Genomic DNA, 288,358 nt, shown 5'->3' on the forward strand with positions numbered 1-288,358 from the left:
ATGCATATGTATGTATTAATTTATTTAAATTTTGCAAATTAGTAGGTTGAAGTATTATGCATCTGTTAAAAATTTTTTGTTAAAGAAGTAAAAATAAAGTAATAGTTACCTAAAAATGTTGTTCCTCAAATATCTGAAAATTTTCTGAGGAGATTAGTCTGTCATAGAATGATCATGAGGTAAAATTCCTGATCATGAGATAAAAATCAAGAACTGATTTTAAAGAGGTATTTATAAAAAATATATTTGGGTAATTATAAATTTTTTGAGAGCTCCACACATATAAAGTGAATGTTAATTAACATGGATAAATGCAAAATTTATGCAAATAGTATAAGAATCTGCATCTTTGTGCTCTTGACCCAATAAACTAGCCTAAGATGAAAGGTCATTCCTACAGATTTAACTGAAGTCTAACAGAATGGACTTCTTAGGGTTTTTACAACTTTCACCCACTCCCCTCCCCATATCTTGGAAAGCAGATTTCAGTGAACCCTAAATAGCCATTGATCTTAGTGGCTGAGAATCTGGTTACACTTTCAAAGGGGATTTAAAAGTTTATAAGATATCTATACAGTATCCTATAAAGAATATGTATACACTTAAATATCTTTGTAAGACACCCTAAAATAACTAAGAGAAGAGTCATCAAAGTTTTTAGTAGAAAGTTGAAGGTAGGTTAAAATTCTAAGGGAATGATCAAGATGAATAACATATATGTAATATTCTACTTTATTTTTTTATTATTCTACTTTAAAGGACTAGTTATCCATAGGGTCTTTCTAGAATCATTTTACAGTATACTCTTAAATAAATCAGCATATATGGATACATATGTAAAGATAGAAATTTTTGAATGAAAGTATTCAAGAACATTTTTAATCTGTGTGATAGTGAAGTGATAAGAATGTTGTTACATACTAAATTGTTTCCCCCAAAACTCATATGCTGAAGTTCTAAATCCCAATACCTCAGAATGTGACTGTGTCTGGAGATAGGCTTTCAAAGAGGTGACTAACATTAAGGGAAGTCATTTGGGTTGGTCTGAACCCAATCAGGTTCGTGTCCTTTTGAGAAGAGAAGATTAGGACATAGATGAGATACCTATGATGTCTACACACAGGAAAAAACTCATGTGAGGACACAGTAAGAAAGCTACCATTTGCAAGCTGAAGAGAGAGGCTTCAGCAGAAGCCAAACATACTGATAACTTGATCTTGGACTTACAGCTTTCAAAACTGTGAGGCAAGATATTTCTGTTGTTTAAGCCATCCAATCTGTGGTATTTTGCTATGGCAGCTCAGCAACTTAATTCAGATTTCTACTTCCATGTTAGATTTGTAAAGGAGTCCCTGAAACCCTTTTATGAGTTGGACTCATTATGAGTTGGACTCATAATGACACTAAAATATTATTTGTATTTCCCTCTCCTCTATTGATGATTTTGCCATAATGGTAAAAATTAACCAGGGGTAAAACTTCTGGCACCTTAGCATCAATCAAGGGAGTGGCACCAACTGTACTAGCAACCACTGTATTTTTCAGTTCCACACTCAGAAAAAAGCACACTGAAACCATAACAACTATTAGTTTTATTAAATCTTGACCCTTGTGTACATCTCTTTGTAATATTTGGTGTGACAAAATGGAAAATATGCATAAAACATTTCTGTCGCATACCAAAGTATGATAACTATTTCCAGGAAACCATTAAAAATCAATGGCAAAATCATTCAAATTATAGTTGAAGCAGGTGTTTTTTGTTTGTTTGTTGTTATTTTTCATGGAATATCATTTGTATTTGAAAGAATGACAGACAGATTATTTTATCTAGAATTGGGTATTTGACAAATATTTTCTCAAAATTAAACAATGGGAGTCTGTTACTTCATGTCAAATGACTGTAAATGGACTTGCCAATACTACAATGTGAAAGTTCAGAGGAAAACTTGAACACCTCTATGAGTTTGACAACTTCATCATCCTTAAGAACATTTCTGATGAGATGGGAAGTGATATTTATAAATAACATTTTTCATATTATAAAATTAAATGCATAATTATTTATAGTATTTTAATCACTTAGTGATCCAGTGCCTCCTAAAAGACCAGTGCATGATGTCACAAAATCCTACAAGGATAAAACATACTTTCACGGTGTTTGGTAAGTCCATGAGATTTTAATGTAACAGAGAATGAAAAGTTTATTTATATAGTTTCAGATTCCATATTGCAAATGAACTTTAAGATAGAGTTTTGGTGTAGTATGAAAGATGAATATCAACAATTTTCTGAAAGGCAATTAAAACACCTCTTTCTTTTTGAACTATTTGTATGAACTCGTTTTCTTCACATACTTTAATGAAAACAACATATTGTAACAGATCAAAAGCAGACACAGATAAGAGAATACAACTGCTTTCTATTCAGTCAGATGTCAAAGAAATTGCAAAGTTGTAAAACAATGTTTTTCTCACTAATTTTTTAATTTTGAAAAATAGTTATTTTTTGAAAACTTTTTATGTGTTTAATGTAATAAGCTTATTATTGTTATTTTAACATAAACTAATACATATGTAAAATATTAGTGATAATTTCTAATATAGCATTATACCCTACATAAATTAAAGTCACTTGCATTTTTCAATGCAAGTGTAAGGGGTCTTGAGACCAAAAAGTCTGAGAACTGCTGAAGGTAATAGTTCCATAGGAGGACACTTTGCCTATAGAATTGAATATTTTAATACTTCTACTATCCCTTAGCCATGTTATAAGTAGTTATATTCTCTAATTCATTTCTTTTTTTAAAATTTTATTTATTTATTTGACAGACAGAGATCACAAGTAGGCAGAGAGGCAGGCAGAGAGAGCGGGGGAAGCAGACTCCCTGCTGAGCAGAGAGCTCGATGTGGGGCTTGATCCCAGGACCTTGAGATCATGACCTGAGCCAAAGGCAGAGGCCCAACCCACAGAGCCACCCAGGCGCCCTCTAATTCATTTCTTGATTTAATCAGCAAATACTGGCACTATTCTAGATGGTTATGAAATAGCAGAGGAAAAGCAAAAATCAAACAGGAAATACCCTGCTTTCATTGAGAATATGCACTAGTAGAATAGACCTGAGCATATAAATAAACAGATACATAAAATAATATATATTTATTTTATATATTTATTCCTAAGTCTGTCATAAAGATCTTGGTTTTAAAAGAAATCATTTCACACACGTATAAATTTTAAGTCACAAATATGAGAGTAGATTTCATCACTCTTTGTGTTGGGTTAGCTTCTAGTATGAATCAGTCATTTTGGCCCATCATTACATGAATATTTGGACACAAACCAGGACTTTCATTGGCCAAAATGACACACACACACACACACACACAAAATGGCATTTAAACCCGAAATCTACTCCATATGGCCCACTTGGCTATTGAATCAATTGATTTTATTTCACAAGCACTCTGGACTTGGCCGTGTTATCACACATTCTGTCTCTTCTGGGTCAAGGTATTGCGCAATATGGGGAACTTCAATTGCAATCTATTTGGACTAACTATGATATCTTTCAAGCTAAAGTAAGGAAATTACTTTTGATGGTATGAGCTAAGTAGGGTCAGGATCTCCTTCATTTTATCTTCTTTTTGCTTTTCCCACTCATCTCTTGAGCTATAATTTCCTTCCTTCCTTCCTACTTTCCTTCCTTCCTTCTCTTTTGGGCACCACTAGTCTACCTCTCATCTCAAAGATTCAATACTTCCTCCATTTAGTCTTTGAAAATTGGGAGTATTTTAATACTCTCTCACAAAAAGTCAGTACACAGAATTGTGAAATATTTTCTGTATGTTTGGTCACTAAATCAATCAGAATACTTTAAAATTCATTTGTAGTGGATCAATTTTCACCAATTACTAAGTTTGATTGGCTCAGAAAAATGCAGAACTCTCTAGGTATTTAAAAGAGAAAGAGAAAAAAAATGAGAAGCTTTAAAATTCACTCAGAAACACATACATACATATACATTGGACAGCTTGAGGGCACAAAATCAGAGCTACTGTTCCTAATGAAGAAGTACAAGAAATGGCAGAAACCATCATGGATGATTTGATTTGCATGCTGCGCCACGTGAGTGATTATTTAGACAAGGCTCAGGAGTATGGAAAACCCATGTCCAGTGTCTGCTAAAGACCACAAGATGCTTATTGCTGTTATAGGAAAAATATTGGCCTTTGCTACTCTTCTGCCTTATAATTCACATGTATGTTCTTCTTATTAGTGGACTTGAATCTGTAACTCTGCCTGCAAATGATTCTGGAAAATACAGCCCTAGGGCTGCCACACCCTATGGTGGAAAGCGCAGAAAAGCTTGGGGATGAGGTTGGGTATTGGAAAATAGAAATAATATCCAGGACATTAAGACAGTAAATATAGTTGACATCTGAAGAAGGAAAAAATAAAATGACTCAATTACTTATGAGACTTTTGGTAATCAAAATAAAGAAAATACAAAGACAAAAATCTCTGTATGGTGATTTAATAAGTCAACTATCTTAGAGTAAATATAATATTTTAGTAAGAGACAGGAATATTAATTTACAAAGGAGAGCAATAGATTCATTAGTTAGTTCAAGAAATATTTATTGCTTGCTCCTGCTACTTTGGGAGTGTAATAATCATAATCACGACATACTCACTTCTTACAAGGAGATTACTACTACTTAAGGGGGGGATAGTAAAACAAGTTAGCAAGACACTTTACTTATGAGTAAATAATCAGTTATATGATAGAGATTGACAGGAGATGCAATTTAGATAGAGTGGTAAAGAAAAAGCTCTCTGGTGTGTGGTATTTGAGTTGAGAATGGGAGTTCAAGAAGGAACAGGTTCTACAATGAAATAAAGGGAAAGAGGGTTTCAGGAACCAAGAGAATAATAAGCCTCAAGCCCTGAGAGGTGAGAAAAGTCTTCATGTGGTCATGAACCAGAGTGGAAGTCTCTGTGGCTGAAAAATAATGAGTACAGTAGAGAACAGAAGGGAATCATGTTAGAAAGGCACATAAGAGTCAGATCACGGAAGGTCTTGGCATATGAGGGGGAGCAGAAGAAAGGTCATTGTGGTTAGCAAAGTTGACAACTGAATAGTATAGATTATGAAGATAAAAGTAGGCAAGGAGAACTCACATAAGCACCTGCAATTCTCATAAGGAGATGGATCTTTTTTTAAAGAAATATAAGAGGCTACTGAAGGATTTTAACTATTGTTGCAGAGATTGGTATTATTTGATTGATGATTATTTAAGGTTAGTTGGGCACCAGTTTCTTAAATGAAAACAAGAACTTGGTACATCTCATGGACAAAAGAGTCAGCACAAAAAATTGAATCATTATCATAAGATAAATACAAGAAAGAAATAGAAAGTTTACCATTCTTGAGAAGTTAACTAAACTTGAAATAAAATAATTGGAAGAAGATGAAGTTTAACTAAATTCTCACTTGCCCTTTACTTAATTTAAGGTGTCACTTTTGATGAATTACTTACTATTGTTTCTGTATTTCCTTTTTGTGGTTTTATGCATTATAGTATGCCTGCATGCTTCTTGTAATTGGTTGTATTCTTTTATTTAATCAGTTCTTAAATTCAATTTTCATTATACTACATAATTTCACTGCTCTTTTTGTCGTCAACTTTGTATAATTATTAATGCCTTTGTTCCTTGCTTAGGTGATTTTCCCCCATGTAGCATCTAAAAGAAAATAATAAGTTTGAAGTGTTGGAAATTTGAAAAAAAAAAAACATAAACTACGAGGTAGTCTGCACAAATCCTTTCAGAAAGAGACAAAAGGATCATACTGTATATAGATTTAGAAATAAGAAAGATTTAGGTCAAAATTCTAAAGAGAAACCCTGTAGTGTAAACTTTAAGAACATATGGTATACCTGAAATGTGTGTAGTAATTATTTTATAAGACTGTTTTCTATAGCAAATTTGCTACATTATTCAGTCTTACTAGTAGTCATCGTCACTTTAAATTAATTTGTAACCTATTTTGTCCAGGTCAGTTCCAGGCGCTGGAAAGAAAAGTGGTATTTCTTCTGAAATTAGGCTTGGAAGAAAACTTTCCTCTAATGGTGTAAACAAATTTTACTTTACAGGATTTTTCTGTCAATTTTTTCAATCCAAAATATGAAAAGACCCATCTAAATTAAATCTGGATTGAGGACACATATAAACAGATGTTAGAGAGGCTCAAAATGGATATATACTTTGAAAATATATTAAAATTTTAAAAATTGTATTTGTTTATACCACAGATGGGGAGGTTAAGAAATTTGTTTCTAAAAAAAGTAATCCCTTCTATTTACATAACACTTTATAGTTTCAAAGTCTTTATGCTTATCATATTTCATATGAATCTTCAAATAATCCTTGAGGTAAACAACGCAGTCACTTTCCCAACCGTACGAATGCAGTAGGATCCAAGTAGATAAGAGACTTACATATATCTTGTATATGATAAGTGTGGGCTCAGACCTTCACCTTCTACTTTCCTTTTCAAAGATATTTCTACCATGACATGCAGGCCTGGAATTTTCTGTTTAAAAAAGTAAGGGAAAGTAAAAACCAAATAGTTGAACTATTTGGACTACTAAGAGAAATTAATTTTGAGTCTTAAGAATAAAGTAAAATGAAATTCACCAGTGTTGTTTGGTGCTGTTAGTTATTGAGAAAGGATGTAGAATTTTGTTTCATGAAATGTTTAGAAAACATAAAATTATATTGCTAAGTACTAACTGTGACCCAGACTATTTCTCCATGGAGATTATCTTTTCCATTTTAAAAATGAGGAATCATACTCTGTCCCTAATATGTCAATTGGGACTATTAGTTTTTAACCCATAGAATCAACTCTGGCTAATTTAAGGACTTTTTGACTTAATATCAGTAATTTGCCAACTTTCTAGGAGGGCCAGAGAATCTAGCTTAGAGGCTGAGCAGCCGGGACCTGTCACCCTGGGTCATACCTCAGAGACCTCACCATATAAGACACAGGCAGAGGTCACTTGAGAGGCCACAAATGGAAACAATGGCACCTGTTTCTCTACCACACTCTAAGCTCTTGACCAGAAAATGAACTATGCACAGTGCCTTCCATTCTCCAAGTAAAAAATCTCACAAAGATGAATCTAATTCATTAAGTCTAGGTCACATGACAGGGTCAGCTCACTCTGTCACAGTGTAAGTTGAAAGGAAGTTGGGAAAGCAGGTTTTCCATATCCGTATTTTGATTTTTGTTTTTCCTGAAAATAGTACTGATAAAGTGGTAAATTCCCCCAAATAAAGGACTCTGATTAAAAGTGGTTGGGTAGGGGCGCCTGGATGGCTCAGTGGGTAAAGCTTCTGCCTTCAGCTCAGGTCAGGATCCCAAGGTCCTGGGATGGAGCTCCACATCAGGCTCTCTGCTCAACAGGGAGCCTGCTTCCCTTCTCTCTCTGCCTGCCTCTCTGCCTACTTGTGACCTCTATCTGTCAAATAAATAAATAAATAAAATCTTTAAAAAAAAAAAAAAAAGTGGTTGAGTACCAGGGCCTGGGTGGCTAAGTTGGTTAAATGTCTACCTTTGGTTCAGGTCATGATCCCAGAGTCATGGGATGAGCCTGGTCAGGCTCCCTGCTCATTGGGGACTCTGCTTATCCCTTCCTCTTTCCCCTTCTGCCCTGCTGCACTCCGCTTGTGCTTTCTCTCTTGTTTTCTCTCTCAAGTAAGTACATAAAATCTCAAAAATAAATAAATAAGTAGATAGATAGATAAATAAATAAAAGTCATTGGGTGCAAAAATCATGACACATGTGTACTCTACCACTGGGGTAGATTTTGAAACGGCCATCAATTCTTCCCTTACCCAGACTCAAAACTTTACAATGTGACTATTGCAGCCCCTTTTGTCAAAAGGTAGATCTTCTTTACCTAGACCTTGAATCTAGTCAGGCCATCTTGAACTGTTTGCATAACGCAGTGAGGTAGGTGCTATGCTGGTTTCAAGCCTGGCCCTCAAGAGGATTTCTACACTTCTGTTTTCCCCCTAAGAATCCTGCTGCTGCCATGAGAACAACTGTAAGCTGACATCCCCAAGACCGGAGATCACACGAAGCAAATATGCTGTCATCATGGAGGCCCAGACAAATGCAAGAGGCAAGCCAGAGACTCCACGCTGCCTGCGGTTGACAACAGGTGTGTACATGAGCAATGTTGAACATCCAATCTGTGTTATTATACCAGAAAAATCACCCAGCCAACTTGCAAACCATGAGCTCATGTCTGTTTGGCATTATAAGCTACTAAAACTTGAAGTGGCTTGTATGCAGCAAAAGTTACCTAATAGACTGACACAAAAGTTATTTCCATAAGCTGTTCCTGTACAGAATGGGCTTCACATACTTGAAATTCTTTTGAAAGGTAGGTGTGGGTAAGGTGAACTTTTTAGATCACACTACAAATTGCATGGCTCTTCAAGTACATCTGTGGGACTCTGCACGTAGGTGGTTGTGCTTCCGTTGTGCACTGGATTGTCTTGAGGGACAAACAAAAAGGGATATCCTTCATATTGTTTCAAATCACTCTGATGCCAATATAGCTTTTATCATAGCCTTTTAATGTAAGTGGCTATATTTAAATATTCATTCTCTTAACTGCACATGCTGTGTATTACAGTGTTCTTTTCTTATCTGAATAGCCTTTTGATAGCTGTCTATTATAATATTTGCAACATAGTCACCTCCCTCTGACAGCAGGGGAAATACAGCTTAATGAAATATTTGTAAAGCCCAATAAACTGCATAGAAGAAATGTTTTTCAATTCTAAAGTATGAAAAAAGTAAATTCTAAAGTATGTTTCTAACTAACAGCATTAATAACATATTTTTCCTACACCAGCATAGCATGTGGTTTCATGCAACCAACCAAATACCTTGTAGTCACACCAAGGGGAATTTTAGTTCTATGAATGATTCTCACAGAGAAGAATTGCCAAGGTATGACACATTGTAGAAGTTTTCCTCAACCAATTTGGGAATTAACAGAGAAATAATATAAATGACTAAGAATTTTCTCAGTGATGTTTCTGACTTTATGAAGATCATGGTAACTTTATTTTATTTTTAAAGATTTGATTAGATTTGATTTGATTAAGTAATCTCTACACCAAGTTTAGGGCTTGGATTTACAACCCCAGGATCAAGACTTGTAAGCTCTACTGACTGAGCCCATTAGATGCTCCAATTATGGTAACATTAAAACCTTTTTGCCTGGCATTCAATAAATGTAATTGCAGCACATTATTAATGGCATCCATGAACTTAAATGCATCTCTAAGTTCTCCTCAGTTAGGCTCTGTCATATCTGAGATTGTGTTGAGATCAATGAAGCACACATTGTTAAAGGTGAAAGGAACTTTTAGGTTAATACATGTTAAGTGTTTAATATGATACCTCAAAAGTAGTAATTGACCAATATATTAGCTGTTATTGTTATTATTACTACCATTATTATTAATCTCTCTCATTTTATTTAATTTTTTTAAAGATTTTATTTATTTATTTGACAGAGAGAGAGCACAAGTAGACAGAGCAGCAGGCAGAAGGAGAGGGAGAAGCAGGCTCTCTGATGAGCAGGGAGCCTGATGTAGAACTCAGTCCCAGGACCCTGGGATCATGACCTGAGCCGAAGGCAGCCACTTAACCAACTAAGCCACCCAGGCACCCCTAAACTCTCTCATTTTAAAGGTAAGAAAACAGACACTACTACATAAATATTGCTGGTAACATATTATATAACTTCAGCAAATTTCCTGCTTTTATCATTTAAAAAATATTTTCTGTTGCCATCTATAATCCAATATAGGGAATATAGACAAGACAGATAAGAGCTCCTGTGTTCTACCTACGGACAGTTTATTGGGGCCTGTGCTTACACATATGTAAATATATTTTAGACTTCAACTGACTTCTCAGATGAGTCTCTTCTTGGCTGTTTTTTGTTCTAATCCACAGCCTGATAAGGAGCTGTGCACATACTAGAAAAGACAAGAAGGGGCAGAATCACTGTGCTCTGTTCAGTGAAGAAGTGAGGATTTTAAAGTCTCCAGTGGAAAATTTGGGAAGAAGAAAGGAAGGAAAAGAGGAGGGAAAGGAAAGGTGAAGGGAAAGATGAGAGAAAAAGGAAGAGGGAAGAAGGGAGTTAGGAAAGCTGAGTGTTTCCTGGAACAGGGTAGCTAGAAAATACAGGATTCCCAGTTAAATTAGAATTTCAGATAAACATTAAATAGTTTATGTACAAGTATGTCCCAAACAGGGCATGGGTGTACATACATACATAATCCATATTTCAGTGAAATCCAAATTTAACTGGGCATTTTGTATTTATATTTACCAAATTTCACAACCGTATCTTAGAGAAGCAGACAGAAAGGAGAAAAATGTATACAAATTAAACATAGATATTATGGGGTGACAGGTTAACCCTTCCTTGATCTCCTTTACAAGGGCTGTAGAACTTCTCTCACATGACTGCTTTTCTGTCTTTTTTTGCTGGATCATTCTCATCTTTACTTTGGGTATCTCAAAGATACCTCAAGGAGAACATTATCTAAAACCAAAACTCATGATGTTACTATTCAAGTCTCTGCTGAAGTGTCATTCTCAGAGAAATCTGTGAATCTCCTGTTTAAAATAACTTCCTAGCCTCCCCTCTCACTCCTTATTTCATTATGTGGTTTTATTTCCTCTATATAACGTCGAATTTAAACTACCTTATTTTTCTGCTTGTATGTTTCTTTGTGACTTGGCTCTTCTTTAACTAAAGCGGGACCGCCATGAAAGCAGGAAATTTGCAAATCTGGTTTATATTAGTATCTTAGTACCTAGAAAACTGATGACTCACAAATCAGTATTTAGTAAATGTTGAATAAATTGTTGAATAAGTAAACTACTACCTAAATCTAGCTCTCATACATTGTTTTAATAGCATTACCAGGTATTTAACTTTTTAGGTACCATAAAGTTTAATAGTCTTTTTTAAAATCTTTTCACCCTCAAAGTCCATATTCAATTAGTTTATACATTTTATCTATTGTAAAGGTATTTTACATATTTTAAACATCAACTTAATTCTCCCCATTTCTACAAGTATTACACTACCTCACATGTTATCAAATCCACTTTGGACTCTTCTATAGCTTCTTTAATGGTAGGTATATAACTCTATTGGCTCTTTCCAAGGAGTTTTTCTTACTGCAGTGGGAATAATCTTAAAGAAAAACAAACTTTTCCCCTACTCTTCCCCTACCATCCCCCTCTGCTCCCAATCTAAAAAGAGAATTCATGTTGATGAGGATGTGGAGGAAGGGGAACCCTCCTACACTATTGGTGGGAAAGCAAGCTGATGCAGCCACTCTGCAAAACAGTATGGAGGTCCATCAGGATGTTAAAAATGGAATTACCTTAGCACCCAGGAATTTCAATACTGGGTATTTACCCCAAAGATACAGACATAGTGAAAAGAAGGGGCACCTGCTCCCCAGTGTTCCTAGCAACAATGGCCACAATAGCCAAACTCTAGAAGGAGCCGAGATGACCTTCAACACATAAATGGATAAGGAAGATGAATTCATATATAGAATGGAATATTCCTCAGCCATCAGAAAGGATGCATACCTACCATTTGCATTAACATGAATGGAACTGGAGGGGATGCTTAATGAAATAAGTCAGTCAGAGAAGGACAATTACCACATGGTTACACTCATGTGGAATGTAAGGAATAGTGTGAAAGACCATAGGGGAAAGGAGGGAAAATTGAATGGGAAGAAATTAGAGAGGGAGACAAACCATGAGAGACCCTGGACTCTGGAAACCAAACTGAAGGTTCATAGGGGAGGGGGATGTTGTAACAATGTGATGGGTCTGAAGGGGGGCATGTGTTGTGAGGAGCACTGGGTGTTACATGCAATTTATGAATTGTTGAACACTACATCAAAAACTAATGTTGTACTATATGTTGGCTAACTAAACATAAATAAATAAATTAAATAAATTTTTAAAAAGAGAATTTAAAGCTAAACTTAACTTATAAATCCATCCATCTGGCCATACATACACACATAAATGAAGACCCACGTAACTCATTCATGATTAAGAATCTGGCCTCTAAGAATTTGCCAACCTCTCAACCAGCATGATACTAATGTTTCATGTTTTAATTTCTTCTCTGTCTCTGTGTGTATCTCTCTCTCTCATCTTTGTTGGATGTTGGATCTTTAAGGCATTTGCAACTGAATTTTCATTACCTATATTTTTAAAGTTTTAAATATGTAGTCATTATTGGTCTGTGGATGGCATTCTCTTTTTGTATTTTTTAACCTCTAATATTATAAACTCTTTCTAATTAATTATTCAACTCAAGAACTAAAACACAAACACATACCACATCATATCTATGTTTTTCCCCCTAACCCACCATTCTTTCGACATGTGGCAATTACTATCATGAAACTTAGTGTATGTGTATTTGTACATGTGCATTGATTTTTGCCTGCTACCCAAATCTCACCAGAAGCCCATTTTTGTACAGCAGTGAGCTAATCATGATTTTTACATTTTTAAAAAATATAACAAGACATAAACAGGAATGTGTTATATAGAAATAATTGTCAACTTAATATTATATTGCTAAAGCCCACTCATGTTCTTATGTGTACCTATAGATCATTCATTTTGAGTGTCACATAATATTTCATTGAGAGTATGCTATACTTAATTTTCCATCCATGTTTACTGTCTCTAAGTCTTCTTTCAGTTCTTCAAATTACACATTTTGATTGTAGGTATACCAACATATACATCAGCTCTTAAAATTAAATCAGACTGTTTTCTTGAATCTCAGCTAAATCTTCATTCCTTAAGGAAGCATTCTTGGGTTTCCCTGACCACATTAATTATCTTCATTGAATATATGTGTTCATCTCCACTGAACTAGTAGTTCTTTATACAGTTTGGTCTCTTGTTTATTAGTCTCTCTTATTATTAGTCTTTCTTCTCCACTATGTTATAATCTCCATCCGGGCAAATCCTATATTTATCCCCAGCGCCTAACATAGTGCTTGGCACTTAGCAGATGGTTTAAGTAAATGTTTGTTAACTGAATTACTTGCAGTGACTATTTCTCACTAATATTTTTGTTTGTGTGAGTAAATTATCTTAAGACAACTCAAAGTGTTGATGAACTCTATCTAAGCAGAGTGGATACACAGATGGAAAAGATGAAGGTGTATGAGAATGTAAGAACAGCTAACATCTGGGTTGTTTTCAAAACTATAACAAAACACTGGTGAGGACCATATAGAGACTATTGGGATCATAGATGGAACTGTAATTATTTCAGATTAGCTCTGCAAAGTTTCACACATTTGATCTAGGTCATATGTTGAGAACCAAAAAAAAAACCAAAAACCAGAATTTAGCATCCCTTTTTTTTTTTAAGGTTTTATTTATTTATTTGATAGACAGAGATCACAAACAGGCAGAGAGGCAGGCAGAGAGGAGGAAGCAGGCTCCCTGCCGAGCAGAGAGCCCATTGCGGGGCTCGATCCCAGGATCTGGGATCATGACCTGAGTTGAAGGCAGAGGCTTTAACCCACTGAGCCACCCAGGCGCCCCCCCCTCCTTTTTTTTTTTAAATTTGAAAAATAAGTCTGTTGGATTAAGAGATTTCTGAAGTGTTTTCTAGAGCTTCCATTTTAGGTTTTTATGTTTCACACACATAATAGTTAATTCATTTACAACATTATTATTTTTCATTTTAATTGGTATTTTCTTACAGGCATCAGAACTCTATCAGTGAACTTATATTTGGTATCACTGTGCAGAAGAAACCCCCATACCTGTTTTCCTGATTCTGTTTTGCCAGAAGAGAGACACTAACATAAGGTCATAATGCTACTAGTGTTTCTTGAAGCATTTTATCATCACTACTTGAGATGAATATTAAAGCTTTTCCTCTCAAAAAATAACTATTGTATCCCTCTTTTATTGCTGTAGTCATCCTTAATTATTTTTTAATTTTGAAATTACTATTATCCATAGTCATGTAAGTTATGGAGCATCCTATAACACTCTACCTGATTATTTTAGCTGAAGAGTCCTCTTAAAAACCACGGAATAATGTTGCCTTAGTTCCTGTTAGCAAAAGTCAGTTATTTTGATTAACTGCTTTGCAATCCAGTTCTGAACACCTGCTTTGCCATTGGTTTGTTCTGCTTATTTACCATCCATCTATGTTCTGTCTCCTCACAGTTTAGCTACAATTAGAGCAAGATTACTCTCTTCACCCACTTCCAGAGAAAGAAACTTCTTGTATTTAAGACCAAGCAAACAATAAATCAATTTTACAGGTACTGTGATTTCAAAAGGCTTTTTTGAGAATATAAATAATCAGTTTTTAAAAATTAAAATCTCTCCTACAATTTTCGTTTTAAACCCTTCACCTATGAAGCTTATTACAATGTCTGCTTTGATAATGTATCAAGAAGCTGAAAGGAGTATTATCAGCTATGTTGTCCTAAAGTTGAAATGGAATGCATCCCTTCCTCTGCCTCTTACCTTCTATTGAGTTTACTTTCAATCATTTGGTCTTAACCACTAGATGGTGTTAAAACTAGTAAGGCATTCCATGTGCATGGGGTGGGAATCTATAGAGTAAGCATAAAGAATTGAAGCTTAGGGGTTTATTAGATATAACATAATAAATCAATAAAATATGAAAACATAAAATTTCTGAATTCAAAAATGATCAAGTATTTTCTCATTCCTGTTCCTTATTTCCCAACTGAACCATAAATACTTTCTTTATAAATATTCATACTTTCAAACTTATTTGACAGTTGAGGTTTCAAAAAATATACTAAAATGTTATTTAATTTTTATCTTCTCTTTGATTTGTAGAGTCATATTATTATTTTTGGAAATGAAAATTTCTAGAAGTTGGACTTTGTGGGTCATATTATTTAAATGCTTAACACTCATACATATATCTCTACCAATTACATGTCTTATAATCCCAACTTAAATATTTCAGAAATTGAATTATTTACTCTTTCTTCTATCCCCCACAGCAAATATTACTGGTAAATAAACGTATCCAGTTGTATTAGTCAAGATTCTCTAAAGAAATAGAACAAATAGGTTATAGAGATGACAGATAGATAGATAAATAGAAGATAGATAAATAGATAAACAGAGAAATACTCATTATGAGGTACTGGCTCACACAATTATGGAGGGTGAGAAGTCCCATGCCTAGCTATCTGCAAAGTAGAGACCTAAGAAACCAGTGATATAGTTCCAGTCTAAATCTGAAGGTCAAAGAATCAAGAGCAGTGATGTCCAAGAGTGGGAGAAGATAGATGTCCCAGCTCAAGGAAAAAAATTCAAATTTGCCTTTTTTTTTTTTTTCCATTCAGGAACATCCAGTAACAAAATGGATGATGCTTACTAACAGTGGTGAGGACAATCTGTTAATTTAGCCTACCTATTCAAATGCTAATCCTTTCCAGAAATGCCCTCACAAACATACCCGGAAATGATGTCTTACCAGTTATCTAGGCATCCCTTAACCTAGTCATGTGGACACACAAAATTAACTGTCATACCAACGCTCCATAAATGCTTGTTTAAAGCTCTAGTCTTTTATGTACTCTATTTTATAGGTTCTCTCACCCCAGGGCCTTTGGACTACCGTCTCCAGAAATCTATACACAAATAACTTTAAGAAAATTAGCAAGGCCAGAGCTTGGAAGTGATGACCTCATTGTCTCCCCTACTGAGATTCTTGAGGCAACACATGACTATAATTCAGTCTTCCCCTAGAGGATATCAGGTGCTCTTCTCTCTTATGCTTGTTCTACCTCCAGGCCTCATTGTTAGTTGTTCTGTTTTGTAGCTTTGTTACTTTTCAATAGTAGGTTTTGCCTTTGTGGAGGATATCCTCAGCTGAGTATAACTGCTGACTCTCCCACACATCCTTTCATCACATCTTCTGATATATTTCCACCATAAGTTGTTACAGAAAGTAGGAGGTGAGTGGGTGAGTTCTTAATGAATATCATCTGTAGTTCCATACGTTCCAGAATAATATGCAAAAAAAGGACAGATCTTCTTTTGAGCAATCAAATATTTAACAAAATAGCAACCTGCACTATGATAAACCACTCTTCACCCCGGGAGCATGAGAAAAATGTCTCACTTGTGCATTTTCTTTCTTGGTCAACCTTTCCTCTTTTATAATTTCATAAAAGTTAAAATAATGAAATAAAGACTCATATTTCCTTTATTTCCTCCATATTTCCTAAATTCTTAAAAGAAGGAAACTTAAAATTTGTATCCCTATCCTCTAGACCAAGAGTAGCAAACTCACACCCTTCAGGCTTAATTTGTGCTGCTCCCTGTTTTTTTTTTTTTTTTTTTAACTTTTAAAAAAGATTTTATTTATCTATTTGACAGAGAGAGAGAGATCTCAAGCAGGCAGAGAGGCAGACAGAGAGAGAGGGGGGAAGCAGGCTCCCTGCTGAGCAGAGAGCCCCATGCGGGGCTGGATCCCACGACTCTGGGACCATGACCCGGGCCGAAGGCAGAGGCTTTAACCCACTGAGCCACCCAGGCACCCCTGCTGCTCCCTGTTTTATAAAAAAGTTTTATTGGCACAAGTTACTCCCATTCATTTGCATATTTTCTGTGACTGCACTTTGCACCACATTGGCAGAAGTGAGTTGTAACAGACCTCAGTAGCACACAAATCTTATATTTACTCATTTGCCCTTAAAAGAAAGTGTTTGCCAACACAAATTTGGAGCTTTAAAAAAAAATTTTTGTTAAATAAGTGACTTAATGGAAAATATCACCTATATTGATGCAAATTTTCACTCTAAATCAAAAGGATTGTAAAAATTGAGCTTTTGCTTAAAATATGACACAAGAGGGGCACCTGGGTGGCTCAGTGGGTTAAAGCCTCTGTCTTCGGCTCAGGTCATGATCCCAGGGTCCTGGAATGGAGCCCTGCATCAGGTTCTCTGCTCAGCAGGGAGTCTGCTTCCTCCCCTCTCTCTGCCTGCCTCTCTGACTACTTGTGATCTCTGTCTGTCAAATGAATAAATAAAATATTTACAAAAATAAAATAAATAAAAATTGGTTTAAAAAATATGACACAAGAGATAGCTCCTGTTTTATCTACTGCAAATACAAGATGAAATTTGATTTACTTGATTAGTCAACTTGCCAAAATAACTGGCTATGGTAGTTTTTGTTTCTTTGTAGGTTGTTTTGGAAACTGATATTTCTGAGTGTTCTAATTAGTTTACTGAATTGCTGATTCATTTATATATCATATGGGCTAAGACTTCCTGAAATCTGTTGAGATTATTCGTTCCATAAAGAAATAGTATAATTTCCTGACACACAAGTCACATAATCAAGTAAGATAAAAGGGTTTAAAAAAACAAAAACAGAAAACAGGTTTTACTTTTTACAACAGATTGAGGATCACAGCCGAACTGAGAGGAGACAGGGATCTCCCCACACATACATAGGCTCCTCTGCTATCAATATACCCCACCAGAGTGGGGTATATTTGTTAGAACTGATGAACATACACTGACACTTCACCCAGTATCCTAAGTTAACTTTAGGGTTCACTTTTGGTATTGCGTGTTCAGTAGGTTTTATCAAATGTATAATGACATGGGTTTACCATTATAGTATCGTAGCAAATAGGGTCACTGCCCTAAAAAAAAAAAACCTTACACCCTACCTATCCATCCTTACCTCCTCACTAACCCCTAGAAACCATTAATCATTTTATTGTCTCCATAGTTTGTGTTTTCTATAGTATCATTGCCTTTCCCAGAATGTCATGTAATTTGAATTATACAGTACATAGATTTTTCAGATTGGCCTTTTACACTTAGTAATACATATTTAAGATCCCATGTCTTGCTATGGCTTGATCAGTCATTTCTTTTTAGTTCTGAGTAATATTTCATTGTTTGCCTGTATGTAGTACACCTATTCATTCACTTACTAAAGGACATCTTTGTTCCTTCCAAGTTTTGGCAATTATGAAGAAAGCTGCTACAGACATGCATGTTCAGGTTTTGTGTAGACATAAGTTTTCAGTTCATTTGGGTAAATACTAAGGAGAGTGATCACTGAATTGTATGGTATGACTAGGTTTAGTTTTGTAAGAATCTGCCAAATGGTCTTCCAAAATGGCTAAACTACTTCACATTTTTACCAGCAATGAATGATAGACCAGAATTTGATGGTGTTAATACTTTGGATTTTTGCCATTCTATGATGTGTGTTTTTTGTCTCTAACTACAATCTTGCAATGTTTTCAAAATTTTAAAAATAGGTTTTGAATATTTGGGAGTGTGGTAACATATACAACATTTCTCAAGATAAATTGATCACTGAAACATTTTACTGTGAGATAGCTTATAAAATAAATGTCCCTGGGAAAATGCTGATAATGTGTCTCTGGTGCCTAGCATAATGCCTGGCACATAGTAGCTGTCTGTGGATATTTGCTGAATAAATGAATACTTGAGATTGAGGCTCCGAGGGATATCTGGGTTGGCTGAAGTTTGAATGAATTTGGATATAGTGGGATAATCTTGGGCCTACTTGCTGAAAAGGAAGCCAGCACTCAATGCAGAAAAGTCCCAGGGCTTAAGCTGAAGCTATTATATGAATGTTCTATTTTAATAAAATGAGTTAATTAAATGGTTAATTCTAGCACTGAAATAGAAGTAGACTTATGAGACCAATTAATTTCATTTTTTGTGAGTCCATATATTTGACCAATATCTTATAATAATGCATTATTCTTTGGCAGGCTACAGTAGTTGCTGATGGCAGTTTTCTTTGTCAGAACTGTTATCAAACTATGCTATTAAAAGAGATTTATTTAGTTAGATTTTGGTGGATCTGTAACAAATAAGCAGGCAGTCTAAGCTGTTGTCTAACATACAGGAATTTGGAGAGACTTTTCTTTATCTCTTGGCTTAAGCTATGGTTTATCATATTTTGAAAATGGTCTGAGCAAGCCTCTCCAAATGCATCTCATACAATTATATATCGAAGCTAGCATTTTATTCTGAAAAGGATGTTTATATAGTTTTGTATTTGGTTTCATATAGTCATCTAATATCAGATTTTTGTTGATTTAAACACATTTTCCCTAGTTCTTATTCTAAATAGTAAATTTATGTTATTCTATTTTACAATGAAGAAGCTAAATTCTAGAGCAGGTTTTAGTGTTATATTAACACTGAAAATATGAAATACAGTGGTGTTTATGAATTTAATACTGATCTGTCCTTTAAGTCAAATTTGTTTGAGGATTCAATTTTATGGTTTTTAATTTGTATAAAGTTTTTTTTTAATTATTCTTTATAGTAATAAGTATCTTGGAAGTATTGCCCTTATCAGTTTTCAAAGGTTCTGAAATGATTTAGCCTCTTTTTTTTCTTTTTCTAAGAGCATTGTGGAAGTAGTTAGTTCTACTTTGAAAAATTTTGTAAATAAACCAAGCATGATAAAAAGTAATCCAATTCTTGAAAGTTTACCATTGCTGCTGAAATGTAAATTTCTAGAGATGCATTTGTAGTTCTTACTATTTGTATTATAGTAATCCATAATATTAGGATATTTTCAAAATATTTTTTGATCAGGGAAAGCTTCCATTATGTATGTGAAGGCCCTAAAAAGTCTTAGAATTCTTACACATACAATAGGTAGTGAGCACAAGTTAAAGTTTAACAAATAGTGCTACAAATCAAACAGTAAAAGTGATTTGTAAATCACTGTTTTAGAACACTTGATCTATTTCCTCAAGGGGACAATGCTATGAATGATCAGACTGAACTAGTTCCACAGGCTTACACAAGCCATAATAAATAAAACACTGCCAAGAGGGATCTGCGTGGGAGATAAGGCCAAAGGGGTAGAGATCAGACAGTTGGTGGGGAACTTTATGTGCCATGATCAAATTTGAAAAATGTGTTGTAAAAAGTGGGAAACACTAAAGGTTGTTAGGAGTACTGAACTAGATTGATTTGGGTTTTAAAAATATGTCTGTACAAAATTTAAAAATTAAAAAATTAAAAATAAAAAAAATATGTCTGTACAAGTGGGTTGCCTAGTAAGGCTAATGTAAGGATGAAAAATTGGGAATCTATCACAAAGTTCCAGAAATTGCATGAGAGCCTGACCTCTATGATAATTCAAGGAATATATAATGTTGAGCAAGTCCCTGAATGTTAAGGGGTGGGTGGTGGGGAACCATCAAGGAGAAGGAGTAATTCCAAAGCAAGAAGGTAGTAGAAGAATGCAAGAACAGTGAATATCCAAAGAAGTTGAACTTTAGGGAGCCAGGACTGGACAATGAATCCAGGAATAAAAAACAGAGGTAGCATTCCTTGAGGTAGACTAAAGAAGGAGGTTATAGGGTAGAGATCCTGAAGCAGGAGGAACCATACCAAATCAATTCTTACACAAATGTTTGGTTATTTACAAATTTTTATATACATACAGTTGCTGTGTCTATGATTATAAGCCAGATATTTGAATTTCAAGGAGTGACTATCCAAATATGGTATCACAAATAGCTTTCAAAGTGACTCAGATATTCAACGATTTAATACCTCACACCTCACATAAATATATTTATGGAAAAATATTTTTAATTCTATTATGGAGGTTCTTCTAGTTCTTGTTATATAACCTTACTTAATTATTTAATTGTATGTATTTCATTCATAAAAACTTATCTATGAAGTTTGCAAATTCAGCAAGGTGACTTTGAGTTTTCAAAAATATGGTTCCATGCCTAATTTAGGACCCACTGCTGAGCCATGATACTATTAAGACAACCACATGGTTTTGTTTTGTTTTATTAAATCTCATATTTTTGTGATATATGTATTTGATAATGCTCATTTTTGGATCTTGTCCAGTTAACTTTTATTCATTTGAGCTGATGTATAGGAGAAATATGGGAAGATAGTCTAAGGTGACATATATAGTGATTCACATACTAAGTTCTTATCTGACATAGTCATGAATCCATTTGAAACTGTGCATATAGTATACTTTCTGATACATGAAGTTATCTGAATATTAAAAGACACATGGCCCTTGATAATATACTCATAGATGAATTGACTGTGGACTTTCATTGGCAACTGCTCATACAAAGACTCAGGTAAATTTAGCTTACATTCTCAAATGTCAGACTAATTGGGACTTCAGTCCTACTGGATCTACAGCATATCTAAGTATGGTTTCTAGAGAACATAATTCGGGGAGGGGGATAAAAGAACATAATCTGGTTCTGGTGCCCAGTAACAATATAAAACTCAACAGCAAGAATTAAAATAGCAACATGAATAATTAATATTTTTAAAGATACAATTAAATCTTTTTTATACTATTTAAATTTTTTCTTCTAGGAATTCCAAATAAATTCATATTAGAGCTTTTTCTCCTCATTTTGTTTAGAAGTTGTGTTAATGATCTTTATAACATTGTATTATTTTTTATGTTATTTTGAGGTAAAATTGGTATATAACATTATACTAGTTTCAGTTGTATAACATATAATTCATATAATTCAATATATGTATATACTACAAAGTGATCACAATAAGTCTAGTTACCATCCATCATCATACAATTAACTCCCTTCAGAACCTATTTCATCCACTCCCAACTGTCTTCCCCTGATAATCACCCATCTGTTCTTTGAGTTTTGTTTTGTTTCTTATATTCCACATATGAGGGAAATCACATGGTATTTGTTTTCATCTTATTTCACTTAGTATAATATCCTTAAGGTCCATTCGTATTTAGCAAATAGCAAGATTTTATTTTTTATGGCTGAATAATATCTCATTCTATATATTACCACAACCTCTTTATCCATTCATCTCTTGATAGATACTTAGGTTGTTTCCAGATCTTGCTTGTTGCAAATAGTGTTGCAATGAACATAGAGGTGCATATATCATTTCAAGTTAGTGTTTCATTTGTTTCAATATCCAGAAGTGGAATAGCTGGATCATATGTACTTATATTTTTAATTTCTGAGGAAACTGCATACCATTTTTCCTAGTGGCTGAATCAGTGGAATTTTCCACCAATAAAGTATAACAGTACCCTTTCTTCACATTTTGTTCAATATTTGTTGTTTCTTGTCTTTTTCTATTAGGAAAGAGGCAATATCTCTTTAATTTGTAAGTGGCTTTAATTTGTAAGTCCCTAATTATTAATGATGTTGAAAATCTTTTGATGATGCCTGCTGGAAAAATACTTTAGATCCTCTGTCTTTTTTTTTTAATCTGATTGTATTTTGGCATTATTGTGTTGTTTGAGTTATTTATATTGTTTGGGTATTAACCCCTTACTGGATATATATTTTGCAAATAATTTCTCCCATTTGATAGGTTGTCATCTAATTTTGTTGGTGGTTTTCCTTGCTGTGCAGAGGTTTTTTAGTTTGATGTGGTCCCACTTGTTTATTTTGCTTTTTTTGCTTTTGTTTTTAGAGTAAGATCCAAAACCTGAATGCCAAGACTTATGTCAAAGAGCCACCACCTATGTTTTCTTCTATTTACCATTAAAGGTCTTGCATTAAAATCTTTTATCCGTTTAGAATTAATTTTTCTTTGTAAGGCATAAGGTAGCAGATCAAATTTCATTCCTTTACATGTGGGTGTTCAGTTTTCCTAGAATGATTTATTGAAGAGCCTGCCCATTCCCCATGGTATTTTCTTAGCTCCTTTGTTATTAATTAATTGACCATATACATGAGGGTTTATTTCTGGGCTCTCTATTCTATTCCATTGATCTATGTGTCTGGTGTTAATACCATACTGTTTTGATTACTACAGTTTTATTTTATCTTAAATTAGGAAATGTGATATCTCTAGATTTGTTCTTTTTTTTTTTTTTGAAATTTGCTTTGGCTGTTTGGGGTCTTTTGTGGTTCCATGTAAATTTTAGAATTATTTGTTTAGGTTCCATGAAAAATGCCATTGGAATTTTGGAATCTATAGATTACTCTGAGTTTTAGGGACATTTTAACAGTGTTAATTCTTCTCATCCATTAGCATGACATAGATTTCCATTTATTTATGACTTCTTCAATTTCTTTCATCAGTTGCTTACAGTTTGCAGTGTACAGGTCTTTTATCTCCTTGGTTAAATTTATTCCCAGGTATTTTTTTAATGCAGTTGTAAGTGGGATTGTTTTCTTAATTGCTCTGATATTTTCTTACTAGTGTATAAAAAGGCAACAGATAACTGAATAACAATCTTATATCCTGCAAACTTAATGAATCCATTTATTAATTTTAACACGGTGTGTGTGTGTGTGTGTGTGTGGTGTCCTTAGTGTTTCCTGTATATAGTATTATGTCATCTCCACATAGTGATGGTTTTACCTCTTTCTTTCCAATTTGGATGTCTTTTATTTCTTTTTCTTGCCAAGTTGCTCTGGCTAGGACTTCTAACATGTTTAATAAAAGTGGGGATAGCAGGCATCCTTGTCTTATTCTTGGTGTTAGAAGAAAATATATTAGCAGTGGGTTTATCATATATAGCCTCTGTTATGTTGAGGTATGTTTCCTCTATACACACTTAGTTGAGAGTTTTTAGCATAAGTGAATGTTGAATGTTGCCAAAAGTTTTTTCTGCATCTACTAAGATGATCATATGATTTTTATCTTTTGTTTTGTTGATGTGGTATATGATACTGACTGATATGTGGATATTAAATCATCTTTGCATATCTGAAGTAAACTCCATTTGATCATGGTGCATGATCCTCTCAATATGTTGTTGAATTTGGTCTGTTAATATTTTGTGGAGAATTTTTGCACCTATGTTCATCAGGGATTTTGGCCTATAAATTTTTGTGTTGTTGTTTTGTTTTTTGTGTTGTTGTTTTTGTTTTTGCGATGTCCTTGTCTGGTTTTAGTAACAGGCTAGTAAAATGGATTTGGAAACATTCTCTTGTCTTTAATTATTTGGAAGAATTTGAGAAAAATAGGTATTAAATCTTCTTTGAATGTCTGGCAGAATTCACTAGTAAAGCTGTCTACATGCTGGATTTTTGTTTGTTGGGAGGTTTTTTTTATTACTGAGTCTATCTCCTTACTAGTAGTCAGTCCAGTCAAATATTGGATTTCTTTATAATTCCTCCTGGGAGATCGTATGTTTCTATGTATTATCCATTTCTTCTATGTTGTCCTTTTGTTTGACGCGTAATTGTTCACAGTAGTCACATATGATCCTTTGTTATAGAATTCAATAACAAAGAAATAGAATTCTTTGAAACAGAATTTTCTTTTTAAAACTTTTGTTTATTTGTTTGTTTTTGTTTGTTTGTTTGTTTTATTTAAGTAATTTCTACAGCCAGCATGCAGCTCAAACTCATGACCCCGATATCAAGAGTTGCCTGGTTTTCCAACTGAGCCAGCCAGGAGACGCTCTGATTTTATTTATTTAAGTCTTCTTCTTTTTTTTTTTCACCCCATGGGGGTGGAAGTCTAGCTAAAGATGTATCAATTTTTAAAAATTTATTGCATTTATTTTTACTCTAATCTTTAATATTATTATCTTCCTTTATTCTTCTTTTTCTAATTATTTTAGGTATTAAGTTAGATTGTTCATATAAGATTTTTCTTGTTTCTTGAGGTAGGCCTGTATTACCATGAACCTCACTGTTAGAACAGCTTTTGCTAGATCTCAAAGATTGTCAGTTGTATTTTTATTTCATTTGTCTCAAGCGATTTTTAAATTTCTTCTTTGATTTTTTCATTGAGCAATTGGTTGTTTAGTGCATGTTCTTTGGGCACATTTTGTTTAACCTCTGGATGTTTGTGATTTTCCTTTTTTTCTTGCAATTGATTTCTAATTTCATACAATTGTGGTCAGAGAGGATGCTTGACATAATTTTAATCTTTTTCAACTTACTGAGACATATTGTGTGGCCTAACATATACATCTTAGAGAATGTTTTTATTTATATTTATATTTATATATATATATATGTGTGTGTGTGTGTGTGTGTGTCTATATATAGACACACACACACACACATATATATATATATATTCCATTTGGTCTCATGAATTATTTAAGGCCAATGTTTCCTTATTGATTTTCCATGTGGATGATGTAGCCATTGATGTAAGCAGGATATTAAAATCCCTTACTCTTATTGTACTGATGTCAATTTTTCCCATTAGCTCTGTTAATATTTACTCTGTATAGTTAGGTACTCCTATGTTGGGTACATAAAATATTTTGAAATGTTATATTGTCTTGTTGGATTGAGACTATCATTATGTAATGTTCTTCTTTGTCTTTTATTACAGTCTTTGTTTTAAAGTCTATTTTGTCAGATATAAGCATAGCTACTCAAGCTATCTTTTCATTTCTATTTTCATGGATTATCTTTTTTCATCTTTTCACCTTTATTCTGTGTATTTCCATAGATCTGAAGTGAGTCTTTTTACAGCAACTTATAGATGAGTCTTTTTGTTTGTTTGTTTTTGTTTTTGTTTTAAATTCAGTCACTTTATGTCTTTTGATTGAATAGCTATAGACAGTTTGAATCCAAAGGTAGTCCCCTAGCAGAATTCCTTCTCCTTCAGGAGAGGAAGTCAGTCTGTGTTCTCTTAAGGGCTTCAGTAAGTTGCACCTACATTATGGAGGGCAATCAGCTTCACTCAAAGTTTACCCAGTTCAATGTTGAACTCATACCAAGAACACCTTCAAAGAAAGTTCCAGAATATTTGACTAAATATCTAGGTACAGTGTCCCAACCAAAATGACACAGAAAATTAACTGTCACAGGCACATTCTATCTATAAGCAAAATAGTGTCTTCCATAATTTTTTTTTCTTATCGTGGAGTCTAATTACTTTCCTATAAAATAATTCCTAGTCTAATTACTTTCCTATAAAATAATGCTTAGCTCAATGACAGAGGCAAAAATCCTACTTATTTTGGATTCTGGCATTAGAATAATAAAACTAAGATTGAGAAAATTATAGGCATAAATAATGGGATATTGGTTAAGTAATTAAAATAATTAGGTAGCATTGCTCAGCAATATATCCCAATTTTTTACTTTAAGCCATTATCTATATAATACTAAAGCAAATGTCATGTAAAACTGGGCTGACTAAATTATTCACTTCTCAGTCAGTTGAGTTGGAAATACATAGACATAGAAAACCACCTCAGGTTCCTGATACTCATTGGTTCTGAAAGGACTGTGGGGTGCTGCTATTGGAGTGTCTTGTATACTCTGTTGGAACATACTATCATACTCAGTGCACATTAACTGTGACATCTGACTTCAGGTGTAAGATACAGATATGGAGGCCTATTCATTAACTGCCCGAAAATACCTGAAGTTCCTCTGACAGTCAGATCCAGAGACTTCATGAGTGACAGGATTTTTGGACACATAGATTTTACAACTATGACCGAAAAAAGACAGTATTTTTTTTTTTTTAAGAAAAAACATTGAAAACTTTCCCTGTCAGAGTCAAACATGGATGGTGTTTCCAAAACACTAATTATAACTGAATAGTTAGCTGGAATTTGCTGAAGGCACTGGTTTGACTCATTTATCTACCATCTACTTTATGCTGCTGGAGTGAATGTCAACCTCTCAATTGGCTAAACTGCATTCCCAGAAAGGCTTACAAGGGCTTTCAGCTCATGTATGTGAGAGCAACTGATGATTTTAAAAGATAATGTCACTAATAAAATAACCTTCTTGCTTATGTTGAGTACCTTGACAGACTATTTTACAGAACAAAAGTGGACTCTGCTCAGTCCATCATATTGTGAACTGTGCAATCCACTCTGCTTCAGGGAAAGTTTTGCTAACAATTCTCTTGATTCTATTGAATGACCTAATTATATTTCTTGATTTTCTGCTCTCAGGTAGATATTATTTTGGATTTTTAGGTTATCACTTGCTTGGAGAATGCTTCAAGAAGGCTTCCCCCAACTCCCTTGAAAGAGAAGTTTTATAAATCCCTTAACATGCTTACAAATCAGTGCTTAACATTTGGCTCCAAGTACTCCAAAGCTAAGTTTCAGATTCAGGTATTATGAGTGATCTAGTGTTTGTCTGTTTGTTTGTTTGTTTGTTTGTTTTTAATATTCAGCAGGGTCCATTCTCTATCAATGCAGTTTTTGGATTACTTAATAATAAACCTAAATTTATTGTGCTCCAGTTAAATCTGGTCCAGTTCACAGTGAAAATAAGGAAACATAATTCAGCAGGCTCAAATACCACCTTAAAGTGTTGAATATCATTGCTAAGTCATTCCCTAAAGATTAACATTTGTAGGATAGAACTTCCTCTAGCTTTTTCTTATAAGGCAAATTTACTTAAACTATTGCTTTTCAAAACATGTTAAATATACACAAAATGTTCAAACAAGATTATCTGCACAGCTTCAACTAACACTTTAAACTTTTGCTATATATAGGGCTACACCATAAGAGTCTCATTTCATTAAAAAAAAAAGAATTTATGGGGAAAAACAAAGAGGAAATGAAAAAGGTTTGGTCAACAGATTGTCTCAATTTCTGACCCCCTTAGACATTCTTTCCTTTATTCATTCAGTGTAGGCGAGAACACGATGAAAGAAAAGTTCAGAGAAGAGTTTGAAGCTGTAGGGGATTTTGTAGATGACATGCCTTAAGCCTGGGGGACACATGGGAAGACCTGGGAATCAGAGAGGGTGTAACATAGGGTAAGATTACGAAAATTAGGTGTAAGTGTCCAGATCATGAGAGAGAACCACAAATTCGGGGATCCGAGGGGTTACTAAAATATATTGAGATAAGTAGCATCTTTGGATTAATCCTGATGGATCCAAAAGCAGATAGTACTTAGAAGCTTTGACGTTTGTAAATCTTGGCAGAAATATGAATATCCCATGACCTCTTTCTTTTCTCCTAATAATGATGCTTCTAATTCATAATACCCAGAACTTTGCCACTTCCTACTTTCTGACTTCCATATAGGAGGCTTGGAGGCCTTCCTCTAGGTTCTGTTTCTCTGGAGAATACCAGTTAGAACATATGGTTCTTGAGTATTTGAAAAATACATCTCTGTTCATTTTTGTATACAATGCCACCCCACTATAGACATAAGCTAAACAATAAAATTAGATTCATAGGCCATGACTTTAGACTTTGGATTAAATGAGTGGAGGAGAAACATAAATAGAAATACTTGGACCAGTTTAGAGCCATGTTTCGAAATCTGTTTAAGTATATCTAAAGCACTGTACCATTTGAATCAGGGACAGACTCCTGAGATTCAAAACACCTGGTATCTTGAACTAAATGTAGAAGCCATTTTAGTAAGATAGAATGATATGATCCTCATAAAGCCCACCATGGAATACTCCTATTTGGAAAGAGGAAATATTAAAGAAATCCAATAGTGATCATATTCCATGTTTTAATGTTGTCTTTATATAAACTTTCTATATTGATAAATGGCTGCTTACATACAGGTGGGAATTTGAATAATAAACAGCTACATTGTATAAAATTTCTTCTCTTTCTTGATTAAGTATATCAGCACTAAAAAAATCAATTCTCTTTGAATAAATTTTTTAAGAGAAGCATGAGAATTTGCAGAAATAGGCAAGGGCTGAATGATCAACAGGTCTTTAGTATTGCCTCTTTTGAAAACAGCAGAAATGGTTCAAATCTGTAAATAATTGTTATTTTGTACTTATTAAAAAACCTTCAGCTTTGTTGAGGTAAAATTGATGTATAAAATGTTAAGATATTTAGAGTGTACATTGGTGTATATATATGTATATACGCATACACACACACACACACACACACACACCCCTTGGGAAAGGATTCTTTTGGTCTTGTTAATTAATGTAGCCACCAGTTTTTTGGGTTTTTTTAAAAAGATTCATTTAATTATTTATTTATTTATTATTTACGGGGGAGAGAGAGAGAGAGAGCAAGCTCAAACAGAGGTTGAGGGAGAGGGAGAAGCAGAATCCCTTGTGAGCAGAGAGCCTGATGTGGGACTTGATCCTAGGGCCCCAAGATCATGACCTGAGCCAAAGGCAGATGCTTAACCACCTGACCCACCCATGTGCCACCAGCCATTACTTTTTCTGTGTGAGAAAATTTAAATTCTATCCTCTGAGCAAATTTCAGTTAGGCAATACAGTGTTAATTTAAATATGTTACCATGTCTTACATTAGAGTCCCAGAATTTATTTAGATTCTAACTGTAATTTTGATCAATATCTCTTTAATTCTTCCACCCCATAACCACCTGAAAACTACCATTTTACTATTTGTATGAATTAGACTTTTTAAGGTTTCACAGGTAAGTGATGCCATACTTTGTCTTTCTCTGTCTGGTTTATCTCAGTTGACGTAATGCCCTCAACGTCCATACATGTCATAAATTATAGGATTTCTGTCTTACGGCTGAGTATATTTCATATTTTATTTCTATATAACATATATATATGCATATATATATATACCACATATTTTCTAAACATTAGATTTTATTTTGTTTTTTTCTTACTTGTTTTCTTATTTTGATTCTAGTATAATTAACATATAGTTTTATATTAGTTTAAGTTGTACAATATAATGATTTGATAATTCCATATATTATTGAGTGCTCATCAAGATAAGTGTACTCTTTTTTATGATTATATTGCTGTTTTTTATAAACATATAATGTATTATTTGCCCCAGGGGCACAGGTCTGTGAATCATCAGTCATACACATTTCATAGCATTCACCATAGCACATACCCTCCCCAATGTCCACAAGGATAAGTGTACTCCTAATCCCCTTCACTTTTTTCACCCATCTTCCCACCTACCCCCCTTCTGGTAACTACCAGTTTATTCTTTATTGTTAAGAGTCTGGTTTTGATTTTGAGTTCCTTTATTTGTTCTGTTTCTTAAATTCTGCATTTAATGAAAATTTTATTTCATTTTTCTTTCTCTGACTGGCTGCTTTCACTTAGTACTATATTCTTTAGATCTATCTGTGTCATTGCAAATGGCTAGATTTCATTTTTTATGGCTGAATAATATTTCACTGTATACATATACCACATCTTCTTTATCCATTCATCTATCAATGGGCACTTGGGCTGCTTTCATAATTTGGCTATTATAAACAATGCTGCAATAAACAGGGGTGTGTATATCCCTTCAAATTAATGTTTTCATATTGTTTGGGTAAATACACAGTAAAGCAATTACTGAATTGTAGTATATTTCTATTTTTAATTTTTGAGGGAACCTCCATGCTGTCTTCCACTGTGGCTGCACTGGTTTGCATTCCTATTAACAGTACAAGAGGGTTCCCTTTTATCCACATCCTTGCCCAAAATTGTGCTTTCTTACATTTTTGATTTTAGCCATTATGGCAGGTGTGAGGTGATATCTCACTGTGGTTTGATTTGCATTTACCTAATGATTAGTAATGTTGAGCATAATTTCATATGTCTACTGGTCATTTGGATGTCTTCTTTGGAGAAATGTCTGTTTACGTTTTCAACCCATTTTTATTTTTGTTATTTTTTTAAAGATATACTTATTTATTTGAGATAGTGCATGTATATATAAGCAGGAGAGGCAGAAGGAGAGAAAGAATCTCCAGCAGACTCTCTGCTGAGCATGGAGCCCAACACAGGACTCCATCCCACAACCCTGAGATTATGACCTGACCTGAAGTCAAGAGTCAGATGTTTAAATGAGAAGCCACTCACGTACCCTTCTGCCCATTTTTAATTGTACTGTTTGCTTTTTGGGAGTTGAGTTGTATCAGTTCTCTATATATTTTGGATACAAACCCATTATTGGAGATTTCATTTGCAAATATCTTCTCCCATTCAGTAGGTTGTCTTTTAGCTTTGTTGAATTTTTCCTTCACTGTGCAGAAGTTTTTATTTTAGTGAAGTCTCAATAGTTTATTTTTGCTTTTGTTTACCTTGCCTCAGAAGACATATCTACTAAGGACTTGCCATGGCTGATGTCAAGAAATTTACTGCCTGTGTTCTCCTCTAGTACTTTAATGGTTTTGAGTCTCACATTTAGGTCTTTAATCCATTTTGAATTAATTTTTCTGTATGGTCTAAGAAAGTGGTCCAGTCTCATTCTTTTACATGTTGCCATCCTATTTCCCAGCATTATTCGTTGAATAAACTCTTTTTCTTATTTCATATTCTTGTCTCCTTTGTCAAGGATTAATTGTGGCTTTATTTCTGGGCTTTCTACTCTGTTCCATCGATCTATGTTACATACTACTTCTGCATCCATTTATTGATGGACTTGTATTTTTTACTTGATAAGTATAAATAAGCAAGGCATTTACTTTTTATTTTGTTGCCAGAATTGACTTTAAACTTGAAATGTGATTTTATTCAATTTATTACTATGCTGACTGATATCAAAAAGTATATCCATAATCTACAGTAATATTCATGTAGTTATTTGAATAGTGGTAGCTTATGTATATTCATCAAATTTTTCTTAAGAATATGAAAAAGAATCTCTATTTTTGGTCTGATACTTTTAAGAAAATGCCCCACCACCTCCCAAAAAAAGAGGGAATAGAAAAAAATGGAAAAACAAAAACAAATAGCCAGGCATTAAATTGAATAAATAAAAATGTAAATAGAATGAACATAGGAAGAATTTTTTTCCAACAGATGTTATCTTAAAATGTAATACATACATAGACCCCGCAAGAACACAAATATTGCTTAAAGTTCTTAAGACATAAAATACATGAGTGTTTGTATTATTGTCAGATACAGTACCTTCAACTGCTCTGATTAATTTGTGTCTTGACAAGTTATGTTTTCTAAATACATATAATCATGAAATTCAACCACCAAAATAAGAATTTTCCTATAGTTTGTAAAAAATTAGAACATTGGCTTGAAGTAAAATTGGATGAAGATTCTAAAGTAAAATAATTGTAAATCTTCATTAAGGAAAAATAATCACTTAACACAGGGCTCTATACACAATCACTCAAAATATATCTGTTCAATTGAATTAAATTGGATTGTATCAAAGAAAACTACTTCTATTTTGCTACCTTTCCTTTTGGTTCTATTTAAAGAACTCCTGCTATCAGACCTTCTTTTAACTACCTGACATTTACCAATTCTTTTTCTTCTATATTTTACCACTAAAAAAAAAAAAAAAAAAATTAGGTACAGATTGTTAGCTGAATATCATCTATGTATCCATTTTTTCCAATACATTTTCAACAAAACACAATGAATCATTGAGGAGCTTTTTTGTTTGTGAAACTATCTCAAGTGTCAATGTCTTCAATATTTTTGAAAAATTTTATCTTTAAAAATCCTTTTTTTTTTTTTTTACTATTTTGATTTGTTTATGTAATAGTTAATTACACAGGCTGGATAACTACTCTTGCTAAGTCTGGATAATCAAGTTTAAACATATAATTTTATAGCATGGTTCTGGCTCCCCCCAAAAAAGATTCAGAATCACTTTTTTTTTTTTTTGACTAAGCAATTCTTTTTAATTGAAGTATCAAGACACACAAAAAATTACACAAAAGTGCATGACTCTATGAATTATCATTTAAAAAACCTGTATTTCATTTTTAATCCACCTTTCACTAATATTAACATTTTAATATTCAATTCACCGAGCACCAGCTATTAAAAAGACAAATTTTATTGTGCACTCTCCCTTCTGTTAGGAATTAAATTTTTTATACATGAACTGTTTCTTATCTATCTTCCATTTAATTTGGCTTATTTGTTTATCATTGTGTCAGTACTACTGTCAGACTTTTTAACATTTCTTTCCTCTCATTCTTCCTCAAAGAATCTAGACATTCTTGGTCATTTATAATTCATGTAAAATTTTATATCAGGTGATAAATTTCTTTTATTTTTTCTACCTGATTAATTTCTAAATATAGTTGTGCAGTGGCTTTGGTTGGGGCTGACTGACCCTCTATAAATTTGAGAGGTAATTACCCATTCTTCCAATCAATCTGTAAGCAACTGTGTTTTTTTCTTTTATGTGGGTCTTTTATCTCTCAATAAAATTTTATTGTTAACTTTCTAGGTTTTATATCTCTGTTACATATATCTCTACCTGTCAGATAATTTTGTATCATTATAAGTATTTTTTTAACAAATGTTGGATGGTTCATATAAATACATTTTAATATTTCACATTGATTTTGTATCTAGCAAACTTGCTAAACTCATTTTTAAATTTTAAAATGCCAGTAGTTCCATTTGAATTTTCTACATAATCAAATATTTCACTTGACAATAGTGAGATTACTTCTTCCTTTCCCATTCTTTTTTTTTTTTTAAGAGTTTATTTATTTATTTGACAGAGAGAGAGATCACAAGCAGGCAGAGAGGCAGGCAGAGAGAGAGGGGGAAGCAGGCTCCCTGCTGAGCAGAGAGCCCGATGCAGGGCTCGATACCAGGTCCATGAGATCATCATCTGGGCTGAAGACAGAGAGGCAGAGGCTTAACCCTCTGAGCCACCCAGGTGACCCTTCCTTTCTCATTCTTATAACCTTTTTTTTTTTTTTTTTTTTTAAACTGGCTAGAATCTCCTCTAGTGCTTGATAGAAATCTCAGAGATATTTTTCAACATTGTAAAAATAAGCTTACTTTTTGTTTATAGTCACTATTTATCAGAATAAGAATGGTCCCCTTTTTCCTACATTGTTAATATTGTTATTAATATTAAATTATATATAATATATAAATATAATTATATAAATATACTTATATAATTATATAAATCATGTAAATAAGATTACATAATTATATATAATTCTATAAATATAAATATATTATATATAATATATGTCATTGTATGTTATATATTATATATTATATATTATGTTATTAATATTAAATTGTATATAATATATAAATATAATTATAAGATTATATAAATATAATTACATAAATACATAAAATATGATTTATATTAAATATTAATTGTGTTATTGTTGGGATGCCTGGGTGACTCAGTCATTTTAGTGTCTGCCTTCAGCTCAGGCTATGATTCTGGAGTCCGGGGATCAAGCCCTGCATCTGGCTCCCTGCTCAGTGGAGAGTCTGCTTCTCTCTGCCCCTCATCCCACTCTTGTGCCCTCTCTCTCTAAAGTGTAAAAATAAAATCTTAAAAAAAATTATGGTGTTGTTATTAAATCAGACTATTATTATTATTGTTATTATTATTACTAAAGAGGATTTACAATTAGATCTTCCGGATGGCATAGAAGTCCCTGGGAAATCCAATTCAATTTTAGTCACTGAGATGACTTGAAAATGGGCTTCTTTGCCCAGGAGAGCTAACCTATGGCTTGCCCGCCTTTATTGCTATGGTAATCCATTTAGAATTTTTTCCTAAGTGTGGGAAGATTATCAGCCCCATCCTGTCCTGGGCATTTGCAGGGTTTTATTCTCCTAAACCTGTACAAACAGCAACAACTCTGTGTGTCTTCTCTCATTCTTCTTCTAGATTGGTAGAGACCCCTAGGGAGGATAATTAAATTGCATCAAATGTGAAGCTCATGATTTTGGTATTCTTTTTTTCAGTTGTTAACTGCACAATTCTTCACTAACTTAGTTCTGATATTCTTTAAGTCAGTCCCTCCCTCATTTTTATGGTTTTGTAGTTTCTGTCAACTAGAGAATTTGAGTTTTTGTCCTGCAATTACTGAAACTGACAATCCTATATTCAGTTAAAAATGATGTTCACCTTTTTCACAGATTTATATAACATCTTGGTATTTTCAGGTTTATATTAATGAACAAATTTGCTTAAAGTGCAATGAAATAACTAAAAATTGTTAACAGTATAATAAAATTCTTAGATAACTAAACAGATCCATAAGTAATACTACTACTACTACTAATAGTTCTTGTGAACTTACTTGTGCCAAGCAGTTATAAGTTCTTTATGAGAAATAAATATTTTAATAATCTTACCTAACTTGTTAGTTATATTCTGTTATTATTCTCACTTTACTGAAGAAAAACTGTAACCCAAAGAAGTAGAACTAGCATTTGAATTCAGTGTTTTAGTTCCCAAGCTATCACATTCTGAGTTAAACTCACAGTTTCTAAAAGCTATTGCCATAACATGAATACAGACATACATTTTGCACACACCCAACACACAAACTGTTGTTAAACTCTCGTTGAGAGGCAAACTATCTACCAATTACATAGGGCTCCTTTGAAAAGACCCGAATGGGTGCATAAGACACCCAAAATATGCCACATTGGCACAAAGATTATTTCAAGTTGAAAGTAATGAAAACCCAGCAGATGCAAGAAAGGCTCTCTGCCTCCCCAGCAATTGCCTAAATTTACATTGGAAAGGAGAACCTGCAACAGGAATACAGCTATGGAGACTACTCTCCTTTACTTAAGGAGCTCACCTACATAACAGTGGAGACTTGGCTTTCCAAACATCTCCTTCGACCATACTAACTGAGCTTCTCCCCTGTTTATCTTCAGGCCCTGCCCCTCTCTTTATTTCAGATAAGCTTCATGCTGCCTCATTGTCTTTGGAATCTCATGTCTATGAGGATTCTTTGTATAAATGCCTATTAAATTTGACTTTCTCCTGTTAATCTGTTTCATGTCAGTTTGATCCTAACTGCAGCTAGAAGGACCATAGGGCTGAGGAAGCTTTTCCTCCCCACCAGAGCAAAATCAGTTCCTCTAAATTATTCACTGGTTGGGAGAGTTAGCTGAACAAGAGTCACCAACTTCTATCTCCCCTTAAGTGACAGCTTCTTCAGGTTCACACACATGGAATCCATCTGTCATTATCCTCTCTTGGCCCCTGGGTTATAAAACTCTCCCTTAAAAATATCACAATGTCAGTCTACTCGTGAAAAGAAAAAAAAAAAAAAATCTTATTATTTTACTCTGCATAATGGATCAGAGACAAGAACAGGATTTTCAAAAGATTTTTTTTTCTAAATTAATAGGGAGAATAAAGAGGAACAAATAATGTACAAGGGGAATTAAAAACTACAGGGGCTTAGGTAAAACAGGTTTCTGCTACTGTAGCTTTTAAGTAGTTTATCAGGCCCAAAGCCCCTGTTCTGTTCCCCAGGAGTGTTACACTCCAGCCTCAAATGGTTGGAGCCACTTTGCAGGCAATTTACCTGGCTTCTGGTCCTTCTGTCTCCCTGGTTTTCCCCATAGGTGAGAGCTGTCTTTTCTGCAGGGAGCTGGTCAATTGCCCAATTTGTCTTTTCTATAATAACTGCAAAGAGAAAACATTCCAAACCTGCTGCTGACCTAGGACGCTCCCACTCAGGTCTAGTTTCACTGTGATTGACAGCCCTAAGCCTTCAGGAGGGGATCCACGCACCTGCAGTATACAGCAGTAAGAGGCTTATTTTCTATGGGGGGGGGGGGTGGATATAACTAGGCAGTTGACTCTGAATCTATATCTCAGCTTCCCAGCTACAGGAAAGCCCAATTTTCCAATTGACTAGGAATAAGTAGGTCCTGGGGAACTGATATAACCAAATTAATTTCATGAGAAAGTAATGTATAAGCCTTAATGGCAATTGTATAATTTTCGCTGAGAAAAATAACTGAGTGATCCAAATGACCACGCCGCCACCCTGTTCTCATCAGCTACACGTTCAAAAAGTGACTCTTTTTTTCACCACATCCTCAGATTCTTAGGATATACACAGTTTGAAGATTCTGACCTTCACGTAGGGAAAAAAATCAATATACTCTTACTTTTTGTAAAAGAATCATTATGTACAACTAACAATTACAATATGTGGTCAGATTTATATGATTTCTGTTTCCTTTCTAGGAAATAAAAGAATCATGCAGTTTCCAATTTTTTTTTTTTCAGGAAAATATATATGCCTGATTTTTTTTTTTTTTTAATTAGCAGTACATAGAAAGAAAGTCCACAGATTCCACTATTACAAATCTCTTCCAGGCTGCTGCCTAGTATAAAAGAAGAGAGAAATTTGTCAACTGTCCAACTAATTATCTCAGTGTATGACAGCCAAACCAAATAATCCTCGTCCCCAGTGAACATTGTGAACTGAATTGTCTAGATAACTACCATGCAGATTTAATAAAAATTTTGAGGATATAAACATTTCTATACTTGTTTCATTAATTCATTAATGCACATACCTCCAAATTGTTCACCCTGGGCTTTCAGAATAATGACCACAATAAAAAATTATGACAGCTAGCATTTATTGACTAAGAAATATGAGCCAGGCAATGTGATAAGTGCTTTCCATGCATTCTCATTTAATTTTACAACAAGCCTATGAGGTAGGCACTAGCATACCTGGCATAAAATGGATACTACTATTCCCAAATATCTCTTTAATTTTATCTGCATAAACAGGTTTGCACATATATTACGCAAATAAAATTTTCTATATGTGTGTGACACGTGGGTTCTTTTTGACTCAGAGATTTTCCCTTCTCTCAAAAGCAAATGAATTTCCTTTCAGTCATCTTTTTGGCATTTTTCTGATTCTCATATCCTTTCCTTTACTCTGATTGCTATCTTGAGTACAATGCTTGTCCCTGATGTTGAATGATGCTGAGAACCATGAATTTATATGTGATATTCAGAATGTTACATAAAATGTTATTCCTTTATATTTCATGGAAATTGGTATTTCTCTTAACATTTAAGAAATGAAACAAGTTATGTATAATAATGTCTTGTTGTGATGGATTCTGCACACCTGGATAGATAAAGGCATGGGACACATAGAATGTATGGCGTGCAAATGGTTACTTGTTTAACTAGTATTGAGTACTGGCTAGTAATGAACCACTGAGGCATACAGTTTCCCTACAAGTTAAAAGATACCTAGGCACAGAGAATCCCAATTTATTAAAATTAATGAGTAACAGCTGGCTGTTAAATGCCCAAACAACTTGTTAATAGAACACTTTAAAAATGATGCAGTCGAGGTTGCATGCCTTCTTTAGCCTGTTGGAAATTGTTATCTGTAAGGTGTTCCTTATTTTAATGGAAAATCTTACAACATTGCAAAGTAAACAAGGACAGCCTGGATTGAAATCCTGATTTTAATGATTATTGGCTTTGTGACCTTGGGAAAAGTATTTACTCTTTTTAATTGCAAAAGATAATAATGCATCTCTCCTCTGCTTAGCATCCCTAATCTGTTTCACGGAAACAGGGCTTGTTGCTAGTGTCTTTATGGAAAACATTGTTTCTTCTTCCTCAGGCATTCCATTGCTTGATTTCTCTAGCAAAATTCATCCTAAAAGTAAAGTGTTTTTACAAAAACAAATAAAAAAGTAAATTGTATGACAAAAACAAGATGTCTTGGTTTCCACTTTAGTAGAGGAAGCAGAGGGCATGTCATGAGCTAGACCCTAAGACCTGGCCTTTACTGCTCACCCCCTTGTACTCACTATCCCTTGTCTTAAAATATTCTATAAGCTCTTCATTCTAGCTTACCTCTTAACTCAGGCAATGAAATGTGAAACCACCCACCAGGTGATGGCGATTACTCCCTGATAAGACCTCCTCAAGGGCCCAGACCACTCAGAGCTATTGAGCTAAAGCCCTGTCTCCTGCCTATGCAGATGGGCCAGGGAGTGAGCCCCTGAAATGACCAACAATTGTCTTTATCTCCTATAGTACTAAAATCTCTGCCCAAAGAGGAGCCTCAGACTCATTTGCATAACATACAATCAGGCATGTTTCCTTAAGGCCCATGTGTGACCTTATGCCCTACCTCAGCATATAATACAAAGCTTCCCTCTCTAAATATTCATCCTAACCCTAAACAAAAGGAACTCACCCTCTCCAGAGAGTCACAGCTTTGGAAGCCATTCCCTATGATCTTATTTGTTACAAATAAACATTTCCCTTGGGCAGCTACTCAACTTGCTAAGGAACAAACTCGCTTTGGTTCAATTGCAGGAAAAGTGAGGCTAAAGTAAGTCCAATAGCAGGAAAGTTTATTCAGGGTCTCACATTCTAGGAAAACTTAAATTAGCTTTTGTTTAGCACCTCCATCTTCCAGATGAACAAGTAGAAGACTTGATGTAAATACTGAAATCTAGGATGCCTGGGTGTTGCAGTCAGTTAAGCTTCCAACGCTTGGTTTCAGCTCAGGTCATGACCTCCAGGTTGTGGGATCAAGCCCCAAATGAAGCTCTATGCTCAGCATGGAGCCTACTTGAGACTTTCTCTCTCTCTCCCTCTCTCTCTTTATCTTTCAAATAAATAAATAGATCTTTAAATAAATAATAAACAAATAAATACTGATATCTATGAATTCTTAGCTAAGTCTATGAATAGGAAAACAAATCAAGAGATGAAGGACTTACAAGTTGAACAACTTCAAAATGTCTAAACTATCGAAAAAAAAAATATATATATATGCCTAAGATTAAGGAATTGTAAATCAAATGAGTAAAATATCTAGGACCCTGTAAACATATTCAAGTCCACTAACTTTCCTTTCAGTAGAAGCTCAATCAATGTAAATCCAATTACAAATTAGCTAGGCTCTTTCTATGCCTTTGGCAGTCATTTCAATACTGAAGACTTGGGGCACCTGGGTGGCTCAGTGGGTTAAGCCGCTGCCTTCGGCTCGGGTCATGATCTCAGCGTCCTGGGATCGAGCCCCACATCGGGCTCTCTGCTCAGCGAGGAGCCTGCTTCCCCCTTTCTCTCTCTGCCTGCCTCTCTGCCTGCTTGTCATCTCTCTCTCTGTCAAATAAATAATAAAAAAAAAAATTAAAAAAAAAATACTGAAGACTTGATGTTACTATAACAAATGCCAATATTTACATCACATTCTTATGTTAAACTGTGGCTAGAAAGCATCTTTAGGGTCTTTGGCTTGAGGTGAGAAGAGACAGAGGAACTGAGTTATTTTTCATTTTCAGTAAATATATTCAGAACACTGAAGAGTCAAAAGTTTGTTACGGATTGGGAGAGTTGAAGTTTGAAGATAGGAAAATAGCAGGTATTGGCGGGGGGTGGTGAAGTGCAACATGAAAATAAGGAGTATGTAATACAGATGTAGGTAGTACTGTGGGTTTTTAGCATTTATGAACAGAGGTGGCTCATAGATGAATAAATGGATAAAAATACTAAGATTTCTAATTATTGACATATCTTTATACTGTGGTCATTTAAAATTTTGGTAGAAATGTCCTTATAAGATATATCTCCATATTTCTGTGTTTTTGAAACTTACTTCTCTCACACCAAGATTCCTGGGGGTCCACGATGAGAACATTTTATTACCTGTGAAAACAGCATTGTGGATAATGCCTCAGAACCCAAATCTTGTTCAACTGGCAAAGGAAAGAAGCCATTGAATAGGTACCAAATCAAGTCTTTAAGGTATGACATGAAACCAACTGAAATAATTAAATTTTTTGAATATGATGATATTTTCCAGTGTCTTGGTATTTTTCTTTTTCTTTTTCTTATTTTTAACATCTGAATCTAATTTATATCATACAGACTAAAACCATACAAAGCTTGAGTGCAAGAATTTATTTTCAGGGGTGCCTGGCTGGCTTAGTCAGTAGAACACATGACTCTTGATCTCAGGATTATAGATTCAAGCCCCACATTGGGTGTAGAGATTACTTAAAAATTAAAAAAAAGAAAGTATTTTCAAAATAAATAAAAAGTCTGATAAATAATTGAAAGAATACATTGATATCTGCTTTAGTTTCTTTCTAGAACACATTCAATTGGTGCCAAACTGAAACAATCATTCTTGGATTATAAAACTTGAAAGTTTATGAGATAATAGGTTAGTACATCTCTAGATTTTTTGGAACTAGAAAGACAAAAAAGTATTAACCATATTATTGCTTTTTTTAATTCATCCATTATAAAAATATTTGTTAAGGAATTAAAATACTCCAGATTCTATGGTGAATAGTAGAGATTAAATAACAAGCAAAACAGTTACTGTCCTGGTATAAATTTTTTGCATGATCAAAGCATCAAAATCAAGGTATTGTGACAATAAATCATAGAATATTAAAGAAGTGGGGAAGCAAGCATGATTAATTTATCCAACAATGGGGGATAAAAAAGGTGACCATAATTCTAGGTAAAACAGAAGAAAAAGAAATTGCATGATGAATATGAAGCAAACTGTAATACGGTATGATATCTAAATATTACAGAATGGAGAGAGCATTTTCAATATAGCAGGCGATCAGTAACTCTTTGATGAATGAAAAAATTCATCCATATAATTAAAAAAAGTACTTCACCTGCATTTTAGACTCACTCTTTTTGAGTAGCACAAGAACTGTAAAATTACAATCATTCAAACACTATGTACCAAACATATAATTTGTTCTACACTAACAATATTTATATAGTACAAGCATTATAGGTAGTGTTCAATGTAAAAACTTTTGAATGAACCTTCAAAAACAGCATGGAAGATAAACTTTGAGAATGCCCATATGATCTGCCTTGAAATGTTAAACTTGGGGTACCTGGGTGGCTTAGTCAATTGGGTGTTTGACTCCTGATTTCAGCTCAGGTCATGATCTCAGGGTAGTGAGATTAAGCCCCATGCTGGGTTCTGTGCTGGGCCTGCAGTCTGCTTGGGAATTCTCTCTCTCTCCCTCTCCTGCCCCCCTGACTCCCCAACTCTCACTCCACTCTCTCCACACACACACACACACACTGTATTTAGGAAAAGAAAAAGAAAAAGTTAAACTTTCTATGCCAAGACCTAATTAATTTCTATCTCAACTACTTGTGTATATATAAATATATAAGTGACAAAACAGAGAAAGACAATTCATATGTTTCACTTATTTGTGGAACATAAGGAATAATATGGAAGGTATTAGGAGAAGGAAGGGAAAAATGAAGGAGGGATATCAAAGTGGGAGATGAACCATGAGAAACTATGGACTCTGGGAATCAAACTGAGGGTTTGAGAGAGAAAGGGTTGGGGAGATGGGTGAGCCCTGTGATGGGTATTAGGAGGGCATGTATTGCATGAAGCACTGGGTGTTATATGCAAACAATGAATCATGGAATACTACATTAAAAACAAATGGTGTACTGTATGGTGACTAACATAACAGAATGAAAAAAAATTATTTAAAAAAATCAAAAAATAAATATATAAGTGACAGAGTTTTAGAATTGGAAGTGGGGAGTGTGAAGAATTGAACAGGTATTGGAATATTTAGCTTACAGATTTAACTTATAGTTTTAAACATAAAAATTTGAAAAAAAAAAACCACTTTATATTTGATGACCATTTTACCAAGAAGAGGTACTGATTTAAAAATATATATTTAAATAATTTCAATAAAATAAAAGTGAATTGTAGAAATTTCAGAAAATACAGAAGGTACAGAAAAAAAATATTAAAAAATCACTTTGTAATCCCCTAAATCAAATATTACTATTGTTAATGTTTGAGTTTATTTTCTAATAGTTAAGCATATAAACATATTTGGCTCCAGAACTTGTAATTGTGTTAGCATATTGTTTTTTTTTTCCAATTTCAAATTTACATTAAATATTACCTTAAAATAAAGGGAGGAGGAACAAGATGGTGGGGATGTAGGAGACCTTAATTTCATCTGGTCTCAGGAATTCAGCTAGATAGTTAGCAAATCATTCTGAACACCTACAAACTCAACAGGAGACTGAAGAAAAAAAAAGTAGCATCAATTCTATGAACAGAAAAATGACCACTTTCTGGAAGGTTCGATGTGTGGAGAAGTGAATCCAAGGTGATATTTGGGAAAACAGTCCACTGTGGGGGGACAGAGCCTCCGTCAGCTGGCTACCAGCAAGTGATAGAGCAGTGGAGCACAAAATCAGAAATTTTAGAAGTCTTCTCCACTGAAGGACATTCTCTAGTGGCTAAGTGGAAGAATGGAATCCTCAATGGGACAGTGTGGTCTCAGGACCCTCAGGGCCACAGAAAGACCAGGGATGCTGATGTGTGGTTGAGTGTGGTTCAGCTCCTAATATCAAAGTAAGGAAACCAGCTGCAAAGATGGAGCCAAGGAGTGGGCTCTCAGTTCAGGGTTCCCATAAACCATGATCCATGGCACAGCTGGGCCACTATTCTTCCAGCAGGTACTCAACAAGCAGCAGATCCAGGGAGATTCCCCTTCTGTCCCCGGGAGGAGTAGGTTGGAAGCACGCTGCAAAAATCTGCTGGGTTTGGAAACTCCAATCAGGGTCTTGTGCCAGGGATAGAAATGCTCCATCACAGGGCAGGTGAGCATGACCAGGAGAACAGGAGTGATTGACTGCTTTCCTCTGAGGGCTCACAGAAGAGTGGGACCCCAAGGTCTCAGCTCCTCCATGGCCAGAGATTGGAAGTCCATCATTTTCATTCTCATTATCTAAAGCTGTATCGAAAGCTTTCAGGGAACAAAAGCTACCAAGAGCAAACCTGAGCAGATTACTTAGCCTGGCCCCTGGCAAGGACAGAACAATTCTACCTCAAGCATAGACCTTTGAGAATCACAGCAGTAGACCCTTACCCCAGAAGATCAGCAAGAACATCCAGCCAAGAACAAGTTTACCAATCAATGAGAACTGCAAAACTATAGCACTAGGGAAATTTACCGTATAGAATTCATGGCTTTTCCCATGAATCTTTAGTCTTTCAAAGTTTTTTTTTTCCTTTAATTTTCTTTTTTTTTTTCTTTTTCTACTTTTTTATGGGAATTTTTCTTCTTTCATTTCTCAACCAATATCTTATCAATTCCTTTTTTAAAAATATCATTTTTTGAGGGAGGAGTCAAGATGGTGAAGTAGCAGTCTGAGACTACATCAGGTAGCAGGAGATCAGCTAGATAGCTTACCTAAACATTGCAAACACCTACAAATCCAACGGGATATGGAAGAGAAGAAGAATAGCAATTCTAGAGACAGAAAATCAACCACTTCCTGAAAGATAGGACTGGCGGAGAAGTGAATCCAAAGCACCGGTAAGATAGACGGTGGTGGGGGGGGAGGGGTCAGCTCCCGGCAAGTGGCGGAGCAATGGAGTGCTAAATCAGGACTTTTAAAAGTCTGTTCCACTGAGGGACATCACTCCAGAGGCTAAACCGGTGTGAAGCCCACATGGGGTCAGCGTGGCCCCAGGTCCCACAGGGTCACAGAAGGATCAGGGGTGTCTGAGTGTCGCAGAGCTTACAGGTATTAGAACAGGGAAGCTGGCTACAGAGACAGAGCCAAGGAGTGAACCCTCAGTTTAGGGTTACCTTGAACTGGTCACAGGCTGGTGAGCTCAGAGCGCAGCCAGAGGCCAGGGAGATGGGAGTAATCAGGCGCTATTCTCTGAGGGCACGCTGAGGAGTGGGGACCCGAGCCCTCAGCTCCTCTGGGCCGGAGACTGGGAGGCCGCCATTTTCATTCCTGTCCTCCAGAATTCTACAGAAAGCATTCAGGGAACAAAAGCTCCTGAAAGCAAACCCGAGCGGATTACTCAGCCCGGCCCCTGGTAAGGATGGTACAATTCCACCTGGGGCAAAGACAGTTGAGAATCACTACAACAGACCCCTCCCCCAGAAGATCAACAAGAAATCCAGCCAGGACCAAGTTCACCTACCAAGGAGTGCAGGTTCAATACCAAGAAGAGCAGTGGAATTCCAGAGGAAGAAAAGCAAATCACGGAACTCATGGCTTTTTCTACATGATACTTTAGTCTTGCAGTTAATTTAATTTTTTTTCAATTTTTTTTCTTCTGCTAATTTTTTTTAACTTTTACCCTTTTCTTTTTTAATGTGTTTTAACTAGTTTATCAAATATAATTTTTTTCATTTTTATATTTTTATTTGTTTTCTTTTTTCAATTGTTTATTTTTTTTTCTGAACCTCTTTTTATACCCTTTTTGCCCCCACAATTTGGGATCTCTTCTGATTTGGTTAAAGCATATTTTCCTGGGGTCTTTGCCACCCTTTTAGTATTTTACTTGCTCCTTCATATACTCTTATCTGGACAAAATGACAAGGTGGAAAAATTCACCACAAAAAAAAAAAAAAAAGAACAAGAGGCAGTACTGAAGGCTAGGGACCTAATCAATATAGACATTGGTAATATGTCAGATGTAGAGCTCAGAATGATGATTCTCAAAGTTCTAGCCGGGCTTGAAAAAGGCATGGAAGATAGAGAAACACTCTCGGGAGATATAAAAGCCCTCTCTGGAGAAACAAAAGAACTAAAATCTAACCAAGTTGAAATAAAAAAAGGTATTAATGAGGTGCAATAAAAAATAGAGGCTCTCACTGCTAGGATAAATGAGGCAGAAAAGAATTAGCGATATAGAAGACCAAATGAAGAGAATAAAGAAGCTGAGCAAAAGAGGGACAAACAGCTGCTGGATCACGAGGGGAGAATTCGAGAGATAAGTGACATCTTAAGATGAAACAACATTAGAATAATTTGGATTCCAGAAGAAGAAGGAAGATAGAGGGGAGCAGAAGGTATATTGGAGAGAATTATTGGAGAGAATTTCCCCAATATGGCAAAGGGAACAAGCATCAAAATCCAGGAGGTGCAGAGAATCCCCCTCAAAATCAACAAGAATAGGTCAACACCCCATCACCTAATAGTAAAATTTACAAGTCTTAGTGACAAAGAGAAAATCCTGAAAGCAGCCTGGGAAAAGAAGTCTGTAACATATAATGATAAAATATTAGATTGACAGCAGACTTATGCACAGAGACCTGGCAGGCCAGAAAGAGCTGGCATGATATATTCAGAGCACTAAACGAGAAAAACATGCAGCCAAGAATACTATATCCAGCTAGGCTATCACTGAATATAGAAGGAGAGATAAAAAGCTTCCAGGACAAACAAAAACTGAAAGAATTTGCAAACACCAAACCAGCTCTACAGGAAATATTGAAAGGGGTCTGCTAAAAAGAGAGAGCCTAAAAGTAGTAGATCAGAAAGGAACAGAGACAATATACAGTAACAGTCATCTTACAGGCAATACAATGGCTCTAAATTCATCTCTCAGTAGTTACCCTGAATGTTAATGGGCTAAATACTCCAATCAAAAGGCCCAGGGTATAAGAACAGATAAAAAAACAAAATCCATCAATATGTTGCCTACAAGAAACTCTTTTTAGACCCAACGACACCTCCAGATTTAAAGTGAGGAGATGGAAAAGAATTTATAATGCTAATGGACATCAGAAGAAAGCTGGGGTGGCAATCCTTATATCAGATCAATTAGATTTTAAGCCAAAGACTATAATAAGAGTTGAGGAAGGACACTATATCATACTCAAAGGATCTGTCCAACAAGAAGATCTAACAATTTTAAATATCTATGCCCCTAACGTGGAAGCAGCCAACTATATAAACCAATTAATAACAAAATCAAAGAAACACATCAACAACAATACAATAATAGTAGGGGACTTTAACACTCCCCTCACTGAAATGGACAGATCATCCAAGCAAAAGATCAATAAGGAAATAAAGGCCTTAAATGACACAATGAACCAGATGGACATCACAGATATATTCAGAACATTTCATCCCAAAGCAACAGAATACACATTATTCTATAGTGCACATGGAACATTCTCTGGAATAAATCACATCCTAAGTTCTAAATCAGGTCTCAACCAGTATCAAAAGATTGGGATAATTCCCTGCATATTTTCAGACCACAATGCTCTGAAGCTAGAACTCAGTCACAAGAGGAAATTTGGAAAAAACCCAAATACATGGAGACTAAACAGCATCCTTCTAAAGAATGAATGGGTCAACCAGGAAATTTAAAAAGAATTGAAAAAATTCATGGAAACAAATGAAAATAAAAACACAATGGTTCAAAATATGTGGGACACAACAAAGGCAGTCCTAAGAGGAAAATATATAGTGGTACAAGCCTTTCTCAAGAAACAAGAAAGGTCTCAGTTACACAACCTAAGCCTGCACCTAAAGGAGCTGGAGAAAGAATAAGAAACAAACCCTAAACCCAGCAGGAGAAGAGAAATCATAAAGATCAGAGCAGAAATCAATGAAATAGAAACAAACAAACAAACAAAAATAGAACAAATCAATGAAACTAGGAGCTGGATCTTTGAAAGAATTAATAAGATTGATAAGCCCCTGGGCAGACTTATCAAAAAGAAAAGAGCAAGGACCCAAATAAATAAAATTATGAATGAAAGAGGAGAGATCACAACTAACACCAAAGAAATACAGACAATTATAAGAACATACTATGAGCAACTCTAAAATCTCTTAATTTCCCTTTCTGAAATTTTTCTCTGAAAATCTGGAAGAAATGGATGCGTTCCTAGAGATATATGAACTACCAAAACTGAACCAGGAAGAAATAGAAAACCTGAACAGACCCATAAACGGTAAGGAGATTGAAAGAGTCATCAAAAATTTCCAAACAAACAAAAGCCCGGGGCCAGACGGCTTCCAGGGGAATTCTACCAAACATTTAAAAAAGAACTAATTCCTATTCTCCCAAAAATGTTCCAAAAAATAGAAAGAAGGAAAACTTCCAAACTCATTTTACGAGGCTATCATCACCTTGATCCCAAACCCAGAAAAGGATCCCATCAAAAAACAGAACTACAGACCAATATCCTTGATGAACACAGATGTGAAAATTCTCACCAAAATACTAGCCAATTGGATTGAACAGTGCATTTAAAGGATTATTCACCACGACCAAGTGGGATTTATTTCAGGGCTGCAAGGCTGGTTCAACATCTGCAAATCAATCAATGTGATACAACACATTCATTAAAGAAAGAACAAGAACCATAAGATACTCTCCATTGATGCTGAAAAAGCATTTAACAAAGTACACCATCCGTTCCTGATCAAAATTCTTCAAAGTGTAGGGATAGAGGACACATACCTCAATATTATCAAAGCCATCTATGAAAAACCCACCACAAATATCATTCTCAATGGAGAAAAATTGAAAGCTTTTCCGCTAAGGTCAGGAACACAGCAGGGATGTCCATTATCACCACTGCTATTCAACATAGTACTAGAAGTCCTAGCCTCAGCAATCAGACAACAAAAGAAATTAAAGGCATCCAAATCAGCAAAGAAGAAGTCAAACTATCACTCTTTACAGATGATATGATACTATATGTGGGAAACCCAAAAGACTCCACTCCAAAACTGCTAGAACTTGTACAGGAGTTCAGTAAAGTGTCAGGATATAAAATCAATGCACAGAAATCAGTTGCATTTCTCTACACCAACAACAAGACAGAAGAAAGAGAAATTAAGGAGTCAATCCCATTTACAACTTCACCCAAAACTATAAGATACCTAGGAATAAACCTAACTAAAGAGGCTAAGATTCTATACTCAGAAAACTATAAAGTACTCATGAAAGAAATTGAGGAAGACACAAAGAAATGGAAAAAAAAGTTCCATGCTCATGGAATGGAAGAACAAATATTGTGAAAATGTCTATGCTACCTAAAGCAATCTACACATTTAATGCAATTCCTATGAAAATACCATCCATTTTTTCAAAGAAATGGAACAAATAATCCTAAAATTTATATGGAACCAGAAAAGACCTCAAATAACCAAAGGAATATTGAAAAAGAAAGCCATAGTTAGTGGCATCACAATTCCGGACTTCAAGCTCTATTACAAAGCTGTCATAATCAAGACAGCATGGTACTGGCACAAAAACAGACACATAGATCAATGGAACAGAATAGAGAGCCCAGAAGTAATTCCTCAACTGCATGGTCAACTAATCTTTGACAAAGCAGGAAAGAATGTTCAATGGAAAAAAGACAGCCTCTTCAATAAATGGTGTTGGGAAAATTGGACAGCCACATGCAGAAAAATGGAATTAGACCATTTCCTTACACCACCCACAAAAATAGACTCAAAATGGATGAAGGACCTCAATGTGAGAAAGGAATCCATCAAAATCCTTGAGGAGAACACAGGCAGCAACCTCTTTGACCTCAGCCGCAGCAACGTCTTCCTAGAAACATCGCCAAAGGCGAGGGAAGCAAGGGCAAAAATGAACTATTGGGATTTCATCAAGATCAAAAGCTTTTGCACAGCAAAGGAAACAGTCAACAAAACCAAAAGACAACTGACAGAATGGGAGAAGATATTTGCAAATGACATATTAGATAAAGGGCTAGTGTCCAAAATTTATAAAGAACTTAGGAAACTCAACACCCAAAGAACAAATAATCCAATCAAGAAATGGGCAGAGGACATGAACAGATATTTCTGCAAAGAAGACATCCAGGTGGCCAACAGACACATGAAAAATTTCTCCACATCACTTGGCATCAGGGAAATACAAATCAAAATCACAATGATATATCACCTCACACTAGTCAGAATGGCTAAAATTAACAAGTCAGGAAATGACAGATGCTGGCAAGGATGCAGAATATGGAGAACCCTCCTACACTGCTGGTGGGAATGCAAGCCGGTACAACCACTCTGGAAAACAGCATGGAGGTTCCTCAAAATGTTGAAAATAGAACTGCTCTATGACCCAGCAATTGCAATACTGGGTATTTACCCTAAAGATACAAACGTAGTGATCTGAAGGGGCACGTGCACCCGAATGTTTATAGCAGCAATGTCTACAATAGCCAAACTATGGAAAGAAGCTAGATGTCCATCAACAGATGAATGGATCAAGAAGATGTATATATACACAATGGAATACTATCCAGCCATCAAAAGAAATGAAATCTTGCCTTTTGCGACGACGTGGATGGAACTAGAGGGTATTATGCTTAGTGAAATAAGTCAACCAGAGAAAGACAACTATCATATGATCTCCCTGATATGAGGAAGTGGAGATGCAACATGGGGGCTTAAGAGGGTAGGAGAAGAATAAATGAAACAAGATGGGATTGGGAGGAAGACAAACCATAAGTGACTCTTAATCACACAAAACAAACTGAGGGTTGCTGGGTGGAGGGTTGTAGGGAGTGGGGGGTGGGATTATGGACATTGGGAAGGGTATGTGCTATGGTGAGTGCTGTGAAGTGTGTAAACCTGGAGATTCACAGGCTTGTACCCCAGTGATAAAAATACATTATACGTTTATTAAATATATATATATATATATACACATATATATGTGTATATATATATATATAATTTTTAAATTTTTATTTTTACACTCATATTCTATCCCTTCATTGTATTTAATCTTATTTATATATATATTATATTATATTATATTATATATTTATATATATTATATATATATATATATATTTCTTTCTTTAAAATTTTGGGATACATTTATTCTGACAGACCAAAATATACCTTAAATCTAGTGTATGGCCTTGTTCTAATCTCCTGCTTGATCACATTCTCTCTCTTTTTCTTTTTTAAAATTTTTTCCTTCTTTTTTAACCAACTTCTTACCAATTCCTTTTTAAAAGTCTTTTTAAATTTTCATATTTATAGTCATATTCTATTCCTTCTTCATATTTACCCTTATTTTTGTATATATATATATTTTTCATTCTCTAAAATTTTGGAAAGCAGCTTCTCCTAACAGATTAAACTACATCCAAAATCTCCTGTGTGGCTCTGTTTTATTCACCAGTCTGATCATTCTTCGCCCCCCAATCCTCTCTCTTTTCTCCCAGATTTTGGGTCTCTTCTGATTTCTTTAGTGGATATTTTTCTGGAGTTCTTGTTACCCTTTTAGCACTTTGTTCTCTTATTCATCTGTTCTTCTTGGACAAAATGACAAAATAGAAAAACTCATCTCAAAAAGAAAAAAAAAAAAAAGAAAGAAAGAAAGAAAGAAAAAGAATAAGAAGCAGTATTGATGACCAGGAACCTATCAATATGGGCATCAGTAAGATTTCAGACTAGAGTTCAGAGTGTCTTGATGGGCTTGAGTAAATCATAGAAGATACTAGAGAATCTCTTTCTGGACAAGTAAAAGAACTAAAATCTAACCAAGTCAAAATCAAAAAGGCTATTAATGGGGTGAAATATAAAATGGAGATTTTCATGGCTAGGATAAATGAAGCAGAAGAGAGAATTAATGATGTAGAAGACCAAATGATGGAGAACAAAGAAGCTGGTAAACAGAGATATAAACAAATACTGGAACACAAGGAAAGAGTTTGAGAGATAAGTGATACCACAAGATGAAACAATATTAGAATATTTGGGGCCCCAGAAGAAAAAGAAAGAGAGGGGGCAGAAAGTATGTTGAAACAAATTATAGAGGAGAACTTCCCTAATTTGGGGAAGGAAACAAGCATCAAAATCCAAGAGGCACAGAGAACTCCCATCAAAAAAAAAAAAAAAAAAAAAAGTCAACATTCTGACATTGCATAGTAAAACTTACAAGTCTCAGAGACAAAGAGAAAATCCTGAAGCAGCTCAGAAGAAGAGATCTATACCTACCATAGTAGAAACATTAGATTGGCAGCAGACCTATCCACAGAGACCTGGCAGACCAGAAAGGACAGACATGATATATTTAGAGCACTAAATGAGACAAATACATAGTCAAGATGACTATAATCTGCTAGGCTGTCATTGACAATAGAAGAAATGATAAAAAGTTTCTAGGACAAAGAAAAACTGAAAGAATTTGCAAACACCGAAATAGCCCTACAAGAAATGTTGAAAGGAGTCCTCTAAGAAAGGAAAGAGCCTAAAAGTAACATAAACTCTAAAGGAACAGAGATAATATACAGTAACAGTCACCTTCCAGGCAATACAATGGAACTAAATTCATATCTGTCAATAGTACCCTGAATGTAAGTGGGCTAAATGCACCAATTAAAAGACACAGGGTATCAGAATGGATAAAAAAGTAAAACCCATCAATATGTTCTCTTCAAGAAACTTATTTTAGATGCAAAGATACCTCCAGATTGACAGTGAGGGGGTGGAAAACAATTTACCATGTTAATGGACATCAAAGGAAAGCTGGAATGGCAATCCTTATATTAGACAAATTAGATTTTAAGCCAAAGACTACAATAAGAGATGATTATCATACTTAAAGTGTCTATCAAACAAGAAGATCTAACAGTTTTAAATATCTATGCCCCTAACATTTGAGCAGCCAATTATATAGGTTAGTTCATAATAAAATTTAAAAAATACATTGATAGTAATACAATAATAGTAGGGGACTTTAACATCCCCTTCACTGAAATGGACAGATCATCTAAGGAAAAGATCAACAACAAAATAAAGGCTTTAAATAACACACTGAACCAGATGGACATCACAAATATATTCAGAACTTTTCATCCCAAAGCAAGAGATTATCTATTCTCTTGTGCACAACGAACATTCACCAGAATAGATCACATCCTGGGTCACAAATCAAGTCTCAACCAATACAAAAGATTGGGGTCATTCCCTGCATATTTTTGGACCACAGTGCTTTGAAACTAGAACTCAATCACAAGAGGAAAATTGGAAAGACCTCAAATACATGGAGGCTAAAGAGCATCTACTAATGAGTGAATGTGTCAACCAGGAAATTAAAGAAGGGTTTAAAAAAAATCATGGAAACAAATAAAAATGAAAACATAACTGTTCATAACCTTTGGGATACACCAAAGGTCATCCTAAGAGGAAAGTATATAGTAATGCAAGCCTTTCTCAAGAAACAAGAAAGATCTCAACCCTATATCTAACCCTACATCAAAAGGAGCTAGAGAAAGAACAGCAAATACAGCCTAAACCAAACAGAAGAGAAATAATAAAGATCAGAGCAGAAATCAATGAGATAGTAACCAAAAGAACAGTAGAAAAGATCAACAAAACTAGGAGCTGGTTCTTTGAAAGAATTAATAAGGTTGATAAACACCTGGCCAGAATTACAAAAAAGAAAAGAGAAAGTACCTAAAGTAATAAAATAATGAATGAAAGAAGAGATATCACAACCAGCATCAAAGAAATACAAACTATTATAAAAACATATTATGAACAAGTATACACCAGCAAATTAGACAATCCAAAAGAAATGGATGCATTCCTAGAGACTTATAAACTACCAAAACCAAACCAGGAAGAAATAGAAAACCTGAATTGACCCATTAGCAGTAAGGAAATTGAAGCAGTAATCATAAATCTCCCAACATACAAGAGCCCAGGGCCAGATGACTACCCAAGGGAATTCTACCAAACACTTAAAGAATTAATACCTATTCTCCTGAAACTGTTCCAAAAAATAGAAATGGAAGGAAAACCTCCAAACTCATTTTATGAAGCCAGCATCTCCTTGATCCCAAAACCAGACAAAAAGATCCCATCAAAAAGAATTACAGACCAAAATCCCTGATGAACATATATGCAAAAATTCTCACCAAAATACTAGCCAATAGGATCCAACAGTATGTTAAAAGGATTATTCATCATGACAAAGTGGGATTATTCCCAGGCTGCAAGTTTGGGTCAACATCTGCAAATCAATCAACGAACAAGAAACATATGATACTCTCAATAGATTCAGAAAAAAAAAAAATGGCAAAGTACACCATTCTTTCTTAATTAAAACTCTTCACAGTGTAAGGATAGAGCGTACAACCTTAATGTCATAAAAGCCATCCAAGGAAAACCCACAGTGAATATCAATCTCAATGGGGAAAAACTGAAAGTTTTCTTCTAAGATCAGGAACATGGCAGGGATGTCCATTATCACCACTGCTATTTTCAATAGTACTAGGAGTCCTAGCCTCAGCAATCAGACAACAAAAAGAAATAAAAAGCACCTGAATAAGCAAAGAAGAGGTGAAACTCTTACTCTTCACAGATGATATGATACTTTATGTGGAAAACCCAAGAGACTCCACCCTAATACTGCTAGAACTCACACAGGAACTCAGGAAAGTGTCAGGTTATAAAATCAATGCACAGAAATCAGTTGCATGTCTGTAGAACAACAAGACAGAAGAAAGAGAAATTAAGGAATTGATCCCATTTACAACTGCACCCAAAATATAAGATACATAGGAATAAATCTAACCAAAAAGGCAAAGAATCTATACTCAGAAAACTATAGGATATTCATGAAAGAAATTGAGGAAGACACAAAGAAATGGAAAAACTTTCCATGCTCATGGATTGGAAGAACAAATATTGTGAAAATGTTCATGCTACCTAGAGCAGTCTACACATTTAATACAATCCTTATCAAAATACCATCAACTTTTTTCAAATAAATGGAACAAATAATCCTAAAATTTATATGGAACCAGAAAAGACCCTAAATAGCCATAGGAAAGGTGAAAAAGAAAATCAAAGCTGGTGGCACTGCACTTCTAGGCATTAAGCTCGATTACAAAGCTATAATCATCAAGACAGCATGTTAATGGCACAAAACAGACACATAGATCGATGGAAAAGAATAGAGAGTACAGAAATGGACCCTCAACTCTGTGGTCAAGTAATCTTTGACAAAGCAGGAAAGAATGTCCAATGGGGGGAAAAATAGTCTCTTCAACAAAGGGTGTTGGGAAAAAAAGACAACCACATGCGGAAGAATGAAACTGGACCATTTTCTTATACCATACACAAAATAGACTCAAAATGGATGAAAGACCTCAATGTGAGACATGAATCCATCAAAATCCTTGAAGAAAACACAGGTAAAACCTCTTTCACCTCAGTCACAGCAACTTCTTCCTAGGAATATTGCCAAAGGCAAGGGAAACAAGGGCAAAAACGAACTATTGGTACTTGATCAAGCTAAAACACTTTTGAACAGCAAAGGAAACAGTCAACAAAACCAAAAGACAACCAACAGATTGGGAGAAGATACTTGGAAATGACATATCAAATAAAGGGCTAGTATTCAAAATCTATAAAGTACTTATCAAACTTAACACCCAAAGTACAAATAATCCAATTAAGAAAAGGGCAGAAAACATGAACAGACATTTCTGCAAAGAAGAGGTCCAAGTGGACAACAGACACATGAAAAAGTGCTCAACATCATTTGGCATCAGAGAAATACAAGTCAATACCTCAGTGAGATACCACCTCACAGCAGTCAGAATGACTGAATTAACGAGTCAGGAAATGACAGATGTTGGTGAGGATGCAAAGAATGGGGAATCTTCCTACAATGTTGGTGGGAATGCAAGCTGGTATAGCCACTCTGGACAGTAGGGAGGGTCCTGAAAAAATTGAAAATAGAGCTACCATATGACCAAGCAATTGCACTACTGAGTATTTACCGCAAAGATATACAAGTAGTGATCTGAAGGGGCATGTACACCCCAATATTTATAGCAGCAATGTCCACAATAGCCAAACCATGGAAAGAGCCCAGATGTCCATTAACAGATGAATGGTTAAATATGATGTGGTGTATATATAAAATGGGATATTATGTAGCCATCAAAAATGTGAAATGTTACCATTTGCAATGATGTGGATGGAACCAGAGGGTATTACACTAAGTATAATAAGTCAATCAGAGAAAAAAAATATATATCACATGATCTCACTGATATGAGGAGTTTGAGAATCAAGACAGAGGATCATAGGGGAAGGGAGAGAAAAATGAAACGAGACAAAACCAGAGAGGAAGACAAACTTTAAGAGACTCTTAACCTCAGGAAACAAACTGAGTTTTTGGAGGGGAGGGGATGGGAAGAGGGGACTGGGTGATGGACGTTAGGCAGAGTATGTCCTATGGTAAGTACTGTGAATTGTGTAAGATTGATGAATCAGACCTATAACTCTGAAACAAATAATACATTGTATGCTAATTTTTAATTTAAAAAATTACCTGAAAAGATTTTCCTTATTTTCAGATATTTTGCATTTTAATGGCAACTTAACTTTATTTTATATGAGAAAATGTATTTAACTATTACTCTTTTGAACAATAATTATTTTATCATTCATTCTACATAAATCAGCATACTAGTGTCCATTATTATCATCTTTATTTAAAATTATTCAGTTATCTCTTAATTATTCTGTAAGTTATCAAAAGGAAAACTCTCCCAATGTAATGGGAAAAAACATGCCTTTAATTCTTGCCAAAATTTTCTTTATTTATCTGTGAGTCTCCTTTTTGTTTAAATATATGTGTATTTCATTTAACATACACACACATACACACATTTGAGATACTATCTGACCATAAAGACTTCAGGCCCCCAAAATTAGATAGTTGTTGAATAGGTACACAATTCTTTCAATTTTTCAGATGATTATATGTGTGCAAGTTAGATCTTGCTGTGACACAGGGATGTGATACTTTGCACTGACAGGTAATATACTTCCCATAGGAGAGGACTGTAAGTCTCATCTCAGACTATCAGTGTCCTTTTAAAAAACTGCTGCACATAACTTCCACTCATGTTTAGATTATACTATTACAATTTATACTCAGACATTGTTTTTTGCCCGGTACATGAGTCACAGACCTTGCCCACACAATATTATGGTTTATATGACTTACATTTCTTATAGATCACCCCACAATGTCTACCTTAGTCTGGGATACAAAGGCAGTGATGAGTTCAAAAATGCTAGTGACTTCCACCTGAGAGTTTTACAGTGAACAACAATCCATAGTTTTATAACTAAGACAATGAAGCCCTAGTTCTTTAGCTTATTCCACTATTTTCTAAAATATTTAAGTGGCTTAAGAGTTCAATTTTAAGAAATTGTGAAAATAGAGTAAAGCTCTGCAGATATTAGAGGTATCCTATTTTATAGTTAATCAAAAGGTCAGGGGGCCTTTTGTACTAAACAAGTCTCATCAGGGTAGTTCATTAACACAATTAACACAAAATGCATACTCAGTTTCAGCTATCTGTTCATTTTAAGGCACTTTCTGCCTTGCTTAATCAAATTAAACATGGGAGACTTTTCCTGGCTACATAATCAACATGTAAATTAAAATGCACAAGGATCTCCAAAGAATAAAAAAAAAGTTAATTATTTAATCGTTTTTTTTCCCTCTATGTATTGGGTTGAGAATGTTTAATTAAAAAGAGAAAAAGAAATGTAAGTAAATATATCTTTAACATATGTTTATTTCTCTTGTATGAAAATGTGACTGTAATTAATATTATAATGATGACATGGAATATTGAATTTACTCTTATAATAATAGGGATTTAGACTAATCAAAAATTGTCATTTTAATTTGAAAACTGAATTGTGGTCATGAATTTATCCAGTGGTTTGCCTTTGTGAAAACTGAAAATATTGCTGAGGATCAAAGAGATGAACTGAGAACCCATCTGACATTTTATTAAGAAAGTTCAGGAACAGTTCATTTGGACTTTAATTTGCCATCCACTGAAGTTTATGATGGAGTGGGTACAAAGTGTGACTATTGATTTTCCATCTCTGCAATTTTTATCTGTAGATGATTATTGTGAATAAATTCATTTTCTAGCTTGGTTTTTCTGACTTCTCAGTATTTTCTGCCTTTTTTCAAAATGTTAAAATGTTGGGTTCAGAAAAATGCTAGTAATCTCTGGTTTCCCTTTTTAGCTTGCATGATGCTGCATAAAATAATTTTTTTTAACATGAGAGGTTTTTAAGTGGCATATTTTTTTAGTGTGACTGCCCTGACTTAAATCAGTGACAATTCATATAATATTGCATTCAGGTATTCACTTAGTTCAGTTACCCTTAATTCTTAGAGATAATGTTGACTTCAGAGATGTCACCCAGGAAAAACAATCTACTAATATGTTCTACCCAACTTTTTAAAAACAACTTCTATTCCAGTGATCAGAAATGTTTTCAAAGATCTCTAGAGTTTTGTACTATATCAGTGCCCTCACATATGACTTCTGAGGACAGTATATATAATGTATTTCTAGGTGGAAATTTTACTTGTTTATGTGCTATACATATTTCAAAAATGGAACATTTCAAGTGCTCTTTGATACTAGCTCTTCAATACTAGCAGATCAAATCCCCAAGTGACATTTATTTGATACCATTTAAGAAATTTGTGTGACCTGATACTCTGGGTAGAGGATATATAAAGATAAATAAGACCAAATCTTACCTTACAATTAAGAGAGAGACAAAAACAGGTTACCACAAGAGGATGCCTTCTGGGATAATGAGAAATCAAAAGCCTCAGACCTTTCTGAAACTTGGAATATTGGATACCAAGGGAAAAGAGTGGCACACAAATTTTAAACCATGGTCTTCCTAAAAGAAAAACAAAAAAACAAAAAACAAACAAACAAAAAAACAACTCAATTGCATAGTTAAAATGAATATATCATGTGTTTGTATTTCTATACACATACATTTATTCTTATATTTGTTTATATTTAATTATACAGTAAGAACAAATCTTAGCTGAGGTTATTCTTGCACAGTAAAATTATTTAACTAAATATATATATATATATTTAAGTCACAAGCACTTATATACTTACATGTTATTTATTTCCAATAGTAGCTTTGTTATAATCTACAGATGATTTTTATTTCTACTATATAGATAAAGCAGAAGGCTAAGGAGTTTAAAGTTACTTGCACAAGGTTAGACAGCTAATAAATGGGAGAACTGGGATTTGAACCCTAGCAGTCTTGGAACAAACACAGGAAAGTTTTATGTGACAGAGTAAGGAAATAAAATCCTGTCCTGCAGGAGAGGGGGATCATTAACTACTTTCAAGCAAAGAAGTGATAAACACTAAGAGGTAGTTCAGAATTTCAGAGCAATTGTGCTATGGAAAGATGCATTTGTTCAGTAAATAGATAATACAGTCACAATGACCTTATTGAACTATTGTGGGAGTTTTGTGTATGTGTATGTGTGGGGGAATTATTTGTTTCTTTCTTTTACTTAGGGAGCAGTCTTTGGAGTTGGAAATCAATTTTTATTTAAAAAATATTTTTTAGGGGCGCCTGGGTGGCTCCGTGGGTTAAAGCCTCTGCCTTCGGCTCAGGTCATGATCCCAGGGTCCTGGGATCAAGCCCCACATTGGGCTCTCTGCTCTGCAGGGAGCCTGCTTCCTCCTCCTCTCTCTCTCTGCCTGCCTCTCTGCCTACTTGTGATCTCTGTCTGTCAAATAAATAAATAAAATCTTAAAAAAAAAATTTTTTTTTAAAAAGATGAAACATGAAAAAGCCTTGAAATGACATTTGATTTCAGCAGAATAAGGAGAGCCTTTGTGAATGTTTCTGAACATTGTAACAATGTAAGGAGAGAAACTTATGCCCTAAAAAGTGTTATGAAAGTTCAGAATAATGTTGAAGTATTGTTGCTTTTTGTTGTTCATCATTTGTACTTACAAATATTCATGAATTTCTCCAATTATACAGGCACCATGAAAATACTTTGTACTTCTTGGTGGTGGAATAAACTGGGAAGTACTAGATTAGAAAGAGAAGGCACGGGGCGCCTGCGTGGCTCAGTGGGTTGAAGCCTCTGCCTTAGGTTCAGGTCATGATCCCAGAGTCCTGGGATTGAGTCCTGCTCTGCTCAGCATGAGCTGGCTTCCCTTCCTGTCCTCTGTCTGCCTACTTGTGATCTCTGTCAGTCTGTCAAATTGAAAAAAAAAAAAAAAAAGAGAGAGAGAAGGCACTTCTCACTGGGTTATTTATGTAGTCCATGCTAACAAATATATTTATACAATGTTTTTACTGACCAGATCTTTCTTTTTGTTTTTTAATAATTAACTAAGGACAAATCCGAAAAGTATGTCTGGTGGTAATCTGGGCCTCTAAATTTTTAGACCCACTGACTAGGGAGTTAATTACTGAAATGTTCTAATTATACCAGAATCATATCAAAGCCATGGCTTTGTATTATTTACCCAAATAAACAACATTCTTTAGAAGAAAACAGGCAGTTTTACTAATGAAAAATGTAAATTCCAGCTTTGTGTGTTATTCATGAATGCTCTGATACCGCAATTGTTATTTTAAAGTGTTTAGATGCTCTGGAAACCATCTTCGACAATGATGTTGGATGTTGACTGCTGAATGTCAGAAATAATGATCTAGCTGCACTGTAATCTTTGCTGAATGAGTTCTATTATGTGTCACATTTAGAAGAATATTTGTGTTGTTGAATGATTTTCAACTAATTATCTAGTACTGCTTGCATTTCATAGAATACAATAATCACACGAGAAGTTTACCATGAATACTGCTAAGACCAATTTTATACATCGCATTTGAAAAATAAACTAAAATTGACATATTTATCAGAATCCATATATATAGTTATTGGAATATGGGTACAACATAAATGTTTTCCTTGCTTTACAAAAGAATTCAATTCAGATTCACTAGCAATAGCATTTTATTTTATTCTGTTTCAGTGACTATGTTATTTTCATATGAAAAAAATTAAGTGTAAATAATATGAAGTAGGAAGTTTCTTTTAGAATATTTTGGCTACTCCATTGCCTCTCTCTGCTAGGCAAATTGATCTTTTTAGATTGTGGTCCATTCACAGATTAGCTTACTCAAAGCCTTGATAAAAAGTTATCATTATATTTGTTTAACAGTTAACATATTGGGATACGTATATTGAAATAAACGTTGTTTTTTTTTTTTACTTTTTTTTTGTATTATGTTCAGTTAGCCAATGTATAGTAAGTACATCATTAGTTTTTGATGTAGTGTTCAACTCATTAGTTGCATATAACACCCAGTGCTCATCACAACACATCCCCTTCTTAATATCCATCCCCCAGTTACCCTGTCCCACCACCTCATCTCTTCTGTAACCCTCACTTTGTTTCCCAGAGTCCAGAATCTCTCATGGTTTGTCTCCCTCTCTGACTTCTTCCCATTCAGTTTTCCTCCCTTCTGCTGTGGTCCTCCATGCTATTCCTTACATTCCACATATGAGTGAAACCGTGTGATATTTATCTTTCTCTGATTGACCTCTATCACTTAGCATAATCCCCTCCAGTTCTATCCATGTGAATGCAAATAGATAGGTATTCATCCTTTCTGCTGACTGAGTAATATTCCATTGTATATATGAACCACATCTTCTTACTTAATTTTCTATTAAAAATAAACCAATTTTATTACCCTCATACTTTTTGGAGATCTCAAATCTTCAGGAATGTTTATTGTTTTCTTGGCTTGTTGGCATTTTAAAATGGCAAAACAATGACAGAAATTAAGCATTTATACACGCTTACCTTGGAAAAGAACACACTTGGGTGTGATATATTTTTCTTTCAAATGCCTACAAACCTAGCACGTGTGTTAGTTGAGAAAGAATAATAGAAGTTAATGGGAGGAAAGGATGTTACAATTGTATCTATGAGGCTTGGAGAGGTGCATATAAGAAAGAAGTAAATTTTTTATCTGGGACTTATCCAACATAAAAGTGTACATTGATGATAATAAAATAAGAATAGTCATTACAAAAAGTATTTCTTGCATTCTAGGAAATAAGTGATGCAATGGAAGTTTCATCCAGTGGGATTCTCTCAGTAGGGTTCTATCTACTGCCTCCTTCCCTTTCAATACCTTTCAATTCCCTCTGAGAACTAAAAGTTATATTTTATAACCAATCACAGATCAGTCCATTATAGTGCTACCCCATTCTTTCTTTCAATATAGGGAACCCACTGCTGAAGTCTCCTTTTTGTGACAACACTTGAAGAAACCCACTATAGACACCAACAAACAAGAGGATGTACAAGGGCTCCATCTCTGGACACATGTAAATGCTAACAGTGCTACCTGAATGTCAGGGATGGGCAGTGAGATAGATCTTACGTATGAAAGACAGGATAAAGGGAGAGATGCTCTGCATTGTTACTTGAACTGCTGTGGCAGCACTATTTGCATTAAGAGACTCACAATTCTCCTTTCCATAGTTGCCATCAGTTTTATTTCTCTAAATCATGTACAGAGATAAATGGATATTGATAAGTGTTTGTGTATATGTGAGGGAGAGAGAGACAGACAAAAAGAGACTGAGAGAGATACAGAAAGACCAACAATGAGAGGGCATGTACTAGGTCAGTGGTTTAAGGGATGGTGGAATCCAAGGAAAGGAAGGAAATTTGGTAGTTAGTTCACAAGTATCCTAACATCAGAATTGGATTAATCAAATTTTTCACTTTCCAACAGATCATTTTTGGTAACTGGGAGAGAGAATCACAAGAAATCAATTATACAAAGGAGCAAAGGTTGATCCATACTTAAGGTTCAGGAAATACTGAAATTCATGTCACACAAACTAATCCAACATTGTAGTTCAGAAACCAAATTATCCATTTTTCATTATACTGTTGGTTATGGTTATATACAATGTATTTTTAAAATATTTTATTTGTTTGTTTATTTATTTATTTATGAGAGAGAAAGAAAAAGTGAGACAGTAGGGGAAGGGGAAAGGGAGAGATACTCAAGCAGACTTGGTGCTGAATGTGGAGCCTGATGTTGGGCTTGATCTCATGACCTTGAGACCATGAACTGAGATGAAGCCAAGGGTCAGACACTTAACCAGCTGAGCCACCCAGGCATCCTCACTGTGTTTTTTCACTACAAGAAGAAGCAGGAATATCATCACCTTAATAAACATATTTATATGTGAATATGTGAATATCATCACCTTAATAAACATATTTCTCTAACATACAAATACACACTGAGTTTTCTTGTTTATCTGCTATAATCAATAGCACTCAACAGTTCCTCTTAGTCCTTCTCTGATGACAACTTTCAGTTTCTAATCTGCATTTAACATGAAAATATCATCTATATAAAACTCAAATTATGTATACCATGTGTTTTTATAGGACAATAAATAATATTTGTTAAACCATGTGTAAACTCCTAACACAAGTGCCATAAGTAACACTTCATTATTTACAGTTCTGACTCACACTCGGTACCAAAAATCAGGGATAATGAAATGCACAATTCTAGGACATTCTAATTTAGGGTATACATAGGGATATGCAAATATATTCATGCTTATAGATTATTTTTAAATAATTATCATTTTACCTCAAGATATCAGTTTTCCAGTCATAAAATAACAAACACAATGCTCCAAATGGGGAAATTATTTATTTACCTCTTCTAGACCCTGGGACTACAGACAGTTGCTTGAGTAATTCACTTTCAACCAGATGGTTGATATCTTGGAAATACAATAAAAGCCTGAAATTACTTGGTTTATGCAACAACATACCCCAAACTAATCTGCAATTAGTTACAAAAACAACTAAGTCATATATGATTATTCTTATAAAAATACTTTCTACTAAGCTTTTAGTGCCAAATAAAATCTAAATTTTATGAAGACAGTAGACCAAAATTTTCAAATATTTACAGCTCTGTGTATTTTAGAAATAGCAGAACTTGAATGATTAAAGAGAATTTAAACTTTAGTTTCCTTGTCTATTTCACTCGTGGACTATTGCCAAATATGTGTTAGATTGTTATTTATATATTTAAATTTTAAAATTTTTTATCTTAAGTTTAAATTTATAAGTTTTCTTATGGTGATAGATTATAATAAATAATAATCTTATTTTGAAAATATTTTAAGAGACCTCTTTAACCTCAGCTGCAGCAACTTCTTCTTAGAACCATCATCAAAAGCAAGGGAAATAAGGGCAAAAATAAACTATTGGGACTTCTTCAAGATCAAAATCTTTTTCACAGCAAAAGAAACAGTCAAAAAAACCAAAAGACAACTGACAGAATGGAAGAAGATATTTGCAAATGACATATCAGATAAAGGGCTAATATCCGAAATCTATAAAGAACTTAGCAAACTCAACACCCATAGAACAAAGAATCCAATCAAGAAATGGGCAGAGGACATGAACAGACATTTCTGCAAAGAAGACATCCAGATGGCCAACAGACACATGAAAAAATGCTCCACGTCAGTCGGCATCAGGGAAATACAAATCAAAACCACAATGAAATACCATCTCACTCCAGTCAGAATGGCTAAAAGTAACAAGTCAGGGAATGGCAGATGCTGGCAAGGACGCAGAGAAAGGGGAACCCTCCTACATTGTTGGTGGAACGCAAGCTGGTGCAACCACTCTGGAAATCAGCATGGAGATTCCTCAAAAAGTTGAAAATAGAGCTACTCTATGACCCAACAATTGCACTACTGGGTATTTACCCCAAAGTTACAAATGTAGGGATCTGAAGGGGCACATGCACCCGAATACTTGTAGCAGCAAAGTCCACAATAGCCAAACTATGGAAAGAACCTAGACATCCATCAACAGATAAATGGATAAAGAAGAGGTGGTAGATATAAACAATAGAATACTGTGCAGACATCAAAAAAAAAATGAAATCTTGCCATTTGAGAGGACGTGGATGGAACTAGAGGGTATTATGCTGAGTGAAATAAGTCAATCAAAGAAAGACAATTATATGATCTCTCTGATATGAAGAAGTTGAGAGGCAACATGGGGGGTTTGGCAAGGGTAGGAAAGGAATAAATGAAACAAGATGGGATCAGGAGGGAAACAAACCATAAGAGACTCTTAATCTCACAAAACAAACTGAGAGTTGCCAAGGGGAGTGGGGTAGGGAGAGGATGGTTGGGTTATGGACATTGGGGAGGGTATGTGCTATGGTGAGTGCTGTGAAGTGTGTAAACCTGGCAATTACAGACCTGTACCTCTGGGGCTAATAATACATTATATCTTAATTTTTAAAAATTTAAAAAAAGAAAAAAAGAAAAATATTTTAAGGGTATGGTTGATAATGGAATATGTTAAAATCAAGGATGAGACAGACTTTTGTCTCAATGAATGAACAAGAGCTAAGAATGAAGAGGTCTTTCCTCATGAAAAAGTTACAAGGGCTTAGGGGATGAAATCTAAAATTTAAAGTTTAAAAAAATAAGATGGCCTTTTGAAAAATGCATGAGAACAATAAGAGAAGGAAAACTTTAATAAACTTTTCATATAGCTCAAGAAAGCTTATGATGACTACATCAAAAAGTGATACTCTGGTCTACATTTATAGAATATAAATTTAGTTATATTAAATAGCATATATTAAAATATATCTTCACATATGTCCACAGGCATACACACCTCCACACTTACAACATATATTGGTCATCCAGTATGTACCAGAAATCCTCTATGTCCCAGAAACAGGTAGGATTAAATAATTTTCCCTACCTGAAAATGATTCCCATTAGAGTCAGGAAGAAAGGCACAAAAAAACAATTGCTATACAATGTAATGAGTTCTAGAGTAGAATTAAGTATAAACTGCCATGAGAACACAGGGGCACAAGCAATCCATGTCATTGCCTTAAGTATGTCACTTCTGAGTTTACATTTTGCAGACACAATATGACCATAACTACAAATGATGTTCATTCATTTACCCAGTCATTCATAAACACTTAGGCTATTAATTCATTGGCACTTCTAGTCTCTGGCTCCTCTGCTGTCTTCTCCTTTTATCTGCATCCAGTCTTCACATTGTTCTCTAAAGAAGTCATTACCTCAATCACTCCTCTGCCATTATTGATGGTTTGTATTATTTTTGCAGAAACCACCCAGGAAAAATATAACCCTGAGGACTCTATTTAATTTGTTGGCTGAATATGATGGAGAAGGAAACAGACTAATGCAGTATAAACCTAATGGGTTTTATACTTAACTTAGTCCTAAATATAACTCCCAACATTTTATCCATTGGATAACTTCAATCCTCTTTTTTTTTTTTAACTTCAATCATCTTATACATATTTATGATTCACAAAGCTTCATTTCCCAATGAGATTGATTGATTGGTTGATTTTGACCTTTGGCTATCTACTAAACATCTCTAATTGGATCTTCCATAGTCATATCATACTAACATATTTAAAACAGATATCATTCTTTATTTAACTAACTCATCAATTGCCCATGGTCAGGTCGGTAAAGGCAGTCATGCCAGCATAAATATTGAATATTTAGGTTTTTATTTACAGTAAAGCTTCTACAAGACAACACACTTATTGAATATGTAACCTCCAGATACTCAAGTTCCAAGCCAAACATTGCCAGATTACAAAAACACTATTCCATATAAAACAAGTGTAGCCTTGACGGATACTTGAGGGAACGTTTTTCTTAAAATTTCAGTCTCATTTTATCTGAGTCCCAAGAAAATCCAAATACAAATATCATGAAAGAAACATTCTTTTGGTTAGGGCTATTCTATCAATCAAGTAGTTGCCCATCAATTAGCAGGTAGAAAAGGAAAAAGAAATCAGCTAACCAGACTGAGTTACTTTGGCCTTTATGTGGTAATGATTAGAAAATTATTGCTGGTAGTTAATTTTTTGATTTGACGTTATTTAAAAAAAACCTCTTAATTTATCCAAAATTTATCCAAACCGTGTGTAGGAGTTTGAGTTTTGTGTATTAGCAAGTATCACAAGCATCTAGTCAAACTGGCACACTGACATGAGTCTGAAGAGCAACTAGAAACAAATGCTGAGGGACTGTTGTCATTATCCTCATGCTGATTAATCATATTTATCAGTCCATCAGAATGTTAAGTTATGTAAAAACCTGCTCTATTAATAATGACATGAAGATAATTGCATATATTTTCAAAAATTTCTGTTCTTTTTTCCCCCCTAAAATTCCAGAAAATATTACTATGCTTAACTTACTGCATTGGTTGAGTGAAATCACTTTGTATAATTTGCTAGGTAATAGAAATTTTGTGATGAGAATCTTTACTTTTTTTTTTTAAGTTCTAAAAATCACACTGATCACCATTAATTCAAGTTAATATTTATGTCTTCTCGCGTGGCCTGGACTTAACAATGTGCAAAGATGAAGGGAGAAGCATTCTTTTAACATTGCCTTTAGAAGAAGAAAATATTTTCTTTCTGTCACTATTCATGGGAAAAACCCATTGCTGAAGATTAAACCTATAGTGCAGTTTTTGTTTTGGTTTGATCCAAATCAGGTAGTGAAGCAACTTTGTTACTTGTTGTAGAGTTTATATATAGTTTCTTATATGTATTAACATTTGAGAAAATAAAATGTGCTTTAGACAAATATAATTTATGTGTCTTAGGCAAATAGATCTTTAAGGCAAAGGCACAATTCTTCAAAATTTAATATGTGGCAGGATAAATGTAGTTTAACCCACAGCAGGGACAGTGGTAAATGTGCACACATTAAAATGACCAGTCATTGTTAGAGTATCGAGTGCTTTATGTAAGCAGAGAAAACCATATAATTTAGCCAAAGACAAAGCCACAAGTGAGTTAGAAATGTTTTTGCTCTCAAGTGAAATCAATGACAACATAGCCACAAATGCTTGCTTACTTATTTATTCCAGTTTATTCCAGAGAGAAAGCAAAAACGTATTATTTCCTGTCTTAATGGTCAGTGGCAAGTTGTTTATTTGTTCTGGCTTATTGCTTGTCAGATATTTGTAATCTATCAATTAATCTGAATATTGTTATGAAAAAGCTCTCTCTACACAACTTCTTCTATTCTTTGAGTAAATACTAAATTGGAAAACAGCAAAAAATGCTACACATTGCTCTTTTGCCCATCTTTGGGTTTACTTACAAGTGTAATGAGTTCAATGTTCGGTAGTTTTATAAAGTAGGTGAATATGTCAGTTCTGTTTCCAGTAAATAATCTACCTAGTTTCCATGATAGTCAATTTAAAATGCACAAAACAACACACAAAAAAATCACTGAAAAGTAGTTGTCCAAAATGAAATGTTTACTTATTTTAAAGAGTTTCCAGAATGCCATGAGAAAAAACTCTTTATAGACAGGTATTTTTGTATGTTTTGTTTACTACCCCATCTTGAGGACCTAGAACATTACCCAGTACATCATAGACAATAATTAAAAATTTTAAAAGAGGAAAAGATTGAATGTTAGACTGTTTTTTTTTTTTTTTTTACCCAATAATGAAACAAATAGAGAAATATGAAATCTGCCAGCAGTTGACCCAGGGAGGTCAAAGGCTACTCAGTTATTTCTTTTGTTCAGCTATTTCTCAAAGAGGAAGTTACATGACAGGAAAGATGTAGGGACTGGGAATCAAGGGCATAGAGGAATCCCACTGTATTTCTAGTCCTGTTGTATTTAAATCTCTTCATGTGAAGCTGCTTTCAGCTAAAGGATGATACAAGAATATTAGACTTCATATTAGACTGATGCCATTAGGAAAAAAAAAATTAAAACACTGAATAAATGACCAAATCATTTGAGTAAACTTGTTCTGAAATTAAATGGGACTGTGAATTATTTCTAGTTTCTGTAAAATGCATTTGACATTAAGAATTAGCAACCTGGGCGTGCCTGGGTGTCTCAGTGGGTTAAAGCCTCTGCCTTTGGCTCAGGTCATGATCCCAGGGTCCTGGGATCGAGCCCCACATCAGGCTCTCTGCTCAGCAGGGAACCTGCTTCCCCCTCTTTCTCTGCCTGCCTCTCTGACTACTTGTGATCTCTGTCTGTCAAATAAATAAATAAAATCTTAAAAAAAAAAAAAAAAGAAGAATTAGCAACCTGAGATCACTCCTCAGAATGGTAACATTTGATCAGGATAAACAAACACCTATAGTATATATAATAGTTTGACATTTTCTTGATTTTCAGAATAGGGAAGCAGATCAGAACTACCACATTCTCCTGAGCATTATAGGGTTCTCAACTACTTATCAAATTTTAAGAATATCCTGCAGTCTTACTATCATATGAATGTAAAATATTAGGATATTTGTTCATGTTCTTGATTAAGCCAGGTATTTAATATAGGAAATAGAATTCAATATTTTTGTTTGTTTGTTTTCGTTTTTTGCTTTTTTTTATTTTTAGAATTCAAGTTTTAAATGTGACTATACTAAAGCAATCATCAAAACATGATGAGAAACTCTATACTGTATTTATGTAGATCACAGAAGTCTTAGAATTGGAATCAAGCAGGAAGTTCAAGGTCATTAATCTTATATCTGAGGAAATGACTATTCAATTGCAATACACACAATTACAATACATTCTCATTTATCTGGATTCCAAGTTATTTCAAAGCTCAACTCACTAATTTATTTTCCCCTTGACTTTTATGCAAAAGAAAGAAGTTACAAATAATAAGAGAGGTAATTAGTGCATTTAAATATGACTCTGGGGTACCTCAAGACCCTGAAGTATCTATTCAGTCATCATTAAAGATTCAATTATCTCCAGTATCAGTTAGCATTAACTCTTTAACTTTCTTTCCAGTCTTGGAAACCCTACCTTATATGGATGCTCTAAGCTATGGGATTTGCAGGGGAACTGGTGGGTGCCAGATGAAGAGGGAAAAGCAAAGATTAAAATGATGCTGAAGGAAGACAATAGATGCACCACAGAAAAGACAGAAACAGTATAATTGTGAGGAGTCCAAAAGGTAAAGAAAAAGGGAAAGAAAAACTGAAATTTGAAGCAGATACGGCAGGAGATTAAAGAAGGAACTGGAAAATTCCCCACTCTGGAGGTTATAACATAACACATTACTCTATCTCAGATGCTCCTTCCATTCTCTGAAAGAATGTGTTATACAACTCCTAACTCACTTCCTTATGCTTCCTTACAGTACACCCCAATCACCAATGTAACCTTAAAAGGCTCTCTATTCCTCAAAATCTAACCTATGTAGAAAAGTATGCCAACTAACAGCTGGCTAGGACAGAATTCTTAGAGAACATCTCTCGGTCCGGTAATTCATTCCTGACAAGTGAAATGATAGCTTTTGCTTTAATTACTTCCAGTAATAGGTATGCCTTCATAACCCAAAATCATTTTGAAAAATGCTCACTAAAGTTTTGTCCTTAAAAACAAACAAACAAACAAAAAAAAAGATGACCATCTTTTCCTCCTTGCCCTTCTCCTTGTCAAATCTCTGCCCTCCTTTCTATCTCTTGCTTTCTCAAGTTATAAATTGTTTCATTATAGTGCAGAAATCTCTTCTAGAGTGAACTGTGCCAATGGGTTTCATGTTAGTTGTAGAGGCTCCCTATGTGTCACAATAATTATTCAGTACATGTAGTTAATGCATTCTTAAACAGTAATCATTACTACTTACTAAGAACAGGTAAAGCTATCAAGAGGGTCTCAAAACAGAATAACCTTTAACACATCTGAGCAATAAAAGAGTTTGTAGTACAATTTATGAGGTTTCAAATCCCAAATCCTCATTTTGAGAAAAGAGCCTTTTGGGTAGTATTTTCCACCCTCAAAAGGATTGACTATTGCTACTTCTATATTTCACTATTATTTGAATTGCTGCTATAAAATAGTTACTTCAAATGAAGTGGAGCAGCATAGACAATATGTTCTCTAATTTTTCTTGACTTAAATCATGCTTATGAGCTTACTTCCTGTAAGTCATTTCTAAATGTAATGCAGTAGGAAACTATGTAGGCTTTGATCATTGTTCAAACTCTGATTTGATACCCAGTGTTGTCTCATATTACTTTGCGACCTTAACTTCATTTCTTGGACTAAAATTTCCTCATCTGTAAAACTGGTACAACAAAACTGACTGCCTGATCATGAAGGAAGAAATTTGAGGCTTTTTGAAATGTCTCTTAAATAATTTAACCTTTTATATTGGGGCTCCTGGTTGGCTCAGGCATTTAAGCATCCAGCTTTTGATTTAGGCTTAGGTCATGAACTCAGGGTTGTGAAATCAAACCCCACCTGGGGCTCTGTGCTCAGTGAGGAGTCTGCTTAAAATTCTCTCTTTCTTCCTTCATTAAGTCTTTAGTCTTTCATTCAAATACCATTTTTTGACTTTTTATGGTAAAAACATATTGAGAGATCCAGAAAATGGATAGTTTCCATTTTCAAAGAGTTCAAAATTAGTACCTGTGCCTGTTTCACAATGGACTGATTTTAACAAATGTTTGCTGAAGGATCAATTATGTATAAGGAAATAAATGTTTATAGATGATACAATTATTGAGAAAAAAAAATACTTCTTTCTTAGAGTTTTGCATGATTGACAAGTACATGAGAGTAACCATTACACCCAAAAGCACTAATAGTGATTTCTAATGTTATAACACTTAGGTTGTGCTAAACATGCCTCTAGGTAGCCATGGATATTATTTCAATTTGATTGTCTTAAAAATCCTTTCTGTTAGGTACTATTATTTTAATTTACAGATGAGGAAACTAAAGTGCAGAAGTCAGACAACTTGTTCAATATCACATGTCTGCTAAGATTAGCAATCCAGATTTGAATGCATGTAATTAGACTCCAGACTCCAACTCAATCACTGTGCCTACATTACTAATCACATTGCCTACATTACTAATGCATTACTGATACATTAATTGATATAGGTAAGAAAAGAAATCTAATATATATGATATAGCTAATACAATTAGTTAGTTGTAGGCTTCTAATATGTAGGTAGCGCATGGATTGAGCTTTGAATAATAAGCCTGATTTCAATGTCCTGAAGTGAAGGGTGAAGTCAGTATGAGGATCGACACATGAGGTTTTAATCGACATGAGGATCGATGAGGTTTTAATCTGAGGAGTTTATATGAACAGTGGTGTCATGGTAAGGTACTGCGGGAGATGGTCTATAAACAGTGATGGATGGTTTGGATCGAGTAAAGGCCATATAGAGGGAAAAAGCTGGAAGATGTGACTAAAGAAATTCTACAGCAATGAGAACACTTTAAATCTTTTACAAGGATGAAGCTCTGAAAACACAGACCACCTGACAAGGTGTGACAGCCCAGTCTTTGTGAGGCATTTGAAGGGGTCACCATAGCTGTCTGAACCCGAAGAACTATGACCCTCCAGTCCCTGAAATCCTGCTGCGTTTCAGGCAGCCAGAGAAGGTTATACTTAAATGACTGCATGAAATCATTCTTAACATATGGGGCTCTGAAGCAATGCTGTGTATTGTCAGATACACCAGTTCCAACTGTCTCCGAGAGCAAAGGTAAGAGCATTAACTACACCACGTATTGAGGCTTCTTCCTTGTCCTGTCACCAGTAGGACCCCCCCAGGAGCTACGAAACAAAATGGTTGACTTGAGTGCCTTCATCCTTGAGAAGGTGAAGCAAAACATGAAAATCATTTCTCAATGCGAAAGCAGAGAATGGGAAAGGAAAGATTTGAGTTTCCATTTACACAAGACAGTCTCATGCCCTTCTCTAGAGAGAGCAGCCATCAAATGGTTATATTAAAACTGACACATACTTAGTCAAAAAAGCAAAGTGATACTTTTTAACAAGAAAAACAACCTCAAAAGTTTGGCAGAATTATGTCCTTGGCCTCCAGAAAAACATCGAAGCCAGGACAGAATGGCTACGTGTTCCTCTCTTCTTTTCTTCCCTGTGTTCCGCGTTATTACTTGCTAAATCAATTGCAGCTGCTTACCGCGCTCCAGTGCATTTAAGCCCCTTCTTGGGGCCTCTATAGCACCCTTTGAGAATTTCACCCATAACTCCTTACCAATTCCCTAAGCTGTCTTGACTTCTCTACCAGAAAATTGTTATTATATTTATAACAGCATTCTAAGAATATTTCACCAAGCTGCTAACGAAACTCTCTTTTATACAACCAATGAATTATGCCTTAAATGTCTTTTTCTCTCTGCATGATGTCCTAGATTAATGCGCTATATAATGTTTGTAAATACAACCATGTTTCTTCTTTAAAAGTCGTTAGGAGGGTTTTAATAAACATCGAAATGATCAATGTGTTAATTGGTTCCAGATAATGTTTATCAAATATTCAGGAAGAGGAAATAAAGCACTGTATGGCAAATAATCCAATTCAAGGGAGTAGTTTTATTGGAAGAGATTTGCTTAAATAGGGATAGAATTTCAACACTAAGAGCTTTTTTAAATACAAATGGGAAAATGTGGTAGGAATTAGCTTAAGTAAAAGTTAATGCAACATTAGGTTTGCAAATTTAGTTGAACAAAGTTAGAAAATTTGAAGTTTATGTTACAAGGATAAATCCAAATGGTGTACTTTAGTTTTATGTGATAGACCATATAGATTTTACCTTTATTAGTATTATTTGTTAATAATTGTGTTCTGCGTCATAAAACCAATGATCTAAAAAATAATTTCTCTGAATTCTAAATCTGAAGACCTGTCCAGTCATAGGGAGAGAAGTTAGACAACTCTGATCAAATTCAATACTTATCCTAATTTAATCCTGCTTTCACTTGTTTCAATGAAGGAATACCGATATAGATTTGGATAGAGGGGATTATCTACATATATGCATATATGTATTTTTCTGTCCTTGCACTCTCTAGCAGAAATATTTCAAACTGCTATTAGAATTTTAAATTTCAAGCAAATACTAAAAATTAACTGGTAAAATTAAGAAACATTTCATTTCTCCCTCAACTCACCCTACAGACAGAACAAAGGACAGAACACTTTTGGTGAAGGATGACAAGGGTGCAGCTGTTGTCTGTTCTAAAGCTCCACAGTTTCAGAACTGAGAGAAGCAAAAAGAATTTTGAGGGCCTGGAAATAATAAGTCCAGGATCACCTTTTGCTCTCTAAAAGTGCTATAACATTTCTAATGTTAATAAAAATGCTTATGCTCCCAAGAGAACAGGAAACTTTCAGATTCTCTACGTGCTTCATGGCAACAACTATTCAAGTGTATTAGGAAAACTTGGTTTAATATGTATGCCACATTCTTTTTCAACTTTGTGTCACTTTTTTTTTTCTTATCATCAAAAGGAAGCAAAGAATACTAGAATTTTCTGACCTGAGACCTAAGGTTTTCTGTTGCACTCACATTTTATTTTCATGCATTTTTACAAGGCAATTAAACTGACATCCCAACATTAATGTTACACATAATTTAGAATGGAGGATTTTTTTTTTCAGCACTTTTGTTATTGTCACTCAAAAATAGGATTACAGAGGACATGGAGAGTAGGATTTATAAAGGAAAAAAAATATGGTTAATATGAAGAAAGTAACGATTTTTTAAAATGTGACATTAGCAGAAAACATAAAATGGAACTCTATACTTTAAGACTTAATATCAGATTTTAATGAAATAAATATTCTGAGTGGAGAAAAATGAAAAAAAATGAATCAGATATAAGAATGCAGAAATCCTATATTTTATTATATAAATTCTTTTTTTTTTTTTAAGATTTCATTCATTCATGACAGAGAGAGAGAGCGAGAGAGGGAACACAAGCACAGAGGAGCTGGACAGGGAGAAGCAGGTGACTGCCCAGTAGGGAGCCTCATATGGGGCTCAATCCCATGACACTGGGATTATGATCTGAGCCAAAGGCAGCCACTTAACTGACTGAGCCACCCAGGCACTCCATATTATATAAATTCTTAAAAACAAAACAAAACAAAATAAAACCCAAAAAAGTCTTACTGAATTTTCTGTGTTATCTCCCGAAAGACAAATGGGTTATGGGAAAAGATATACTTGAAAATATACATAGTGTTTCGGTCACATAAATTTGTGATTATACTTTTAGGTGAAAAATCATTATTCAAGATTATACTTATTTTCAATATCATTATACATTTATTTTATTTATTTTTTATTTTTTATAAACATATGTTTTTATCCCCAGGGGTACAGGTCTGTGAATCACCAGGTTTACACACTTCACAGCACTCACCAAAGCACATACCCTCCCCAGTGTCCATAATCCCACCCCCTTCTCCCAAACCCCCTCCCCCCAGCAACCCTCAGTTTGTTTTGTGAGATTAGGAGTCACTTATGGTTTGTCTCCCTCCCAATCCCATCTTGTTTCATTTATTCTTTTTAAAATAATTTTGCTTTATGATGTAAATTAAAGCTGTTGGCATAGTTTATTCTTTGAGCCATGGGCAGTCTAATGATCACAAATACTCATTTAAGTTATTATTTGTGTCTACTGTTTATATTATACTAAAAACATTGCTAAACAATCTTCTGCTTCTCTAATCTATCATAATGATTTGTGCTGAACAATACTGAGCAGGGTCTATAAGATAAGTAAAGAATTGAAGAAAACCTCACCTTTGCTAGAGAGCTATATAGTTGCAATTACGTTAGGTTTAATACAGTGCTGAAAACATTATGATATTAGGCAGTTTTACAACATAAAATGAGATACAGTATGATTTATTATTTCTTCCTTCAATGAAAGAAATGAGCAAGACTTCTATGCCTCCTCCTTCTCAGTCAGTAGAGCACAGACAGGCAGAAAGTGACCCATCAAAAGTTCTTTGAATTATATCACCATTATCTGCCTCTCAAAAGCCAAGGCAATATGAAACAATTAAAAAATCCACAAACAAAATACTTAGCTGAAGGATGCAGCTAGAAAGAAGTGTGGGGTTTTCCAAAACTCAAAACAGCAACCTTAGTTCAAGAGGGGCTTTGTTTAAGTTCTTTAAACATTCTGAGCCTCAGTTTCCTCATTTTAAAAGTGGGGTTAATAATATTTATTTGTAAAAGTGGGGTTAATGGTATATTTTTACAAATAAATTTATTTATTAGATATGTATAACTAATAAATGTTTATATATGTGAATATATGTATATGTGTATATGTATATATATATATGTATATATATATCCCCTTATTACAAGGGACGATCCATCACAGAATGTTATTCCAGTGTCTGACATATGCCAAATAATAAATAATATAGTTTCATTAGTGTTGCTTTATTTCATTTAAAAGGAAATAGTATGCACTCCCCTACTGAGTGTGTGTGGGAATGTGGGTGTTTGCACACAGTTGTTTATAGTAGATATACTTAAGAGTACACATACACATTAGATATTGTGTAAAAGAGTACAAACTGATTGCCTCAGAGTTTAGATTTATTATTTGTTTTTATATAAGCCAACAGGAGAGCACAACTTACCTAATAGGTCTTTGTCTATGAAATAATTTGATAAAATTAAAGTCAACCAAAACCAAAGGGGTTCTTTCTTTTTATACAACTTGCTAAACAACCTGATGACACAATGATGACCGCAACCCAACATTAAAGTCCACAAGACAAACTTTTATACTTACTGTGGAAATTAACATTTTAAAAATTGCTGCTCACATACATCATTTGGTCCTCACAAAATCCAATGAATCGTTGGTCAAGGCCAAACAGAATTGATAGAGATACTAGAACCCAAGTTCAAGTGCCTGTTTCTTTTTAATTACTCATCATTGACCCATTTTTCTGGGTCTCAGTAACACAAATTTCTTGTGTAAAGACAATGAAAGTGATATCATGGTCTCTGTGATACTCCTTCTCTAAAGATAGAAACAACTGACTCACCTATCATATGAGCAAACATCCCTGGTAATGTTTGTTTGTCAGAGAAAGAGCACAAGCAGGGGGACTGGGAGGCAGAGGGAGAAGCAGGGTTCCTGCTGAGCAAGGATGAGGTACTTGATCCCAGGACCCTGGGATCATGACCTGAGCTGAAGGCAGATGCTTAACCAACTGAGGCACCCAGATGTCCCAACACTTGGTTTTTAAAATAAGGCTGGCTGGCAGGTCAGGGGTGTTGAAGTCCTTAATGGAATAAAATCTCTAAGGGAATTTTGGTTGTATTTGTAATTTTCCATTTCCATATAGCAGGATGGTAGATCCAATTTGTTTATTTGATTTTTGCATCATTCTTTTGGTTATTTCAAAATAAAGAGCTTGATTTAGACATTTCATTGAAACAACTGAAATCTTTTATGAAAAACAGGTGCATTTATCTTAAAATGATTAAAAATTTACACAAAGGAGTTTCTTGTTTCCTACTTTCATTCTTAATAATTTTATTTTTCCTTTGACCTTCTACCATAAACTTCCTACTAACTTCTTTTTCCAGTTTATCCTTTTATTTATTTATTTATTTATTTTCCCAAGATTTTTATTTATTCAACAGAGAGATAGAGACCACAAGTAGGCAGAGAGACAGTCAGAAAGAGAGGGGGAAGCAGGCTCCCTGCTGGGCAGAAAGTCTGATGTGGGACTGGATCCCAGGACCCTGAGATCATGACCCAAACCAAAGGCAGAGGCTTAACCCTCTGAGCCACCCAAGTGCCCTTCTAGCTTATCCTTTTAGTTTCTCTTAACAGGCAGATATGGTAGAAAATAGGCAACATGTAATATTGTAGAAAAAATTTTAGTTTAAATGTTGAACTGAATCAACGTAGATTTTCAGAATTAATTCTTTCATATTTTCCTTTCAAATATGCTATTTTTTGGAGCAGTTTTAGATTCACAGCAAAATCAAGCAGAATGTACAAGTTCCTTTATAGCCCCATTTCCTACATGTGCCTAGCCTCCCCAAATAGTAACATCCACATCAGAATGGTACATTTGCTACAGTCTGTGAAACTACATTAACATACCCCAAATTCACAGTTTACATTAGGGTTCACTCACTTATATTAAGGTTCACTAGTGATCAAATTTCTTCAGTGGATATAGGACTTTTCCAATTGTCATCTGTTGGAGGACACGGCACGGTTGGAGTCGAGGACCAAACCAGGCCCTGACTTGTGTCTCCTTCAAAGTCCGGACACCTTGACAAGGTTAAGGACAAGAAAGTTGAGTGCACTGAGAAAGGGTCTGTGCTATGTGTGGTGCGCTCGCCAAGTGAGTTCCCACACACTCTCCCTGCAGTAGGGAACAATGTGGCCAGAGTCCTGAGTTCTTAGTTAATCCTTGTTGTTCTGTACCTCCCATGATCCACTCCCTGGTTGATTGTCTTGCTAATGGATTTAGCAGAAACCACCTGGCATCAGGAGGTTTGTTTGTAGTTAATGTAAACTTGTTATAGGAACTTGGGGTCATCTGACTAGGTACTGATGTAATGCTCCTCCTATTCTGGTCTGCCTTATAAATGCTTGTAAGACGTGGAATAAATTTGGCACTGTTGGACATCATCTTCAGTGTCCCTCCTGCCCCCATCTCTTTGTCTCTTAATTTCTTTTCATCATCCTCTTAGCCCTCACAGTTACCCTGGTCAATTCGTTGCGCTGGCCACGACAGTCATCTATTTCTTTGACAGATTATATCTTTCAAAGACTTAGTCTACTTCATCTGGGTTATCAAATTGGTGAGCATAGAGTTATTCATAGTGTTCTTTTATTATCTTTTTGATGTCCATGAAATCTGTAGTGACTTTTTTTCCCCCTTCACTCATTTCTGGTGCTAGTAATTGGTGTCATTTTTTGTTTGTTTGTCCTTGTTAACCTGGCTAGATATTTATTGATTTTAGAGATCTTTTCAAAGAACCAGCTTTTGTTTTTGTTGCTTTTTTCTATTGATTTCCCACTTTTAAATTCATTAATGTCTACTCTAATTTTTATTATTTTTTTTTTCTTTTGCTCACTTTGGATATAATTTGCTCGTGTTTCCTGAGATTGCTAAGAGAGAAATTTCCTAAGATGGGAGCTTCGATAATTGATTTTAGATCTACCTTCTTTTCTAATGTATGCACTCAATGCTGTATATTTTCCTCTAAGGACTGCTTTCACTGCAAATTTTGACAAGTTGGCTTTTCATTGTCATTTATTTTTATATTTTTGAGAATTTTTCTTTAATTTGTGTTATTCTGAAGTATGCTGTATAATTTCTAAGTATTGGGAGATTTTTACTAAGTCTTAGAAGAATATTTAGGATTTTTCTTTTTCTGAAATCCATGAATAAAATGAATTATTAAATATAATTAGCTTATATATGTGTGTATGTGTGTATATATATGCACACACATTTGATTTTATTGTTCAAAATATATGACAGTTTTCCTTTGCTGATAAAGACAGAGATAGTATTTGATTATATGTTACATCGCCTTGGCTAGCAGAAGGTTTATGAAGTATATATCTACGTAGGCAGGAAATGCAACTGCCCAATAAAATCTTTATGAGCTCATAGAAAAAATTAACATTTACAACTACATATTCTTAATTCTCCTCCTTGGTAGTTGTGGCAGTACCTTATAGGGTTGATATTATTAATTCTATAAAGTTAACAAGTGAAGTATTGTTTTCAACGTAAAAGGATTTTAAGTGAAAAAGAGTTTTAAACCCTTATTTTCAAAGTCTTGTTTTGTTCACTGCCTGTTAAACAAAACAAATAAATATACACATCCATGAACAAATACCTTCAATGCTCTATAAGCAAAAATCAATGGTTAAATAGCGAGAAAAACAGTTTGAGTGTTTTTCTTCCTGTTATTGATCTTTGAGCAATGCTGTGACAAAGACAGCAGCCTATGTTTTGCATTGATTTTCTTATATGCTCAACATTAGCTCTTCCAATAGAAATAAAATGTGAGTTATGAGTGCAATTTTAAATTAATCACTTCATATAAAATTTAAAAAGAATAAATGAAATTAATTTTAACATATGTTTTTTGACCCAACATATACAAAAGGTTATCATTTCCTCAAGAATCAATATAAAAATGAGTATCTTACATTCTTTTTTTGTACAGTCATTGAAATCCACTGTACATTTTAATTTAGATGCTGCATGTTCATCAGAAAAATATCTCTATTTAAATTTCACAGAAATTACAGATGAATATATAAACAGGCATCTAAATCTATAAAATGCATTGTTTTCCAATAAAGACTTGAACATCAAAAATAATTTCCCTTTAATATTTCCATTTATTTGAGAAGGTTAGTCTTTAAAAAAAATTGATATGGCTTGAAGCAAAACCATCACTTTAAAAATTACATTTATTCAGTTAATTACATAAATTCATTCTTGTGTCATCTAACTGTATTAACATTCAATTCAAAGAATGTTGTATAAATTGAAAAGCAGCTCTGAATTTATGAATACCTACAGAATATTCTTTGAATTTTTCTTGAAGTTTTACAATTTACATAATGCTGGTGGTTGTAATGAAAATTCTTTCACTTGATTCATGTCAGAAAATGTATTACTTTTATATAAAATTATTATTACTGTAGGAAAAGTTGGAATTTAATCATAAATTATTCTACCTGTCTTGCTAACTAACACAAAGTTTTTCTTTTCATCCAACTTCAAATTTAGAATATTCATATTTGTTTGATGTTGGTGAGAAAACGTAAGTCACACTGCGATTTTTTTTTAAATTGCCTTTCATTGGAGGATATTTAGCAAGCATTTTTTGTTTCAAGAAAATCTTGAACCGGAATTAGCAATCTGGTGAATCTTTCTAAAACTTTGAGTTTTGCCGAAGTACAAGTCATCATTATCTTCTATTTCTTTCAACAGTTTCATAAACTGGTGACGATTCATACATTTGCATGTGTCTATGAAACAATATTAGCCATTAAGGCTGTTACTATTTTCACAGTCTGCTTCTACTCATTGAGCACAGATATTTTCCGTATGCCTTAAAGAGTGAAATGAAGCAATAAGGAAAATATTAGTCTCTTGTCTTAAAATTCCCCTAAACCTGTGACATTTGACCCACTATAATAAGGTTTGCTGTGTCATAATAGAAACTATTATTTCTTATCTCACTGAAAAATCTTTTTGACAGATACAAAAAATTTTTAAAACCCTAATTCATGAATTCCACTAATATTCTTCACTGATACTTGGAAGTCTTTTAAAACAAAACATGACTCATCTAAAGCTAAAAAAAGTAATTAGAATTTTGAATCAATTAATTTTTCACACTGTAAAAATAATTGCATTCTACTATAACTGCTTGGTGGCTTCATTGAATTTAAAAAAAATTGTGTAGGTTATCTTTTTAACCTTTCCATAATTTTCTTTCAAATTAACCATAAATGAAATAATAACTGCTTATACCATCACTCAAAAATGACTTTTTTAAACCTACATAGTATCTGTTTTATGGCTGGCCAAAAGTACAAGTTCATACCCTATTAAAATCATTAAAAACTTGTTTTGGACATTTAATTTTGAGTTCAGGCTATCAGTTTTAACAATTTTATTATTATTATTTTTAATGCTGAGAAGCAAGGTTTCAAGGAATTTACTTTTTTGCTCAGAACTTGTATTACTATTGCACTCCTTATTATTTTTAATATTATTTCCTCTAAGCATTTTTTCATTTTGTTCTGTTATAGCAAATTGCAATGCCCACTAATCATAAAATTTGCATCATACCTTCTTCTAATCTTGTTTTTAGAGAGATCATAGTACAAACTCTACTCTGCACAGGTATTATGCTTTTGCTTTAAATTTTAAAGTTTGTTCATACTTTTTCCTTAATTAGGAAAAAAAATTATAATTAGAATAATCTTTCAATTTAATGTTTATTTACTTTTAGTAATGTCTACACCAAACGTGGGGCTTGAACTTATGAGCCAGAGATCAAGAGTTGCATGCTCTTCTTTTTTTTTTTTTTTAAAGATTTTTATTTATTTATTTGACAGAGAGAGATCACAAGAGTAGGCAGAGAGAGAGGAAGGGAAACAGGCTCCCCGCGGAGCAGAGAGCCCGATGCGGGGCTCGATCCCAGGACCCTGGGATCATGACCTGAGTCGAAGGCAGAGGCTTAACCCAGTGAGCCACACAGGTGCCCCAAGAGTTGCATGCTCTTCTGATTGAGCCAACAGGGGCCCTGATCTTTCCATTTAATTATCACAATTATAATCTATATAGGTAATACTGTAACTCACACTGTCTCATAAAATATTTAAAAAACACATTACAGTATTACACCCATCTAAAAAAACCAATTTAGTTGAATTTGTGGACACCAACTAGATTGTAATTCTAGAAACAATGCGTGAACTTAAAAATGGGCACTACAAAACAACAATGTCATTTTACTGGGGTGCCTGGGTGTCTCAGTGGGTTAAAACTCTGCCTTTGGCTCAGGTCATGATCTTAGGGTCCTGAGCCCAAAGTCAGGCTCTCTGCTCAGCAGGGAGCCTGTTTCTTTCCTCTCTCTGTCTCTGCCTCTCTGCCTGTTTATGATCTCACTCTGTCAGATAAATAAATAAAATCTTAAAAAAAAAACAACCCAAAACAACAACAAAAAAACAATGTCATTTTACATAATGCAATGGTTAAAGTGATATGTAATTGGGCCACAAGAGCAATGTTGTAACACAAAAATATTATGAGTGTTTTAATTTTTAACTTTAAATTAAAGTTAATTTAATTAAATTAAAATTTCAGTTCTTTAGTTGCACTAACCTCATGTGGTTAGTGGCTATGTATTAAGCCAGTTCCCGATGGTTCTATCATATTCCATAAAATTAGTGATATCAGTGCAACATAAGTTTGCTAAAATGTCAAAAATATCCAAGTATATATTTGTCCAATATATAGGTTCAATTCAACCATCATTGCCACTCTCAAATAGAAAAAGAAACTATAAAATCCATGGTTTGTTCAAAGGCATCGAGCAAATAGAAAATTTTAAATTGCTTTTTTCCCCGTATCTTGTTTCTTGTGCCTTTGCTTGTCATTTTATATTAGTTTTGTACTGTTCACGTTTAGTTCATACATCTGAAATGCATCTTACGGAGTGAAGACACTCCTTCTTTGTGCTTCCTCTCTTCTTGTTATAACTTAATTCTCTTTTTCACTTCTTATATGACATCTCCCTTCCTTTTCTTTCTTTCTTATTTTGTTTGGAAACTAAATCATTTTTTTTTAATTAATTTTTTATTTTTTATAAACATATATTTTTATCCCCAGGGGTACAGGTCTGTGAATCACCAGGTTTACACACTTCACAGCACTCACCAAAGCACATACCCTCCCCAATGTCCATAATCCCACCCCCTTCTCCCAAACCCCCTCCCCCCAGCAACCCTCAGTTTGTTTTGTGAGATTAAGAGTCACTTATGGTTTGTCTCCCTCCCAATCCCATCTTGTTTCATTTATTCTTCTCCTACCCACTTAAGCCCCCATGTTGCATCACCACTTCCTCATATCAGGGAGATCATATGATAGTTGTCTTTCTCTGCTTGACTTATTTCGCTAAATCATTTAAGGGTTAGAATCACATCTATGTAAGTGGAGTATCTTGCATAAAATGTCTCATCCAGAGTGATTAAAAAGTATTAAGCTTTGCAACCCCAGGAAGCTCTCAGTATATATCAACAGGCTTCTTCTCTGGCCTCCTTTGTCAGGGAAATGTGAATTCTGCATAAGGACATGATAGAAGGCTATAAGGTCAAAAGTGAAATATATTATTCTCTAGATGAAACCCTGTAATATGTGTGCTGATTATAATTAGCATTCCAAATGGGGTATTTCAGAATACCACAAAAATATGGTTTTTTATGCTCTTTCAAAATCTTTTCCTTGATTTGCGGGTTGGAAACACTGAAAGTAATTAAGGCCTTTGCCTTCTTTTCTATGGATATAATGTAGATAATTCTATGTTTGTTAAGATAGCTCAAAGTAAAGCAGTCTTCTAATTTCAAGTTAATGTAGACATTTCTGCTATATTCAATTTAAGCCATGTCAAATAATTATGGAAAATAAGAAATGAAAATCACATGAATCTTTACCAATTTTTCCCTTCATCTGTTATGTTAAAGATATGGGGAAATGTATTTGGTCATCTCTGTTAAAAATCATAAACTATTTTGTATCTATAAGAAAAATGGGCAAGGAGGCAAAAGAAAGAACAGAAACCTAAAATCTAATGCATCAGCTACAATGTGGAAGTGGATATGCAGTATTGATTGCATTTCCATATGATAGTCCAATCAGGTAAGTTTCTCATTCATTCATAGATATTCCACACCTCTCTACAAGATGTGTGATATCCTAGAACCTGGTGATAAAAGTGTTCTGTTATTTTGAACTCATTATCTTAGGGACAGTTCATTTATCCTCTGTCATCTGCAACACCCCTTCTGTGGAGGGTGTGAATATCCTAACTTCAAGAATACTAATCAAAGGTCACAAACTATAGCCCTTGAGCCAAATCTGGGCCTCGGTCATTGTATGCTCCACCACTGTATGCTAAGAAAAGCTTAAAAATGTTATGTTGTTAAGAAAAGAAAAGAAACAAAGTCGAGCAGAACAAAGACCATAAATGTCCGGCAAAGCCTAAATTATTTACAATCTGGCCACCTACAGAAAAGTCTTTCAGTATCTGGTTTATGAGGAAAAAGATCTTAAAAAAAAAAGTCCTAAATTGTCAGTCTTATTCTTGGGTATAGTATCTCATGCCTAGTTCTCAACTGCACTATTTGATCTTGAGTTTCTAAACATTTTTAATAAAAAGCTACTTCATTATTTTCCTGTTTATTCTATTGATCTCAGCAACTGGCTATGTATTTATATACAGTATGGTTATTTGGCTACTAATCCATTTTTCAGAAAGTTCATGCTCTTTACTCCATTGAAACTGATTTCTATCAGTATTCCAGGGAATTTCTTATTCATTAAATCTACTAAAATAATATGTGTTTGTTTACTCAGCATCACTGTTTGTATATAATTCCTCAGAATATAATTACTGATATATCTGTTAAAGAATTTGTCTACTTTCTTTTCAGTGTTGTTTTCATTTGTGAATTATCATCCTAGATAGCGCCAGTACTCTAGGAGGTAACATCTTGTTTTTGTTAGGTAAAAGCTAGACTTGAGCAATGGAAGAACAGCCTGAGGCAGAGTCCCTGGTCCTTGAAGAGGGAATGGTAGAGACAGAAGCTAGAGGCCAGGAAGGTATTAAATAGTTTACACCTTAGGAGCCCAGGGAACTCAACATCCTGACCTCCTGGCTTCCAAGACCTTGGGGCTAACTAACAAAGCGCCAGACATGCACAGCATGCACTCACTCTCCTCCTCTACCACCACTGCCGCCACGGAGAAAGACACCCATGATGGTTCTGGTACAAACCTTATAGGCTCAAAAATTTTCCCCCTTTCAACCTGTGTAAAGAGTTCTGAAAATGATTAGAAGCAGCCTCCATTAGCAACCACCCCACTGTCTGTCACAACTCATTCCAGCACAGAAAGACCCAACTAATATCGAATCCCAGAACAACCTAGTGTCCAGTCCCACCTCACAGAACCTACCCACTCTTCCACCTTGAGAGTATACTTTTGCTTTAATAAACTGTTTGTGCTTGCTAATTTTCTTCTGGCTGTCTTTATTCAAGTGTGGATCCCTACATAAATCTTTTCCTAGGGAACCCAAGAACTGAGACTTCCGTTCACACAATGCACTCTCCTACTGGTAATAATTTTTACTCCTTACTCAATGTGTGGCTAAGTTCTGATACTTTGAAAGAAGCTAGATTTGTTCCTGAAGTGTTAACTTACTGTCTGAATGTACATAGCCTTTTATTTTCTTATCACTGACCTGCATTACCATCTAATCTTTAAGGAAGTCACATTATATGAAATGACAGACTTGACCTCAAAACCTCTCTTCTGTCATGCATATCACAGTGTTCTTAAACTAGAAGGACATTTCACGATAGATATATCTCATTCTTCACATATATGACTAAGAATTTACAATAATTAAATTTTTGCATCAAATATTAAAGTTCTATATATATTAAAGCTCTGCTTGAATAAAAATGCAAATTTATTATTTCTTTCATGTAGCAGGGACTTTTGCAGATCAAAATTCTATCTCAAACACCTGTAGTTTCTTTTTGGTGCTGTTTCACTATATTCAAACCTTGCAAATATTCTGAACTGCGATGTGTTTATTTCCTTTTGCTTTAGTTGGGTTATCTGAGGGTTAACCTGAGGACACAGCACTAATAACCCCAAATTACCATGCTTAGGATGGGGGCTACTTAAAAATGAGGTCATTGCTGGGACACCTTGGTGGCTCAGTTAAGTGTCTGCCTCTTGATTTTGGCTCAGGTCATGATTTGGGTTGAGTTGATTAAGCCCCACTTCTGGCTCCGTGCTCAGCAGGGAGTCTGCTTGAGAATTCTCTCCCTGCCCTCTGCCCCTCCCCTCCAATCTCTCTCTCTCTCTAAAATAAATAAATATATATTTAAAAATAAATCAAAAAATAAAAATGAGGTCATTTCTGTAATCCTTCAACTGCAAGCAAAAGCCACAAAGTTAACATTTGAAAAGTTCAGTTTCCCCAGGTCTATAGGGGTCCTAATGATAAATTTTTCATGAGATTTTGATTCTTTCCTATTAAAAAGTGAGATCTAGTGAAATCCCTGAGAACAAGTCAGGTCTTCAGCCACCCAAGGTTTTCAAGAAAACACTGCAGAGGTAATTCCAGGAGATATTGCCAACCATGTCAATCTTTCTTCTGTCAATTTAAATTGCCATTTCCCTAGTCACAGAGAGTAATATAAAAATCGCATTTGAAAGCCCATTCTTTCAAGTGTCCAAAATAATTTTCTGAAGATTCCTGATTTCTTCAATCATTACTTTTAGTTACCACTTAATTGAATGTTTACTATATACAGGAAACCTACTCTATACAACAGTCTTATATGGGATAACTATTGATATTTTTATTTCAGAATATAGAAAACAATGTCTTGAAAGGATAGTCTAAAATCATAATTGATACTCTACAGAATTGGTATTTAATTCCAAATACTTCTAAATTAAGTAACCATGAAATTGTTTACTGCTTTACATTAAAATTCATTAATGACATGATACTTGGAATGGAGACCACATATTCTGTATTCTTTTTAAAAAAAATTAAGAGTGATTATATATATTATATATGTATATATATGCATGTATATGTGTACACACACATACACACATATTCATTCATTAAATTATGTTCCTATGTCAGTTTGAGTCTTTGAAAAACAGAAACCAGCCTGGATTAAATATGGAATTAAAAAAAAAAAAAGATTGGGTAGAACAGCCATGAAGAATAAAGAGGGAAAGAGAGGAGAATACATATTAAGAGTCTTGAACTATAGTGTAGTTCCAAGAAAAGCTCACAAGGGCATATGGGTGAGTGTGTGTTTGAGCTAAAGTTGTTTCATGTTGTAAGAATGGACCAGCCATGCTCAGTTCTTGGCTCAAAGCATCTTGAAAGAACAGCCTCAATTTAAAAATGGGGGGGATGTCAATTACACTTTTTGCAGTGGGAGATCCAAGGGGTGCATTCTGATGGCTATCCAAATCCTCAAAGAATGAAGGATTATATTTTTCAAATAAAAATTCAGGACAATGTAGTATGTATAAACATGCATGCTATGTTAATTTCCCTTACTTGGTGCCTATAAATGTGTGAGGGGAACAGTAGGAAGCAAGGAATAGAGTTTAAGAGAGGAATGTTGAGGTGTCTAAGAACAGAGGCTATGGGAACAAATGTCTCTTGGTCACCCCTGTAAGTACTAGTGCTGACCAAAGGAGTTGAAGAAAATCAGAATTCAAGAAGGAAGGGATAATTCAAAGGAGTTGAAGAAAATCAGAATTCAAGAAGGAAGGGATAATTGAAAGGGGGAATCTTAATTCAGAAAGTTATGGTAGAGTCTGAAATGCCTTCTTAAACCACAGGAGGCCTGAGCAGAACAAGTCGCACAGAGTTTGAAGCAAGGGGTTTCTCAGATGCAGGAGCAACAGGTTCACTGGGCAAGTGGGACAAAACGGGTGAAATAATTGGATATAAAGAGCAATTGTTCATGCAGACCAAGTGCATGAAAAGGAAGCAAGGGTATAATGAAAAGAGAAAGTGCAAGAGACTATTTAAATTCAGATTTTCTCCAGAAAAATCTTCTATGAAAGGTGTATATAAACAAATATATACAATGTGTATACAAACCTTCCATATTGGTGACTCACACTAACCTTGGATGATAGATTTTGAAACTCTGAGATTACCTTCAACATGTTTAATAATATCTAAACATGTACTGTACATATGTATATAGTAAGTATGTTTGACATACTAGTAAATCCCTGTTTGACAGGGATTTATTATTAACTAAGGTTAGGGAAGAACAGTGGTTTTTGCTGATATTCTTCTCAGGGGACTACCTTATATTAGGCTATTTTTAAGATCCAAAGGAAAGGAAAGACTCAAATGAGCAAATGAGTTGTGATTATCACTCAATGTGAATAATGTTAGATTGGGTCATGACTCTAGGAACTGCTGCTGATTTGTGCTTTTATTTTGTTTTTATCAAGTACTTTAGGGATATGAAGTTAACATGTAAATGAAATTCTGAGCCACCCACAGTTAAACAAAAGTAAACACACTAAACTTTAATATTCAAACTTAAACAATTCAGATAACAAAATGCTGCTTTCAGAGATACACACTTTATCTGATATCTGACCTACTTTCAGGGTTTGAAAGTTACTTAGTCTGCTTATTTGTCACCACAGTGTTTTTGATGTGCACTGTTTTACAATTGCATATTCCCACTTACAGTCTTTCATGTCTGAGTATAGTTCAGTTCATATATTACCGTCATGGTTATATTTTCTTCTCTTAAAACTATTGTTTGAATGTGAGACATCATTGAAATGTTAAAAAAACAAAACAAATAAACAAACAAAAAACCTAAAACTAAAATCGCAAGTTTTAAATCCTAGGGCAAAAAATATTAAAAGGCTTCAGGATGTGATTTATCTTAAAATTATCTTCTAGGTTCCTTTCCATTTCTAATGACTGGCTACAGTTTAAAAGAGTAAGGAGGCATTTAAGCTTTTTTTCTCTTTTCATAGCCTTCCCCCTCCCAGCCCAACTTATTCTTTGAAGTCAGCAGTCCAGGGCTCTCTCCAAAAAACTCCCCTCCTAAATTTCAATTTGAAAAATAAGGGAAAAAAAAAAATCAGACTCAGAAAATACTTATCTCCTAAATGTGACCTTTACATAGCAACAGAGGTATGTGCCATTTCTTTCACACTCTAAATCAAACTTAAATATGAGCAGGGAGACCAAATGACACTGAAAATTAGACTTTTTGCAGCATTTGGATAATTTACAAAATTTTCCTGTCACTGACCATAAACTCAGGCCTATTTCACCGACCGACTGATCTACATCCCAAATTTGCATCATATTCCCTGTAAAAAATATAGAAGATATACTGCATGTGTAAACAGAATCAAAAGATTATAAAGGGGCGAGGGGTGGAAGGTCGGGGTACCAGGTGGTGGGTATTCTAGAGGGCACGGATTGCATGAAGCACTGGGTGTGGTGCAAAAACAATGAATACTGTTATGCTGAAAATAAAAAAGAAATTTAAAAAATTATACATTTTACTCTTAACTTTGCATTGTTTGAGAGCCTAATTCAACCTTCATGTTCTATTTTGCGACTGGCTCCGCTTTCTCCTATCAGCTGTTCATTCTTCACCAGTTACACAATGTTTAAAATACACAAGTCTTTATTTAGGAATCAACTTAGTCCCTAATGCATTCTGCCTTGATTTTTCCTTTCCAAAGTAAGAGAAAGTGTATGCTACGTTTTACTATCATAATATTATATGAAGTCTATGAAGTCATATTATATCGAAAGATGTATCAAGCTGTTACAAGGAAACGTCCTCTTCAAAATTTTAATATGGAGTGATACAGGACAGACAGGACACAGCTGCATTAACCAGTCAGCTGAGCATAAATATGTCACCCTGTATTCCACATAGTGTGCATTTTTCAGTCATACAGTCATCTGCCAAAACTTATGACTCTGAATTGTGTTAACAATTTTGGTTTAGGTCAGTGCACACAATTTAAACACCTACACAATAGCCTGTACTTCCATCCCCCTATTGAAAGTCTCCATTCAGCAGGACAGATAACATTTAGAAAGCTAAAGAAGAGAAGTATGTCTATGGGCAGTCTTCCTTAGTTATTTTCATTTGAACTCACATACTGTCTGACCTATTTTACGTACGTTGCAGAAACACTGTGAGAAATCCTTTTAAATCTTCAAAGAGTTGTTTGTAAAAAATGTAGTGTACACATACACACAAACATACAAAGGACAAATGGCTAAAATGCCAGGTATCATACTTTTTTGCTAATTTCTGGAGTGGAGGCACATACATGTAAAAACTATAGGCAATCATAAAACTACCAAGGACTCCTTAGCTATAAAAAAATAATATATGGTGTATGGAATGCACTGAGTCGATTCATTGCTTTTCAGGGGAACATTCCTATTTTGACCCCTGAATAAATCAGCTAATGTCCTAAAAGCTAAAACTGAATTGTCCTTTCCTTAGCCTAAATATAAATGCAATTATTGCAGAAATTATCAGACTCAGGATTCCCTAGGTGTGGAGACTTCTATAGATTGATGCAATGTGAATAAACATTTACATACTTTTGAAATAAACTCCATCATTTAAAAAAAATGTTTTTTTTTAAGTGAGTATTCAAAAATGCATTGTCTTTTCAGAGAACTCTTCACCTTATCTTCTTAGAAGACACGTTTATGAAATGTATAATCCTATGTGTCATATTTTATCTGATTCAGGAAATAACTCATCATATTTTTGTTCTTACAAATAATGTGAATGACCCACAATATGTTTAATAGTATTTTTCATTTAAAAAGTAATTACTTTGCCATTTTTAAACTCCAAGATAAAAGGAGCTTGGAAACTGTGTTTCTTATCCTCAAGAAAACAACAAAAAGCTGGGCAAATAATCAGTAATTTTTCTTGAACCCATTACAGACCTCAGGTTGCCATGCCAGCTGCCACCCTGAAATCCTGAAACACAGACCCATCCATTGAGAGATAGCCTAAATCTGCTAAGGTGATACAGAAACAGCTGGAGACCAAAACTAATAGAAATACTTAAGTAGTAATGTTGCCTAATTACTGGAGGCTGAAGGGTGGACTGGCTGGGCAGGGAAAAACTCCTCGTATGTATTTTACTCCCAGGAAGCATATCAGGTTCTTATAAAAAATATCTGAGAAAGAGTCCTTCATGCCTCTGGCAGTGGAAAGGGGAAGTCATCATTGTGGAATATACCCAAAGCCTTCTGAAGAACACAGAAATATTCTTCAATGGAAAGGACTGTGCCTGGCTTTATTCTAGCTGAGAGAAGGGGGATTCCTCCCACCTGTCGTTCCCAACCTTCCTGATATCACCTAAAAGGAAAACAAAACAAAACACAGTCAACAGGAGCCATGGTTTCAAGGAAATAGGTTGTGAATACTTGGGAATTCTTTACCCATAGAAGGGAATAGGAACAGAAGGAAAAAGCCGTACTACAGGAGAAATATTTGTACAGGTCACAGCTGTACACTGACCATTTAAAGACTGATTTCGGTCTTCAGATTTTAGAGTGCAACCCCTGTCCCATAACTTACCACACATCAAAGAACTTCAGTATAATAACAGTGGGTTATAATTGAAAAGGATACAAGAGGGGTGCCTGGATGGCTCAGTCAGTTAAATGTCTGCCTTTGGCTCAGGTCATGGTCGCAGTGTTCTGGGATGGAGCCCCACATCAGGCTTCCAGCTCAGTGGAAGCCTGCTTCTTCCTCTCCTACTGCTGCTGCTCTCCCACTTATGTTCTCTCTCTCTGACAAATAAGTAAATAAAATCTTAAAATTAAAAAAAAAAGACATCAATGTCACAATGGATAGGAGGAATTGGGAATACTCTGTCCTATGTTAGCGGCACAGCAGGTGAAGTGGTACAGTGTATTTGAAAGTGGATTTAGATTCCTTAGAAACGTGCATTGTAAATTCTAGGGAGACGATTAAAATTTTGTTAAAGAACGATTATTCTAAGAGGAGATAAACTGAGAGGTCCTAGAAGCCAGCATCTGGCTTTTATTTATTTTTTTTTTTAAAGATTTTATTTATTTATGTGTGTGAGAGAGAGAGCGAGCAGGGGGAGGGGCAGAGGGAGAAGGACAACTGGATTCAAAGTTGAGCCTGGAATGTCCCATATTGATGGAAAGGAAGGAAAGATTCAAATACGCACTCACGCGCGCGCGCACACACACACACTCTATGAGAATTATGTAATTGGTGTGGGGGTGATGAGGGAGAGTGCCAGTTTGATACAGGAGCCAACTGAAAGTGCTTCCAAAAGTCAAAGCTGGAAAACTTTGTATCACAAAAATAAAATAATTCTAAATCATGGCCCAAAGTTGAAAATAAACCTCCATGATATAAGTAAATTATTGAGTAAACACATAAATCAGAAAGAATAAACAAATCTCTTCTGCAGCAGAATTACAAATAATTTATGCAGATACTTAACCTCTGTGAAGGTGGAACATAGCTTCCCCTCCTTAAGGGTAGAGTACTCCTGATGACTTCCCTCCACAAAGTACACTTTGTAAAGGAGAAAAAAAGAGTAGAGTGCAGAAACCTGAGAACCACTACCTCAGCCAGGTGCTCACTGATTCCATCAGTTGTGATGAGTCATCTCAGCAGCAGGAAGCTTTGATATGATGTGATGAAAATGGTATTTTACCCCTGTAGTTTTCCTTCCCCATATCCATATCCCCAGTTTAACTATGAGAAAGAAAAGTCAGAGAAGTCCCAAATGACGGACAGTCTGTAAAATACCTGACTGGTACTCTTCAATATATCAATATCATAAAAAACATGAAACTTTGAGAAATTATTATAACCAAGAGGAGCCTAAGTTAGACATGATGATGGAAAGTCATGCTGGATGAGCTCCTGAAACTGAGAAAGGATATTGAATGAAAACTAAGAAAATTTAATAAAATATGATGTCCATATTTTTTCATTCACTATCACAAATATACCATACTAATGTAAGATGTAATGGGGGAACTAATTGTGAGGTTTATGGGTAAACTCAGTGTTCTTTGCAACTTCCTTATAAATCTTTAACTATTTTAAAGTACAAAGTTACTAAAATATAATGTGAAAATTACTTAGTATTTAATCTATGAAAGAAAGCAAATATTTGAAGTGATTTATTTAAAATGTATTGCTTGTTTCACTATCATAGATAACATTCAACAAACCAATGACTCATGAACAAATTTCTGCCTCATTTTGTTGTGAAATTAGACCAAATGAAACAACATAATGTATATAATTAACAAGCTTATCTTAATCGTCCAAAGAGCATGCCCAAGAACACATGGTATTTTGTAATTAGACTGAAAGGGGCATATTCTAAAAGCATTAAGAAAAATCTCTCGGATTCCAAAATATACATGCATTTATTATTTTTAAAGAATTACTTCTCATGTAAAATTAAAGTTCAATTTAAAATATACTGGGTCAATCTCCAAAACCAGGGTCAAAACACAGAAAACACAGAAAATATTTTAAGTGACCACTGTGAAATACTATCCTGTCTTAAACTATCTGGAACATTCCTGAAACTGCTTAAATTTCAATAACCAAGAGATTACATATCTTCTTTTTAAAGGCCCTTACAGTCTGACTAATGGCACAAATATGATGAGTGGACTCTTTGGAGAAATATATATTTATATATTCAAATTAATGAGCTGAGGTTAAAAAAACCAAACGATGCTATTAAATTTCTTGGGCTCCACATAGATCTAGGGAGCAGTAGGAAGACATTCATTTTAAGTCTTCTTTCACATAACAACTTTCCTGTTTTATATGCTGCTAACTTGGTCAAATGGTAATTTGGAAGAAGTCTATCCAAAAGTTCTTTCGCTTGAACTGATATAAAAATATATTAAATGGGTCATTTTGCCCTTCAGATTAATTTTCAATGTTTCTTGCATTGCTAGCCGGTTTTTAAAATGTCCACTAAAATGGTCAGATTAAGATTCTTTCCTGATAGCTAAAAAGCATTGTTAGAGTTGGTATATCTCTGGAGAATCCTTAAAATTCCTAGTTTTGAAAATGTCAAATTGACAGATCACTTCAAATGTTCTTAAAGATAAAGAATCATATACAATTAAAATATATATATATATTTATGATGAGGACCACATATGAGAGATTCTATTTTCTTATTTTATTGGTTTTGTTTTAATCTGAATTATTGTTGACAGTGTTTTGGGGAGTGTTTAACACACAATCAGATCTTTAAGCCTTTGCTTATATGTCTGTTACTCATTTGTCCTTCAACCTTATTTCTCTTTAACTCTAAATAAGTAAGTAAAGACATAAGTAAGTAAATAAGGCCTGGCATTTAAACCCATGACCCGGGGATAACCAGAGTTAGAAATGATTCCCTCAAAAAGCAGCAGTCCTGTAAATAACTAGGGTCTTAGATATGAAAAGAGTCAATTATTTACTTTTAAATGGTCATTTTGCTCATTCACTAGTTTAAAAATACTTGAGAAAATTATATAGTTTTCTATATAGGAAATTTGAAGAAAGTCAGAAATTGGTGGCTTCATGATGTAGTAAGCTCATATACATGTTTTGATTTCCTTTAGCTGTTTTTTGTTGTTTGTTGATTTTAGTTGTAATATTTAAAAATCAAAATACTTACAAAGAGGTGTAACTTTTCACCTTCTTTGGAAAAACGAACCTGCTGGTCAATAGCACTTTCTCTGGAACAGAGTGTTGGATCTTCATGGTTGTAGTCTCTTAGTATGGCCATGTAGGTCATTCAAAAACCAGCTCCTAGAAAAACTTCTGAATGGTATCGATTTTCTATACATATATTAAAAAAAAGAAGTCTGAAGCTTTTATGTCTATAGCTTTATAGCACTATTCTAAATCCATTGCTCATGTTAAAAGCCAAGTGTATTTACATACATGGATTTATTTTATCTTTTGCTTACATTCTTTCATCCACATAGCTCTTGATTCAAAAAAATACTTTTTCAGCGAATAAAAAGTGTGACTCACAAAACTGTTAATCTGACTTTAATTTTTCTCTTGTCTCACAGAAAAAAAATAATTTAACCTAATGTTTAAGGAGTTGTCTTATATTGAATTTGTACTCTTCTGTTTGAACTATTGCTATATCATTGCTTTTATACCATAAGCAAAACATGGTTCTAAGATTTTGTACTAGAATCATACATTTTCTATTCATTGCCATATAAATATTAAAAGGAATTAGTGAAGCGTCAAAAATGGACTTATATATATATGATTCTTTAGTTCACATTCCTAAAATATATATATTTTTAAAAATTCATTATCAATAAAAATAGTTATTAGATAATGTCACATCTATTAATCTATATTTAACCTTTTTTACTTTTCTTTATTGCCTAGCTTCTCCCTGAATTTCATTTACACAATTTGAAATCTGATTATCAGTATTAGCCTTTCTGTTTGCCTCATAAAAAAGACAGATATATTTCCTTATGTCAGTAAACTTGTCCTAATTTAAAAAACCATCAGTGAAAATTTGTTAAAAAAGAATTCTTATTTTTTACTCAAATTTTGAATTCGTATTGAATAAACTATCGACTCATGTTCCAATTGGCACTGAATTATTATTTTTAATTTGAACAGAAATCTAAGGTAGACATTTCTAAAGTAGATGTACCCAAATTTAGTGTAAAATTGCTCCAAATCTACTCCTAGAATATTCTATTTAGCTGCAATTATTAAACATATGAAATAAAACAATATTATAACTAATATGTATACTCCAACTATCTTAAACTTTTAAAAATTTAATTGGACAGTAGAAAACTATATTTGAAAGAAAGCATATACAAACATCTATTTTAAGAAGCAGATAAAACTAGGTGGAAGATTGGAAAATAAAGTTATAGAATTTACTCACTCTTTTCCTTTCCATAGTGCCTTTCTCATTCAGTGACACAAGCAAGTTTTATGTAGCCTATAGAATTTGAGTTTAATTAAAAAAAAGAGCTAAATAATAGTGTTTCTTTCACAAAGAATTATTTTATTAAGGAACATATCATAAATAGGTTATTAACTTCAGTGTTGCTTATTAATTTACTTTCATGAGTATTTTATGAAAATTTTGACACTATGTTGACATTAACAGCATTGGATACAATGTCTCAATTGTAATAGTTAACAATAGATTATGGTTTTTTAAACAATTTTTATTGTAAATCATTTCTATAACCATTATCTTGTTTAATCCCCACAACAACTGGGTCACATAAACATGTTTCTCTAGATATTGCAGAACTAGAAATATATCTGAATGGTCATACAGTATGCTTAATGTCTCATTAGGAATGAGTTAGGAAAAGTAACTTATTATTTGTTAAGTATATTTTTTTCATTTAAACTGTTATTTATATATCACCTACCATTTTTTTACCAAACAGTTTTCCTGAGTTCTGGAGGGTAGAAAAATTAATGAAGGTACTGACTCTTGGTGAGCTCATTACTTCATAGGAAAGATTGACCTTTCAACTGAAACACAAGTGGAAATAGGAATATGTGTTGTAGTAAAGTTATGCACAAACAATGGTGTGCTGGAAACCAGCTCTCTGGGAGATGGCTAGAGGATGGGGAGTGAAAGGAAGAGTCCTGATTTGTCCACTATAGTATAAGTATTATCATGATGTTTGACTTAAAACTCATATTGACTTAAAATAATAGAAATCAGAGCCCTGATTTGTCCATTACTACAGTGTAAGTATTTTCACCATATTTGACTTAAAACTCATAGCAGTTTAAATATCAGCTTGAAAATTTATGAATATTTAATAATTGGATCTCATCAGTGGTAATAGCTGGTTTCAAATTTCATTGGAAGTGTGGTGGAAACATAAAGGAGGAATTGATTGATTAATTATGCCTGGAATGGGATGGGAAAGGATTCAGAGGACAGAGAATTTGAGCCTTGAAGATGAGCAAGATTTCAGGACTAATAAGGAAGAATGATCCAAGAAGAGGGAATGTTATATGCAAATTTAAGAATGCTGAGATAGAAACTGAAGTGGGGGTGGGGTGAGGGGAATTTGTGCAAGATGGCTGCATAGGAAAATTCTAAACTCACTCCTCAAATGGACACACAAACTCTATAGCTACATATGGATCATTTGCCTCTGAAAAAGATGTGAAAACTAGATTAACTGTTTTCTACAACAAAGGATTAAAGAACTACACCAGGATGGGAAAAACAAAACAAAACAAAACAAAACAAACAAAACAAAACAAAACAAAAAACAGACATGGTTTCACCGGGCCAACTCTGGCCTGGTGACACACAAAAGTAAGCGATCTCATCATACAGGCACTTCTCTCAGAGTAGTGAGGGGTTGGTGTCCAACATCAGGTTTCCAGGCTTGAGATATGTACTGGAAAGACAAGACCCCATAAAGTCTAGTTTGGAAAACCAACAAGACTGATATCCAGGGGTCCCAAAGTGTAATAGGAAATTGAAACTATATATGAGGAAGATTCATTTGCTAATCCAGAAACATTGGCTGGAGAGGTAAGGGACAGTTGAGACCTCTCCTGGTGGTAGAGGTCCTGGCAGATGCACTTGTGGCGTTCTTCATGCAGCCTGCTAGGACAGATGGGCAAGTTCAAATGTGACACCCTCCTACCACCCTTGTGGAATGAACAGGGACTACAGATTACAGCACTTGCAGACACTGGTGAGCACAGGCAATTGCAGCCTCCCCCATTCCTTGGGATAAGCAAGTACAAACAATCATGGAGTTCTACTGCTCCCTAATTAAGTTGGTGAACACAAGTGTTGCAACATTCTTTGGCCATTGGCTGGGACTGGTGAGTATGTACAATTACAGCATCCTTCCTCTCCCAGATAAAAGTCAGCACACATGTGTAGCTAGGCAAGCTTGGTGCATTACTAAAGCATATGAGCATGTGCATACAAGACATTTTCCCACTGCCTTTTTGAAGTTAGCATGTATACCAGCCTACTACCTCTCCAGCTGCCTTTCTAAAGCCAAGAGGGCTGGAATTTCAGAGCTCCATGGGACTGTAACAATTGGGAAGACAGCTCTTGGCAGGCCACAATGCCCATGGTACTGCATAGACATCAGACTGAAACATAACTCCAGTCTTCTGTTGAAAAGGTCTATTAGCATGCAACTTCAGCCTGAGGGGCAGGCTGCAGGTTTTTCTTTTCCCTAGAGGCAAAAGAGGCATACTCAGGGACCATAAACAAGGAGACATAACTCTTGTGCATCCACTTGGCCTTTTTATAACTTTGCAAAATTTCCCAAAAGGAATCATCCCCAAGGGGACACCTCCAGATCTTTTGATCTGAAAGCCAATAGGAATTTCAACTGTGGCCCCACAGGACTGTGTATATTTGTGTACTTTAAAAGCTGCTGCCAGGGAGTATGACTTCCAATCAGCCTGAAACTGGATATCAAATGAAATTCCTCCCCTTGCATTACTGACAAGTTCTGGCACATCCTCAACAACTAGTATAAACTAAGTATAAATCAGGATGCTTAGACAATCTGAAAAGTTTGATAGACAAACAAGAACTAAGTTAAAGTTAGAATGAGGGGTGATAACCTACACAAGGCCACTCCTTCATGACTGAGAGTTAGGTGTTTTACCTACTGTGTAAAAACAAACACAGAGAGTCAATAGATGGAAAAACAGAGATGTGGGTTCCAAATGAAAAAAAATAAGAAAAAATTTCAGAAAAAGACATTAATGGTATGGGGATAAGTAATCTACCTGATAAAGAATTCAAAATAAAGTTTGCAAAGATACTCACTGAGCTAAGGAGAAGAATAGATGAGCACAGTAAGAACTCAACAAAAACATAAGACAGTACCAAATAGAAGTCACAGAGCTAAACAATAGAAAACCAGAACTGAAAAATACACTAGAGTGGTTCAACAGCAGACTACATAAAGTAGAAGCACAGATCAACAAACTGGAAGAGGAAGCAATGGAACTCAGAGCAACAAAAAGGAAAAAAAAATAATTTTAAAAAAGAAGATAACTTAAAAGAACCATGGAATGATGTCAAGCAAAATAATATTCACATTATACAGACCCCAGAAGAGAAGAGAGAAAGGGGCAGAAAAGTTACTTAAATAAATAATGTCTGAAACTTGAAGAAAACAAAGATCTAGCTCTAGGAAGACTAGAAAATTTGAAATAAAATGAACAAGAAGAGGGCAATGCCAAGACATATAATTAAAATGGCAAAAGTTAAAATACCAGGGAAAGCCCAGAAGACTGTCAGAAGATTTCCTCAAGGGAGGGGCATGACGTAGTCACAGAACTGAAAGGAAAACAAAACAAAACAAAACAAAACAAACAAACAAAAACAGAAAAGAAAAACAATCGTACAATCAAGAAACCAAGAATACTGTACCTGGCAAGAGTATCAATCAGACCTGAAAGAGAGACACAGAGTTTTCCAGATAAGGAAAAGCTAAAATGTTCTTTACTACTAAAATAGACTTACAAGAAATATTAAAAAGACTTCTTTAAGATGAAAAAAAAGCACTAATTAACAACAACAACAACAAAAACATATAAAATAAAAACTTTACTGGAATAGGTAAATATATAGTAAAAATAGTGGATTATTTATAAAGCTACTAAAAATGTTAAAAAATTAAAGTAGTAAAGTTAAAGCTATAATAATTCGTTAAGGAATATGTAAAGGCAAAAAGTGATATCAAAAATATAAAATATGGAGCAAGTGAAAATTTCAAATTTTGGAATGTATTCAAATTTAAGTTGCTATCAACTTAAACTGTTATAGACGTAGGATGATTTATATGAACTTCAGGGTAACAACAGCAAAAAAAAAAAAATATAGTAAACATAAAAGAAAATTAGAAATGAACCTAAACATAATACTTAAAAAAGAGACCATAAGGAGGGGAAAAAGAGAAGAAAGTAATAAGAAAAACTACAAAATTATCCAGGACACTATGAAAAAAGTGGTAATAAGTACACACCTATCAATGATTACTTTAAATGTAAATGGACTAGAGTCTCCAGTTAAGAGATATAGAGTGGCTGAATGAATTAAACAAACAAGACTATATACATATATAATATATTTTATAATTTATTTTATAATTTTATTATATATGTGTATATATATATATATATATATAAAATATATCTTTGTAGGATATATATATATATATATCCTACAAAGACTCACTCAAAGACTCACTCACCTACAAATTTATACCTAAAGTAAAGATACAAACAGACTGGAAGTGAAGAAATGGAAATAAATATTCCATGCAAATGGAAGTGAAAAAAGAGTTGGTATAGTTATACTTATATCAGAAAAAAATATACTAAAATAAAGACTGTAATAAAAGACAAAGACCAGTAGATAATAATGATAAAGGAACCAACCCAGCAAGAAGAGATAACATTTATAAATATTTATACACCCAACAAAAGTGCATCTGAATATATAAAGCAAATATTAATAGATCTAATGGGAGAAGTTGATGACAATGCAATAATAACAAGTGTCTTTAATAACCCCCACTTACATCTACCAATATAACATTCAGACAGAAGATCAATAAGGAAATGTGCCTTAAATGACACATTAGACCAAATAAATTTAATGGATATATACAGAACATTCCATCTAAGAGCAGTAAAATATACACTCTTCTCAAGAGACAGCATCTAGGATAAATCACATGTTAGGCCACAAAACAAATTTCAATATTTAAGAAGACTGAAGTCATATCAAAAAAATTTTCTGGCCACAATGTTATTAAATTGAACATCAATTTAAAGAAGAAAACAGGAAAACTACAAATATATGAAGACTAAGCAACATGTTACTGAACAACTGCTGTGGTCACAGAAGAAATCAAAGGAGAAATAAAACATATACACATAAATGAAATTAGACACAATTTGACAAAAAACTATGGATGCAGCAAAAGTCATTCTAAAAGGGGATTCATTGTTTATCAAGAAACAAGAAAAATCTCAAACAAACAATCCAAATTTATACCTAAAGGAATTAGAAAAAGAAGAATGTACCTTAAGTTAGGAGAAGGAAGAAAATAATAAAAAATGAGTGGAAATTAAAAAAAAAAAAGAGAGAGACACTGAAATGGTAACAGAATGATCAATAAAACTAAGAGCAATTTCTTTAAAAGTTAAACAAAACTGACAATATTTAATCAGACTCACAAGATAAAAAGAGAAGGCTCAAATGAATAAGATCAGAAATGAAAGAGGAGACTTACAACTGATACCACAGGTGTGCAAAGGATCATTAAGAGACTACTGTGAACAATGAGGTTATCCAAAAAAAATGTACAACCTAAAAGAAATGGATAATTTATGAGATACATACAATCTGCCTACAACCTGAAACAGCATACAAGACTGAATCATGAAGAAATAGAAATCCTGAATAGGACAGTTAATTGTAAGGAGATTGATCAGTAATCAAAACCTCCCAATGAAAGTCCAAGAGTAGACAGCTTCACTAGTGAAGTCTACCAAACAATCAAAGGCATAATACCAACTCTCAAAATCTTCCAAAAAAATTAAAGAGGAAGGAAAGCTCCCTAAATCATTTATGAGGCAAACGTTGTAAGGCCTGATACCAAAACCAGAGAAGGATATCACCAAAAAATAAAACTATAAACTATAAGGCCAATAAATTTAGTGGAACTAGATGTATAATCCTTAACAAAATATTAGCAAACTAAATTCAACAGTGTATTAAAAGGATTATTCACCATGACCAAGTGGAATTTACCTCAGTAATGCAGAATAGTACAACAACAGCAAATGAATCAACATGATACACCACATTAATAAAATAAAGGATAAAAATCATCTGATCATCTCAATACATGCAGAAAAAACATTTTTCAGAATTTAACATCCGTTTATGATTAAAACTCCAATAAAGTGGTATAGAGGGATTGTACCTCAATATAATAAAGTTTGTATATGAGACCCTCATTGCTAACATAATATTTAGCCTTGAAAAGCTGCATGTTTTTCCTCTATAATCAGAACAAGAAAAGGATGCCTGTTAACCCCACTTTTTCAACATAGTATTAGAAGTGCTAGGCAGAGCAATCAGGCAAGAAAAAAAAAGGCATCCTAACTGGAAAGGAAGAAGAGAACTTACTATTTGCAGATGACATGCTATTATATAGAGAAAACCTTAGAGACTCCACCAAGAAACTGTTAGAGCTAAATGAAGAATTCAGTTGATATGTAGGATACAAAATAAATAGAGAAAAATTTGTTACATTTCCATACACAATAATAAACTATTAGACAAATCGAACAAACATTTCCATTTAAAATTGCATCAAAAGAAAAAAAAATACCCAGAAGTAAATTTAGCTAAGGAGGTAAAGGACATGCACTTCAAAAAGTATAAGACATTGATGAAAGAAATTAAAGATGACACACATACATGAAAAGCTATTTTTTGTTCATAGATTGGGAGAATTCACACTATTAAAATGTCTATACCATCCAAAGTCATCTGCAGATTCAATGCAATCCCTCTCAAAATTCCAATGAAATTTTCCACAAAATTAGAACAAATAATTATAAAATCTGTATAGAATGACAAGGACCATGAATAACTAAAACAATCTTGAGAAAGAGAAAAATAGCCAGGGGTATAACATTTGCTGATTTCAAACAATACTGCAATGCTATACTAATCAAAACCCTGGTCCTGGGTGGTTTAGTTGGTTAAGCATCAACTCTTGATTTTGGTTCAGGACATGATCTCAGGGTGGTGAGATTGAGCCCACATCAGGACCCACAATGGATGTGAAGTCTGCTTAAGAGTTTCTTTCTTGCCCTCTCCTTCTGCCCTTCCTGTCCCCTAAAACAAACAAACAAAAACACAAAAAATACAAAACAACAACAAAAAACCTTATGGTACTGGCATAAAGACAGACTCCTAGATCAATAGAACAGAATAAAGAGCCCAGATACAAATCTACACTTTCATGTTAAATAATTACATCTAGCAAAGGAGACAATAATATAAAATGAAGATAATCTCTTCAATAAATGGTGTTGAGAAAACTGGACAGCTATATGCAAAAGAATAAATCTGGACCACTATTTTGTACCATATAAAAAAATCAAATCAAAATGGGTAAAGACTTGAATGTAAAAATTGAAATCATAAAACTCATAGAAGAAAACATAAGTGGTAAGTTCCTTAACATGGGCCCTAGTGATTTTTTTAATCTGATTCCAAAAGCAAAAGAAATAAGATCAAAAACTAGACTACATCAAACTTAAAGTCATTTACAACAAAGGAAACCATCAACAAAGCAAAAAGGCAATGTACTGAAGGTGGAAGATATTTGCAAATGATATGTCCAATAACAAGTTTATATTTGAGATATATAAAGAGCACATACAACTCAACACCAAAAAGCCAAATAATCCAATTTAAAAATCGGTAGAGAATCTGAATAGACATTCTTTGAAGAAGGCATACAGATGGTCAATAGACACATTAAAAAATGCTCAATATTGGGGCACCTGGGTGGCTCAGTGGGTTAAGCTGCTGCCTTCGGCTCAGGTCATGATCTCAGGGTCCTGGGATCGAGTCCCACATCGGGCTCTCTGCTCAGCTGGGAGCCTGCTTCCCTCTCTCTCTCTCTCTGCCTGCCTCTCTGCCTACTTGTGATCTCTCTCCGTCAAATAAATAAATAAAATCTTTAAAAAAATGCTCAATATCACTAATCATTGTGGAAATGCAAATCAAACTCTAATGAGCTATCATTTCACACCACTCAGAATAGCTAGTAGCAGAAAGACAAGAAATATAAATGTTGGCAAGGATGTGGAGAAAAGAAAATCCTCATACACTGTTGGTGGGAACATAAATGGCCCAGTCCCTATGGAAAACAGTATGGAGGTTCCTCAAAAACCTAAAAATAGAAATACCATATGATCCAGTAATTCTGCTTCTCAGTATTTACCTGAAGAAAATGATAGTAATTTGGAAAGTTATAAACACTCCTATGTTTACTGCATTATTCACAATAGCTAATATATGAAAGCAATCTAAGTGTCCATCTATAGATGGATGGATAAATTTACTACTTTAATACTACTTAGCCATTAAAAAAATGAAGTCTTACCATTTGTAACAACATGAATAAGACTTTGTTATTATGCTAAGTGAAAAAAATCAGAGAAAGAAAAATATTGCATGATTTTACTTATATGTGGAATCTAAAAACAAACAAACAAAACCATTCCTAAACTCATAGATGGAACAGATTGGTGGTTGCTACAGAGAAGAAAATTGGCGGTGGAAGGAACAGTGAAAGGATGAAGGAGATCAAGACGTACAAACTTCCAGCTATAAATTAATCATGGCGATATAATGTACATTGTGGGTAATACAGTCAATAGAATTGTGTTAACTTTGTAAAGTGACAGATAAGTAGATTTATTGTGGTGAACATGTCACAATGTATAAAATGTCAAATCATTATGTTGTACACCTGAAACTAACACAATATTGTATGTCAGTTATACCACAATTAAAAAAGAAGAAGGAGAAGGAGAATGAGAATAAGAATAAGAATAAGAATAAGAATAAGAAGAAGAAGAAGAAGAAGAAGAAGAAGAAGAAGAAGAAGAAGAGGAGGAGGAGGGGGAGGAGGAAGAGGAATGCAGAGAATTCATGGTCTGCTTTGGCATGCATGAGCAGAGCTGAGGCTGGAGCTCTGGAAGCTGAGTTACACCCAGCCAGATTTTTAAGAAACTTGAATGGCTGCAAAAGGAGTTTTGATGTTTTTACATAGAAAATTAAAGTCCCAGGAGGAGGTCACAAAACCTATTTGAAGAATAACCAACAAAATAGTCCAAGTACATATGGCCAAATGGCCATATCTACGAACATGGCAGCTCGATTATTTTTAACAAGAGTTTAATATTCCGACCACTATTTATCTCAGACTTCCTCTTATCTTCTCCACTGTAACTGTTTCTGAAGCAATGTAAGGGATAAAATCCATGCTGTGAGATACAGAAGGAGAATGTAATCATAGTCCTAAAAAGGCACATTAAAGTGGAATGTTAAGCAACAGATACAAAATTTGGAAAATTTTGGAAAGTTAAGCAGCAGATACAAAATTTTACAAATTTAATTTTTTAAAAATTATACTTCTTGTAACAAAAAATTTCTTCAGACAGAATCACCTAAGAAATAGCTTAGTCGTTTTTCTATTGGCGCAGTTACGTATGTAGATGACATTACTATTTCAAATGGTATCATATTTATAAATAATACAGAGTTGTTAAATGAATATTCATAGTCTGCTTTGCCCAATATTCTCTCTTTATGTTACATTGAAAACAAAAACATAAAGAAACACAAAAACAAGGATGTGAGGCAAAGATTACCCATATCTGAATCTGATGTGTAAATTTTTCCTGAGGCAAAACTGTAAAGAGGTAGAAGAAATATTCAGATCTGGAATCAAAGTGAATTTTTAGCTGGTTTCATGGTTAGACATTTATTAAAAATTTCAAACTTAGTGACTTTATGTAATATATTTCTTCCGTCTGGAAAAAGAACAACCTTATAACCCACTAGAACAAAACCATCTGCATTTTAATAACAATTTTATTGGTCAGTTTTTTCCTTATTAATCTGTTGATGGAAAATAAAAACATATTGACCTAAGGCTTATAAATAAAACTTAAATGTGGGAAACAATTTTATCCTTGACAAAGTTTAAATTTGTATTAAAGAGTTTATAATTCAGGGTTAAGCTCTCAGAATTTCTACCCCTGGGCAAATAATCCTCGCTGTAAGTGTTTTGTGGATTATCACTAACAATATTATGCTTGGTTTCATTTAAGCAAGATTCTATGAAGTTGATGTTTTATTAAATGGAAATAAGACCCACAAGAAGAGGTATTCAGGTTTCCCTTGCTATCCAAAAATAGCTGGCATAAAGCATGGAAGCAATTACTATTTCATAAAAGTGAAAATCTTTTTGGATTTCTTTAGTTAGTGTAAACAGGTACTACTACAGATATTTTGTAAAAGCAAAGTGTCATAAAGCAAACTTTTGGATTAGCAAGGGAAGCCTATAATTTGATTGTCAAGGATTATTTTCCTTTCAATACTATGGTCTTTCCAGATACTACCTGTTTTCCCAATAACCCTTCATCTCCCTCCTAATCCTTCTAGTTGGCTAGCCTAAATATCTATAATTCACTTCCAAATACTCACTGTATGTTTGGAGAATTTTCATTTTCTTTTTATGTATGCTTTTATCTTGTCTATTTGGAACTAGTTTGGAGTTCAGTTGCCATAATTGCAAAGGTAGCAATGTTGTTAAAATTGTTTTAAGGTAAAGAGTGATTATGATACCGCATACATATATTTCCCATTTAAGCAACAATAACTGCTCACTTATTAAGTCATCCTTTATACCTTTAAATTTCAATAAACACAAATGCATCAAAGCTTACTGAAACTCACAAAATGAATGATTGGAAAGTTCTACAAGCCAATCAGGTAACTTCTCAAAACAGTGTAGCTTAGATAATATTTTTAGTCATAACATTTCCTTAAGAAATTATTACTCAATGTTGTCAAAATCTGAAATATTTTTTTAATGATTTCAATCCTTTAAAATGTTTTATGTCCTGCTATACGGTCTGTTCTTGATAATGTTCCATGTGTTCCTGAGAAGAATGTGTATCCTGCTGTTGGTTGGTAGAAGATTCTATAGAAATGTTAGCTCTACTTGGTTTACAGTGCTGCTTACATTTTCCATTTCATATTAAGACTCTTCCTAGTTATTCTCTTCATTAATAAATTGAAGTTACCAACTATTTTTGTTGAATTGTCTACTTCATCTTTCAATACTGACAGGTTTTATTTCATGCATTTTAGGGGTCTTTTGTTAGGTACATATAAATGTTTTATGTCTTGATAGAATATTGCTTTCATCATTAACAATGGCCTTATTTGTCTCTAATAACAAATAAATCTATTTTATCTGATGTTAACAAGCTACTTAAATTGCTTTTGGTTATTGTTTGGTGTCTTTCTTTTTTTATTATTTTCAATCTCTTTGTGTCTTGAATCTAATGCATGTTTCTTGATGACAACATAGTTGAACATTTTGTTGTTGTTGTTGTTTTAATATCCATTCGACCAATCCCTGCTTTTTGGTTGGAGTATTTAGTCCATTTACATTACTATAATTACTAATATATTAGGCCTTATGCCTGACATTTTGCTATTTGTTTTCTATATCTCATATTCTTTTGTTCTATTTCTTCATTACTGGCATATTTATGTTAGAGCAATACTGTCTATCATTTTATTAGCCTTGTCACTGCTGTTCTACTATTTTTTTTAGTTATTTTTTAATAGTAGTCCTTGAGATTACAATTAACCTCTTAATTTAAGACAAACTAACTCAGATTAATACTGATAGTATGACAAATCTTTGCCTCAATAACATTTCATTCCCTTACACCTCCTTTTTGCCATTACTGTTACACAAATCATTTATATGGTATATGACCATCAACACAGTTTTATAATTATTGTTTTATGGAGTGGTATTTAAATCAGATAGAAGAAGAAATGTATTAAAAACAAATATATGTTTATTCTGTCTTATATTTTCTTATGCTGTTCCCTTTACTAGTATTATTTCTTCATACAAATTTTGGTTAATATTTGATGTCCTTTATTTCAGTCTGATAGACAGTCATTAGTATTTCTTGTAGACCAATACACCAGTGATAAATGCTGTCAGATTGTGTTAATCTGGGAATATCTCAATTTGTCCTATTTTTCTGAATGATAGCTTTGAAGTATGTGGAGTTCTTGGTTGACAATCTTTTACTTTCAGCACTTTGATTATTGCATTCCACTGCATTTTGGCTTTCATGATTTCTGATGAGAAGCACACTGTTATGGATATTGAGGATATTTTGTGTATGAGTCTTTTTTGTTGTTGTTGCTTCAGATCTTCTCTTTGTCTTTTGTCAATTTGACTATAACCTGCATAGATGGAGATCTATTTGAATTTATCTTTTTTAATGTTGGTGAACTTCTTGGATATGCATTTTAACATTTTGCATCACCTTTGGGAAGTTTTGGACTATTTTGCTTTATATATTCATCCTGACTTCTCCTTTTTATTTTTCCTTCTAGGTCCCTCATTATGTGTGCATTGGTATACTTGCTTGTATCCCTGAGATATCTAAGTTCCATTCATTTTAACTTTGTTATTGTTGTTTTTCCTCAGACTTGATAATCTTAATGGATTTATCTTCAATTCTGCTGATTCTTTCTTTTGCCAGTTCAAGTATGCTTTTGATTCCCACTAGTAAAATTTTTATTTCTGTTACTGTATTTTTTGACTCCAGATTTTGTATAAGTACACTGATGGTCATAATTTAATGAATGATTGTTTTCAAAATTTCTTCTAGTTCTTTAGAAATGATTAGCTTCAGTTCTTTGATCCTATTTGTAATGGCTAAAGTCTTTTCTTAGTAAATCCAATGTCTGCATTTCTTTAGAGACAGTTCTTTATGGACTGCTTTTGCTTGTATAGGACCCATTCTTTGTTTCTTTTGTGTATCCTATTTGGCTGCTGTTATTATTGAAAATTAGATATCTTTAATATTATGTGGTTACCCTGAAAATGAGATCTCTCCCTACAGTTTGTTTGTGATTTCTGTTTCTTCTTGTTGGTTTTTTTTTTTTTTAACTGTTTTCCTAAAGGAATTCTCAGTATCTACATGTTTGTTATGTTCAACCACTGAGTTTTCTCATCAGTTGTCTCAGTGATAATTTAATGATTGGCAGACATTTCCTTAAATTCCTTAAACCAATAAACCTCTCCGCTCTTGCCAAGGTGTTGGGCACATTGCAATAGGTTTTCAGTACTCTGGCAAGAACTTTATAGTTTTGTTTTAGCCTTCACTTCCTAGAGTGCAGAGCCTCAGGGTCACTGAAATGTGAGAAATTAGGGTTTTTTCATGTCTTTCACTGGCATACACACAGCCTTGTACATGTGTCTAATCTTCTAAATACTCAGGGATATGATGGAGATTTTCATCCTCCATATGAACATATCATCCACCAATTCTTTTAAGTATTTTGGTCAACCTCTTGTTATCTTCAGTGGTGTTACCACCGCAGGAAACTGTGATGTTAAACAGTCACAAATGATATTTTTAAACAAACTTAGGGGCCACCTTGGTGGCTCAGTTGCTTAAGCAGCTGCCTTCAGCTCAGGTCATGATCCTGGGGTCCTCGAATCGAGCCCCACATCAGGCTTCCCTGATCAGTGGGGAGTCTGCTTCTCCCTCTTCCCCTCTCAGACCCCCCTTGGTCATTCTTTCTCTCTCAAATAAATAAAATCTTAAAAGACAAAACACAACAAAACAAAAAACTTAGGGATTTAGAGGTTGACACAGAGTGAGCTCTGAGAAGAAATAAGGATAAATCCTGGAAATGAAGCTTTACAGGGAGCTTCTAGTCAGAATACTTACAAACTTGTAGCAGTGGAATTCTGGGGACTCCAAACTTAACTGGGTTCACTTCAGTAGCTTCTAGGTGGCTGGTTTCTATAGCTACCGCAGGTGCAAGGCTGTAGAGCTGGATCTCAACTGAAGGTTGGAAACAATTGGCAAAAGTGCTGTTACTGTTTAGAAACCCAATAAAGATATCAATGATATTTATTTTATTCATGAAAAGACTTGTTAGTATTGAGAATAAGAGATAATATGAGTCTTCATGTCACTAAATTCTTAAGGGAAATATTGACAGATACCCATACTGGAATGTTAATAAAGACCATAGAGCTTAACATAATGTTGCTACTTTTAGTATTTTTATTTTTGCCTTGATCAGTGAACTTTAAGTTTGAATGATGCCAAATGAATTAGAAATACTATTCAGAAATGGGACTGCTGCTCTAGCTCTAGATGAGAGAGTACATGGCTACTATAGACATATGTGTCTATTCTTTAGATTGGATTAAACAGAAATGACTTTTCTTAACTTATAATAAGGATTTTTATCACTTTTTTAAAACTAACTTACCTATTCTTATATTTCCCAATCAGTGGTCATTTTTATGATTTGATTCTTACTAATATCTGTGTCATTGTCCTTGAACGGCTTATAATACACTTAACACAAAAGTCCTTTAATATATAGACTAGAAGACAGTGTAGAGTGGTAAGAAATCTTGACTTATGCATCAAAATTTTTTGACTTTTGTTATATTTACATTATGTTTATGTGTATATGATAACATCCTGTATAGCTAAGAAATATACCAAACCTCATGTAGAGTGTAGTAGTATAACTTGTAACCCAAGCATGGAGATGTTTCTCCAGTAACCTGTAAATCTATTTAGCACGCTTTATTCTAATTATCATCAATTTGGAACTGATTTCTCTCAAAAGTGACTTTGGCATTTATTGGGCAAAGGTGACACTTTCTTTAACATTGCCATATTTTACCAAATGAACAAAACACTTTTGCACTCCCCAACATATTTATATATTCTGCTTTTAGCTTCTCCTAATGATATTGAGATTGAAATGTAACTTAGAAGTCTGATATTATTTCTAGGAAGTGTTGGAGACCACGGCCCGGTTGGTTGGAGTCGTGGATCAAACAAGGCCCTGACTTGTGTCTCCTTTAAAGTCCAGACGCCTTGATAAGGGGTTAAGGACGGGAAAGTTGAGTAACACTGAGAAAGGGTCTGTGCTGTGTGTCATGCGCTTGCCTACATGACTTCCCACATGCTCTCCCTACAGAAGGGAACCATGTGGTCAGGGTCATGAATTCTTAGTTGGTCCTTGTTGTTCCTGTACTTCCCATAACCCACTCCCTTGTTGATTGTAACTTTTTCTATCAACAGTAGCTAATGGCATTAGCTGTGATTACCTGGCATCACGAGATTTGTTTGCAGTTAATGTAAGACTTGTTATAAAAACTTGCAGTTATTTGACTAAATACTGATGTATTATTCCTTCTATTGTGGTCTGCCTCATAAATGCTTGTAAATGTGGAATAAAATCAGCACTGTTGGACATCCTCCTCAGTGCTCCTCCTGCCCCCATCTCTTTGCTTCTCAAGTTCTTTTCTTCATCGTCTTACCTTCACGTTCCTGGTCGATTTGTCGCACTGGCCGCGACAAGGAAGGTCAAATTTAAATAAGAATATTCTTTGAATATGTATTAATTGCTATATATTTGCTTCTTTTTTAATACTCCCTTTACTTGCAAGGTTTATTTAAAAAAAAATAAAAGAAACACACACACACTCACAAAAGTAAAACACATTTTCTTTCTTAAATCTCCTCAGCTTCATTCATTTGTTTTAGGCTTTGGATTTGGTTTTTGGTTGTTGTTGTTAAATTTTAGACATAGATTAAGCAAGCTTTCTAAAGAAGTGATATAAATGAATTGCTTCTTTCCTCAACCTGTCAGACCTATAAAATGAGGAAAAGTGAGGAGAGACTAGGACTGGGCGCTCTATATAATTTTATTTGTATGCATCACTAATATGCTTTGCTAAGATTATGAATTGAGAGTAACAGGAATAACTCTTCTATAAACTTAATGTTGTCAGATATAATTCTATGTGTTTTACATAATATATTAATCCAGAAAGTAACCATATATATATATATATATATATATATATATATATATATATATATTTTAGCCTTCACAAAAACCCAGTGAGGTAGGTAACATTATTATACTCATTTTACAAATGAGGAAGCAAGGAGAATCACAGGGCTAAGTGTTCTGCCTAGGGTTACACAGTAGACTCTGGAGTAGATGCTCAGACCTACTGTGAAAGTACATAAACAGAAACAATAGAAGAAACTGGGCAAGGAGACCAAAACAGAGGTCATTGTATTTCTTGGCTTGAATTATCATGTTTCCTCCTTGCTGCTTTGGGTCCTCAGGAAAATTCTACATTCTATTCAGTTATAGAATAAGGCTCATTGCCATGCTTGGCTATAGAGCCAGGCTCTGTTTCCTTTGCCTTTTGTCTTAGATGATGTTTCAAAGCAAGTATGTTAAGTGGGAATATCTAGCTAACTGTGCTTTCCCATCAATTTGAAACATTTTCTGATCGCCAGTTCTACATTCATTAAGGTATTACTTGAGGCAAATGTAAACTTGAAGTATCATAATGTATCCCACAGACTTTGATAAGACTTTGAGTTCATTGGGGGGTGGGAAGATATATTCTCTCCTGTTTCTCTTATACTAGCTCTATACAGTATCCCATTTCTTCCTGTAGATGTAGTACTTTCTGCCTATTTTAAGCAAATATCTATATATGGCTTCTATTGGCTGAGAAAAGGGGAACTGTGAAAATGCCTCAGGCAAATACTAGAATTAATTTGATAGGACAGGATGAGCCAATTATCAGGGCATGAGGACACTTTTTCCCCCCAGTGGGAGAACCAAGGTAACAAGTTGCAAGGTGACTACTTCTCAGGAACTCACTGCCTAGCAAAGTAAATAATGGAAGAAAGAATAATTTGATGTCTTTATTGTTTAGTTATTACACAAAATTAGATCTGTAAACTGCTTTAACATTTTTCCTTAGTTTATATACACACCTTTTGAAGTAGGATAGTTTCCTAGCTACATTTAAAGATAGTAAATCAGACACAATTAAACCATGATATTCCTTTTTATTAGAAGGCCATAAAAACATTTCTACACACACACACACACACACACACACACACACCCCATCTATGTGTGTGCTCCTATTGTTGTTGTTGGGACCTCTAGGTCACTCCAAAACCTTTTATTCTTCCTGATCATGCATCTTAATTTGAAACATGAGATGGAGGTTAGGTGACTGTACTGTGAATCCTGTAACTCTCTAGTATCAATCGTACATATTTAGCCATTAATTAATTAGAAACATACATTGAATATACATTCTATATAAGGCATGGTACTGAGACTCTGTGATAATAAAAGTTAGTTAAGATCACATTTTCATGGATCCTATAGGAGAAAAAAAGCAGATCTTTATCAGAAAATTGTAAATTAATTTAGAATTTCTATTGTGATTAAATACTCTAAGACAGAAATATAGAACAATTAGAATCTACGGTGTATAAGATCTAATCTAACCAGAAGGCATTTGTACAATCTGAAGGACAATAGAAGGTAGGAGAGCAGGAGAAAACAGTATGAACAATCAAGAAGATCAACTGAGAAGATAAAAAATAAACAGAGACTTGAGTAAGAGTGGAGAAAAGCTCTGTGGTTAGTTATGCATCCATAGCTAAGTATTCCAGATGGAAGAAAGAGGAAACTCTACTTTTCAAAAAAATTTATTTCAATTTTACATTTTTTCAGTTCCAAAATTCATTGTTTATGCACCACACCCAGTGCTCATTGCAATACATGCCCTCTTTAACACCCACCACTAGGCTCACCCAACCCCCACCCCGACTCCTCTCCAAAACCCTCAGTTTGTTTCCCAGAGTCCACAGTCTCTCATGGTTTCTCTCCCCCTCCGATTTCCCCCAATTCAATTCTCCTCTCCATCTCTCAACGTTCTCTTTGTTATTCCCTATGCTCCACAAGTGAGTGAAACCATATGATACTTGACTCTCTCTGCTTGACTTATTTCACTCAGCATAATCTCTTCCAGTCCTGTCCATGTTTATACAAAAATTGGGTATTCACCCTTTATGATGGAGGCATAATAATCCATTGTATATATGGACCACATCTTCTTTATCTATTTGTTTGTTGAAGGGCATCTTGGTTTTTTCCACAGTTTGGCAACTATGGTCATTGCTGCTATGAATATTGGGGTACAGATGGCCCTTCTTTTCAGTGCTGCATCTGTATCTTTGGGATAAATACCTAGTAGTATAATTGAAGGGTCATAGGGTAGCTCTATTTTTAATTTCTTAAGGAATCTCCACACTGTTTTCCAAAGTGGCTGCACCAACTTGCATTCCCACCAACAGTGTAAGAGGGTTCCCCCTTCTCCATATCCTCTCCAACACTTGTTGTTTACTGTCTTGTTGATTTTGGCCATTCTCACTGGTGTAAGGTGGTTATCTCAATGTGGTTTTGATCTGAATCTCCCTGATGGCTAATGATGAATATTTTTTCATGCATCTGTTAGCCATTTGTATGTCTTCTTTGGAGAAGTGTCTATTTCATGTCTTCTTCCCATTTTTTTTTTTTTTTGATGTGATTATCTGTTTTGTGTGTGTCAAGTTTGAAGAGTTCTTTATAGATCTTGAATATCAGCCCTTTGTCTGTAGTGTCATTTGCAAATATCTTCTCCCATTCTGTGGGCTGCCTTTTTGTTTTGTTGACTGTTCCCTTTGCTGTGCAGAAACTTTTTATCTTGATGAAGTCCCAAAAGTTCATTTTTACTTCTGTTTCCTTTCCTTTTGGGGACATGCCTTGAAAGAAGTTTCTGTGGCCAATGTCGAAGAAGTTACTGCCTATGTTCTCTTTTTTATTTTGATAGATTCCTGCCTCACTTTGAGGCCTTTTATCCATTCCAAGTTTATCTTTGTGTACAGCATAAGAGAATGATCAAATTTCATTCTTCTACACATAGATGTCCAATTTTCCCTGCACCATTTATTGAAGACTGTTTTTTCCACTGTATACTTTTTCCTGCTTTGTCAAGGATTATTTGACCATAGAGTTGAGGGTCCAGATCTGGGTTCTCTACTGTGTTCCACTGGTCTGTGTGTCTGTTTTGTGCCAGTACCATGCTCTATTGGTGATCACAGCTTTGTAGTAAAGCTTGAAATCGGGCAATGTGATGTCCCCAGTTTTGTTTTCCTTTTTCAACATTTCCTTAGCAATGTGGGGTCTCTTCTAGTTCCATGTAAATTTTAGGATTGTTTGTTCCAGCTCTTTGAAAAATGCTGGTGGAATTTTGATCAGAATGGCATTGAAAGTATAGATTGCTCTGGGCAATATAGACATTTTAACAAGGTTTATTCTCCCAACCTATGAGCATGGAATTCTCTCCCAGCTTTTGTGTCTTCTTAAATTTCTTTCATAAGTGTTCTGTAGTTCCTTGAGTACATATCTTTTACCTCTTTGGTTAGGTTTATTCCCAGGTATCTTATGGTTCTTAGTGGTATAGTAAATCAATTGTCTAATTTCCCTTTCTATATTTTCATTGTTAGTGTACAAGAAAGAAACTGATTTCTGCAAATTGATATTGTATCCTGCCACATTACTGAATTGGTGTGTGAGTTCTAGTAGTTTGGGTGTGGAATCTTTTGGGTTTTCCGTATGAAGTATCATGTCAACTGTGAAGAGAGAGAGATTGATTTCTTTGCTGCTAATTTGAATACATTTTATTGCTTTTTGTTGTCTGATTGCTGTTGCTAGAACTTCTAGTACTATGTTGAACAATAGTGGTGACATCTTTGTCATGTTCCTGATCTCAAAGGGAAGACTGTCAGCTTTTACCTATTGAGGATATTTGCTGTGGGTTTTCCATAGGTAGATTTTATAAAGTTGGGGAATGTTCCTTCTATCCCTATACCTTGAAGGGTTTTAATCAGGAATGGATGTAGTATCTTGTCAAATGCTTTCTCTGCATCAATTGAGAGGACCCTGTGGTTTTTCCCTCTTCTCCTATTGATTTGTTCTATCACATTGTTTGATCTGTGAATGTTGAACAATGCTTGCTTTCCATGGATAAAGCCCATCTGGTCATGGTGGATAATCTTTTTAATGTACTATTGGATCCTATTAGCTAGGATCTTGTTGAGAATCTTGGCATCGATATTCATCAAAGATAATGGTCTGAAATTCTCCTTTTTGGTGGGGTCTTTGCCTGGTTTGGGGATCAGGGTAATGCTGGCTTCATAAAAGAGTCTGGAAGTTTTTCTTCTCTTTCTATTTTTTGAAACAGCTTCAGGAAAATGGATATTATTTCTTCTTTGAATGTTTGGTAGAATTCTCCAGGGAATCCATCAGGTCCTGGGCTCTTGTTTTTTGGGAGGTTTTTCATCACTGCTTCAATCTCGTTACTAGATATTGGTCTATTCAGGGTGTCAATTTCTTCCTGATTCAGTTTTGAAAGTTTATAGGTTTCCAGGAATGCATCCATTTCATCTGTGTTGCTTAAATTATTGACATATAACTATTGATAATAATTTCCAATGATTGTTTCTATTCCCTTGGTGTTAGTCGTGACCTCTCCTTTTTTCATTCCTAATTTTATTAATTTGAGTCTTCTCTCTTTTCTTTTGGATTAGTTGGCTATTGGTTTATGGATCTTATTGATTCTTTCAAAAAACCAGCTTCTAGTTTCATTGATGTGTTCTACTGTTCTACTGTATCTTTAGTTTCTATCTCATTGATCTCTGCTCTAATCTTGATTATTTCCCATCTTGTATGTGAAGTCAGCTTAATTTGTTGTTGATTCTCCAGTTCATTGAGGTATAAAGAGAGCTGGTGTATTCTGGGTTTTTCTCCCCCCACCCCTCCCTTTTTTTTTTTTTTTTTTTTAAAAGATTTTATTTATTTATTTGACAAAGAGAAATCACAAGTAGTTGGAGAGGCAGGCAGAGAGAGAGAGAGGGAAGCAGGCTCCCTGCTGAGCAGAGAGCCTAATGCGGGACTCGATCCCAGCACCCTGAGATCATGACCTGAGCCGAAGGCAGCGGCTTAACCCACTGAGCCACCCAGGCGCCCCCTTTTTTTTTTTTTGAGGAAGGCTTGGATGGCTTTGTATTTTCCCCTTAAGACTGCCTTTGCCGTATCCAATAGATTTTGAAACCATGTGTCTTCATTCTCATTCATGAGTTGCTTAAGTTCTTCTTTGCTTTCCTGGTTGATCCAAACATTCTTAAGCAGGTCTTTAGCTTTCAAGTGTTTGAATTCCTTCCATACTTCTTCTTGTGGTTAAGTTCCAGTTTCAAAACATTGTGGTCTGAGAATATGCAGGGAATAATCTCAATCTTTTGGTATCAGTTGAGGCCTGATTTGTGACCCAGTATGTGTTTATTCTGGAGAGAGTTCCATGTGCTTGAGAAGAACGAGTATTCTGCTGTTTTAGAGTAGAATATTCTGTATATATCTATGAGGTCCATCTGGTCCAATGTGTCATTCAATGCTCTTGTTTCTTTATTGATTTTCTGCTTGGATGGTCTGTCTATTACTGAGAGTGGCGTGTTAACATCCCCTACTACTAATGTATTCATTTCAATACAACTGTTTATCTTGATTAACAGTTGTCTTCTGTAGTTGGCTGCTCCTGTATTGGGGGCATAAATATTTACAATTTTTAGATCATCTTGGTGGATAGACCTTTTAAGAATGATGTAGTGTCCTTCTTTATTTCTAACTACAATCTTTAGTTTAAAATATAATTTATCTAATATGAGAATCACTACCCCAGCTTTCTTTTGAGGCCCATTGACATGAAAGATGCTTCTCTATCCCTTCACTTTCATTCTGGATATATCCGTAGGTTCAAAATGGGTCTCTTGTAGACAACATATGGAAGGGTCCTTTCGTTTTAACCAATCTGCAACTCTGTGCCATTTTATGGGAGTGCTTAGGCTGTTCACATATAAATCTTGCCAGTCTTGGGAGCTCTTTATCTCTCCATCCATTTTGAATGTCAACCTTGCTGGATAAAGTATTTTTGGTTGCATGTTCTTCTCATTTAGTGCCCTGAATATGTCTTGCCAGCCCTTTCTTGCTTGCCATGCTTCTGTGGACAAGTCTGACATTATTCTGCTAGACCTTCCACTGTACCTAAGGAATCTCTTCCCCCTAGCTGCCCCCAGAAGCTCGTGTCTAAAACTATGATTTTTCAGTCTCACAATCAAGTGTCTTGAGGTATTTCTAGATTCACTGATCTTGGGGGGTGATCTTTCTACCACTAGGACCCGAACACTGGTTCCATTCTCCAGACTGGGAAACTTTTCATCCAGACTACCTTCACCTAAATCTTCTAGTCTTCTCTCTTTTTCCACCCCCTCAGGGATCCCAATAATTCTGATGCTGGAATGTTTCATGGCATCATTTTTTTTTTTTTCCTAATTCTGTTTTCATGGCTTCTAAGGTGTTTCTTCCATGCCTCCTCCTGATCCTTTTTCTCTATCAGTTTGTCCTCTAGGTCACTAATTCTATCTTCTGCTTCAGTTACCCTAGAGTATTTAGATTAGATTGGATCTCATTGATAACAATTTTAACTTCTTCCTGAGTGGCTTTCACTTCTGCTCTTAGAGAATCTATGTTGTCACATATGGTTTTCTCCAACCTAGTCATTGCCTGGATAATGTTACCCTGAATTCCCTTTCCAACATACTGTTTATGTCCATATCCAATAGTTCTGATGGAGAGGACACAGTCTCTTAATTTTTCCTCTGTTGGGTGTTCCTCCTCCTAAAGTCATTTTGGTGCGAGGTGGTTGAGGGAATGTATAGCTGAATATATGAATAACGATCCAGGCTAAGTGCACCCTGGAACACTTCTGAGCAATCAGAAGTCACCACCAAAAAGAAAGAAAAATGAAAAAAGAGAAAGAGAAAGAGATTAAAAAAGAGAAGACCTAGCCAGAATGGGTCCCAAAGGTAAGATTTATAAGGTGTAAAAACAAAAACGGACAAACAAAAAGACCAACAAAAGTAAATGACAAGGAAAAAAAAAAAAGAAGAAGAAGAACCGAGGCAAAATGAACCCCAAAGATAAGATTTATGTAATACCAGAACAAATGCAAATACATAGAAACACTAACAGAAGAAAAAGATGGGAGAGTGGTTATAAATCCTTGATATGGGCAAGGGAGGTTATTTTGATTATTCCTGGGTGTATCTTGATATCTTTGTTAAAGAACTCAACTTTCCAGAGATAAAGAGAGATTAAAACTGGTTTATACACAGGGATAGTATTGATTAGGGAAAAAGGATTACCTTGAAGCTTCTATCTATATGTATATTTAAAAAATAGAAAAGCAAAAGAAAAATAAGGTATATGTATGAAAAAAGTTTAAGTTCAAAGGTTATTATGGAATATGTTGTATTAAATCTCTAGTTGTAACAGTAAGTAGGTTAAAAAAAATCTAAAAAAGAACTAGAATAGTCAGAAAGAATTAAAAATAAAATTTTGTCTATGAAATATACAGGTTTTAGGGCAATACTGGGAACCTAATATATTGTTTTCCCCTGATATTGGGGTTTTACAGTTTTATGGAGACCCTGTGGTGTTTGTCCTCTCGTTCTTTTGGCTGGCTTTCTTAGGGAGGGGACTGCCATGCTGTTTTTCAGTCAGTCTTGCTTGGGTTGAATCCTCTTGCTTCCTATCAAGGGGCTGGGCCCTGTGGAAACCACTTTTTTTTTTTTTAACGCTTTTATTCACTGGAGGTTTTTATTCTTTGGAAGCTTTTTGCTGTGTTTTGGAGGTTTAATGGAAAGCAAACTGCACCCAGAACTCCATCTCAGAGAGAAACCTCAGTTTGCTCCCCTCTGGGTGGCCCAGAACACACAGACTCCCCCTTTGCAAACTCTGCTGAACCATGTGACCTCCCACAGGTAGCACACATCCCCAGCCATTGTCTCAGGGTTGCCCGAAGCACCTACTTGTCTCTACACCCCTGTGCGACTAAATCTGCAAGTGATATTGATCAAGGGAGCCCTATTCCAGTGACTGCCTTTGCCAGGACTGCTGTCTGGGGTCCAGAACTCAGGATTGCACAGGTTGCCACCATGGGATCTAAATTAGAGATTGCACTGAGTTCCTTCAGGCTTGGGTTGGGAGTGTCCAGACCCTTGCTGGTCCTAGAGATCATAGGCTAGTGCCCACACAGAGCTTTCTCAGACACAGTCAGGGAGTGGGTCAGACCACATTTGCACAGTGTGCACAGAGTGCAAAAGGCTATAGTTCTAGGGCACGCAGGCTGGTGCCATCACCAGAGTACCTCAAGAGGGGGTGGGAGTGCACCCAGTCAAGCAGTGGTGCAAGCAGCAGAACTCCAGGGGCTCAAGGAACAGGTATTGGAGGCTCCACTGCACTCTCTCTGGCATGGGTTGTCACCAGCGGTGGCCATCCTGGGTATGTGGGCCTTGGCTCATGCCCATGACCACCTGTTTCACCAGTTGCCTCTTAAGATCTTTTGCTTCTTTTGAGTGCTTTTAACCAGACTCCAAGTTATTGCTGGTCTCCAAGCACAGGGCACTTTTACATTGGGGTATTGCTTTCTAATGGGCCACTTCTGGTGGCTCTCTCCCTCTTTTATTTATCCTCCAATATCACTCTGAGCGTTCCTATTTTACTTTACCTCTCCACTGGTGTCTTCTGCCCCTGTAGAGATCCAGAAGTGTGTAATCCTACATCTCAGGCTGTTTGCATTGGTGTTTAGAGTGTTCTGGCAGATAATTAGCTCATTTGGAGGACCAGTTGAAACAGGGTGTCCTACTTCTCTGCCATCCTGCTCCTCCTCTCAGAAACTCTACTTTTGAATCATCTTACATGCCTGGAATGTTTTGGGAATAGGAGGAGTCCAATCAGGGATGAAAGACGATATGTTGAGGCAAAGATTCTCTCCTTGAGCAAACTCCGGCCAGACTCCTCTGAGCCATCTTCCCTAGCAGGCCTCAACTTTAGCCCATTAAGACTTGAACAGACACTGACACAGTCTTTAGCAGTTTAAAGACACATCTCTAGGGTAATCCCAACCTAACTTACAATGCCTCTCTTAAGAAAACTCAAGGTTTCCCAAATAATTTACTGTTTGTCCTAGCCAAGACCTGCTATTAGATGGCAGGATAGGAACCTGCCTCTGACATGTGCCAGTAAGCAAACCTATATGGGTTTCACATGCACCCTCCTTCCCACTTTTTGTAACTTTTATGCCCTGGCTCTACTCAATTCCTCCTCTCTACTCCCTCATTTTCCCTTTAAAATGTCAATCACCTCTGCACAGATTAGAATGGGGCTTAGCTCTTTGCCTATTTTTAATAGTTAACTAAATAAATTCTGTTTTCACCACTTGAAATAATGTCTGGTTGTATTTATGTTTGATAGTAGTAGGACACAAAATAAGAGATAGTAGGCAGGGTCCTGGTCACATTGAAGCTTGTAACTGATGACAAAAACTCTGGATTTTATTTAGAGTGAGGTAGGAATTCATTAGAGGTATGGAGCTAAGAAGAGGAAACAATAAGACATGTTTTCAAAGAAATCTTCTGGTATGTGGAGAAACACCTGCATTTGGGCAAGGGGAAAGGTGGGAGGACCAGTTAAGAAGATGGTTCAGTAGTCACAGTAAGAGATGATGGTGGAGTGGTCTAAGTTAGTAGTGGTGCAGAAAATGTGAAATGATATATTCAAGGTAGCTCTAGTTGGATTTGTTAAAGCATTGTGGAGTTAGATATTAATATGTAAGGATTATTTATATGCATAAGGAAAGTAAAATATGATTTTACACTCTGCTCAGATAATCTGTGTCAAATTTATAAGTGATGATGATGTCTTTCCAAAATAATTATTCCATGGAAGAAAAGACATTATTAGGTAATTAGCAAAATCAGATATATGGTATACATTCCTTGCTTGATTTTTTCCACATCATTCAAAAGTGCTAAGTGATGAAGATAGACAAATTCAGTAGACTAATTAGTGGATGATAATGAAAGGACAGTATTGTTGAGATCTCTCTTATATAGGATGTCTTATTCTGTTTCCAAAGAAGTACTTGTGGTTTTTATCCAGACATTAAAAAAATAAGAATATGATTTGAAGAGACATGCATGTTTTCAAAAAATATCTTTATTTTAAAAACAAACTCAAGTCAGTTTTATTATCAACTGGAAATTGGATTTCTAGTTTTGTAGTCAGAGCTGTGGAAAGTAGAACAAAAAGCTAAAGTGTCTGGGATCTAAAATTGCTTTAATTATTTGTAGTGTATTATAAACGTCATCTTAAATTTTATTAAGTAGCATGCATTTATGATGATTTTCCAGGCACTATGAATAATTATGCATTTTCTTTCATCCATCCACCCATCCAGGATTACCTAATGACCATGGAAATTTGCTTAATGTATTTCTCAACTTTGCAGTGGAAAGGTCATACATCTGAAACTTAGGTAAGGAATGATTTAAAATGACATATTCTATTTCTATTTAAATAATTGAAAAACTATTATTTTTATAATGTAAAATACAAAAAAAAAAAAAAAGGATTGTCAAAAATGTGTTTCAAGTGTTTAATTGAAAGTCTGTGAATGCATACTAACCAAGAAGTTTCTTTAGGAAAGTTAAGTGTGGGAGTGTGTGATTTTTGTGCTTAAAACCAAAAAGCAGAGACTTCTAAGGATTCCACTTACTTGACAACAGATGGGCCTGAGTTGAAATACTGTTGCTAGAATTTATAAGTTCTGTCACATTAGGTGTTTTACGTGACTTTTCTGAACCTCATTTCAGAGTTTTCTCAACTCTGAAATGGGATTAATAATATTAATGTCATGAGATTCTTACAAGAACTTACCGTGATAATTGATGGCTTTCCAAATTTCATTGAAAATTTATAACTCAGCAAATATAAATATGTAGAGTTTCTCCCCCACCTCCCCTACCCGGCATTAAGGCAGTTTTCTGTCTAGTACTTTTAACAAGAAAATAAATAATTAATTAGTTTTCTAATAGATTCATTACTGTCGCTATGGCCTAACTGTTGTTTAGTTTAAAAATCAGCCTTCCTTTCACATTTCATAGACATGAAAATCAGTAAAATGATATCAAACAAAAGACAAAAAAATAAAAGTTGATACATCCATTTACCAAAAGTTTATTCTTTTATTGGGTTTCTGGTACTGACTTGTTGCTAAAGAGACAATCATGTACAGATGTAAAACAGACATTCTCCATGACTGTCAAGGACATTGGAAGGACATATTTGGCAGCACAGTACTATTTATTTTTATGACTTGTTCTCTTCTATATGCTTCTTCAAAGTACTATCAAGACCAGTGGAGAGGCTCCTTACACAACCTTGTCTGGAATTCTCACATGTGGCTAGTGAAAGAGTTAGAGTATGACTGACTATTCTATAAAATGCAGAGGTCACTATTCAGTGTTAGCCAAGAGAAGGAGCAACAGTTAAAGGATTTCAATAGAAATCTATTATCCTAGAAAACTTTGCCACATCCTCCAGATCATACTCCCAATCTCCTACTTCTGGGGGAACCTTGCCAGCTTTTTTGGAGTAGAGATATTTGAAGTAGAGCATCTTTTATATGCCCTTTTTACATCTGTAGCTCTTTTTTCATGAGGTATCTGTTAAAGTATTTTCTCCATTTTTTTTTTTTTTTTTTTTTTTTTTTTTTTTTTAAAGATTTTATTTATTTATTTATTTGACAGAGAGAAATCACAAGTAGACAGAGAGGCAGGCAGAGAGAGAGAGAGAGAGGGAAGCAGGCTCCCTGCTGAGCAGAGAGCCCGATGCGGGACTCGATCCCAGGACCCTGAGATCATGACCTGAGCCGAAGGCAGCGGCTTAACCCACTGAGCCACCCAGGCGCCCGTATTTTCTCCATTTTTAAAATCAGATTTTGGGTTTTTGTTTTGTTCTGCTTTTTATTGTTGATTTTTAAAAGTACCTTGTATATTGGGATGCCTGGGTGGCTCAGTTGGTTAAGCAGCTGCCTTCAGCTCAGGTCATGATCCCAGCGTCCTGGGATCAAGTCCCACATCAGGCTCCTTGCTCCGCAGGGAGCCTGCTTCTCCCTCTGACTCTGCCTTCCACTCTGTCTGCCTGTGCTCGCTCTCGCTCGCTCTCTAACAAATAAATAAATAAATAAATAAATAAAAAGTACCTCGGATAATGATCTTTTATCAGATGTGTCCTTTTTAAGTACCCCCCCCCAGTCTGTGGCTTGTCTTATTCTCTTGACATTGTCTTTCACATAGTTTTTAATTTTAATAAATCCAGTTTATCAACTGCTTCCTCTCATAAATCATGACTTTGGTGTTGCATTTAAAAAGTCATGCTCAAAGTCATCTAGGTTTTCTCCTATGTGTTTTATAATTTTGAGTTTTACACTTAGGTCTATGATCAATTTTGAGTTAATTTCAATGTAGGATATAAGGTCTATGCCTAGATGATGAGGATAATAGTGATGATGATGATGATGATGATGATGATGATGATGATGATTGCCATGTGGACATCCAGCTGTCCCAGCACCATTTTTGGAAAGATTATCTTTGCTCTATTATACTGTATGGAAAAGGAATGGTAAGAGGAGATGACAACAGCTTTCTCATTAAGACATTCAGTGTGATGAATGACATCTATACTCATCTTGAGTCTTTGCTGTCATTTATTACCCAGAGTTTAATAAACATTACCATAGTGAGAAAACACAAAATTTGCAGTTGGGCAGTGCTACAGCCTGGATATTTTTGTGCTCTATCACAAACTCATATCTCATATGATGAATTCTCACACCCAAGGTGAGGGTATTGTGAGGTGGGGATTTTTGAAAGGTGATGGGATTACCCGCCTTTTAAAAGAGGACCCTTGTCTCATCTACTATGTGAAGACAGAGTAAATTTTGTCTTTACCAGACACCTAATCTGTGGCAACTACAGATCCTTGATCTTATAGACTTAGAGTCCTCCAGAACTATGAGAAATAAATTGCTGGTGTTTTTTTGTTTTTTGTTTGTTTGTTTGTTTGTTTTGTTTTGTTTGTTTTTTTGTAAACTACACAACTGGTGCTACTCTATTATTGCAGCCCAAACTGACTAAAACAGATCTTGATTCAAATTTAGGTTCCACTGTTATTATTCCTGAGACCTTGGGTAAGTTACTTATTTTTTTCTATATCCTAGTGTTTTTTTTCACAATACTGAACTAATATAACCCCTTGAGAGGGTTGTAGGCAAGATTACAAATAATATATGTGTTCAATAAAAAATAGTGAATGAATTGTTATTTAAACCTTAGAAGTCGGAAGTCTTTCTTGATTTGCTAAGATTTCCTTTTCCTTTATTGTCTCTAAAAAGTGTGAGGAAGAAGAGGTTGTTCAAATAGCCAAATACCTAAATCTGATAACAAACTGGTAAGACTTATATTGAATAGACTGCAAGCAAGTTGAGGACAGAGCTATATTTGATTCATCTTTGTTCATGTAACACCTAACACTGTCTGCCTACTGTATGTTTTCAAACATGTTTATTAGATCAAGTAGGAATGAGCTCACTTGAATTTTATTACTTGTTCCCAGGACCCATTCCCAAACTTTTAAAAAGAGCTATTATTTTGAATCCTTACTTTTTCATATTAAGATGAAAATAAACCTCAAAAAATATTTAACAGAGAGATCTTAAAATGGTAACTCTGATAAACCTTTGCAATAGCTTTAAAATATTTCAATAACACCTTGCAATAGTAGTTCATTTAACTTATGAAAAAGAAAAATCCTATGGAGTTTTGCAAAGTTCTCATCAGGAGTCAGCAAATGTTTTTTTGTGAAAGGCCATCCAATAAACATGTTAGGCTTTGTGGGCCAGTCTCTGTTTTAACTATGCAAGTCTCTTGGAGAATGAAAGCCCTATATAGACACTATGTAAATAAATAAACATGTCTGGTTCCAGTAACATTTTATTTTTGAACAATGAAATTTGAATATATTGATACATTTGATGTGTCACAAAATATTACCTTTCTTCTGAGTGTGTTTTCAATTATTTTAAAATGCATAAATTGTGAGAAAAACTATACAGGAAAACCTTTTCTAATTTCTCAAATTAAATTAAGTCTCCTTGTTATATCCTTCTTTGGCACTCTGTAACTTTTTGGTCTGCTGATGTAACAAATTTTTTAAAAATGTATTTCTTCCTCCATTAATCTGAAAGTTCCTTGAGGGCAGGGTCTGCCTATTTTGTTGAATATGACACAGTGTCTTCAATCTCTGGTTTAGCGCTCAAGCATACTCAATAGCAAGTGAAAACTTATTGAGGGATTTAATAGCTGCTTGTCCATGAAATACTTACCAAAAAAATGGCTTATTGGTAAATACCTTAACTGGAAAAAACAGGAATGGAAAGAACATCAATTTCTAAAATTAAAAAAAAAATGTTAAGAGATGTTGAAACTGTGGTTATCTGACATATTCAGACTTAACCATCTTTACATCGACTAGTCACTAAACTGAAAAATCCATCTCACCTCATTCAGTGCTGTGCCATATTGGGATTGCATTGAGTCATCATAATACATTTATTACATTTTTTTCTTCTGTGATACTCATAGCAACTCCATGGAACCCACCATTATGATGTCCATTCTATTTATGAAATAAAGAGGTTTAAGGTTCAAAGGTGTTCAGTGATTTGTCCAACATCAAATAGCTAGTTAGTGGCAGAGCTGAGGTTCAGAACTAACTTGGATTTTATTATCCAAATTGGTAATAATTTGACTACAAAGTTAGCAAAGACAATCACTTCATACCCTGTCTCTGCCCTTTTCATCAGTTTATGCTCTTCCTCAATTCTGTCAGCACAAAATTTAACAAGGAATTTGGGACTTTCTGGTTTAGAATGATTAGCATAGACAAAGGAAACAAAGAAGGCATGGGAGAGGTTTTTGAATCTACTCCAAATGGTCCCTGCAATAATCCATGGGAAGAACACATGTGAACTCAAAGCTCTCCCACTTAAGTTATAAATCTTTTAGTAATAAAAAATCCCATCAATTCCAGCTTTCTGCTGAGATATGTGCATATTTGTACTTCATTTTTTTTTAAAGTGTAGAAAACCAAGTCATTGTTTCTAAGCAAAGGTAGTAGTTAACATTTCAGACAGCAGGTTTCAGTTTGCTTATCTGTGGAATTTTTAGATGCATCCCACTTGTAAGCCAGATAGAAAAATTTATTAAAATAGCAAATAATTTGGGACAAAAAATAATTTGAGGATTTTAAGACTACAATTTTATTATTAAGTAGACAGGAATAGCTATCAGGTTGAAAGTTAAAAGCACTGATAAAACTACTTAGTTGAGTTTTCTGATCTTAAAGATCTTTCAGAAACTTGAGATGATATTTGTCATGAAGGATATTTCTGTTTGTGGTTGAAGAAGAGGCAATTCAGGACTCAGTATATAAAGTGCATGTGTGTTTGTATGTGTGTCCCACCTTGACTTAATGGGATACTTTCATACTGATTTAGATGTCTTAAAGGACCTCTGGTAGACTGTTTTTTGCTTGAGATGTAGATGTTAGATATGTGTGAAGAACAATAGTGTGTGAGATAGTGGCTGTGGTTATAAGCGCCTTATTAGAGCAAAGGGTATCCATAAGGCTTTGATGTGAAGGAAAATAATCTGGGAAAAAACTGTTCCTAAGGAGAGAGAAATATAGGCCAAATATAGTGGCTAAATAATCAGTTGGCAAAATCAATTCTGAACACACGTGGTGGTTGTCACTCACATGTACTCTACTTTCATGGAAGTTGCACTTGTATCTACTTCAGTAAATATGTGAAGTTTGCAAGTGAATGAAAGCAAGTTAAAATGGGCAATTTCACAGATGATAATTGTGAAACACAGAAAATATAACCTAATATTCTCACTTCTCTTTGATACATGGGATGACTTAGTCTACCATACCACATCACCTGCTTTAATACCTGCTTTAATAGAACCAGGTTGCTATTATTTATCTTTTAAATATGAAACATTGGAGAGGTGCCTTGGTGGCTCAGTGGGTGAAAGCCTCTGCCTTTGGCTCGGGTCGTGGTCCCAGGGTCTTGGGATCCAGCCCCACATCAGGTTCTCTGCTCAGCGGGAAGCCTGCTTCCTCTCTCTCTTTGCCTGCCTCTCCACCTACTTGTGATCTCTGTCTGTCAAATAAATAAATAAAATCTTTAAAAAAAATAAATATGAAACATTGGAATTGAGAGAGCACATGACTAGCCCAAAGTAAAACTAGTTAGTGACAGAGCACCTGGGTGGCTCAGTGGGTTAGGCTGCTGCCTTCGGCTCAGGTCATGATCTCAGGGTCCTGGGATCGAGTCCCGCATCAGGCTCTCTGCTCAGCAGGGAGCATGCTTCCCCCTCTCACTCTGCCTGCCTCTCTGCCTACTTATGATCTCTCTCTGTCAAATAAATAAATAAAATCTTAAAAAAAAAAACTAGTTAGTGACAGAGCTGGGATTTAACCCTATATTAAGTCTGATTCCAAATATGAAGCATATATCCAACCAAGATACTGAGACTAATTATCAGTAATGCCCCTATGTGTAGTTACAATCAGATCTGACAGGGACATTAGATTAAATAACAACAGCTTTAAGAATAGAGAAAGACATTTCTAAATAGCATCAACATTTATAAGAGATTACAGTTCTTATCCCAAATACCAGCAATTGGTTTCTTAATATCTGGTTTTAAGGATAGTCTTTGGACATCTTCTATCTTTATGGACAGTGAAAAGCTTTGTAGTTAGTGTAGACAAAAACCACGTGTTCAGAAGCCCATGTAAGATACCTGATGACTCCTAGAAATAATGAAGGGAATTTTAACAGGCTCAGAACTGGTGTTATTCCATATTCCTTATTATTTTATAGAAAAGGAAGACTTTATTTCCTAATCATGTGTTATTTGACCCAAATGTTGTTTATTTTGAGGAAATTCTAGGGGAACCTTTTTTTTTTTAATTTTAAATTTTTATTGTTATATTATTCACCATATAGTACATCATTAATTTTTGATGTAATGTTCCATGATTCATTATTTATGTATAACCCCCAGTGCTCCATGCAATACATGCCCTCCTGAATACCCATCACCCACCTAGGAGACTCTAGCCTGGCTGCATTATTCCAGCCCATAAAAGGTCAAATCACTCCTCATTAGAGAACTTTTTTGGATTCCAAAGTAATAATTATTGATACCATAAAACACAAGTCTTAGTGTTCTGGCCAATATCCTCATGGCTTATATGCAGCTACCAGGCAGAGACAGCATTTCCCTAGATTTTAGTCTCCCCATCCAATTGATTATAATCCGTGTATCTTTCTCATTACCTCCTTTCTTTCAGTCTCTCAAATTCAAATAGCCAAATTCATCTATGAACATGAGATAAGAAATATCGAAGTAAGGATAATTATAAATATTTTTAAAATCCACTCTCTTGTTTTTATATAATAAGAAATCCCTATTTTTGTCTCAGTTTTTTTGCCCTGATTTCCCTATGGAAAAACACATATTTAGAAGTTATATTTAATTCTGTTACTTGTGATTTAAGAAAATAAACCCTTAGTTGTATATATTCCTACTCATAATTCATGATTTATAAAAATTTGCTTTGAATTTGACAAAAAGCCCAAATGTAAAGAACTCCAGGTAAAGGGAAGCTTTATGGGAATGAAACTAGGCCATCTTTGGAAATTCAAGAAAGAGTTTAACAACTAAACTTCTGGAAGTCAAGGATGAAGCCTAGAATGCAAATTTTTGTCTTTCATCTTTATCCTCTATGGAAGTTGTTTTTTAGTTTTTCTACATGTCATAAAATATATTTGCTGACAGCTCCTGAACATTACATCTTACAGTTTCATTGGCAATAAAGAGAATGTTATGATTCCTTTTGAAATCTAAAAATCCCCAGGAAAATCTTTATTGGACAGGTTGGCTCAGGTGTTTACTATAGGACATATCAACTGCTAACAATAGGTGGGATAATGTTATACTAAACAGAAGTCCCCATGATAATCATGTGAAATTAGTAGGAGATAGTGAATATTACTATAAAAAGGAGCAATCCAGTAGAAAAAAGAAATCTGGTGTTTCAACCGGGACATACTCTGTTACTGCTCATCTCTAGGGTACATAATTTGGTGTGATTTATTTAAACAAAAATTTGAGACTACTATTTCTATTATTATGAGAGTGGTCTTAAGATTTGAGAAACTTGAAGGAGGTAGCTATCAAATTGCCAATTCAACATGTAAAGTTATGCTTTTTCTATTAAATTAGATTTCTTTGACTTTCTCTTGACTTATGGCTGAAATGAAAAACAAGTTTTTTTACATTTATTGACCACAAGGTGGCCCTCTTTAAAACCACCATCTTCTTTCTGCACATTTTAGCATTATTTGTCCTGGAGAGTCACACTCCATGGCCCCACACTTCCTTAAGTCCAAAAGTTTTCTACTTCCAAATTTTCTACTTTCACTAAAGTTATAACCTAACCAGAAAATGATTAGAAAAGTGTGTTTCTATGGCTTTTGTCTATTGATAGGCATTATTCTTAACAAATATTTTCTTTATCAGAAGTCCACTACAGAGAATATTTTTAAGTATAGATTTGCACGTAGTTATAGTTTCTCTACATAGATTGTTCTTAATTGTATTGGAGAATTCGCCTTTTATGAAAAGTTCATAGTTCATTGAAAGTATCATCCAAATTGTGCATGCAGGGTTTAAATATGAAAACACAATTAAAGAAAGGTAAAAATGTCAAGATTTTTTAATATAGGTATTCCTTAAAATTCATTGTACAATTTATGGTTTTATGGAAGAAAGCTACATATCAAACCAATATATACTTTTTTATCCCAATTTTACTTCTACTCGAGGCTAATATGAACTTGATACTCAACAATATTTTTTATCTGTCAAACATGTAATATTAATGTTGTTACATGGGATTAATCACATTCTTATATTTAAAGTTTCAGTTGCAAGTTGCCTTAAAATTTTGAATACTAGTTAGAACATTTTCACTTAAAACACAAAGCTAATCTAAAATGCCTTTACATTTAATATGCTACCAGAATAATTTGTCGATACATCTATGAATTTAAGAGGTACTTTATGTCTAAAATATCTGTAACTTTATTTATGTTACAGATAGATATGTGATAGATTTTCATTTTTTAAGTAAAAAAAAAATGGAAATATATAGTTTTAGGTCTACCATGTCATTAATGTATAAAAGATCCTGAACAAGTAACCAGATTTTTTAAAATATATTTTCCTTGAATTAAATGCTTATCACAATATATAACATTAATAAACTTTTGTTTAAGTCTAAACAAAACAAAAAAATATGAACATCACAACTGTTCAACTGTTAAACAAATTCTGGCATTGGTACATAACCTCAGGTGAAAATCTTTCTGAAAGCTGCTGGAAAAATAGATGTGAAGGAGAGAACACTAGAACAATGTATAGATAAGAGATCTTTGTCAAAACCCAATTTAGAATTTTATGGCTAATATGAGAGTAAATGAAGATATGAATGGCATTTCAAGTTTCTTGCTTGTTCTGGAAGTTTCAGTTATAAATACCTTAAGGGGGAAAAATGAGTTATAGACCCTCAATGTTGAGGGAAATAATAGAGAAATACATTTTTTTTCTTTAGTGAAATATAATGAAGGACAGCTATTGATTACTCAACCAATTTACCCTCAGAAGCATTTGGGTGATACTAACCTCTATAGAGAGGATACTATTATTAACTCCTCATATGGCTTAAAAAGCTAAAGTCAAAGACAGAAGCAAAATGCATGCATGTTTTAAAAAATTATAGGTCAACAAAAGACACATGCCTTAGATCAACAAATAGTAAGTCAGTAACTTCTCAATGCTGAGAAAGGAAAATATAAATCCATTGATTTCAAATGTATTAACAAAAATATGCATGAATATATATATATATATATATATATATATATATATATATATATATATACTTAGTGTGTAAAATTGTTAAGAGAAGAAACTTGTGACAGTCTGGGTATGAATTCGAGTTCTAGTATTTACTCATCATGTGTCTTTGAAATTGGACTAGTCATTTAATTTTTCTGTATATCAGTTTCATTAGTTGTAAAATGGGAATACAAATGATACTTACCTTGTAGATTGAAGTCAAATGTAGATACCTAGTATATAGAAAACACTATATAAATTTTAAAAGTATCATATATATATATTTACCTTTTTATTTCCGATACCTCTACTAAAAAGCATAAGAAATAAAAAACGTGGTTTTTTGATTCTCAGACTTTTGCCCCATGAGTCTGGCATCGCTTTGCACTTAATGTAGCAGAATCTCACAGTGAAAAAATGAAGAGCAATGATTTTCATGCATGCCTAAGAAGCTGCTGCATATACAGTATTATTACAGTATTATTATTATATTACAAAAGATGTGATTAATAATGTAACATTGACAGATAAGAGGGATTCAGATGTGAACTTATTTTGGAATTTTCTGTGGGTCTACTAAAAATTTTTTATTAGTTTTCCTAGGTTTTTGTTTTTGCAGATTCTTTACAATTTTCTGCATACTGGATCATATCATATAATCTGTGAATTAAGAATTAGACTTTCATTCTAATATGGTTGATAAATATATATTATTTCACTGGCTAGGACCAGCAGTACAATTTTGGATAGTTGTGGTGAACATTGAGAACCAACCAGACTCTAACCTCAGACTAACAGAGCCAATGTCCCCTCTCTCCTGCACTGGAATTGCTACTTCTGCTTCTAATCCAGTTGGTGTGGTACTTTTGCTTTCTCTCCAAGTCCAGTGATCTGTTTCCATCAGGAAAACTTGTGGTTCTTGGAGTTTGTCTTTCTATAGCAGAGTTAGAGCTCTGACCAAAATGGAGGCCTGATGAATGATGAGAAATCACTGGGTAAGAACAGCACAGACTCTCACTCTTCTTAACCTGAAGTTCAGTATATTTTCAGGAATAAATGGTGCTGGGAAAACTGGACAGCTATATGTAGAAGAATGAAACTCGACCATTCTCTTATACTGTACACAAAGATAAACTCGAAATGGATAAAAGACCTCAATGTGAGACAGGAATCCACCAGAATCCTAGAGGAGAACATAGGCAGTACCTCTTCGATATCAGCCACAGCAACTTCTTTCAAGATATGTCTCTAAAGGCAAAGGAAACAAAAGCAAAAATGAACTTTTGGGAATTCATCAAGATCAAAAGCTTCTGCACAGCCAAGGAAACAGTCAACAAAACAAAGAGGCAACCCATGGAATGGGAGAAGATATTTGCAAATGACAGTACAGATAAAAGGTTGATATCCAGGATCTAAAAAGAACTCCTCAAACTCAACACACACAAAACAGATAATCATATCAAAAAATGGGCAGAAGATATGAACAGACACTTCTCCAATGAAGACATACAAATGGCTACCAGACACATGAAAAAATGTTCATCATCACTATCCATCAGGGAGATTCAAATTAAAACCACATTGAGATACCACCTTACACGAGTTAGAATGGCTAAAATTAGCAAGACAGGAAACAACGTGTGTTGGAGAGGATGTGGAGAAAGGGGAACCCTCTTACACTATTGGGAATGCACGTTGGTGCAGCCACTTTGGAGAACAGTGTGGAGATTCCTCAAGAAATTAAAATTAGAGCTTCCCTATAACCCTGCAATTGCACTACTAGGTATTTACCCCAAAGATAGAGATGTAGTGAAAAGAAGGGCCATCTGTACCCCAATGTTTATAACAGCAATGGCCATGGTCGCCAAACTGTGGTAAAAACCAAGATGCCCTTCAACGGACGAATGGATAAGAAAGATGTGGTCCATATACTATGGAGTTTTATGCCTCTATCAGAAAGGATGAAAACCCAACTTTTGTAGGGTATTGGATGGGACTGGAAGAGATTATGCTAAGTGAAATAAGTCAAGCAGAGAGAGTCAATTATCATATGGTTTCACTTATTTGTGGAGCATAACAAATACATGGAGGACAGGGGGAGATGGAGAGGAGAAGGGAGTTGAGTGAAATTGGAAGGGGAGATGAACCATGAAAGACTATGGACTCTGAAAAACAACCTGAGGGTTTTGAAGGGGCGGGGGTTGGGTAGTTGAGGGAACCAGGTGGTGAGTATTAGGGAGGGCATGTATTGCATGGAGCACTGGGTGTGGTGCAAAAACAATGAATACTGTTATGCTGAAAAGAAATTAAAAAAAAAAAAGAATAAACACTTGTTAATTTGTTCTAGCTTATTTGTCCATTTCCAGAATGCTGAAATTGTTGTTTTTAGTAAATGCATCCAGCTTTACAATTTTTTCACAGGGAGATTTCTCAAAATTTTCATTACACTGTATTGAAAGTGCCCAATTTAAATTTTATATTTGAATCCCACTTAAAGGCGGGTAAGTATAAGACAGTATAATTTTGGGGTGCCTGGATGGCTCAGTCAGTTAAGCATCTGTCTTCAGCTCAGGTCATGATCTCAAGGTCCTGGGATAGAGCCCCATGTCTGACTCCCAGCTCAGTGAGGAGCCCACTGCTCTCTCTCCTTCTGTACCCGCACCCCCTACTTGTGTGCACCCTCTCTTAAATAAAGAAATAAAATCTTAAAAAAAAAGACTAAGTATAATTTTAAAATTAAAACCTACAAAACAGATATTTTCTTGTTTATCTAAATGGCACTTTCTATTTTTTCTAAGAGTTACCATTTTGTAGTGTGAAAACCAGGAACTAATGGAACTAGATTTCAGTGTGATTATTTATTAGATATGTAATTTAGAAAGGTTTATTTAAATTTTCTAATCTAAGTTTCTTCTTCAATAATAAAATAGGAGAATAAAGACATTTATACATGGAGTTTGCTAAAGTATTAAATTAGGTACCATATATAAATACACAATGGTAATGATGTATATTATTACATAGGAGATATATATATATATATATATATATATATATATATAATTTCTTCTATATAAACTGAAAAACATATAAAACTAAAAATTCTGTATTCTTCAGTTTTATTTTTTCCAAAAGATAGTTAAACATATATTAGCACCTCACTGTCCTGTTTTTATATTAGTAAGTTTCTCAGTGTTCTTTTATTTATTTATTTATTTATTTATTTATTTATTTTAAGATTTTATTTATTTTTTTGACAGAGAGAGATCACAAGTAGACGGAGAGGCAGGCAGAGAGAGAGAGAGAGAGGGAAGCAGGCTCCCTGCTGAGCAGAGAGCCGGATGTGGGACTCCATCCCTGGACCCTGAGATCATGACCTGAGCCTAAGGCAGCAGCTTAACCCACTGAGCCACCCAGGCACCCCTCTCAGTGTTCTTTTAAAGGGAAGCTGCATTAAAGTGAATGGAGTAGTCATTAGAGCTGGTTACAAATGTTTTCAGTTCTCTTTTCAACACAAAGTATGACTGTACTTCCCTGCCTTGAGGTTCCTTGCTACCTCTAAGAAGGGAGTGAAGCTAAAGTTTTAAAAGCCAGGCCTGATTTGTCACAACTGACCACCTTTGTGTTGGTAATCTGGAAATACAAGTCCATCTGAAACAAACTCTCCTACCAACCTACAATGGACATGTTATGAGTGAGAAATAATCTTTTGTTTTTCAAAACCACTGTAATTTTTTGCATGCTAGTTAATGCAGCATAGCTTAGCCTGGTCTGACTAATAGAGTTCTTCAAAAGATAAAATATATCGGTTTATATACCTTTAAAGTAAGTAATGCCCAGTAACATGCTTTAAGGATTCATGTACTTTGAATAAGGTTTTAACTTATATTTAAAAGTATGCAAAAGTTTTGTATGTACCTTTTGATAACCGAGTTAAAGAGCTTATGTTATATTGCAGATGAATTCTACAGTTACAAAATAATGGTAAACATAAACTGGTAGCTTAAAATATCCAAGCTAAAAGTCATTAAGCTAGAATAAGCACTTGAAAATGAATACAGACTCAGATAAATGCATATACTTAATCAAACATTTCTGAAGGTACTTCCTCTAACTGGGAAATTCAGAAGGCCAGAAATAAATGCAAGTAATTTGAGTGCTTTGCACTGGCATTTAAATACAAGAGAAAAAAAAATGTTAATAGGATAAGTACCAGAAAGGATTAAGTGACGCTAAACACCAAAGAGGATTAGTTATTATCCTGCCTTTACAGGCACCCAAGATTCATGTGGCCAAGTAGATAGGAAATGGAAAGCCAATGCTACAAAATGAGACTTTTTTTTTTTTTCATTTTGCAATAAGCTTATATTAAAATCAGTTTTATTATGCCACATAACTAAACAAGTAACACAATACCTAAGCTTTCCTCTAGATAATCTAAAGTGTAGTATACTTTCAATGTATTTTAGGACAGATTTTATTTATTTTTTTCCTGTCTAAAGATTGCTTTTCAAATAAGCACATAAACATGCAATTAAACAATAGCTACTCTACTTTTGAAACAAATCATTCATACCTACTCACATTATTCACAGCTATAGTAACTGCAGAGATTTACTGTGTTCTTTCATTTACTATATATATTTCATTATAATAAGGTGAGATAGGAAGAATGTACATGTATCTATGCATGTATATAATATCATATACATAAATATATGGACAAGAACACATCTCACAAACAACATTTAAAATCCTTTACATATCTCTGACAATGAGACCTTTTACACTGGGTGAAAACCCATCAGGTTTGTCATTTCCTATGCATATAATTGGTTGTCATTCTTACTAGCATAACTGGCCATTTGTAATCTCATACTATTTCAGTCAACAAACCATTCCCTCAAACCATTTTGAGGGAATCGTGGGTGCTCAGTTGGTTAGGCCTCCAACTTCCGGTGTCAGCTGAGGTCATGATCTTGGGTTCTTTAGATCAAGTCCATCGTGGGTATCCCTGCTCAGAAGGCTGTCTGTTTCCCCTCTCCCTCTCCCTCTTCCCTCTCTACTCCCCTCACACTCATGAGTGTTCTCTCAAATAAATAAATAGATCTTAAAAAAAAAAAAAGATTATTTGAGAAAAGAATGAGAACCCTTGCTGTTATAAAATAACCCTCAATTAATATATTTAGTAAATAAAAGCACACCAACATTAAAAATTTGTAGACTAAGGGGTACCTGGGTGTCTCAGTCACTTAAGCATCTGCTTTCCACTCAGGTCATGATCCCAAACTCCTGGGATCAGGTCCCACATCAGGCTCCCTGCTCAGTGGGGAGTCTGTTTCTCCTTTTCCTACTTCCCCTGCTCATGCTATCTCTCTCACTCTCTCTCAAATAAATAAATAAAATGTTTTTTAAAAAATGTATAGTATGCATCAGTGATTTGGAAAAAAAATGTTGGAGACAAGAGTAGAATACTGTCAAGAAATACTGCATCATCAGCAATTTCTTTTTTTTAAAGATTCCACTGGTCCATCCGTCAGAGAAACAGAGACAAAGAGAGAGCACAACAGGGGAAGCAGCAGACAGAGGGAAAAGAAGGCTCCTCAACTAGCAAGGAGCCTAACTGGAGACTTGATCTCAAGACCCCAGGATCAAGACCTGAGCAAGTAGAAGGCAGATTCCTAACTGACTGAAACACCCAGACATCCCCATCAGCAGTCTTGATGACACAGTGACCAATATTGTGTGTTGTGATTCAGTGAATACTCTGAATCAAAAACAGATTCAAAAAAATCACCATTGGATACAAAAGAATATTTAGGAGCACATGAAACAATTCACTTTGCTCATATTTTCCTTTCTGTGCATATATAAGAGTGATATAACATTTAAAAACTATCTTGGCAATTCTTAACCTTTGTCAGTAAGAATAGCATTTAAAAAAAACATATGTAAGAAATACATTACTTGTTAGCTTGTTAGTACTTTTTCTTAGTATTACATAAAATAAAGTGAAACTTATAGTTGCTGACACCTGTATTTCATGAAGTGTGATGGTTTGTTGAATGTTGTTTTCTAAATTATAGCATGAAAGCCAAGTTCTACTGGCATTTCTACTAGGAATGTTATTCTAGCTGTTATTAGACAACATTCCATGTAATTTCTAACTTTATATTGTTTTGTTTCCACATTAGCCTGTTTACTAAGGTTGCATGGCATGAAAAAATTTGAAACTCTGGTTCCTAAGTATAGTCAGGTGGTTAGTATTTACCTCATTAAGAGAGTAAGAGTAGCAATGTATTTTACTTATAAATCCTAAATCCTTGTTCACAAATATTCAAAGATGTACTGAATTTAAAAAAAAAAAAATTCATGGGGCAGCTGGTGGCTCAGTCATTAAGTCTGCCTTCAGCTCAGGTCACTATCTCAGGGTACTCAGATGGAGCCCCACCTCAGACTCCCTGGGCAGTAGGAGGCCTGCTTCTCCCCCTTCCCACTCCGTTTGTGTTCCCTCTCTCCCTGTGTCCAACTCTGTCACATAAATAAATAAAATCTTTATAAATAAGTAAATAAGGAAATAAATAAATAAATAATAAAATTTCATTATTCATTTAAGAGTGAGAGCGCAAGTGACAGAAGGAGCATGGGGGAGGGTCAGATGCAGAGAAGGAGAGGGAGAAGCAGATTCCCCACTAAATGGAACAGTGGGTTAGGGGCCTTAATGTGGGTCCTGATTTTGGTTGGGGGGAGTTCCCATCCAAGCACCCTGGGATCAAGACTTGAGTCAAAGGCATATGCTTAGACTGAGCGACACAGACACCCCTCCAAAGACTTACTGAATTTTATTTATTCATTCATTTACTAAATAAATATTTACTAAGTTTCTAATATGTGCCAGAAACTGTTTTAAAGTGGGGGATTGCTATCTTACAATAATATTTTTGTAAAGCAAAATCAGTTCGCTAATTTTTGTAAAATATGATTTTTCTAATAAATAAAATTTCAAAAGGAGACCTATTTAGTAGTATTATAAATAAAATCCTCTGACGATAAACATTAATGAATTTTCTTCAGTGAAAGAAGAAACTATCCTTGTGATAGTTAATGAAACATGTCTACCATCTGACTCAGTCCTGAAATTACCTTCATTACTAGATGATTACTGAATAAATGTAATCTTTACCCCTACTATCATTAATACAGAGATCAACTTAGAAACATTCTACTTTCTTAGCACATTAAACATACGGAAAAATACAAGTGCATAAAAAGCTTTTTGTATAACTATGCTGGTAAAATACCAGTTAAGTGGATGTATATTTGTGTAGGACGTTGCTTCAGCTTAGACATGATACAACTACCCTAAGAAATCATTTCTCCATGCCAGGTTCAGGTATCCACTGGCACTTAGTTACACTGCTACAATTGCTGAGAAGGGAGTTGGGGGAAATTGGAAGGGGAGGTGAATCATGAGAGAATATGGATTCTGAAAAACAGTCTGAAGGGTTTGAAGTTGCGGGGGGTGGTGGGAGGTTGGAGTACCAGGTGGTGGGTATTACAGAGGGTACGGATTGCATGGAGCACTGGGTGTGGTTAAAAAATAATTAATACTGTTATACTGAAAATAAATAAATTCAAATAAATAAATAAATAAATACATGCTTATCTGGTGTTTTGTTTTGCTTTTAAATATAAAAGTTTAACTGTTAAATAGCGATCAGTACATGATAGACACAATAAACACACTACATAAATGAGATTTAAAATGATGAACTACAGAGTTAAGGAAGAATATATTATGATGTTCTACATAGAATGAAAATATATCCCAATTTACTTGGGTTATTCTCAAGCATAATTATTGAAATGGGTCCCTTTTCACTCTCCAGTGTCCTACTTTGCTCAAAAAGTTATATGATTTAACTATGTATTATAATATTAAAATATTTGGAGGATGATTTTTCTGTTAATTCTCATAACGATTCTTAATGACAACTGGAGATATTTCACTCTACTTTTGATCACTACAGATCTATTTGTTTAGAAAGATTAGGTGGTATAGTATATTATCTCTGATATTAAAGTCTCATGAATCTCTTTCTGGTTTTTTTCAGACACTTCCCAGTATACAGGAGGCATGCATATTGAGTAATAAATGAGTTTGTAATTCTATACATCAAACTTGAGTATTAAAGTTTTTAGAGATTGAGAACATATTAATTTCATAGTAAAGCTTCAGCTTTAAGTCTTCATAAAGACAAATCTAGGAATGCAAATAACTAATAGTTTTATACATCAACAACTATACATAAAAAGGAATACTGTGGGGGCACCTGGGTGGCTCAATTGGTTAACCATCTGTCTTTGGCTCAGGTCATGATCCCAGGGTCCTGGGATCCAGCCCTGCATCAGGCTCCTTTTTCGTCAGGGAGTCTGCTTCTCCCTCTTCCTCTGCTCCTGCTTGTGTGCTCTCTCTCTCACTCACTCTCTCTCACAAAGAAAATAAATAAATAAATAAATAAATAAATAAAATCTTTAAAAAAGAGAAAAACGAATACTGTGGACAAAAGGTGTGCAAGAATTGCATACTACCACGAGTGAGTAAATACATAGCAATTAATCCAGGCTAAAATTTTGTACATGAGAAAGGCAGGTCATTAATGTTGCACACAAAGAAATACAGGTGTATGACTATAGTTTCCATGGAATTCTCATCAGTGTAGCTTTGTAACAACACGCAAACCCAGATCATATCAAATAACGTTATTTTTCCCTTAAGAATATCAGAGATATTACTAGAAACTTATTTTTAAAAAAGTCCCCTCCTCCCTAATTTGCCAAAACCTCTTACCAAAAAAATAAAGAAAAATTACATTGTTCGGGAGGAGGAGTCAAGATGGCGGAAAAGTAGCAGGCTGAGACTACTTCAGCTACCAGGAGATCAGCTAGATAGCTTGTCTGGAGATTGCAGACAACTGCAAATCCATCAGCAGATCAAAGAGAAGAAGAACAGCAATTCTGGAAACAGAAAAACAACCACTTTCTGAAAGGTAGGACTGGTGGAGAAGTGAATCCAAAACGACGGGAAGATAGACCCCGGGGGGAGGGGCCGGCTCCCGGCAAGCAGCAGAGCAATGGAGCACAAAATCAGGACTTTTAAAAGTCTGTTCCTCTGAGGGACATCGCTCCAGAGGCTAAACCGGGGCGAAGCCCATGCGGGGTCAGCGTGGCCTCAGGTCCCGCAGGGTCACAGAAGGATCGGGGGTGTCTGAGTGTCACAGAGCTTGCGGGTATTGGAACGGGAAAGCCTGCTACAGAGACAGAGCCGACAGTAAGCTCACAGCTCGGTGTAACCTTGAACCAGTCGCAGGCTTGGTGAGCTCGGAGCGCGGCCGGAGGTCAGGCAGACAGGAGTAACTGGGCGCTGTTCTCTGAGGGCGCACTGAGGAGTGAGGCCCTGGGCTCTCGGCTCCTCCGGGCCGGAGACCAGGAGGCCGCCGTTGTATTCCCGCCCTCCGGAACTCTACGAAAAGCGGAAAGCCCTCAGGGAACAAAAGCTCCTGAAAGCAAACCCAAGCGGATTACTCACCTCGGCCCCTGGTAAGGGCGGTGCAATGCCGCCTGGGGCAAAGACACTTGAGAATCACTACACCAGGCCCCTCCCCCAGAAGATCAACAAGAAATCCAGAGGAGACCAAGTTCACCTACCAAGGAGTGCGGTTTCAATACGAAGGAGAGCAGCACAATTCCAGAGGAGGAGAAAGCAAAGCACGGAACTCATGGCTTTCTCCCTGTGATTTTTTTTAGTCTTGCAGTTAATTTAATTTTTTTTCTTTTTCATTTTTTGATTTTTTTACTCGCCTTCTGGTAAATTTTTTTTTTAACTTTTACCCTTTTCTTTTTTAACGTTTTTTAACTAGTTTATCTAATATATATAATTTTTCTTTTTTATATTTTTCTTTATTCGTTTTCTTTTTTTTTAATTCTTTTCTTTTTTTTTTCTTTTTTTTTTTCTTTCCCCCTTTTGAACCTCCTTTTATTCCCTTTCTCCCCCTCACGATTTGGGATCTCTTCTGATTTGGTTAAAGCATATTTTCCTGGGGTTGTTGCCACACTTTTAGTATTTTACTTGCTCCTTCATATACTCCTATCTGGATAAAGTGACAAGACGGAAAAATTCACCACAAAAAAAAGAACAAGAAGCAGTACCAAAGGCTAGGGACCTAATCAATACAGACATTGGTAATATGTCAGATCTAGAGTTCAGAATGACAATTCTCAAGGTTCTAGCCGGGCTCGAAAAAGGCATGGAAGATATTAGAGAAACCCTCTCAGGAGATATAAAAGCCCTTTCTAGAGAATTAAAAGAACTAAAATCTAACCAAGTTGAAATCAAAAAAGCTATTAATGAGGTGCAATAAAAAATGGAGGCTCTCACTGCTAGGATAAATGAGGCAGAAGAAAGAATTAGTGATATAGAAGACCAAATGACAGAGAATAAAGAAGCTGAGCAAAAGAGGGACAAACAGCTACTGGACCACGAGGGGAGAATTCGAGAGATAAGTGACACCATAAGATGAAACAACATTAGAATAATTGGGATTCCAGAAGAAGAAGAAAGAGAGGGGGAGCAGAAGGTATACTGGAGAGAATTATTGGGGAGAATTTCCCCAATATGGCAAAGGGAACAAGCATCAAAATTCAGGAGGTTCAGAGAACGCCCCTCAAAATCAATAAGAATAGGCCCACACCCCGTCACCTAATAGTAAAATTTACAAGTCTCAGTGACAAAGAGAAAATCCTGAAAGCAGCCAGGGAAAAGAAGTCTGTAACATACAATGGTAAAAATATTAGAATGGCAGCTGACTTATCCACAGAGACCTGGCAGGCCAGAAAGAGCTGGCATGATTTTTTCAGAGCACTAAACGAGAAAAACATGCAGCCAAAAGTACTATATCCAGCTAGGCTATTATTGAAAATAGAAGGAGAGATTAAAAGCTTCCAGGACAAACAAAAACTGAAAGAATTTGCAAACACCAAACCAGCTCTACAGGAAATCTTGAAAGGGGTCCTCTAAGCAAAGAGAGAGCCTACAAGTGATAGATCAGAAAGGAACAGAGACAATATACAGTAACAGTCACCTTACAGGCAATACAATGGCACTAAATTCATATCTCTCAATAGTTACCCTGAATGTTAATGGGCTAAATGCCCCTGTCAAAAGACACAGGGTATCAGAATGGATAAAAAAACAAAACCCATCTCTATGTTGCCTCCAAGAAACTCATTTTAAGCCCGAAGACACCTCCAGATTTAAAGTGAAGGGGTGGAAAAGAATTTACCATGCTAATGGACATCAGAAGAAAGCAGGAGTGGCAATCCTTATATCAGATCAATTAGATTTTAAGCCAAAGACTATAATAAGAGATGAGGAAGGACACTATATCATACTCAAAGGGTCTGTCCAACAAGAAGATCTAACAATTTTAAATATCTATGCCCCCAACGTGGGAGCAGCCAACTATATAAACCAATTAATAACAAAATCAAAGAAACACATCAACAACCATACAATAATAGTAGGGGACTTTAACACTCCCCTCACTGAAATGGACAGATCATCCAAGCAAAAGATCAGCAAGGAAATAAAGGCCTTAAACGACACACTGGACCAGATGGACATCACAGATATATTCAGAACTTTTCATCCCAAAGCAACAGAATACACATTCTTCTCTAGTGCACATGGAACATTCTCCAGAATAGATCACATCCTCGGCCCTAAATCAGGACTCAACCGGTATCAAAAGATTGGGATCATTCCCTGCATATTTTCAGACCACAATGCTCTGAAGCTAGAACTCAACCACAAAAGGAAGTTTGGAAAGAACCCAAATACATGGAGACTAAACAGCATCCTTCTAAAGAATGAATGGGTCAACCGGGAAATTAAAGAAGAATTGAAAAAAATCATGGAAACAAATGATAATGAAAATACAACGGTTCAATATCTGTGGGACACAACAAAGGCAGTCCTGAGAGGAAAATATATAGCGGTACAAGCCTTTCTCAAGAAACAAGAAAGGTCTCAGGCACACAACCTAACCCTACACCTAAAGGAGCTGGAGAAAGAACAAGAAAGAAACCCTAAGCCCAGCAGGAGAAGAGAAAACATAAAGATCAGAGCAGAAATCAGTGAAATAGAAACCAAAAAAACAATAGAACAAATCAACAAAACTAGGAGCTGGTTCTTTGAAAGAATTAATAAAATTGATAAACCCCTGGCCCGACTTATCAAAAAGAAAAGAGAAAGGACCCAAATAAATAAAATCATGAATGAAAGAGGAGAGATCACAACTAACACCAAAGAAATACAAACTATTATAAGAACATACTATGAGCAACTCTACGCCAAGAAATTTGACAATCTGGAAGAAATGGATGCATTCCTAGAAACATATAAACTACCACAACTGAACCAGGAAGAAATAGAAAGCCTGAACAGACCCATAACCAGTAAGGAGATTGAAACAGTCATTAAAAATCTCCAAACAAACAAAAGCCCAGGGCCAGACGGCTTCCCGGGGGAATCCTACCAAATATTTAAAGAAGAACTAATTCCTATTCTCCTGAAACTGTTCCAAAAAATAGAAATGGAAGGAAAACTTCCAAACTCATTTTATGAGGCCAGCATCACTTTGATCCCAAAACCAGACAAGGATCCCATCAAAAAAGAGAACTATAGACCAATATCCTTGATGAACACAGATGCGAAAATACTCAACAAAGTACTAGCCAATAGGATTCAACAGTACATTAAAAGGATTATTCACCACGACCAAGTGGGATTTATTCCAGGGCTGCAAGGTTGGTTCAACATCCGCAAATCAGTCAATGTGATACAACACATCAATAAAAGAAAGAACAAGAACCATATGATACTCTCAATAGATTCTGAAAAAGCATTTGACAAAGTACAGCATCCCTTCCTGATCAAAACTCTTCAAAGTGTAGGGATAGAGGGCACATACCTCAATATCATCAAAGCCATCTATGAAAAACCCACCGCAAATATCATTCTCAATGGAGAAAAACTGAAAGCTTTTCCGCTAAGGTCAGGAACACGGCAGGGATGTCCATTATCACCACTGCTATTTAACATAGTACTAGAGGTCCTAGCCTCAGCAATCAGACAACAAAAGGAAATTAAAGGCATCCAAATCGGCAAAGAAGAAGTCAAATTATCACTCTTCGCAGATGATATGATACTATATGTGGAAAACCCAAAAGACTCCACTCCAAAACTGCTAGAACTTATACAGGAATTCAGTAAAGTGTCAGGATATAAAATCAATGCACAGAAATCAGTTGCATTTCTCTACACCAACAGCAAGACAGAAGAAAGAGAAATTAAGGAGTCCATCCCATTTACAATTGAACCCAAAACCATAAGATACCTAGAAATAAACCTAACCAAAGAGGCACAGAATATATACTCAGAAAACTATAAAGTACTCATGAAAGAAATTGAGGAAGACACAAAGAAATGGAAAAATGTTCCATGCTCCTGGATTGGAAGAATAAATATTGTGAAAATGTCTATGCTACCTAAAGCAATCTACACATTTAATGCAATTCCTATCAAAGTACCATCCATCTTTTTCAAAGAAATGGAACAAATAATCCTAAAATTTATATGGAACCAGAAAAGACCTCGAATAGCCAAAGGGATATTGAAAAAGAAAGCCAAAGTTGGTGGCATCACAATTCCGGATTTCAAGCTCTATTACAAAGCTGTCCTCATCAAGACAGCATGGTACTGGCACAAAAACAGACACACAGATCAATGGAACAGAATAGAGAGCCCAGAAATAGACCCTCAACTCTACAGTCAACTAATCTTTGACAAAGCAGGAAATACTGTACAATGGAAAAAAGACAGCCTCTTTAATAAATGGTGCTGGGAAAATTGGACAGCCACATGCAGAAAAATGAAATTGGACCATTTCCTTACACCACACACGAAAATAGACTCAAAATGGATGCAGGACCTCAAGGTGAGAAAGGAATCCATCAAAATCCTTGAGGAGAATACAGGCAGCAACCTCTTCGACCTCAGCCGCAGCAACATCTTCCTAGGAACAACACCAAAGGCAAGGGAAGCAAGGGTAAAAATGAACTTGGGATTTCATCAATATCAAAAGCTTTTGCACAGCAAAGGAAACAGTTAACAAAATCAAAAGACAACTGACAGAATGGGAGAAGATATTTGCAAACGACATATCAGATAAAGGACTAGTGTCCAGAATGTATAAAGAACTTAGCAAACTCAACACCCAAAGAACAAATAATCCAATCAAGAAATGGGCAGAGGACATGAACAGACATTTCTGCAAAGAAGACATCCAGATGGCCAACAGACACATGAAAAAGTGCTCCATATCACTCGGCATCAGGGAAATACAAATCAAAACCACAATGAGATATCACCTCACACCAGTCAGAATGGCTAAAATCAATAAGTCAGGAAATGACAGATGCTGGCGAGGATGCGGAGAAAGGGGAACCCTCCTACACTGTTGGTGGGAATGCAAGCTGGTGCAGCCACTCTGGAAAACAGCATGGAGGTTCCTCAAAATGTTGAAAATAGAACTGCCCTATGACCCAGCAATTGCACTACTGGGTATTTACCCTAAAGATACAAACGTAGTGATCCAAAGGGGCACGTGCACCCGAATGTTTTAGCAGCAATGTCCACAGTAGCCAAACTATGGAAAGAACCTAGATGTCCATCAACAGATGAATGGATCAAGAAGATGTGGTATATATACACAATGGAATACTATGCAGCCATCAAAAGAAATGAAATCTTGCCATTTGCGACGACGTGGATGGAACTAGATCTTATCATGCTTAGCGAAATAAGTCAAGTGGAGAAAGACAACTATCATATGATCTCCCTGATATGAGGAAGTGGTGATGCAACATGGGGGCTTAAGTGGGTAGAAGAAGAATCAATGAAACAACATGGAATTGGGAGGGAGACAAACCATAAGTGACTCTTAATCTCACAAAACAAACTGAGGGTTGCTGGGGGGAGGGGGTTTGGGAGAAGGGGTTGGGATTATGGACATTGGGGAGGGTATGTGCTTTGGTGAGTGCTGTGATGTGTGTAAACCTGGTGATTCAGACCTGTACCCCTGGGGATAAAAATATATGTTTATAAAAAATAAAAAATTTAAAAAAATTACATTGTTTGGAATTTAAAATACAATTACATAAAATTTGCTTCCAGTCTCAGCTTCAACTTGTAAAGAACTTGGATGTTGTCAATCCTGGTCTTACAACAAGAAATGTCTGAAAGAACTGAAAACCAACATTTTTTTCTTGCATTCACTAAATCACTGCAAATGTATGATACTCTGGAAAGGGCAGACTGTAAAGATGGCATGCATGTGGCTCAGGACAAAGGATGAGGTAGAGTGAAGAGAAACACAGGGTGTTTTACTATGTTGCAAATTTTTTATAATGATGTATACAAGACATTAAGCATTTGTCAATTTTCTTTGAACTTCACAGGACAAAAAAGTAAGCCTTGATGTATGAAAATTAAAAAAAAAACAATAAATCTAGAGAATTCCCATTTGGAATGCAGAATGGGACAAACGAATCTAATTGTATTTAAAAGTGATGAAACCACCTCACTGAAAGGGATACATGTGGGGAAAGGTGCTGATTTAAGTAACTTTCAAAATGAATGGAGTGTGTGTAAGCGTAAAGGTTAATAGAACTATACATAATCATTGCATCCTATTTGATAAATTTGTTTCCCATGGAGATAGGTTTTAACATTTCTGATACTACTATACATGTATATTAGAATGAACAATGAAGTACCTGGTGGGTGACTGATGGGAGACTTGTTGTAGGGGGAGGTTAAAGATCAACAAGGGATAGAATAATACATGTGGCAATGGCTTCATATCTAGATTAATACAGATACAGTTGCATATATAGAAATTATATACATATATGTCTCAAGAAAACCTAGAATAAATCACACTCCAGGAGCAATGAGTAACACCTAACATCCAGATCTTGCTATCTAATACCATCCTCCAACAAAAGAAACCAGGGTTCACTGGAGAATGAGCTGATTCCAGGAACAGGACCAGAACAACATAAGCCTGTGACATTTCATACTGGCAGAAAATAAGGAAGTCCAAACACAACCTGTCTCCCCCACCCTACCTCCCTTCTCCCTGCCAGTGATACAGTTAGTCAAAGAGATACAGGATCCAAGTGGAACGGCTCCCAATCCCTAAAGCTGAGAGAATGTGAATAAGAAAACAAAGAAGTATTGAATTATAACCTAAAGGGAGGGAAAATAAATCTTTGGGTCCACACTGACATAATTAAATTATTAAATATATAAATGAGTGAGAATGGAGAAATCTCTGGTGTAGAAGTCCAAATGATTTTTGTAGATACCCTGAAAGAAGTGGAGCATCATTTTCTCCTTTTTAAGTGTGGTCTCCACATGGTTGCTTTCTTCTAAAGAATACAGCATGGCAATGGAGGCATATAGTGTAACTTTACTTTGAAAAAAAACTGGCAAACACTACCCGAGCCAGGTGATCAAGGTTAACATCAACAAAAGAAGTCACATTAATTGTATGTGCAGCTGATATATCCTTCATATATATCCTTGTTATACTATGAGAATAACACTTTCCTATATGATCTTCCTCTCAAATACATGTCACCTCAGTATAATCATGATTAATCTAAAACACGATTACACCTTAATCCCAAGGAAGGGATGTTCTTCAAGATACCTAGCCAGTAATCCTCAAAAAAGTCAAAGTAATCAAGAACAAAGAAAATCTGAGAAAATTTTGGTGGTGGCCATGAGACAGCCTGATGACACTCTGGATAGAAATGAGGAAATCTGAATGAATATGGACCTAGTTACTAATAATGGATCAATGCTGAGTCATTGTAACAATTTTTTTCTTTCTTTTTATTTCCTCCTTTCTTTCCTTATTTTTTTCTCTCCTTTCCTCTTCCCTTTTTTCTTTCCTTCCCTTTTCTTTCTCTTCTGTCTCCCTCTTCCTTCTTCCCTCCTTCTCTCTCCTCCTTTTCTCCTTTCCCTTTGGTTATTTAACTTTTCGGGAAAAAACTTGATGTAATTGAAAATATTTCTGGTTTAACTCCATGGAGGAAAGTAAACTTAAAACTATTACACAGTATTTTAGAATTTGAAAACTGGTGGGACAAACTTGTTACTTTGCAAGTACAGTAAAATCTCAAACCCTTGATACGTCTGGACACAAATGTCTCATTATCTTTTTCCAAAGAACTCTTCCCTAAGTCTCCATCCAGCCAAACTCCCAGCTAAATGCAGCGGCATGAGTAACCTCAACTATATTTCAGGGAACAAAAGACTTCTCCGGCTGAGTCCAGTCTACGCACAGAAGCCTGAGAAATAATAAATTGTTGTTTTAAGTCACTGAGTTTTGGAATGGTTTGTTATAGAGTAATAGATAACTGAGCCAATAAAGACAAGAACAAATTATTCACCCAAGGGGATAACTGCTGGTGGATAAATATATGAAAATATACCTACATTTATGACTATTTAGGGGTTGGAAATAAAATCAGTGAAGTATAACTTTCTACCCATTAAAGTTTATAACATTTCATATGTTTCAAATTCTGAATGCTTATGAGTATATAGAACAACAAAATGAAACAATGTTTAGTATTTGTAATAGGATATTTGAAATAATCTAAATTTCTTAAACAAGATAATCCATTTAAAAAGAGATTTACAGGGGAACCTGGGTGGCTCAGTTGTTAGACTCTGCCTTGGGCTCAAGTCATGATACCAGGGTCCTGAGATCCAGCCACATTGAGCTCCTTGCTCAGCGGGAAACCTGCTTCTCCCTTTCCCACTCCCCTGTTTGTATTCCCACTCTCACTGTCTCTATCTCTGTCAAATAAATAAATAAAATCTCTAAAAAATAAATAAGTAAAAATAAAAAGTGATATACATTCTCAGCATTGAAATTAAATCAATGAGGGCTACATTTATCAACCTAATTAAATTGCAGAAACAATGCTCTTCTCACTTTAGAAGTATCAAAAGGATATACACAGTATAATACCATTTACATATATATATTTACATATGTATACATGTATATATGTATATATAGAATAATGTGAAAACAATTAAATGTTGTTTGTGAGCATGCATACTGTGTAACAGGATAAAAACACACACAAAAATGACAATCCCTAGTGAAGAGGTAAAAGTAGATTCAATAAGTGCTTCCAGACCAGCTGCAACTACATTTGTAAATATCTTTTTCCTGAAAAATTTTGAAGCAAATATGACAAAATGTTTAATTTTTATAGCTATTCTTAAGAAAAACACCAAGAGAATATTCATTTGTCTTCAGGGTATGAAATACAGTGTTAAGTTATTTCTGAACCATACCATGTTTTCTCTCCACAAAAAAACTGCTGATTTGCATGGACAAATATTTTTTTTTTTGTATCTTTCTTGGAGGTTTGTCTTTCATTTGTAGTGTCCTTATAATTGGATGCAGGATGTATAGAGTTTACCATCTCTTCTGGACTGAATAGGGATGTCAGCTTCCTTATGGATAGACCTAAATTAAGATTTATCCATTTTCTCTACCTTCTTTTGCTCATTACTTAATTGGAGTATTTGGCTGCATGTAGCTTTCTCTCTCAGCCTTACTTCTTTAATTTTACTCCTCATTTAGAGACAGCAAGAGAGAGAGAGAGAAAAAAGGATCTCAGAATAATTACAAGCTTGTTGTTTTATTTCCATCCTTCCAATCCAGGCATTTGGTGGCAAGAATGACTGCATTAATCTCAAAGATCTTCTACTTCAGATTTTGAGACTGTCATGCCTCCACAATGTCCATCATGAAATGCTTCCATCATTCTATCTTTGACATTCTCAAGGGATCCCATGATCTAAACATAAACCCATCAACCTAAGACTGACTTAAAAGGACAGAACAGAGTCCACAGTAACAAACCACTAACATGTAAAGCTATAAACCATTTTCCTCACATAGTTCAAACAAAAACAGTTTCATCACTACAAAAGTCACATTTTACAACAATCTCGATTTCTGAAGAAAAAAATTGTATCCTGAGTATACATTTATTATAGTTTGCTTCACACCAAGTGAAGTCTCATTTCCTCCTATTGCTCAACCATCAAAAATTGCTACCCATGCTCCGCAGATGCGAGTAGTCTCTTTTTATATTCAGCTAGTTCTCTTAGTCTTCACGCATCCTGTAATATTATTCCTAACAACTGAGCCGATTTATTTTACTAGCTCTGTGTTCTCAAAACTTGTCGGGCTAGCAAGTGGCTAAACAGGAAAAGAGCACTACCTTTTTCCTGGTGAGTAGGAAAAAGGGATGCTCCCTGATATGTCCTCACCAAGTACTTTTGTGTTCCTGGTTATGTCAATAAACCTCAGGAGCCTCTGTTTCCTTATCTATAAAATAAACAAATTATATTTAACGATCCTTAAAATTCTTTCCAATTCTACACTTCTATATCTCTGCTTCAAATATCACCTCAAAGGAAATTTTATAAATTAAAATTATTGCAATTGCTTGCTTCTTTCAACACAAATTCTCAGGAAAAAATAAATATATTGTGGAGGGCACATATTGCATGGAACACTGGGTGTGGTGCACAAACAATGGATTTTGGAAAACTAAAAAAAAAATTAAAATAAAAAAATAAATACAGCTTATTAATCTCTATTTATGAGCTGTCTATTTTTTTAAACAATGATTACTTATAAAAACCTATAGGGCTTTATCCTTTCTGAAGCAAGTTTATTTGGACTTTTTTTTTTTTTTAAGATTTTATTTGTTTATTTGACAGACAGAGATCACAAGTCGGCAGAGAGGCAGGCAGAGAGAGAGAGAGAGAGAGAAGGAAGCAGGGTCCCTGCCGAGCAGAAAGCCTGATGTGGGACTCAATCCCAGGACCCTGGGATCATGACCTGAGCTGAAGGCAGAGGCTTTAACCCACTGAGCCACCCAGGTACCACTATTTGGACTTTTATAGTTTTATTTTCTGAGGGAGGAAGTAAAGACCTTATTGAAAGTTATCTTAAAATTATACTTTCCCTTAGTACATAGCACCTTCCCTTTCATTATTTTTTTAAGATTGTATTTATTTTATTTATTTGAAAGAGAGAGAGAGAGAGAGAGAGTGGTGAGAGAGAGAGAGCAAGAGTGGGGTTGAGCAGGTTAGGCAGACGGGAGGGAGAAGCAGACTCCTTGATGAGCAGGGAGCCTGACATTGGTCTCTGTCTCAGGACCCTGAGATCATAACCTGAGCCAAAGGCAGACGCTTAACCAACTGAGCTATCTAGGCCCCCATTTTTTCATCATTTTTTTCCAGCAAAATTGATATTTTGATAACTTAGAAGGGTTTTTTTTTTGGCATATTTTTGTGTTTCATAATTATGACCATCCTCACCACTGGTTTTGAGCATCAGGTTAGAATTTTACATATTTTTCACAACTTTTTATTTCACATCATACTCCTGATTATAAACAATGCAGAAAATTCTGATTGTGTAAAGAAATGAGATTTGTCAAGGCTCAGTTGCTTTATAAAGTCAATAACCAGTCAGAGACATGTTCACATTGAAGAATTCTAGACAGTTTGCTTTAAGGCATATTTTACAAGGAAAGATTGAGAAACTTTCACAGACCACAGACTACTGAAATATGATGACTAAATGCAATCTGGTGTATTGGATTGAATCCTGGAGTACAAAACACATTACAGGGACTCCCGGCTGGCTCAGTTGGTTGAGCATCTGACTCTTGGTTTTGACTCAGGTTGTGGGCTCAGGGTTGTGAGATCAGGATTGGTCCCTGTGCTCAGGAGGGAATTTGCTTGAAATTCTCTTTCCTTTCCCTCTGCCATCCCCACCCCCTTCATGTGTGCATATGCACGCACACACGTTCTTGCTTTCACTCTCTTAAATAAGTAAATAAATCTTAAAAAAAAAAAAAGAAATGCATTGCTGAAATCTGAATGAAATCTGGGATCTAGTTAATATTAATTAATTGTTCAATTATGATAAGCTAACCATGTTTATGTGAGGCAATAACTTTTGGAAAAATGGTACATAGTATATGGGGACTGATTGTGTTCTTTTTGCAATATTTTCATATATCTAAGTACACTCCAAGGTAAAAGTTTACTTTAAAATTGCTGTACTCAGAATTGACCTTTGTTGTAGTATTTTTTTTTTAATGTATTCCTATAGCGGGGAGATCTCTGCTTTGACTGCACTCTCTTGACTTTAGCTACTCATTAAACCTATTCTCAGTGGTAAATTTTTCAAAACAAGGGAAGATCTTTCCATAGATAACCATCAACCTGTACATACCATTTTATTCTAACCTGAATACAGAAAAACAGTTGAAAGAAAAAGAAAAAAAAACACCCCTACTTGAAATACATTTAGCAATTGCTTTACTCCTGAAAACCATACCCATATTTTAACAGAACTGATTTTTAATCACAAAACAAAATGTATTAGTATTTAAATGAAGATCATCTGTGATAATGTTTCCACCGTTATCTTAACATTTCACAAATGAGTGATATAATAAATGCATGGACAAACCTGTCAACATTCATTGAACTGTGTTAGGTTTCTAATATAGTCTAAGAAGTGGATAGACCTGTCCACTGAAGTTAACTAACTAAACTTCATTTTTTTTTTAATAATCCAAGTAGAAAAGTTATCAAACTGTATAAATAGTACTTAGGTTTTAATAACATAGAATGCTATAATTACAATTTTTAAGATGTTTTAGTCAGGATTTTTAGCGGCTTTTTTGGTAGGGTTTTTGTTGTTGTTGTTTTTGTTTTTGTTAAATTCTAGTTGAAAAGCACCAACCAATGTGATGAGTAGATTATCAAAATTGTTAAGTACTCAACCAAATTATACTATCAATTTCTTAATGGTTAAAGGAAAGTTATCAAAATGTCATCGAGACATTAGTCACTATCTTTGAAATGTCAAATATACACAGTTGGATAAAAATATAGTTAGGCATTTGCTATATCCTATTTCTATAAGGAAATACAAAATGCCACATTTTCTCTTTGTTTGGCTTCAAGGAGCAAATAGTCTCCTATGTTATTCTTTTTATTATCCTTAACTAACTCATATCTTTATTCCCCTACCTCTATTTTTCCTCAGTCCTTTGGTGATTTCATCGAGTCATATCACATTAAATTCCATTTATACAATGGCAATTTCCAAATTTTCATCTCCAGCCCAGAAACACAATCCTAAACTTCAGTCTTCTATCTCTGACAGCTCACTTACCATCTTCTCAAAGATGTCTGATAGGCAGATCAAACTTATTTCCACCATCAAAGCTAGTTATTCTTCTCAACAAAGACCTTCCTATCCATCTCAAATCCTTGGTGGCATTCTTGGTTATTCTTTTTGTCTCTCTCATCATGTCCAATATGTCAGAAGAGCTTTTTGGTTCTATCATGGAAATAAAGCCAGAGTATTTCCATTTCTTATTTTCCAAGTGCAAAGGTTAATACCTATAATGGTCATATTATGTTTCAAGGTGGCTTTTCTCTTTTTCCTGGTATTTTACTGTTGGCTCAGAACTGATTTACTGTTTCTGCCTTTTATCTGCCCTCTACCATCAATTCACAACACAGCTCCCCACAGTTTCTTTTAAAGTGTTTTAACATGCTTTTCACCTGTTTGTGGAGTCCTCTGATATGTGACTACATTATATAGATTAAAAACCAATGTCCCTCAACATATTCCCAGCCCTCACCCGATTGTCCTGCCTGTGTGTCTGTCATCACCTACAGAAAATCCCTAACTTACTCCTTGTTAACCACACTGCATCTTGGCTGTTTATGGTCTGGAATCTTCCCCCATAGCTCCTTGGCTTGTTCTCTCCCTTCTTTAGGTCTGCACTTAAATGTTACTTTATAAATAGTGCCTCCCTGACCACTACTGAAGCTGGCAACCTCATATATCTCTCTATCTCTTCAGTTATTTTTCTGTTATATTTCTTAACGCACTAAAACACACCACTCTTTATTTTCTTCTTTAGTAGTAAGTGGTCAAATAAGAAATTGTGTGTTATTGCTTGCTTTGTTTAGTACAAAGAATTTGAATCAATAAAGTGTGGTGAACACTTCTGTAATTTGTAAAACTCTATATAACAGAACAGTTTAAATTTCCAAATTAACTGATCATTGGAAAAGAAGAAAACCAGACAGGTAGGCATTTTTTTTAATGTTATTAACATCATTTTCAAATGTAAAGATTAGTACTTTTATAATAGCAGTAATTTAACATTCATAAACTTGAAGTTATAATGTTCAGAATGTATTTTAATTTCAATCTGCCATTATTTCATACTATACATAATATGCAAACTGTTCCCAGTCACATGATGTCAGAGGACCTGACATCGTGTGACTGACAGAGGAACAGAGACTACATCTGGTCTTTTCCAGTATCCCGTTTGCAGGTTCTTTTGTCAATATCTTGAAGACATTAGATTTCTATAGCTATTACTGAGGTAGATGGTGCATTTTGGAAAAACAAAAACAAATAAAAAAATTTCCTTGTCCTGTGTTAACAGAGCAGTAACTAAGTTTTCACAAACCAAGATATCTGACTTCAGTGTGATAGCAAGTATGACTAACAAATTGTTGTGAGAGAGCAAATTTTGAATAATTAGTGACAGGGAACTTTTGTATGTCTTTCTAATTCAGGCTTTTCCCAGGATTGAATAGCAAGAAAGGTAATACATAGCTTGCTTTATTAATATATACAGAGATGATATTTAAAAGTTGAGCTGGTAATAAGTACTTTTCTTTTGAGACAGAGAGAGCTTGTGCAAGCAGGGGGCAGGGGCAGGGAATCTTCATTTTTATTAAGATTTATTTATTTATTTATTTTATATAGTGAGAGGGAGCAAGTGGGAGCATGGAGAGGGGTAAAGGGAGAATGAGAGAGAGAACTGTCAAGCAGACTCCTTGCTGAGTGGGGAGTCTGATGCCTTGGGAGGGGGCTCTGTCTTATGACCCTGAGATCATGATGTGAGCCAAAATCAAGAGCCAGCTGCTTAACCAGTTGAGCTGCCCAGGTGCCCCTGAGCAATGAGATTTTGTAATTATGAAAGGATTACATAGTTCATTGCTTCAGACTTCCTGAATGTTAGAGTCCTTATACTAAAAGTCAAAGAAATAATAACCACTTGGACTTTGAATTTGGAGATTCAGTGTCAAGGTCTGGCTCTGCCACTATCTAAATGACTTACTATTCTCAGGTTACTTAAATGTATTTTTGTCATCTAAAAATGGAGATAAAAACATTATTTCCATGAGTTGTTAGGCTATTTAAATAAAAAAAAATGTGTTTAAAGTTCTTAATATACTTACACGCAAAGAGTAAATACACAATAAAAATCTATTAATCTTTCATCATAAATTATGCAAATGGATTGTTGAAGAAATAGATGCTCTATCTTAATTATCTAAGTACATTTATCTTCATTTTTAATCATTTTTTCTTATTTCACTCCAGTTTATTTAACCAAAAAATATTAAAAGCATAGTCAGCTGAGTATGATTTAGGCATTTATCTAATCAAATCTTATTTTCTACATTTTCCTATGTCTTTATCTGTCCCCTGATCATCTTTTTTCCCCCATAGTTTTGTTTTTCTGGTGTTCTGTCTCTTACCCAGAAAGTCTATCCTTCCAAATTCCCTCCTATCTGGATCCTGGTTGTGTTCAAAGGTAGGAGTTGAGTGTTAATTTGCCCAAATATTCTTCTCTGATAATCGAGCTTCTATTTTTTTTTTTTTTTTTTTTTTTTTTTGGTAACATGCTCTTAGGCATTTAATTTCAGTGTTAAAAAGGTCAGTGTTAGGGTTTTAAAATTAATTATAGTGGAAAATGCACTAGATTTGTAGTTAGAATGTGGGGGTTTAATCTTATCACTTATTCATATAAGACCATCAAGATGAGGGTCCTTATTGGCAAAATGGTTACAATATTGACTCTCTAAATGCCTTTATGAGTATATCTGTCAATTCAAAAGTCCTAGAGAAAACACACATTTGTTATTTCTACTCTTACTGTTTTTTCAGGGCATCTTCCTTATCTTGGAAACTTGAGGATGATAACGACTCATATTTCTGAATCCTTGTCACATCTCCAACAATCAGTATACAGGTAAATCTTCCAGTTTTGTAAAAATCACAAAATACAGAAATACAGAAAATCATTTTCTCTGATAGGTTTATACTGAGAAACGTATTGATATTTTGATGCACGTTATATGCATATGACTATGCACATGTTTTTTAAAATTCAAACATAATGATGCATCTACTAAACTGCATCTTAGTAGTTAATGTTTAACACAAAAGATACTAGTTTGGAGACTAAGAATAAATTAATAGATAACCATTGCCAATGAGGGATGTGTGGTAAAACTCCATAAACAGTGCAGATTTGCAATAGGCTCCTGTGTGCCATCTTCATATATTCATGAAAGGTCATTATTAATGAGTCTTGAAATGGTTTCAAGGCAAATGAAGTTTTTAGATCGACTTCATGAAATTAGGGTATGCACATGCAAATGGCATTTCACCATTTAATTACATGTTTTAAAGTCCTATAACTTTATGTCATAAATTTCTTTAGTTAACACAAAATGACAGTCACATAGGTGGAGCTGAATACGTGGGTGCAAAATTTCAAAACAGAGACACTTCTTTCTTTGTTATCTCTGAAGTAAATAAAACGAAGTGGAATTCGTATCCTCCCTATGGAGAAGAAAGTCTGCATCTAATTGGGAATGAACCAATGCAGAATCATTTAGATGATTAATTCTTAAACTATGAATTGCTCATTTCAGGAATATGTGCCTGTAACCTAGTGAGCACTTAAAAAATTGTCACCACATGATAAAAGAGCTTTACATTTCTCTGATTATACTCAGCAAGGATCACTTTAGAATTCAAGATATTCAAGTAGTTAATTGTATGCTGGTGCAGGAATCTGTACTAGTGTCTTACTCCTATTTCTAAAAGATATTTATCAAGGTATAAATCCAGGTTATTGTTATAGTAGAGAAAATAATACAAATTGGAACCTGGAGAAACAGTGACCAGGCTACAGGCCAATGGACTTTGGATGTAGTAATAGAAGGGAAGAAGGCGGCTTCGCAATGTCTCAATTTCCTTCTTTTCTTCCACCTCCATAATAGGAAATTCTTTATTTCACTTTTTGCAAAATAAATTCACAAGGTACTTCTTACCAGCACTGTCCCAACTGCATGAATACCCTCTGAATGGTAAATAAGCAGTTTAACATTCAGTTAATGCCAAATAGGAGCAATGAAAGAGAGGTCATCTGGGGACTCTATGAGGAGCTCTTCCCACCGAGCACAGCCTCTGACTGCTCCTCCATGTCCCCTTCGTACTCCTCCCTCACTGCTCCCCGGGATGTACAAGAGCAGTCCTTTCACAGGGGATTAAAAAGTGTTCTCATTGGTTACATTTATATAAAATGCATCACTGGAATTCCCTCTAGTTATAAAGTGCTTTCAATTTCCTACTCTTCTAACATATAAGAAAATAAAGATTTAGATCCTAGACATCTAGACAAGAATAGAAAACAAACTGTGTTTGTAATGGACATAAATGTTTCCCAATATATATATCTACTCTTACCTTTTATTTTTCACCATATAACTTAGAAATCAGAATCTCTGTCTTAATCTAGCACTCTTTGTACTTATTTTAAGAGTTTTTATTTATTCATTTGAGAGAGAGAGAGAGAGAGAGAGCACAGGCAAGTGGGGAGAGTCAGAGGAAGAGGGAGAAGCAGTCTCCCTGCTGAGCTTGGAGCTGGAAGACAAGGTAAAGCTTGATTCCAGGACCAGGAGATCATGACCTGAGCTGAAGGCAGACACTTAACTATCTTAGCGACCCAGGCAACTCCCTAGTGCTCAATTAAAGTGAATTGGTGTAGATTGGAGGAGGAGACAAATCATGAGAGAGACTGTGGACTCTGAGAAACAAAGTGAGGGTCTGGGAGGAGAGGGGGATGGGGAGATGGGTGAGCCTGGTCATAAGTATTAAAGAGAGCATGTATTGCATGGAACACGGGGTGTGGTGCATAAACAATGAATCTTGGAATGCGGAAAAAAATAAAATTAAGATGTTAAAAAATTTTTTAAAAATGCTTTTAGTAATAAAAAGTTTTGAATAAACAAAACACTTTTGTGAACTCCACGTATAATGAGATCATTAAGTTTTTTTTGCTTTTGTTTTTCTTTTTGCGGCTGGTTTATCTCACTTAGCATAATGTCCCCCATCCCCTTGATTCATGTTGTTGCAAATGGCAGAATCTCCTTGAATACACTAAGAGTGGAAGTCAGGGGAAAGGGGAGGAGAGAAATGGGGAAACCTTGGTCAAAGGGTGTAAAGTTGCAGTTATGTCAGATGGTTAAATCTAGAGAACTTCTATACCGCATGATGACTAGTTAATACTGTATTGAATACTGGAAATTTGTCAGGAGAGTAGATCTCTGGTGCTCTCATCACACACACATAATAGCAACTATGTGAGGGGCTGATATGTTAATTAATTTGACTATAGTAATTATTTCACTATGAATATGTATATATTATATATGTGAACATATATATGATATATATATATATATATCAAGTCATCATGTACATCTTAAATCTATCCTATCTTTAGCAAAAAAAGAAAATAAAGTATTTGTGTATTACACAAATTAAGAAGATAATTATAGCATGAATAAATTAATAACTAATCATTTTAACAGATGATCTTTAAATCTTAGCAACAGCAAGAACATACCTCTGTGTTTCTTGAATATTATTTAACAATATGTAGGAAAGAGAAGGAAAAGGGAATTGATATTTACAATGTACATTAATACTATAAAACTGCAGAATAAGCATAATATCATTCTTGAGATTGTTAATTTCTTCTATTATTAAAAAATAACAAACAAAAACTTTTCTAGGACTAAGAACTGAATGATTATAGCCCTCACCAGATTTCTTTTATTTTCTTAAGTAAAGCAATTATAACTTAACATTTTCTGAAAAGATGAAAAAAATATATTGGAAAGTGCAATGGATGTGAAGATGGTAGGTAGATTTTGTTTTTGTTTTTTAAAATTTCAGTTACAACCAGAAAAGACTCTGGAAAAACAACCTCACTAAAATGAAGGGAGAAGATAGGAAAGGCAGATATTTGATTTATTCCTCATTCTGGCCATGTGAGCTGGTACTATGAGAGGTGCTACAGTATAGTAGTTAATAGTCAAGTATCTGATAACAGCCCCCTACCACCAATGACAGAAGCAAGAAGAGTTAAGGCTGCCCAAGTGAAAAGCCCATGTCCATCCCACCCTAACCTTCCATGGCCCTTATAAAAGGATGTGCATGAGAACAAATTAAGCAGCACCAGAGAAAAAAAGAAGAAAAAACTGCAGATATTTCTGATTAGCAACATTACAGAAACTGTGAATGTTGTTTTCCCCAAAATTGCCTTGTGTGGAATACAGGATTTGTTTCCACATTCGTTTGGAGTGTGAAATTGGAAAGCTGTCTATGAATAATCACTATTTCCAGGAAAGGAACATGTTTTTATCACATCAATTCAATTTAGTCTTATCAGAAAAAGTCAGATCAGGGGTACTGTGTAATAATGAGAAACATATGTAGCTTAAATTCACACAAATATAAGTAGCTTCTGGGTGATTTACTGGAGCAGTAGAGAAATCAATGTTTTAAAACAGTTATGGCTGAATGAAAATGATGAAGAAAAATATGCTTCCTCCTGAAGAAATTTTTTTTAAAGGATATCTTATAGACTAAACAAGAAAAATTAAAGACTATGGTTCTCTAGGTACTTTTCTTTTTTGGAATAACTATATTTTATTCTATTTTTTTAAAGATTTTATTTTTAGGAAATCTCTACATCCAACATGGGACTTGAACTCACAACCATGAGTTCAAGAGTCCAATGCTCTACAGACTGAGCCAGCCAGGCACCCCCAGAATAAATTTTTTTTTTAAAGTTAATAGGATATTCACTTTTACAGGAAAGTCTGAGCAACTGGTTAACAAGCACAAAATATTATCAGCTTGCATGGACTTTTGTACAAAGTTCCTATAAATATTTTGATATTCACTAATTCAAAACACTTATTATCTCTGTCAACTGTCACTACATTGAGATGCTAAAACAATTTAACAATCTATTGTCTTTGAAACAGTACCCTTAAATTCCTTTAATTTATACTTCCACTGCTATTCCCTCTGTGAAATCCACGCTTTTTGATCAGCTATCTAATTCTACTGCAAAGCAACTACAAAGAGTATTCTTCCTGTCCAACCTTTTCTCATATAATCCAAGTCTCTGTATTCCATGGCCTCCATTGTGATCCCATCAACTTCACTGATGGCAGGGATGAAGCCATCAAAAACAGATGTCTATCATAGTTATTATTCCAAACTATTATCTTTCATTATTGAATAAAAACAATGCTGAATTCAGATCACCTGGTCATAATACTTTCTTCCATTCTTTGTTTTCACTCTCAGTTGCTCACTAAAAATTAAGTCCTGGTTTTATAGCTATCTTTTTTTCCACCACTATCCTAGCTTTAACTTTTTTTTTTAATAATTAGTATTTAATTCATGTTTGGTAATGTTTTCTCCTCAACCCCAACAGCTTTAAGCTTCTTAGCACATATATCCAAATACACTTCATTTCTACAATTTAAAACTTTGTCATAATCCAGAAGTTACCACAAATTAATACTATAAAATTGCATTATCTGATCTCATACTTTTCTAGCTCTCAGTTTCCACTTTCAAATACATCTATCTAGATTTTAACTTCATAGAGACTATTTATGTCTGGACCAGTGTGTTTCCTACCAGTCCCTTAGTATTCTAGCTTTCCTTTCTTTTTCATTCAGGATGCCAAGACATGTAAATTGTTCTGTTTTTTTAATTGCTATTTTATTTTCTTACCTGCAAGTATCTCTCAAACTTTGTCACCTAGGCCCAATTATGTTTGTTTAAAAAGAAAAAAAAGATACAAAACAAAATCATGCCATACCAGTCCAATTTAGTACCATTTTAAAACCTTTTTAATATACATTTCCAAGAACGGAGAATTTTTTTAAAGTAAACTTTATTTTTTAGAGCAGTTTAAGGTTTATAACAAAATTTAGAGAATGGTATAGAGACTTCCCATGTATCCCCTGTCCCTACACATGCATAGCCTTTACCATTATCAATATTATTCACTAAAATGATACTTTTTTTTAACCAAGGATGAACCTATATTGACATACCACAATTACCCCAAGTCTATAGTTTGCATTATGGTTAACTCTTGATGCTGCACATTCTATGGGTTTGGACAAAAGTATAATTACATTTGTCCATTGTTATAATGTCAGAGATTATTTTCACCATTTTACAAAGACTCTATGTTCCATCTATTCATTTCTCCTCCTCACCAACCCATTTCTCCCCAACCATTGTCTGTTTATTTTCTCTATAGTTTTGTCTTTTCTAGAATGTCATATAGCTGGAATCATACAGTATGTGGCATTTTCAGATTGGATTTTTTCACTTAGCTGTATGTATTTAATGTTCCTCTATGTCTTTTCTTGGGTTCATAACTCACTTCTTTTTAGTGCTGAATAATATTCCATTGTTTGGCTTTTCCACAGTTTATTTATGCATTCATTTACTGAAGGACATCCTGGTGGTCTCCAAGTTTTGACAATTTTCAATAAAGGTGCTATAAACATAAGCATGTAGGTTTTGTGTGGAAGAGTGTTTTCAACTTCTTTGGGTAAGCAGCAAGAAGCACAATTGTTGGATCACATGGTAAGGGTATGTTTTGTTTTGTAACAAACTGCTAAACCACCCTCCAAAGTGGGGAAAGCAATTTCTTATTTCCACTAGCAATAAGAATTCCTGTTGAAAATGGCTCTCATTGTAGATTAGAGTTCCCATTGCTTCACAGTCTTGCTAACATTTGGTGTTGTCAGTGTGCTGGATTTTGACCATTCTAATATGTGTGCAGTGGTAGCTCACTGTTGTTTTATTTGCATTCCTTAATGACATACAGTGTGGAACATCTTCTTATATGCTTATTTGCCATCTATATATCTTCTTTGGTGAGTTTTCTGTGACGTTCTTTGGTCTGCTTTTTAATTAAGTTATTTGTTTTCTTACTGTTGAGTTTTAGAGTTCTTTGTATATTTTGGATAGTAGTCCCTTATCAGATGTGTCCTTTGTGGAATTTTTCTCCCAATCGCTTGTCTAATTGTCTTGATATTGTCTTTCGTGAAAGTTTTTAAGTTAATCAAGAGCAGTTTATCAGTTATTTCTTTCATGAATTGTGTCTTTGGTATTGTATCAAAAGGTACCACCATGCCCATGACCATCTAGATCTTTTGTTATTTTCTGGAAGTTTTATACTTTTAAGAGTTACACTTAGTCTATGATCCATTTGAGTTAATTTTTGTGACAGATTTAAGATTAGTATCTAGATTTTTTTGCATGCAGATGTCCAGTTTTTCCCAGTAACATATACTGAAGACTTTATTTGCTTTATTGTGAAGCATAGTTTTAAGTAATGCATTTGGAATAATGTATTTAAATAATATCAATCCAGCCCAAGACACAAACACGAAAACAATTTAAATTTTATAAAGTTTTCTGAGAACTGAAGGGTGGTTGAAAGTATGTGGACCTATGCTCAGCACATGTTAGGTGTCTAATCAGCTATTATTAGTATATATTCCAGAATATTTAAGGAATAAACTTTGATCCTTACTTCATACTACAGTATCTAAACTTACTGAGTTCCTTGAAAGGGTGTTGAGATAAAGTAGATCATGTTTTCTCATGAAAGAGATTTGAGTATAACATTAGGTTAAGTAAAACCAAAAAAAATTTAAAAATGAGAAATTATATATACAAAACACAGAAAAATTAAAGGAGATTCAGAAAATGTCTGAGAGAAGGGGATCAATAAATCCTTCTGAAATAAAAATGAAGAAAGAACATTTGAGTGGAGACAGAAACACCATAGAGGGAGTAGAGGAATTTCTTGTTGAATGCTTTTATTTTCTATGTCAAGTGAGAGGTCAATTTATCTCAGTGTGAGGGTCAGAAAAGCAAATTTGATTGGAATATATTAGATGGCAAGGAGAAGAAAACATCAAATATCTTTTTTCAATATGTTCTATGACCTAATCTAACAAACTTAAAGGCAGAATATGCTTACTAGGAGTTTGTTACAATTTTTTTTTTTTATTTTAGAAACTACCAATTTCCTTCCTTTCTTATGTCTTATGTCCTTTTTCCATCTTTCCTCAGTGCTAAGATTCGGAAATTGCTAAGCATTAATTAACACATTAATTTGGAAATTACTAAGCCTCATCAAAAGAGCCTCATAGGAAGGACTTGTTTTTAGTATGGGAAAGAACATATCTATTTATAATTTTTATATTTTATATAAACCTTTTCAAATATATTTTAGTCATCTTTTATAATTTTAATGTATAGAAACTATGAGCATATTTTAAAATAGGAACGTCCAATTGATTTTTGTTTACTGTTCTATATAGCAATATCTGTTTAAGGAAAACAGCTTTTATTTCCTAAAATTAAGTATGCTTATGCTATTCAATATGCATTTTTCTCCAGACTCAAGTATTTCCTCTCAGTTCCATTGACTTAAATAAATGAAAGGAAATCAACTTCTTATAATTCATAATACTTTTCAAAGACCTCTATTTTTATATGTTAGTATTTTTCTGTTTCCTCTATGGTAGTGACAGATTTTTCTTTAAGTAGCAGTGAACACAATTTTTAAAATGAATATACCTAAAATTGTATTACTACTACATAGTCTGCTTCTTGATGAAAACTGGCATTTGTATGCGTGTTAAGCTTTCATATTTGAAACTAACATATAAGTATGTAAAAAGATTTTGTACTTTGAATTTAAATTATATATAAAACCAGTAGGTTGATGTATATTCTTGATAACCACACATGATATTGGGATAATTGTGGATATGCATTGAGAGACTTGATTAGAAGATCCCCAGTTCAACCATTAGTCATTTTTTTTGCTTTGACTAGTCATTCAGAATCCTTTTTTCCTGAGGTGCCTGGGTGGCTCAGCCAGTTGAGTATCTAACTCTTGGTTTTGGCTTAGGTCATGATCTTAGGGTCCTGAGATTAAGCCCCAGGTCAGGCTCTCTGGGAGTCTGCTTGAGATTCTCTCCCTCTCCCTCTACACGTGACCACCCCCCACCTCTCACATAAATAAATAAATAAATAAATCTTTAAAGAAAAAGCAATCTGTTTTTCATATGTGGTAGATGGAAAACAGATTCTGCTTTACCTAATCCAAAGGAAACAATTAAACTCAAATGTAAAAACAAATTGTCTGACACCATTGTGAACACTTTACAGCACTACACGGATGTAAGATTTACAATTTATTGTATTTCTCATTTTTTTCTTTTCTAATATGGTAATTAAGTAATTTTTCTGTACTAGTATAACTATCTGTTAATATTTACCTAATATTTAATTTATTAATAGTAGGTCTAAAGTTTAGAAAGGGCAACTACTATTTATGGAATATTTACTATATATCAAGCTCTGTATTAAATGCTTTAAATACCAATATCTCATTTAAACCTCAAATAACCCTTTGAGCTAAGTATTTTTATTTAACCTTATAGAGGAAACTGAGTTTCAGAAAGATTAACAGCTGCTATATGTCAGAGCCAAAATTCAATTTCAGTTCTGTTTGACATAGAAGTCTGATATATCTTTGAAAAAAAAATCCATGAAAGTCATCATAAAGTGGTTAATAATTGAGTTTCTACAGTGGATTTGAGTCTTCAAGGTACGTGAACTTGGTCAAGTTCCTATGTGTGTGTTTGTGTATTTCTTCACTGAAGAAAGGGGATAAAAGTCGAATGCACCCTATGGAGTTGTTATTAGGTTAAGGTGAGACCATGTATGTGTATGCATAAAGCTGTTAGTGCAGTGCCTGTCATACAATATATGCACAAGGAAATGTTTATTATTTAATATTCTAAGTTTTAAGTTCTTCATTTAAGAAGTAGGGATGAAAATAGCACCCACCGCAGAAGTATGCTGTGAGAATTAAATGAGATCATCAGTAAAATAGATGTACTTGGGCTTGTAAGTATTCAATAAGTGGTAATTATTTTAATCATTTTCATCATCATGCCAAAGACTTATTTTGAAGAGATTCTTGTTATTTTTTTCTTATTTTTTTCTTTTTTAGGATTTATTTATTTGAAAGTGAGAATGGGGGCAAGAGGAGCAAAGGGAGATGGAGAGAAAAACTTAAGCAGGCTCTATGCAGAGCATGGAACCCAACTGGGCTTGATCTCATGACCCCAAGATTACGAACTGAGCTGAAACCAGGAGTCTGGTGCTTAAATGACAGTGCCACCCAAGGACCCCTCAAATGACTAAATTTTATAAATAAATTAAGGCAACAAGAAATCGTAACACTTTGGATTCATTTTATTCCTGCTTCTCCTTGTTTCAGTGGAATACAAAAGAGTCCATCTAACTCTTCTGGAACGTGATCTGTCCAGTCTAGTTCTGTTGAGAATCTACCATTTAGTACAAAGATATATATTTGCTTAAAGTCTTGTGAGTTGTATATATCTGTCACCTCAGGAACTGCTCTCAGGAAGATGCCATGGCTCTAGTGAATTGCCTTAGCATTCTGTTAGAGCTCATTTAAATCGTACTAGTCTAAGGAGAGAATATTTAGGTTCTTTTCTCAGCCCCAAAGAAACCACCACCGACAACAAAAATCAACATTTTAGAGAAAGGACTGGCATTGTGTCTTTTTGTATGATTAAGTCAATGTTAAATTCACATCCTTAAAACAGGCATTTAGAATAATTTTTTAGTCAACTGTAATGGAGAAAATAGATGTAGAATGACTGTGGGATAAAGAGACAGAGACCAAAATGTGCTAAATATATTTGCAATGTAGAACTATGTGTTGTCTATTTTGAGAGCAGTAGTTTCCTTTAAAATTTAACATATTTTAATATAAAGTTGGAATTAAATTAAGAAAGTCTAAAATTTTAGGCCAAAGAATTTACATTTTCTTTTTTTTTTTTTTTAAGATTTTATTTATTTATTTGACAGACAGAGATCTCATGTGGGCAGAGAAGCAGGCAGAGAGAGAGGAGGAAGCAGGCTCCCTGGTAAGCAGAGAGCCTGATGCGGGGCTTGATCCCAGGAACTGGGACTATGACCTGGGCTAAAGGCAGAGGCTTTAACCCACTGAGACACTCAGGCGCCCCAAGAATTTACATTTTCTTATAAGAACTTAATAAAATGAAAAACAGCCTATTCCTTGCTAATATGTAATGGTCTGACCATGAAATACACAGGAATTAAGCTATAAAGGAGTAGAGTATACAGGCAGGGAAAGAGAACTAAGAAATCTTATTAAAATTAAATAAGAATTCCAAAGACAATGTTAATTACATTTGTTTTTAATATGGAGTAAGAGAAAGGTTATTTTTTTTCCCCTTTTTAGTCTTTCAATAAAAGTCAACCATATCTTCCTGTTTGTTTAGGGGAGTGCATATACACACACACACACATAGGTGACACATGTACATACACACATATAAATACTTTTTCTCTTCTTTAATATTTGCCATTGTTCTTCCTGCCATATATTATCTTTTCTGAGTGCCTGCATTCCCAGGTATTGTTCTAGGCATTTTGAAGACATAAGTAAATGAAACAGAAAAAGATGGCTTGTTGCACTAGAGTGGGGTAAATCAAGAGTAACTGGTATCCTAAAGTTAACCAACATTATAATAAATGACCATTGTAACGTGATAAAGAATCTTTAACTTCTAGAATTACACATTCCAAGGAGGATGTTCACCTCTCCCTATACCTTTGAAAAGGTATAGATACCTATTTAAATAGCTAACATCACATTCTCTTTGATAGCTATAAGATGCAGATTTTTTGCTATCTCAAGAATCCTTTAGATTTCCAATTGGCTATGCATTAAAGTGAAAAACAACAACAACAAGTGTGGTTGTATATCTGTTTTCAGCAAGAATGGGGCATATTTCAGGCATGCAAAAATATACAGAAACATAGGAAACTATATTGTTCAGACCATATAGAGATCCTCAGCCTTTAAGATTTAGGCTCATGCAAGCACTTAAGTGCTCCCAAGTGTGAACTCTACTACTTTTATTTAGCAGAATTCCTCACTTATATTTCTTGTTCCTCAGTAAGCCTGTGAATTCCTCACAGACAACCCTATGATTCATCATTAGACAGGCCAACCATCAGCACAACAACAGAGAATGGCTTTGAGATAAGATATAACAGATTAAATTCTTATGGGAATAAACCCATAACTATAGTTTTAATGTAGTTTAAATTTCCTCTGTTTTTACTGTATAAATTTCTTCCCTTCATTAACAATTTATTTATTATGACTCATTGTTTTGTGTTTCCTCACTTTGGGATCTTTCTTTCATTCTTCACAACAATGTTCATTTTCCCTAATGAGCTGACTCACAGGAAAGCCCTCAGTCTTTCCCGTTCTATTCTCTAGTTTAAAGCTTGCCTTTGCAACACTAGTAACTGAAGTCTGCCTCAGGTTTAGGAGAGAATATTTCTCGTTATGCAAAGAGATAACCAAGTCCTATGGTCTAAAGCTTGCTGTAGCAAAGAAAATCTTGGCATGTTTGATCTTGTGGGTTCCCCTAGAAATGTTGGATATCTGGAATCATTGAATATGCTTGACTGACACCCACACTGGGCCCCTTTTCTTGTTAGCTGCTCATATTCCAATGAGTATTAGAATTAGTGCCCGCTTGTATTTTTATTTTACTGAGGTTTGATGATCTCTGTTTAGGATAACAGAACTACGGATTTCAATTTGAGATCAACATTTTCACCTGAGTAAGTTTTGGGGAACCTAGGTGGCTCAGTTGATTGAGTGTCCGACTCATGGTTTCAGCTCAGGTCATGATTTCATGGATCCTGAGGTAAAGCTCTGTGATCAGTAGGAAGTCTACTTGAGGGTTTTTTCTCTATCCCTTCCTCTGCTCCTCCCTCTGTTTATGTGCTTTCTTTCTCAGATAAATAAATCTTTAAGGATAATAAATTTAAAAATTAATACAAACATAAGAAAAAAGGAACAAAAAAAGAAAAAGAAAAAATAACTGATAAATAAATAAATAAATAAATAAATAAATAATTTTTACCAAATTCTTTCAGACACTGTATCCCTTCTTTTTAAAGCCATATCTACACACTTCTTTGTATTGAATTTTTATGATCCAACTTTCAAATGAAGTCACTGAAAAATGATTCATTTTGCAAGCTATCCAGTCATGTATTTGAAATAATCTAGATGTGGAGGAATGCTTTTTGAGACATTTCTGGACATAGGGACAGACTTGACTGGTAAGGTTTCAGAGAGCAGTTGGGGCAACTATCTAAAGCCCAGACTTAGATCAATAAGCTCAGAATCTAGGACAGATGCAAAAGGTGATCATTAGTACCAGTCTTGGCTTTTGGTGGAAAGTCCAAGCTAATAACTAAAGTTAAATGTGTGAGTTGTATGCCATGATAGGTTCCTTCCTCTTTAGTAGATATCACTAATAGGTGTTACAAATATCCCAATCGGTATTAGTAAGTACAATTAAAGTCATTAATTTCAAACCAGGAAAGGTTGATATACTTGATACCTAATTCTACCACATGGTAATAGCGTATCTTTGACATATATTCAAAAAACATAGTTTCTCTGATCCTTTTCGATATATACACAATGAGGAGAATAAATGCTATCATAATTTACAAGCACTTTTGTATAGCAGTAACTTATGTTTGAATAAAGAAAAAGATATGCCCAGAATCTAAAAATCTAGTGATGAGAATAGACAAATGATACTAAAGTAAATATTCAAGAGTATAATAGTACTATTTTAACTTTTCTATATATAGTGCTTAACCATTTATAAGACAAATTCACAAATACTTTCTTAAATACTTATGCAGTAAATAAGACATATTTTCTTATCTGATTTTAAAATTGAGACTTAAAAAATCTGAAAAATTTTAAAGATCTATCAAGAATAGATATCCAGATTTAAAAGAGTTTATTGTTTTATGTAATAACTGAGATTAGGGAGAGTTTCAGGCATGATTGAATTCATGGCTAATGAGAAAATAGTTTCATATCATTTCTCAGAAATATCATCACCTTTTATATTTTAGTTCATTCACTGGGTGGTGTCCTCAAGCATAGGAGAAGATAATTATCTCCTTCTCCAAAGGGTAAGGTATAAAGGTAGATTCAATTTTCTCAATAATGCTTGCAAAATTTCTCAGAGTAATTCTGATTTGATAAGCTTGCATTACATGTCCAGTGCTCAATCAGTAGCGGAGTATAAAGTAATATGATTTGAAGTCAAGGGCTCAGAACATAGAAGAGAAAACTGGGAGGCAGAACCTTCTCACTTGGAAGACATGGACAAAGATTTGTGATAAATGACTAACCAAATAAAAAATGGGGTTGATGCTTAAGAAGCATACGATGTTGGCAATGCCAACTGAAAGGAATAGCTAAAAATATATGAACAGGTTGCAACAGAATGCAGGTACTCTGTATACATATAAAAGAATGTTTTCCAAATTAAATAAGAGCCTAGAAAAGTGGTAAAATATATGTGCAAGTATAAAGTGATTTGAAAGTTGGAGGGGGAAAAATAAATGGTTGCCATGACTAGAGTAACTAAACTTGCTTACGTCATATTAAATGAACCCAGAAAAGCTTCATGGAAGGCAGTTCACTTGGAGAATTACACAGGCTTCTTCGGGTTGTCCATCTGATATGCAAAATTCTAACTGAAGATATGACCAAATGAATTCCATAGACTATATTTCTAGGACAGACAAATCCAGGGAAACTATTTTTCTACTTAATGTATTTTTGGCTGCTTCATTTCACCAGACTACATGCATTTACAGGTTTAAACACTATTAAACAGTGATAGAGATATGCACTCATCTTTGAAACACGAGCCTAGCTAGTAATATTTCCCGCTGAGAAGCTATCAGCTCTATAACTCTGAAGTTACAGCCCATAAATGTAGGACTGACTCTTCAGTAATTACTCTTTCCTTTCAGATCATCAGAAGGAAAATAACCTCATGTATTTGTAGTCAACTGTATTAGGTATTCAATGATTATTTGTTGATTCATGCATTGATTTTTCATACAGGATGTTGTTATTTGAAGACATTTGCTTGTGGGAAAAGAACTAATTGGATTGACTTTATAGGCAGCAGGGCCTTCATAAATAGCTGATTTGTACTATTTGTTGGCATTTGCAGATGTAGATTAGAGAGGAGAGAGAGAGAGAGAGACAAAGACAGAAACAGGGAGGGGAAGAAGGATTAGTAATGAATTTCAGCTTAGTTTACTGAAACTAATCTCAAAATTTTACTATTATTACTGAAATATTACTGAAAGTAATCTGTAGCCTCATCCAAAGTTGTATTCAGGATATACATTATTTTAAAACAATGTGTTCATGCAAAATATATATATATATATGAATGTATGTATGTGTGTGTGTATATATATATGTGTATATATGTATATATACACATATATATATACACATATATATATACTGGAGCTAATTCGGTTAAAGAAATAAATCGTACTGACAGTAGCCCATCCTAACTAGTGAATAAAAAATAGGCTAAGCATAAATCTTAAAATACTAAGGTTATTGTGCTGAGGTCAATCTGGTGGCCATATAGTTCTGGAAAAGTCTTGCTATATTGGAAATATATAACAATGATAAGTGACTTAGCATGGTCTTGACAGTTTAGTAATTTAATAGGAAAAATGGCTTTTATTATTATTAAAATTGGCCTCAAGAACTTTACGGGGTTATTTTGCAAACATGACCATAAATCCAGTGTTTTTATTAACCTCATTTGGAATGCGTCTCTTTCTTAAATTGTGGCAATATGAAAGCATTTTGAAATAAGGCCAAATTGTTTGAGCATACTCTGTCATCACTTCTTGTGGCCCTAGGTTAAACTGGAATTTTTTTCATGCTTCCACATAATCATTTGTATATAAAAATATTATTTTAATTTTTGATAGGATAAAATGCCTAAATCTTTTAGTCAATAAAGACTACCAGTAATACATATATGCAGGAAATTTGGAAGCCATAGGCAAAAAGGAGCTTTGGAACATAGAGCTTTAAGATGGATTAAGAAGACAAATTTAACAGTATTTATTTTTCTACCTAATTCTAGGATGAGTCTTCAGTGCTACCAGTGAGATTAACAAGCCGCTGAGAGATCTCAACCATATTCATATTTATAGGAAAGAAAATTTTTCAAATAACCAAAAGTTCAGTAGTGTGAAAATTTAAGACAATAGAAGTGAGGAAGAAAAATGAAAAGTGCAGGAGGGATTAGGAATACGGGATAGGGATAAGGAAAAGGAGAAGATAATGGAAAATAAAAGCTATGAGAAATTTCAAAAAGAGCAAGTCAGACCCAAAAGTTGCTGAGATACCACTGCTTGCTGTATCAATGTCTCTCAAAGAGTCTTGTTCCTTGGGTTTCCTAATCTGAATGGGTGTTTTCAAATTCAACCCATTTATTAAAAGACATGATCAATTAATTCCAGAGATACAACAGTGAAGTCATAAAGGCATAACTCCTAGAGCTTGATGAATTAGATTTGAGTTTTGGCTCTGCTACTTAATTGCCGTCACCTTGGGCAAGGTACTTCAACGCTGTGCCTCCGTTTCTTCATCTATAAAATGGAATTATTAATAAGATCTCTCTATGGATTTGTTTTATAATTATGTGCATTTTAATATTCCATGAATCTGCAAAAGTGCAGGACACATGAAAAGTCCTATGGCTTGTTATTATTATGAACAACAGTACATTATTACTAAAAGGGCTTTTTTTCTTTTTTTCTACATTTTACTCTTTAAATATATATTTATTTATTTTAGAAAGAGACACACACACACACACACACACACACACACAGAAAGAGAGAGAGAAAGAGGGACATAAGGAGAGCAGGAGAGGAGAAGTGGGTGGGGGAGAAGGAGAAACACTCTCGAACAGACTCTGTGCTGAGCGCAGAGCCTGGCGCAGTGCTCAATCCCACCACCAGGAAATCATGAGATCAGGACCTGAGCTAAAACCAAGAGTCAGATGCTTAACCGACTGCATCACCCAGGTGCCCCTATTTATTTGTTTGTTTCTTTCTTTCTTTATTTTTACATTTTAATGAATGCTTGAACAATTTTAGATTAAAAACAATTTGAGAAGATAGTATAGAGAGTGCCCATACATTCCACAACCAGTTTCCCCTATAAATATCTTATAAATGTGTGGTGAATTTATTATGATCAATAAACCAATCTTGATATGTTATTATAAAAGAAAGGCTATACTTCAGGTAAAAAGAAAGAAAATCTGAATAATGTCTTTGTGTTGTTCCAGGATCCTTTTCCAGATACCACATTACATTTAGTTTTTATGTTTTTCTAAGGTTCCTCTTGACTGGCACAATTATTCAGAATGTCTTGCTTTTGTTTTTGAAAATCTTCACAGTTTTGAAGACTACTGCTATTTTATAGTATATCCCTTAATTGGGGTTTCTTTGGTAATTCCTTATGATGAGACCAGAATTATGAATTTTGAGTGGCAGACCACAGAAGCTAAATTCTATTTTCATTACATCAGACCAATACCTTATCAACATGACTTTTCACTGTTGATGTTGTACTTGAACGTCTGGCTTTAGATGACTATAAAGTTTCTCCACTGTGAGCTTACTCTCTCCTCTTTCTTGCCCATATTGCACATTTGAGAAAGACATCACCAAACAAAGTCAACAGTTAACATGTAGCGGATTACATTTCATGTTTTCAAGGGTGGAGTATTTACATAAACTACTTGGAATTCTTCTGCATGGGATATTTGTCTATTCTTACCCATTCTCCCATTTATTTAATAATTTATGTAAATCACAACTGAGTCATGGCTATTTGTTTTATACTTTTGTTTGTGATCCAATACTTCTTTTATTTTCTTGTTCAAAGTACTTCAACTTTCACCAATAGATATTCTTTCAGTTGATGTTGTGTCTCTTTGACAAACCATTGCTGTGTGTGTGAGAGAAAGAGAGAGAGAGGGATAGAGAGAATACTCAGCAGATCCTTACTCTCTGGAACTATAAGATGCTCCAAGTGCATCTTGTATATTTCCTGCCTCTGTCTTAGAATCAGCCATTTCTCTAAAAAGCCCTGGTTCCTTTCATTAGACAGTGGTATAAAGAACCAAGGTCTGAGCGACACAGGTGCTTACTGATACTGGGATGTCCCTGTTTCTAGGCTTTCTCAACTGACACAGAAGAAAAAAAATTATATCTATACTAATATATGCCTGTAAAAATAACCATACATATCATCTGTATCTCTATTAAGTGACACGTTAATCCATACTGATGTCTCCAACTTTAAACCATTACCACAAGAATCATTCTAACTTCCTCCCTTTGCTTATTTGCAACCTCTCACTCCAAAAGTAATAAGTCTAGCTCCCATTTACCCACCAGTCACTTCATTATTCAATTCCAGTTTACACATAGATAGTATTAGAATTATTAATGCATACCACCATGAGAAACAATTTTATCAACTAGAACACAGAACTCACATATCTGTTTGTTTATTTGTTTGTTTTACTGAATCTTTAACTAAACCAGACTCCACTCATTTCTTAAGACACTTAGGTCTATAACCCTTTCTCTCCCATTCCTTTCACAGAGGTTATTTCATGCACTTTAAATACAGTTAGAAAGTTTTGTCACACCCTTCATGTCATCATGAATATGCCAGCATTATAAATGTGTTGTTAACTTTTAAAAAGTTTGCATACTCTTTGCATAAGCTTACACATATTTCACTTGTGTTCTATAGTTCTATGGATTTTAACAAATACATTATTTCATGTGTCCACATTACAGTATCATAGAGAGTAATTTCACCACCTCAAAATTCCTCTTTGCTTAAGCTATTTATCCTTCCCTTTCTTCCGAGGGAACCCATGGTAAATGCTGAGCTTTTTAATGTTGCTGTTTTGCCTTTTCCAAAATTCCATATAACTGGAACATGCAGTATGTGGCCCTTTAAACCAATTTCTTTTACACAGTGTCTTTGCAGGCTTCTCTTACATTTTCACCGTGTGTTTCATAGCTCCATGCTAGTCCCTTTTATTCACTTAATAATATTCCACTGTAAGGTTGTACCTTAATTTTTTCCTCTATTCACCTATAGAAAGAAGACTTGGTTGCTTTCACTTGAGACAATTATATATAAAGCTTCTTCAAACGTGTGTAAGGTTTTTATGGTGGGAACAAATTACTCTACTTGCTCTAGTTTCCTGAGGCAGAAATTTAGGCTATTGATTTTAGATCTTTCTTTTACATGCCTTTTATGCTATAAGTTACTGTCCGCTCTAAGTACTGCTTTTAGTGCTTCTCACAAATGTGATGCGTTTTACATATCCCATATGTTTTAATTTCATTTTCATTTTCATTTAGCTTAAATTACTTTTTAATTTCCCTAAGATCTATCACATGTTTTTTGGAAATGTGTTGTTCAATCATCAAGTATTTAGGGACTTTTCAGTTATCTTTCAGGTACTGATCTGTAATTTAATTCCACTATGTTCTGAGAACATAAATTGTATGATTCCTAAAACTTTAAGCTGTTAAAGTGTGTTTTATTGCTGAGAAGGTAGTCTATCTTTGAGAATGTTTCACGGGAGCTAAAGAAGAATTTTCTGCTGTTCCAGATGTATTCAATAAATGCCGATTAATTAGATCAAGTTGATTGGTAGCACCCTTGAGGTCAAATGTATCTTTACTGATTTTCTACCAGCTTCATCTATCAATTTTTGAAAGAGGCATATTTAAGTTACCAATTTTAATAGTGGAGTCAATTATTTCTCATTGCAGTTTTATCAGTTTTGCTTCACCTTTTGACAATGTATTGTTAGCTTTATACACATTTAGAATTATTATGTCTTCTTGGAGAACTGAATCTTTATAGTTATGTAATGCTACACTTTAGTTTTTTTTTAAGATTTTATTTATTTATTTGACAGAGAGAGACACAGCAAGAGAGGGAACACAAGCAGAGGGAGTGGGAGAGAGGGAGAAGCAGGCTCCCTGCTCAGCCGGAAGCCTGAGCAGGGAGCCTGATGCAGGACTTCATCCCAGGACTCTGGGATCATGACCTAAGCTGAAAGCAGATGCTTAATGACTGGGCCACCCAGCGCCCCAACCACTCTTCATTCTTTATAATTTTCCCGTACTGAACTTTTCTTTGTCTAAAATTAAAGAGCTACTCCAGCATTTTTTTTCACTTACGTTAGTATGGTATAACTTTGTCCACCCATTTACTTTTAATCAATCAGAGTGTTTATATTTAAAGTGTCTTTCTTTTAGATACCATGTAGTTGGATATTATTATTTTTAATCCACTCTGCCCATTTCTGCCTTTTATTTGGTGTATTTAGACCACTCACCTCTAAAATTATTAACATTGTTGGATTAATAACTGCCATACTTGTAACCACTTCTATTCATTTTACAACATTGTTTTATATTCAGTGATAAAAAGCTGAAAGTTTTTCCTCTAGGATTAGGAATGAGACAAGGATGCCCATTACCCTTACTTTTTTTTTTTTTTTAAAGATTTTATTTATTTATTTGACAGACAGAGATCACAAGAGAGGCAGGCAGAGAGAGAGGAGGAAGCAGACCCCCTGCTGAGCAGAGAGCCCGGTGCGGGGCTCGATCCCAGGATCCAGGATCATGACCCCAGCTGAAGGCAAAGGCTTTAACCCACTGAGCCACCCAGGCGTTCCTACCCTTACTTTTATTCAATGTAGTATTGGAAGTTCTAGCCAAAGCAATTAAGAAAAAAAAATTGGATAAAAAAGAAGTAAAACTGTCATTATTTGCAAATGACACATTATATATAGAACCCTAAAGATTTGATAAAAAAATTATTAAAACTAGTAAACAAATTTAATGAGTTTTCAGGATACAAAATCAATATAAAAATGACAAGGGAGCCAAGAATATGCAATGGGGAAAAGAGAGCCTTTTCAATAAATGATGTTGGGAAAACTGGACAGCCACTATACACTAATAACAAACTAATAGAAAGAACAATTGAGATGACAATCCATTTACTATTTGCTCAAAAATAAATAATATACCTAGGAATGAATTTAATGAAGGGTTAAATTCAAAGGTAAAAATCTGTACACTGAAACTAAAAGACATTGCTGAAAGAAACTGAAGATGATACAAAAGAATGGAAGAAAATTCCATTCTCATGGATTGGCATAATATTGTTAAAATGTCCACATTACCCAAAGCAATATCTAGCTGTAGTGCCATCCCTATCAAAATTTCACAATAGAACATTTTTTCGCAGAAATGAAACAAAATTCCTAAGCTTTGTATGGAACCAAAATACCTCTAAATTGTGAAATGGTCTTGAAAAAGAAAAAAAAAATGGAAGTATCAAACTCTGGTTTTAAACTATAATACAAAACTATAAAATCAAAACAATATGGTATTGACATAATAATGGATACATAGATCAGTAGAATGGAAGAGAAATCTCAGAAATAAACTAACATATGTATGGTCAATTGATTTATGACAAGGGAGCCAAGAATATGCAATGGGGAAAAGAGAACCTTTTCAATAAATGATGTTGGGAAAACTGGACAGCCACACACAACAGAATGAAACTGTACTGTTATCTTACACCATATACAAAAATGAACTCAATATGAATTAAAGATTTGAATGTAAAACATGGAGCCATAAAACTCCTAGAAGAAAGCATAGGTTATAAGTTCCTTGATACCAATCTTGGTGATAATTTTTTTGCTGTTGTTGTTGATCTGACTCTATAAGCAAATGAAACAAAAGCAATATAAACAAATGAGACTATCTTGAGCTAAAAAGTTTAACACAACAAAGGATATCATCAACAAAATAAAAAGGCAACCTAATGAATGGAAGAAAATATTTCCAAATCATATCTGATAAAGGGTTACTATCCTATGTATATAAAGAGTTTGCACATCTCAATAGCAAAAAAAAAAAAAAGAAAGAAAAAGAAAAGAAAAGAAAAGAAAATCCAACTGAAATATGTGCAGAACTTCCAAATAGACATTTTTCCAAAGACAAGATACAGATGGCCAAGAGGTACTTGCAAAGATGTTCAATATCACTAATCGTCATGGAAATGCAAATCAAAACCACAATGAGCAGAAAGGCAAAAAGAAAAGTTACATTTAGTACAGCCCTACAGGATGATCTCATTAGTCAAACTTACAGACCTGTAATTTCCACTTTCAAAGAAAAAATATGCTGAAAATCTCCTCTTATCCACATAGGATCACCATAATTCTTAGAACTCATTCTAGCAGACCACAGTAAATCAAATGAAAGATGTACTCAGACTGTCAGAGTTTATCATAATTCCTGACTACAATTAAAATGCCTATAGATTTTTATGCCCCCTTTCCCAACAACAAATCCCACACAAAACCACAATGAGTTATCACCTTACCTGGTAGAATGGCTATTAAAAAGATTAAAAATATAAGTGCTGGAGATAATGTGAAGAAAAGATAACACTTATTCTCTGTTGGTGGGAATATAAATTGGTACAGTCATTATGGAAAACAGTATGGAACTTTCTCAAAAAATTAAAACCAGAACTCCTGTATAATCCAACAATCCCACTCCTGGGTATATATCTAAAGAAAATAAAATCACCATCTTGACAGATATCTGGACTCCCGTGTTCATTGCAGCATTATTCACAATAGTCAAGATATTGAAACAACTTAAAGTGTCCACCAGGGGATTCATGGATAAAGAAAATATGATTTTCACTCTTGTTCAACATAGTATTGGAAGTCCTAGCACAGGAATCAGACAACAAAGAAAAATAAAAGGTATCCAAATTGGCAATGAAGAAGTAAAACTCTCTCTCTTCTCAGATGACATGATTCTTTATATGGAAAACCCAAAGGATTCCACCCCAAACTACTAGAACCACACAGCAATTCAGCAACGTGGCAGGATACAAAGTCAATGTGCAGAAATCAGTGGCTTTCTTATACACTAACAATGAAAATACAGAAAGGGAAATTAGAGAATCAATTCCATTTACTATAGTACCAAGAACCATAAGATACCTGGGAATAAACCTAACCAAAGAGGTAAAGGATCTGTACTCGAGGAACTACAGAACACTCATGAAAGAAATTGAAGAAGACACAAAAAGATGGAAGACCATTCCATGCTCTTGGATTGGAAGAATAAACATTGAAAAAATGTCTATACTGTCTAGAGCAACCTATACATTTAATGCCATTCCAATCAAAATTCCACCGGTATTCTTCAAAGAGCTGGAGCAAATAATCCTAAAATTTATATGGAATCAGAAGAGAGCCCGAATTGCTAAGGAAATGTTGAAAAAGAAAAACAAAACTGGCGGCATCACGTTACCTGATTTCAAGCTTTACTACAAGGCTGTGATCACCAAGACATCATGGTCCTGGCATAAAAACAGACACATAGACCAGTGGAACAGAGTAGAGAGCCCAGATATGGTCTATGGTCAAATAATCTTTGACAAAACAGAAAAAAATATACAGTGGAAAAAAAGACATTCTCTTCAATAAATGGTGCTGGGAAAATTGGATAGCTATATGTAGAAGAATGAAACTCAACCATTCTCTTACACCGTACACAAAGATAAACTCAAAATGGATAAAAGACCTCAGCGTGAGACAGGAATCCATCAGAATCCTAGAGGAGAACATAGGTAATAAACCTCTTCGATATCAACCACAGCAACTTCTTTCAAGATATGTCTCCAAAGGCAAAGGAAACAAAAGCAAAAGTGAACTTTTGGGTCTTCATCAAGATCAAAAGCTTCTGCACAGCAAAGGAAACAGTCAACAAAACAAAGAGGCAACCCAAAGAATGGGAGAAGATATTCACAAATGACAGTACAGACAAAAGGTTGATATACAGGACCTACAAAGAACTTCTTAAACTCAATAACACAAAACAGATAATCATGTCAAAAAATGGGCAGAAGACATGAACAGACAATTCTCCAATGAAGACATACAAATGGTTATCAGACACATGAAAAAATGTTCATCATCACTAGCTGTCAGGGAAATTCAAATTAAAACCACATTGATACCACCTTACACCAGTCGAATGGCCAAAATTAGTAAGACAGGAAACAACATGTGTTGGAGAGGATGTGGAGAAAGGGGAACCCTCTTACACTGTTGATGGGGATGCAAGTTGGTGCAGCCATTTTGGAGAACAGTGTGGAGATTCCTTAAGAAATTAAAAATAGAACTTCCCTATGACTCTGCAATTGCACTACTGGGTATTTACCCCAAAGATACAGATGTAGTGAAAAGAAGGGCCATCTGTACCCCAATGTTTATAGCAGCAATGGCCACGGTCGCTAAACTGTGGAAAGAACCAAGATGCCCTTCAACAGATGAATGGATAAGGAAGAAGTGGTCCTTATACACTATAGAGAATTATGCCTCCATCAGAAAGGATGAATACCCAACTTTTGTAGCAACATGGACGGGGCTGGAAGAGATTATGCTGAGTGAAATAAGTCAAGCAGAGAGAGTCAATTATCATATGGTTTCACTTATTTGTGGACCATAACAAATAACATGGAGGACGTGGGGAGATGGAGAGGAGAAGGGAGTTGAGGGAAATTGGAAGGGGAGATGAACCATGAGAGACTATGGACTGTGAAAAACAACCTGAGGGTTTTGAAGGCAGGGGGTGGGAGGTTCGGGAGCCAGGTGGTGGGTATTGTGGAGGGCATGTATTGCATGGAGCACTGAGTGTGGTGCATAAACAATGAATTCTGTTACACTGAAAAGAAATTTTAAAAAAAAAGAAAATGTTGATTTTACACCCTTACACACACACACACACGTGCACAAACACACACAGGAATATTTAGCCATATAACAGAATAAAGTTTTGACATTTGCAGCAACATCAATTGACCTCGAGGGCGTTAGGATAAGTGAAATACAGTCAGATAACAAAAGGCAAGTAAGAGGTAAAACCCAGAGAAATGGGAACACTTGCTTACAGGACAATCTGTGGGATGTCCTCACCCTCTCTTCCAGTTCACAGTCTCTGGCATTTATTAAAATTATCTATTCTTATTTGTTTCTGGCTCTAACAGCTTCTGCTCCAGGTAAGAAAATGTTGGTTGTGACTTTTAATTTCATTTGTCTCTCCATATTTTAGGGTGCCAGTTTGCTTTGTGACTTTAGTTGATGAGTCCAAGGAAGCACATAAATTTTAGTTTAAGATTTTTCAACTTGTAAGAACTGGAATGACAGCTTCAAAGCCCTCTACCCATAAGAACTAAAACTGCAAGATAACTTTTTTTCTTTTTTAAGAAAAATAACAGATTAAAATAGAATGGAGTATATTTAGTAAAATAAAACTTAATTATACATGTAATATAAATAGGTGTGTGTGTGTGTGTGTGTGGTGTGGTGTGTGTGTGTGTGTGTGTGTGTGTGTGTGTGTAGAGGGTCAAAATTTTAAAAAATGACCAAACTTTCAAAAAAAATCTGAAAAATTCTAAACTAGAACACTTTTTTATTTTTGCTTTTCTGACACAATGACCATTCATATGCTTGATGTACATGTTGTTTCAATCAGATTGGAATAAAATAGGATAAAATACATCTAAGGTTCCACATAATCCAAGTGCACTGACTATAATGCAACAAGTTTCTCTCAGCATCATAAGTTGCAATATTCCCTAGAGAAATGCTCTCATAGAAATTGACTCACTTTTGACAAAGTCAACCACTAAAAAAATACTTAATTTAAAAGGATGGGTGTGGGGTGAGAATGGACAAGATAAAGGAGTAGCTTTGCAGGAAAAATTCCAGTATCTCTACTAAAACTGACATTTGCTGATTTCTCACATTTGTTTTCTATTATCTTATTAAGGAAATCAGCTTATTCATACTAATTTTCCATATACTTGAAACTTAACTCTTTCTATTCAGGAAAGTAATGTGTCATTCTAAAATGTATCTGATTGAAGCATATTAGGAGTTTCATTAGAAGACTTCATAGGATCATCCTCAGCATCAATCACCTTATCTTGAGTCATCTAGCACTGAAGCTCTGTCCTGCTGGGTACCTGTCTTTTTTTAAAAAAACATGTTTCTTCTTTTTCCTTCCTTTCTTTCTGTTTTTGTCATTTTTTGTTGTTTTTTGTTTGTTTGTTTTAAAATATTTATTTATTTGAGAGAGAGAACACACACAAGCACAGTGGAGGGGCAGAAGTAGAGCAAGAATCCCAAGCAGACTGCTAAGCACAGAGTTGGACCAGGGGCTCCATCCCACTATCCGTGAGATCACGACCTGAGCTAAAGTTAGACAATTAACCAACTGAGCCAACTGAGTTACTAAAGCACCCCAAACCCATTGTTCAAAAAATTCTTCCCTGGACATGAACTCTAAGGTTCTTCTCTTTACCAAAAGCAGGAGTTCTGTTTTTGACAACCAGACAAAAAACAATTGTACCAGCTAACAGATTTTGAAAATCTACAAATCCAAAAAAAGGGGTCCTGTGATTCTCATCTTTGCATTTTACTATAGCTGTTGCTGTTACTACTCCTACTATTCTTACTGTTCATACGGTAAACATTCATTGATTTGTGTTTTCTTCTTCTTTATATGATATTTATTTCTCAAACCAATCTTATCAAGCCTTTTCAATGATGAGGTAATTAAAACTCATAAAAGTAAAGTAACTCATATATAAAGTAACTACCCCCAAAATACAGATTTAGTAAGAGGTAGAGCTAAAAATCAAACCAAAACTATTTCATTCCAAGATACATGATTTTAGCCACTGTCCTTATATCTACAATTAGCTTTTGGAAGATTTTTTTTTTCTTTTATAACTAATTAAGTTCACATTTCATAAAAATAAATGAAATAACAAAAATTCCTACTATGTAAAACAGTTGGTCAATTAAAGCACTGTATGCAAAACTGTATATGTGAAAAAAAATCAAAAGCCTTTCTCATTTCATACTTTGTAGGATAAGGAAAAAAATACAATGTGCTTGGAGGAGTATTTTTAAAAAACATGAAATTTTTAAGTGAACTAAAATTTTAAGTGAACTTACACTAAGTACTTTTAAATTCTTTAAAATTTCTAAATATTTGTATCTTTACCACTAACTGAATTTAGATCTCAGTTCTATGATAATAAAAATTAATACTGATCAGAATGTATATAAATAATTATTTAATTGGTAATCTGAAAACTTAGATCCGTAGCACTTAGATGTTTTTATCACTCGAGAAAGAATTTACCATGAATTTCTGATTCCTCTTCAGAAACTAACAAGGGTTAATTAAATTATATGACTTAAGCCCTTCCATTTCTAAGATTGCACATCTGGTTTTGCTAACACATGAATTCTTCAGAGATAGTAAATTTTCCAGTTGATTTTCATTCACTATATATTTCTTGCATTTGTGTAAGAAACAGAAAGGATGCTGGCCACAATTCCGGCTGGATATCAAATACCTCATTATTAACAATGTGAACATCTGGAAGTTTTATTTTTCCATCTGAAAAAAAATAGGGCTATTTATAGTGAGGAAAATTCTTTAACCTAACGTTTCTTACTGAAATGATACATTTTACATTTTCATCTTTCATGTATAGAAAAGCTTGCTTTTGCTTTTGAATAAATAAATTTACAATATCCAAATTTTCTCAAAGTTAACAACTGATTTCACAGATGATCTTAAAAGACCAGAAACCCTGAAATAATGGGAAAAAAGATTATCTGATAGAACACTTTTGTTACATTGTCCAGGATGAAAATGTAGTAGAAGAGATGATTACCATTGTCTTCAACGAGTACAGTTAGTACATCTCAAGTTAAAAAATTATCAGATTTTTTTTTAAAGTTTGAAACTTACTTTAACTGTATGATTTTATACACATGACTTTCTTGACCATTATACCAATTGTATTAGTTAACTTTGTGTTATAACAATTTAAGCCAAAACTTGGTGGTTTAAAATCACAATCAGCTATTTAGATCTATATTCTGTGAATCTGCATTTTGGGCTAGGTTTATTTTTGTATGTTTCCCAGTGGCCTTGACAAGACTCATACAAACATCTGTGGTCATCTGTCAGAATGATTAGCAGCTGGTTGGTCTAGAGGAGTCTCTCTTTGGATGGCTTAGTTCTGTTCCATGTGATCTCTCAACCTCCTTTACTTTAGCCCAGATTTATGCAAAAAAGGTGATGAGGTCCACAATGACAGGAAGAGTGGACATGAAAAGGCCTCTTGAGATTCAGGCTTATACTTCTTACATCGGGTATCCTGACTTTTATTGTTCAAAGGAAGTTGCTAAGAGTGTTCAGTTTCAAGGGGCATAGAAATAAAATCCATATTTTATTAAGGGAGCTGCAAAGTAGTGTGACCATTTTTTTCTCACTTAGCATACTGATAACCTAATAAATTTATCAACAAATTCATATATGTTAAACAAGTGTTAGGTTGAATTGTCCATGGACTTAAGATAATATAAGAAGTAAAAATAATATAATGCAATATGATGCTACTTAGTGAATACCCAATTTGTACTACTAAATAATGAATATAAAATATCATATTAGACATTCTGCAGATAAAATTTGGAACTTTCCCTGATTGCTATAACAAATGCCTGAGATATTCTCTACAAAAACCAACTTTAGATGCATTCTTCCCATAAGTAGAAAAAACATATAGTAATAATGAACCTAATATAATTGAATGTATGGGAAATATATGTCTATTGAAAGAAACCATTGAATAGGAAATATTCAGTGGTATTAAATGCAGCAATATATTTACTTATTCATTCATATGGATAATTGACCACCTAACTCTAGATATAGAACACAAACCCTGAAATATTCTTGTTTTGTTAGATTTATATGATAAAAATATGAATTATAAGTAGAACAAACAGAAACATTTTGTAACACCTAGTTTAAACCTAATGTTTCCCTGAAGTACAATACATTTCTGGAAGTCTCATGGGAAAGTCCTGCCAAAGGACATTTTTTTTTTATTTTTACATTAAATTCAAGGATCATGATACTCAAAAGGAAGAAACTATCTAAATGTATATCTTCTGATGAATGGGTAAGCCAAATATGGCATATGTATAGTGGGATATTTTTTGGCCATAAAAAGGAAGCACAAATATGTGCAATAACATGTATCAACTGTAGAAACATGACACTAGTGAAAGAAGCCAGGAACAGAAGACAACATAATATAATGATATAAATGAGCAGTGAATTCTCATCAGATACAAGGAAAGCCAGAGATAGAGGAGCAATAACTGTAAAATGAAAACAAACCAAAACCAAAACAAAACAATAAACTATCAACCTAGAATTCTATATCCAGAAAAATATATATTTCAAAAATAAAAAGGAGACTTCTGAGGTGGTTAAAGTAAAAGGTTTATCATAGTAATAGTCCTAATAATTTAAATTCCCTAATAAATATTCAAAGACTATGATCTATAAGAAGAAATGAAAACCACATATATCTCAAGTTTTTAGTTAAGTGGACAACAGCAAAAATCATAAGAATTGTCTATAAAATGCACAGTACAGGAAGATTTTTTAATGCAAGACAATTATAAAAAAATGGAAAGTGAAAAGATTAAAGTATTTTAAAGATGGTTACTCCAACAAAAATATCATAAGCAGAAGTTAACCATAATACAATACTTCAAAATAAATATCTACAAAGAAGCATTTAGAGATAGGAATAAATAACTTGAATCAGAAATTCAAAAAGAACAGAAATGGGTAGGAAAGGAAAACAAAAACCAGAAGTTGATTGAGCTTAGTAAAGAATGATAAAAATAAAAAAAAAAAACTAATATCAGTAATGAAAATCAAATAGCCATGATTTTGAACAAAAATTAATTCAAGGGGTGCCTGGGTGGCTCAGTGGGTTAAAGCCTCTGCCTTCAGCTCAGGTCATGATCTCAGGGTCCTGGGATCTAGCCAGCATCTGGCTCTCTGCTGAGTGGGGAGACTGCCTCCTCCTCATTCTGCCTGCCTCACTGCCTACTTGTGATCTCTGTCTGTCAAATAAATAAATAAAATCTTTAAAAAAATTCATTCAAATGAGAATTTAATAATGGGTATTGGAAGTGCAGGAAAACCACCAAGAGAATAAAGTTGATATCAAGGAAGAAATACAAAGTATAAATATTGTCAGAGCCAAAGTCATTGATTTGAAGGCAGGCAAAAAAAAAAAAAAAAAAAAAAAGATCTAAATTATGTAAAACTGAAATCCCAAAAGAAGAAAATCAAAATAATGGAAGATGCGAGATATTTTTAACATATATATATAATATTGTATTATATATAATCACAATTATATATATTATATATGTGTATGTGTTTATAATATAACTGACAAAGCTGTTTAAACAGTTTGAAGCATTCAATAACCTAAGGAATAATGTCAGTACTAGTGAGGTTTTTTTGTTTGTTTGTTTGTTTTTTGTTTTTTTTTTTTAGCAATTGACTAGAACAGGAGTCAGAGAACTTTTGAGCCCTGGGATTAAAGTACTGATATATCATCATTTGCACTGTATTCTAATGGTTAAATGTAGGCACAAAACTACTCAGTCCAAAGGAAGTGAAAAACTCTAGTCCTTCCTGGGGGTTAGGAGTTTCTATAAAGCCATATTGCAAAGAAGGATGAATAAAAAGAAGTAACATTTGTAGATATTATTCCAAATAACTTGCTACAGATGGTATTTCATTGTTTATTACTTTCTCCTCACAATATACATGTAAAGTATTATTATTCTTTTCAAGTTGCAGTGATCAAAACTTAGTCTCACTGAAGTTCAATAACTTGTCTAAGATGATGTCACAGCTGAATGGCATTAGGAAGATGTAAGTGTACTTTTGTTTGTATCTGAAACACATGCTAGTGAAGACTACACCATACTGACTGAGGACCAGAAAAGGAAAACAAAAACAAAAACAAAATGAATTGCAAAGAAAATCTAACATCAGAGCCAGACCACGTCCTCTCTTTCTTACCTCCACCCATTTTCTTGTGCTGGAGTGACTTCAGAGAGAATGAAGATATCAAATAAGTAATTAAATATTGTGAAGAAGGAAGTAATTTCATTACTTGCTTGTCTACATAAAAAAGCCATGGGAATGGTTTCTAAATTATAAGAATTTAAAGAATTTAGTAATGTAGGAAGTTACAGAATTGGTTTATAAACATGAATGGCTTTCATGGATATCAGCAATAACCAATTAAATATAAATAAATGAAGGCATATTCACAACAGTAAAACTGACAGAATCAAACTCTTATGTTTTATCCTGAACCTCAATTTAAAAATCCAAACAGTCCTATTTGACTACTTCGTACTTATCTCAGACTAAATATTGCAAATTGAACTCATCATGCTCATATTTTTCTCTTAAACCAAATTGCACCTTATGAATTCCCTCTCTCAATTTGTCATGTTCCCAGGTTTTGATATCCAAGTCAGAAGTCTAAAGTTTTGATCTATTTGTTTTCTCACCTTACAGCAGACATCAGTGTTTTTGCTAATTTTGCCTTAGAATTATTTAATTAACTCTATGGGGGGATAGTATTCATACAATGAAATGCATAAATTTTAACGTACAATGGGTTCAGTTTTGACAAATGTATACACTTGTGAAAGCACTACCCAAAGCAAGGTATTGTATATTTCCAACATCCCTAAATGTTGCTTCATAACCCTTGCACTCAGACTCAGCCTCCCAAGGCAAATGTTCACCTGAAATCTATCACCACAATTTAGTTTTACCTGTTCTTGAACTTGATATAAATAGAACCATATGGTGTGTATACTTTTCTGTCCAACTTTAACATAATATTTTCAAGATTCATTCAGGTTGTTTGTGTAACATTAGTTTCTTTTTTTTTTTTTTTTAAAGATTTTATTTATTTATTTGTCTCAGAGAGAGAGAGTGAGAGCGAGCACAGGCAGACAGAGTGGAAGGCAGAGGCAGAGGGAGAAGCAGGCTCCCTGCGGAGCAAGGAGCCCGATGTGGGACTCGATCCCAGGACGCTGGGATCATGACCTGAGCCGAAGGCAGCTGCCCAACCAACTGAGCCACCCAGGTGTCCCAGTTTCTATGAACATATTAAGTCAAATGGTTAAGTATCGTCCCCACCATCACTTCTGTCACAAACCTGTTTCACATCTTTATCATGTCTATTGACTACATAGATTATTTATATTATGGCCTTTTCAAATACTTTCATACTGCCTTTGAGCCCTCTTAAAAAAAAAATTAAATTTAACTATACAATCCTCTGTCAAATATCTTTCAGTGGATCCTCTCAAATAATTAAAGCATGAACCTTGTACCATTGTATACAAGATCATTCTACATCAGTTCTCTCCCTCCTCAGACTGCCTCATCTCTTTACGCTTTTCTAATTGCATTTAAATCCCTACATATTTTGCTTCAGTTCCTCTCTCTTTTGCTTTGACTTTTTTTGTTGTTGTTTTCTGTGCCTAAAGTTTTTCATTGCTTTCTTGTCTAGGTGAAATTTCTTTCCAAGTGTGAATAGGAGAATATCAGTCAAGTAAAACATAATGATTTAAGGCAAAGAGAACAGAGGTTTAAAAAGTAGTTAAAAAAAAATATTGATATGTGGGGCACCTGGGTGACTCAGTGGGTTAAAGCCTCTGCCTTCGGCTCTGGTCATGATCCCAGGGTCCTGGGATAGAGCCCTGCATCGAGCTTTCAGCTCAGCGGGGAGCCTGCTCCCCCCCGCCTCTCTACCTGCCTCTCTGTCTTCTTGTGATTTCTGTCTGTCAAATAAATAAATAAAATATTAAAAAATAATAATAATATGGATAGATGGGTAGGCATCTTGAAAGTAATTTTGATATTGTTTGACCTAAATATCTCCAGGGCATGGCAGGAGCTACCAGTGGAGTCCTAAGCTGTGTGGAGAACAAATGTTCTGCTAAGGAATTCTGTCATCATCCAGGAAACTGATAGGAACTGACTGGAAAGTTCTCTACACATCGTATTAGTTGCGCATTGATGTCATACATACATACATACATACATGTTTAGTAATGTAAAACAACCCAAATATATTCTTGCATGGCTTTGAATGTCAAAAATCCCTGTTGACTCAATTGGTTTATCTGACCCAGCTTTAGGAGGCAGAAATCAAGGTGTTGATTGGGCTCTTATCAAGAGGCTCTTGGATGAGTCTAAGTTCATTCAGGTTGGTAGAAAAGTCTAATTCCTTACAGCTGTACAGTTGAGATAACTATTCCTTGCTGGCTGGCACCTGGAAGCTACCAGTAGCTCCTAGAGGCCCCTCTCTAGTTCCTGTATGTGGCTCTCTTTATCTTAGAACCACATCAAATCCTCTCATACTTGTAATCTCATTTTGTGCTTCAGTGTTCTGCCTTATCTCTTCTTACAACTAGAGAAGGTGTTCTAGTTTTTTAACATTTTTTTTTTTTTAAGAACACCTGCAGTTTTTACAAGACAATGAGAGAAAGGTACAGAGATTTCTCACATACCCTTTGGCCCCACACATGTATAACCTCCCCTATTATCAACATCACTCACCAGAATGGTGTTTTGTTTTGTTTTAAACCAGGAATAAAAGTACAATGACATATCATCATTGCTCAAAGTCCATAGTTTTCTTTAGGAATCACTCTTGCTGTTACATATCCTATAGGCTTGGAAAAATATATGAGGCCATGCCTGTAGTACCATACTGAGAATTTTCACTGCCCTAAATTTTTGTGTGTGCGTGTTCTATTCATTTCTCTTCCCACCCCCATACTGCTGCTAACTATTGCTGTTTTTATTGTTTCCATAGTTTTTCTTTTTCTAGATGTCATGCAGTTAGACTCATACAATATGTAACCTTTCCGATTGGTATCTTTCACTTAGTCATATGCATTTAAGTTTCCTATATGTCTTTGCATGGCTTGATAAAGCATTGCTTTTTAGCACTGAGTAATATTCCATTGTTTGGATATATCACATTCATCTATTCACCTAGTTAGGGTCATCTTGGTAATTTCTAAGTTTTAGCAATTATGAAGAAAGTTTACATAAACATGCAAGTGCAGGTTTTGTGTACAGGTTTGTGTGACATAAGTTTCCAGTTCCTTTGGGTGAATATTAAGGACTGCACTTGCTATAATGTGTGATAAAAATACATTTAGGTATGTAAGAAACCTCTAAGCTATTGTCCAAAATAGCTATAGTGTTTTGCATTTACACCAGCAATGAATGAGAGTTCTTGCTCTTCCACATACTCACCAGCATTTTGTGTTGGACATTTGTGTAATGTATTATGTACATTGTATAATGTCCAAAACTCAGTGCTCTGGATTTTGGACATTATAAGAAGTATATAGTGATTGTTTTAATTTGCATTTCCCTGATGATATATGATATAAAGTGTCTTTTCATATGTCTATTTGCCATCTGTATATCTCTTGTTGAAATATCTAAGGTATTTGGCCCATTTTAAAATAAGGCTGTTTTCCTTGTTGAGTTTTAAGTGTTCTTTGTGTATTTTGTATAATGTCCTTTGTCACATGTACCTTTTGTAAACCTTCTGTGGCTAGTATTCAGTCATCTCAATACTGTCTTTTGCAGAGCTACGACTTGCATGTTACACATTCCATAGTTGTCTCAGTCCTTGGGTATTCTGGGTTTGCTTTGTTTTGTTTCTTTTTTTTTGCTTTTTTTCCCCCAGTCTTTATTTTCTTTGCTTTTTAGTTTTCAGGGATTCTATTCTATATCCTCTAACTCAGAGATTCTTACCTCAACTGTGTCCAGTATGCTAATGAGTGTATCAAAGGAATTTATTTCTGTTCAGGTGTTGTTGTTGTTGTTGTTTTAATTATCTCTAGCATTCCTTTTTGGTTCTCTCTTAGGATTTGCATCTCTCTGTTTGGATTGTCCATTTGCTCTTACGTGCTGTTTTTCCTCACTTTATTTTATTTATTTATTTGAGAGAGAGAGAGAGAGAGCAAGCATGAAAGGGGAGAGGGTCAGAGAGAGAGGGAGAAGCAGCCTCCTTATTGATTAGGGAGCCCAGTTCTGTGTCAGTCCCAGGACCCTGAGATCAAGATCTGAGCCAAAGGGAGACAACTAAAGGGACTAAGCCATCCAAGCATCCCCACCTTGTCTACTTTATCCATTAAATCAATTAGCATATCAATTAGTTAAATTCCTGGCCTGATAATTCCAACTTCTTGCCCTGTCTGGTTCAATGATTTCTGTCTCTTTGAATTGTTTTTTGTTTGCTTTTGCCTTTTGGTATGCCTTGCAATTTTTTTTCTTGATAAGTAGGAATACAGAACAGGACAGGAACTATTAAAAACAAGCTTTCAGTATTGCGGTGGTGAGTTGTGGGGGAAGGGAACACATTCTGTAATTCTGTGGTAAAGTTTCGGTCTTTTCGTGAACCTGTGCCTCCAGACTATGAACAAGTGTTCCTCAGGGCTGCTTTTTTTCCCTCCCCTTCCTTAGGTGGCACAGAATAGCTAAAATGGGCTAGAGTTTGGTGTTTTCCTCCCCCAGATCAGTTAGGCTCTGATAATATTCCTGCAGGTTAGTCTCTGGTTAACTAGATTTTCCTGAGGGCAGAACTTAAAAAGAAAAGGGTGCTTTTGTACGTTTCAAATTGTTTCCTTCCATCCCTCACACCCCAGCACCTCCCATGTTGGAAGCTCAAGAGGTTTACTCTACAATGTTTAGTGTAGAAATCTGGTCAAGTCCCATGAGTTAAGTCTCACAGTACTGTGGGTGCTTTTTTCTGGTTGGGAACTCCTTAAGTTTAACTGGCAGGCTTGTCTGTACTAAATCTTCCACAATTTGTTGTTACAGTTCAGGTTTTCCCCACAAGCACGGGCTCCTGAGGCAGTTTTGTCTTGTCCATTTCAGTAAGCATGACTTCCTGAATTCACTGGTCTTTCCAATGTTGGGGGCAATAGTCTGCTCTGTCTTTTGTATGGATCCCAGAAGAGTCATTGATTTTTCAATCTGTTAAATTCTTACTTGTGATGACAGACTGGCCATACCTAAGCTCCTTCTATGAGGAACTGAAAACCAGAAGCCTGTTTTTCTCTTTTTAAGAATCCATCTAATTACACTGACCACATCTAGGTAATCTAGGATAATCTCCCTGCTTTAAAGTCCTCAGCCTTAATTACATCTGCAGCATCCCTTTTGGTATGTAAAATAACCTGCTTTAAAGTCCTCAGCCTTAATTACATCTGCAGCATCCCTTTTGGTATGTAAAATAACACACTGATTGGTTTCCAGAGATTAACCAATGGACATCTTTGGGATATAAAATGCACTAAGGTTAGATTTAGATTTTAGAAGACTTTTTCTGGAGACAGGTAGCAGTTAGATTTGTATATGACAGATGCGGCAGGTGATTTTATTACATCTTTCAACCCAATTCTGATTTCATGATTTCAGTCTCATCTTGTGAGCTTCAATTCACTAAACTCTTCCACTTTTCCCACCTTAACTCATTTGTCCTGCAAGCTGTTTCGCAGAGTTTCCTCACAACAGTACCCCAGAAGCAATGCGAGGGTTGGGGAGTTTTAAGGCTCACAGGCATAATAGATCTTCATGGATGGGGGTAGAAGTTTATGGATAATGCTCTGCTCCCATCTTTTATGTGGATGTTTCTCTACTCTTTCAAACTTATCAGTAGAATTGAACACGGGTGCCCATATTAGCAACTTATTCCCTAGACACTGCTTCCTGTAACCATGCTGCAAATAGATTATCAGTACTTAATGTCCAGGTCTCAGTTTGTATGTTTTTAGAATTTTAACTAACACAAAGAAAAGATGTCTTGTTTACAAGGGAGTCACTGTAATGTTTTATTTATTATGAGGTAATAAAATTCTGAATCATGGCAGTGACAAAAGGATAAATTGAAGATAATAATTTAAGACAACTGATAGTATTTTAAAACTGACTACAGAGGGGAAAGGGAGAAAGAATATTTGAGGTTAACTTCCAGAAAATGAAGGGTGAAGAGAAGTGATTATATCAAAGTCATTCCCAATATGGACATTAAAATATCTGAAACAATGACACACCTTAACACTAGCTTGATTTCAGTGAGAAATATGTAGGAAGTACTTAACTATTTCAAAGTACTCTATTAGTATGTTGGTTAACCAAATCTAAGATTACAAAGTACAGAAAATTTATTTAATAGATATAGTGCTTATTATGAACTTGGTACTGTTCTAAGCACTTTATACTAGTAGATAATTTAACCATCGGGCACCTGAGTGGCTCAGTTGGTTGAACATCTGCCTTTGGCTCATGAGGGTCATGATCCCAGAGTCCTGAGATCAGAGACCCATGTCAGTCTCCCTGCTCAGTTGGCAGTTGGCTTCTCAGCCCCTCATCTGGCTCTGCTCTCTCCTTCTCATTCTCTCTCACTCACTCTTTTTCAAATAAATAAAATATTTTTAAAAATAAATAAGTAATTAACCATCTTAGCCTTATTGGTAAATATTATTATGATCATCTCTATTTTGTAGATAAGAAAATTGGGATATAGAAAGATAAAGCAATTTGACCATGTGTATAATACTATTAAGTAGTAGAGCTGGGGTTTGAACTCAAGGACATCTTGCTCTGGGATGTGTGAAATTTAGCTCTACATTACTCAGTAACTCTTAATATTATCAATACTAGTACTAATTCTAGTAATAAGACAAAAATAAAAGCACGCAGCTGTGGTAGATTGAAAAACATGATTGCAATATTTTGTAGTCCTTCCACCACAATTTAAAGACTATTTCACAACATCCTGAATTGAGACGGGTCCTGTAACTTGCTTGACCAGTAAGATTGGGCAAATTCAGTATTGTGTGAGTTCCACAGCACAGCACCAAGAGTCCTTGTTGTATTTGCTTTGGCTTTCTTGTAAAGAACCTAAGCTACACTACTAAATGAGACACCAACTTGAAAGCGGGAAGACCAGCCAATAACTAGCATCATAGTTCCAGATATATATTAGTAAGACCATAATAAATTTTCTACTTCCAGCCTAGTCATCAGGTGACTGCAATCATGTAAGTGAGCCTAGAAGATATCATCAAAATAACTGCCTAGTGTAAATACAGAATCTTAAGAAAAGTTAATCATTTTTTTAAAAGTTAATTATTTTAAGTCCACATGTTTTCAAATGGTTTGTCATATAGCAACAGATAACTTACTCACGATAGCAGAATGGCCACTTATGATTAGATATAGTTGCTGTGGAAAATGACAAAGCAGCAAAAAAGCTATTTATATTGAAAGATAGCAATTAGCTTTTATTTTGAGGGAGGGAATAACTATTAAAAAGAAGAATAAAAAGAAATGCCTCTAGATAGTATCTCACAGTAGAGAAACAGTAGTAACAGATAAAGAAATATTTGACAATAAACCATATGTTTATCTGGGTCTAAAACTTTGCAACTTCACATTACAAATAATGGTTTGTGTAGAAAATTAATAATTTAAAAGATGGGGGAAAGGTGGGTAATCTTTTTAGTCAGATAAGCCAATATTGTAATATGTACATTGCATTTTATTATCTGGATAGTTAGGGACCAGCTGCTCAAATTCTCTTTGCCTCAGAGTCCTCAACTGCAATTTGGTGTATCAGCATAGAGCTGTATGTTAGTTAAATATAGTAACAGAAGTAGTCAGCTATTACAATGTCTGGCTTTAAAAAATGGTTTACTAATAATTATAGTTTACTTCTTGTTCAGATGGAATGAAAACCCATAGTAATTGTCTCATAAGGAACATCCCCACTTTTCAATTACATGTCTAATGAATTAAGATTTTTGCATTAGCAACTTCTACACTGTGACATTTCTAAAACAATGCAACCTTTTTTTAAAAGATTTTATTTATTTATTTGACAGACAGAGATCACAAGTAGGCAGAGAGGCAGACAGAGAGAGAGAGAGAGAGAGGAAGAAGCAGGCTTCCTGCTGAGCAGAAAGCCCGACACGGGGCTTGATCCCAGGACCCTGAGATCATGACCTGAGCCGAAGGCAGAGGCTTTAACCCACTAAGCCACCCAGGCGTCTGCAATGCAACTTTCTTAATTAACTAATCCAATTAATAAATGTAAAGGAGTATTTCTAATATAAAATATTTATCTCTTGTAGGCTTCTGGGTGCAGAAAATGGGGTTCAACAGAATATCTATTTAGGTAATTTTCCTCTTCCAAAATCACATCTTGAGGAATATTTTCTTTTCTTTTTTTTTTTTTTAAGAATTTATTTATTTATTTGACAGAGAGAGATCCCAAGTAGGCAGAGAGGCAGGCAGAGAGAGAGAGGGAAGTAGGCTCCCTGCCTAGCAAAGAGCCTGATGTGGGGCTCGATCCCAGGACCCTGAGATCATGACCTGAGCTGAAGGCAGAGGCTTAACCCACTGAGCCACCCAGGTGCCATGAGGAATATTTTCATAATAATCTAGGGTATCTGTATAAAGACATTACATGATGCTTATTCTGGACAAGAATAAGTCAGGCTCATCAATTGTGTAACTTGATTATATTCATTCATTTGTAATATAGATCTTCTTTTCATTGAAAAGGTTAATTACAGCACTCTAGATACTGCGGTTCAATGTTGGCTGTCTAATGCCTGTACAAAATTCAGATAGGATGACTGATAACTGACAAAATGGGATAACCAATACAATGTTTATCCATTCCATGTTGATAATTATAATTTATAATCATCCTTTTCCATTATAACTATTTAGATAATCAAAATTTTGTATACGCACATTATTTTGTATACGCACATGGCAGTGCTCCTTCCTAAGACTTACTCCATTTCCCATGGTCTGCTTCTATGATAAGAAAAATGAACAACTTAATATAGATTTTTCAGAGAAGTGAGGCTACAAGGAACACTGCTACCTCCAAACTGAAGACATAACTTGATAGAGCAGAAGTCTTCACAAGAAACACAGTGCCAGGCTAGGAAAACTTGAATTATAATTGATTAATGTTGGAAGCTTAGCATGCACAAGTCAAAGGTTAAAAATTCCATGGGGACCCAATCACAGAGAGATATATTTGTGGGGTTTACCACGAGGAGTTCTAAGAGGTTCTCACAGTAAATATCTGAAAAAAAATCCTGGTTTACTTATGCCTAGAATGCATGAGAGGCAATTATGTGCTTTTCTGGGAGGGTCTCCCTGAGCACAACAAGCATAGACTCCCCTCTCCAGAGACAAAGTTACTGGCAGGTACCATTTCCTTCCCCCACAGCATAAACCAACTTTGGCAAACAGTACAGTACCAAAAGTGGCTGCCTAATCTGCTTACACCAGATCCTGCCCTTCTCCTCTCTGCTGGTACTTCTTCTCTTGGCAGATGTGCCTAAGAACCAGCACAATGGGACCCTCTCCCAGCAGACCAGCACAAACCCAAGTACTCACCTTATCTATTGGCTACATAGTTCTGTAAGACTTCAGTTCAAATGTAAATACCATTAGGTCTCATTTATGAGAGATCAAAACACAGCTGATTAAAACTCCCCTCATTCTAGTCAATTCCAAACACTCCCCACTGCAGGCAAGGAGAACCTTTGCAAATGACTGACCTGAGGGCTACAGAAGCAAAAACACAGCAGCAGAGTGTACACAGCACACATCGGAGACACTTCCTGAAGTGCAAGGCCCTGCACGTATATGACCTCTTCTTCATAAAGCCATTACTCACAAGACCAGGAAAAATAAAGGATTTTCCAACACAGAGAAAAAGACAGATACCTACATGAAATGCCCAAGATGGAAGAATTCATCCCCCTAAAAAAAGAACAAGAAAAGCTCATTGCCAGAGATCTAATCAAAACAGATAAAAGTAATATGTCAGATGCAGAATTTAAACCAACCATCATAAGGATACTAGCTGTCCTTGAAAAAAGTGTGGATGACATCTGGGAGAACCTCACCACAGAGATAAAAGAGATATAAAAAAAAAATCAGGGGAAATGAAAAATGTAATAGCAGATTCGACTTGATGCAATGACCACAAGGATGGTAGAAGCAGAGGAATGAATAAGTGATATAGGAGATAGAATTATGGAGAATAGTGAAGCTGAACAACAGAGAGAAAGAATAATTATGGATCCGAAGAGTAGACTTGGGGAACTCAGTGACTCTATCAAACCTAATAACGTTCAGATCATATGAGTTCCACAAGAAGAAGAAAGAAAAGTGGGCTGAAGATTTATTTGAAGAAATAATAGCTGAAAACTTCCCTAATCTGGGGAAGAAGACAGATAACCAGATCCAAGAGGCACACAGAAATCCCATTAAAATCAACAAAAGCAGGCCAACATTAAGACATATCATAAGCAAAACACCGCCATAAAGGAAGAAAAACAAAAAACAAAAAACAACCTAAAAGCAGCAAGACAAAGGAATTTCCTAATTTACAAAGGAAGACCTATAAGATTAGCAGCAGGTGTCTCTATAGAAATTTGTCAGGCCAGAAGAAAGTAGCATGATATATTCAACATGCTCAATAGGAAAAATCCACAGCCACGATACTCTATCCAACAAGACTATCATTCAGAACTGAAGAGATAGTTTCCCAAACAAAAACTAAAGGAGTTTCTGACCACAAAACCAGCCATGCAAAAAATATTAAAGGTGGATCAGTGGGTTGGACCTCTGCCTTCAGCTCAGGTCATGATTTCAGGGTCCTGGGATTGAGCCCCACATTGGGCTCTCTGCTCAGTGGGGACCCTGCTTCCCCTTCTCTCTCTGCCTGCCTCTCTGCCTACTTGTGATCTCTGTCTGTTAAATAAATAAATACAATCTTAAAAAAATATATATATATATATATGAACTCTTTGAGTCAGAAGGAAAGACCAAAAGTGATAAATACATGAAAGGAACAGAAAAACTCCAGAAACAATGACAAAACAAGTAAAAACAAGGGCACTAAATACATATCTATCTGTAATTGCTTTGAATGTAAATGGACTAAACACTGTAATCAAAAGACATAGGGCCAACAGAAGAGAAGGCAGTGAGATAACAGGACCAAGGCTGTCTCAGCTGGTTGGAGGAGCTCACTGGGCCATGCTATATCCAGGTGCGTTTCTAGAATGGTGTTGTCTCTTCTAACCCTTTTAGGACACATTCTGGACAGGGTGCCTCAACTCTGGGCACAGGGACCCAAAATTAACACTGAGTATTAAGGGGAATCAGGACGTTCCAGAAGGGCCTTCTAAACACAGGTAACTCAGCTTTGGACAAACTCAAACTAGAGACCTGGGAAAGGTGTGTTGTGCTATCGTCTACCAGCCAGCCTCCTCCTGTAGGCATGACTGGAGGGCTAGTCATGTACACTAATAGTGTGTACACTAAGTGTGTACACTAAGAGTATACACACACTCTTAGTGGCCAGCAGGGATTGTCCCAGGTCTGTTGGTCAGGAGAGGAGAACTTAGTGAGGGCGTTAATGGGGACTTAGTATGAGGTTAGGGGAGTTAGGCCTCTGCTCCAACCCCTCTTTCTCTTTGGTGTGCTATAAATAGCAGCACAGGTCCAACCCAAGGCATCAGGGTAGCTTGTGGCCCCTTAGGGCTACAGCCACAATCCTGTCCGACTGTTGTGTCCAGACAGGAGGCTGGGTAGGGGATGCCTGACGTCCCACCTCTTCAGATGGACCCAGAGTTGGGGGAGGTGCCCCAGAGGATAGCCTGAGCATTATCTAGCCTATGCATTGTCTAGATGAGTTCCTCAGAGCTCCTGTGTGGGCAGCTGCTGATAGTCATGACAGGAAGGCAGAGATAGCACCTGGCTCCATGTAGGAGAGAGCAGTGCCCCACCAGCAAACAGCCCATCTTTCCAGAGTCCTGGGAAGTTCATGTTCCCCCTGTCTGGATATAGGCATGGGCCAGGATGCATAGGGTGAGCCCAGCCAAAGCCCGGGTCCCTCCTATGTACCACCTGGGGAAGCTGAGTCCTCATCCTGACTGAGCTGTTGAACTTTGGGTCAGGACCAGCAACAGAGACATTCCCTTTAGATAGAAGTGTAGCCAGGCTCCTGCAGGTTTCCAGAATTGGAGTTAGCTGTGGCAGGCCCCATCACTTTCTAGGAGCTGGTGTCTTAGAAGGAGCAGAAAGGAGGATTGGCAACTTAAGCCCCCTGACTGCAGAGGACATGCTTCCTCTGCTCCAGGACAGGGTGGACCCATGGCTGGACAAGTGTTGTCCCCCGGGTGTCCAGCCTGGTTCTGGGCACTGTTAGCACCTTTAGTCAGCCTGTCCTAGTGGGAGATCCAGGATATCACCTGGGCCCATCTTCACAGGACCTGGCCAGGCAACCTCTGTGTCAGCAGCAGAGAGAGTATCACATTCAGAGTGGATCCTCACACCTACTGACCCTAGAGAGCTTCTCCTGCTGGGTATTGAAGCACGACCTGTGCTCTGGATCCCTGTGCCAGCATAAGATCATCAGCTTGTATGTGGCAGGTGAGCACTCTGGGAGGCAGGGTATGTGTTAGCCTGTATTCACCCTCAGGAAGGCCTCGTGGTTGGAAACAGCTTTGAGGGGGGATGCCTATGGTGGGCATCAGAGGGGATGCCAGACTGTCATCTGCCTCCACCCAGGAAAACTTTGGCTGAGCTTCTCTCATTGTACCCCTACACACACTTCTGCTGCCTCCAGAGGGCTGTCCTGGGAGGCCAGCTGGTATAAGTGCCCAGTCCAGATGACAGCACCTCCTGCACCCCCCGCACCAGGAGCCAGGCTCCTGGAGGGTTCCAGAGTTGGAACCATCAGGGACACTGTGGGGGCCCAGTACCTGGATAGGGCATCTGACCCCTGCTGAAAATCTCATGGAGGACCAACATCAGATTTGAAGGTGTAAAGCCCTAAGGAGAGGGCCTTGGGGTGGTCCACTTATAGGGGATGCTGTGGACATGAGAAAGGCAGATGTCCTGCCAGCAGACATGGGCTGCGTGAGCCTTGCCCACATCCCTCCCCCGCCTTCTGCTCTGACAGGCATGGGAGCTGGGATTTGTGGTGGGCCAGTGCAGCCTGGGCACTGATGGCTGCCGCGAAGCTGCTCATGGGGGATGCTGCATTCCCTCTGATTTAGGGTGGAGGGGTGAAGGGACAGGGCACAGCTGGCAAGTCAGCTGGGATAAGCATGCCCCGCCCCCCACCTGGGTGGTGTCAGAGTATTGGAGGTGGGCCTGCATGAGCTTGTGCACAGTCCGTGACTGCTCCGGTGGAGTCTGCAGGCATGTTCATGGGTTCACAGAGCTGTCCCCAGCTACCCTTCGACACATTCACAAAATCTGGAACAGTCACTCTCAGCCTGCTTTTCCACCTGGCCTATCCCGCAGTTGACCGTTGAGAGGATGAGGGAAATGCCTTTGTAGAAAAACCCAGCTTAGGATGAAGAAGAAACCTCAACATCAGGACAGCCGCTAGGTGGGAAGGGGACAGCACGCTGGCCCTCAGTGCCGCACTGTGCCAGGAAGCGTGAGGCAAGCTGCGCCCTGGAACAAAGGGTGCTGCCCTGGGGATGAGAACAGCTAGAAGAAGCAGTCAAACCGCTGTGACCCGGGATCCTCCTCAGAAGCAAACCAGTGAATTCATGGCTTTCAAGAACTTGGAAACAGCTTTGAGGGGGGATATGATGACTTTAAGGAGTCCCTGTTAAGTGTCAAAAGTGTGATTGTGGATGTTTTCATTAGGAGTCCTTGTAGAGATATTGAAGTGTGCGCATGGGACTTGGGTCTAACGGCTGGAAGGAAGCTGGGGTTTGGAGCGGGGCTGACTGCTAGGGGCTGATGGAGGTAGGGGCTCAGGATACCATTCTGTCCATTTCTATCTTCTATATGGGGGACTTTTGGGGGAGATGTTTGCCCTGAGCTCATAAAGCACTCCCAGCCCCTGCACTCATTGCAAACCCAAGGCAAGCCACCATGGATGAGCACAGGCATGCCCTCCTTCCCCTCCCTGCCCACCCCAGCCCCCATGCAGCCTCCCTTTCCTCCCGTAGCCCCTATAAGTGCTAACTCCCCTTCCAGTCTTAGAGCCCCCTGGGAAGTCTCCACTCCCCATCATGGCATGCCTCTGGCTCCACAGCCCTTTATCTCGCCCTCCAGCTTCCTGCGCCTGCTCATCTTGCCTCCTGGAGGCTAAAGATAGGCAAGCCCTGAAGGAACAGAGCTCCAGGCACAGAGAAGCCCTGAACCTCCACCTCAAACCCCTTGATGAGCCTGGCTATCCCAAAGTCACCCACTTTGCAGATATTGTTGGCACACATGAGGATATTCCTAGCAGCCAGATCCGAGTAGATGCAATTCTGTGACTGCTGGTAGTACATGACTTCAGCTACCTGTGATACAATGTCTACCACCTCAGAGATGAGCAGGGATTTCTCCTGGGATATCTGCAGGGGCGTGGCGGAGCCATTGTCAGAGGGGCTCTGCATGCTGCTGGGCTAAGGGACCAGGCTGGGACAGAAGGAAGCTGCCTGAGGTCAAATTGGACCAGTGGACCCTTGCAGCCCTTCTGGTAGTGGTTTTGGGTTGGAGCTAAAGCATAGTTTGTACACACCCTCTGCCCCCATGCCCCCAGTTTACTTTCTGGGAATCTGCACTAAAGCTATAGGAACTCCTCACAGTTTTGTCTACCCAGCTGAAACTCTCAAGAGAGGTTCAACACCAGTTAACTCACTAAACTGGCACAGCTTAGAGGTGGTCATTTGCCAGTGGATGTGCCAACCTGAAGAATATCTGATGATGGGTACCTGACAGCAGTGATCAGACTCCCCGTGAAAAATGTTACATTCAGTGTCCAAAATGTCGCCATGTAAAACTCTGCCTGGGCACATGCCCGCACACTGGATATCACACTTCCTGCAGCAGATGCTTCTTGCCATTTGGCCATTTGAGCACCCCTGACACCGAGCTGCATCAGCACAAGGTGGTACTTCTGCTAACTGGCCGCAATCCTGATTTGGTTTGGGGGTTAAATTAATAGGTCCCATGACAGGCAGTGGGGTCTGTGAGTCTGTGAGATCCATTGTATGTTTAGTGCGGATGTAGGAGGGGGTATGCATGTGTGTCTAAGTGTCCAAGCACATCCAAACACTATGAGAAAGGCCAGCACATTTCAGAGAGAAAAGCAGAGACAGGCCTGCATGTTCCAGAAGCTGGGGGTGGGCAGGCCTCCCCTGGCATTGGAATAAAATGGCCTCAGTTAACTGTAGATGTAGGGGGAAAAAAAGACATAGGACAACAGAATGGATGAGAGAGAGAGAGAGAGAAAGAAAGAAAGAAAGAAAGAAAGAAAGAAAGAAAGAAAGAAAGAAAATAAGTGAATCAAGATCCATCTATATGCTACCTACCAGAGATTCATTTTAGACCTAAAGAAACCTGCAGATTGAAGGTGAGGGAATGGTGAACCATCTATCATACTAACAGATGTCAAAAGAAAGCTGGGTTAGCCATACTTATATCAGAAAACTAGATGTTAAGCCAGATATAAATAAGGGCACTATATCATAATAAAGGGGACTATCCAAAAAGTAGATCTAATAATTGTAAATATTTATATCCCCATCTTGGGAGCACCCAATATATAAAACAATAACAAACATAGAGAAACTCACTGATAATAATATAAAAATAGTAGAGGACTTTAACACCTTATTTACATCAATGGACAGATCATCTAAGCAGAAAATCAACAACAAAACAATGGCTTTGAATGACACACTGGACCAGATGGACTTAACAGATATATTCAGAACATTTCATCCTAAAGGAACAGAATATGCTTTCTTTTCAAGGGCACATGAGACATTCTTCAGAATAGATCATATACTAGGTCACTAATCAGGCCTCAACAAGTACAAAAAGTTTGAAATCATACATTCATCTTCTCTTACCACAATGCTGTGAAATTGAAGTCAACCATAGGGAAAAAAAAATTGCAAAGACCAGAAATACATGGAAGTTAAACAAAATACTACTAAAGAATGAGTGGTTCAACCAGAAAATCAAAGAAGAAATTAAAAAGTACATGGAATTAAAAAATAATGAAAATGAAAATACAACAGTCCAAAACTTTTGGGATGCTACAAAAGCAATCATTAAGAGGGAATTGTATATAGCAATACAGGCCTACCTTGAGAAGCAAGAAAAGTCTCACATAAACAACCTAAACTTATACCTAAAGGAGGTAGAAAAAGAACAACAAAAGAAACCCAAAGACACCAGAAGAAGAGAAATAATTAAGATTAGAAAAGAAATAAGTGATATAGAAATAAACAAATTAAAAACAACAGTAGAGCGGAACAATGGAAACAGGAGCTAGATATCTGAAAAGATTAATAAAATTGATAAACCCCTAGCTTGACTTATCAAATAGAAAGAGAAAGGACCCAGATAAATAAAATCACAAATGGAGAGGAGAAGTAACAATTAACGCCACAGAATTACAAACAATTACAAGAGGACGGTATGAAAAATTATATGCCAACCAGCTGAATAATCGGAAGAAATGTATAAATTCCTAGAAACATATTAACTACCAAAACTGAAACAGGAAAAAATAGAAAATTTGAACAGATGTATCAGTAATCAAAACTCTCCCAACATACCAAAGTCTAGGAGCAGATGGCTTCCCAGCGGAATTCTACCAAACATTTAAAGAAGATTGAATACCTATCCTCCTCTAACTATTTCAAAAATAGAAACAGAAGGAAAACCTAACCAAAGAGGGAAAAGAGCTATACTCTACACTGAAGAAAGAAATTGAAGATGTTCCAAAGAAATGGAAAAACATCCATGCTCATGGATTGGAAGAACAAATATTGTTAAAATATCCATACTACCCAAAACAATCTACACATTTAATGCAATCATTATCAAAATATCACCAACATTTTTCACAGAGCTAAAAGATATCATTCTAAAATTTGTACAGAACCATAAAAGACCCCAAATAGTCAAAGTAATCTTAAACAAGAAAAGCAAACCTGGAGACATCACAATTCCAGACTTCAAGTTATATTATAAAGCTGAAGAGATTAATACAGTATGGTACTAGCATAAAAACAGATGATCAATAGATCAGTGGAACAGAACAGAAAACCACAACTATATTTCAACTGTATTTCATCACAATGAAGGAAATTCTATGAAGGTGTTTTTGAGTCAAAGATAAAACTTTGGGCTTTATAGATAAAACTTTATCTTTTAAGGTCACTTTAAAGATGAAACTATAGTCTTTAAAGATAAAAATATAAAATTAGTAACAAGTGTGAATTCCTTACCTTAGTCCTTTAATAGTTACTTTTTTTGAAGATTTTATTTATTTATTTGAGAGAGAGTGTGTGAGAGAGAGAGAGAGAGAGAGAGAGCTCACAAGAGGTGGGAGGGTCATAGGGAGAAGCAGACTCCCAGGACTTGATCCTGAGACTCCAGGACCATGACCAGAGCCAAAGGCCATTGCTTAACCAACTGAGCCACCTAGGTGTCCCTAATAGCTACTTTTTAACAAAATTGTTCTTTAAAATTTTTTCGCCATATCTGTTAACAAAAAGTATTTTTCTAAACAAATTATTCGTCTGACTTCTTGTCTTAGTGCACAAGAATGCAGTACACAGAATTCCCAAGTATAATTTTTAACTCTACCACTTACTGGCTCTGTGACCTTGGATAAATTTTTGAATCTGAGTGCTTTGTGTTCCTTATTATAAAATGAGAATAATAATGGTATCTAAAGAATAGGTTTGCATAACTTTACTAAATTTTCTTTATAGTTTACATGAATGAATTAATGCAAAATGCTTAGAATAAGTATCATATGATTAATAATTGTTAGTTATTAATATTTTATTACAAATCAGAGGTCTGCAGTCACAGAACTATCAGCAGAGGGTGTGCCTTAAGTAAATTACTTTGAGAACATTTGATCATTACTATTTTAATTTACCTTTCATTACTCATTGACATAGAAGTCAGGTCTTTATTTTTAACATTCTAACTCTGGTCTCCTCTTCATTTCAACTTCAGTCTTAGCTTTGATCAGCATTCATATTCTTCTAGTATTTCTTTTTTGCCTCTTATATCAAACCATGGTATAACGCCATGGAAACTTTTTCTATATAGGGCCAAAAAAAAAGAGCAAATATTTTAGACTCTGTGAACCATATGATCTTTGTCACAACTATCCCAACTCTTCCAGTGTAGCACAAAAGAAACCAGAGATAGTACCTACTCAATTGGTCATGGTTGATCCAATAAACCTTTATTTTCAAAACAGGTTATAGGCTGGATTTGACCACAGGAGCTTGCTGATGCCTGCTTATGCTATGCTATTCTAAACATATACAGAATGATCTTGCAAAAGCTTCCAACTTACAAATAGAAAAAAGAACCTCCAATTCTGTCAGTCTCTGGGTAGTTTCCTTCAGTATTGAGAACTATAAAATATTTCAGCATGAAATAAAAATACATTGACATTAGGGGCACAAAAATTTATAAAGCAAATATTAACAGACCTGAATGGAGAAATAGACAACAATATAATTATTGTCAGTACCTCACTTTCAACAATGTATGGATCATGCAGACATAAAATCAATAAGGAAACACAGGACTTAAAGTGATGGAGTTAACAGGTATTTATAGAACATTTTATCCAATGGCAGTAGAATATACATTCTTTTCAAGTACACACAGAATATTTTCCAGGATACTTCATATGTTAGGTTACATATCAAGTTTTAATAAATTTAAGATTGATCATATCAAGCATCTTTCCCAACCGCAATAGTATGAAACTAAAATTTTAAGAAAAAAGAAAAAAACAAAAAAAACTAGAAAATTCACAAATACTTTGAGATTAAATAACTTGCTAATGAACCACCAAAGGGTCAAAAAGAAATCAAAGGAAAAATTAAAAATAAATATATTGAGACAAATCGAAACAGAAATACAATATACCAAAACTTGAGATCAGCAAAGGCAGTTCTGAGAGGGAATCTCAAAGCAACAAATGACTACAGTAAGAATGATTAGAAAAGAAAAAAAAAAAAAAAGCCTAACTGTTTACCTTAAGAAATTAGAAAAATAAATAAAAATAGTTGAAGGAAGTAAATAAAAATCAGAGCAGAAATAAATGATAGAGACTAAAGAGAACAGAAAAGATCAGTGAAGAGTTTGTTTGTTTGCTTGTTTTTAAGATAAAACAAAAAAGCCTTCAGTTGGACCAAAAAATAAAAATAAAAAAGTAACCCAAAGCAAAGAGGACTCAAAATCAGAAATGAAGTAGCAGACTTTACAATTGATAACACAGAAATAAAAAGGATAGTAAAAGACTACTGTGAACAATTTCCATGTCAACACATTGGACAACCTAGAAGAAAGAGATAAATTTCTAGAAACACGTAACTTACCTAGACGGGAAAATGAAGAAATAGAAAATCAAACAGACTAATTACTAGTAAGGAAATTGAATCAGTACTCAAAAACTTCCCAAATAAAAGTCCAGGGCCAGGTGGTTTTCACAAAAATAGAAAAAGCAAGGCTAAAACTTGTATGGAACTACAAATTGCTCCAAATAGCAAAGAAATTTGAATAAAGAGCAAAGCTGAAAGCATCACACTCTCTGATTTCAAACTCTATTATAAATCTATAGTAGTCAGTATGGTATTGGCATAAAAATGGATATATAGAAAACTGGAATGTAGAACTGAGAAATAAACCCATTCACATATAGTCAATTAATTTACAACAAAGCAGCCAATAATATACAGTAAGGAAGTAGTCTCTTTAATAAGTGAAGTGAGGAAATCTGGACAGCCACATGCAAAAAGTAAAACTGGACCCCTATTTTACTCCAGCCACAAAAATCAACTTAAAAAGCATTCAGGATTTTTTTTTTAATTGTATATATTTTGTTTTGTTATTTTATTTTATTTTATTTTATGATTTTATTTATTTATTTGACAGAGAAAGGCAGAGAGCACAAGCAGGGGGAGCAGTAGGAGAGGGAGAAGCAGACTCCCTGCTGAGCAAGAAGAATGGAGTTTCCTCAAAAAATTAAAAATAGAATTAGCATATGATCCAGCAAACCCACTTCTGGTATATAGCCAAAAGAAATGAAAATGGGATATTGAAGGGGTGTCTAAACCTCCATGGTCATTGCAACACTATTAACAATAGTCAAGGTATGCAAACTACTTGCATCCATAAACGGATGAATGGATTAAAACAAAACAAAACAAAACAAAAGTTGTCACACACACACACACACACACACACACACACACACACACACGTGAATATTATGCAGCCATGAGAAAGAAAAAAAGTCCTCTACATTGCCACATGAATAAACTTTGATGGCATTATGCTGAGTGAAATAGCTAGACAGAGAGAAAGACAAATACTGCATGGTACAATTTACCTATGGAATCAAAATTAAAAATTCAAACTCCTAGAACAAAAGAGTAAAAAACTGGTTGCTGGGGTTAGGGGTTAGAGGAAATAGAAAGGTTGGTAAAAATAGAGGTTGGTATAACTTTCAGCTATAAAATGAACAAGGTGTAAAAATCTAATGTGTAATACAGTGGCCATAGTTAAAAACACTGTAATATAATTGAAATTTACTAAGAGTAGAATTTAAATGTTCTCACATATACAAACTAAATAAATATGATAAATGTGTTTTAAAATGTCTTGATGGTTGATTTGAGACAAAACTTAGGTTGACAAAAATCCTGTAACTTGTCTATGTTTTTTTTTTTTTTTAAAGATTTTATTTATTTATTTGACAGAAGAAGACACAACAAAAGAGAGGGAACACAAGAAGTGGGATATTTGATAGACAAAGATTTACAAGTAGGCAGAGAGGCAGGGAGAGAGAGAGGAGGAAGCAGGCTCCCCGCTGAGCAGAGAGCCCAATACGGGGCTTGATCCCAGGAACCTGGTATCATGACCCAAGCTGAAGGCAGAGGCTTTAACCCACTGAGCCACCAAGGTTCCCCATATCTGTTATGTTCTTAGAGGTTAAGGGAAAGACTACTTTCCAGGTAAAGGGTGTTAATTTGGCACATGCCAATAAACCTGAGCTGCTAATTCACTGAAACTGTCTGGGAATAAATATTGAATGAACAAATGCCAACATATATTAGCTTATAGGCAACTTATACACACATTCATTTAAAAAGGTATGAAATCCTGATTATATAATTTATCTCCATGTTTCTAAATTAAAATGAAGGTTAAATACTTCAAACATTAGATCTTTAAGCTAGGGCTAAAATCAGTGTCATATAACAGATGGCATATTCTCAAAATGCAATGCAAATCGGCTAAGAATTGAACATAACTGTGGTTTTCTAATACTTCATTGCTCTTTCCTACTAATCTATACACCTACTTAAGTGAATAAAAAACAACTACTCTCATCCACAGAATTCTCTGACATAAATAGATCCATTTTCAATGGAAACAACTTGTTATTTTCAAATGAGCAGAAATATAAAATGTTAGTAAAAATGTATTGCTTTAAATATATCAAAATAGAAATTTAAAAAGAAAGGGTGAGAATGTACCATTATACTACAGTGGATTTAATTTTGGCATTGAATTGTGCATTTATGAATATTCAAAAGACTTAAAGGTACTCAATGCTATGATTTACAGATGAATGTTTGATAATTTGTTACAAAGATAAGGTGATTGTGACATATATGTCACATTAAAATAATTATTATCTTGGGACACAGTTAAGTGTTTGACCTGATTTCCATTCAAGTCATGATCTCAGGATCTTGTGACAGAGCCCCATTTCAGGCTCTGCACTTGGCATAGCACCTGCCTGGCATTCTCTCTTTCCCACTCTCCCAGACTCCACTTCCCTCTCTCTCTTTCTAGGGGGGAAAAAAAAAAAAAGAAAGAAAGAATAAAAAAATCATTGTTACCTTAAAAATCCTCTGCCATCTGCTCCTGACTCCATTTGTTATCCTTTAAAAAATAATTGCTATATTTACTCTTTCAACAAAAGATGGAAAAGTCACCTCTAAGTATCACTTGAGAATGAATGGAAATGTTTTTAGGGGAAATAAGATGATCTAGAGGGCATGGTATCTAGAGCATAGTTTTAAATGAGATTGGATTTCCATTACAGCCTTATGCTTTTAATAAAAGAGAACTTTCAGCTGATGCAATTCTCCCAAGTGTAGGACCCTCGTTCTGCTTTTAATTGTAACAAATCTAAATATTAATAAACTCTTAGCTCATATTAATATCACATTTTTGGAAAATGATTTTAAGTGGGGCAACTATTTAGACTTAGTCCAAATGTAAGCTTCTCTGGAAACCAAAATATCTCTAATACAGTCGACAGAGAAAATTATAACCAGAAAAATATCTTGACATAGAGCTAATAAATACTGAATATTTACTCCTTTTTACACAACTAGAAATTGCTATACTCACAGCTTGTTTGAAAAAAAAAAGTTGTACAGTTTGTAAAAATCAGGAAAATGATGGTGTTTTGGCTAAGGAGAATCAAAGACAATTTATTCAACAATTGATCCCCACTTAATGCATCACTGTATGGAGTGGGCTTTTGAATGATTTGAATACAAGTGAACCAGGGTAATCTTTATAAATTAACCTTTTTAACTACTTTGGAGAGATTTAATTTTGGAAAACAATTTTATATTGACTTTTTAGTTTAAGCAAGTACCGAAAGAGATACTGAAAATGACATTCTGTACACAACTGTATAGTCAGCTGAACTGGCACACATTTCACACATCAGATAAATACAATACTAAATTGTCCGGACATTCATGAACTCATCTCTATAAAATGACTCCTTTGGCCAGGTAAAAAAAAGTCAAAACCATTATTTTTCTCAAGAAGATAAAGTGCAGGTAGTCAATATGCAATTTTTCCTTTGAAATTAAAATTGTTTGTGGCTATAGGAATATTATTATATTTGCTAGAGTGACACTTACCAAACAAAAAGTACAGGATTCCCAACTGGTCAAGGAAGGTACTAAAACTTTATAATTGATTGAAAACAATGCACATGTTATTTAGATTGAATGTGTTGACAAGGAAAATATGTTACATGGAATGACTAAGGAGTCGAAATACTCATGATCCTAAGAGGCAATCTTTAGGGAGTTTTTACCATTGGTTAGGAACTGTGTTAAGTACTTTACATGACGATAGTTAACATATATTCGATACTTACTACTTGACAGATTCTGTGCTAAGTATTTTTCTTTCATAGAAGTTGTAAGCAAAATTTTAAGGTGACCTCCAGGATTCTCTATCTTGCTCTACATAAATCACTTCACTGGGTTTAGAGGGGATGTGTGAAGATGATACCACTACCATGATAAAGCTATATTATAAGGCAAAGGTAAAGAAATTTCACAGTTACAGCTGAGTAACAATTTGTTTTGTTTTGTTTTGTTTTGGCATTGAGAGGTTTTTTTTTGTTTTTCTGTTTTTTTGTTTTTTTGGTTTTTGTTTGAGTTGACCTACTCAATCAAGTGAAAACTTTCAAAAGAAGGGCTGAAAGAGAGAAATTACCTTGCTGTCCTAGAAGAAGTAAGCTTCTATATTGTGAAAAGTCCTGTGAGAATGCTCCCCAGTAATTCAGTAAGAACACTGAGATGTCGATCCAAAATCACAAGGAAATGAAGTCTGCCAACAACTACACGAACATGGAAGAGAACCATAAGCTCTAGAAAGATATATAGCCCAGCCAACACCTATGTTGCAGCCTCATGAGACCCTGGGAAAAGGACCCTGCTAGCCGTGTCTAAACTTCTGACCTACATATTCCATGAGAAAATGAAGAGATGTTGGTTTAAACCATGAAGCATTTTTTGGTGTATTAAGAAATAATAGAAGACTCATATGGTTATCTTATTTAATCCTCACAAAGATGTCCTAGTTGGTTTATGCTTCTATAACAAAACAACTGTGGCCTGGAAGGCTTAACAACAAAAATTTGTTTCTCACAGTTCATGAGGCTGAGAAGTTCAAGATCAAGACACTGGCAGATTTGGTGTCTGGTAAGAACCTGCCTGGCTGTCTTCTCTCTTTGTCTTTCTGTGGTAGAAGGGACAGGAGAGTGCTCTGGAGTCTCTTTTTAGAAGGGCATTGAAGATGTAAGTTTCTAAAGCCCTCACATCTAAAACCATCATATTGGGGGAATAGGTATCAATGTAAGAATTTTGGAGGGACACATGTATTCAGTGCATAGTAGACAGATCAAGAAAATGAAATGCAGAATGTATAAAGGACTCAAAGGTTACACAACTTGCCCCCAAAATGCAGGTTTTTACCAAGAGATCCAGAATGAGAGTTCAAAGTTAGACCTTCTGATTCCAGCATTACCTAGGTTTAAAAAAAAAAAAAAAAATTACACAGTGAATTGTGCTCATTTAAATCCTCTCAATAGTCCTACGAGACTGGTATTAAAGTTCTTATTTTATAAGAAAAGGATAGTGTCCCAGAAATACTAAATAACTTGTCCAAAGCCACATTAATATAATGTGGAAATGGATTAAACAGTTAAATAGAAAATTAAGTGGTCACAAACATTATCTTCATAAACAACACATCGTACTGTGAGTTATTCACCTGGTTAAAGGGTGGGATGAAGGTAATGTGAGAAACCACATTTCTATCTACTTTAAGCTTCTATTTTCTACTCTGTGATGAGTTACACACTGCCCTTTGGGACCCAAAGATTTTTGTCTCCCTGCTACTTTAAAAGCTGATATTTCTTCAATCTCCACTCTTATTTTCATTATTTAACACTCAAGTTTCCTCAATAAAGCATGAATGTCATGTGGTAATCTGATAAATCACATATCAAGATTAAATATAAAAAAAAAATCTTACAATAAAGCTATCGGTTTTGGAATATCCCAGGGAACAGCGAAAGTGCCATTGAATTAATGTGATTGACTGCAGGAGGCCTTTTATTTCACAATAACTTGAGATGTATATAAAAAATTAGCATGCTACACTGAAATATCAAGAAGCATCCTCTGACAAGGATTAAAAAAAAAACTTAAAAAATACAAAATCAAATAATAAAGATTTCCATTTGGATCTCCATAAGTTTGTTTTTAAAAACAACAACAAAGAACTAATGATTCATCAATTATTGCATTTTGCCAATGTTAAAAGATCCATGAGCTTGCATTGAAAACCATAGTAACAAGGTCCTGGCTAGAAATACACCATGTCTTATTTTTTTCTAAGTCATTTTTGCTTATAAGAGTTCACTTTCTTAAAAATTTAATTTAATTTTAAATTTCAGCATAGTTAACACACAGTGCTATATTAGATTCGGGTATACAACAGAGTGATTCAACACTTCCATACATCACCTGGTGTTCATCACAAGTGCATCCCTTAATCCCCATCACCTATTTCACCCATCCCCCCACCCACCTACCCTTCAGTAACCATAAGTTTGCTCTCTATAGTTAAAATATGGTGTTTACTTTTTTTTTTTTTTTTTTTTTTCTGAGAGAGAGCACACCTAAGGGAGTAGGGATGGATGTGGGGAGGAGCAGAGAGAGAATCTTGAGCAGGCTCCATGCCCAACTCAGAGCACCATACAGGGCTCAATCTCATGACCCTGATCATAATCCAAACAGAAATCAAAAGTCCTTGGCTTAACCACTGAACCATCCAGGCTCCTTGATATAGTGTTCACTTCTTTGCTGTCATCATTACTATTAGAACTTTAGAGATATATTAAGAGTACAGAGGTTATGTTGCTGTAAAATATAAACATTGGAAATATCAGAATGAAAAGAATCATGGAAGAAACATAATAAAATGAGAAAAAATAAAATTCACCATATTTAGGGTTAAACTTAGCATTAATAATCTTAGAGTGTAAATGCCATATATATCCTCACCAAAATGTCTCATTCAGGGATAAATTACTAGACTTTCAGAAATCCAAATTATGGTTAACTAAGATGGCTTTAGAAATAAATTGTAAGCTTAGATGTATTATAAAGGGAATGTATTCAACACTGAGTACTTGAAATGACATGTAAGTGGGAAGATGAAGGAAAGGATAAAAATGTTTTAGATACACTGTGTAGAGGAAATACTTCTCTTAAAACAGGCGCTGAGGCTTTTTAGATTAATGGGAAGTACATTCCCTAAAATCAGTAGCTTAAACTTATTAGTAAAAGTGTCAGGCAATTAGGAAACTTATTTTATTTTGTGATTTCTAATTTCAGTTGACCTGAAACAATTACGGCTTTCTGTCAAAACATCTAGGTTTGTCTTCTCCTTTCTAAGATACACACAATACTATCAGTCTTCACTGTACTTTCTTCTCACTTAGTACAGAAGAAATGTGGTAGAGAATAACTTTGTTTAATATCTCATTTTAGTAGGTAAAAACTTTTTTCCAAATAATGTATTATTTATACTTAAAACCTTTCCCCGCCCCATATAAACCACCTGGAAAGAGTACCATAATATATCATGAATGACTTTTAAACAGTTTCAATTCCTTGAGTTTATTAGATCAGTTTTCTTTCCAAATATGATTGGGTCATCCTGACGGGACATAATGGAACTATGAAGACAGCAATTGAAGTTTACTTTGAGAGATAAAACAGATGTTGATCAATCTACAGCCTGGATTATACTAACCTTACCTTCTTAATATTTCAGAACTTTCTACCTTGCACATTTATCCTTTAACTTTCAAAGATAGGGCATTCTGCCAAAAAAAAAAAAAGTAATAAATTAAAAGAACTCTTATCTTTGCTGAACAGGCAGCAAAGGATAAGGTGATGTAAAAATCTCAAAGATTAAAAAGCTTTAAAACCAGTGAACCAAATAAAATAAACATTGACATTTAAATATACACCCATTTCTACAAATATGCTCGTACACACCTGAATCCTTCAACACTATGAGTTTTTAACTAATCACTGGGTTTTTATGATAGCAAACTCTTTTTTAAAAAATGTCATTCTTCTCCTTTAAAAAAAATATCCTGTTTTAATATCTTAGAAATCCATATTTAGCATAGCGATCCCTAGTTTCTAAAGACAAAATTTTCAATGAGAGTATCAGGGAAAAAAAATACTGGTTGTACTTTCCAGAAAATGGTAATAGTAACAAATGAAATATAATCTGACAGTTTAAATTTAATCAGTATGTCACTGTTTTGTCTTAATAGGGCAAATCACCCTGGTTGAGTATTTAATTTACTCGCAGCAGCAAGCGGTGGGTAATGAAAGCAAAAGTCACTCACTAGTTGGGCAGAGAAGGTACTGCAATTAAGGGATGCTTGTAACAATACAAATTAGACCTAAACTGTGGAAGGGATTGATAATTTAGACAAGTATAAGTTTGGAAGGTCCATGACTTCAGCATATCAAGTATGCATGGCAGGCATTTTTTGATTTCCTGATATTTCAAGGCAAAAGTTTTAAAGTAGTGGTAATGTTAGTTTGCAAAGCATCAGGGTTGGCAATACAAAAGAAATACTCATTATATGTGTGTACAAATAAGGTTTGCATCTTTTTTTCCCCAATCACTACATTTTTAAGCACTGAAAAGGGCAAGGGGAAAGCAACCAATTAGCAGGGAGAAAGTAATACTATCCATTTTGTTTGGATATCAAGGGAACGGAATTAGCCTAAAGGATCAGGCAAACGACCTGAAATCATTTAGATTCTATTATGGGATTTATGTCAAAATGAAATGTTCATTAGAGAGTAACTTTATTTGTGATTTACATGCTCTTTGTAGAATCATTAGAAAATTTACTTTCTAATATATGATGCGATGAAATTTTTCATGTCACCACTCAGTGGTAAATCTGGATTAAACATGCTTGTTAGGAGAATAAATGTTAACAAAAGCAAGATACTTCATTTCAAATGGCTTACTCTGGCAATGTTTTACAACTTAGAAGTGAATAAGGTTACATTAAGATAATTAGGAAGTTGGTGCTTTTAAAATTTCTAAGAAATACTACAATTTCCAGAGGCTCTTAATTATTGAGAATCAGAAAAAGAAACCTTGTCTAAGAAGACTGTAAACACTATAATAAACCAGGAGATGTCAATTATTTAAACTCTTGTGTAAATTTTAGTTGTACAAAGTGGAAAATGTGTAATTTTCTATGTCAATTCCCAGTTATTGACATGTTGGATTTTTCATAGCAAGGTAAAGAAATTTTTCCTATCACTATAGCTGTAGCCCAGAAGAATAAATGGTTATTGGAAACCAGGTACAATGGGCATAAAAATTAGGTCAACCATAGAATAGTGGCTTGCAAAAACAAGACTCTCAGTAAGATACAATCAGAACAAATCATATACTACCGAGGGGAAACTAAGAAGGAGAAAGCCAAGTACCAATCATGAAGACCTTTCCAAACTAACGATAAAGATGCTGTTTGATCTGAGAAACATAAGAATGTATTGAATGATTTTTTCATGTTTACCTGTTTATATACTTAAAGTATAAGAGATATAATGTCTACATTTTTCTCTATTTTACTGATACCTATAGCTTTCTTTCCCTTTTTACCTCTACTAATATAGGTAGGTGAATATATAGGTAGTTGAATATTGACTACATTCTATAATAATCATATATCACTTTTCTTTCTTATTAGATGACTGTGCTATACAAAGCACTCAAAACTAAAATCATTTAACAGCTATTTACTAAACATATTTGTGTTTAATGAAGTCCATCACATTCACCAAACACATATTATGAATCTATTGTACACATACCATGCATACTCTTAGGACATATCAGTTAAAAAAAAAAAAGGCAAATCCCTACCTCCTTGAAGCTTACAGGCTACCAAGGGAACAATTAATAACCAATGAAAATAACATGTAAAAAATATACAGTATGCTATAAAGGGTTACGTGCTTTGGACAATAAATGTAACCTAAAAGAGTATCTGGAGTATATGTAAATATATATATGCCTGTGGGGATGGATGAGTGCAGTTTTTGGTAGGGTGATCAAGGTGGGCTTCAAGGAGAAACTCTGGTTTAATGACAGACGGCCCAAAAAGGATTATTCAGATACCTGGGGGATTATTGCTTCTAGAAGAAAGCACATCTGGTGTAAGAATCCTTAGGATCTGAATAAGATACTTAATAGTAATAATAATAATAATAATAATAATAATAAGAAGAAGAAGAAGAAACTTGGATCTGAATAAGAAAGAGTTAAAGAGGGAGTGGGGTTAGGGAGAAGGAAACTATGCATACAGAATATATAATTACTCACTCAGCTTATAGAGCCCTACAGAAAAGTATTTTATATACTTTTGGCTATTATATAAATCAGAGTTTCAGAACCTTTAACCTATTGATATTTGAGGCCAGATAAATTCTTTATTGTCTAGGGCTGTCTGGCTTATTGTAGATTGTTCAAGCATCATATCTAACCTGTACTTTTATTTAATTTTTTTGAAGGTTGGGGCAAAGGGAGAGAGACCATCTTAAGCAGTCACTACACCCAGCACAGAGCACACCATGGGGCTCAATCTCAGAACCCTGAGATCATGACCTCAGCCAAAATCAAGAGTCACATACTTAAACAACTGCCACCCAGTTGCCCCTCTAACCGTACTTTAAGATGACAATAGTAACTACAATAAAATGATTCCAGATATTGCCAAACATATTCATGGTTGGGGGTGGGGCAATCAGAATTGCCCCTGGTTGAGAACCATTAATGTAAATAAAAGGATGGGGGTGCAGGAAGGGCACAGTTGGTTAAGGATCCCACTCTTGGTTTCAGCTCAGGTGGTGATCTCAGGGTCCTGGGATCGAGCCCCAAATTGGGCTGTGCACTCAGCATAGTGGCTCCTTTGGATTCTCTCTCCTTCTACTCATGCTCTTTCTCTCAAATGAAAATATCTTTAAGATAAATAAATAGTAACTAAAGCACAAATATCTTAAGTAATTTATTCAAGGTCACCTAACTAATAAATAAACCTGAGTCCAGATGCCAGATGTTTCATAATAAGACACATTTATTCCATTGCTTCATTGTACCATTGATTTCTTTTCTAGTTCATTTGAATCAAAGATAGTTGACTGGAGTCATAATGTTGTAAACTCTTGAGCAGTTATCAGCATCATATAAAGCAAAAACTAGTTTTAGGTGGCCAGACAGGTTTACTTGTAATGAGGTCCTGGAATTTCACCAGAACATCAACTGTGAATCAGTGTTTTGAGCTCCGAGACGAGCATGGATCTTGGTGGTATATGCGGACATCTGTTCCCTGGCAAACTGGGATGGGGTTAGAGAAAAGCCTTTGATCTATGGAAGTGCGATTTCCAGTGAATAAGCAGAGCTGTGGCCAGCTGGGAATCCATTGTATATGAGTGACCAAGCTGGTGTGCTGCAGTAGCAAAAGGCATCTGTCTGTAGCTGGAGCAAATATGTAAGAAAAACACCCCTGCTATAAGAAGTCAAGAAGTAGATCCTAGAATGAATATGGTCCTAAGAACAACACAATTTTGTTCATAAATTTGGAAATTGTGCTACTAAGCAGATAATCCTGAGAAAACTATGTACAGCATAAATAAAATATATACTATTACTCAAGTATTTGTAGTTAATTATATGCATGTGAATAAAATCTGGACAGTATTTTCACCTTTCAGCACATTGACTAATAGTACTCATTGACCAAACATACTTCTGCTTTCCCTTTATCACTCACACAGTTCACAATGCATGTAGTATCATTTTTCCTCTGTTAATTTACCTTCTGTCAGAGAGGTCATCAGAGACTCTATGGTACATATCACTACAATGCTTAGCATGACAGCTGACTTTAAATAATGTAAGAAGACATTGGTTGAATACATTAACAATGACCAAATAGGTTTTATGTTAGTTTAGAAAAACAGGTGAAATCCTTTCAAAGAAGTATATATGTTGATCAACTCTCAATGAGTATAAAGAATAAAGCAAGTATTAAGCTTTATGGATTAATGAGTTTATGAAAATAAACAAGGTATTAATATCATTGAACCTGTCTCTATCACTCATACACATACCCCTTTGAGAATCTTGTGTTTTGGAAGAATAAAGGATAGGAAGCAATCTAGTTTGCTCTTGAAGCTCTATTTACTATCACTAAATTTATAAAAAGAATGGGCTGAAAGGTTCTAAATGATTTTGTTTTTCACAAGGCCTACCTTGATATTTGAAGATGAAATGAGCTGTCTACGAAGAGAGATTTTCTCTTATTTCTCCTCCATAAGGTTGCAATAAATGTAGCATTGTTAATAATGGAATTTATAATATGTAAGTCAAGAGCACATTTTATACCAATATTTAATTATTCTCATTGACAACCTGAAATTTACTATATTATTTATCATAGACCATATTACCTTTACAAAAAAGTACGATTTCCTATCAAATGTATCCTAGGCTTACTTTTATCATTACCTTCATCTTCTAAAAGAATATTAAATTAGAGATACCTGTTTTCAAAGTATAAAACTTAAATCATTATTTTTAAAAAATAATTTATTTATTTATTTACAGAGATCACAAGTAAGTAGAGAGGCAGGCAGAGAGAGAGGAGCAAGCAGGCTCCCCGTGGAGCAGAGAGCCCGATGTGGGGCTCCATCCCAGGACCCTGGGATCATGACCTAAGCTGAAGGCAGAGGCTTTAACCCACTGAGCCACCCAGGTGCTCCTTAAATCATTATTTTTAAAGATCTGTGAGCTATTTCATAGTTTGAGTGTATAATTCCATCATTCCTATAGATGGACTTTAAGGTTGTATATTTATGTGCCTGTTTAAGGTAATTTCATTGGATGTGCTTTGGAAAGAATAAACATAGTGCTTCTCTACACAGATCTTCTTTGCTTTTCAGAATGGACATTTGTATTTAAAAGATTGAAGCAGCTCATCCCATAACTGACATTTCACATTTCATGCAGTAGGTAACAGGACCCTTCACTAAAGTTATTATCAGTGCTTTCTTGTCTGCTGAAATATCAAAGGTGTTGATTTGGGGCTCTCCAATTCTGATTTGGGTACACCTATCTCAGTGACAAGAAAGGACAAGGTCTCTGAGGATATACATTGAAGGAAAAAAGGAAATACAAGGTATTCAGACAGAAAATGGAGAATGGTGTAGAAAGAAAATAACTTAATATCCTGCAGACACCATATATCACCCTCATTTTCATTTTGTGAAATTGGCAGGTAAATATATACCTGCAGCAGCTTTTTTTTTTTTTTTTTTTTTTTTTTTTTTTTTTTTTTTTTGTCCCTAACCACTCTCTGACAGCAGAAACAGGGACAGACTCCTACTCAGAGAAGGTAGCTGATGTGACTGGGTCCATTGTGAAGCTAAGATTGGGAAGACATCTGGCACTGAATCTAAGGGACTGTTTTGATCCCCAAAGATTGCTCTGTTTATTACAAACTTTTGAAGATTCTTTTCATTCTTTCTGGCAAAAAGTGTGAAAATATCCATTACTGACCTTCCCTGCCTATATAGAAATCCTCAATCAGGCAGTTTTCAGAAGACTGAGCAGCATTAATGGTGACAAAAAAAGAATTAGGGTGAGAACAGCAGCAAAAACATCAAGAGGAACTCGTTCTTAAATGAGCTAAAAATGTTCAAATTATTTTCTCAGTCCCCTGTGGTTTGTTATTTTCCTTTCATATCTACCATGGAATTCCTAAATGCCTGTCTTATAAATGTATGTATATAGAACAAAAGTTATTTTGACTGAAAATTATAGACATGACTGCGAATTTGAGGAATTTGTCTTTGTTTTTGATAGCTATCACAAAGATGATCCTATTTTTTAAAAAATTAGAGAATCAGGTGGTGTATGGAATTGTTGAATCACTACACTGAATGTGTGAAACTCATACAACACTGTATGTTAACTATACTGGAATTAAAATAAAAACTTGATAAAAAATTAAAGAATCCAGTCTTCTCTGGATACGATGTGGATATCTAACTGGATATCTAACTAATTGTGTCCATTCTCCCACTTCCAAAGTTCATGTTAGCACTAGCACAAGCTCTTCCTTACCTAACGGCAGTGATGGGTGTTATGGACTGAACTTTGTGCCCCCAAATTCATATTTTGAAAACCAAACTCCCAATATGACTGTATAAGTCCTATATTTGGAAACAGCCTATAAGGAGGTAACTAAGGTTAAATGAGGTCTCAAGTGTGAACACTAATCCAATGATTCAGAGCTCTTGCTCTCTCTGTCCATACGAATACAAAGGAAAGGCTGTGAGAGGACATAGCAAGAAGGCAGCAGTCTTTAAGCCAGGAAGAGAGTTCTCAGGAAGATCATGGACTACCAGCCTCCAAAACTCTGAGAAAATAAATATGTGCTGTTTAAGCTACTCAGTCCATGATACTTTATTAGGACAGCCTTAGAAGACTAATATAAGGGGGAAAACAGTATATTTGTAACACTAGCTGTGACTAAAAGGGACATTCGTTCATATTGCAAATGCAATCAAAGACTGGGATTCTGTGTTGGTTTTGTGAGCAGTAGCCCGTCACGAAGCTTCTCGACTTGATTTCTTCAAATGATTGAGTTCTAAAATTTGTAAGACTTTTTAACTTGTAAAAAGTCTAGAGATCGAGGATCAAACATTTAACTGATTTTTTTTTTTCTGTCCATTGTATAGGATTTTGACCAAAAGAATAGACTTGAAATAGGGAGTCAGTGGGATTTGCAAGTGTCATTGTAACATTTTCCATCTTTGTTTTAGACCAGTAATATAAAGGAGAAAACTGTCATATTTGGCAAAGTGTATTTGTTTTCCTGGGGTTGCTGTAAAAATTAACACAAATGTGATAGCTTAAAACAGCAATTTGTTTTCACAGTTTTGGAGGTTAGAAGTCCAAAATCAGGGTTTTGAGCACAATTGTGCTCCCTCTGAAGGATCTAAATGAGAATCCTACTTTGCTTCTTCCATCTTCTGGTGTCTCTGCACGTTCCTTGGCATCTGGCTATATATCACCACATCTCTGTTCTGTCTTCACATGGTCTTCTCTTCCTTTATGAGACTCTTATAAGAGCATCTGACCTTGGATTTATGGTCTACCCTGACGATCCAGGATATTTTCAGGAGATTTGCATAGTTAATTATATCTGCATAGTTAGTTAATGTTTTGTTGTTGTTGTTGTTGTTTCTGTTTTTTCCCAATTAAGGCCATATTTGCAAATACCTGGCATGGGCATATCTTCTTAGAGGCCACCATTCAACTCACTACACCATTGAAGTAGGGGGAAAATAAACCTTCCTTATATAAAGACTTAGATTTTAAAAATAAACATTCATAAGTTATGCTCCATGACAACATTTTAAGCCATATATAATTAAAAAGGTTATTATTACTAGCTAGTAAAGTGGTAAATGTTTTATAAAAGTGATCTTTTATGTAAATGAATTTCCAGAAAGAGAGACATTTAAAGTGATGTCTATGATATTAAAGACAATGGAAATCTCTAAAAGTCAAAAGATATTTTAGTTTTTAAACATTCTTCTCAGGGCTCCTGGGTGGCTCAGTGGGTTAAAGCCTTTGCCTTCAGCTCAGGTCATAGTCCTAGGGTCCTGGGATCGAGCCCCGCATTGGGCTCTCTGCTTGGCAGGGAGCCTGCTTTCCCCTCTCTGCTTGCTTCTCTGGCTACTTGTAATCTCTATAAAATAAATAAATAAAATATTAGAAAGAAAGAAAGAAAGAAAGAAAGAAAGAAAGAAAGAAAGAAAGAAAGAAAGAAAGAAAGAAAGAAAGATAGATTGTTCTATTCATTTTGAGGGGGAGAGGCAGAGGGAGAGAGAGCTCCAGCACACTCCTGATCAGCTTGGAGCCTAGTGCAGTTGGATCTCACCACTCTTAGATCATGACCTGAGCAGATATCAGGAGTTGGTTGCTCAACCGAGGTGCCTCCAAAAGAGTATTTTGATGTATTTTTGTTCTAGTCTGAGATTTAGTCTCTTTTTGTAATTTGCATTTGAGGCTACAAATATACATCTTGCATTGCAGTTTTGAGATTTAATTTTGCCACATTTTTTTTTTCTAAATTTTTGTCTAACTAATGAAGGACAGAGAATTTGTGACTAAGATCAGAGGGGCTCATTAGCTAGCTAAGTAGAGATGTTCATCAGGAAACATTTGTTTGGGAGAAAGAGGAACAGAACTAAACAGAAAGTTATGTTATCAAAATTTAGCTTTGTTGGTATACATACAAATATTTTATTAAGTTTATTTACTTCAAAATGTATAATTAAACTTCATAAGCTTCTTTTTAAAGACCATTTAGGACAGGTAATATGAGTGTGAATCTATTTGAAGTTAGGGAACAAATAAAATAGATTCTCTGATTATAGTAATGATTTTACACTAAGGATTAGATGGGGTAATAAGTATTTTTCTGTGCTTCCCCATCTCATTCTTTTTGTTGTTCATTTTTTAGATCTTAGAACCCTACTATATAAGAATTTGTTGTGACACCTTTTTTTATTAACTATTATTTTTAAGTTTATGTAGCTTATTATCCATGCTTTTATCCTCCTGGAACTGATATTAGTCCTTAAATACATTTCAAAGAAATTCTATAATAAGTAGTTTGCTTCTTTCTTATCACTTTCATGAGTGCAAATCTTACAACAGTCCACATAATTAGATTTTTCCAATATGTCATCTCGGAATTCCATTGATCCAGACAACTTTCTGAAAATAACTATTTCAAAAATATTTTCAAAAAATGTAACTACAGAATAGCATATAAGCTACCAATTCAATTCTTATATATGCTTTAAAAACATAATATTTTGACTCTACAATCTTTTTCCTTCCTAATGCATATTGGTAATAATTAATTATCTAATTAAAAAAGGAAACAATAAGTTTGTTGAGTGTCTTTGCCATCTCAGCTACCATAACAAAGTACTATAAACCAGATGACCTTAAAAAAAAAAAGTTTTCTTATAATTCTGGAGGTCAAGACATAGAAGATGAAGATAACTAATGGAGAGAATTTCTAGTGAGAGTTCTCTTTCTTAGAGTAGTATGCTTTCTTCTGTCTCCCCAAATGGATGAGCTAGAGAACCCTGGCATCTTATCTTCTTCTCGTAAGGGCAAGAGCCTAACTAGATAAGGACCCCATCTTGACCTCATTTAACTTTTTAACTTTTGTCACTTCCTTACAGGACCTATATCCAAATAAAGTTGCATTGGGAATTAGGGACTCAACATATGAATTCTGGGGAGACACATTAAGTCTACAACATTGAGTTAAATTAATTAAGCAGTATTGTACAAGCAAAGTGAAAAATTGGAATAATATTTTCAAAATCTTGTCTCTGTCTTCAAGGAAATTATAAATGGGGGGGTAAGGAAAGGATAAAGGAAATGAAAATGATTACAGATGATTAAAATCATTGCACTGTTAAAACAATTCAAAAATTAAAAAGATAAACTTTAATTCAAACAAATTGTGACCCTTATGCAGGTCATAATTATGCAGGTCATGATTATGCCTATACTTTCTTATAAGAGATAATATTTTTAATTTGGTAATTTGAAAATATAGCATTGTCAATAATGATAAAAAACCAAAAGCTATAGAATGATTATTGATTAATTTGAGCAGTTTATCTCTGGATAAAAAAGGCAGGATTCAGAATAGTGAAAAACTCATTATCATGCAATTCAAAAGACTGGGCAAGTTTCCTAAAGACTTTCATAGTTACTTCATTTATAGCATAGAAATCAAAATATTTGCTCTCCCTACCAAGTGTTGTGACAAACAAAAATTCTTCAAGTGGAATTTTTAAAAAATCCACCTGTCTATACAAATGTAAAGTTATATATTAAAGTGCTTAAATGCTGAGGCTGAGCTCAATTAATTCTCACTGAAACCATTATAAAGTACTTTAAAGATTTTATATCTAAGTCTAGAATTTCTGAATCTGTCAAAAGAAAAAGTTGAAGAGAAATTCTGTTGAGTACTGAATAGGGTTGTGCAGTCAGGATAAGAAGATTTGAACTAATGAAACAGACTTGCCATGCCCAAGGAGTCATACCTATAAAGAGAGCTGATGTAATGTGGGGTGAGGTTAGGGGGATAGAGAGAGAGATTTCCTGGGAGATATCTAGAATAAGAGAGAGAGAGACAGGGGAGAGGAGAGACAAGAAGGGAAATTAGAAAGTCTAGGATGCAAATCTAGGGTCTATGTTTGAAGACCATAGCACAAATAGCACAAATGGTGAAAGCTGGGATCTTAGGAAAGCTGGGATCTTAGGAAAGCATGAAGAATGTACCATGGCCAGTTAGACAAAACCTTCATGGAGGTTAGCTCAACTATCACCAAGTGCATAGTCTGGTAAGAGTTTAGTAACCATCTGTCACCCTACAGCATTATTACAATATTCTTGGCTATATTCTCTATGCTCTACCTTTGATCTCCATGATTTACAACTGGAAATGTGTACCTCTTAATCCCCTTCATCTATTCTGTCCATCTTCCCAACCATCTCCCCTCAGGCAACCATCCCATTATTCTCTATAGGTATGAGAGTATTTTGTTTGTTCCTTTCTTTTGTTTTTCAGATTCCGCATGTAAGTGAAATTATACGGTACTTGTATTTCTCTGTCTTAACTTTACAGGAGTGTCTTATAACCATATAACCTTATAATACTGTGTTAGTGTTATAATGAATAATTTTATTTTTTATAATATAATTTTATGAAGATAATAATTAAATGCATAAATACAGATTGCAGGGTATTTTTTTAAAAGATTTTATTTATTTATTTGAGAGAGAGACAGTGAGAGAGAGCATGAGTGAGGAGAAGGTCAGAGAGTGAAACAGACTCCCCATGGAGCTGGGAGCCCGATGTGGGACTCGATCCCGGGACTCCGGGATCATGACCTGAGCCGAAGGCAGTTGTCCAACCAACTGAGCCACCCAGGTGTCCCGATTGCAGAGTATTTTTCACCAACACTTTAGACACTTGAGAATAATGCATCATGTTATATTTAGTAAATTTTTCAGTGTAAAAAATAACAAACAAACTGGGTTAAGCTTTTGAATAGAGTACCAGTTGAAAAAAATGAGTAAAGTGCTAAAAGCATTATTCTTTAATCTGATCAAGACAAATCAGTTTAAGATGATTTAAATTAATATGAAAGAAAGCATGAGTTTCAAATCTGACTAGTTATTTTAAACTATTACTTCTAACTAAGACCTTCAACTCTTAGAACATGTAATACATATTCTCTGCATTTTATATATGTTTATCGTTGTTTCATTAGTTAAGTCTCATCACAGATATAGAGAAGGGAATGAGGACCTAGACTAAAATGGCAGTAGAAATGACATGAAGACAAAATTAGAGATGTTTTTAGAAGGGAAAAAAAGTGTTGACACTGGCGACAGAGGAGATGTAACATGTGGAGAAGGAAGAGCAAAAGTGGCTGATAGTCTCACCAAGAAAGTTTAAAGAAAAAAAAAAAAAAGATTTGCATGGAAAGAAATGGGAAACTTCGGAAGGGGGGGGAATGGAAGGGCCATTTGATGAGCAAATTTTGGACATGTGAAGTTTGAGAATAAGAAAAATGACATCAATCTATAGGTGACTTCTCTACAAGAGGTGAGAAAGAAGTTAAGATCTCAGAATACGTTTACCAGTTAAGGTTGACAAGGTTTTGTTATATGTAACATGACAGGATAGAATAACAATCCACCCTATATAATAAATAGTGAGGTAATTCTATTGCCCAATTTATTGAGATAACCTTCTTTACATAAGCATCAACCTAAGCAAATAAAGATAATTGCCATTTATCAAAGACCTGGTATTATCATTCCTATTTCATAAATGAGGAAATTGAGCTTCTAACTCTATACTCTTAAGGTCAAAATTCCTGTCACTGGTAAAATTAAAATTGAAGTCCAGATCTGCTTGACACTAAAGCCTGAAGCCTTTCCACTGCTGAAAAAGTTAAAAGTAAAATGATACATAACAGGCAGAGGAAAAGTTGGAATTCTGAGATTGCTTCTTGATGGTAAGAAGGGCAAAATTTATAAAAAGGGGGGGGGGCTCATATGTATAAATGAAAAATATTTTTCTCTCCTTTCATTGTAGCTATTATTTCAATTAAATTCATCCTCTAGAGAATTCTTTCTTTTAGGAATCCATCATAAAAACAAAACAAAACAAAAACAAAAACAAAAAAAAGGCATTTTGCCCCCAAGCAATGAGTAAACCTAGGAATAAATTAAGCTAATCCTTTTGTTCAAGAATTTGAGAGGTTAGTTATAAACAGTACACTATTATTAGAGACACTTGATTTATAACAGAAATTCTCAATTTATCCTAAGTTCTCAGCTCCTTCCAGTTTATATTAATTTAAAAAGGGCCCCATGTAATTAAAATTTAGTAAAATCACAAAATTATAAAAAATCACCATAACACTTTAATCAAACGTATAGATCATTATACCTGTAACCTATGTGATTTTAGGTACATTCGCATTCATTTTATAGGACATTTTTTTGTTGTTTTTAAACTTTGTTTATTTGACAGAGAGAGCGAGAGAGTGCATGTGCTGGTTTGCGCATGAGGGGAGGAGGGGTAGAGGGAGAACTGGAATCTCAAGAGGACACTATCCCCTCTACCCCCAACTAGTGTGGAGATAGATAAAGGGCTCATATGGGGGCTCAACCTCAGGATCCTGATCATGACCTGAAATCAGAGTCGGACTCCTGAGTGAACCACCATTTTACAGGAAATTCTATATGCATAAAGTCTCATTTTATTTTTTGGTATGCTTAAAAGGATTTCTGGAGATAAGTTTAACAGAATTATGTGAAAGTATTTTTCTACTGGTCAAAAGGAGATAAAAATAGTACCTTATGGCTATAGAATTTTTTCCCTTATTTTTATTCCGTAACATAATATAGATATTACATTACATAGCAATTTTGCCCTTGTTCTAGTCATAGCCTCACAGTGTGCTTCCTTACCATAATATCCTATATACAACAACCATCAGTAAATACCACTGTTTTTATTCTCATTTCTATACCCCTTCTAAAAACAAATAACCTTCTGTCAATACAAATCAATATTTGCATTGATATCATCAATAACTAATATGTCACATTTTCTATAGCATAAATTCATGACATAAAAATGGCAAAACACCCTGATTTTAATTATCTCAGGTTAATTTCTCATTTCCAGACTACCCTCACTTAGATTTCCTTCCCTGAATTTATTTAACTTTATAACCTAACCAGTCACAGAAAGAAACAATATAGGTATCATGCTTCTAAGCCTTTTAAATGTGATATCCATGTCTGTGTTGAGATGCTTTTATTTTTAAAAGTCAGAAATGTATTTCAACTTGGCCTAGGCAAAAAAGAGACTTTCTTTTTGTATTTAACTGAAAGGGTCCTTACACAGCTGGATCCAGGTGCTCAAAAAAGAACCATGAGAGACTGTGGACTCTGAGAAACAAACTGAAGGTTTTGGACGGGTGGGGTATTAGGAGGACCTGGTGGTGGGTAATATGGAGGGCACATATTGCATGGAGCACTGGGTGTGGTGCATAAACAATGAATCTTGAAACACTGGAAAAAAAAAATCCAGAATCTCCCTGTTTGAGCTTTTCCCTCTGCTTTCCTCTCTCCCAGACTGGTTCTTCTCAAAAGAAAACAAACATGGTCACCAAAAATTCAAACCTACAAATTTAGCAGGTGGACAAGACTATTGGAACCCTACTAAAGAATACCCAATAATTTCAGCCAAAGTCTTGGGGAAGGTTCTTATTAACTTAGATTAGCAGGTCTAATTAACAGGTCTACTACCAAATCATTACTGCATTAATCTGAAATTAAAGAAACAAACAAACAAACAACAACAACAAAAAAAGGTACAGTATTATTTATCTACAATTACAAATAAAGTATGATACTATTATTTGGTTTAATGAAGAAAAACAATCTTGCATTTTTTTCCCTGGAAAATGCATATGCTTGCTTTTATAAAAATAATAATCTACATTTCACCTGTTTTATCTATTACAAAATTAATAGCCCAATTCACTGGCTAGTAAAATATTGAGCTTATTTCAGACATTAACTAACATGAATTCAGATGTGGGAAACATAGGCAAAACAGAACAAAACAAAACAAAACAAAAATAATAAATTGCCTTACTGCCTATAACGCACTGACAAGTCCTTGAAACACGCAGAGACTTTCCTCTAGCAACTCAGCTGTGTTGAGTTTAATACTTTGCTAAAGACAAAAGGTGAATCTTACCTTACCATTATCCTGACCCTCCCAGGATACTGCAAGTCTTCTTTGACAAAAAAATTCCTTCAGAAACTTCCTTTATCTCTATCCCCCAAGATACATGCTAGTAAATATTCTTCAAGCATGTGACCCACTGATATACATCTGAAGAGTCTCATGACTAAGCATTTACTAAACAGTAGTAAATGGCTTTCTCCTAATGATAGCTAACCCCTTCAGGATCCTCGAAAACTTGCCTCTAAAATTCCATAAAGGAGTGCCAGGGAGGCTCAGTTGGTTAACCATCTGCCTTCAGCCCAGATTAGGATCCGAGGGTCCTGGGATCCAGCACCGTGTCCAGCTCCCTGCTCTCTCTGTCAAATAAATAAATACAATCTTTAAAAAAATAAATAAGTGAAATGTAAATAAATAAATAGATAGATAGATAGATAGATAGATAGATAAAATTCCCTAGAGACTTAGGCAATCCCTAATCCCTGCCCAACTTGAAATTATATGATTAGTAACCTATCACACAACATTGGTGTAGCCCTTTCTGCCCATGGGTCCTGGCCCATGCTTTAGTAAAACCACCTTTTAGCACCGAAGATGTCTCAAGAATTCTCTCTGTGCTGTCAGCTCTGAACCCCAACATTTCACATCAGATTCCCTCGCCTCTTTTGAGATCAGTGGTTTTCAAACTTGGCTGCCCACTGAAATCATTTAAGGAGTTTTAATTCCTGCTTCCTAAATTCTAATCTCAAAAATTCTGATAATGAATCTGGAGTTTTGACTTGGATATCAGGTGTTTAAAATCTTCAGGGATTCTATAGTATAGATAAATTTGAAATCCTTGGTTGGTATTCTTTTTTTTTTTTTTTAAAGATTTTATTTATTTATTTGACAGAGAGAGATTACAAGTAGGCAGAGAGGCAGGCAGAGAGAGAGAGGAGGAAGCAGGCTCCCTGCTGAGCAGAGAGCCCGATGTGGGACTCGATCCCAGGACCCCGAGATCATGACCTGAGCCGAAGGCAGCGGCTTAACCCACTGAGCCACCCAGGCGCCCCCTTGGTTGGTATTCTTCATGGTTTTCATCTCAAATGCCAAAAGTCTTATGAATGAATGATGATAAAATTCATACCCCAGAAAAACAGCTTCTCTTAGTTGACTAGGAAATGCCCATGAAGATAAATTTTTCTGTCCTTCCATAGGATCCTTTTCTTACTTATATTGTAGCTTTTATCATACCATGCCCCAAGTTTTGCTTCTCTCCCTTACGCTAAACTGATAACACCTAGAAGTTATGCTCTGTGCCTTGTATGTCTATAGCTCTAGTATCTACTGTGAAGCTGGTTATTTAGAGGGTATTTTATAAATGTTTGATGCACAAACAAAGACCAGCTGAGTTTTATATTCTTGTAATTGAATGTATATCAAATAATAAATTGTTACTTCTGCAAGTTTATGTAGAGAAAGGCAAATTCACTGCCCCCAACACACAAGAAAAAAAAATTTTATTTAATTCAAACTGTTCCAAATAACATGTTGAAGACCTTAATGTACATGCTGCAATACATAATAATAAGCGGGAAAATTAAAGTTCTTATATTAACACTACTGGTGGTTAAAGGGTGTTACATGCACAGAATTTAAGTCCACTGAAGTGTTTAGGAGGCAATTGACTAAAGCATACTGAGGTTTTATTTTTATCCTTGCCAACTTGGAATTGGTTTAATATTTTGAACATGACATGAATATAGGTGGCTTTCTTCTGAATGATATTTGAAGTTCCATGGTACATAAAATACTGACTACACTAAAATACTGTTCTTACATTTAAAGCCAAGTTTCCCCCTCCTTTATCTTTCTGTTTTCCTTTCTGAAAACTTTTTTTTTTTCCCCAGGATGGAAGGTTAGGGAAAAACTAATATACATTGTGTTTATAGACTTCTAGGTTCTTGAGAGTCACTTTAATCATGTATTTACTCACTTAACAAATATTAAGTAACGTGTTCAAGGCATTATGTTATTTTGAATTTTCTAATTTAGTTCTCATAATCCTGTAGATTACTATGCTCTTTTACTGATTAAAAAAAAAAAAAAAAGGTTGGAAGCATAAAAACTAAACAAACGAAAGACTAGTCTGATGTTGGGGTAGGTCATCAAGAGGACATGACTGCCAGTTGAACTGTGAGCTGGAAGACTGGGAGGCTTCTCACTCCCTTATTGGAATGTGCACTCCAATAGCCTTTCGGGTGGAAGCTAACTTAAGGACAGAATCTTGAGATAGTGTTGTGGTCTTGAGACTATCTGCACAGTCTCAGTGACTAAACCAAGATAAGTCTTCTATATAAACTAAGATTTGGTAGGCGGGTATGCAGAGATACACTAGTCTTAAGGCAATGGAGGGTGAGCCTTGTCTGTAAATTCCTTTGCTTATTAACAAGACCGCCAACCAATCTGAGTGGCTTCTGGCTTCTCCCTGCCCTAGGGCCGCTTTCAGCTTTCACCAACTAAGCTCCCAAGGAGGCTGCAAACCAATACCTGATATTACACAACTAGTAATTGTTCAAAAGGATTTAGCCCAAATATTTCTTACTCAGAAATCCATATTCTTTAAATATTACCACAAATGTAATTATTAGCATTTAGCAAATATTAGAGGCATGCTAAGTCTTTCCGTTCTCAATTCTGCAACATTCTTTCATAGGTTAAGTGTAATTTGGATTTTTCATTTATGCTGAAGGCAAGCTAAAACATACTTTAGTAAACAGTATACATAAGAGGCCTCTGGTTTGACTCAATCCCACCCTTGAGGCAGCCTTCTTCCTGGGACATATGCCTACAGCTGTTTTTGTTTTGTTTTGTTTTGTTTTTAGTAGGCTCCATGACCAACATGGGGCTTGAACTTACAACACTAAAATTAAGAGCCTAGTGATCTAGCGACTCAGCCAGCCAGATGTCCCACTGGCTGGTTCTATAACTGAACCAACATGAGCTCACTCCTTGGTAAGCCAGCAATAGCTCTGGGTTGATTTGTCACACAAAGTAAAATTTGTAGCACATAAGGAAGTCACAGAGAATGGCTTCCAAAGTTCTGACTTCCCAAGCAAGGGTGAATGGGTTCCTTTTATTTAGGGTTAGGATAAATATTTAGATAGTGCCTTAAGTAAGCATGCTTTATACACTTGCACATACACTGTATGTTATATAAATGAGGCTGAGTCTCCTCCTTAGTTGGAGATTTTAGTATTATAATGAGGCAAAAGTCATCAGATATTCTAGAGGTCACTCATTTGTCCCTGTGTACAGATGTAAGTCACGAGTGAAGCTCAAACTCTCTGGGTAGGCCAGAGGTCTTGTCTGAGCAATCAGATACCTCCAGGGGCGGTTTCGCTTTCCATTTGCCTGGGTTAAGCTCTACTTTCCAGCTTATCCCTTAAGAAAAAAATGTGGGATAAAGGTCCAAGAGTAGAAGCAGTTGCGCAATAAAGGTCAGGTCTTAGAGTCTAGCTGGTGACAGTTTTGTGTAACAGCCACATATCACAGGAAGGACAAAACAAAAAGATTCACAATGGAAGAAAGATGTCTCTTTGCTGTGGTGTCTAAATGTGGTGTCTCTCACGATCAGTTGGGGGCAAAGATCAGGTGGTAGCTTGGCAGCATGGTGTGGGTGGTGAAAAGAATTCATCTGGGGCAGAACAAAGGATACGGAAGTTGATTGAAGCACCTCAAGGGACCTATGGTCAAGACTGCAAAGGAGAAGCTATCTGCAATGAGGCGATGAGTGAAGGCTGTTTTTGTTTGTTTGTTTGTTTGTTTTGTTTTGTTTTACGATTTTACTTATGATCTGACAGAGATCACAAGTAGGCAGAGAGGCAGGCAGGGAGAGAGGGGGGAAGCAGGCTCCCCACCGAGCAGAGTGCAGGATGCAGGGCTCAATCCCAGGACCCTGGGATCATGACCTGAGCAGAAGGCAGAGGCCTTAACCCACTGAGCCCCTTAGGCGCCCCATGGGGGCTCTTTTTAAAGGTGAGGATGAGGAGGTAATGGTGACACAAGGAATTTTCACTTTTTTGGTAACCGTTGTTGTAAATAAGTAGCCCATTGGTCAACGAGGGGCCTATGGATATTATGACGTGGGTCGCCTGATGCTACTGTCTGTATTCAGCTTGGGGGTTGGGGTCACTTTGGGCCCTCTGCCTTTACCAAGTTTTCATTGCTCAAGCCTATTGTCTAAAAGCGACCTCTACATTTCCCATGTACTTAGTTATAAAATCAACTTTTTCTAACTGATTATCTACATAAAAATTTAATAGGTTTATTCCTGATTATGAGCTTATATCTTTAAGACAATTTACTTAATTATGACAAACTGACTTGTGAGTGACAAAATATGTTTTAAAATGCATAGTGTACCAATTATTGTGATATGATTCTTTTTAATTTTTCTAGATCAGTCATTTACAACCAGGGGCTATTTTGCCCCTCAGGGAACACTGGACAATTTTTAGAGGCATTTTGTTATCCTTTAGGTTGGAAGGAGATACTACTATAATTTAGGAAACCATAACAAAATATCCAGTGGGTACATTGCAGCAGTAGCCTAGAGAGCTACAACCCACCCTACAATGTGCACAGCAACCTCTTAGGGAAAAAAAAAAAAAAAAAAATTGGCAATACAAGTTGATGGTTCAAAGTTGAGAAACCTTGCTCTAGATGTATTTGTATCATCAAAACCAATCATAACCTAAATTTTTGCTATGCCCTGTTAAACTACTGTGCCTGGTGAATTAGAGAGAAGATGGGTAACCTTTTTGGAACTTAAAATCATTGACAGACAACCATGACTAAAAATATTAAAGACTGATACAACTTTGGCTAAGCATTTTCTTAAAATGTTGGAAACAGAATTGAGCATTAAAAAGAGGTAGCCACCGGGCATCTGGGTGGCTCAGTCAGTTGTCTCCCTTTGGCTTAGGGCATGATCCCGAGGTTTGAGTCCTGCATTGGTTTCCCTTTCTGGAGGGGAGTGGAGAAAAGGCACCTATCTGTAAAGTTTCCAAGTTCATGGTACAAATGCAGTCGTGGTGGCCAATTTCAAGTTTCCAACCGGACATCATTGAATTTGCAGTTGGAAAGAAATAACCCACAGTCAGCTGGGGAGCCTACTTCTTCCTCTCCTTCTGTGGCTCCCCCTCCTTGCACTTGCGCTCTCTCTTTGTCAAACAAACAAATAAAATCTTTATTAAAAAATAAAATTAAAAAAAAATAGAATAAAAAGAGGCAGCCAAATTCTACCTAGCAGTGTACTAATGGGAAGTTCTATAAATGTGCTCTTAAGAAAAAAAAAATTATTATCTGTTTATTATTTATTATTATATTTATTATTATAAAAGGTAACTTTTTTGGAAGCTGACTTAGGGAAGAATTTTGATGTACATGTTTTGTCAGACGGCTAGTCAGGATAAGTCAAAGCCCAGGAACTGACTTTATCCTGAGAAGAATAGTCAAAGTATTGGTGCCTTTAAGATGGAAAGTACAACTGGAAATTATTAAGGCCTTACTGAGTCACTCCAATGAGATGCATGAAAAATTAACACTGACTGAATACTATATATATTACTTAATTCCCACAGTGATCCTGTAAATAAGTATTGTTATTATCCATCTACCAGTTACATAATCAACTAGTTCATAGTCACTGAACTGGCAGGTTGTGGAGTTGGGGCCAAAACACAGGTCTTTTTACCCTAAGGCTGTGTTTATCACCACCATGTTTTTCTGCTTCATCATATTTTAAGAATAGTAACAATAGATGTACTGGTCACAAGTAAACACTGCCCCACAAAACAAAAACAAAAACAAACAAACAAATGAAAGTGGTGAAACAAACTTTTCTTACTTATCAATTTTTATAACTTGGATATCTAAGTACTTACTTTTTTGGTCATCATTTCACTTTGAAGTGACAGAGGCTTTAATGCTCTTTTTAAGTCAAAAGAGATGTTTTCCACAGCAGGTGCTCCCCATTTATATGAACTTAACTTGTTTCTGCCTTGGCAGTTAAAAAAGGGGAAAAGACAGACCGGTAGAAAGCCAAAATCATTTGCTGCTACTTACCACCTAATGGGGGAAAAATGCAATCTGTTCTTTATATTATTTGAAATTAAAAAAAAAAATAAGTAACTCACTTTAAACTTAGACCTTAACATTTGACCATCTAACAATTTCTCTTTCTTAAGAATACACCAAAATAATATTTCTGATACATCAGAAGGTTAAGTTTGAAAATAACGCTTTGATGTGAAAGTATTAAGCTCCTATCTATAAAATTCCCTGTTTAAAAACTCCTGCTTCAATATTCAAACCCATCTCTTTTCTTTTGAAACATTTATCTTTAAGCCCATTTCAGTGGGCAATAGAAACTATTTCATGCTTTACCACTAGTTCTTTTAATCCTCTCTTAATAATTTATTCAAGTAATGCAATATCAAAGAAGAAAACACTCAGTATTTATAAACACACAAAGAAAAAAAAAAACTGAAATACCTGAAGATTTGTAACATCAAAGATAAGCACACTGCAAACTCTTTTGTGCATATCCTTCTGGGATGTGACACATAAAACATTTAAAGTTCCTCATCACTGAATCTCACTAAAATATATAGTCAATAAATTGCTAAGTCAATCAGTTGATATGTGCTACATTATTTTGTTATTAATACTTTCTTCATAACTAAAATATTATACTAATCCTATACTTTTGATTGTTTAATTTCCACTATAATATTTTAGTGAACATTTTGTTTTATTCATCTTTGTATACATTTCCTGAAGACAGTTGAACAAAATGGAATTATTGGAGGAGACAAGTATCCATTTGTATTGATACTGACCAGTTATCCATCAGAAAAAGTACAGAAAGTTCTATTTCTTCCATTTGGGAATTTGAATATCTGCTTATCAAAACCTCACTACCACTAGTATTTATTTTTGTTTATTAAATGATGGTTTCATATCAGATTTGTGGAGGGGTGCCTGGGTGGCTCATTGGGTTAAGGCCTCTGCCTTCAGCTCAGGTCATGGTCCCAGGGTCCTGGGATCGAGCCCCACATCGGACTCTCTGCTCTGCGGGGAGCCTGCTTCCTCATCTCTCTCTCTGCCTGCCTCTCTGCCTACGTGTGATTTCTCTCTCTGTCAAATAAATAAAATCTTTTTAAAAAAACTTAGATTTGTGGAATAATAGTGATGCTAAACATTTCTTTGTTTCTCATTTGTATTTCTTTCTTACCAGTTTGAATCATATTTTCCTACTATTTGAATATTATTTGCAAGATTTCCTTGGAAATATATAAAAATATTAATTGTTGCCAATATTTTTTCTAATTATCATTCAATTATTCCACAAATCCATATCCATATTCACTACAAGCCATATAGTAGTGTAGTGATATAACAATAGATAGGAAAAGCTAAGAAAATCAGACTTTCATTGATCCTACAATCTGGTTGGTATTTATTTATTAATCACTTATAATAAATGCAAAGTTAGAAATGTTTTGATGGATAATATTGCTTTTTTTTTTAATATACTCCTTAGACTATGTGAATCAGAAAAGGCCTTTCAGAGAAATGATGCTTAGCACAAGCTGACAGGTGGATAGGTAAGCAGAGAGCATTTCTTGGGGTCTGCAGCCCCAAACTAAGGTAGTCCCCTGGCTATAGGTTTCTTAGACTAACTCATGTTGCCTGCTGACAGTACAGGGAAAACAGATACACATGGAAGATACTGGGCAAAATTATATCTAGGAAATCCTAGACTTTACCAAAAGCTTTGATGTTGCTCTCCCCTAAAAACACTATGAGAAGCTAGTAATTGATACCAATGTGTAAGCTACTTTGGCACCAATTTATGAATTGAATTAAAAAAAAAATCCTGCTGATGGTACTGACAGTATGGATATCTCTGGAAGCACAGTAAGTAGTTCAGTGCAACAGGCAACAAGCCATGCATTAACAAAACCATCGGGAAGGCTGCCTTTCACTCTCTGGATGGCTAAATCAACATGTTTAAAACAAAAGTATCACTGCTGCAGAAAGCTTTCTCAGTAGGGAAAACAGACATGGTTAAGGGTGAATGGAATAATAATAAGGCATCATATTTGTCTTGAATTCTGATAGTTAATATTTAGGATAACATCAGGTTATTTACTCATTCAACTAACAGATTTATTGTTTTTGCAATTTTATAGTCTCGACTGACACAGATTAAAGAATTGTTTTTATTTTTCTGTATAGCTGAAGTTGATTTAGCTCTTAGAAGTCATTTTTTTTCAGAACTGGACATCAAGGTGGTTTCTGATGATTAATACTATATTCTTTCTTCCCAGTGTAACTAAATACAGAGTAGGCTTACATATTCTCTGTGGTGTGCTGGTAAATGCATAACAACCACTGCTCTGGAGGGGAGTGGAGGAAAGGCACCTATCTGTAAAGTTTCCAAGTTCATGGTACAAATGCAGTCGTGGTGGCCAATTTCAAGTTTCCAACCGGACATCATTGAATTTGCAGTTGGAAAGAAATAACCCACAGTCAGCTCTAAATGAGCTGGTTTGAACAGGTGCCAATATACCACTCTTTATAGTACTGGAATTGAAAAGCACATTTTTTTGTCCTCGCTGGCCTCTCTTAAGGTTAAGCTTTTTCCGCCTGGTATTGAGAATTGGCTTTTTTCTTCTTCACGAACAGTCCTGGTTAGTGTTTCATCCAATCTTATGGAACAGGCAAAGCATGATATCTGTTCTGGAAGTATCACAATTATCCCTTTGGATGACTCTGTTCCACATTTGGCTCCTTATGGCTTTTGCAGCTCCTGCCATGGAATCCATAATCCTCACAACAGTTTCATGGCAGTTGGGTCAGTATTTCTCTCAGAGACTTGTATCCTGGAAATTTTTGGTTATTATCCATGTCTCATACAGGCTGAGGGAGATTTGGAATGCAGGGAGTCTATATCAGATTATAATGGAATAAACAGGCCACTTCGCCATTGTAACTTTACTATAGACACATTGGCTTACAGGCATTCTGCATTTTCTCATCCATTTCCAGAGCTCCAGAGGATGGGTGGCCCAAAAGTCCCCTATTTGTTCAAATCCCAAACATAACAGTTGACTTCAAGAGAATTCATCTCCTCTACCATGCGTAGGTTTTGGCCCTAATCGTGGTTGGTGGAGATGAGAGCAGAGCCTGCACTAGCATCTAAACTCCATATTCTGTTTTACTAATCCTCTCCAAGCTTCTGATCCCCAGAAGAATTTTATCTTCCCTGTTTTGAGGACAACAGCTCTAATTTAACTGCTGCATTATTTGTGACCCAGTAGTTCATGGATATAAATGCTAGCTCTTTAATTTCCCACGTTTAACTACTGATGAGGACATCCTGATATTTAGAATTCTGTTTTAGGAAAAAAAAAAAAGTTTTTCTATCTCCATTGCTTAGCTATTGAGAATCAAAAGCACATTGGATTGCACATTACTGTTTCACAATAATTTGAAATATATACATTTATAAAATAGAGCTGAGAGAGAATTTTTTTTCATTATTTATGTTCTTTCCTCCTGAGGCAATGAATGCCACTATATCATTGAAATGTGAGACTTTAAAACAAATGAATAAAACAGGTTAAAATACACTCTATCATACTAAGATGTGTTCCCAAGGCTAGTTAAGTACTGGGGATATAGTGATGAACAAGGTAGACATGACTCCTACTTGATAGAAGTTAGTCAAATTGGAATATAGACCAGTTTCTTAAAAAAAAAAAAATACAGCTTGCTAAATGCTGAGAGAGAATAGTGCTGAGTGCTGTGTGATGTTATAAGCAGTTTCCTGACCTAAGCTTATGTAGTCAGCAGACAATTCTATTGAAAACTGATGAAGGACTCTAATAAACTGTCTTAGGTTAGCATACAGTCTAGTGTACATCAGGTTTCATCCAAATTTCTGAAACAAGTATTTACATGGTTATACTAACCAAATGGAAGGAACAATTGCGTTTTCTATTGTAAAGATAGGTCTTGGCTACTCCAGAAAAGTGAAAGATAGAGAAATGGGGATGGGGGAACAGAAACTCCATTGTTACGAAATTTAAAAGAAAAAAATAAAGAGAGCTATAATTATTGCCAAACATGTTGAAAGTATGAAATCTAGGATATTGTTTAATTGTCTTCTAAATTCTCTCCTAAACTATTAATGATTTCCACTGGTAAGACGAAACGTTCCTATCCCTCTTGGTATTGGCCCTCAATGTCAAAACAGTAGCAGTAGTGGGGCGCCTGGGTGGCTCAGTGGGTTAAGCCGCTGCCTTCGGCTCAGGTCATGATCTCAGGGTCCTGGGATCGAGTCCCGCATCGGGCTCTCTGCTCAGCAGGGAGCCTGCTTCCTCCTCTCTCTCTGCCTGCCTCTCTGCCTACTTGTAATCTCTCTCTGTCAAATAAATAAATAAAACCTTTAAAAAAAAAAAAACCAGTAGCAGTAGATAAAAGTTTCAAGTTTTAATTGGCTTTGGGATATTAAATATTGTCCTCAAAATGGTTTTAAGGCATTTACTCAATGCATATTGTCTTTTGGCATCTATCCAAAGATTACATTAACCATTAGGGTAGAGATTGCCAATTTCTAAGCTGGTGATTGGGAAAGAAATCCCTTCATAAAAGAAAATATTGCTTGGCACTGAGTGAAGAGGGCTTAGTCTGGACTCCTGGTAAATGAAGAAAAGGAGTAAAATAAGATCTCACATGTTGTAAAATGATAGAGGAAAGTATTTAGCTTCAAGACACTCATCAATAATTCTGGAGAACCATAATGAAATTTTGGGTTCTATCTCTCAATATCACTGTATTAGATAAAAACTGATGAAGTTTTGGGTACCTGGGTGGCTCAGTGGTTAAGCATCTGTCTTCAGCTCAGGTCATGATCCCAGGGTCCTGGGTTCAAGCCCTGCATCGGGCTCCCTGCTTAGCAGGGAGTCTGCTTGTCCTTCTCCTCTGCCCTTCCCCCTCCTTGTGCTTGCTCACTTGCTCTCTCAAATAGTCTTTAAAAAAAAAAAAATCCTGATGAAGTTTTAAAATAGGCATTTAAAATAGCAATATTAAGCCTCTTAAATGAAACAAGTAACATATTATAGCAATCATTTTCCCAAATGTCAAAATATTAAGAGGTATTGTTTTATAGTTTTGCAAATCTCTTAAGTGTCTGATTTTATAAATGACAGCAAGATTCATAAGTCTGCTTTTGTATTCACTTTGTTGTGACCTTTTGTTTGGTTGCAGTATATGAAGAAAATCTGGTTTCATACAGACATCTCTCCTTGGAAAAGGAAAGAGTATTTTAGTATTTGTGAATATTTTTCTTTAATACCACACTAAAGCCTGTCAAGTGACACTCAATTAAAGGTAAGTTATGGTGTAGAATCTGGAAACATGTCAATGAAAACTTGTGCTCAGTTACATTAAAATTAATTTTTTTTCATTTTGAATATAGGTTTTCTAACACACAGTGCTCAGCATTGGTTCTTATTTATGCATATTGACACATTACATTATTCATTATCAAAATATCAAATTCATTAATATTATTATTTGTATCAAGAAAGCCTTTAAGTATTAGGAAGCTGTCATGGTTGTGGTAGGTGATTCAAGCTCTTCAAATGCATTTTTTTTTTTAAATCCAAATTTTGCCATTGGTGACAAATACTGTAATTGTTGTCATTTAAGTTACAGGCTTATTTTAGAGAAATTATCTTCCTTAGGTCTGAAAAAACATAGTTTGGCCGCTGCTCTTTTACATAAAATAGTGTTTGATGATAAAAGCAGCTAGCTCAATTCGAGGGCAAATCCTGCGGTTTTCATTACAACAGATTTGCTTTATGTCTACTTTTTATTTTGTCACACACAAATATGAAAAAGGTATTTGAAAAGATGATATGAAAAAGGTTGAGATTTAATCGAATTAATAATATTTACTGCTTCATCAAGAACAGCCTTAGGTTAAATGGTCATTTATTTCCCTGAATGTGAGTGCACGGTGGCCAAGCATAAAGCAAGCCACTAACACAGTTCGGTACACTGCCTCCATAGTGCTAAAACACCAGCTGTGTTAATCCCCCAACATTTTGCTCCATCAGTATAAGCATCAAAACTAAAAATGGCAAAAACATTTTACAGTTGTGCCTCCTCTACATCATCATCTCCCATCCTCTGCTTACCACTCCCCTCCAGCCACATTGACTTGATTTCTGTTCATAGTATTGGTTGCTTCCTCTGCCAAGATCAGTCTTTCAAGATATCCAAAATGTTCCTCAGCTAACAGCTGACGAACATCTGGCTAACAGCTAACTCAGCCCTTGCTCAGACATTACCTTACCAATGACCTCAACTGACCATGCTGTTGAAGACTGCAATTCTAAAAACTCCAGAATTGACTTACACATTGCATATTTTCTTCATATAGCATTTACTATATTCTCTTGTTAAAATCGTTATGGTATTCATAAATTTTTCTTTCCCTTTATTAAATTGGCAGCTCTATGAATGCAGGGATTTTTATATTTTATGGCTAGGTATCAGATACCCAAAGCGACTCTTGCACAAGGTAGATACCAAACAATTGTTGAATGAAAGGATGAATGATTCCAATTGTGTATCATCTTCTTGTTTCATGAATATAATTTTTCACTTCTATTTCAGAGGATGTTAATAATAAATGTTAATATCTAATACAGTTTCAGATTTCTGCTTACTGTCTCTTTTTTACCCCTAAATTCCATATTCTTGTTTTCTTTGTCTTTCCTGTTAGACATATCTCAAATATCTATCTGATTAGTTTTTTCCATTAATACTTAAAAATGAGGTACTAAAAAGCCTACCAGAGGCTCGCCATGCACATTTTCATCACACTCTTCAAAGAATGAAGGGGTGACCCGAGGAAGAATGGTGGGCAGCAAAGTGAGGTTTATGGAGTGATAGTGAAGTTTATAGTACAAACAGTACAAAACTTGCCTGAAGAGGAGGGAGAGGGCCTGAGATGGTTGCCATTGGAGTTTCTAAGTGGAGGTGTTTTTGTGGGCTAGCAGGCTGTTTTAATCTGATTAACCTTCCCTGCACCTGTCTACCTATCTCATGGGAAGGGGTTGGAGAGCTTCTTCCAGGGTGGTGTAAAATGCTTTTAATGGTGGATGGTGGTTTCCTCTTGATGGGGGGAGGGTGGGGCTTCTCCCTGCCTGCCTTTCTTTCAACTGTCCATCATAATCAGAGGGAAATTTTTGAGTTTTATCTTGAATAGTATATATTTAGTATATATGTATATTGGTTAATATACACTTGGTTGCTAAATTGAGAAAAATGGCTAGTGATCTTATTCTTAAATACATATACTTTATTCAGATGTCAGCAAACTATTGTCTATGGGCTTAATCTAGACTGTTGTTTGTTTGTTTGTTTGTTTGTTTTAAGATTTTATTCATTTATTTGACAGAGATCACAAGTAGGCAGAGAGAGAAGGGGGGAAGCAGGCTCCCCATTGATCCCAGAGCCTGATGCAGGGCTCGATCCTAGGACCCTGGGATCATGACCTGAGCCAAAGACAGAGGCTTTAACCCACTGAGCTACCCAGGTGTCCTGATCTAGACTGTTATTATAAATAAAATTTTATTAAAACATAGCAACGTTCATTCATTTTGAAGTTCTTGTCTCACGAAGTCGAAGAATGAATCTCACGGAAAATGGAGAGTAAGGTGATAGATATTTATTAAGTGAAGAAAAAGCTCTCAAGACTGAGAGGTATCCCAACAGAGAAGCCAATGAGGGCTTTTATGGTTGGTCTTTTATAGAAAGCTAACAAAGGACCTTAACTCCTTTTAACATCTCTATTGATAACACCTTTAATGGCTTACTTTCTTTTTAGGGCTGATTATTCCTTGCTGGTCACAGGTATTTATCATAAAGACCTTCACCTCACAGGCTTAAGGCAGGTTAGTCCTCTACTCCATATAGCCTAGCACAAGGTGGTCTGATTTATCCCCTCATCTCTGGTTTCCCCACACCTCCACATTTTTAGGATTCTGTGAACCTGATCACATAGCTCCCTATCTATCTCTCCCTACCTAGCCCTGCCCATCCCTTACTCGATTTACATTTTGCCCATGACTTCCTTCTTGCTACAAGTGCACTATTAACTGGTTGCAACATAAATCACATGAACTACCAAACCTTAAGTATTAACAATTGGCCCTTACTGAAAATATACGCCAATCCTTTGTCTCTGTTTCTGGTATGGCTCCTCTGTTTCTGGTATGGCTCCTCTGTTTCTGGTAACTATTTCTTGCCTTGTATCTTGGTATATAGTAAACTTGGTTTAATTTCATAGAGGAAACATACTTTCTGCAGCTGGGCATGTGGAAGGTAGATCTTGTCTTTATGGCATCAGAAAGGATTTGTGAGCTAATTAAATCAAATTAATCTTGCTTTTGGCCTCACCCCTCAGCTTTGCCTTCTCAGGAAACTGATTCATCTCTCCCTACAACTTTCCAGTATAAAGGGACACAGCAGCTCTTACTTTTTTAATGCCATTGCTATAACGCACCTTGGTACCATTTTTTCCCTATCAATAAGATCCTCAATGTTCAAATGTTTGCTTTGTTATTTCAAGAATATGTAAATATTTGATTGCTTGATTGACTTTTCTATTTTTTGTTATTCCCCATAATTTTAATTTTTTGTTAAGTTCTCCTTTTGTTTTCTGGAGGGTTTATAAATACTATTATTTATAATCCATCATGCTTAATTGAAGAAACAGTACTATTTTTAATTTTCTATGTCTAAGATTTGAGTTTAGGGACAGCTGGCTAGCTCAGTTGGTGGTGAAGCAGGAGAGCTAGATTGTTATCTCATGGAGTCAAAGAATGCATCTCATGGACTAAGGAGAATAAATAAAGTGATAGAAGTTTATAAGCAAGGATACAGAAAAAGCTCTCAGGAGTGGGAGGGGTCCTAACAGGGTTGCCACTAGGGGCCTTTAAGGTTGGCCTTTTATGGAAAGCTAACCAGTTAACTTAACTCCTAACAATGTCTCTATTAACATCACCATTGAGCAAGGACTAGTGATAACACCTTCAATGGCTTACTTCCTTTTTAAGATCTGTTTAGTCATAGATGATTATCATAAAAAAGACACCCACCCCACTAGCCTAGGGCAGGGTGGTCCAGTTTGTTCCCTAATCTCTGGTTTCTTCAGACCTCCAATTATGGGGATTTTTGTGAGCCTGATCACATAGCTCCCTATTTCTCCCTACCTGGCCCCCACCTGAACCTTACTCAGTAGAAAGTGTGGCTCTCGATCTTGTGGTTATAAGTGTAAGTCCTGTATATTGAGTGTAGAGATTACTTAAAAATCAAATCAAATAAAAAAAGATTTACTTTGGTTTTGCGCTTGATTCATGATAAATATAAGCAACTTTCTTATGAGATTTTAGTTGTGTTTTTTTTTTTTAATTCTGAGCTTTGAACTATAAGTATTGTACATGTGTGAGTGAGTGAATGAATGTGTGTGCGCATACACAATTTGTTAAAGACTGAGAAGAATACATTAAGTTTGCTTAATATTTGTATGAAGTTTTGTTTTATTTCCCAATGGTATTCAATTTAGTGGGTAAAAATTCATGACATTTTTAACTGGATTGCACTTAAATAAAAATTGGTTCCTGGGACCCATTTAATGCTTAAAATTTTTATTGTTCATAAAAGGAAAATCATTCCAAAGGGTTTTTAGTTTAAAGCTCAGAATCCTAGCTCTCTCTCCTGTCCTGTTCCCCAGGAGAATCTGTTAACTCATTTAGTTATTTTTAAAATATTTATATTCTTATGCATATATTATATATAATTACTTGCTATGTATAAGTTACATTTATGTATAATTATCCATCATGGTAGGCATAGTGATCACCCTCTCCCTAATAGGTCTACATCCTAATCTCTGGAATCTAAAAATGTTTAAGTACCTGTCATAGGGGACAAGAATAAGGAACTTGATACTGGGAGATTATCTTAAGGCTGTAAAACAATCGTATTTAGAAGGGAAAAAGTTAACAGTTATAACATATATATACATATATAAAATTTATGAAAATTTTTCTTAAGCTGAACGTTCAAAACAAAATGAAACAACAACAAAACCACTCCACCAGCCTGAAGGAAAAAAAACAAAATAAACCAAAGTGGACTGCCTTAAAATTAAAATTTTGCATTTATTAAAAAAAACACTATCAATGGAGTGAAAAAGAAAGCCACTATTTGGGAGAAGATGCTTGTTAATACATGTAACCAATGTGGGATTCACTATATTTAAAAAGTCTTGCAGATGAATGAGAAAAGAAAGCTTAAAAATAGGCAAAAGTTTAGTTCAATCACTACAGATACATAAACATGAAATTACTAAATATGTGCTTCATTATTCAAAGACATGAATGCTAAAACTCAAAACACAATACCATAGCATACCTACCAGGCTGACAAAAATTAGAAGAAATGCAGTACTAAAAGGCACAAACCAGCATAGTGAGCCACTGGCACTCTGATCTCACTTCTAGAAGTGAACGAATTTGTAAAAGCACTTTGGAAAACCGTATGGAAGTACTAATGGTAAATAAATGCTTACCCTATGAGTTAGCAATTCCAAATTTGGGAACATATTTAAGAAAACTGAATACAGGTATTCGCTCAACATTCTGTATTAGAATGTTTATAACAGTTTGCAGTTCCTGAAAACCAAGAACTCCTCAGTGTTCCAGCATCGAATAGGTAAATGAGGTTTGCTATAGTCACACAGTTCAAATTCTTTGTAGCAATGCAGATGAGTAAATTACAACTAAAGCAACTTCTTGGATAAATCTCATGAAAATAACATTAAGCAAAAGAAGCCAGAATCCAGAATCTATCTATCTTTCTTTCTTTCTTTCTTTCTTTTTCTTTCTTTAACTGTCTGTTTTCATTCCTATAACTTCAGAAACAGGCAATATCAATGTGTGGTTCCAGAAGTCAAGACGGGGGTAACATTTGATTGGGGTTAAAGACCAGAACGGAGAAGAAGAGGAGAATATCTGGGGTGCTTGTAAGTTTCCGTATCTTATTTATATAGATTTTTTTTAAAGATTTTATTTATTTATTTGACAGACAGATCACAAGTAGGCAGAGAGGCAGGCAGAGAGAGAGAAGAGAGGAAGCAGGCTCCCAGCTAAGCAGAGAGTCCGATGCAGGGCTCCATCCCAGGACCCTGAGATCATGACCTGAGCTGAAGGCAGAGGCTTTAACCCACTGAGCCACCAGATTTTACTTATGTATTTGTCAGAGAGAGAGTGTGTGTATGTGCCAGTGAGCTAGCAGGAGGAGCAGCAGGCAGATAGAGAAGTAGACTCCCCACTGAGCCAGGAACAAGATGATGTGGGACTCCATCCCAAGATCCTGAGATCATGACCAAGCCCAAGGGAGATGCTTCCCAGGCTGCGACTCAGCCATCCAAGCATCCAGGTTCTATATCTTAAGCTATGTGCTAGTTACACATGTTACAGTTCCTAACAATTAGATTACACTTTTAAGAGGCATGCACTTACCTATATTCATATTGTACTTCATTGAAAGTTTTCTGTTTAAAAAAAGCTCCTCCCCCAAATTTAAAATAACAAACAAACAAAAAACCAGACTCCCCTCAGTAAATGCCAAATTTATTGACCTACCAGTTTATCAGGAAGTTATACCAAACAATTAATGACACTGAAAAATAAAATATAAAGAACTCTACTATATTTATTCCCAAGAAAATTAAATAAATTTAAATCTTACAATTAAGTGTTTATTAAGCACTTGTTATTTGCACTATGGTGTGTTGTGACCGTGAATGTTATGAAGAACTTATGCATTCACCCCTCTTCTCTTGCCATCTTTTCCATCATTAGAGGATGGGCAAGGAAATCACACCTAGAAGCTAAGAAAAGAAATCTACGGAAATATTTCCTACAACTTGAGAACAAATGCTCCCAAATAGAGAAATATAAATATGGTGTTGTTACCTTAAAGAGCACAACTAAAAAGTGAGGACATGGAACATGGTTCTCTTTGTGATATATTTATAAAACAAAATGTAGGTGAGTTGATCATTTATTTCACTGTTAATTATATTGTAAAAGAAATTACTGTTAAACCATTTTTCCAAACAAAGTCGGGGGCAAACTTCTGATAGAGTAAAATCTTAATAAATTCGCCATTTCTCATCATTTAATGTCTTGCTAGGCATTTTTCACATAAATATAAGTGATGAAAACTCCCACTCTCATAAGGCTTATGACTTTCCAGCTTTACTCCAAAGCAGGAGAAAATTTTGAGGCTACACAATAGAGTAATACCTATTATATTAGTTGTATATTTCTGCTATACCAAATTACCACAAACCTAATGAGCTAAAACAATAGAAATGTTATACTTCTGGAAGTCAGAAGTACAAAATGAACATCACTGGGGTAAAAGATTTCAACAGGGCGGCATTCCTTTCTGGAGACTCTGGAGGAAAGTCCATCTTCTTGGCTTTTTAGTTTACAGAGGGAGGCCCCATTAACTTTCTGTACCCTCCTTTACTTATAAGGCCATCTGTGATACATTGAGTCCACTTGGATAATCCAGGAAGCCATTCCCATCTCAAAGTTATCTAATGAGCTGACTTAATTCCATTCACTACCTCAGTTCTCTACATTGTAACAAAATACATTCACACGTTTTAGGAATTGGGCATGGGCATTCTAGTCAAGCTATTACAACTAGCTACCACATCTGCCAATACACTTCCATTAATGAGCTTCATCTGTTATTATGTGTCCCTGTTGGTAGTGGGGAAAATACACAAAAAACAGCATATGCCAATGTTATGTATATTCAGACATTATCACGGTAATAGCCATGGTCATTTGAAAAAAAAAAAATGTTGTTCTATTTCTGTTCTTAACTAAGATATAATTGGCATTTAGCAAACTGGTTTCAGGTGTACAACTAATGATTCAATATTGTGAAGCTCTATTTCCTATAGAATATATTGCAAGATATTGAAGGAAGAACTAGGAAGTTGGCACATCTTAAAAATAAAACTGAAGGTAAATTTTAAAAGAAATGAAAAAATATGACCCACATACATGTATTGTCACATTTAGGCCATTTATTCATATTTTTATTATAGCTGTCTCTACTATAGGTAGGTGAAAACTATACAATCTAACACATATTATTTTCTAAATGGAATATTTTAACCCTCAGATTGAATGTATAAAAATGATACTACCAATATACAAATAAAATCTATGCTTTATTTCATTTCTAATTCAATGTAGAATTAGCAGAAAATGATACTTGAAATAGAGTTAAACATTCAATACAAATAATATATGATTATAATATAATACACACAAGTACACAGTATATATATAATATATATTTGCAGTAATATATATTGGTATGTTTTTATATGTATGAGCCATACATATATAACCATATATTTAATATTATATATTTTACTGTTTTCAGTTTATCTTTTTCTGCTGTGTATGTTCATATATATGTAGGTTTAGATATATATAGTGCATAATTGTGATATGCTATATGTTCATTAAACACTCTTTCCAATGAATCTTTTTCTGCTTATGTGTATTTGTGTGTGATTATTAATACTGGAAAATATTCCAAATACATGAACTGAAATAGAAAATAAATGATTTGTTTCAAATTACTAAGCACCAAAACAAATATGCAAAATCTCCCCAAGCATTCATGGAATGCTTTAAAATCCACCAAAAAATTTAAGGATTAAATTTGAACTGTTCTGTAGAGGATAAGGATTTACTATATGAATGGTTAGGAGTGGTTCAATTCAAGCAAAACATTAAGTAATAGTGTCAAATTCTTAGCCTGGAGCTTATTTATCATCAAATTTCTGTCTTTGGTAGTAGTATTAAGGATGCACTGAGGAGGGATGAAGTACATTTAACTCTGTAGGAAGAAAAAGCTAATGATCCTAAGAGATGATCATAGCTTCTTGTCCTTGAGTATTTAGAATAATTTTTCTCACCTGGAAAGTTACAAAAATGTTCTAAAATGTTACTGGGTTTTATACAAGATGTAAGTCCTTTAATTTCCCAAGAGTGTTGAGTGGACAAACTCACAAACCAGATTTGACTTTCATTGTCCTGTCTGTTTGATGACTGACATCATTCATTTTTACAGAGTTTATAACATCAACACCGAGGGAGGCATTTATTTCTTCTGAAGACTCTGCCTGCATTGACAGTACCAAGAACAGGCTTTGGTTATGACCTCATGGTCCAAACTATCTTTTTTTTCTTTTTCCCTTTGAGCCAGGTTTAACTGAGAAGCAGATTTGCATGCTTTCCCAATTAATGCTTCTTTGCACCAATAGTGTAGTGTTTTTATTGAACAGCTAAGCTTGAATTACTATGTTTTTACCACCTTATTTAGCTATAGTTGATATATTAAAAACTGCACAAAATTTATACATGGAATTTGATAAGTTCTGACATACAACAAGTAAGCTTAACTTTTAATAATAATAGTTTAAACTTGTTAATAAATGATATATAATTAAGAACGAAGTTTAGGGAGGTCTGGGTGGCTCAGTCAGTTAAGCCTCTGACTCTTGATTCCAACTCAGATTGTGATCTCAGGGTTATGAGAAGGAGGCCTGAGTCAGGCTCTGTGCTCAGTGTGTAGTCTGCCTGAGATTCTCTCTCCCTCTCCCTGCCCCTTCCCACTTCTTATGCTCTCTCTCTTTCAAAATAAATAAACAAACAAGTCTTTATTAAGAAAAAAAAAACAAAAAAAAACAAAGTTTAGTAAATATAAACACAAAAGTGTCTTTCTTTTACTCTTTCAACAGGTATCCATATTATTTCTACCATTGTCATTCTAAATTTAAATAAAGATAAAGAAACAGGGACATGGACATCTGGGCAACTCTGTTGATTAAGCCTCTGCCTTTGGCTCAGGTCATGATCCCAGGGTCCTGAGGTTGAGTCCCGTATCAGGCCCTTAGCTCAGCGGGGAACCTGCTTCTCCTTCTACCTGCTTGTGTGCTTTCTCTCTTTGTGACAAATAAGTAAGTAAAGTCTTAAAAAGAAAGAAAGAAAGAAAGAAAGAAAGAAAGAAAGAAAGAAAGAAAGAAAGAAAGAAAGAAAGAAAGAAAGAAAGAAAAGAAAAGAAAGAAAGAGTCTGGATTGTTTACACTGGACATTTCACGTCTCTGAGATTACATACAACTTTCTTTTAGTAGAAAAACTAATTCTCAAGTTAAAACTGAAACAGTGAAATTGTGCTATGTATTCCCTTGGATTAGACTAAGCCCTATGAGACCCAGAATATATCAAGTGTCATTGATCGCAGAACATCTACATTTCTAAATGTCTTGTATTCTAAAGGATAAAAGGGCATTTCTAAAAGTTTTAAATCCTGAAATAAGCTACACTGCTGTTTATTTTTTACTTATTTGTTAGTCTTCTTATTTTTGTTCTTTTGTTACATTTGGCTCTTTTTTCCCCTCTCCTCCTCCCTGCCTTCCCTCCTTTGTCCCCTTCCTTCCTTTTTCTCTTCCTCTTTTCCTTTATCTTCCCAGGTATCAAAGCCTGTACTACTACTACTACTACTACTACTACTACTACTTATTATTATTATTATTATTATTATCATCATCATTATTATTTTACAAAAGTGACCCCAAAGTTCCAGTCAGAAATTTGACTCACATATAATAATCCATAAATGATCCATAGTACTTATCCACACATTCTTTCTTTACTTTGGTAGTTCATTGTTATTTGAACAAGGATTTCTTTGCCTAAGTTTTATTATTATAAGTAAAACATCCTTCAGTAATAAGAAATTGCCTATGAGTTTTTCTTAGTATGCTGAAGATCCCATCAGGATGCTTACTGATGAAGCCTGAACTTGGTTGCCCAAGAAGTAAACTTCATGTGTATCTAATTTGATAAATTTTAGAAATATGAAAGCTTCTCATTGTGTTTCAAACTTCTTTTATGAAAAATCTTATTCCCTTGTTATCTACTAAATTAATAAATTTGCCAATTAATTAATCAGATTTTCATTATTTCTAGAAACTGCAGTTAGGAGAATATAAATATGTTTATCTAAATTGAATTATTGTAACATATATCTTTTTTACTTTTTTAAATTTTTAAATATTTATTTACTTATTTATTTTAAATTTTTTATTTATTTATCAGAGAGAAACACAGCGATAAAGGGAACACAAGCAGAGGGAATGGGAGAAGGAGAATCAGGCTTCCTGCTGAGCAGGGAGCCTGCTGCAGGGCTCGAACCCAGGATCTCGGTATCACGACCTGAGCTGAAGGCAGAAGCTTAATGACTGAACCATCCAGATGCCCACCATATAATCTTTTTTTTAAATGATTCTTTTAAACTTTGGGGAATGCTACAACTTACTTGGACAGAATTTACTCCATAAACCTAAAGGTTAAAAGTATATATGTTATGTTTTCTCTCTTACGTTACTCTGTCCCTGCCCTTTTCTTCTACATGTCCCCCAACCTAGACCCAATGGACCCGTTTTTCTGAAACTTAGATTCTGTTGCAGTATAATGTATTTTATAATCTTAAAATAAACACAACCTTAGTAAAGGAAATCGGAACAAGTCTCCCCAAAATGTGCCACTTTGGTATGTGGATTATTTGAGCTGAAGGCAATTGAGACCCTTTGGGCTCAAGAGAGATTTTTGCCCCTCCCTTAACTACTTAAAAAAAAATCTAATTTTTTCCCAGAATATGTTATTACTGGAGATAAAATTTATCTGAGTGACCCATCTACATAGCAGGGTAAACATCTAATTAACAAACATCTGCTCTTCTTCTTATTGCCATGTGAACTGAAACTGTCTCCTTTGAAACCCCAGATATGTTACCCATTTCTTAGTTTAGGTTAGCATATCTACCCCATTTTACCTTTCTTTCTTTGAACCTCTCATATATGTGAGATATATACATATTTTTTTTTTCTCATCTTAATCTGTTTTATGTTAATTCAATTATTAGGCCAGCCAAAGAAACAAGAAGGTAGAGAAAAAAAAGAAATTCCTGTGCCATACTAGTCAAATTTCACAAAACCCTTTTGTTTTTGCAAAACAAAGTCTGGTAGGAAAACACATCATCAATTTACTTCTGATCCTCACAATCTCAACACATGAACTATTGAAGGCATTGTGATTTCCTCAATGTTTTTCTAAAATATTTCATTAGGGTTACAGTGCTGCTTTCTCTGAGATCTACTCTCTAACTTTCCTAACTCCACAGGATTTTGGCTTGAGTGTCTACGCTCTTCTCCAGGCTATACTTCCTGCCAGCATAGACAGGAATTATGTCTCATTAGGCTAGTTTCCCCAGGAACTGCTCTGTCTAAAACAGTGGGTTATCTAAAATATTTTCTGAATAGGTACATGAATAGACAACATGGATTGATCTATATTATGGCTCAAATACCACCCCTTCCATGTTAAGGGAATGATCCCTTGATGACCAGAAGGGGTTACATGGGATAAGCATGACTTTGCACAACAGATCATTTTATTTTTATTTCTGGGATATGGTGACTATAATTATCTGCTAAATCCTTCTTGGTTCCAAGCCTTTGGAATCAGCTGTTCTTTGGAATTTCCTGTCCTGATCCAACATGACTCATGCTTGTATTTAAACACTCATGGACAGGGGCGCCTGGGTGGCTCAGTGGTTAAGCCGCTGCCTTCGGCTCAGGTCATGATCTCGGGGTCCTGGGATCGAGCCCCGCATCAGGCTCCCTGCTGAGCAGAGAGCCTGCTTCCTCCTCTCTCTCTGCCTGCCTCTCTGCCTGCTTGTGATCTCTCTCTGTCAAATAAATAAATAAAATATCTAAAAAATAAATAAATAAATAAACACTCATGGACATAATAAATTTGCTACTTGATATACCTGGTGGAAAATTATCCAGGAACTCACCTGCCCATATGTATCATTAGGAAGTAACTATCACTACCTATTCCAACCCCTTTTTGAAACTTGCCACTTGGCTAATTTTTCCACATTATTGTAGATATGAGTCATATTTTTCTTTTATTATATTTAAGTAGTTTGAGTGAAGGGAAAAAAATTCTCAGGGCAAAGTAATTACGTTGAATTGCATGGTTATACTAAATAGAACTAATTATAATTCAATTAAATTTAAGGTTGAATTGAATTATCATTTAACTATTTTAATAACAATAAATACCAGTTGAAATATAAATGTGATTATTTTCTGTAGAAGAAAATAGACTAGGTGGCACTTTTTGAAAATCAACTGTGACTAAAAGATAGGAGGATTATAGTATGGTTGAAATTTCTGAGAGTTACTAATTGGTATATTTGGACTTCAAAAAATTTGTTGAGTCATGTGAATTGAACTTGAAGAAAGGGACTCACTTTAATTTTGAGATATGTTAATTTTTCTACATATGTTAAAATGAGGTGTGTTGCGCACACTTTGGCTTCATAAGTTCACTCAGTCTTCTAGAAAATGGTTCTAAAAAACAAAATTAAAAATTACTAACAGTGAAGTGTGATGGGTTCTCTACTAGTACCCAGCCATTAAAAACTTACCTTGGACAAAAGGCATGAGACAATTTACATGCATTGGAGAAAGGGCAAATTTACATTAGGAGCTCTGTATTTGCTCCACATCTCTTTCTGTGGCTAATTTCCTGGCTATTTCACAGAGAAGTATCCCACAGAGGTCCTGCTAAGCAGAAGAGATAGAGCTCTAAGAAATTGGGTTGCTGATGGAATCCTTGGAGCATGGTACTGGAGAGGAGAAAGCAAGTCCTGTTGAGACCCATTCTAAGGAAGTCTAAAAGAAAATCTGAACAGATTCATAGGGGAAATGGTTTGCATTCTGAGTACTGCCAAATTATAGGATTGTCAAATACCTTGGTCTTTCAACAGATCTGCCTTAAATAAAGATAAAAGGAAACCTACATGAGTTAAAGATGACTACCTAGTAATTAAACTGCCTTCTGAACCAAACTTCAATGCTTTTTTGAGGAAAAGAAATGGATTAGCCACTACTAAAGCCCCCGAAATGGATTAGCCACTACTAAAATAATAACAATTAAAAAGTTATATAAATTTGGACTTAATAGAAAACAAACAGAAAAAAAAAAAACCTTCCAAAATGTCTGTTTCTATGCCTATGATATTCACCTTCATCTACTACAGATTAATATTATGCTGGATTCAGGATAGCATGCTAATAAGATTTTGTTTTGTTAAATCTCATTACCATACAATTTATAATTGTTTAGAGATTTTTCATGGTAAGGTAAATCTACCAGACTTTATTTATTTATTTATTTATATTATTTTTATTTATTTATTTTTATTGTGTTATGTTAGTCCTCATAAAATACATCATTAGTTTTTGATGCAGTGTTCCAAGATTCACTGTTTCTGTACAACACCAAATTTTAGGAGATATTTATTTTTTCTAAGTCTCTTGTGACTTACATTTTGTAGTTGACTCCATTTCTGGTAATGTTGGAGGTTATACATCAGTAACTGACTTTTGCATATCATCTTTGGATGGAATTGCAAGTGTAATAAAGATTTCTTTAAAACAATAATCATAACTTACTTTTAATATTCATGAAGTGAACACTAAAATTAACCTAATAAAAATAGCATAACAGTTTTTTCTAGACAATTAATCACTAATAAACTAATGAGGAGGGTTTACACTATTCTGATGACTTTTCACTGCGTGACACACCATTAGGAAATGCTTTAAAATCTCTGCTTTTCCAGCCTCTAAAATCTACTGCTTCTTCTACTGTCTTTAATTAACACAAATAAATAGTTAGAGCCATTGAGATTTATTTCATTACTCTACTATATGTTTGAAGGTTTTCTGAGAAAGATTTATGCTCTCTCATGAATGAAAGGAGACTTTTTATTAAAAAGTTCCTAGCTAAAAGGAAACTGATGCTTGAACTCTCCCAAGAAGTTCTTGCACAATGTATGTGAACACCTTGACTACAGGAAAGCTCATTTCATCGTTGAACAAATCTGACTGTCAACAGATTAATTAGAGGGACACCTGGGTGGTTCAGTTGGTTAAATGTCCGCCTTCAGCTCAGGTTGTGATCCCAGGGTTCTGGGATCAGGTCCCACATCAGACTCCTGACTCAGCAGGAAGCCTGGCTCTCCCTCTGCCTGCTGTTCCCCTGCTTGTGTTCTCTCTCTCTCTGATAAATAAACAAATAAAATCTTTAAAAAAGTTTACTGGAATAATTTTTGTTATTGTTACTAAAGTCGCTATTCATCATGCTATCTTTTGCAAAATGCCTAACCGTCATGGTGGTAGGTGTAGATGAACTTAGATCATTGACTCTTCTCATAATTAACTCATCATTCCACTGTTTCTATCATTTCTAATTCCACTCTTACAGTAAGTAAGACTGATGTTTGGCTAATTAGTTAGTTCTCTGTTTTGCTACACTGATTCAAGTGCAATTCCCTCTGATAAAAATATTTGGCTGATCAGTTGGTTCTTTACCTCACCTTTTATCAAAATTTAAAAATCATTTCCTTTCACTCTTCTTACTATCATGGAGATTTTAACTTAGTTTCTTATAGTAGTAAATCCTTTAGTCTGAATATAGGATTGGGGGAATTTTCCATTTTATGATGAGAAATTTAATGACAAATGAAATAATATTTTTGAAAGACTTGGTGATATGCTCAATGTTGTTTATAAATATTTCAAGTTTTATTTTCTCTTTTTCTTCTCTTTCACAAAGAATTTTTTGAATAACTGTCTCTGGAACTCTAACAGGTAATAAGATAACTCTAATGAACAAGATAGATATGTTCTTTGCCATTACAGAACTTCCAGTTTGGTGGGGAAAGTAGACATTGAGTAGATAATAATAAAGTTGATTAATTATAACTGTGATCACAAATGAGATAAGTATGGTAGAGGGAGATCTATTCAAGTCTGAAGGTTACACATGAGGATATTGGTCACATACATGTTTATAAAACCCTCGGAAAGCTTCACAACTTATATCAATACATTTATTCACAAAAGTCTTCAGAGGAAAGAATTTGGTATTCAATTACATTAATTGAAATTAATGAAAAGCATAGTTGTATTTCATTTTATTATTTGCTTTTCTGAAACATAAGGTCCATAACAACATAAATGCAAGCAAACATAATGAGACACAGACTTAACTATGCAGGCACAATTAATAACCCATTAAGGTTTCCATTTTTTATTGAAGTAATAATGGGTAGTAAAGGGATAATACACCATATAAGTTTTCTTTTTAGAGAAATAATAACAGTAATAGAAGTATAATGAGCATATGGGCAAGTTATGCTAATCTTGTCCTTATTCTGTTTCTTTACCTCCCTTTTTTACTCTCCTATCTCTTTATCTCTTCATAATCTCACAATAACACAATATATAAGTATAATAATTCTCCCTATTGTCCAATCAGGCTAATTAAAACTTGGAGACATCAAGTAACTTGCTCAGGGCAACAAATTCAGAAAGTGGCATAAACTGATTCAAGTGCAATTTCCTCTGATAAAAAGTCTGTATCCTTGTTTGGTAGGTTGTGCTTTTAGAAACATATATTAAATTGTTACTTTGGACTAGTCCTTATTCTAGGCAGGAGAGAAATAAAGATGAATTTGATAACAAGTCTTTACTGTAGGGTAGTACCGTAGATAGACATAGAAGTAAAGACATGCCTTAATTTCTAAAGAAAAGTGGCAGTGCCAAAAGCACAAAGAGTTAGAGGGGTCAAAAGCTCTTCACAGAAGAGACACTCTTGAGCTCAACCTTGAAAAAAAGTCAGAATTGGCCATCTAGATATTGGCTACATATGAAAAGACATTGCAGCCAGGAAGAGTAACAAATATTATAAAGTAAAATTGAGGACTGACAAGGACCTTATATGACTGAAATAAAGAATGCATTATTAGAAAACATTTTGAGGGGCGCCTGGGTGGCTCAGTGGTTTGGGCTGCTGCCTTCGGCTCGGGTCATGATCTCAGGGTCCTGGGATCGAGCCCCGCATCGGGCTCCCTGCTCCGCAGGAAGCCTGATTCCCTCTCTCTCTCTCTCTCTCTCTCTCTGCCTGCCTCTCTGCCTACTTGTGATCTCTGTCTGTCAAATAAATAAATAAAATCTTTAAAAAAAAAAAAAAAAAGAAAACATTTTGAAAAAAAAAACTATAACATTTTGAAAAAAAAAAACTATATTTATATAGAGACCTAGAGAGTCAATGTCTTTGTAAGAAATTAACAAGTTTAATTAATCTAATTTAATTAAATTTATTTTTGATTCTCAATACAAGGAATAATTTAATATATTCTTAATTTTTATTTTAAATACCAAAGAAGTCTGCTGTCTTAATTTCTTTCCTAATATGCAATTTATCTAAACGTCAATTTGGGAACTTTCCCCAGTTGGATACAAATATACATCTGCTTTAAGGAAAGAATAATAGATGGCTCAAAGTAATCGATTACACAAATTGCAGTTTCAGGTTTGCTTTTTCTGTCTGTTTGTTTATTAAATGGCTTTGAGAGAATTTGTTTGACATGAAATCAAAAGAGGTTTGTGGAAATTGTATTATCTGTTTCATGACAATGCATAATGAGCTCCTGAATGAAGGATTACTTACCTCTCCTGCTGAATAGTTAAAGGAAATGTAAGTTTATTTCATTGTCAGCAGAACACGTCTACTTAGATGTTCTACACATATTTTGACATTTCCATAGATAAACCTCCAAATGCTATATCAAAAGTTACAGTTTCTCTTCATCCTCCTAGTTTGGTATTTATTTCTATTCAAGAACATTTTCATGTGTACCAAAACCCCATCGCAGCAATTAAAACTATTGTTTGTTCCTCCCTATGTCCATATCCATACTTAAATCATCAGCTTTTGTTAAGAAGCACAGGAAGAGTGCTATCCTCCTATTACTAAAGAGTGAAACAATGGGACTGAATAAACGTTAATTAGTAAATGGGAGATGACAATGAAATGTTGTAATAGACAGAATTAAGTCCACCCCTGCCAAATTCATGTTTATGTTCTAATTCCCTGTGTGACTGGATTTGGAGATAGGGACTTTAGGAAAATAATTAATGAGGTCATTAGGGTAGGCCCCTGATCTGAGAGGGTTGCTGTCTTTTTCAGAGGAAAAAGGGACAGAAGACAACATTCTCTTTCTCCCTGTGCTCAGAAGAAAAGCCATGAGAGGACACAGCAAGAAGGCAGCAATCTGCAAGCCAGCATGAGAAGTCTCACCAGAAGTCAACCCCATTGGCACCTTGATTATGGACTTACAGTCTCCAGAACTGTAAGACAATAAATTTCTGTTTATTAAATCATCTAGTTTGTAGTATCCTATAATTGCAGCCCTAAGAGAATAATAAAAATGGTAATTAGGCATTTTCTAGGCTGTATAAATAAGGGAAACTAACCCTACACTCTTGAAGGGCTTCAGTGAAAATATCTCTGGGTTTGTAACAGATGGGTTTATGACACATAGAATCTGCAAAGTGGGTATAGCTCTACAGAACTCATTTTTCTGTAGCTTCAACATCTAGAGTGGAGTTACTACTCCACTCTAAGTGGAGTTATTACTCCAGACTAATCATTGGTGTTTACTCTCTGAATCTACTTTACATTTGCCTCTTGTCAATACAGCAAATGTCCTAGGTACAGTTTAAACAACTGCTTCCTACTCAAGTTGCCAAAGATTTGAAAAAAAGAAAAAAAAAAAAAAAAAAGACTGACTTGAATTTATAACATTAAAAAAAAACTATTTCAGATAAGATGTCAAATACTTATTAGCTCAACATACTATCTATTGTAAGTGATTTGGAAAAATATAGTGAAATCCTTTACTCCCACTTCCAGCTTTTGTCTTTGATAAAACGATTGGCTAAAAACCTGTTTATTTGTCAACAAATTAAGGAAAATAATAATTACTGCCTAGATTTTCGATGCTTTAATGAGAAAACTACATAGAACACCTAGTATAGTATCTGATACCCAATAAAAGCTCCATCAGTGCAAGATACACAGAGGCACATTATTAAGTTTTCTTTTGTTACAATTATATTTCTGTAGTTCTGTGTGTCATTCCTTTATAAGAAGAATTTTATTTAATATTGTATTTTCTAGTGTGACATTAAGTGAAGTATCCCTGCGGGGACAGGGGGAATGACTGATACATTTAGATAAAAATAAAAAACTCAGGAATCCCAAAGATTATTTACATGTTTTAAATGTGTTATTCAGAAAAACATTCAGCATTGAATCTTGTCTTGCTAAGCCCTATACTCAATAATTACCAGTTCCTGAGATATTATTGCATATAATTATCTTCATATTATATTAAAATTCTAGACTCAATTGAAGATTGTGGACAATTAAAATTATAAACAAATAATTCTATCAGTATGAAATTGAATTTTTCTTCCCCACAAGTAGTGTAAATAACTACAGCCATAAGAGCCTTAAAATATTTAATACTTTATTTCATCTTATTCTTAGACCAACTTCTTTTTTTTTCATATTTTATTTATTTATTTGACAGACAGAGATCACAAGTAGGCAGAGAGGCAGGCAGAAAGAGAGAGGGGGAAGCAGGCTCCCTGCTGAGCAGAGAGCTGGATGCAGGGCTCAGACCCTGGGATCATGACCCCAGCCAAAGTGAGAGGCTTTAACCCGCCAAGCCACCCAGGTGCCCCATTAGACCAACTTCTAATGGGAACTATTATCTCCATTAAAAAAAAATGAGGGACTCAAATCTAAGAGTCAAAATCTTGGCCAAGCTTCCTATTAAATATCAATACTGAAAAAAGAACTCCAGATTCCCATTCCAAGTCTTCTGCTCTTTTCACTGCTGCTAAAAATTTTGGTTTGACTAACTGTTTATCACACGAGATTCTTTTTTTCTTTTTTTTCAATATGTGTTTTATATAATTGTTTTGTTTTCATTTATTATAACTGATGTTGGATTGCCTGGAATAGTTTAATTGAAAATAAATCTGGAATGAAGACGACATATAGTGATATTAGCTCTTGGAATAGTGACTACAAAATTCCAGTGTGTTAGAATTAATATCATTTCATTTATAATGTTATCATTATTGATATCATTTGTAATATGAGTATTTAAAATATAAAATAAATCATAACTGAGAAATCTCATTTGTAAGAAAGTAGGTCTGGGTTAAAAAGTAATGTTAACATCTACAGCTCAGATCAAATTAATATTTCTTTCATCCAGAATAGTATTTTATGCCTAAATATAACTGAACCTTAGCTGAAATTATAAAGGCAAACCAGAATTGTAAAATACATTCAGAGCTATTAATTTACTAAAGATAGAAAAATATTCTTAGGATAAATTTTGTTCTGTTCAAATTATTATTTAAATATAATGTCAAAGATTTCAAATTTTACAAACTCAAATAATTAAAGTAGGTGACACTAACACCATTAGACTTGGTTCTTTGGTGATTAGATATTAAAGTATTCCAAGAGAGTCTCTTGTTTTAATCAATGGAAGAGCATGTAAAAGGTGAATTAAGTATGGTATTATTTTATCTAGTTTACATGTGATTAACCTTTAAAGGAGAAAAAGATATTGGCTCAAGTATTTGCTTTCAAATTAATAGGCATTTGTTTTTAAATCAAAGGAATTTCTTATTACTAATATGAGTGGAATATGTATTTTTAATAAAATAATTTCTTCTATGACTTTTAAAACCATCTATGAAAAAATATATCCTAAAAATATACAAAAATAAATGCAAATATTTGAAACTTGTAGTTTAGATGAACAACTTCAGGATTCCAGTAGAGCTGCCTGATAAAATACAAAACACGCAAATTTGAATTTCAGATACACCATGGGTAATTGTTTAGTATATAATGTGGGTTCAATTGTGTTCCTTTGAAATTCATATGTTAAAGTCCTAAACTCTAGTACCTCATAATGTGACTTCATCAAGAAAAAAAAAAAAAAAAAAAACTTCTGAATAGCAAAGGAAACAATCAAACTAAAAAGCAGACTGTGGAATGGGAGAAGATATTTACGAATTACATATCAGTTATCAATATCACTCATCTTCAGGGAAATACAAATCAAAACCATGATGAGATACCACCTCACACCTATCAGAAGGGCTTAAATTAATAACTAAGGAAACAACAGGTGTTGGCAAGGATGTAGAGAAAAGGGAACCTTTTTGCACTGTTGGTGGAGTGCAAATTGGTAGAACTACCCTATGAGTCAGCAATTGCACTACTAGGTATTTACCCAAAGAATACACAAATACTGATTCAAAAGGGCAGATGCGCCCTCATGTTTGTTTATAGGAACATTGTCAACAATAGCCAAATTATGGAAAGAGCCCAAATGTCCATCAACTGATGAATGGGTAAAGACGAGGTGGTATACATATACAATAGAATATTACTCAGCTACCCAAAAGAATGAAATCTTCTCATTTTCAACAACGTAGGTGGAGCTAGAGTATTATGCTAAGTGAAACAAGTCAGTCAGAGAAAGACGAATACCATATGAATTCACTTTTTTGTGGAATTTAAGAAATAAAACAGTTGAACATAGTAGAACGGAAAAAAAACAGGAAAGCAAACCATAAAAGACTCTTAACTATATCTTAATATATAAGATAAGTTAAGTTATATCTTAACTATAGAGAACAAACTAAAGGTTGCTGGAGGGAAAGTGTCTGTGGGGGTAGGTTAGATTCGTGATTGGAATTAAGGAAGGGCCTTGTGATGCGCACTGGGTATTATATGCAAATGATAAATCGCTAAATTCTACTCCAGAAACCAATATTACACTATACATTACTAACTAGAATTTAAATAAAAATTTGAAGGAAGAAAAAGAATAGAGTGAAGACAATACTCATAGATATTGAGTAAGAACCAGGTAAACATATTACCTCTTAATTTATTGTCATTAACATTATTGTTTACCTACTTTCTCCAGATTCTAATCACCCTTTTCTGAAGGGCAGAACTCAGTATTTTATATTTACTTATATTTTTTGTTTACAATTACTTTTTTTCTAATTCCATGGACAAAATTCAGCTGAACATTTGTTCCATATTTAAAGTTCCATGTTCTCTAGATTTAAGATACAATCTTTTAGGAACTTCATAACCTCAAGGTTCTGTGACTTTATATGGATGTGAAGGGAAAAAATTGACTTTCTTCATATACTTTTTCACTCACCACATTGTTTCTTATTCATTTAATCAGTCTTTTCCTCTTTGTTATAAGAAATTATATTGTTTTGAAGAGGATTTGACAAATAGGCAAAAGAAAATAGAAAATAAAAATTACTGTCAGATCCACCACCCCAAGATAAAAATTTTAACATGTTTTTGGTTATTTCTTTCTATTTGTCTCATTATCGTTGATTAACTTTTTTTTGGTAAAAAGTTTTATTTGTATTAAGCAGTATGTGTGTGTGTGTGCGTGTGTGTGTGCATACACGTTTGTGTAGGTGAATATATATCCTCTTCACCAGCCCCAATCGCCCCCTCACACACATACGTATTATATAGTACCATCTGCATAGAAGAAGAAAGACTTTTAGCCCTTATACCTTCTGTAGCATTCTGAGAATGCACTTTTCAGATTTCCAACCTCAGGGAGAAAATTCTCCAGGCAGCCCAGCACCTGTGCTCTTAAATTCATCATGCCATTGGTGCTGAGGCTGCACTTCCCTCTGCACCTCTCAGCTGATGATTAAGCATGGCAGAAATGCTAAGGAAGGCTAGTTCTTGGGGATCATGACCCTTCTGTTGGGCAACTTTGGCTCAAGGACTCTCTAGTGGCCTTCCTGAATGTTCCTTAGAACCGTACTGCAGCTAAGATATTTCTCCCCAACTTATCTACCTTCTTTTCTTCTCCTTCTCTCCTTCCTTTCCTCCTTTCCTACCTTCCTTCCTTCCTTCTTCTCTTCCTATCTTCTTTCCTTTTTTTCTCTTTTCCCCCTCATGGTTCTGTTTCTCGGAGGACTCTGATTATCAGAGGAGTATATGCTAAATTGCTTCAGAGGTATAGGTCTTGAAATTGAAAATACGATTGTAAAGAAGGCAGGCAGGTCCTTATAAAGAACTCACATTCTAATTAGGTGAGGCAAACATAAATGTACCAAAGAATAGTAATGTACCAAAAAATAGTAATACTACAGTGATATTATGGTGAATGAATAGGAAATTATTATAGGTTGGGTGGGTAAAGAATATAGACTCTAAACAGGTGACATTTAAGAAGGGTTTCCCTAATGGAAAGTAAACAGAGTAGTCAGCCTTGTGAAGGTCAAGTGGAAGATCTCTTTGCAGGTTCACAATGAGTGCAGGGCATGAGGCAGAAATTGGTTTAACTTAATAAAGAGCAGAGAGAAATTCAGTGTAGGTGGAACATCGTGAGGCAGAGAGAATTGAAGTTAGAGACACAGGCAGCAGCGGGACCAAGGAAGGCCTTATAACATAGGGTAATATATTTGGCTGTAAACCAGGATCATATGTCTGGATATGTGAGGCATCATTGAAGGATTTTAAGAAAAGGAGTTCCAGGATCTGATTTATGTTTTAAAAAACCAAGCCAAATCAAACCAAACCAAAAAACGTGATTCTAATAGTTCAGATAAGAAATGAAGGTTATTTCATCTGTAGCAATGGAAAAGGTAAAAAAAAAAAAAAAAAAAAAAAAAAAAACAGACTGTTTTAGAATAAGTTTTGGGGAGAATTTGCTGATCAGTTGGATACAGGGGTTGAAGAAAAGAGAGAGATGATGGACAACCACTAGATTTGATGTTTAATAATTGTTTGAATTAAGGTACTGCTTAAAGAGATGAGGCAGGTAATATGTGCATATACTTTAGACACATTTTCCCCTTAAATGCAGCAAAGAGATATTTGTATCCATGCACATGCTTTGTGGCAGTGCTAGACTACTGCCCAGGCGCAAAGTAAGGATCAGTGTAGGGCACTCCTGCCAGGAGAGGAGATGCTTATACATGCCAGGATCGGGACAACTTGGGTGTAGTAGTTTCATGTCATCTGGTACTAGGAGAAAACTTAGAACCCAAGAGCACACAAGTGGTTTGTCAGAATGGCCTAGCATTGAAGTGCATTCATGAACCTGGCATTACTAGAGACGTTCCCTGTTTATTATACAGCTTGCTCCACCTCACCAGTACAAGCCAAGAACGAATCTTTTCCTTCCTTCCTTCCTTCCTTCCTTTCTTCCTTTCTTTCTCTTTCTTTCTTTCTTTCTTTCTTTCTTTCTTTCTTTCTTTCTTTCTTTCTTTCTTTCTTTCTTTCTTTCAATTTTATTTATTTATTTGACAGAGAGAGATGCAAGAGAAGGAATCCAAGCAGGGGGAGTGGGACAGGGAGAAGCAGGTTTTCCATTGAGCTGGGCTCCATCCAAGGACCCTGGGATAATGACCTGAGCAGAAGGCAGATGCTTAATGACTGAGTCACCCACGTGCCCCCAAGAGCAAATCATTCAATCACAGAGGAGTTAGGCTTAGCATAGGGTAACTGATGGGCTGAGTGGTAGGAATGAAGGTGGCCACAGAACTCATCACAACATTCCTAGATACAGTATAATACAGAGAGCCAACTTCACTTAATAAATGTCGCATTAAATGGACTACTACAGATGATAGATCTCAGAGCACCTCTTCACCTAACATACTGTATTTTTAAAATTAGAGTGTTTAATACAGTCAGATTAAAAAAAGTTTTTCAGTTGTTACTCAGAGAAGTAATTTATAGGTATTCTGTTCATAGTTATTTCCTGGGCATGGGCAGTATTAGCCAAATGAAGCCCATGAGTTGCATTGAATTTGAGTGTTTTGCATTGATACCATTCTAATTTAAATTAATAAAACCCAGTTTTACTCTAAATGTTAGAATATGAATATATATATATATATATATATATATATATATATATATAAAATTATACTGCAATATTGAAGAAGTATGGGCCTGAAGAAGATTGCTACAAACCAGGCAATGCAACTAGAGGCAGCAGACATGACCAAGTCTTTCATAATAGATCTCAGAGAACTCATAGCTAGAAGGCTATATTGGTCTGTCTGTAGACAGTATAATTCAAACACTGAATATCTTTTGAAAACATCTGGACAACCCTTAACACAGATGTTCAGCTTTCAATAATGTGGAGTTCAATTAATGGAATAAAATGAAACTGTTCCACCAAAAAGGAAAATAGACAAACTTTTAGAATTGTTCACATGCTTTGAAAATATGCTATTGATTTTAAAGAAACTGAAGAATCCAAGACCCTGAACATGGTATATAAAATCTGTCACTATGCTGAAAATAAAGAATAAATTAAAAAACAAATCTGTCACTATGAAGCTTAAAGTAATTCAGAGAACTCTTTAAACTTGAGTTCAAATAAAACTTATACTTGATTTTATTCTGATACTAAAGACAGAGTTTTATGTAATGTAGAGTAAAATAGCTTGTTGTTATTTGGTATGTTTTTGATAAAATTAGGCATATTCCATATAATGTTTCCTTTGATATTGAATAACTATTTACACAAAATAAAGATAATATAAAATATTTTAAATGTTTTAAAAATAATATATTCCATAATACCTAGGATTCAAAACTGGATGGTAATCTGGGGGCTAGCTAGATCTGCTACTCAATTCCTGTGTGATTTAGGGCAAGGGATTTTACCTCTCTGGCCCTTCTTCCTGTAAACATATCTCTCTAGATGCTTTATTTCACAGATTAATAAATGAAATTACTGAACTCTTACACACTGAACATATTACATAGTCAGAAAAGAGCTCCTAGGTAGCTACTTAATAAATATTTCCAGTTTTTAACATTGTGATAGTAGCTAGAACATAGTGCCATTTTTTATTGACATTTATGTACTGAATACTCTAAGCTGTATTAATTAAAAAGAAATGTTTGCCATGGGATGTAATAAAAGAAAAAGTTTTTTGCTTTTAATTAAAAACAAGCAGTCTATAAACCACTCACTTCCCTTGAAATGGCAATTTGGCTGAACACTTTATTTTCTCTTTACATTGCCTTTCTCATTTCATAATATTTAAGCATTTCCATGTTCTCATATTCATTAAACTAAAGGCTACGTAGTACTCTATTACACAGATGTGAGATAACATGCATAAATGTTATCTTACATTGTTGAGCATTTGTACTTCTTTTTTGTTTTATTCTTAAAAATGTTACAATGGATAATGGTACACATAAATTGTGTGTGTTTGTGTGTGTGTGTGTGTGCATGTGTGCTCAATTCTAGGGAAAATTAATAGAATGTTATTATTGTGTCAAAAGATATGAGCATTTATGAGACTTATGATACAAACTGCCAAACTTTGAACAAAAAGTTTATTGGAGTTTACATTCTCACCAGTAGTAATTGAAGAGTCTCTTTCAATCCACCCTCATTGTGCTACTCTTATTAGCTGTGTTACTTTGGACAAACTGTCAACAACCTCTAAAGGTTTTTGGTTTGTTTGTAAAATGAAATATGTACCATTTACTTCTTCACAGTCATTATTAGTGTTATATGAAGTACTATAGTAATGTATCCTAATTTTCTCACTTTCTGTTGTATGCATCCTCTCTTTTGAAGATCTGATCTATTTTAATGTTTTCACACACTCCCTTTTTCACTCTGCTGATGATTCCCAATTGTCTCACTGGACTTCTCTGATAACTTGAAATTGCTTCCTCAATATACTCTCTTGTATGTTTCACAGTCTCTTACAACCCTAAAACCCAACCACTTCAGTAGTTTTGTTTTTGTTTTAATTTTAAGATTTTATTTATTTATTTGACAGATGGAGATTACAAGTAGGCAGAGAGGCAGGCAGAGAGAGAGGGGGGCAGCAGTCTCCCTGTTGAACAGAGAGCCCGATGCAGGGCTCTATCCCAGGACTTGAGATCATGACCTGAGCCAAAGGCAGAGGCTTAACCCACTGAGCCACCCAGGTGCCCCACTTCAGTAGTTCTTTTTCCCAGTTTTGTTTCCTCTTTCCAAACCCCCAGGAGGAAATACAAACCATAAACCACCTTTAACTCCCTGAATGATTAATTCATATTCTTTTACTCACTAAATAATCCTGATATCTTTATTGAAATGGCTCTCATATATTCTTGTGGAGTTCCTTTGTTATTAGTGTTGTCCAAGTTTTCATGAATTTATGTTTGGATGTGGCAGCATTTTCAGAGAACAACCAAAATTTATTTTAGCTTCCACTTATTTATATATTGCTAATTTAAAATATATGTGTATTATTTTATACTTCAGAGAAAATAAAACTGCAAGATATAAGTAAGGACAAATGTGAAAAAGTGAATAGTTTAGGGTATATATATGTGTATATATATATGTATGTATGTATGTATGTGTGTGCATATATACTTTTTTTTTTCCCCAGAAAATCTGGGCTAAGTTAAACTGTCAAATCTAACAATATTTAGCTTTGAGTTATTTCTCAGACTCAAAAATCTGCCAATTCATTTTGCATATACTTTCAAGATAGAAAACTATCAGAAATGTGGTAAAGAGTATTTCATTCTATTTTTAAAATCATTTTTGTTAACATATAATATATTATTTGCCCCAGGGGTACAGGTCTGTGAATCATCAGGCTTACACATTTCCACAGCACTCCCCAATGTCCATAACCCAGCCACTCTATCCATACTCCTCCCAACCCCCAGCAACCCTCAAGTTTGTTTCATGAGATTAACAGTCTTTTATGGTTTGTCTCCCTCCCGATCCCATTTTGTATCATTATTAAAGGAGTATTTCTTTAAACTACCACTTTTATTGTCCTGCTCCTCAGGGTGAAAGTCTTCATTGACTCCTTTATCCCACCATAAGAGTCTAAATTACCCGCTTTTAAGACTTTTTATAATTCAATTTCATATCATATATTTTACTTAATTTCCCATGTACAATTACTCTAGTTTCAACAGCTGTCCCATGATCCCCTGAAATATCCATAGGTTTTCATTCTCTCTTTTGCTTAATTTGTCACTCATTCTATAATTCCTTTTGCTTCCACTTTTTTTCTAATGCTTTAAATTTCAACATCTTTCTAGGTTCTTCCTAAGCTTCACCATCTCTCCTAAAAATTCTATGACTATTCAATTGATTTATCATATATTTCTGAGGATCTATTTAACATAATCTAAACCCTCAATATAAAACAGCAAGTCAAACATGCCTTCTGTAGACCACATATTCTATTTGATATGTAAACTATATTTTTATTATATATGTATTATATTTTATATATATAAAATTCAGAATATAATTAAAACATTATAAGTCATATTAGAAACATATATTGGAAGGACTGAGTAGTATTATGGCTTAGAATATTAATATCTAAACTATTCTTCGAACTAGATGAAACTTTCTTAAGTTTCTGACACTTCCTTCTTTCCTTTTCATTCTACTTCCCTACCTTCTTTCCTCCCTACTTTCCTTCCTTCCTTCCTTCCTTTTCTTTATACTGGCTTTTAAGGTAAGGTCTACCAAAACTTCTGTGTCTCCTGTGGGTTCTGGGTACAGTTAAGAGCATATAAGTGCTTAACACATACATACTTGTGATTTGTTTATATTATGAAAAGAAAAATACATATATTTCTGCTTTAATGTACTGAGGAACTAAAATACTTTAAAAGTATATTTCAAGTAATAGTAGTATTGATGCTTCAAAAAAGATTGGATCCTATGGAGTTAAATTTTCAAAAAACTCTGGATTTAAAATGATGTTTCCCAGAGAAGTCCATGTACAAAGGAAGAATTATACTTAAAAGGGAAGATGTGGTCTGATACTCTGGAATGACATGGGGGCAGTCACTGGAAATGCAGAGTGCACATTTTAGTTTAATTTGGATCAATTAAGATACTAGGAGAATGATAAACGTGATATTTGTGAAGACAGAGGCCTGAGCTAGTTAACAGGTGATCAGAATGCTTAACAAGTCGGGGTAAAAAAAAAAGGGCCCTCTTAGTTAGACAAAACCAAGTTTGAAATTACAAAATTAACAGAGAGAGATGAAAGAGAAGTGAAAAAATGGAATTAGGCAAGTAGATAAGAAGTATAGAGTCCCAAGGAGAGACAATAGCAATAGTGAAAAGTTAATCAAGATATTTAAAGAATACTACTCTGAGTTAAAATAAAAGAAAATAGAGATTTTTCTAAATTTATAATATCTTATATAATGCAGTGAACACTATTAATACATAGCATTGATTAATTTAAATGATGTAGAAGTATAATTAAGATGGATTATTTAAAATTATGGTTGTTTAGCTTTTGAAAAAGTGATCACATTTTATAAGCTCATTATGAAAGAGTAACTCTTTTGGGACTTCTACCTAAAAAAATATTACTGATTAAGACCAAGACAGCCAAATATGGATAATGTTAAGGGAAGCAGTTGTTTATAGTGAAACAAATTATAATAGTAACTTAAACTATATCACTATATATTCTGAGAAAGATTAATCTGTCAATATATTGATTAAAATATTGTGTATCAGAATGCAGATTATGGGAGAAGTTTGTGCCACATTCTAAAAATAGTTAGCCTAAGGTTCACTTTTAAATGAATTCTTGAGATTTGAGAATTTGGGGATAGCTTTATAATGTATATGCCTATACCTACGCTATATAAAGACACATTAAAACTACAACTAAAAAAGAAATAACTCAATTAAAAGTGAGCCAAGGGCGCCTGAGTGGCTCAGTCATTGAGCATCTGCCTTCAGCTCAGGTCATTATCTCAGGATCCTGAGATCAAGGCCCACATCAGGCTCCCTGCTCACCAGGAAGCCTGCTTCTCCTTCTGCCCCGCCCCCTCCTTGTGTTCCCTCTCTTCCTGTGTCTCTCACTCTGTCAAAAAAATAAATAAAATCTTAAAAAAAAAAATGAGCCAAATATCTGAAAAGAAAAAAAGAAGATACACAAGTGGCTAAAAAGTATATGAAAATATATTCAATATCATTAGCCATCAAGGACATGCAAATCAAAAGCACAATGATAAAACTTTGTAGCCAAAATGATGATTTTTATCAAAAAGACCAATAATTATGTGTGTTGGCAAGAGAAATGCAGAGCAATTGGACCCCTCATATTCTTTCAATAAGAATACAAACTATGTCAGCCATGTTGGAAAACATTCTGACAGTTCTTCAGATTGTGAAAATGTATGACCTGAATTTCATTGCAAGATGCATATATACTCACGAGAAATCAAGACATGTTTCAGCAAAAACATGAATATGGATATTCATAGCAGTATTATTCATAATAGACAAAAAGTGGAAACAAGCCAAGTATATATCGACCAGTGCAAAGATAAATATAATGTGGTATATCCATATATTGAAATATTATTTGGCAACAAAAAGAAATGAAGTACTGATACATGCTACAACATGGATGAACCTTAAAAATATTATTCTTAGTGAAAAAGCCTAACACAAAGGATGGTATATTGAAATGCCCATGATAGAAAAGTCTATAGAGACACAAATAGGCTAGTGGTTGCCTAGAGGTAAGAAAGGGAGGGCAGTTGAAGGTGGGAGTGGTAGCTAAACTCAGCTGGATTTTTGAGGAGGGTAAAGAAAATATTCTAAATTGCTTGTGGTAGTGGATGCACAACTCTGAGGATGTACTAAAACCACTGAATGGTACATTTTAATGGATGAATTTGTTGTATGTTATATGAATTATATCTCAAAAAAGTTGCTAATTGTGTTTCCGTGAATAGAAGAAATTACATCACCAAAATAATTATACCCCATTATATTTGATATATAAAGTTTCGCAATTTAGAATACAGTTTTTTAAAAAAATATTTTTTTATTTATTTTATAGAGAGAGAGTGGGGAAGAGGGGCAGAGTGAGATAATCTTCAAGTAGACTCCTTGTTGAGCTCAGAGCTCAATGTGGGGCTTCACACAGTGCTCCATTTCATAACCCATGAGATCATGACCTGAGCCAAAAGCAAAAGTCAGATGGCCAAAAGTCAGATGGCCCAAGAATACACTTTTCACACAACATGGAAGAAAATGATAATTACTAAATAACCAATGATGATGTCACTCTTAACAGGAACAATACGAATATGAATATGTTTTCTCCTCTCTTTTATCTTTGATCTTCTTTAAGTCTTTGTCATATTGGACTGTACTCTTCTATTTGGCAACATAATTCTTACACATGCATCTGAGATGTTGGTGGTTTTCTATCATGGGTATTCTCTCAGTATTTCAAGATTGAGATAAATTTAACTTAATACTCAGTTTCAATCAGGACTGTTCTATTGTAAGCAGAAATGTCTTCATTAATATTTTGATGGAGATGAATCAAACTAGCACTCTAATACTTGAGTGTCTTCCACAGTATTTTCATCAAATGGGTTTTAAAACTGTTTATGAGGTACAGAGGGTTTTTTATAGAAAGATATAAGACCAATATTTGACACTTAATTGGAGACTTTATAAAATAGCCAAAACATGAAAAGAAACAACTCTGCCAACAAAACTGACATCCAGAGTGTATAGATTACATTCTGTTGGGATGTTTTATTTTTGTTTAGACTAAAGGCCAACAAAACAAAAGAGTGTCTAGTTTCAAAAACAGCTATATTCAGATATTAATCATTTTGTACTTGTTTCACATTGACCTAAGGGTACAGTTTTGGATGTGCTCTAGTTTCCTTTCAGCTTCTTTCCATGACAAAAAAAAATAGTACAAAACCTAATGGTGAAATTAAAACACCTAAGAACAATGGCATCACATGAAAAAAAATTATTCTTTTGTTAATATATATTTTCAAAAATAGAAATACATTTCCTCACATGCTTTAGAGTTATTAGAATACTGTCACCATGAATCAATACGTAGTTAAATGGTTAAAAAATATGATGACAAAAAAGAGAAAGAAGGAAAGCTTCTTTCAGGTTAAAGGGATGAATTAATATGAAAATGTTCACAACATTTTTGGAAGAGGCTGAATAACAAGGACCCAGATTATACTAATGAAGACTTCTCTCTAAAATCATATACCTCACACCTAACTTCTATTTTATACATAAATTTTAACTTTTCAATTTATTAATCAATTAGGAGTAAATTTTATTTTATTTTATTTTATTTTATTTTATTTTATTTTATTTTATTTTATTTTTTTAAGATTTTATTTATTTATCAGAGAGAGAGAGGAGAGAGCGAGCACAGGCAGACAGAATGGCAGGCAGAGGCAGAGGGAGAAGCAGGCTCCCTGCTGAGCAAGGAGCCCGATGTGGGACTCGATCCCAGGACGCTGGGATCATGACCTGAGCCGAAGGCAGCTGCTTAACCAACTGAGCCACCCAGGCATCCCAGGAGTAAATTTTAAAGATTAAAATATAATAACCCATTTCAAAGAAGAAAGAATAGCAACATTGGAAATCAGCCGGTAAATGTATTCCAATCTCTTTCCACTTCAGCATTAACCATTGCCTGAATTATAGGTTTATAATTTATTCTTTAAATTTTTTAAAAAATATTATGCTAATTAGCCAACATATAGGTTTACAATTTTTATTATTTTTTTTTAGAACTTTACTAATTTGTGTTTTTTAAGATTTATTTATTCATTTTAGAAAGGGGATCTGTAGGGTCAGAGAGAGGGAGAAAGAATCTTAAGCAGACTCTGAGCTGAGCATGGAGGCTGCCATGGGTTTCGATCTCATGTTCTGAGATCATGATCTGAACTGAAAGCAAGAGTTGGATGCTCAACTGATTGAGACACCCATGTGCCTCTTTACCAAGTAGTTTTGTATTACTAGAGTGTACAGAATTTTTTAGTTTTGGGGACGTCATAGAAATGGAATCATTTGCCTTCTGCTCTCAGTGCTGCTTCTAATGTTCATCCATGTAGTTGATGAAGCACTGATTAATTCATTTTTACAAACGTATAAAATTATTTTAATTAACTCTATAACTCCTAATTTATTGATTATACTTTTGGTGGTTATTTCTAGCTTATTTCCATCCAAACAGTGGGATTCTTGCATCTCTTTTCGGGTACATACATATAAGGCTATTCTAGGTATAAACCTAAGTTTGACTTGCTTATATATAATTGATTTACATATTACATTTTATAAGTTAATGCTAAATCGCTTCCAAAGTAGTTGTACCAATTGATACTCACACCTGTTGTAATTGGTAAGTGGTTTTATTGTTTTGTATCCTCTGTGGTATATTAACATTGTAGTTTTGAAGTTTTGTTAGTCTGGTATTTCTGAAATGGTGCCCATTATGGATTATTACTTGATGCCATTGATTATATGATTCATTGCTTCTTTTTTCTTTTTTCCTTCCTTGCTCTTTTTTTCAGGGGGGTATTGATTATGTTATTTATTTATTTTTTTTAATTCTTGCTCAAACCATTTTTCTTCATTTACTCTTTTTCTTTTAGTGATTACTATAGAAATTTTAACCAGTTCAATATTCAAAAGTCAGAACTTTACAAAAACTCTATCCTCCTTCTAGATATTTTAAGAATGTTGGAAGAATTTAATCATCTTCCTTTTCGCTTATCAAATTTTATTGTTATGAATTATTTCTACTATGTCTTATAAACTTTCAAGACTTTATTATAATTTATACAATTAATTGGATGTGTATATGCTTACCTTTATCCTTATTCATCATCTAATATTTTAGATTCTAAATTATGCCATTTTGCTGAAATTACACACTATAGAATTTCCTATTGATAAAATCTGTTCATGACAACTCAGGTTTGGCTGTCTAAAAATGAACAATGTTATTCTTATTTCTTTCTCATTTTGAAAGTGTTGTTTTTATTTATCTGTTTATTTGTTTCTGTTAGTTATAAAATTCTGGATTGACAGTACTTGCATGTATTATGAGCTTATAGTCACTGTAATGTTACTGGTGAGAATTATTTCAGACCTGACTGTGAAATAGTTTCCTCTACTTCTCAAGATGATTTATATTTTCTACTTCTAGAATTTGGGATGCTGTCAATTCAATGTTAATTTTAAACAGAATTTCGCTTTGATTTTTTTTTCCTTCCACATCATCCCTCAGTGTGAATTTAATTTCAAACTTGTCTTATGGTTTTGACATCTCAGAGGAATGATTTTTTTTCTTTCTTTTTCCTTTTTACCATTTGCTTATGCTTTCTCCTCACCACTAGCACAGGTACATGAAACAAGCAAATTTCCCTCTTCTTATCCAGCAGAAGGATGAGGGAGTTGGTGAGTGATGGGTCTCTTTCTATTTCACTCTTAGGCTAATAACATATCACCTTAGGGAGTCCAAGTTTAGAAGAAACCTAAGTTTTATTATGTCTTTTCTCCCAAAGGGACATGGGATCTAAAACTGAAGATCACAACTGGGTAAATAGCCTTCAGGCGAAATGGGCTTTATGACTCACTTACCTCTGTGAATTCACTTAGATATTGACATTAAGATTTCAATTTCCTGGGCACTGAAAAATTCAAAAATTTTAAAAATGCATTATAATCTAACATTTTTAGCTGTTTCAGCAGAAGAGTTGACCAGTTATTTATTGAGTTGGCTGTAATTATGAAAATAACATTATCTCATAAATTTGTGTGTTTCAATGAGAGTTTTTATTTTTCAAACTCAAGTGGTAGGGAAGTAGGGATGATGAGAGGGAAACCTTTATAAATACTTAAACTTCTTGGACTCGTATTTATTTCTTATGTGAAGATGAGTGAGATACAAGCTAAGAAAGGCTGAAGAGGCTATTTAAGAACCTGATATATATGACTTTTAATATACATACTTTTTTCAGTATAGAAATGGGGGGGAAAAAGGAAGGATGGAGAATAATTAAAGAAAATATCCTGAACTCAGACTCTGTGTGATGTACCAAATTCATACAGATTGGCTTTTGAAAATAAAGGGGCCCATTTAGATTGGAATTTGGAATAAAAAGTAAAAGAAAAGTGAGGATTTACCTGGAGAAAACCTAGAGTGGTCAAGCTTGGTGCAGCACATGTGTTGGAGCAGAATTGTGGATGTAGGCCATGATCAGAAGACTCTAAAGTTTCTATTTCTTCTTTTTTTTTTTTCTTTATTGCGGCATTACTGACATCTGTGGCAATGAAAGTAGCAGGCCAGCAGAGAAAGGAGCCACTAATAACTGATCTTATTTTTATGTTCCTGTTTCCTCACCACAAGTGGGACTCAAGCTTTTAGGTTGAGTAAATAGTTAACATTCTTGCATTTTACTTAAATTTTAGTGGCTCAGTGGAGTGGCCATTGCAGAAGACATAAGGTAATTTCTGAGAAAGATGAAATATTTTATATTAATATTAAGAGATTAAAACCTCATTTTTGGATCCTTAATTGGAAAAAGGAGGAAATAATAAGACAAAAATACATATTGAGGATAATTTAATGGTCTTTCTTATAATGTGGATATACATAGCAAAATGCATCCAATCATGTATTGTCCTCCAATATATGTACATAACCAGCTTGTTATTTTTTTTTTCCTTTTCAGAACATCTGTATGTTTTTTTATCCACAGTTCTCCTTGAAATACTAGATTGATTTTTTGGAGTTGCATATTTAGTTGTATAGGTGTAAAATGTTTTAAAAATCCTACCTTCATTATCTTCCTTTGGCTATAGGAAAATACTGGAAAAAGCAAAAGCACAAAGTAGGAACAAAAATTGCTTTCGTCCAATATCTGAGTTTGAAGGTATTGAATTCAATGATTTTTGGATGTTTCAATGCTAAAGAATTTATCTTGGTATACAGATTTTCTTTTGGCAATCAACAGTATTAACCATAGAGCTTTTAGCTTTATTGAGACACAGGAGAAATATTGGGCAGTTTATGTATTTCCAACTTCCAAAGAGAAATCAGTTAAATAACAAGATAAGACTGTTACCAGAGATAGCATTCTTTGTCAGCTTAGCACTAGGAAAAACAGCAATGATGCTTCAGATATATATTTTTTAAAATGTACTGACTTAATTCTCAGACTGACTTAGGTTAGTTCCAAACATTGAAGCAAAATGGAAGGAGTCATAAACCTCAGTCTTACAGTAAGCTGATTTCCTTTCAAAGTTCAGTGTGAAATAATTTGTTCTTTGTGTGCCATTATTTACAACCTTTACTGACATGGTACTGAAATATAAGTCATTAATAATGGATTGCTCATATTTAAATGCATTTATATATGGTATTGACTTCTTAATATTACAGAGAGTTTTGTATTAGCTCAATAAAAACACATTTTTTAATGTGAAATAGTTTGTTGTCATGCATATAATCTATTTTTAGTTTTTTTAAAAGAAAAAATATGTATTTATGAAAGAATCAGCATATTCTATTAGCTTGGAAAAGGTATGCTCTATCAGCGAATGTAGGTCAAATTACTCCAAAGTAACACATACCCTCCAAAAGTCTCTGTGACTTGAAAAACCATAAATTTGTATTTCTTACTGTCACTCATCCCCATTGAAGTTTAGTCAGACACTGTTCCTCAGTCATCTGAGACTTAGGACCACCATCTCCAATTTTACGGGCCATTATTGCAGAGTCAAATGAGATTAAGCATCAACCCTCCCACTCATACCTCAAAAGCCCTATCTGGTCACTTGGGTATCTCCACTTAGAAGTGGGCCAAAAAGTGCATCATTGGAAGTGCCTAAAAGGAGAAGAACCAGAAATATTTGTTGAACAGTACTTTATGACCACCGCAATTTGTAATTCTAATCACCAACTATCTGATTCACTCTTCTTTCTTTATATAATATATACTTACTTCTCAAAGTAAATAACTCATAAGCACTAACTAATCATAATAACAATCTAAAAGTCATGGATCTTTGAGTCATCTGTGTTAGTGTTTGCATGGATGAGATATATGAAATTCTCTACAGCAGGACCAGATATGATTCTTCTTGATCCAGATAAATATATGTTATCTGCCCCCACAACTCAGTATAAAATGGTACAACAAATACTGAAAAACTGAAATCAATACTCACATTTTGAAAGGGGAAAATACACAGCATGTAGTAATCTTTAGCAGTCCCAAAATCACTGCTGGGCTAACTTTTTGAAGTCTTCTTACCCTGATGGTAAGGAATGTTCTTTGAATATTCTCTGATTCTGCTCTGTGGAATGAAACCCTTAACCTAGTATTCTCTGTGGCTCTTTGTATCTCTTTCAGATATTTTATTCTTTGTTATTATTTTTTGCTCCATCTGATGGTCAAAGTAGAAAAATATATCCTCCTGAGGTCTAAATAGCATTCTCAGCCTGATTCCTTTCCAGAGAAATCTCATTTTAAGCCTTGGATAGTCACAGTTTCTTCTAGTGTAAGTTATGGTTCTTTTGGCAGTACAACTCCCTCAGTAACTTACTCACCTTCTTTAAGGTGAGTAACTTACTCACCTTTTGGAGTCCAGTCAGTTCCATGTGCCAGTAACTACAATCACAATTCTGTTTGGGACATCCCTATTTCTCTTAACTTAATCACACATAAGCTAAGCTTTCCAACTTTAATGAGCATTATTACATCATTCAACATTTCTCTGAACAATTTTGCCAACAAAAGAGATTTTCTGAAAGCCACATTAAGTCTTTCGGAGGCTTTAACAATTAATGTATGATTCTTTATTTCATTTGATCCTCTTGCAACTTAGAGTTTGATGTTTTTGTTTTTGACTTTCTTCATTTTGATTTTCAATTCCTTAGGGTTAAGAAGCAATATCTACTTCCAACTTAAAATTGTCCCTTTTTCTGAACTCTTGGCATATGCTTTTATTCCTGATCTCAAATAACCTAATTATTTACTAAAGTCATTTCTTAATTGTAATATCTTGTCAAATGCAGATGATAGATACATTGACCATTGACTGCTATCATTCTGCTATCCAATCTTTATTCTGATTACTACAACATCATTAACTTGTATTTTAACTGTTAAACTATTTCAAGTGATTGTTTAATCAAATGTTTTGCCATTACATAACATGGATTTCCATTTTTCAATTTCCTCACCTGCAAATGGCCCATCCTTAAGACATTACCATATATTTAGGTTGTTTTTTTTTTTTTTTTTTTTTTTTTTTTTTGTGAGAGTAACATTCTTCTTTTGGTTTGATTTCTGTGTTACCCAAGATAGAGTAGGTTATGCTTTGGTAAGAATCAATCCTAAAATTCTGGTGGCTCAAGCAACACAAATATACATCTTATATATATTTCATTCTATATGTCCATTATAGGTCAGCAATCCTGCTAGTTATGTCACTCAGAGACAAAGGCTCACAGACGAGCAAACACTTTGACTATTGTTAGTGATCATTACAGAGTGAAAATTGAACTGTGGAGGGTCTCACACTGACCATTAATTGCCTCTCCCAGAAGTAACATGCTTTATTTATGCTCACAAATCTTTAGCTAGAACTAGTAACATAGTCTCTTCAACCCTCAAATAGAGAAGGATGACTTCTAATTTTGAGTCAAGAAAGTAGAGGAACTGAAAACTTTTGATGGGCAACACTAATGTCAACTAAATACAAGTTCTGTGATGGTCCAGAGTAAAAAGAACACATCTGGGATTTTTAAAATATTAGATAAATAAGGACAACATAGAAACCTCAGAAGTTAAAAGTTAAAAAACTTCAAAACCTTTGAAGTTAAAAGTTCTCCAACCAAGATATCATAAACTTGGAAAATAATGAAAAAAATATAGTTATCAAATTAGTAAAACATTTGCACTTAGATAAGCAGTTAAAAGATTCCTGTGGAGATAAAAATCAGTGTCCAAGAGATTGGGAGGTATTTTCACATTTAGATAGCTCAGAAAACCCACTTTATACTGTGGAAGTGTTTATACATTATACTGTGGAAGTTCTTATACTTCCACAGTATAAACACTTTGACATCACTGTTGAGAACAGTAGAGAAAACACTCAAAAATTTGCTAGTCAAGGTGAATACTACCAACATGATGTTGCTCCAAGTTGATGGAAATACATTTAAAAGAGTTAATGTAAAAGGCTGGATGCAGGTATAAGCAATAGGTGATTTAGCCCTTGGTAACACTATGTTTCAAACGCTAGTTGGTTCCCTGGGTATAAGAGTTTACTCTTTCTTTCAATTCATAATGAAGGCATTTAATTCAATTCAAATACTGTATTCTGTGTCTCAGTGTTTTTGGTCTGGTGACTAGACAGTATCAAACTATAAAAATAAGTAAGACTCTCAAGTAAATCACAGACTAATATAAGAGTGGGGAGAAACACACACAAAGTGATATTAATGTACAGAATGTAGATGATGGAAAATGACCCGAGTACTCAACACTGATCAATTCTTTGAATAGATCATAAAATGCTTTCTTCAGAATGAATATTTTGATACTGAAATTGAAAATTTGGTATGATGTCAGTGCATATAGATGAGCCTGAATATGGAAAAGAGAATCATAGGCAAGGGGACAGCAAAGGATTTCAGAAGTTGGAGGAATCATAAGTAGGTTTGCTGGGCATGGAGAGCAGCAAATATAAGAAAGCTACTCGGACTAAGAGGCAACACAAAGTTAATGTAGAGGCTAGGCCTTCTCTTTGCTCAATATGAGGACAGATTTTTCTCCTCGCTATCTCCACTACCTAAATCCTTACTGATTACTCTACCTTCTTGATCACTAACATACTTACATCTTGTAATGTACAAGACAATTATGAGAAGTATTGGTTTGTGCACATACATGTAAACATTTAATTTTTGTCCTTCTGATAGCTGAATTCTCTATAGATTTTCTTATATGCTCATGTTAAGTAGTGTAATACTAACTATTGAGTAATTGTAAAAATAAGTTAAAGCTATTATATAAAATATAATTCAGGGACCACTGGCTATTTTTTTAAATAAAATTTTATTGGAACACAGCCACAAATTTTTTCTGTACTATCTATGATTGTTTTTATAATATAATACCAGAATTGAGTTATTGTGACAGAGACCATTTGGCCTTCAAAGCCTAAAATGTTTATTATCTGGCAGACAACAGAAAATTCACCAGTCACTTACACAATGCAATTATAAATGTGATCAATACTTTGATTTTTTAAAAGATTTTATTTATTTATTTATTTTAGAGAGGAGAGAGAAAGAATGCACAAGTAGGGGGAGAAGCGGAGTAAGAGGGACAAATAGACTCCATGCTGATTGTGGAGCCTGATGTGGGGTTTCATCTCACAACTTTGAGATCATGACTTAAGCTAAAATCAAGAGTTAGATGCTTAACTGAGTGAGCCACCCAGGTGCCCCAATACTTTAATATTTTTTATACATTTTTTATCATTATAACCAACAGTTCTATGTCAAAAGTATTTCCATTATATAGTTTCCAAAACAAAGAAAGAATAGTTTATTATTAATTACTTTTATTAAGTCTTTATCACATGCTTTTAAAGTCATTAGTTTCAAAAGGAAGGCTAAGATACTATTGACCCAACAATTATTTAAAGAAAATAATCAATATATATTTAAGATTAAGTTATCTAATTGGAAGGGATTAGGATAACCAGGTGGTTAAATGCTAGAGCAAATGATATTTTGCTAAAAATATCTATTGGAATCTTTAAAATTTGCTCTGACTTCAAAAATAAGGTTCCATCTAGCCAACATGCTATCACATCTATTTGTTTTCCTTCCAAGGAAACAAAATAAACTTACAAAGAATTCATTGATTTGGCAGAAAATATATTCTCTTCATTAACACAGCTGTTCTTACTGGGTAAGCATAGCTATAACAAAGATAAACTGCTGGCCTTAAAATTTCTACTAAAAACTGTAGTTGTTTAAGAACTTCACACATTTCCAGTAAAATCTGGGAAACACAGTGTTTGGGAGATGTTAGATCTAATCAACAACAAAGGGCAGTGATAGAAACATTAGAACATCTGCTAATGAGGGTTTCCATGGACAGGCTATAACTAGTATTTTATTTTAAATTTTGTTCCAAATTATGATGTATGTTGTAATAAAATATTATATTTTAAAAATTTAATATTTCATTTCTTCAGTATATGCTAAATGAAGAAATCTAATGTTGACAGCAACAATTATTAAAGGAATAATGTGCTGGTCTTTATTCCTAGTTTATTATCACTTAGAAAAACTGGACTTGTAGATAGTTTAACATAAGTAATAAAGTGAATGTTTAAGGGCTATAGAATCAGATAAACCTAACATTGATTCCTTCTTTTTTTGGCTGTGTAACCTTGATTAATGTAGGAATTTTCTGATCCTCAGTTTATTTATATATAAAATAAATTTAATAATAAGATCTAGTTTGTTGGTTTGAATTTAGGTTTAAGTGAGAAAATGTGAACTTGGGAGAGAATAAACACCAAATAAATATGTTGTTGTTTGCTCTTACGGTCACTATGTACCCAGTAGAAGACTATCTTAATTGGAAGAATTATTCCTGGGGGAAAAAATAAAGTTATTGGTTAAAACAAAGTAAAACAAAACCCATAAAATGACAACACATATCATAGTCATGCAACTAGCTAGTGGGAGAAAAGCTTTGTAAATAAGTGATCTTGCTTCAAACTCATTTTCTAATATTTTGCTATTATATTCCTTTTAAATTTGTACCTGATTATACTACTATTTTTAATTCTAAATTAAACTTTTTTTTTTTTAATGCTCAGAAAGAAGCACCCAATTGTGGCTGAGGAATCCTGTGAAATGTGCTAGACAGAAAAGATAGAGCAAAGCAAAAATTGCTTTTTAACTTGAAATTAATTTTTCCACAAAGAAATGTATTAAAACATGTTACTTTTAATGATGATATATAATAAAAATAGCATATCTATTCTTCTCACCAATAATAGAATGTTCTTATTTAACTTTCAAAAACAAAAAGAAAGTTAAATGAGAAAAGATACATACTTAAGTGGACTAATTATATATATATATATATATATATATATATATATAATTATATACATATATATATATATTTGTATTTTTCCCCCCATTTGGTACCTTTTGAAGATTTGAACAAGAGTCATATCTAAGTATCAGTTGAAAGTGAAAAATGTAAAACAGCAAGTCTTTCTCACATCACAGAATACCAAGTTTTAACCTTCCAATCATTAATGAACAAGATATGATTACAATAAAAAATAATGAGAAATATGGATAAATATTTCAATACAATGTAATTTATTCTCACAGCTTATGGATAAAACAGTTAAGAGAAGTTAAGACAAGTTAACAGAACAAAAAATCCAGTTGCACTACACAACAAAATGTTCCAAAATAATGAACTTGTACTCATTACAATAAATAGAGTGTGTGTATATATGTGTGGGGGTGGGCAAAAGTGTCTATATATATTGGTTTAGAGTTGAATTTATGTTCTTTGCATTATGAAATAAATCAAAGGCCATTTTATTATCTCTTAAGTCTCAGATATTACAAAGAAAGAAATAAAAAACCTAGCTTTATTCTGAAAATTGTAAGTATATCCTCGTTGTGCTAGAATTTTGGCAACTTTAATGCTAAGAATTTGACCTCAAAAAGATAGGATTTGTGGAATTTACCATTGACAAACACAACAACACTCTATAGTGACCTCTATGACCATGGGCATGTTTGAATATAACGGCCTCATTTCTATTAGGCTTATGAAGAGGATGATGGCAAAATAACTATAGGTTTCTTTCCTAATCCAAGAAAGTCAAAAAAACCCAGAGTAGGAAGCTTTCTGTGCTGTATGTTTGGACTGTTACTGATATTGAGCAAAGTTGATAAACACAATATCTTCCATTCCTTGGGTTTATGAGCTTTTTTAAAAAAGACATTTTATTGAGACTTTATATTTTTAGAGCAGTTTTAGGGCCAAAACAAAATTGAGAGGAAGGTACAGAATTTGCCATTTGTGCTCTGCCCTTAGCGTGGGTAGCCAGCCCAATTATCAACATCTCCAACCAGAGTGGTATAGTTGCTGCAACTGACAAATGTGCACTGAGACATCAAGATAAACCAAAGTCCATAATTTATTTTACCTATCTCACTCTTGGTGTTAAACAATCTGTGAACTTGGATAAATGTCTAATAATTGATTTGTTCATTGTTATGGTATCACATATCATATTTTTACAGCCCTAAAATCCTTTGTTTTCTGTCTATTCATCTTTCTCTATCCCCAACCCCTGACAACCACTGATCTCTTTACTGTCTCCATAGTTTTGCCTTATGTCTTATACTTGGAATCTTCCAGTATTTAGCCTTTTCAGATTGACTTCTTTAATATAGTAATGCACACTTAAGGTCCTTTCGTGTCTTTTCATAGTTTAATAGCTCATTTTTTTTTTTTTTAGCATGGAATAATATTATACTGTTTGGTCATACCATGGTTCATACATTTATTTGCTGAAGGATATCTTGATTGCTTCCAAGTTTTGACAGTTATGAAGAAAGCTCCTATAAACATGTATACAGGTTTTTGTGTGGATATAAGTTTTCAACTGCTTTGGGTAGTTGAAAGGGACACAATATGTGGATCATATAGTAAGAGTATGTTTAGTTTTGTAAGAAACTGCCAGTCTTTCCATGTGGCCGACCATTTTTGTATTCTGACCAGGAATTACTGAGAGATCCTGTTGCTCCACATCCTTGCCAGAATTTGATGTTGTTAATATTTCAGATTTTGGACATTCCAATAGATGTTAGTGATAGTTCATTGTTTTAATTTGTATTTCTTACTAACGTATGTTTAACATCTTTTAATATGCTTGTTATCTATAAATCTTTGCTGAAGTTTCTGTTTAAGTATTTACCCCTCTTTTCACACGAGAGTGTTTGTTTTCTTAATGTTGAATTTTAAGAGTTCTTTATATATCGTGGCTAACTCTCATGTACAAATGTGTCTTTTGCAAATACTTTCTCTAGTCTGGCTTGTGTTCTTTTTTTCTTTTTAATAAAATGTAGCATATCAATTATTTATTTCATTGATCATGTCTTTGGTTTTGTATAAAATACTCATTGTCATTGGTTTTGTATAAAATACTCATTGTCATTCCTGTGGTCATTTATGGTTTCTTTTATGTTATTTCCTAGGAGTTTTATAGTTTTGCATTTTCCACGTAGATCTATGATCCATTTTGAGTTAACATTTGTGAAGCGTATAAAACCTGCGTCTAAATTTACTTTTTTTGTATGTAGATATCCAATTGTCCCAGCTTTATTTGTTGAAAATACCATTTTTTTTGTTTGTTTTATTGCATTGCCTTGGCTCCTGTATCAAAGTTTAGTTGTGTGAGTTGTTTGAGACCCTCTATATGTATTAGGGTCTATTTCTGAACTTTCTATTCGGTACCAATGTTTTATTTATCTATTCTTTTACCAGTACTGTACTGTTTTAATTAATGATGCTTTATAGTAACTCTTAAATGGGGTAGTGTCAGTCCTTCAACTTTGTTCTTCCCTTAAATATTGTGTTATCTATTCTGGAACAGAAGAGACATATAAACTTTATCATATAAACTTTAGAATCAGTTTGTTCTTATACACAAAATAACTTGATGAGATTTGATCAAGATGGGAAGATCTAACATCTTTACAATATTGAGTCTTCCTATACATGAACATAGAATGTCTTTCAAATTATTTAGTTCTTTGGTTTCAGTCATCACAGTTTTGTAGTTTTTCTCACATCTTTTACAAGTTATGTTAGATTTATACTTAGGTATTACATTTTTGAGGAGTGTTTATGTAAATTGTGATTTTAATCAAATCATTTGTTCAGTGTTGGTATATAGAAAAGTGATTGACCTTGTATCCTGAGACCTTGTTATAATGACTTACTAGTTCCAAGAGGGCGTTTTGCTTGTTGTCAATTCTTTTAAATTTCCTACATAGACAGTCTTGTCAGGTGAGAGCAGACAGTTTTATGTTTTCTTTCAAATCTGTGTGCCTTTTAGTTCCGTTTCTGTTCTTATTGTTTTAGCTATAACTTGCAATGCATGTTGAAAAGGAGTGGTGAGATGAGACATCTTTGTCTTTTACCTGATTTTAGCAAGGAAAGTTTCAAGTTTCTCACCGTGGTAGTTCCCTTTATTCACAGGGGATATGTTTTAAGATCCCCAGTAGGTACCTAAAAATGTAGATAGTACTGAACCCACTTTATATATATTTCTTACACATACTTCTTTTTTTAAAAGATTTTATTTATTTGATAGAGAGAGAGAGATCACAATTAGACAGAGAGGCAAGCAGAGACAGAGGGGGAAGCAGGCTCCCTGCTGAGCAGAGAGCCCAATGCAGGGCTAGATCCCAGGATCCTGAGATGATGACCTGAGCCAAAGGCAGAGGCTTAACCCACTAAGCCACCCATGCACCCCAGTCTTACACATACTTCTTATAGTAAAGTTTAATTCATAAACTTGACACAATAAGAGATTACTAACAGCTAATAATAGAACAGACTAATTTTATAACAATATACTGTAATAAATGCTACATGAATATGATCTGTCCATCTGTCTCTCAAACTATATTAAACTGTATTCATCCTTTTACTTCATGTGATCATGTGAGATGATAAAATGTCTATGTGATGAGATGTAATGGTGAATGATATAAGTACTGTGACCTAGTTTTAGACTACTATCATCTTCTGAACTGTGGTTGACCACAGGTAACTGAAACTGCAGAAAGTAAAACCATGAACTGGGGTTAGGGGAGCTACTATATTAAGTATGATGTTAACTATACTTTTTTAATAGATATTCTTAATCAAGTTGAGGAAGTTTCTCTCTGTACCTAGTTTTCTGAGAGCTTTTATCATGAATAAGTATTGGATTTTTTCAAAGGCTGTCTGCATCTATTAATACGATCATGTGCTAATCCTACTTAGCCTATTTATATGATAGATTATATTAATTGATTTTCTAATGTTGAACCATACTTGTTTACCTGGGATAAACTGGTCAGGATGTATAAAATTCTTTGTTTTTGTTTGTTTCTTTTTGTTTTTATTTTTTTTAATTATTGGATTTTATTTGCTAATATTTTGTTAACAGAACCTATGACTTTTTTCCATGCAAACATTCCCATAAGTATAAACCTTAAGACTGTGTCACTTAAAGCTCAGGGAATTTAACTGACAGTAAGACAAGAGAAAGTAAGGATGTTCTAAAGAGTTTAAGTCTTTCTAGAATATCTATAACAGTTTTCAAAAAAAATTAAATAAAGATAATTTCCCTTAAAATAAAGATTAAGATGTGATTAAATTGTGGTGATACCCTTTCAATTATCTCATATTTCATTATGCATAATTCAAGTTCAGCACATCAGGAAAAAGTGGTCTTTTTTTTTGTTAAGGATTTTTTATTTATTTTAGAGAGAGACAGAGTGTGAGAGAGAGGGAATACAAGCAGGGGAGTAGGAAAGGGAGAATCAGGCTTCCCACTGAGCAAGGAGGTGGCTGGATGTCAGGACCCTGGGATCATGACTTGAGCCCAAGGCAGCAGTCTAACAACTGAGCCACCCAGGTGCCCCTGTATATCCCTTTTTAAATGAATTATCTTGTTTAAGAAATTTAGATTATTTCAAATTTCCTGTTACAAATACTGAACATTGTTTCATTTTGTTGTTCTACATTCTCATAAGCATTCAGAATTTGAAACATATGAAATATTATAAACATTAATGGGTAGAAAGTTATACTACATTGATTTTATTTCCAAACCCTAAATAGTCATAAATATAGGTATATTTTCATATATTTATCCACCAGCAGTAATCCTCTCATGTGAAGAATTTGTTCTTGTCTTTACTGGTTCAGTTATCTATTACTCTATAACAAAGCATTCCAAAACTCAGTGACTTAAAACAATCTGTCTATTTATTTATTTATTTATTTATTTATTTATTTATTTATTATTTCTCAGGCTTCTGTGCATAGACTGGACTCAGCTGGAGGAGTCTTTTGTTCCCTGAGATATAGTTGAGGTTACTCATGCCACTGCATTCAGCTGGGAATTTGCTGGATGGATACTTAGGGAAGAGTTCTTTGGAAAAAGATAATGAGACATTTGTGTCCAGACGTATCAAAGTTTAAAGATATTACTGTACTTGCAAAGTAACAAGTTTGCCCCCCCCCCAGTTTTCAAATTCTAAAATACTGTGTAATAATTTTAAGTTTACTTTCTTCCATGTAGTTAAACCAGAAATATTTTCAATTACATCAAGTTTTCCCCCAAAAGTTAAATAACCAAAAAGAAAGGAGGAAAGGAGGAGAGAGAAGGAGAGAAAAAGGAAGAGGGAGACAGAAGGGAAAGAAAAGGGAAGGAAAGAAAAAAGGGAAGAGGAAAGGAGAGAAAAAAATAAGGAAATAAGAAGAAAGAAAAAAAATTGTTACAATGACTCAGCATTGATCCATTATTAGTAACTAGGTCCATATTCATTCAAATTTCCTCATTTCTATCCAGAGTGTCATCAGGCTGTCTCATGGCCACCACCAAAATTTTCTCAGATTTTCTTTGTTCTTGATTACTTTGACTTTTTTGAGGATTACTGGCTAGGTATCTTGAAGAACATCCCTTCCTTGGGATTAAGGTGTAATCGTGTTTTAGATTAATCATGATTATACTGAGGTGACATGTGTTTGAGAGGAAGATCATATAGGAAAGTGTTATTCTCATAGTATATCAAGGATATATAGGCTGTACATACAATTAATATGACTTCTTGTTATTGATGTTAACCTTGATCACCTGGCTTGGGTAGTATTTGCCACTACTTTTTTCAAAGTAAAGTTGTGCTATACACCCAATTTCCATACTGTATTCTTTGTAGAAAGTAACTATGTAGAGACCACACTTAAAAAGTAGAAAATGATACTCCACTTCTTTCTGGGTATCTAAAAAAAATAATTTGTACTTCTACACCAGATATTCTCTATTCTCACTCATTTGTATATTTAATAATTTAATTACATCAGTGTGGACCCAAAGTCTTTTTTTTTTTCCCCCTTTAGGTTATAATTCAATACTTCTTTGTTTTCTTACTCACATTCTCCCAGCTTTAGGGATTGGGAGCCCTTTCATTTGGATCTTTTATCCCTTTGATAAACTGTATCATTGGCAGGGTGATAGGGGGTAGGGTGGGAGAGACAGGTTGTGTTTGGACTTCCTCATTTTCTGCCAGTATGAAATGTCACAGGCTTATGTTGTTCTGATCCTGTTCCCGGAGCCAACTCATTCTCCAGTGAACTTTGGCTTCTTTTGCTGGAGGATGGTATTAGATAGGAAGATCTGGATGCTAGGTGTGCTCATTGCTCCTGGGGTGTGATTTATTCTAGGTTCTCTTGAGATATATGTATATAATTTCTATATATGCAACTGTATCTGTATTAATCTAGATATGAAGCCATTGCCACATGTATT

This window comes from Mustela erminea, chromosome 2 (genome assembly GCF_009829155.1).
Source record: "Mustela erminea isolate mMusErm1 chromosome 2, mMusErm1.Pri, whole genome shotgun sequence".
NCBI lineage: Eukaryota > Metazoa > Chordata > Mammalia > Carnivora > Mustelidae > Mustela > Mustela erminea.